The sequence below is a fragment of the Cinclus cinclus genome, chromosome 2 (genome assembly GCF_963662255.1).
Source record: "Cinclus cinclus chromosome 2, bCinCin1.1, whole genome shotgun sequence".
Taxonomy (NCBI): domain Eukaryota; kingdom Metazoa; phylum Chordata; class Aves; order Passeriformes; family Cinclidae; genus Cinclus; species Cinclus cinclus.
In genome coordinates this window covers 117243633-117518752 of record NC_085047.1, presented here as the reverse complement: position 1 = coordinate 117518752, position 275120 = coordinate 117243633, and the positions used below count along the sequence as shown (strand labels likewise).

Sequence of the window (275120 nt, the reverse complement as noted above, 5' to 3'; positions counted from 1 at the left end):
CATGGGGACAGTGTTTCCTGGGGAGATGCTGCTGATCCTGTTCCTGGGGGAGGCTGGAAGAGGCTTTGAGGCTGTTTGAGGGGCAGAGAGGGTGGGACTGCAGACTGGCACAGCTGGGCACGATCATCTTCCTGCAATGGAAACGGTTCCTGGAGCTGGGGGGGGCTCCCAAAGTCAATACTACAGAATCCAAACCCTCAGCTGACTCACAGCAGCTTGTTTTCATTAACCAAACCATAATCAGCAGCAATAAACCAGTGTCAGAGGACAGACTGTGCTGTTGCTTTGGGCCTGAGTTGACCTGTCCCACATATTTTGGGTCAAATTCCATTCTAACTGGTGCTTTTATTCCAGATGAGGACTTTCTGACCAGAAAGGAGCACTGGGAAAGGGCCTGGGGTCCTGGTGGGTACCAGTGAGCCCAGGGTCACCAGAGACTTGCAGGAAGGTGGCTGCTGGGGCTCTCAGGCTGTGCAGGACTGGTTTCCCAGCACTTCCATACTGGGGAGTCCTGCCCAGGCACTGGGGCTGGGTGTCCCAGTCCAACAGGCAGGGATGGGCTGTGGGGGTTTTATTTCCAATCCCCCTGCTGTAACCTCGATGAGATGTGTTCCACCCACACCTTCTCCACCACTGAGGTCCAGGGCCTTGAGCACCTGCAGCTCCCACACTGTGCTGTGTTAATCTCCAGTACTGCAGTGTTCAGCCTGTCCAAGACTCACAAATTCATGAAAAATCCTTCTCCCACTGCTGACATTCTCATGGCCAACCTCTGCTGCTGGTCCCACCACGATGAATCCAGTTGTGTACAGAGTAAAAATCAGGTTGGTCCTGGACCTGCAGGAAGCCAAATGTGACCCCACAGTCATGACCTGAGCTGGGCTGGAGCTGGGGGCCAGTTGTGATGGCAGATGTGGGTGCTGGAGCTTCACAGGGGTGGGAGGGGGTCACACAGCTCAGAAGGATAGAAGAAATTTTGTTTAAAACTGAAGGGCAAACTTGTCACCTGGTGCCAACTGGAATAATTGCACAGACTTGGGCAATAAAATTCCACCTGAGAGCTGTGAATTTTGACGATGATCAGAGCCTCAGGCTGGGCCAGGGCAGGCTCAGCTGGGACAGCAGCAGGAATTTCCCCATGGAAAGGCTGCTCAGGCCTTGGCAAGAGCTGCCCAGGGAGGTTTGCAGTGCCCATCCCTGCAGGTGTCACCTGGACGTGGCACTCAGTGCTCTGGGCTGGGGACAAGGTGGCCGTGGGGCACAGCTGGGACTCCGTGGCCTTGGAGATATTTTCCAGCCTCAATGATTCCATTCTATGATTCTCTGATTCTATGGTCTTTAAGGTCCCCTCCAATCCAAAGCATTCCATGATTCCATGACTTTGCATGCCATTTCTATGGTCAGAGGTGGCTTTGTGCACTGCACACCTAATGTGGTTAATTTGGAGAAATGCCCATACCTTGAGTGGTGTCATCACATAATTATTTGAACCAAACATAATTTCCTCTATTGATTTCCCTCCCACAGAAACGTCTAATGGAGAATGAGGCTGTGCCTGCTTTCTTTGCTAAAAAAAGAATGAATAAATACCTCAATAAAGTCTGAAATTCTGTAGCAGAGCCCTGGATATCCACTGCTGTTGTGCCACGGATATCAGCAATTTCCATCAGTTAATTAGGGAGCAGAGCCTGCACGGATCACAGGGATCAGGCAGGGGTTATCAGTGAGAACAGTTATTCTTGTGGGCACAAAGGAAAGCTAAAGATTAACCAGCCAAGCAAATGCAGCTCTCAGAGACTGGCAGCTTTAAGCACCAGGTCTGTGGGTCTGCAGAGGAGCTGACAAGGGAGGGAGGTCCCAGCTCGAGGTGGATCCCTGCCTGATGGATCATCCCAGACACACTGGAAGCTGTGACACCCACCCCGAGATGGGTTTGCTGTGGGTCTGCCTGGGCTCCCAGGCACCAATGTGAAGCCATTCCAGAGAATCATGGAATCATGAAGTGGTTTGGATGGCAAGTGACCTCCAGGATCATTTCCTTCCACCCTGCTATGGCAGGGACACCTCCCACTGTCCCAGGCTGCTCCCAGCCCCAGTGTCCAACCTGGAACTGAACATTCCAGGGATCCAGGGGCAGCCACAGCTGCTCTGGGAATTCCACCCTGTGCCAGGGCCTGCCCACCCTGCCAGGGAACAATTCCTAATTCCCAGTATCCCATCCAACCCTGCCCTCTGGCGCTGGGAGCCATTCCCTGTGTCCTGTCCCTCCAGACACTTGTAAACAGTTTGTCTCCATCTCAGAGGTTTTTGCAGCTTTAATGATTTTGTGATTCTTGGGGCAGGGACGCTGTGACGTTTCTACCCCCCAGACCACCCCAAGGCAGGTGGATCCTGTCTCTGGCAGAGGTTGCACTGAGGTTCCTCTGCAAAAACATTCAGGTGACATTCCTCTGCAGAAGCCGTGCAGGAGAGAACCCTCTCATGGGGACTGAACTTCTGGGCTGTCTGGGAAAGGAGGAATGTGACAAAAGGAAGAAAAGAAGAAACAACCTTCCCATGAACGACCTGACATGGCACCAAGAGCCTCTGGGTGCCTCTGACATCATCTGTGTGACTCTGGAGATGGTTCCTGTCCTTGGTCACCTGGGGAGTCCCCACTGCTGGCTGAGGCCACAGGGCGATGGAGGCGGCAGGGACTGGAGCACCTGTGTCCACATCTGCATCCCACCTCCTTCATCTTGCATCCAAATCTGCATCCCCATCTGCACCCACATCTCCATCCCACCTCCTTTGTTCTGTATCCACATCTGCATCTGCATTTTCCACATACCACACCTTCCTCTTGCATCTTCATCTGCCTCCTGCCTCTGGATCCTGCATCTTGTCCCATCTCCTGCCTCCACATCTGCCTTCTTCACCCTGCATCTGCATCCTGCGTCCTGCATCCCACATCCCACATCCCCATCCCACATCCCCATCCCCATCCCACATCCCCATTCCACATCCCCATCCCCATCCCCATCCCACATCCCACATCCCCATCTCCATCCCACATCCCATATTCCCCATCCCACATCCCCATCCCACATCCTCATCCCCCATCCCACATCCCCCATCCCATATTCCCCATCCCACATCCCCATCCCACATCCCATATCCCATATTCCCCATCCCACATCCCCATCCCACATCCACATCTCCATCCCACATCCCCATCCCACATCCCCATCCCATATCCCACATCCCCATTCCACATCCCCATCTCCATCCCACATCCCATATTCCCCATCCCACATCCCCATCCCACATCCTCATCCCCCATCCCACATCCCCCATCCCATATTCCCCATCCCACATCCCCATCCCACATCCCACATCCCATATTCCCCATCCCACATCCCCATCCCACATCCCCATCCCACACCCCCCATCCCCATCCCACAACCCCCATCCCCATCCCATATTCCCATCCCACATCCCCATCCCATTTTCCTCATCCCACATCCCCATCCCACATCCCACATTCCCCATCCCACATCCCACACCTGCACCCCGCACTCCGCCTCCCTCGCCCCGCATCCCCATCCCGGCCGGCCCGTCCCGCAGCCCCGGCAGAGGGAACCATCGAGCCGCGCTCCGCCGCTCTCAGCCCGCGGCTCCGGCCGGGGCAGCTCCGGGACCGGCCAGGGGCTCCGGCCGGGTCCCGGCTCGCACCTTCCCCCTCGGGGGCACCACGGCACCCGGCTCTGCCAATGAGGGGGTCCCCGGGCTCCCCAGTAACCTCCCGGGCTCCCCAATTACTCCCGGGGCTCCCCAGTAACCCTGGGAGGGCTCAGCTGGGGCAGAGAGGCTCAGCCGAGTGTCCCGAGAACCAACCCGGGAGATGCAGCTCGAGGAGCTCAGCCTGCCACTGCCCATCCCATCCCATCCCATCCCATCCCATCCCATCCCATCCCATCCCATCCCATCCCATCCCATCCCATCCCATCCCATCCCATCCCATCCCGGCCATGTGCAGGGTTCCATCCCTGGGGCAGGGTTTGGGCACAAGGAGAGCTCACAGCTGCTCCTCCATGCCAGGGACCAGAGGCTCCTCAGCCAGAGGCTCAGCGGGACCCAAGGGCTCTCCTGTGCCTTTGTCTCGCTCCTTTCTGGGCCTCTGGAAGCCTTTGGCAGCCACGGTGTGTTCCAGAGCTCCCTCCCACGGGACAGGGCTGGGGACAGCTCTGAGGGGCAGGGCACCTGGGGACATGGCACTGCCAGGATCTGCTGGGCACAGATTGTCTGAGATGTGGCACCTGGGGACATGGCACTGTCAGTGCAGGACCTTGCTCGGTTCCATTCTCTGTGGGGACTCTGAAGCCCCAGAGCAGAGATCCAGATCCATGTCCGGACCCTGGGCCCCATTCGTCCGCTCTCCAGCTCCAGACCTGGGACCCTCCAGGTCCTGGGCTCCTCCCAGCCATGGGTCAGCCCAGCTGCTCATGGACTGACCCGGGCCTGCACAAAGCTGCTGACTTGAACGTGTGGGAAGTTTCTCCAGTCCTCCAGAACTCTCCAACAACCACCCCCCACATCACACTGAGTGGGAGCAGGGGGAGAAAGTCATCTTCAGGCAGCAGCATCTGCCACGGCCAGTTAAAGCAGCACAGCTCCAGTTCAGTCGGTCCTGAGAGCCAGGAACTGTCCGAGGGCATTTTGGATCGCCCTGAAGCCGTGTGTGCCCCATTTCCTGCCCGGCCGTGCCCGTGCCTGGCACAGGGGGCTGGGGAAGTGCCTTATCTCAGCCACCTTTTGTGTCACAGAGCAGCAGCTGCCAGCTTCCCACCAGTGGCACTGCTGGAACGGGCAGGGCAGACCTGGGGTTACTGGGGCACCCCCAAATCACAGAGTTATGGACTGGGTTCATGCAGAAATGAACCAAACTGGGGTTACTGGGGCACCCCCAAATCACAGAGTTATGGACTGGGTTCATGCAGAAATGAACCAAACTGGGCAGGGAGGAGGTTTCCCGGAGCAGTGGGGCTGGGACAGTGCAGAACAAGGAAATTTGGGGCAGGGATTTTTGGGGATGGGGTGCAGGTGCTCCCCACACCTGGCAAACATGAGTGCAATCCCTGGGGAGCGGTGCCTGCAGCTCCAGCCTCATGCTTGGGACTCTGGAGCCGAGTGGGGTAAATTGAGCCCTGGGGTGGAGAGGCAGCTCCTGCCCCAGCCCTGCTCTGCTCCCTCTGCCTCTCATCACACCAGGAGCCCAGCCTGGGTTTTACCTCTGAGGGTGGATAAATCCCAGATTAGCAGAGCTCAGCACCAAGCCCTGCCTGGCTGGAAAACCCAGAGCCAAGAGTAGGGATGGGCTTGGAGCAGCCAAACCCCAGCAGCTCTGCTGGAAATCCCAGTCACTGATGGGAGCAGCAGCTTCTCACGGCAGGTCCCACGAGGATAAACCAGGTCTGCCCCAGTCACTCTTCCTTTTCTTCCCTTCCCCCTTTAATCCGTGCCTCAGTTTCCCTGCCTGAAAAAAGTGGATTTGCTGCTGTTTGTGTCGACAAAAAATCGGTCGGTCCTTTTGCCTCATCCCGAGGGTCTGCTGGTCCTTTTGCATCCCCCAAAGGTCTGTGGTCCCCTGGGCATGATCCAGCACCGAGGTTGCCACATTCCAAAAGGAAAAGGCACTTCTGGGGCAGTGCTCCAGACCCTCACTCAGGCCTGTTTGGAACGGACTTGTGGAAAACGCAAGCTCCCGGGGTCACAGGGGATCCTGGCTGAGTTTTGTGCCTTTCAATGCCTGGAGCTCAGTCTGGACAGTTTCGTGCTTCCCAGCACAACCCCTCTGTGCCGTGGATCTCCCTGGATCACGCTGCCCGCAGGGTCCCCAGTCCCAGTGGCTCGGGAGCACAGGAGAAGCTTGCCTGGAGCACACCTGGCTCAGCACCCACCTCCCTGCCGGGCTGGCTGGGCATCATTATCCAGCCAGGATAATGGTGTAAATAGGTAAAACCTGGCCAAGGACAGGCTGGACAGGGCTTGGAGCAAGTGGGATTAAATGTGCCAGATGGTATTTTTTGTTGGGATTTAGATGTTTATTAATTTTTATTTATGTTACATTTTTACAAACTGTGAGTTTTATAGTACTTTAAGCTAACAAGTTAAAAATGGAGATGTGTTTTTTTTATAAGGCTTTTTAAGGACTAATTGTTTAATTAAGAAATGACACTTAACTGATTTTTACTTTCAATTTAATAGCTAACTACTTGTGGTCTGCAATGTGGAATTTTTTATTTAATTACAAAAGATTAATTACATTTATGAAGAAGAAGGTGAAAAAGAAAGACAAACTTTTGATTTAAATTTTTTATTTTGTTATATATTATTATATTTTAAAAATTTAAAATTTAAATTTTTCACTACGTGATATTATACACTTTTATTTAAACTCCATGCTTATAATTCTAATTTTATTATTTAACTTTGGAAGCTTTTTCTATAGCTTTAAGTAAAATGCAGTGGGGGTTTTTTTGGAAGCTTTTTCTATAGCTTTAAGTTAAATGCAGTGGGGTTTTTTTTGAAGTTTGTGCTTGTGAGTACAGGAAGTCTAAAAATCTTAGTTTCTAAAATTTCAACACTGGGATAGTTGAAGGGTGTCCTTGCCCATGGCAGGGAGGTGGAAATGGATGAGCTTTAAGGTCCCTTCCACCCAAACCAGTCTGGGATCCCGTGATTCTAAGATTCAAATTATTGAATTCTTAACATTTTAAGGAATTCTATTCATTCTGGGGAAGATTTTGTCTTGCTGTGTGCCTGGGTAGGAGCAGGACATGGGACAGCAAACGTTCCCTTTTCCTGCAGGGGATCTGCCCCGCCATGAGCATTTCACGGCATTTCTGGAGAGCAGCCACTCTGCTCTGTGCCTCAGTTTCCCCACAGGGAGCTCTGTCTGTAGCCAGCACGGGGGAGCAGGGGATCCCCTGGGAGCTTTCTCTGGGAGGAGGAGGATGGGGTGTGAAATTCCCTCTCTCATGGGAGCAGGAGAGGTTCCAGCAGCAGCAGGCACCTTGCACACAGCCTACCCCCAGGACTTGCAGCAGGTCAGAAGGAGGGAGGATGGAGACCAGGGGCTGGTTCTCAGGACGAGTCCCACCATCCCTTTGGGAATGCAGATCTCCTGAGCCTGCCACGGGCTCTGCCCCACGGACACAGGAGGGTCCTGAGCCCCTCAGGGCACAGGAGCGAGCAGCCCGTGCTGGGGAGTCCAGAGCTGCCCTCCTGGCTCTGCCAAGAAAAATAAATAATCCATTTTAAAAGATGGCTGTTTTCCCCTGGCCGCCGCTCTGGCTCAGCAAAAATGTTTTCTGCTGTGTCAGAGTCTGACTCAGCAGAAAGGGGACACTGCCCTGGGGCCAGGGGCTGCCTTATCACTGCCCACAAGGATCTTGTTTGTGCCACCCCAGTTATCACCCCAGCACAGCCCCTGGCCACGGCCAGGCTGGGGCCAGCACTGTGACTCAGCACCCTGAGCCTGTGCAAACTCATCCCACCAGCCTGTGCTGGGAGAGCCCATGAACATCCCATAAACATCCCATAAACTGCAGGGAACGGGCTCGAGTCCTGGGCATGGGAGTGAGACCCCTCACCTTTATCCTGACCCTGGTCCTTGTCCTGACCCTGATCCTGGTCCTGTCTCTGGTCCTGATCCAGAGATTTCACCAGTCCCTGACTCACTCACAGCCCTGGGACCACTGGGGTGCTGGGATGAGCCCCATGGTCTCTGTCTGGGCACTGGGCCAGGCTCTGCCAAAGGCTGTCCCAAGGACCGCATTCAGTGCCTCACCTGGGGCAGGGGGAGCCCCTAAACAACCACTCAGCCTCTGCAGAGGGATCTCCCCATGTTCCATGCCATTTTTGGAGCCACTTTTGCTACTTGAGTAAGACGGGGGTCAGATCTGGAGTCAGATCAGGTCTGCCCTCCCAAAACCAGCCCCAACCCAGGAACAGGTCTGGCTCTATCATTGCCAGCTTTAAAGGCTGTCAAGGCAGAACAAGACCCATAAAACCTGTTCCTGACCCGGCTGGTGCCATGCCATGAGCAGGGGGCGAAAAGTCTTTGCTTGACTTGGTGTCCCTGGAGCCATCCTCACACACAGGAAACCTTTGTTAGTAAAACCCCAGGGGTGTGAGGTCCAGGACAGCTCTGGTGGCTCCCAAACCATGCTGGGACTTTCTGTGCACAGCTGTGACCAAGGGACCCTTCTGCAAAGCAGAGAGAGGCAGAGGCAGCTCAGAGTGACAGGAGCAGTGCTGGGAGCACAGGGAGCTCACCTGGAGCAGGGACAAAGGCTGCGGGACAGCAAGGCCCCTGCTCTGAGCTGCCCGGGGTTTACCTGGCTGAGGGGTCCCTGCTCTGAGCTGCCCGGGGTTTACCTGGCTGAGGGGTCCCTGCTCTGAGCTGCCCGGGGTTTACCTGGCTGAGGGGTCCCTGCTCTGAGCTGCCCGGGGTTTACCTGGCTGAAGGGTCTCTGCTCTGCGCTCTGCTGCAGCACAGGCACCACCAACATCCTGCAGGTGCTTTTCCTGCAGCACAACTTGGCTCGGGCTGTCCACAGAGCCCTGGACTCCCTCAGTGGCCACAGGGACAGGAGCTCTGGGCAGGGGGGAGCAGCCCCATGGCTACAGGGGCAGAGGGAAGGGCTCCTGAGGAGAGGAACCCCCTTCTCCCTGTGCTGGTACACGCTTAGTCCTGGTGTGAGTCCTGTCCTGGTGGGATGGAGGAGACCCTGAACCCCTGCCTGTAGCAGTTTTCACCTGCCCTGAGAGTAAAACATGACAGGAAGACTCAGTGTACCCCAAAGGCAGGAGAGGAGAAGGCTCAGGGAGAGCACAAAGCTTTTCCAGGGCCTGAAGGAACTTGAGGGGAGCTGGAGATGGACTGGGGACAAGGCATGGAGGGACAGGACACAGGGAATGGCTTCAAAGTAGGATTGGATGGGATCTTGGGAATTAGGAATTGTTCCCTGGCAGGGTGGGCAGGCCCTGGCACAGGGTGGAATTCCCAGAGCAGCTGTGGCTGCCCCTGGATCCCTGGCAGTGCCCAGTTCCAGGTTGGACACTGGGGCTGGGAGCAGCCTGGGACAGTGGGAGGTGTCCCTGCCATGGCAGGGGTGGCATTGGGGGAGGTTTAATGTCCCTCCCAACCCAAAGCATTCCTTGATTCCACAGCTCTGCTGTGCCTGGTGTGTGGATGGGGTTCTGTCCATCGGTCCGTGCAGCCCAGCCCAGCCCAGCCCCTGTCCAGACCCTCCCTCCCATTTCCTCAGCCTGTGCCACCTGGGCCGGGTTTATCTGGGGCTGCAGCCCGGGGCTATCGGGGAGGGCTCTGGGGAGCGGCTTTGGGGCTGCCCAGGGCGATAGGGGGGAGCAGGGCAGGGATGGGGGGGAGGAGGGCAGGGATGGGGGGGAGGAGGGCAGGGATGGGGGGAGGAGGGCAGGGATGGGGGGGAGGAGGGCAGGGATGGGGAGAGGAGGGCAGGGGTAGGGGGGGAGCAGGGCAGGGATGGGGGGAGCAGGGCAGGGCTCATAGCCCGGCATGTGCCCGGGAGGGGACCCCAGACCAGCTCTGCTGGGCCATCATCATCCCTGTCTCTTCTAAGGAAAAAACTACATTTCCAGAAATTCTTTTCTACCACGTTCAGGCAACAGCCAGTCCCAGCCAGGGAAAGTTGCACAAATTGTGGTGATTCAGACACACTGGTAGCTGCATTATCCTGGGTTCATCATTGACCACACCCAGAATTAGGATAATGAATCCTAAACCCATTCTAAATACTAAATGGCTTTAGAGCAGCTGCTCTGCTCTTTTCACTGAAGTCTGGGAGCCTCTGGCTTTGCTTTACTTCTCTGGGCACCATGTGCCAGCCTCCCAGGGAACAACTCCTGCACAATATCCCACCCATCCCTGCCCTCTGGCAGTGGGAAGCCATTCCCTGTGTCCTGTCCCTCCATGCCTTGTCCCCATTCCCTCTCCAGTTGTTCCAGGGGTTCCTGATATCCATCCTTGTCCCCATTCCCTCTCCAGTTGTTCCAGGGATTCCTGATATCCATCCCCTGCTGCCCCAAGCCACCCCTGACTGGGTATCTGCCGTGGTGGTGGGAAATCACCTCTGACCTCCAAGGCACCAGTCCCACACTGGCCACAGCCACACAGGCCAGTGGGGGCCTGTGGGACAGGATTGGATAAACGTGGGGCAGGATGGGCTGGAGCTGATGTAGAAATGTGCAGAGTGGCTGCAAGAGGCCATTGCCATGGCAGACTGTCCCCAGGCACAGGCACAAGCCCCTAATCCCATTAACCTGCTGATTCACCTGCTGCTGCTCCTGTGCTGTTGTGCCCATCTGAAGGGATGGAGAGGTTAAAGAGCTGCTGTGGGGATTAAAGCAGCCATTAAAGGGATCAATACAGGACAGCAGCATGGAATGGGCCTGTCTGAATGAAGATTACTTCTGCCCCTCTTCGTCCTGCTTCCCCTGCCTTCCTGCTTCCCCCTCAGCTCTTTATGGCCATCGTTACCCATCCATGAAAATGCTCCCACACCAGTAAAACCAGAGCCTGATGGGTCACAGTGTGGGCCCAGGCCTGCAGGATTCTCACCACAAGCCGTGTCTCTACCTGTTTTCAACAGGCTCCAGAAACCCAGCATTTATTAACCACATTTTCAAAATAATATTAATGCTGCAGTTAACACTCTCCTCCAGCCCCTGTGTTTGATGTTGTCCTCCCTGTCCTGGGCTCACCCTCCTGCTGCCCCTCCCTGAGCTTTTCCCTGCTGCTGCTTCATACGCAGCAGAAAAGCATCATTATCTTTCCCCTTTTAAAGTTCAGCCTTGCAGAGCTGAAAATGGATCTTCTATCAGAGAGGAGGTGAGTGCATTGCTAAGAACAGGAACAGCCCCAGATGTAGCCTGGGTTTTAATTTCAATGCCAGGGAATTCAGGCTGCACAGAAGTAATAAATGCAGAGGCCACCGAGGCCATTTCTTGTTGTGCCCAGCTGGGAGAGCAGCTGCCAGCCAGCACTGCCTGCCTCTTGTGATGGGAATGTCAGCCTGGGCATTCAGGGCTGCTGTTCTCCATCTCCCTCTCTGTAGCTCTGGGCGATGGATTTGGACACCCTCTGGAGTGCCCAGATCTGTGTGGGAGCAGGGGTGTGTCGTGTCCCTGCAGTGCAGGTGAGGGGCTCAGCCAGCGCAGGGCACAGGGTGATACCTTTATCTGCCCCCCACAGCCCCACTGCCCGCTATCAGCACTGCCTGGGGCTGCTGCAAGGGCCTCTCCCACGGCCCAGAAATGGAAAAAAATAATAGTGTCTCATAGAACCCTGTGGTGAGGAGCTAAAATGTGACTACAGATGTAAATCCCCCAACAGGATCAGGGTGATGGGCTCCTGCCACTGTGGCTCCAATGAGATCACAGAATGCCAGACTGGTGCAGCTTGGGAGGGACCTAAAACCACATCCAGAGCCACCCCTGCCATGGCAGGGACAGCTCCCACTGTCCCAGGCTGCTCCCAGCCCCAGTGTCCAACCTGGAACTGGGCACTGCCAGGGATCCAGGGGCAGCCACAGCTGCTCTGGAATTCCACCCTGTGCCAGGGCCTGCCCACCCTGCCAGGGAACAATTCCTAATTCCCAAGATCCCATCCAATCCTGCCCTCTGGCAGTGGGAAGCCATCCCCTTTTGTGCTTTTTCTGCCTCCCCATGTAAAATGTCCCTCTCCAGCCTTCTTAGTTCAATGGATCAGTATCAGTCTGTAATTGGAAGATTTCAAAGGTCTGGATGAGACTTCTTAAACCTCCCACAGGCCCAAAGTCAGAGACTCAAAGAGCCATGGAATGGTTTGGGCTGGATAATCCCCCAGTTCCAGCTCCCTGCTATGGGCAGGGACACATTCTACCAGACCAGGTCGCTCCATGCCCCATCCAGCCTGGCCTGGAGCAATTCCACTGTCTGTGTATTTTTCTGGACTCCTGACACCTCAAGCATCCTGGCTTTGCCTTTCTGAGCATGGAAGCACAGTTTCACTGGAGGCTGGAAGCCAGGAAAACACCAGTGCAGGTGACAGCCAGAGCCAAACAAAAGCCTGGAGCCAGACCTCGACCTGTGGAAATGGCTGCTGCTGCTGGGGCTGTGGCATGGCAGGTCCTGCTGTCCTTGGGCAAGGTTTTAATTCCCAGCAGGGAGAGAGCACTGAAGGCCTGAAGGGCTCACACTGGACACACATGGAGGAGCCTGTTCACAGCCCACCCTGGATTCCCACTCAGGTGTTCTGCAAACCTGGAGCTGAGGAGGGGACCTCTGCTTCACTAACACCTGGTCAGGGCTTGGAGCATCCTGGGGCAGTGGAAGGTGCCCTGTCCATGGCAGGGGTGGAACAAGATGAGCTTTAAAGTCCTTTCCGACCAGACAATTCATGGTTCTAAAGCCCCTCTCTGAGGGATGGCTGGAATGGCCATGCCTGTGGTGAACAGACAGCCAGGGCTGGAGGAGAGGGAGATAAGAGGGTCCTGTGTCCTGAGCTGGCCTGTTAAGGACTCACAGGGCTTTCCTGGAAGACCACACCTCACTGCAGAGTGACCACTGCACGGCCAGCCCGGCCCCCCTGGGACCCCTGCCCACTCCAGCCAATGGCCCTGCTGGAAGGGCTGGGCAGGGCTGGGCCAGGGGATAAAACCCAGCAGGGTCTGGGCTCAGCTTCAGGATCTGTGTCCACTCTGTGTCCTCTCTGTGCCCTCCTGCAGCCCAGCAGAGCCACCATGGTGCACTGGTCAGCCGAGGAGAAGCAGCTCATCGCCAGCGTCTGGGGCAAGGTCAGCGTGGAGGAGTGCGGTGCTGAGGCCCTGGCCAGGTGGGTGAGCTCTGTTCAGGTGGCTGAGCTCTGTTCAGGTGGCTGAGCTTTGGCCAGCTTAGGTCCAGCTCTGTCCAGGTTAGGTCCAGCTCTGTCCAGGTGGGTGCAGCTCTGGAACCTGCCCCGCTGCCCTGCAGAGGGAAACCACTCCAGCCATGGCAGCTTTAATGTGCCCGTGCTTCTGTTGTGTCTCCCCAGGCTGCTGATCGTCTACCCCTGGACCCAGAGGTTCTTTGACAACTTTGGGAACCTGTCCAGCCCCACGGCCATCATTGGCAACCCCAAGGTGCGTGCCCATGGCAAGAAGGTGCTCACGTCCTTTGGGGAGGCCATCAAGAACCTGGACAACCTCAAGGGCACCTACTCCAAGCTGTCTGAGCTGCACTGTGAGAAGCTGCACGTGGACCCCGAGAACTTCAGGGTGAGTTGTCCATGGAGCTTTACCCTCTGTCCCTTCTTCCTCAGAGCATCTCGGTGCCTGGGGGATTTCAAACAGGCATCAATAACTAGTATTTTAGTTACCCAACAGGACATGGCTGGCTAGAGGGGAAATGGGGGACGGGGGAAGTTTGGGAATTCAGTAATGCAGGGTAATACTGGGCTCCGGGCTGCAAGGACAGATTTGGTGACAGACATAGGGACAAGTGTGGGGGCTTGCACAGGCATGGCTGGAGAAAAGGAGCATGATGTTGTCCTCTGCTTCAGCCTCTGTTTGAGCCTCTTGGAGATGTACAGGGTGGACCTCGCACTGCCCCTCGGCTGGAGAAGGTGTGGGGTTTCAGAGCAGAAAAATGTCTAGGGGCTGGAAAGTGTGAGAGGAAGCAGGGATGGAGCAAGTGGACACTCATGGCCACGGCCAGCACAGGGCTCTTGTCCTGCAGCTGACAGACCTTCCCTGGCCTCAGCCCCTGGACCCACTGGGGTGCCCTGGTCCTGGGGTGCTGTGCAGGCCCAAGGGGTGCTCAGCACCCTGCTGACCTCATTTCCCTCTTGTCTTCCCCTCTGCAGCTCCTGGGTGACATCCTGGTCATCGTCCTGGCCGCGCATTTTGGCAAGGACTTCACGCCTGCCTGCCAGGCCACGTGGCAGAAGCTGGTCGGGCTGGTGGCCCATGCCCTGGCCCACAAGTACCACTAAAACCTCGGGAGGCATCTGTGTGTGACAGGCAATAATAAACATATTTTCTGCAATTCTTTGTCTTCTGTGTCTCTGTGGCTGCCTGGGGCCCTGGGCCTCTTCTCCTGGGATATTTTCAAAGATATAAATTTGTAGAGATCCAGTGATCAGGCAGAAATTTACCCCTCCACAGTTTGCTACTTATGTATTTATTTGATCAAAAGGCCTTGTTGGACACTGGAGTTTGGAGCAGCCTGGGACAGTGGAAGGTGTCCCTGCCATGGCAGGGGTGGCACTGGGTGGGATTTGAGGTCCCTCCCAGCCCCAACCTTCTGGGATTTTAAAACAGGAACAAAGACACCCTCAGGTCCTCCTGATTTGAGACACAGGGTCCTGTGTGTTCTGGAGGAGATGGAGGCTGGCTTGGCTCCAGGGCAGAGCCTGGGCACAGATGCCACAGCTGCTGATAAGGGCTCTGTAAAGCTTGGCAGGGACACTGCTGCAATCAGGGACCTGTAAACCCTGCCTGGGGCACAAAGGCCCTCGTGGAGCTGCCTTTGGCTATCCTTGGGATGGTTTGTCTCTGAAAGGGAAGGCTCTTGTCCATGGAAGGGGAAAAGTGTGTGACCAAAGACTTGGCTAGCACAAGGTTCCTCCTGCCTATGGAGGAACGAGATGAAGATCCCTTCCCACCAAAACCATTCCATAGTTCTGTGATACCAGGAGTTCAGAGATCTTCCACCGACACCAAAGGCAGCAGCCAGCTGGAAGGATGCTCGAGGGAAGGATCCTGAGTAAAAATCCACCCCAGGCTGAGAGCAGAGCCTGGTTTCTGTCTGGCAATGAGCTGTAGGGGGTTGCTGGGCTTGCTCTGCAGGGAAGGAGATCTCCCTTGGGCTCTGCAGACTCAAAAAGAGCTGCAGGAATTGCCCTGCTCAGCACATTGAGAGGGCATTTCCCTCCCAGCCTGTGTCCCCTGAGCAGGCAATCCTTGTGCAGGGAGCTCAAGCTCCCAAAACCTCCCAGCCAGTCTCCTCAGCAGAAAGCAGTGGGCTTTATTTTAACACGTAGTTAAAATTAACTCTTTCTTATAGAAGTGAATGAAGCACCAGGGAGAGCCCAAGGCTGGGGCTGGCTGGGCTGTGCTTGCCTTTGCTCTTTGCCAGCTCTCACAGGGTCCAGGATGGCTCAGAGCTGGTGCAGCCCTGCCCAGGCTCACCCTGCCATCCTCCAGGCACTTTGGGGCTGTCTCTGCCTCACTGGGAGCTTGTGTCACTGACTGTGTCCTGGGCCAGTGCAAACAGCCTCTGGGCCAGCCCAGCACAGCAGACTTCCTTCAAATCTCCCCATGGCTCAATAATTTCCAAATTTAGAAGCCCTTGGAGTTCTTTCTCAGGGAGTTTAAACTCATGTTTTCATCTTATGTCAGCTGGTGAGTGCCTTGGGGCACTAATGGAGCTGCTGGAGAGACTCTCTGGATGACCCGGCAGTGTCCCAGGCCAGGCTGGAGCAGCCTGGAACAGTGGAAGGTGTCCCTGCCATGGCAGGGGTGGCACTGGATGGGATTTAAGGTCCCTCCTAACCCAGACTGGTCTGGGATTCCACAATTCCTTGCGCAAAGCCCCTGGAAGGATTCACTGGCAGGAGGGGCTGGTGTCCCCAGCAGACACACTGCCCGTGCCATCCTGGGGTCCCAGGTGGGCCGGAGCCGTGCTGGCAGCCCCACCTGTGCTCGGGGCCGAGGGGATGCTTGTCCTGTCAGAGGCAGAGGAGAAAGGACCTCTCTCCCCCTTGGCCAGCGTCCAAAGCCACTATCTGCCCCTGTGCAGCCCCGCTCCCTCCCCAGCCCCGAGCATTGGCTCCTGACTGAGATTAGGCCAAGCCGTGTATAAAAATCCCGGCGGCAGCCTCGGGAGCCACGTCCTCGGCACTGCTCAGGGAGCCCAGACAAACCTCCAGCCAGCACCATGGTGAACTGGACAGCTGAGGAGAAGCAGCTCATCACCGGCCTCTGGGCCAAGGTCAACGTGGCCGAGTGCGGCGCCGAGGCCCTGGCCAGGTACGTGAGCTCTGGCCAGGTGGGTGAGCTCTGGCCAGGTATGTGAGCTCTGGCCAGGTTAGGCCCAGCTCTGGCCAGTTACGTGGGCTCTGACCAGGTACGTAGGCTCTGGCCAGGTGGGTACATGAGCTCTGGCCAGGTGGGTGCAGTTCTGGCCAGGTGGGTCCAGCCCTGGGAACCTGCGGAGCTGCCCCTGCAGAGGAGAACCACTCCAGCCCCTACAACATCAATATCTCTGTGTCTGTTTGTGTCCCTACATCTCTCCCCAGGCTGCTGATCGTCTACCCCTGGACCCAGAGGTTCTTCGCCTCCTTTGGGAACCTGTCCAGCCCCACGGCCATCCTTGGCAACCCCATGGTCCGTGCCCATGGCAAGAAGGTGCTCACCTCCTTTGGGGAGGCCATCAAGAACCTGGACAGCATCAAGAAATCTTTTGCCCAGCTGAGCAAACTCCACTGTGAGAAGCTGCACGTGGACCCCGAGAACTTCAGGGTGAGCCATGCTTAGGTCCAGCCTTGGCTGGGCAGAGGGTCCAGGCTCGGGAGGTGCTCCAGGGATCTCGGAGGGGTCTGACAGTCAGTGAGACCTTGAGAGAAACCCTGGGGCTGCCTGAGAGCCTGTGGAGGGTAGGGGCACTGGAGGGCAAAGGAAAGTCAATTTGGGGGGAGCAGAGAGGAGTTCTGGGGCTGGGATCTGTGAGAGGAGGCAGCCAGGCAGGCCAGGAAAATGGGCAGAAATGCAGAGACAAATGTGTGCTGGCCAGAAGAAACATCTTGGAGCTGCCAGAAGGGAAGGAACTGAGACGGGAAGAGCTGAGGGAAGAGCTGAGCTTGGATGGGAGGGAGCGGTTACAGCAGAAGGGAAAAAAAGCACAGGCACTTTGGCAGGAGGGTTCTGAGCCCAGGGTGGGGAGGGAAGGGCTAAACCCGGTGGGAGCTGAGGGAGGACAAGCACAGCAGGCACAGGAAGGTGCTGGGGGGAGGATCCAGCACACCCAGGGATCCCGGGGCATGCCAGAGCTGGCACGGGCTGTGCCAGGAGCCCGGTGCCCTGCACGGGGCCGGGATCAATCTGCTCCTTGCTTTGCTGTGACCTCCCCAGAGGGTGGAGTGGGACATGGGGAGGGATGCAGGGCAGCACCAGCTGATGGCTTCTTCCCCTCCATGCCAGCTCCTGGGTGACATCCTCATCGTGGTCCTGGCTGCCAACTACGGCAAGGACTTCTCTCCCGCCTGCCAGGCTGCCTGGCAGAAGATGGTGCGTGTGGTGGCCCACGCACTGGCCCACGAGTACCACTGAGCCCCCTGGCACATGGAGACACCCCCGGGTACTCCTCGGGCTCTGCTGGGCTCTAATCACCCAATAAACACCAGCTGCTCCAGCCACCAGGAGATGTCTGGCTCTTTGTGGGAATGGGGAGGGAGGGACAGGGTGGCTGGGGGAGCAAATGCTCACAAACATGGGATAACATGGGATAACATGGGATAGCATGGGGTTACATGGGATAGTATGGGATTACATGGGATAACATGGGATAGCATGGGGTTAGATGGGATAACATGGGATAGCATGGGATGACATGGGATAACATGGGATAAAATGGGATAGCATGGGATTGCATGGGATTACATGGGATAACATTGGATTACATTGGATTACATTGGATTACATTGTATTACATTGGATTACATGGGATTACACAGGATTACATGGTATTACATGGGATTACATGGGATTACATGGGATTACACAGGATTATATGGGGTTACATTGGATTACATGGGATTACATGGAATAGCATGGACCACAATCTCCTTCATGCAAGTGAAACTTGTCTAAGGTGGAGATCCCAGGGGAATGTTCAGGACAAAACTCAAGTAAACACCACAAAATACTGACAGAGACACGCTGGCACTTTTTGGAGACATCAGGTAACATTGCTTGGTTTAATGCTTTAAGACATTCACAGAGTGAGTGGAGTAGAACTACAAAAATGTGCAGAGGGAGGAGTGATGGAGACTGGGGCCATGGCTTGTCACTTCCTGCATGTGGGCCTTTGCTGGCTTGGGGTTTTTTTGGTCATTGTCATTCTTAGATTAGCGAAGGCAGATCAGAACAGACACAACCACCAAGACTCGGGTGGATGGGACTTGGAACAAAGCTGGGCTAGTGGGAGGTGCTCCTGCCTGTGGCAGGCGATGGGCGTGGATGAGATTTGAGGTCCCTTCCAGCCCAAAGCAGCCTGGGACTCTGTGATTCCACAGAACACCAAGTGTTGATTGCAGAAGGCTGGGGCACAGCGTCACCCCCAGGCTGGCCAGGGTCCTTTGGCCGAGCCCCTCCTGCAGTGAGCAGCAACAAATATAAACATTTTGCTCCTAGGCCATGTAGACCCCACCAGGGCATTCCCGTGCCCCATGAGCTCCATCCCTGTCCCCTGCACCTCTCCTCCTCCCTTCAGGAGCAGGCACGAGCAGCAGAGCAGCCCCAGGAGACCTGGCTGCCTCTCCCACTTCTCAGGAACCACTGATCATCCAGCTGCTGAATCCCTGGCTCAGGCACTGCCTCAGGCTGCATATCTGGGCAGATGTTTTGTCTTCCTGGAAAGGGTGCTCAGGCCTTGGCAAGAGCTGCCCAGGGAGGTTTGCAATGCCCATCCCTGCAGGTGTCACCTGGACGTGGCACTCAGTGCTCTGGGCTGGGGACAAGGTGGCCGTGGGGCACAGCTGGGACTCCGTGGGCTGGGAGGGCTTTGCCAGCCTCAGGGATTTGGGATTCTGTGGAATCCCAGTAATCCCAGCTCTCCTCATGCCCTGTGAGCCAACACCCTGAAGGCAGGAGGTTTTCCCTGGGTTATAACATCTCCTTCCCAGCCCTGCCTGACCTTTGCCAAGGGGTTCTTTGGGACAGGAGCTCCCTCTTGGCTGCAAGGTCTTGCTGTGGTTTCAGCAGTGTCATCCTGGAGTCAGTCAAAGTCCTGGAGAGCTGATGGGAAACAAAGGGAGAGCCCAAAGCCTGGCAGGTCCTGCAAGGAGAGGAGAAGGAGAAACCGGTGCATTCAGAGGGAGAACCCGAGAGCCCCAAGTGTGCACCTTCCCTGGGGAGCTGCTGCAGAACTCGCACGGGGCCGTGCCGGGACCCCGCCTGGAGATAATGTCACCGTGCAGCAGGGCTGGAAACCAGAGATGGGGAGCACGGGGGGCCAGCCAAGCCCTGCGCTGGATCTGGGCACCTTGCCCTGGGGCCCCACCCTGAGGCTGTGCCCCCTCCCGGGTGCCAGGGCCGGGGGCCCCAGCGGGGGCGCAGCCAATGAAGGGGTGCAGAGGGGAGAGGAGGGGCCTGGCACAGGGGATAAAAGCAGGGCTGGGAGAGCGGCTCCCCAGCGTGCGATCCTTCGGGAGCGAGAGCCCAGCGTTCCTCCGTAGCCCACGCAAACCTCCAGCCAACACCATGGTGCAGTGGACAGCCGAGGAGAAGCAGCTCATCACCGGCCTCTGGGGCAAGGTCAACGTGGCCGAGTGCGGCGCCGAGGCCCTGGCCAGGTAGGTGCAGCCCTGGGAACCTGCTGGGAACGTGCTGGGAACCTGCTGGGAACGTGCTGGGAACGTGCTGGGCTGCAATGCAGAGGGGAACCACTCCAGCCACGGCAGCGCTGATCTGACTGTGTCTGCTTGTGTCTCTCCCCAGGCTGCTGATCGTCTACCCCTGGACCCAGAGGTTCTTCGCTTCCTTTGGGAACCTGTCCAGCCCCACTGCCGTCCTTGGCAACCCCAAGGTGCAAGCCCACGGCAAGAAGGTGCTCACCTCCTTCGGGGAGGCCGTCAAGAACCTGGACAGCATCAAGAACACCTTCTCCCAGCTGTCCGAGCTGCACTGCGACAAGCTGCACGTGGACCCCGAGAACTTCAGGGTGAGTTGTGCCCCTGACTCACCCTCCCCATTGCAGTGTCCCCTGACCCTGGTCCCCAGCAGGGGAGGGATCTACTCAGTAAAGGGTAAGGCAGGAAGAGGGGCTGGGGGCTGGCATCAGGGGAGACGCAGAGGGACAGAGAGGGGAGGGACCCAGTGCTGCCAGGTGAGAGGGCACCGTGCAGGCTGAGAGGTGACAGGGGCTGCGGGCAGGGGACAGGTGAGGGCGGGCAGGGGACTGGAACGGATGTGGTTTCAGTGAGGGAATGGAGGGGGAGAACAAAGAGGCAGCAGTTGGTGAGAAGGAAGAGGTTTGAGCTGAGGGGGAAGAGAAGGAGCAAGAGCAAAGTTTGGCACAGAGGAGAACAGAGAGATGAGTGAGGAGCAGGAGGTGGCGGCTGGATGCCAAAAGCAAAAGAGGATCTGCAAAGGACCTCAGAGTATCTCAGTGGAATTAGCCCCAGCATTTGTCCCTGGGTTGGGGCAGCAGAAATCCCCCTGTGTCAGCATGATCTCGCTGTTTGTGCCCGGGTGGGACTTCTGCTTGAGAGAAACTCCAAAACAAAGCCAGAAGAGACAAAGAAAAATGTAGCCCAAAAAGCCCTGGAGAGTTTTTGGTCACTCTTCCCACACGGTAGCAGAACCTGAACCTCTAGTGTAAGAGCAGTGACCAAATTTAAGGTGCATCTTAGAAAAGACTTGGGGGAGGTTTTCAAGAGTACAGGTTTCCTGGAGGCTTCCCTGGGTGCAGTGTGGGTGCTTGTGTGGGGATGGACGGGGCATTGCTAACCTGGGGCTGCTCCTGTCCCCACAGCTCCTGGGTGACATCCTGGTCGTCGTCCTGGCCGCCCACTTTGGCAAGGATTTCACTCCCGACTGCCAGGCTGCCTGGCAGAAGCTGGTGCGTGTGGTTGCCCACGCTCTGGCCCGCAAGTACCACTAAGGAGCCGCAGGAGCGCCCTGGCAGCGCTGCAGAGTCCTGCCATGCTGGAGCCAACAGCTTCTAACAGCCAAATAAAGCTCATCCTGTGAAGTGCCCGTGCCTCTGTGTGTCCCTGAGGGGATGGAGGGCTGGGGGGATGGCTGGCTGGGCTGGCAGCTTGAGCGGGGGCACAGAAAATCACCCTGCCTTTGCCCTGGGTGGTTTGGGTGGGATTAGCCTCTGGAAATCGTGCTTTCAGGATATTGGGTTGATAAAGTCCTGCCACCCCCGGGCTCACACACCGGGGACTTTGCACGGAGGAACCACTCAGAATTTCACTGTAATACCTGCATGTGTCTCCTAGACAAGGAAAATTGAGAGCGTTCATATTTTTCTTGGGGGGACAACAAACAAACTGAAGACTTTAATCTACCCTGGCTCATCCCTGGCATAAAAACTCCCCAAAATCGGCTGAGTCACACGGGCCCAGCAGCCAGCTGGGTGGGGGCAGGTTTTAGATAAACATTTGCTATCAAGGCCTGTCCAGACTTTGTTTATTCACATCCCTCCCACCCTTCATAGCCCACTCTGCAATTTGGGGGGGCCCGATTCTGCCAAGAGCAGCGAATTAATTTCATGGATGTGAGTTTTGGGTGGGTTTAGGTGCCTGCAGAGCAGGACTTTTTTGGGTAGGGTTTGTTCTTGGCATGGGAAGCCTCTGAGCAGAGCATGATGTGGCAAAAGCGATGTTTGGCTGAAGGATGTGCTCAGTTTTCAGGGAAAACACTGGGCACAGCTCATCCCACCTCCCACTGTGTTCTGTCTCTGCCTCCCCCACTTCTGTCTCTGGGCACTCCACTCTCTGCCCCTGACCCATGGGAAGGTGTTGGAAGCCCCCTGTGACCCATAAATGCCCTTTCTCAGTCAGGACACCCCAGGAAAGAGGCATTTTGTTCCTTCTGTCAAGGCACACGCTGAGAAGGAGAAAGGATGATTCACGGCAAGTCCCGAAGGGTTTTTCTCCCTGCAGGAACACTGGGAAGGGGGCACAGAGTCATCAAACCCTCAAACATTTCACAACTTTTCATAGTCTTCATGACAGATGTGAACAGTGTCCTATGAACATGATTGTTCATGGACTTCAGGCAGAAATGAGTGAAATGTTTGGATAAGGAGGTGTATGGAGGTAGGAAGGACAACAGAGCTGGAGAGGGATTGGGGACAAGGGAGGGACAGGACACAGGGAATGGCTTCAAAGTAGGATTGGATGGGATCTTGGGAATTAGGAATTGTTCCCTGGCAGGGTGGGCAGGCCCTGGCACAGGGTGGAATTCCCAGAGCAGCTGTGGCTGCCCCTGGATCCCTGGCAGTGCCCAAGGCCAGGTTGGACACTGGGGCTGGGAGCAGCCTGGGACAGTGGGAGGTGTCCCTGCCATGGCAGGGGTGGGAATGGGTGGGATTTAAGGTCCCTCCATCCCAACCCATTCTATTGTTCCATGATCCTACTAGCCCCAGCAGAACTCCAAGGTTCTGGCATCCCCTGCACCAGCTGAGACACAGGATGGGAACAGCCCTGCCTGCTGCTGCCTTGTGGCTTCACTCCCTTCTCCATCTCCAGCTGGGGTGACACCCAGCACACAAATCCTGTGAGATGTTCTCTCCCCTTGCTGTTTTTCCTGCTCCCATTCCATGATGTCAGAGCATCCCTGTGGGTGCCAGCACCTCTTGGGTGGTGCCCAGGGCAGCACAGGCAGCGCCCAGATCCTGGTGGGGCTGATAAGGGGGTGCAGGAGGGTGGGGGCTGGTGGTGGCCAGGCAGCCTTTTCCCAGCACATCCCTTTTCCATGCACATCCCCTCTCCCTGCCTGTGCCAGGCTGAGCTCCACCTGATTTGTCAGCATGGTCCAGCCCCCAGCTGTGGGGACTGGATTTTCTGCAGAAAGGGCAAATGTAAGGAAATCTAATGAAGATTATTAATTCCTATGCCACAAAAAAAAAAAAAGTCAACAATGAGCATAGGAAAAAGATATTGTCAGACTGGAGACCTCCCTTGCTTTGCTTTCTTTCTTTTAATTGCTTTTCCTGCCATATTTTCGATTCTGAAGGCACTTAGCAGGAGATGGTCCCTGGAGGAGGTGCTGAGCTGTGAAAAGAGCTTGGTGAGCCCTGGGCTCTGCTGCAGCCTGGGCAGCTCCTCACTCATCCCCAGTCTGACAGGACTCAGCAACTCTTCCTTAGCCCAGTCCAAATCCTCTGGAAAACAGCAGGAAAACATGCACTGAACCCTGGCACTTTGGGATCAAACCCCCTGTGATGGTTTCAGTGAGAATGGCGCTTCTTAGGGCTTTATGCAGAAAACAGAAGAGGAAATCTGCCCAAGCATTGGTCCTGGTGAGGGTGTGCTCCAGGGTGTGTCAGGGGAATCCAAACAGCTCCATGAGTACCTGGCCTGGCTCAGTGTGGAACTTGGCAGGTTCAGAGGGGGCTCCCCCACAAGGTGGACTTCCCTGAGCTGAGTTTTGGTTGGTTTTAGAGCCCAGAGCAGAACCTGCAGCAACAAAGCTCATGTTCCAGGCGTGTTTCACTGCTCTGTATGGATGTGGCTGAGAGCAGGAAGGGGCTGGTGTTGGGCTGGTGCTACAGGGCCCCTGCTCCCTGCCCACAGCTGAGAGGACAATGGGGGTGAGCCTCACACAGCATGGATGAGCTTAGGGTCCTTCCAACCCAAACCATCGTGAGATTCTGTCTTGGAATACCTTGAATTGGAAAGGTCCAAACATGATAATTGAAATCCAGCTCAGAATTTGGACTCCGTAGTCCAGCTATGATTCTTCCTGCTCTGAAAGGCACAAATTAATTCGAAGAGGCAAAGTTCTGTTACAGGAGGAGGGCAGTGGGGTTAATGCAGATTTTGGCTGCAGGTCCTGAGCATCCCCTGAGCAGCTCCAGAACAGCTCCTGGGCAGGGCAGGGACCTGCAGGGTTTGCTGATGGCAAACCCTCCTGAGTGGCTCTGCTGTATTTTATAAAAATACAGGCTGTATTTTGGCCTGAACATTCAGCACTTCCCAGATGGCAGGCAGAGCCCAGCGTTCAAAGAGAGCTGGGGCACGAGGCTCAGAGCTCAGAGCTCACTGCCCTGAGCCCCTGGCCATGGCCAGTGGTGGTCAGTGGGAATGGTCAGTGGGAATGGTCAGTGGGGATGGTCAGAGGGAATGGTCAGAGGGAATGGTCAGTGGGGATGGACAGTGGGGATGGACAGTGGGGATGGTCAGAGGGAATGGTCAGTGGGAATGGACAGTGGGAATGGTCAGTGGGGATGGTCAGAGGGAATGGTCAGTGGGAATGGTCAGTGGGGATGGTCAGAGGGAATGGTCAGAGGGAATGGTCAGTGGGAATGGTCAGTGGGGATGGTCAGAGGGAATGGTCAGTGGGAATGGTCAGAGGGAATGGTCAGTGGGGATGGACAATGGGGATGGTCAGAGGGAATGGTCAGTGGGAATGGTCAGAGGGAATGGTCAGTGGGGATGGACAATGGGGATGGTCAGAGGGAATGGTCAGTGGGAATGGTCAGAGGGAATGGTCAGTGGGGATGGTCAGTGGGAATGGTCAGAGGGAATGGTCAGTGGGGATGGACAGTGGGGATGGTCAGAGGGAATGGTCAGTGGGGATGGTCAGTGGTGCCGGGGTCCTGCAGCCCTTCCTCTGCAGGAGCCCATGCTGGAAGGTGAAGGATCTGCCCTTGGGGTAGGATAAAGCTCTGGAACTCAGGATAACCAGAGGCCCCTTCTTGTCTGCCATGCTCTGACCACCCTCCTGCTCCTCCCTGCTCCCACCCAGGACCCCCACCCACAGCAGAGCTGGGCCAGGGGATAAAACCCAGCAGGGTCTGGGCTCAGCTCCAGGATCTGTGTCCACTCTGTGTCCTCTCTGTGCCCTCCTGCAGCCCAGCAGAGCCACCATGGTGCACTGGTCAGCCGAGGAGAAGCAGCTCATCGCCAGCGTCTGGGGCAAGGTCAGCGTGGAGGAGTGCGGTGCTGAGGCCCTGGCCAGGTGGGTGAGCTCTGTTCAGGTGGCTGAGCTCTGGCCATGTGGGTGAGCTTTGGCCAGCTTAGGTCCAGCTCTGGCCAGGTTAGGTCCAGCTCTGTCCAGGTGGGTGCAGCTCTGGAACCTGCCCCGCTGCCCTGCAGAGGGAAACCACTCCAGCCATGGCAGCTTTAATGTGCCCGTGCTTCTGTTGTGTCTCCCCAGGCTGCTGATCGTCTACCCCTGGACCCAGAGGTTCTTTGACAACTTTGGGAACCTGTCCAGCCCCACGGCCATCATTGGCAACCCCAAGGTGCGTGCCCATGGCAAGAAGGTGCTCACGTCCTTTGGGGAGGCCATCAAGAACCTGGACAACCTCAAGGGCACCTACTCCAAGCTGTCTGAGCTGCACTGTGAGAAGCTGCACGTGGACCCCGAGAACTTCAGGGTGAGTTGTGTTTGCAGCCCCAACCCTTCCCTGGGCTGTGAGGGGACAGCCAGACCTTGCCGCTGCTCTGTCCAGGGACATTTTTTTGGGCTGGTGGGGAAGAACCCCTGTGTAGCACCCAAGAGAGGAGATGGTTTTGTACAAAGGTCTTTCCAACATTTTCTGTGACTTTCTCCCTTATAATTCCCATTTTTTTGTGCTGGTACAGAACAAGGGAGGGGCAGGTATGGAGGGATGGTTACCTGGAGGAGATCTGGCTGGGAACAACCCCAGGGGAAGGTGCAGCCTGGGCTGGAGGAGGCAGGGGAGCTCAGCAGGGCATTTCAGGAAATCCAAACTCCCACAGCAAGATTGGCAGAACTAAGGAGCCGGGTCCTGCCTTGCCCAGCACGGGGAGTGGCACACTCCCCTCTTCTCCAACATTTTTAATCTAAAAAGGATAATTCTCTTCATTTATGTCTAGAGACAAAAAGCAAAAGGAGTAGTATTTTCAGTTTGGTTCTCAGACCAAATCCAAGTGGTTTAGCATTCCAGAAAAGGGGGAATAGTTCAATGTTCTTTCCCTTTGGTTTTATTTTATTTTATTTTGAAGAATGAAACAAATATTTTTTCTCGAACCCCAGGGCTGTTTGTGGAAAGGCTGAGGATTCTGTTGTGGCAGGGAGCAGGGACCGAGCCATGGGCTGAGGAGGAGGAGTGAAGGAGAAGTTTTCTCCAGGAGGGACAAGTTGGAGGAGGAAACCTGTGGGCTGCAGGTGTTGTCTGGGGGGGACAGGAAGGAGAGGGACAGGGCAGGGGAAAATCTGCAGCAGAAAGAACAGGGAGACATGAAGGAGAAGCTGTTTGGAGCCAAGGGGCACAGGACGGGGTGGAGGGGTTCCAGTGCCAGCAGAGCCTGGGTGACAGCTCAGCCCCAGCTGGGACACCCCGAGCTCCCAGCACTGACCCTGCCCCTGTCCCTTTCTCCTCCAGCTCCTTGGAGACATCCTGGTCATCGTGCTGGCATCCCACCTGGGCAGGGATTTCAGCCCGGTGTGCCAGGCTGCCTGGCAGAAGCTCGTGGGGGTGGTGGCTCACGCTCTGGCTCACAGGTACCACTGAGCATCCCAAGCACAGCAGGAGCCCCTGAGTCCCAAGTAAACCCCAAATAAACCCCAAATAAACCCCAAATAAACCCCAAATAAATCCCAAATAAACCCGTCCATCAGCCCCTGGGCAGCATGTCTGTGTGTCTGTGCTGGGCAAGGAGAGCTGGGCCACTCGGGTCATCATCCCTTGGGTGATTCCTGAACTGTGCAGGGCTGTGGCAGACCCAGATTCCTGAACCCTGCAGGACTTTTTCCTGTGCAGGATTCCCAAACTCTGTAGGGCTCTCAAGTGCGGGATTCCCGAATCTCCTGTGTGGAATTCTCAGTGCGGGGATTGGCACAGACACTCGGTGACCCCCGGGAGGACCCTGGGAAAAGGGAGGACTGCAAACACAATTGTGGAATCACAGAACCTCCTGAGTGGGATGGGACCCAAAAGAATCATCGAGTCCAACTCCTGGCCGTGCACAGAACCCCAAAATCCCACTACGTCCTTGAAAGCCTTGTCCAAATCTGTTCTCCCAGCTCTGCAGTGATGTGGGGTAAGGTGAAGCCAGCAGCATCAGGAGCACAAAATTCCCTCATGGTGCTGCTGCTACCCTCAGGTAGCTGCTCTGCCCATCCCTGGACCTGCCAGGCACCATCTCCGGTGAGGGCACCTGATCTAGGAGAAAATCTTTGAACTCAGACCCCAGGGAGGTTCAGAAGAGGTTGGAGAGGGACTGAGGACAAGGGAGGGACAGGACACAGGGAATGGCTTCCACTGCCAGAGGGCAGGGCTGGATGGGATCTTGGGAATCAGGAATTGTTCCCTGGCAGGGTGGGCAGGCCCTGGCACAGGGTGGAATTCCCAGAGCAGCTGTGGCTGCCCCTGGATCCCTGGCAGTGCCCAGTTCCAGGTTGGACATTGGGGCTGGGACACCCTGGGACAGTGAGAGGTGGCCCTGCCATGGCTGGGCTGGTATTAAATGGATTTAAGGTCTCTCCCACCCAAAGCAATCTGGGACTTTCATGGTGGGCTTCAGGAGGAGAGCTGCCATCTCCCAGTGCCTGAGGAATCCAAGCACAGGTCACAGCTGTGATTTCTATAATTTAACACAATTTCCCAGTGCCTTTTCCTGCCCCTTTTGCCATAGAGCAATCCTCCTCTCCTGAATTCTGCTTGGTCATTGCTCTCTGCTGTCGTGGTGGATGTTCCCTTCCTTTCTTTCCCAGGCAGCAGTGGGTGCAGCTCCTCCATCAAAGCTTTGTGCTGCTGTGGGAGAACAATCCATCATCCTGCTGGGGTGAGCTCCCCACCAGTCCAGAGCTGCATGGTGCGATTCAGAGGCACTCAGGAGTTTTCCATCTTTTCTTAATCAGAACCAAATCTGAGCTGATTGCAACTCCCAGCATCTTTTAAAGAATTCCTATTCAAATGTTAGTCAGGAGCTGGTGAACCAAGGGACTATCAGGTGTAATTATTTTTATCTGGCCTTTCCCCCACACTTAGCAAAATTTCTGGAGCAGAAAAAGTCCCCAGTTCACTTCTTAGCAAAGGCCAAAAATACTCTTTAAGCAGCTCTGTGCTGCCCCTGCTGGGATTATTTTTCATGTATTTATAGGCACAGTTTTACACCTCTCAAGGGAATTCTGTCGGGAGTGGCAGTGCCATGGAGCATTTCAGGAGCCTGAGTTGGAGGGGCTGGAATGCAATGACAGCATCAGCTGCCCCTGGCTGTGCCTGCTGTGTTTGACACTGCTGGAGCGAGGGGGACTACAGTGCACTTGCTCTGATGTTTAAAAGATGCTTCATTGCTTTTGAGAGATAAATAAAGATGTTGTATTCTCCAGGAACTGCGTGGGAATTCCCGACTTGCCCAAAGAGTCTGTGCTCCTGCAGGGGCCGTTTCAGGCAGGTTTTGATGCCTTGTCATGTCTCAGAGATACTTGGACAGAAAATCTCTTCACCTGTGGCACAAAGGGATCCTTGCAGACTTCCCAGGATGACTTTAACCCACATGGCCAAAGCAAGAGGGGAGACTGCAGGGATGGGACCAGCCCTCCTTGCTCTCTTCCCCAAGCCCCTTGCACCAGGAACAGGATCACGACTTTTCCCTGTCTCACTGCCACCATCTGATGTCATGGCAACTGCAGCAGTGCTGCAAAGCCCCTCAGAAATAGCGTGTGGATGCTAAAAGATTTTTGATCCCTCGGTGACTTTGGAGAAAGGAAGGTTGGAAACCCCAGAGGGGCTTGTCAGAGCTGATTTCTTCATCTTTCCTTTGTTCCACCCCCTTGCCTCCTCCCCTCTGTCAGTGCCCTTCCAGCCCCAGTTCTCTGCAGCAGAGAACCAGCCACGTGCAGGAATCACATTTCTGAGCTGCTGCTGAGTTTCTCTTTCCTACCCCCAAGTCCAACCTGAAGTGCAGGAGTTCTCAGTGCCTGGCACCCCGTGACCTTGGAGACCAGGCTCTTCTTGGGCAGTTCTGATATTTTTACTGTGTCTCCCTCAACCTTTCTTGGCCCAGGTCAGGCGAGGGCTGCTGTGCACAGATCACCCTGCTCCTCCTTCTCCTCAGCCCTTTCCCAGCCCTCTCTCCACAAAGTTTTGCCATGGGAAAACTCGACTCTTGTCAGGCACGTGGAGAAGGGAGTGTGAGGCTTTAGCACAGAATGAGCAGAACCCCAGAGTCAGTGAGGCTGGAAAAGCCCTCCAGGGTCACAGAGCCCAGCCTGTGCTGTGAGCCATGCCTGGGGATGGTTCCAGCTCTCCTGGATGCACTGGGAGCCTGGCAGCTGGTGCTGGGAAGGCCAGCCCAGCCCAGGATGAATTCCCCAGCCTGGTGCTGCCCACAGGCTCCTCCATCAGGGCAGGGCTGAGCATCCCTGGGGGATCCCTCACGGCAGCACCAGGCTGGGGAGTCCATCCTGTGCCCGTGCCTGCTCCCCGCTGCTGTGTCCCACAGGGACACGGCCAAAAGGGGCTCAGAACATTCCTGCCTGTGGCTGCCTGTGCAGCAACCCAGGTGAGCAGACCCACGGATGGGCAGGGTGCCCACCCTGCAGGGCAGCCCCGTGGGCAGACGACGGGACTTGTCCCAATTTTTACCCATTTTTACCAAGCCCAGAACAGTGGGTGATGCACAGAGTGAGTAAATCCATCTACTGTTTTTTGTGGGATGCTGCAGAAGATGTGGATGCTGTGCACGTCTGAGTTTGCACGCTCAGGTTCCAATACTCAAATCTGTATGTTCGTGTTGAAGGACATTAAAAGCACTCTGGAAAGCTGCTGCTGATCTAACTTATCTAGCAAATTATTGAGCTGCTGAAGTGAGGAGTGGAGGCGCAGATGTCTGGAGCTCTGGCTGGATGTGGGGCAGTAGAAAAGGCACCAAATCCATTTCTCATAGCATGCTGATGAGTTTAACCCTCCGTTAAACGATGCCAAGCTCCCTGTTTGCATAGACAGACGAGTGTGAATTCCTTGAATGCTGGGGGGCTGGAAAAGTTTAACTTCTCTCACACCAGCTCCTAAAAAGAGCAGTGGGCAAGTCAGGAACTCATTAGTGTCAGCTTGAGGGGCATTTTATTGCTTGCTTTTAATTTTTTTTTTTAACAACCCCAAAGGCACCATTGTGCATTCAAAGCTTGAGCCCTTTAAGCATCTCTTTTCTGTTATGATTTGTATTCCACAGAGCAGCATTTCCCTGAGGGCTCTGTGGGCTGGGGTTGGAAGCCCTGAGCTGACAGTTCTGTAGGAGATGAGCGCTGGGTTTGTGCACACTGCCTAATTTTCCTCACAGCTGTAGCTGCAATAACAATATTCCTGATAAGAATTAGAGTTGCTGTGTGTTTTCCTAATAACTATCAACTGAAATGCCTGGCACTGGGAGCAGCTGGGGTTATAGCAATGGCAGCAGCAGCTGGAATACTGAATGAACTCGGAAATGAAGGGAAACAAAAAGTTCTGGATTTGCCAATGCCTTAGACCTGTGGGAGTGACCTGTGCCCTCGAGCGTGGGTGACAGAGAAATTCTGGTAATTGCTGCTGTTTCTGTAGCTCCTGGGAGCACAGCCCCAGTGGCAGGGGCTGCACAGACACAAGACAGGAGACAAATGCAGCCTTTCTCCTTTTCCATCTGCTGAAGGGTGTGATGAGAGACAGCAAAGGGTGCAGGTGGGGCACAGGAGCACCAGAAATCATGGGATGGTTTGGGCAGGGAGGGACCTTAAAGCTGCACTTGTTGCACCCCCTGCCACAGGCAGGGACATGTTCTGGGCTCTGTGGGAGAGGAGCTCCAGCTGGAGGGGCCCGCACACCATGGATGACCCAAATCCCACAGCGAAGTGGTTCTGATGAAATCCCTTTGCAGGGGGAAGGGGGAAACTGGGATTGCTGTAGGACTCGATTTGATCTGTGCTGTCACCAGGGAGCGCAAGGAGGGCACAGGGAGCTCCCAGAGCTGGCATAGGACACCAAGGCAGGCTCTGGACTGATCACAGCTGTCCTCTGTTTTCACAGGGGTGTTGAAACCTGGGTTCCACATAGAGAATGTGCTTCCTTCTGCTGCAACAAGCTTTGTACAGCCCTAGCACCCCAGAGCCACGCCAGGTATCACCTGGTGACACCTGACTGTGACAGGGCATCAGTGGGACCACGAGTCCTGCACAACCTCACAGAAGGGAGTTCAAAAAGCACTGTTGCCCTCTCACCACTCTTGGTGGAGCTGGTGGGTGTGTGTGACACATCAGTTTGTGTGTGACACATCTGTGTGTGTGTGACACATCTGTGTGTGTGTGACACATCTGTAATTGTGTGACACATCAGTTTGTGTGTGACACATCAGTTTGTGTGTGACACATCTGTGAGTGTGTGACACATCTGTGGTGTGTGACACATTTGTTTGTGTGTGTGACATCTGTGTGTGTGTGACACAGCTGTTTATTTTGACTTGGCTGAAGCAGCAAGAGGGAATTTTACCTTTGAGATCAGCTCCTGGCCAGGAGAAGGACAGCTCCTGAAAATCACAACACTAGTGGAGCTGGAGGAACCTCTGGAGGTTGGATGATAGAGGATGAATGATGGATGGATGGATGGATGGATGGATGGATGGATGGATGGATGGATGGATGGATGAATGATGGATGGATGGATGGATGGATGGATGGATGATGGATGATGATGGATGGATGGATGGATGGATGGATGGATGAATGGATGGATAGATGGATGGATGGATGGATGGATGGATGGATGGAAGGATGAATGATGGATGGATGGATGGATGGATGGATGGATGGATGATGGATGATGATGGATGGATGGATGGATGGATGATGATGGATGATGGATGGATGGATGGATGATGGATGGATGGATGGATGGATGGATGGATGGATGGATGGATGGGCTGGGGCAGCTCTGCAGGTGAGCTCTCACCTGAGCAGGGTGGAGTGTGTGCAATCCAGTCCAGTGAGAGATGACCTCCCCATGACTGGTCCCTCCCAGTGCTGGCAGCAGTGAAGATTCCTGATGTCTTTGGAAGGCTTTTTGTGTTTACACAGGACATTTGGAATCTTCTCGCACAGGAATGTTTCAGTTCTTGCATTCTTACTAAAACAAGGTTAATGGTTCAAACTAAATTCTACACATTTGCTTCTACAAAGATGGAAGCACCTTCCCATGGATTAATGGAGTCATTTTGGGTGGAAAAGACCTCTAAAGTCATTGAGTCCAACATTGCCATAAAACTGCCAAGGCCACCACAATCCCATACTCCAAGTGCCCGTTCTTATGGAATTTTTAAATGCCACCACAGAGTTCAGGAACACTCTTCATAAGATGAAATCTGCTGCAGGAAGCTCTTTCAGAACCACTCAGCCTTACACCAAAAATAGTCAGGAGAGGACTTTTTTTTTTTTAGCAGGGAGGAATTTAACTCCTGGGAGGGGTGAACTGCATTCTCATTGGTGAAGAAGTCAGATTGAACGTTTTTATGTCAAGTTTCATCACACAATTGATGAAACCTCCTGGACAGTGATAACAGAGGAGAGAATCAAGTGATTTCTGCACAAATGGATCTCTTAAACTCGGGGTAGGGAGGGAGGTTCCTCCCTGAGCAGTCCCAGTGTTATCTCTTGTTACATTTACCCAGCTGCAGTAAATTATGAGCACAGTTTGAGGCACATACAGAATCAAAAAGGTTGGAAAAGACCTTCAGAATGATCAATGTGAACCCGTCAGGGTCCCTTGAGCTGGAAGAGGATGACCACCCTGTCCCAGAGCTGCCTGGCTGTCACCCCACACACAGCAGGGTTCACATGGTGACACAGCAGGTTCAGATTGGGTGGGGGGAGGCCTGCCCTGCCCACCCAGTGCAAGGGTGTGAAAGGCAGGATGAGCCAGGTGTGGGACCTGCAGGTGCTGAGGGCTTTCAGCCAGGCCTCCCTGCACAGCAGAGCAGGATCCTGGCGCAGGACACAGAGACCAGCACCAGGGCAGTCCCTGTCACCAGGAAAGCCACAAGAAGCCATAGATGACATTTATGACCCTGCTGTCCCTGCAGGCCAGCTTCACCACATGTGCTCGCAAATGATGGTGCTGGCAGAAATGTCTCTGCTGGAGCAGGGGGCACCTGGGGCTCACCAGCAGCACCCCCTGCACATGCACCAGGCTCACCAGGGCCACCACCACGGGCACTGAGAGGATGCTGGAGTGCCTCAGTGGGCAGCAAATAGCCAGGAATGATCCAAGGCCATGGCTGTGAGCACGACTCCACCATGGAGGAGTGGATGAAGAACATCTGAGTGAGGCAGGAGGGAAACCCAATCTCCCTGGAGCGCAGCCAGAAGATGCTGAGGATTTGGGCAGTGTGGAGGTCAGCAGGACCAGGCCAGTGAAGGCCAGCACGGGCTCATGTAGGCTGGGCTCTGCCTTGATGATGATGAGGAGGAGGGTGATGTTCCCCAGCCATACCTGATGTAGAAGGGAAACCCAGAAGTGCCTCTCCTCCAGCCCAGCAGTACCAATGAGGAGGAAATAAGGGGATGGGAGAAGGCAGTAGGGTTCCTGTAGGTTCATGTTCAGGGACATGAGCCCTTCTTGGCTGCTGCCCGTGCTGAAGGCTTTCTGTCCTGTGGGGAAAACAAGAGCATCAACCCCTCTGGGGCTGACCTGGCCAGTGGCAGAGACTGGCATGACAGGGGTCTGGAAGCTGAGATTTGCCCCACAGCCTTTGGCAGCTGCTTGCACTGGGCCAGGAGAGCCCCTGATGGTGAAATGTGTCCTGGCAGCTTCCACTGGGGGTGTCCTCGTGGAGCTCTCCTCCTCGTGGGGCTCTCCTGGAGCACTCTGGATTCCTCCTGGATAAATTGAACAGGAAGACTTCCTGAGATGCATACCCGCTACTGTCCAGTGTCTAAAAGGTGACCAGCCCAGGAGACCAGAGGAAAGCTGGTCTGCAGTAAACCTTCCAGAGGCATGGTTATTGGGAAGATGAATCCTTGTCACCAGCCCTGGAGCTCTGAGGACACCTGACAGCACCGTGCTGCTCCTCACTGTAAACTGAGCTGCCAAGTGCTTGTCTTGGTCAAGAAGGAATGGATTCCAGGGAGAAACTGCCAGTGTCAGAGTGTTTGACAGCTGCCCTCCCCTGGCCCACGAGCTCATGCTCCACTGCTGCCTGTTCTGCCCCCAAAGGTCAGGAGCTCACCCAAACCCTGCACATTGCTCAGCTCACTCTTCCCTAAGGCCTGGGAGAAAGGAGCCCTTGAGAGCTCTGCAGTGCAGACCAGGCTGGTGTCCCCAGCCTGGCAGGACCCTCCTGGACCTGCTGGGGACCTGCAGGCAGTGTCCCAGAACAGAACCAGGCTTTTCGTCCCTGAGGATCTGATGTGGCCGAGCTGGGCTCTGGTCCCACTGCAGATGTCACACTGGGACCATCCCAGCCTGTCCCAGCACGGCCACCAGCCACCAGCAGGAGCTGGGCACTCAGGGCTGTGCTGGAAACCTCACAGGTGCTTCAGGCTGGGGTCACCTGCACCCTGGGGACATTCCCATTTTTTTTTCCTTAAAGTCTTAAACATCCTGGGAATGGCAAGTCCTGACAACTTTCTTCTTCACCTCCTTCCAGGCAGCTGCCTCTGTTGGTGATGCTCTACCTAAAACTTTCTTCTGTGGAGAGCACAGGGACAGGGACCACAGCTGGCAAAGGCAAGGGGAGACAGGAGTGGGGCTGCCCGGGGCAGCGATGGCTCCAAAGCCCTTCTTGCAGAGCAGTGAATTTCTGCCCCAGCCCTAAGGGACTCTGCTCTGCAGAGACCACAGATGTTTTTCTTCCTGACACATCAGTCCCATCAGGGAGCTCTGCCTCTCCCCCGATAGTTCAGGTGTAATTAGAGACAGAAGTCAGAGAAGGTGGCATTTTTTAACCCACTCAGTGCTGATGATTTCACAGTCAGGTCTGTGTATTACTGGTTTGTACCTGGTTTCTTCCAGTGTTTTGATTTGGAGGGGATACAAGAGCTATCATAGAATTATAGAAGGGCTTGTGTTGGAAGGAACCTGATGGATCATCAGGTTCCAACCACCTGCCATGGGCTTCCACTAGGCCAGAATCCCAAATCCCTGATGCTGGCAAAGCCCTCCCAGCCCATGGAGTCCCAGCTGTGCCCCACGGCCACCTTGTCCCCAGCCCAGAGCACTGAGTGCCACGTCCAGGTGACACCTGCAGGGATGGGCACTGCAAACCTCTTGCCAAGGCCTGAACACCCTTTCCATGGGTGGAAACAGGAGGAGAGGGAATGGCCTCAGGCTGGGCCAGGGCAGGCTCAGCTGGGACAGCAGCAGGAATTTCCCCATGGAAAGGGTGCTCAGGCCTTGGCAAGAGCTGCCCAGGGAGGTTTGCAGTGCCCATCCCTGGGGTGTTCTAAACCATGGATATGGTGCTTAGGGACATGCTGGAATGGGGAACCTGGCAGGGTTGGGTTAATGGTCAGACTCAATGGTCATAGAGGGCTTTTCCAAACTTAATAACGAGAGGAGAGGAGAGGAGAGGAGAGGAGAGGAGAGGAGAGGAGAGGAGAGGAGAGGAGAGGAGAGGAGAGGAGAGGAGAGGAGAGGAGAGGAGAGGAGAGGAGAGGAGAGGAGAGGAGAGGAGAGAATGCCACCTCCAGGCTCCTGTGACTCCCAATCCTCTTCCCACCTCTCCCATCCTGCTTTTTCCTCCCTCCCACCATCCCTTGCCTTGTCTCAACCCTTCCCTTTTCAGTGACCCCCAACTCTCCCAGCTAAGCTGGACCATCCCTACCTCTGGCTCTGCTCATGGAGGAGATGTGGGCTGGGTGTCCCCATGGTCTGGTTGAGATTTTCCTGCTCAGGAGAGGTGACCTGGGGCCTCAGCACTGGCTATTCCAGAAGGAAAGAGGTTGCCATGTTCATTGTGCCATGTCCCAGCATGTCCTGCTCCCCAGCAAAGCAACATCCCATGACTAAACCTTGGAAAACAAGATGTGAGTGAGGGAGTTTTTATCTGCGCCCAGGAGAAATCCATCATGCCTTCCTGTGCCGAGGTTCTATTAACTCTCTGAGAAATAAATGAGGAAGAAATACAATACAGCATTCCAGGGTGGTTCATTCATTTTTCTTTATTATTTTTTTTCTCAGCACAGGAGGAAAAAAAGGAACATATGGGGAATGAGCAGGAGCCATTTTTCAATGCCATGGCCACCTGAAAAGGGTTTAGACACATAATGCCTCCAAAAAATTAATTCACATTTCCCAAATCACATACAGGCAGGTACAGATTGTACCTGTACAGGCAGGTGCAGATTGTTTTCATTTTTATGATTTATTTTTTTTCCCCTTCTAAGCTCTATTAAACCAGAATATGCCAAAAATGACAGGAGACAGAATTGCCTTGAAGTCCCAGATGAGAGCTGCTTGTAACTCGCCTAAATGAAACTATTTATCTCAAAATAAATTGGGGTTGAATTTAGCAGAGAAGGTTATACCAAGACTGAAGCTGTATACCAGCACAGACTACAGAAATTAGGCCTGTTTTACTCTCAGTGTTCACTGGCACTGGGAACAAACTGCACCAAACTGCACCAAATATTACAGCAGTGGAAGGGCTGGCACAGGACAGAGCCTTTGGCGAGATCCCATCTAAAGTCAGGGACAAGAGCCTGGACAGCTGGACCTGACCCCTGTCCTGGAGCCCCAGGAGGGGCTGAGGGAGCTGGGAATGGGCTGGAGAATTCCTGAGGGAGCTGGGAAAGGGGCTGAGCCTGGAGAAAAGGAGGCTCAGGGGGGACCCTGTGGCTCTGCACAACTCCCTGACAGGAGGGGACAGCCAGGGGGGGTCGGGCTCTGCTCCAGGGAACAGGGACAGGAGCAGAGGGAACGGCCTCAGGCTGGGCCAGGGCAGGCTCAGCTGGGCCAGCAGCAGGAATTTCCCCATGGAAAGGGTGCTCAGGCCTTGGCAAGAGCTGCCCAGGGAGGTTTGCAGTGCCCATCCCTGCAGGTGTCACCTGGACGTGGCACTCAGTGCTCTGGGCTGGGGACAAGGTGGCCGTGGGGCACAGCTGGGACTCCGTGGGCTGGGAGGGCTTTGCCAGCCTCAGGGATTTGGGATTGTGTGATACTAATGGAGACACTGGGGTTTGAGAGCACCTGAGAGTGCAGATCCAGGCAACACTGCCTGAGAAATTCCTGGGCAGGGCCTTGTGCCACCCCTTGTGCAGCAAAACCCAAAAACCCATCGTGCCCAAACTAGAGCTCAGCCCCAGCACCCTCCCGGAGACATCTTGGGTTCTGCTGCAGGGGAAACTGCAAACACATCCCTGCCTTCACCTCGAGTGAAACCACAATCCATGTGAAACCACAATTCATAGTGAAAGCACAACTCATGACAACGAGAACACTGAGAGGGGCTCCCATCCGTCCATCCAGATCTCCCCAAGGTGTGCCAGAGGATGGTGCCAGTCCCTGTTCACTGGTGCCAGCGACAGGAGTTTTTAGGAATTACCAGTGTGGAACACCTTTGGCTTGGAAATGAGACTTCCTTCAGCTTGGCATCACCACTAACATTTATAACTTGCTTATTTTTTTTCTCTTGTGATGTTTTAATTTATTGAATGCAATTATTAATTTAAATTATTTTTACAACTGCTACTAGTAACTCTGAATCTGAAGTTCTTCCACAGCACCTGCTATGGGAGGTTGAAGGGTCTTGACAGAGCACACAACAGGTCAGAACAAGACCACAGAGGTGGATGTCCTTTACCTGAAATGCATTTCTTCATCTGTAATGTCACTTTGGACAGGTGTCCTGTCATTATTTTACTTAGAGAATGATGCTACATGCAAATTTTCTGGCAAAACTTTTGGAATGCGACTGTGAAAACATGTGAAAACACGTGAAAACAATGAATTAACTAAATCATCCCAAACCATCCAGCCTTTGCTCTGCTGTCATCCAGCATTTGCACTGTTAGAGGTGAGACAGGAACCAAGAGGGGCAGTGTTGGGATTTCTGTGTAAGTTTGCTGAGTCACTTTTCCCTTCTTGTGGAACCTGCCACGACGGGCTTGGATTCAGATCATTGCAGCCATTTCGAGTTTGGTGAGGGCAAACACTCTGGGACGGAGTTTACAATCAGCTCTTGCCTGGTGGCAGCACCTCGGAGCACACGGAGAGGACAGCCCAGCACCAAAGACTCTGAGTGTAAAATAAGATGAGCCAGAGTGAGGACACAGGACAGAGGCCGAGCTCAGGTCATCGGGGAGTTCTGTCAGTGACATGAATCAAACTCAGGATCCTCCTCTGGATCTGCTTGGTCCTCACCCCGTAGATGATGGGGTTGAGCACAGCGGGCACCAGGATGTAGATGTTGCCCATGATGATGTGGACCAGCGGAGCCAGGTTCTTCCCGAACCTGTGCACCACGGACAGCCCGATGAGGGGCACGTAGAAGGCCAGCACCACGCAGATGTGGGCGATGCAGGTGCTGAACACCTTGAGCCGCTCCCTCCAGGCCGCCAGGCGCAGCACGGCCTTGAGGATGAGGAGGTAGGAGAGGCAGATGAGGACGGCGTCCAGCCCCATGACCAGCAGGATGGCGGTGAGCCCGTACACCACGCTGGGGGTGGTGTTGGCGCAGGCCAGGTTCATCACGTCCTGGTGCAGGCAGAAGGAGTGGGACAGCAGCCGGGAGCCGCAGAAGGGCAGGGGCAGCAGCAGCAGGGGCAGAGGCAGGAAGAAGAGCACTCCCCTGGCCATGGCCAGCAGCCCCACCTTGGCCGTGGCGCCGCTGGTGAGGATGGCGGCGTGGCGCAGCGGGTGGCAGATGGCCACGTAGCGGTCCACGGCCATGGCCAGCAGCACGGCGGACTCGACGGCCGAGAGCGCGTGGATGAGGAACATCTGGAGCAGGCAGGCGCCGAAGCTGATTTCCCGGCTGCCGAACCAGTAGAAGCAGAGGATGCGCGGCACGGTGGCCGTGGCCAGGGCCAGGTCGATGGCGGCCAGCATGCAGAGGAAGAGGTACATGGGCGCGTGCAGGCTGGGCTCCGCGCGCACCACCAGCAGCACGGCGCAGTTGCCCAGCAGGGCCAGCACGTAGGCCGAGCACAGCGGGATGGCCACCCAGCCCTGCGCCGCCTCCAGCCCCGGGATGCTGGCCAGCAGGAAGGACGGGCTGAGGTCAGAGCTGTTGGAGAAGGGCATGGCCCGCGGTGCCAGGGGCGCTCATGCTATGCCAGGGCGCTTCCTGCTGCAAGGAAACACAAGCTTTGGATCGGCCCTTTCCCATGGCCTGGGATCCCGCGGGGCCATTCCTGGCATTCTCAGAGCTGCCTTGCTGATGCAGAGAGCTTTTTTACCCCGTTATGGCTCTGTGCAATGACATATGCAGTGACAAAATGCTGACATTTAAATTCGAACAGGGATGGCCTGAATTCTCTAAAAGGCAGAACACCGTAAAATCAGCCTTTTGAATAATAAACCCGTCAGCTGAACTTGTTTGCTTTTCTTTTTGAAGGACAAAATTAAAAATGATAACAAAAAACCCAGCAGATTTTTAGTGCTTTCTGTGATACTTTGGTGTTGTTTGATTTTTTCCCGTATGTGCTGTGGTGCCCTGTCAGAAATGTGCTCCGTGAGGCTGAAGCTGGCAGTGCTGCTTCCCACAACCCAGCCCTCCCCAGAACAGCTCACATGCACAAGGAGACATGGATCTTTCAAATTTTTTTGCACATACAAATTAGATTTTCATCCTATGAAAAACACGTATGGAAAAAACAGACTATCTGTAGGTAAAAATAACCAGATTATTCACCTTATTCTGTATCTGTAGATTTTCCAGGAGTGCTGAGATCCAAGGATTATAGCCTGAAGATACATAAAAGGCTTTGCTTTAGGTACCTCTCTATTTCCAGGCACCAAGGCACTGCCTGTGCTGGCATAAACCCACCATCCCTCCTGCCCTGGATGGACAGCACCAGCTCAAGCACTTCCTGAACTTTCTGGTTATTCCTTTCATGCCCAATCTGTGCAAATTAACGATGCAAAGTGGCTTTATGGCAAGCTCTAAAGGTTATTAATGGAGTTATTTTGTAAGTAATGTTGGGTCTGAAACATGGGGGTTTTATTGCACATCTGTGCTGGAGGCCTAAAATAGCATCAGGCTTTATTCTCCTGATGTGGGGCTTTTCCATCTCAGATGTAGAACAAGTAGGACTCACACTGTAGCTTTTTATACCCGATTTACACAGTGTGGGAGGACTGTTGCTGTCACTGTGCCCAAAATCTATTCCAGGGATGACGCTGGCAGCCAAGCACTTGAATTAAGACACAAAGGGAATGAACAAGGAGCCTCAGTAATCACCAACAGGTACTGAGGCACCTCAGCTGCCAGCCCTGACAGAATTACCTGAATCTCACTGGAAAATTTCTGCCCCCCTGATCATTTTCCTGAGGGAATGGGGTTGTGAGACAGGCACTGAAACAACTCCTGATGCTCCAGTTCATCTCTAGTTCTCTGGCACTGATAAACACACGCAGGTTTTCATCAGTGCCTCGGGATTTGGGATTGCTGGTGGGCAGAGCGGGTGCTGTGAGGGCCTGAGTTTCTGCAGAAATGGAAACTGGATCCATGTTTTTGAGACACCAGCAAATGCAGATTTATTCTCCTAGGAGGATCCAAGCAGCAACCCCAGCAGTAAATCACAGAATCACAGAATTACTGAGGCTGCAAATCCAGGATCGTCAAGTCCAGCCTTTGACCAATCCCCACCTTGTCAAAGAACCATGGAATAGTTTGGGTTGGGAGGAACCTTAAAGTTCATCTTGTTCCACCCCTGCCATGGCAGGGACACCTTCCACTGTCCCAGGCTGCTCCAACCCCAGTGTCCAACCTGGCCTTGGGCACTGCCAGGGATCCAGGGGCAGCCACAGCTGCTCTGGGAATTCCACCCTGTGTCAGGGCCTGCCCACCCTGCCAGGGAACAATTCCTGATTCCCAGTATCCCATCCAATCCTGCTTTGAAGCCATTCCCTGTGGCCTGTCCCTCCATGCCTTGTCCCCAGTCCCTGTCCAGCTCTCCTGGAGCCCCTTCAGGCCCTGCCAGGGGCTCTGAGCTCTCCCTGGAGCTCTCCCTTCTCCAGGATGAACGACTCCAGCTCTCCCACCTTTCTTCTCCTTCTTTCTCCTTCTCTGCCTTCTCCCTCTTTGCCTTCCCCTTCCTCTGCCCTCCAACCTTTATCTCTCCTTCTTTCATTCCTCCTCCACCCTGCTGTCCAGCTGTGCTGATAAATCCCCCATACTTTCTCCTCCAACTTCCCCACAAACATTTTCTTACTGTAGCAGAGGTTCCTCGGGGTTTTTGTTCTAGAGCCTTCTGGAGAACAGCTGCAGCCAGGAGATACAGACATCCAGGGCTGAACTCTGGAAGTTTTCAGAACGGGAGCAGAATCAGAATCCCATCAGAATTCTCAACCATTAATTACAGAATCCTGTGTGAGGATGCTGCAAGCCAGGCATCTCTACAGCAAAGCTCTTTTCTCCTGGATGTTGTTCCCTTCTGTCCATTTTCCCTGCAAGCTCCAGTTTAGATCAGAGATATTTGAGCAGAGCTCTCCCCTTCCCCAATGGCAGTGGGAGCTGCTCCCCAGGCTGAGCTCCTGGGAGCTGTTGGGGCTTCACCCTGGGCAAGGGACCCTGGGACACAGCGAGATAATGAGCACAACACAGAGCAGGCAGTGGCCTGGGAATCCTCCCCTCAGGAATCTTCCCTGCCCTCTTTCTGGTTTTTTATGGAGCTGTTTCCGCATCTTTTTTTTTCCTCTCCATTTTTTTCTCCCCAGCTACTGCACATGTGGAGCAGAACAGAACGTCACTGATCTGGGCTGGTGAAGTGCTCAGTGCCAGGCAAAACCAGGAGAGTTCAGGGGTGGGATCCTGCCCCGGTGCTTTTGCTGCTTCATCCTGCCAAGGTAAACACTGACTGCTGCTTCTTATTCTCCACTGTGCTCAACACTGGCCAAAATGTGGCTTGAGATCAACAGAACTACAGCTCTGCCATTTGAAGGAATGAAATATTTACCACTGGACATGGCACTGGTGGGGGATCAGTCACAGCTCTGGGAGGGCTTTTCCAACCCTAGTGGTTCTGTGATTCTGTTCCATGATTTTGGACATTTCATTGTGTCTGTGGGAGGACATGAGCCAGGAGAACCATGAAACCTTTCTGCCATCCTGGCTCAGACCCAGCCTCCAGCCAAGCAAGGAGATGCTGGGACCTGGGATCTCCCACCTGGAGAACTCCTCCATCCCGCTGAGGGGCACAGCCAGCACCAGCACACCTCAGAGGGGAGGCAGCAGCATGTGGGCCTGAGTGACAGGAAGTTTATCCATCCCTACAATGTTTTTGTATTACCCTTGTTTTTTTGGCAAGAGAGCTTCCAGCCCCAAGCCCATCCAGACACACACCTGACGCCTGCAGTCCTGCTCATCTGCAGAACACCCTGAAGATTTTAGGCAACTCCAACCTAATCTTTCCACACCATACAGACAGAAAGAAAGGCTCCCTCAAACCTTATGACCTTCCACAACGAATAGATGGATTTTATTGCAGATGCTGCACATACATGACATTCAATGCAGAACAATGACTGGGACATTAATTAGACTTGGCAAGCCGGTAAGACTCAAAGACATCCAGAAGAGATGCACAAGCAGCTGTTTTCTCCCTAGGGATGGACACGGCACCCTGGACATATGGATGATGGCTGAGTATGTTTTTCAGAAGTGCTGAGAGTACTCTGTGCCCCTCAAAAGGGCCTAATGAGAAATGCTCTGTGCTCAGCTTGGATGTGTCATTAATCCTGGGGTGTCTGCAGGAAGGGAGGAAAGCTCCATGCTAGGACATAACAGGAAAGTTCACAGCTCTGGGTAGGGGGACAGCATCCCAGTGGATCTGCATGCCTTTCCTCTGGCAGCGACCTGCATGGATGGAGCACCAAGAGACCAGTCCAGAGCTCTGACTGGGAAACAAGTCCAGCAGCTCTGACAGACATCCCAGTCCCAGAGCTCTGACAGACATCCCAGTCCAGAGCTCTGACAGTGATCCCAGTCACAGAGCTCTGACAGACATCCCAGTCCAGAGCTCTGACAGAACACCCAGCCCATCATCACTTTCTGGCAGAGCTGCTGGGGGACACTACCAGTCAGAGCCACGCTTCCTGCACAGGGCCCTGAGCAGAGCCTGGCGGATGTGGGTGGATTTGATGCTGTAGATAACCGGGTTGAGAGCAGGGGGGATGATGAGGTAGATATAGGCCACCAAGGTGTTAACGAGGGGAGGAACGTTCTTTCCAAAGCGATGGATCATGGACAGCCCGATCATGGGGATGAAGAACACGAGGACGGCGCAGATGTGGGAGACGCAGGTGTTCAGAGCCTTCAGACACTCCTCCCTGCTGGTGAGGCTGGCCACGGTTCTGAGGATGAGGATGTAGGACAGCACGATGAAGATGAAGTCCATCCCCACCGTGGATAGCAGAATGACCATCCCGTAGAAGACATTGACCTTTATGTCTGCACACGCCAGGTTCATGATGTCCGGGTGGAAGCAGAAGGAGTGGGACAGCTCCGTCCTGCCGCAGTAGCTCAGCCTCTTGAGCAGGAAGGGAATGGGGAGCAGCGAGACCATCCCTCTCAGTACAATGGCCACACCAATCTTCAGGACAGTGGCCTTGGTCAGGATGGCCGCGTGTCTCAGCGGGTGGGAGATGGCAACGAAGCGGTCGAAGGCCATGGCCAGGAGCACGGAGGACTCGATGAAGGACAGGATGTGGATGAAATACATCTGGGTGAGGCAGGCGTCGAAGCCAATCCTGCGCACGTTGAACCAGAAGAGGCCCAGGGTGGTGGGCAGGGTGCAGAGAGCCAAGCCCAGGTCCGTGAGCGCCAGCATGGACAGGAAGCAGTACATGGGCTCGTGAAGACTCGGGGTCCTCCCGATGATGAACAGGATCCCGCAGTTCCCCAGGAGAGCAGTGAGATAGAGGGCACAGAAGGGGATGGAGATCCAGGGGTGAAGGGCTTCCAGGCCTGGGATGCCCATCATGAGCAGAGCTGGAGGCTGGTGGAAGGAGCCATTGAAATCCCAAGGGATGTGTGAGTCCTGCTCCATCCCTGCTCAGCTCTCACATGGCCTAGACCTAAAACAAACCAACAACACAAACTGCACGTGGCTGGATTCTGCTGAGCACAGGAGCTGCACATCCCTGCAGCTCCCCAGCAGCCTCTGCAGGGATCCCTGGGCTCTTTGGGAACACTGCCACACACAGCTACACTCCTGTCTAGCCGTTAAATCCTGAACTGAAGGAAAAGGACGGACAGGTTTTGTTGAAAAAAAAAAAAGAGAGAAGAAATATTTTAGAATGGAAACACTCCACTATTTCACAGTCATCCCCAAATTCCAGAGTATGAGATGCTCCGTGGAGTGAGCAAACACCTCTTCCATGCTCATCCCAACTAAGCCAAGGCTGCTTTTTATGACAACTGGAGATCAAAAGGTGTGAAAATTGTGAAAGTTTAACCCTGACACTTCTTATTTAGGAAATTAACATCGGAAACAAATGCAAAATTTGTTGCACTGGCACAGGATGCCCAGACATGCTGTAGCTACCCCTGGATCCCTGCAAGTGTTTAATGCCGGACTGGAGCAGCCTGGTCCAGTGAAGGTGGATGTTTAATGCCAGCCCGTGGCAGCTCTTGGAACATGATGATCTTTAAGGCCCCTCCCAATCCCAGCCAGTCTGGGATTCCAGGATTTCCAACAGCACAGAGGATCTGCCACTCAGACCCTCCTGCTCTCAGCTCAGAGGATGGCTCCCAGGGCAAGGTGGCTTTCCAGTGGTTCTCACACCCAAGCCCTGCTCATTTCACAGTTTCACTGCTGGGTGGAGGGGAATAAATGAGCAAAACCCCACAGGGACACAGGCTCTGTGTGGTGCCTGGGACACCCGTGCGTAACAGGCAGGCACAAGGCAAAGCACAAGAGGTTCCCGGTTCAGAGCCCTGGGAGGATCCTGGGATGAACTGGATGAATCTGGGGATAACTGGAGGGGAGGGGGCACATGGGATATAGGGGGTGCTCATGCAGGGATGCAGAGCAGGAGGGGAGGAGGCCTTGGCAGAAATCCTGCTCTAGGGAGTTCAGCAGGGTGCCAGAGACTGGTGGGGTGGAGAATGCTCTGGAATAACAGACCCAGGAAAGAGGCTTGTCCAGCCCAGAAGAGAAGGTTTGCAGGGATCCAGCAGAGCCTTGCCCTTCCTCCAAAGAGGCATCAAGAGGCTGGAGCAGGATTTTCACAGCAGAGCGTGGGAGGAGGATGGGAGGCAGCAGGTGGAGGTTGAAACCAGGGAGGTTTAGACTGAAGGAAATAAGAAATGTTTCTCCATCAAGCATCGGAGCAGGTTGCCCAGAGGTTCCACATCTCCATCCACAGAAGTTTTCAAGACCCATGGACAAAGCTATGAGATTTGCCAGCTGGCTCTGCACGAGGCAGATGTTGGATCAGAGATCTTCAGAAGTCTCTCCAGCATGAAGCTCTGAGCCTTGGCACAATCCAGTTTCCTACATTTCCTGTGACAATGCTGGAGAGGCTGGCAGGGTCCCTGAGCCCCTCAGTGACAGAGTGACCCGCTGGGGGCGTGAAGGAAACGACAAATGTGCAAGACGAGCTAATTAAAGCAAAAAATACTTGTGCCTTCAGTCTTCCTGCACCCTGCACAGGATACCAAAGTCACGTCACGGTGTGCCTGGGTTGGGAGCCAGAGGGTTTACTGCAACACAGCTCATTTTGACTAACAGACAATTCTTCCATGACGTATTTGTTAGGTTCCTAATATGATTTTCTTCATTCGATTCTCAGCTTGAGAGTCTAATGCGACAATAAATCCTGAAGGTTAGCAAGGACAAACATCTTCCTGCTCCAGGGCAAAAGCAGCACATAACTGATGGGACCTGGGGAAAGCCCCAAATCATTTGATTTTCTCTAGGCAGGGCAGAGCCACGTGTTGGCATCAGAATCACCCTGTCCTGCAGCCCTGCTGAGCCAGGGACTGAAAGGACAAGCTCAGCCCTTCCTCGGGAGAGCCTGGCAGTGCCTGGGGGGCTTGGGCATGGGTGGGCAGCTGCTGCATCCCCCAAGGCTTCCACAGAGCCTGAAGGTACCAAGAGAAACTGCCCACAGGTACCCCTGGTCCTCACTGCTGGCTCAGAGCTCTCCGAGGGTAAGACCTGCCCCTTTCTGCCAATGCAACAACATCTGGAAGGTGGGCAGAGCCTGGCACAGGGTAGAATTCCCAGAGCAGCTGGGGCTGCCCCTGGATCCCTGGCAGTGCCCAAGGCCAGGTTGGACATTGGGGCTGGGAGCAGCCTGGGACAGTGGGAGGTGTCCCTGCCATGGCTGGGCTGGCGCTGGGTGGGATTTAAAGTCCCTTTTCTACCCAGACCATTCCATGATTGTGCGATCTGAGCAGGGAAGTCAATCTGCTGACCCTGCAGCACAGTCACATCCGGGGCCTGGGTTAAAAACCTAAAAATCCCAGTGTGTGAAGGCCTGTGTTCCTGAGCACAGCTTCTGGCAGACATCCAGAACGCTCAAAGACACTGAGATTCATCAGTTTTCCAGGAATATGGAGGTGGATAAAGAGATTCTTAGAGCACCAAGGAAAGAAGGGACTGGTGAGAACTCCCTGGGTCTGTAGGAGATGCTGCACTTATAAGAAAATCTTCCCTCAAACCTGACTTTGTCCAACACCAGCAACCCCCACCACAGTGCAGAGGTTACTCAGAAATATGATTTATGGATTTATTCACTCTGCTCCACTCTGAGCTGCTCTGGTTTGTTATGTGCCCCATCACGTTACAGATACAGATTCCAGTCCTGGAGGGATTTACCCCTCCGTGTTCATGTGTGTGTCTGTAAGGGATATGCATAAATAACACACGTACAATGTATGAAACATAAACAGCCAGGCATGCTCGTTCATGTTCCTGTGCATGTCTGTATGTGCAGGCAACATACAACTGAACTTCCAGCACACCTGTGTGCTGTGTGCCACAAAATCACAGAATCACAGAATCACAGAACCAGGTCAGAAAAGATCCCATGGCTGACCATCATGGGATGGCAATTGCACCTTTCTTGTACAGCTGAGCTCTGAGGAGGAAGCAAACCTCCCATTCCTGGGGGATACCAAGCTGAAGATTCGTGGTAGCCCTGGTAGGTGGTTGTGAGCCACCTAGCCACAGAGGGGGTGACTCCTGCTCAGTGCCCCAGGTGCTCCTGCTCCCCAGGAGCAGCCCAGCCTGCCTGGGAGAAGAGGCCAGGCACCAGGGTGAACCCCTTGTGGAGGACACGGTGTCGTCCCTTCTCATGCCTTTAAAGCCATCTCCTGGCTTTTGCCTGTCTCTGAGTTTGATGTTCAGCAATAACTCAAAATGTTGGTGTTTTTAGGGTTCTGGTCAGTCAGGGCAGGAGCAGGGCCTTGGGAGCCGGGGCTGGATGAGGCTCAGAAATCTGCTTCTTCCCCAAGAGACCTTGCTGTTTGCACGATGGCATCGCTGCCCACCCCAGGTACCAGTGAGGCTCAGTGATGGGAGCAGGGTCAGCACAGGAACCCTGGGGATGCACTCCCAGAGAGCCCAGCTGGTGACACTGGAGCCAGGACAGGGACGGGCCATGCCCACAGCTGACACAGCCCCCAGGAGTGGGAGAGCAGCTGGTGTCACACCAAGCCACAGCACAGGGACACCACGGCCATGGCTGCGCCGGAGATGTCACCGGGCCTCCCTCTGCACGTCGCACCCATGGCCACCACGGAGCCACCAACAGGGTCACTGGGGCCACATCCCACCCATGGCCACCACGGAGCCACCAACAGGGTCACTGGGGCCACATCCCACCCATGGCCACCATGGAGCCACCACAGAGCCACCAAGGGGTCACTGGGGCCACACTCCCACCCATGTCACTGTCCCCAAAAAGGGTCACTGGGGCCACATCCCATCCATGGCCACCACGGGGCCACCACGGGGCCACCAAGGGGTCACCAAGGGGTCACTGGGGCCACAATCCCACCCGTGTCACTGTCCCCACAAAGGGTCACAGGGAGGAGCTGCCTGCACTTACCAGGGTGCTGGGGGCTCTTGGACCAGCGCAGGTTCAGCCGTGTGGAGGAGCAGGGGTAGATCCTGTGTCTGTCCGTGTCCCTGTCCCCAGGGCAGCTCTTTTAACGCTGACCCTGCCCAGTCAGCCGGAGCCGCCGAGCCCCGGCTCCCGTGTGCAAACAGCAGGAGGAGTGTGTGCAGTAAATGAGCATTGCCATTTATGCTGCCCTCCCAGCAGGCAGGATTTTCTCCTGATAGTTTATTGGTGACATGTTTATGGCTCCCGGTGATTTATGGCTGGCGGTGCTGCAGCCACAGTGCTGGCAATACACTTAATTTTTATTGGGAGGATAAACCCGTAGTGGAAATAATAAATTTTGCAAGAGGAGTGCTTGTAGCATAGCTCCGAGGGAATGACAGAGGGGAAGTTCTGGCTGTCTCCCCTTGACCGGTGAGACACCAAATGTTTAATTAAAATCATAATGTATGCACAATAAAAACAAACTGGATATCAGAGAGGCAAACACAGCCCCAGGTGTCTCCTCGGGTGGCCCAGGAGCCATCTGTGTCAAGATGTCTTGTGGCAGTGAGTTTATCTTTGTCCCCTCAGCTGTGGGGTGGAAACTGAATTTAACCACCATTGCTGTGCCTGAACCAGGCCAGGGAAAGCAAATGGGTTTGACTCACGTGAGGTGTCTGTAGAACATGCAGCTTCTGGCCTTAGAAGACTTCTGCAGCTGTAAACCCATCTGTGCTGGGCACTGCCCTCCATGGACAGCAGGAAATCCACAGAATCCCAGGATCATGGAGATTGGAGAAGCTGTCCTAGACCAAACTGTGCCTGAACCCCACCTTGTCCCCAGCCCAGGGCACCGAGTGCCACATCCAGGTGACACCTCCAGGGATGGGGTCTGGTAAAGGTTCTCATGTGGGAGCACAGGACAAGAGACTGGGCCAGGGCAGGCTCAGCTGGGCCAGCAGCAGGAATTTCCCCATGGAAAGGGTGCTCAGGCCTTGGCAAGAGCTGCCCAGGGAGGTTTGCAGTGCCCATCCCTGCAGGTGTCACCTGGACGTGGCACTCAGTGCTCTGGGCTGGGGACAAGGTGGCCGTGGGGCACAGCTGGGACTCCGTGGGCTGGGAGGGCTTTGCCAGCCTCAGGGATTTGGGATTCCGTGACCTCCCCACCTTTCCCTCCCTCCTCCATCCCTTCCCACACTCCTCTCAGCACTGGGCCCTGAACTCTGCCCTGCAGGCTCAGTTCATGGGACTGGTCCAGCCTCAGATCCTGAGCACTCCCAGCACAGACTGTGGGTGCCAAGGGGCTCCTGGGACAGCTCCTCTCATTTTCTTAAAGATGGGAAAACAGATGAGAGCTGCTCACACCCTCCTCACACACAGCACTACCCATGGGTCTGGGAAAGGAAATTCTGCAGAAAACCAGCAGGAGTGGCTTGGTGGGAGCACAGGAGGGAGACATTCCTGTGGGAGGCTGGTGTGGGCAGCTCTTGAGGCACAGACAGGAGGAATTGTAAGATTTGGAGCATACCTGGTAAGATGAAACAATCTCACACTGTGCAATAGGTGTGAGATTCAAGCAAGTTGTGGCTGCCCCATCCCTGGAAGGGTTCAAAGCCAGGCTGGTACAACCTGCTCTAGTGGAAGGTTCCCTGCCCATGGCAGGGGCTGAAATGGGGTGGCCTTGAAGGTCCCTTTCCAACCAAACCACTCTGGAAATCTGTTCTGTTGAGTAAATTAAAGAATCCTCCATCCTGCCATCCTGCCATCCATGAAGAGTGGCTCTTCATGGCCACTTAGGAAGGTCATTTGCAGTTTATCATTCCCTTTGCATCTGTCCCAGCACACGGCAATCAATTCAGAGGTTTTCTGAGTGGAAGGCAGCACCTCAGCCACTGTTTCATAGAAAACAAAAAATCTCTCACCTGTGAACTTGTCTGATCATTTTACACATCCTTTGGGATCCCACCACATCCAGCAGTGATGAGTTCCATAATTCCACTATAAGCTCATTTTTAAAAGTATTTTTTATTTGATCAAAATCATAGAAATGTTTGTACTGGCGGTGACCTCAAATACCTGTTTATAAATATTCTTTAATATGCTGACATTTCCAGGGTGTGTTCTCCCCTTCCTGGTTCTCATAGCGTGACTGAAGCTGAATAAAAATTCCATATGGAATAATGATAATGAATAATGATTCCATATGGATCATCTCCTTCCCATTTTTTATCTTACAGACCTTTCCTGTATTGCTTTATTGTCTCTACTCAGGGCTGAAAATTCATTTTCTGACAATCTGGATTTCTACAGGAGCTTCCTTAGAGTGGTCAGGCTGATAGGCTGAATTGTTGTAGGTTCCTTCCAGCCAAATCTTCCCCTTCCCCTTCCCCTTCCCCTTCCCCTTCCCCTTCTCTTGCCTTTCTGCTTTCTCACTCTGCACAACTCCCTGACAGGAGGGGACAGCCAGGGGGGGGTCGGGCTCTGCTCCAGGGAACAGGGACAGGAGCAGAGGGAACGGCCTCAGGCTGGGCCAGGGCAGGCTCAGCTGGGACAGCAGCAGGAATTTCCCCATGGAAAGGGTGCTCAGGCCTTGGCAAGAGCTGCCCAGGGAGGTTTGCAGTGCCCATCCCTGCAGGTGTCACCTGGACGTGGCACTCAGTGCTCTGGGCTGGGGACAAGGTGGCCGTGGGGCACAGCTGGGACTCCGTGGGCTGGGAGGGCTGTGCCAGCCTCAGGGATTTGGGCATTCTGGGATTCATTATCTTATGAACAACAGGGTGACCTTAACACTGACCACGGAAGAAATATCAGAGGGAGATGCTCCCACTCCAGCCCAGGCTCCTTTTTCGCAGCTGCAGCTCGTGCAGGGGTGAGGGCACTGGGGCAGCTCCAGGAGAGAAATGATGACTTTAATTGCAATCAGCACAAAGCCCCAGGTAGAGCCAAGCGGAATCAGCCAATTCCAATTTCCTGTGCTGCCAGGAGTGACACATGGAGCCCCGTGCCCCCACACCCATCCTGCCCAGTGGATGAGCTCCTCAGGGGCAAACATTGACACAGTTAATGCCTGGCTTGGCCCATCAGGGAAATAACCCAGCGGGGCTTCAGAAAATGCAGAGGGCTCAGGGAGCGAGGCTGCACAGGCAGCAGACTCCACTTTTAGTGCATGGGATGGAAAATCAAACAGTCCCAGAGACATCTGCAAACACTGGGTTTTGCTTGCCCATATTGAAGGGAGAGGGCAGAGAGGTTCAGAGGCACAGCCTGGCTGAAATTCAGACTCAGAGCAGGAGTGCCAAGCATGGCCCAAACCTCTGCCAGGCAGGAAAGTGCTGGCTACGAGCTGCAAATGAGAGATCTAAAGCTTTTAGACAGAGTCCAGAGGAGGGACACGGGGATGGGGAAGGGTCTGGGGGTCCCCACGAGGTCACTGGGTCAGTGCAGCCTGGAGGAGCCCAAGGTCAGGGACATCACCCAGGAGCAGCTGGAGCCGGGCCAGGAGGGATTTAGGTTGGATTTTAGGAAAGGTTCTTCCCTGTCCCAGAGGGTGCTGGCACTGCCCAGGCTCCCCAGGGAATGGGCACAGCCAGAGCTCCAGGAGCTGCCAGGGATGCCCAGGCTGGGATTGTTGGGGGGGCTGGGCAGGGACAGGGCTGGGACTGGGTCACACATGTGGGTCCCTTCCCACTCAGGATATTCTGGGATTCTAAATAACAACTGGGATGCAATAAATTTCCCCTGAAGGGGAAGGAATGTCAGGCAAAGCTGTGAAACTCCTGCTGCTGGGTGGTGCCAAGGCCAGCAGTGTCCAGTCCCCAAACCCAGCACCACAAACATCATTTGTTGGACAAACCTCCATCCTGAGGGGCTTCCCCATCCTGCTCAGGCTCCCCATCCACAGCACAGCTCCAGCAGGAATGGCTGCAGGGGAGAGAGCACAGCATTACCTGTGGAGAGACCACTGCTCTGCCAAAGCAGCACAGGAGTGTCACTGAAAAGCTCACTGTGATTTCTGCTGCACTCCTGGGTGCCCCAAATGGGCCAGATGGATCCAGGTGCTTGCCAGGGACAGGGGCAGCTACAGCCTGCTCTGCAGGAGGATTTCCTTCCTAGAAAGGAAGGAAAATTAATTTAAGTGTTTCCAGGTTGCCTTGGCACATCTGGATCAAAGAGGCAGGGTTGAGGTGTGCGAGAGGTATAGGAATTTCACATTTGTCTTCACCCTGTTTCACAAAGTTTAAAGATACCAAATTCCAGAATACAGAATCATAGAGTCCCAGACCAGTTTGGGTTGGAAGGGACCTTAAAGCTCACCCTGTTCCATCCCCTGCCATGGGCACTTTCCACCAGACCAGGTTGCTCCAAGGCCTTTCCAACTGTCTGGAACACTTCCAGGGATGATATAATTGTGAAAAGGTTTAAAAGAGTCTGTGTTTTGATCTCCTCATCAGATCTTATGTTCTGCAGCTTGAAGTAGTTTCATTCTCATAAGGCCAAATGTGTCCATTCTCCTTTATCACTCTGCTATAATCAGATTTTTGAAAAATATTGCACCGGGCATCTCACTAACAATGCCAGGAGATGAGGGCAGAGCTGTGAGAAGAGGCAGTAACAACATTATGCTGCAATTCTGCAATGAACTCTTCAAAATAAGTCACTGGGATGTCATCAAACTGGTCAAAATTCAATCTGGCTAAACAATATCAGATGATTCTGCTTCCAGAAGGAATGGGAGAACGATCCAGGGGAATTTATAATCGATATATGAGCAGCTGTGATGCTGAGTGATCTCAGCCCCCGTGCTGCCCATGGATAGGTGTTTCTGTGCTGTTATCACAGACCAGCTGTGTCTCTCGGGGGGCCCTTCTGGCTCTGCGCAATCCCTGACAGGAGGGGACAGCCAGGCTCTGCTCCAAGGAACAGGGACAGGAGGAGAGGGAACAGCCCCAGGCTGGACATTGGGAAAAATTCTGCCTGCAAAATTGTCCAGCCCTGGAGCAGCTGCCCAGGGCAAAATCTGAGGGTTTATTTCTGCAGGACCTAAAAAGCTATAAACGCTTCCCAGGGGAAAGCTGAGACAAGTGTTTAGGATTTGGGATGTGGGTTTGGGGTCAGGATCTGGTTTGAAGTTTCCCTGTTTGAAGTGACAGAACATCTCAGCTCATCTTGGAGCAGATGAGCTCCACAGCTGCAGGGACTTGGTCTTCACAGGTAGCCCCAGATCTGGGGAAACTCAGAAGCTGCATTTTGGGAGGTTTTTCTCATCATTTGAAGAGCCCTGTATCCCTTTGTAGTGTCCCATGCGGTGGACTTGAACCATCCAGTTGATCCTGGGGTGACCTGCTACATTCTCAGGGCTGGGACTCATGCACAGATCCTGTTTGCCCTGAGCCAAGGCTGCTCTGTCTGGTGATGTGGATATGGAGGCATAAACAGAGGATTTTGTGTCCTCGCACCAGGTCAGGACATCAGTCCATGTCCAATTGCCAAGATGCAGCAAACTTTCCCAGCATGACTGCCCTCAGGTTCACACCATTCATGTTAGATCACACCATCCGTGTTGGACCACAGGAAAGTTCTCTGGACTTCCACAGGATGGTGAAATCCCAAGATACGGAGGCAGAGGACTTCAGTGGCTGATCCTAAACAATAAAAAGAACAAATTCCAACAAACAACTAAAAGAACTGAGAATTCCATTCTCAGTGGAATGCACCAGAGTGTCCCAGATCAGACTCTGCTTCAGTCTGATCTCCTTAACTCCTTTAACTCCTTAACTCCTGTATTTTTTGCCATGCAGAGCAGATGAAATTTTGCTGGTAACAAAGTTGTGCTGATGCAGAGACATTTCTCCCTTCCTGGAAAGAAAATCTCTTCCAAATCCATCAACACAAGCCCAGCTGAATCTCTGAAGGGCTGTGTGGGGTCACCTGATCCCAAAGGAATATGGGACTAGAATGTGAGATTGGTACAAAACACAAATGTTGATCAGAATAAGAATCAAGTGAGGCAGTGTCATTTATTGATCATCATAAAAAGCTTTGGGTTGGAAAGGATCTTAAATCCCATTTAATCCCGGCCCAGTTCCATGGCAGGGACACCTCCCACTGTCCCAGGCTGCTCCCAGCCCCAGTGTCCAACCTGGAACTGGGCACTGCCAGGGATCCAGGGGCAGCCACAGCTGCTCTGGGAATTCCATCCCAGCCCCTGCCAGGGAACCATTCCTGATTCCCAGTATCCCATCCAATCCTACTTTGAAGCCATTCCCTGTGTCCTGTCCCTCCATGCCTTGTCCCCAGTCCCTGTCCAGCTCTCCTGGAGCCCCTTCAGGCCCTGCCAGGGGCTCTGAGCTCTCCCTGGATCCTTCTCGTGTCCAGGTGGGCACCCCCAGCTCTCCCAGCCTGGCTCCAGAGGGGCTCCAGCCCTGCAGCAGCTCCGTGCCTCCTCTGGGCTCTCTCCAGCACATCCCTGTCCCTGCTTTGGGGCCCCAGAGCTGGCCACACTCCAGCTGGGGTCTCATGAGAGCAGAGAAGAGGGGCAGGATCCCCTGACTGTGGGGTGACCCAGGACAGGGTCATGCCCTGCCTTCCCTAGGGCTCTCCCTCCCATCCTGACAGCTCCCCCAAACCTGGCTGCTCTCCAGCTGTTCCCAGCTCACAGCCATTCTCTGACTGCATTTAATCATTGACAGCCCCACGAGTGTTCCCAGCATTCTCTGTTTGCTTTGCTCTGTTTGACTTTCCACAGCAGCACCCAAAGCAATCATGGACAGACCAATTTCTCTACAAGTGCTTTCCAGCTGTCGCTGCCTTTCCTCTCCTGCATTTCCTCAGCCCTGGACCTGCACACTGTATTTGCCATCCCAAAATTCCATTTTGCCAGCAAACAGTCTGAGCTGTCAACAGTGCCTTTGCAGCAGCAGCAGCAGCACACATGGGTCAGTTCAGGAGCTCCAGGGTGCTCACAGGGCTGGAGCCCCTCTGGAGCCAGGCTGGGAGAGCTGGGGGTGCCCACCTGGACACGAGAAGGATCCAGGGAGAGCTCAGAGCCCCTGGCAGGGCCTGAAGGGGCTCCAGGAGAGCTGGACAGGGACTGGGGACAAGGCATGGAGGGACAGGACACAGGGAATGGCTTCAAAGTAGGATTGGATGGGATACTGGGAATCAGGAATGGTTCCCTGGCACAGGGTGGAATTCCCAGAGCAGCTGTGGCTGCCCCTGGATCCCTGGCAGTGCCCAAGGCCAGGCTGGACATTGGGGTTGGAGCAGCCTGGGACAGTGGGAGGTGTCCCTGCCATGGCAGGGGTGGCACTGGGGGGGATTTAAGGTTTGGGCTTTAATCCCAACCCAAACCAGTCTGGGATTCTGTGGTTTCCCTTTCTCTTTCTCCTTGTCCACTCAGCCATTGGGATAAGGAGCAGGCTGGGCTGAGCTGTCCCAGAGGAGGAGACCAGCCCCAGGAAAGAGTCAAGGAAAGGTCCTGGCAGGACCCTGCAGGCAGGACAAAGTCAGGAATTTCCTTGCAGGGAGGATTATTTTACACAATTCCAGGAATTATTTTACACAATTCTGGATGTAGTTAATCAGGAGGGATTGCCTTGTGATGGGGTGGAGGCTCCTCAGTGACCACTGGGTGCTCTGAAAGGGCCAGCCCAGGTATGAAACTCATCACTTCTGCATCTCGAGTGTCCCTGAGGGAGGGTGGCCATGCCCAGCCAGCCCCACACGTCTCAGGATGATTTTAGATGGCACTGCACACCCAGGGCACCCTAGAGCTCCATTCAGAGCAGCCTGTCCTCACTGGGATCATAACCTGGGCAGTGGGAGAGATGTTCCTGATGTTCCCAAAAGGTTTATGGGCTGAGCAGATGATATCATGAGGCAGGAAAAACCACACACTCTGCTGCAGACCCTTCAAGGGACCACAGCCACATTTCTGGCTTTGTGTCCCAGGTGACTCGGATTTCTGCCGTTGTGTCCACAGGCCACCAGTTCTCTGTAAGTTCTGGTCTCCATAAGTGCAAAGATGTGACTCACACTGGCTGTACAGGGCAAACTGAGGCATCTCAGAGGGCCACACAGCTCTGGGAACTGACAGTTTCATAACCTGCACTGAACAGGAATATTGCAAATAAAAAACACAAGTCTGGAAACACTGTCTGTATTTCTGCAGAGACCAAATCCCCTCTCAGCAGGGAATTCCAGTGAAAGCCTGCTCCCAGCAGCCTGCAGGGAGCAGCTTTGCCCCAGGGCCACCCCAGCTCTGCCTTCTGGGCACCCTTCAGAGCGTGGATCATCCCAAAATGTGAGAGAGACAGTGTGGACTGTCACAACCCATCCCTCCGTGGAGAGGAGAAGAGCTGTGCCACAGAGAGGTGTCAGGGATGGGAAGGAGCACAAGGAGCTTTTTCCAGGAGAGGATATTGGCCACGAGCAAGGAGTCAGGAGAGGAGCAGAAGGAGGGGATTGGCACGAGGAAATTGTCCCTCTGGGACTGCAGTCTGGAGAGGAATGGAGGGAGGAGTGTGGTTTGGGGCCCTGGGACTGGTCCTGCTGCGGGGTCCCTGTGCAGCAGAGCAGCAGGAGGATGTGCCTGGGGATCTGCTTTGTTTTCCAGCTGTACCCTGGGGGTTCAGCACAGGGGGCACCAGGAGCGTGGGGCCAGGGGGTGCAGGCACTTCCCGAGCCTGTGGATGATGGACAGGCTGAGGAGGGGGATGTGGAAGATGAGCAGGGCACAGGGGTGTGACAGGCAGGTGCTGAAGGCTTTGGCTCGTGCCCTTGGGGGGACGGTGCCCAGGATGGCCCCGAGGATGAGCACACAGGACAGGAGGATGGCCCTGAGGATGAGCACACAGGACTGGAGGATGGCCAGCAGGTCCAGGCCCTGGGTGAGGATCACAGCACCCAGCCTGTACCAGCTGCTGGGCTGGGTGTCCCCACATGCCAGCCCCAGCAGGTCCCGGTGCAGGCAGAAGGAGTGGGACAGCACGTAGGACCTGCAGAGATTCATCCTGGCCACGAGGACAGTGCCAGGCAGAACGAGGCAGAAGCCCCCAGGACTATCAGCAGCCCTGCCCTGGCCACCAGGGAACCGCTCAGGACCAAGCCCTAGCACAGGGGGTGGCAGATGGCCACGAATCAGTCGAAGGCCATGGCCACCAGGAGCCTGGAGTCGATGGCCAGGAAGGGGTGGATGAAGAACAGCTGGGCAAGGAAGGGCAGCAGGGAGGGCAGAGCAGAGAGCACGGCCAGCACGGTGGGCAGGGTGCTCAGGGACAGCCCCAGCTCTGCCAGAGCCACGCTGGCTCTCCCGGGGCGTGGGCAGGAGCTGCTCTGCCCTGATGGCCCAGAGTACTCTGCAGTTGCCCAGTGGCACCAGCAGGCAGAGGCAGCACAGGGGCACTGCCAGCCAGGAGCTGCTCCCTGGCACCCCGGGAATGTCCGTGAGCATCAAGGTCTGGGGGCTGGGCCCAGTCCTGCTGGAAGAGCACATCTCACTGCTCCGATGGTCCCAGGGTGTGGAAATCAGAGTGTTTTGGATTAAAAGCCCTGCTGGGACACCCTGGCTGGCACAGTGTGGGGAGGGCAGGCTCCTGGGCAGCTGCACACGTTGGAGACCATACCATGGATCAGACAGCAGGAAGATACTGGACAACTCCTTCCTAATTCCTAAATAGATATTAGGAAAGGATTCTTCCCTGGCAGGGTGGGCAGGCCCTGGCACAGGGTGGAATTCCCAGAGCAGCTGTGGCTGCCCCTGGATCCCTGGCAGTGCCCAGTTCCAGGTTGGACATTGGGGCTGGGAGCAGCCTGGGACAGTGGGAGGTGACCCTGCCATGGCAGGGGTGGGAATGGGTGGGATTTAAGGTTCCAAACCATTTTGTGATTCTGTGATAAAACCAGGAGCAGAGGGAATGGCCTCAGGCTGGGCCAGGGCAGGCTCAGCTGGGACAGCAGCAGGAATTTCCCCATGGAAAGGGTGCTCAGGCCTTGGCAAGAGCTGCCCAGGGAGGTTTGCAGTGCCCATCCCTGCAGGTGTCACCTGGACGTGGCACTCAGTGCTCTGGGCTGGGGACAAGGTGGCCGTGGGGCACAGCTGGGACTCCGTGGGCTGGGAGGGCTGTGCCAGCCTCAGGGATTTGGGGATTCCAGGATCTGGAATTCTGCACAAGTTTGGGAAGGTCCTGGCTCCACTTGTCCACATCACCATGGGCAATATCCACATCCTGGTGCCCACTGTGCCCTCCCCACCCTTTCTGGGGTGAGGACCCTGCAGGTATCAGAGCAATCCTGACTCCAATTAAAACTTTCCAGGCAGAACTTCCCCTTGGGCCACCCCCAGCCCTGGATCCATGGGAAGGTTTGGGGATGGGAAGGGGCTCCTCAGCTGTCCCTGGGCTGGCTCTCAGCACACACAACTGTGATTTATGGCTGCTCACCCTGCAGCTAACCCGTGCTGGGAACCAGCCCTGGGGCTGCAATGAAGCAGCTGAAGGGTTTATGGGGGCACTGAAAGCCTGTCAGGAGCTACCACTTACCTGGGATGTGTTCCTTCCCCTGCAGCACATCCCAGTGCATCCCTGAGTGACACTCAGCACAAAACATTCATCTACAATTAACCATTGTGCCATCTTTTTCTTGCATTTAATCACTACCTATCATTTAGAAATTTATTTTTGAAAGAAGCAAATCAATAACACTTTGTGGAAGCAGAAAGTTCTAGCACAAACCCAGTTAAGAGCTTAATTTCCTGAATTAGGGACAAATTAACTCATTATCCACACAGCAAAATCATATTTGCAAACAGCAGCTCGGGATGTTTGTGGGGAGGTGCTTTGGGGTGGTTTTTGGCAATGGAGGGGGTGCAGGGTGCCCAGGAGGGAGCTCTGGGCTGGTTCCACATGGATCACTAACAGACCCATCACAAAATCATGGAATCACAGAATCCCAGAATCCCAGAATCCCAGATGGGTTTGGGCTGGGAGGGACCTTAAATCCCACCCAGTGCCACCCCTGCCATGGCAGGGACAGCTCCCACTGTCCCAGGCTGCTCCCAGCCTGGCCTGGGACACTGCCAGGGGTCCAGGGGAATTGTGTATTTATTATAAAGGGCAGAAAATACCAAACGGAGCAGGCACATCCCTGAAGGGTCTGCACCCCTGAAGAGCTCCCACCTGAGCAGGTGCCCCCCCAGAGGAATGAATCCACACTGAATTGGATGTCCAGTTTATCACATCATCTCTCAGCATCTCAAAGCTCTCCTGTGATCCCTCATGCCCAGTACTCTGGGAGTAGGGAGGTCCATAAAAAGCTTCAAAACAACCCAATTCCATCCTTTCCTGTATGTGCAAAGCTCAGTTCCTGCACAGCTAAATTGGGAACCTCCCACAAGTGTGAAAAATGACTATTTATATAATTTATTTATATATATTATATATATATATATATTTAAATATGATATTTGTATTTTTTTTCTGTCTCCTTGGCCATGGGCTCTGTGCTGGAGAAAGAGCTGCTGAGGACACCTTGGGGGAAGCAAACACAGACCCTAAAAAATCCTGTGACCCTCAGGGCAGCAGGGGCTACCTGGGCATGGGGATTTCTTACCTGCTGGGTGAGAATGGCAAGAGCTGGATCAGGGATTCAACAGTAAAATAGATTTGCCAGATTTGCTCGTGTACTTCATGAGGAACCACCTCTTGTATCAGTACAGATTTATAAATATTCCAGTTCTGCAGCTCCTTGTTCTAAGACTTGGGGGAAATAAAGGAAGCAGGTACATTAAATCAGTGGAAATATTATGGATTTCATTATCTTCAGTGTGTCTCAGCGCTGTTGATTTGTATTTGATTTGTGAATCAGCTCTGCAGCAGCCCCACACATCAATAACTAATTCAGGCTACAGAAATTATCTCTAAGTCATAGGAGGACAAACACAACTGAAAAGAGATTGAAAAAAAAAAATCAATGTTCTCATGTTTGTGTTCTTCCCTGTGAGCTGGGAGCTGCTCTCCCTCAGAATCCCCAAATCCCTGAGGCTGGCACAGCCCTCCCAGCCCACAGAGTCCCAGCTGTGCCCCACGGCCACCTTGTCCCCAGCCCAGAGCACTGAGTGCCACGTCCAGGTGACACCTGCAGGGATGGGCACTGCAAACCTCCCTGGGCAGCTCTTGCCAAGGCCTGAGCACCCTTTCCATGGGGAAATTCCTGCTGCTGGCCCAGCTGAGCCTGCCCTGGCCCAGCCTGAGGCCGTTCCCTCTGCTCCTGTCCCTGTTCCTGGAGCAGAGCCCGACCCCCCCTGGCTGTCCCCTCCTGTCAGGGAGTTGTGCAGAGCCACAAGGTCCCCCCTGAGCCTCCTTTTCTCCAGGCTCAGCCCCTTTCCCAGCTCCCTCAGCCCCTCCTGGGGCTCCAGCCCCTTCCCCAGCTCCGTTCCCTGCCCTGGACACGCTCCAGCCCCTCCAGGGCTCTCCTGCAGGAGCCACAACTGGACACAGCCCTCGAGGGTCTCTCAGTGCCAGCACAGAGGGACAATCCCTGCCCTGGCACAGCCCAGGTGCCATCACCCTCCTGCCCACCTGGGCATCCCTGGGTTCACATCCAGCCCCTGTGCCCAGCCTGGAGCTCTGCAGGGAGCTGTGCTGAGCCCAGGGCAGGAGCTGGCACTTGTCCCTCTTGAAGCCCAGTGAGCCCAGGGCTGGAGGAAGGGGACCTGCTGCACAACTGGTGTGGCTGGGGTGGATTTTTGTGTTCCATCATGTGCTGCAAACTTGCATATTCAGATCACAGAATTCTAAAATGGTTTGGGCTGGAAGGGACCTTAAATCCCACCCATTCCCACCCCTGCTATGGCGGGGACAGCTCCCACTGTCCCAGGCTGCTCCCAGCCCCAGTGTCCAACCTGGAACTGGGCACTGCCAGAGATCCAGGGGCAGCCACAGCTGCTCTGGGAATTCCACCCTGTGCCAGGGCCTGCCCACCCTGCCAGGGAACAATTCCTGATTCCCAGGATCCCGTTTATCCAAACTGACTCTCCTCAGTCAGGGAGGGTCGCACACACACCCAGGTGTCCAGTACCAGGTCCCAGCCCTGTGTGATCCCACCTGGAGTAGCTGCTCCCCCAAGCTCAGGGTCATCCTCCTGGCTCTCCACATCTCCCTGGCAGGAGGGTGCAGCCAGGTGGGTTGGGGCTCTCCCAGTGATGTAACTCTGAACTCACCCCAAATCACCCATCCCAACAGGTTTTCCTTGCCACATCTCACCAGAACTCAGGATTTTTCCCAACCATCCATTCTCTTCCCGGTCATGTTTGTCATTCCTGGGTGTGTGCAAGCAGGAGGGATGGACTGGAGCTGGAGCAGGGAATTGCAGGTGAGCCCAGGTGACAGGACCGGCAGATGTCACAACACCTGCGTGCCTGCAGCTTGTTTGAGGTGGGTTTATCCAAGGAAGAGCCAGGTAATCAGTACTGTTGAATTAACCTAAATGAGGCAGCCAGTGGTGGTGGCAGGTCTTGACCACAAAATTCCTTAAATCTGGGATGTGTGGAGGTGATGAAGCAGCTCATTAACTCCACCAGAGCCAAAGCCTACATAGATGTATCAGCACTGCTGCCCAGCAGCTATTCTGGGTGGATTATTTCAGATTCCACTTTGATTTGGCTAAAATTTGAACTTGGCTCAGAGAGTGGCACTGCATTTAAAAATACTGCCCCAACACCAGGTTAAAAGTAAAAAACCACCTACCCAGGATGATGTATGACCTGATCCTGCCTGCACTTACAACACCTGCAGGTGCTGGTTCTCTCCCCCAGGCAACTCCTCAACCTGCAAAAACACCTGCATGGAAATATTGAAGTGTCTTAAGGAAGCTGATCACTGCTGGGACTGAATCATCACAGGGGAAAAGCTGCTGCCTGGGAATAGCCAGGAAGAGAAATGATAAACAAATGCACTGCTCCCAATGTGTGCGTGATGTCTGTCCCAGCACAAAGACGCCAAACAGATCCTGGGCCCATAAAGGAGGAATATTTTAACCTTGGGTGGGCCTGGAAGCACTGCAGCCAGCCCAGAGGAGGCACGGAGCTGCTGCAGGGCTGGAGCCCCTCTGGAGCCAGGCTGGGAGAGCTGGGGGTGCCCACCTGGGCAGGAGAAGGATCCAGGGAGAGCTCAGAGCCCCTGGCAGGGCCTGAAGGGGCTCCAGGAGAGCTGGACAGGGACTGGGGACAAGGCATGGAGGGACAGGACACAGGGAATGACTTCAAAGTAGGATTGGATGGGATACTGGGAATTAGGAATTGTTCCCTGGCAGGGGCTGGGATGGAATTCCCAGAGCAGCTGTGGCTGCCCCTGGATCCCTGGCAGTGCCCGGTTCCAGGTTGGACATTGGGGCCGGGAGCAGCCTGGGACAGTGGGAGGTGTCCCTGCCATGGCAGGGGTGGCACTGGGTGGGATTTAAGGTCCCTCCCAACCCAAACCAGTCTGGGATTCTGCAATAGGGAAATGAGGCTGGAGAACCACTGTGATCCAGAAGGACCCAGTAAAGCTGGACCTGGCTGAGCACCATTATTTAATAACCTGGAGGGCTTTGGTGCCCCGGATGAAGTGCAGAAACTGCTTCCCAGAGGATCGAGCACCTCAGGGAGGGAGGAGCTGTTTTTTCCAAGTTCAGGATTACAGAATCTCAGACATGTTTGCCCTTTCCAAACAAACAATTCCAGCAGAGAGATGTTTGCTGCTGGAGTGGCTCATGCCAGCTGCAGGGCCACAGGTGCCAGGCTGGAAACAAAGTCCTCTGAGCAACAAACCATCATCAGCACCATCGTGTGCCACAATATTGGCTTTGCAGTGCTCGGCCTCATGTGCCCAAGGACAATGGCTGAGCCAGGCTGCAAAACCTCTTGGTTTGTGTCATGGGGAGGACTCAAAGTAACTTGGAGGCCGATTGAACTGTTCTGGGGCCATGGTAGCCAAATGCCTGGAGAGCCAAGGGGTTGAGGTCTGGCCCTTTGGTATTTTGGCTAAAGCAGAGGATACAAGTGCCTGAGAACATTGAACCCTGTTCCCAAGCTGCCAGCAGCCTGGTTTAACCCTTCCATGTCTGTGTTCCCTGTAAAACAGGACGAGTCACAGCATTTCCAGCTCTGTCCCAGGCTGGGGGGGACTCAGCACTGGGGGGACTCAGGACTGACTTTCCTTTCCAACACAGGAATCCCGTGGGTGGGATGCACTTCCAGAGAGGGGCTCCAGTGAGGAGATCTGGGGTTGGGCCCCAGCAGGACCAGCCCCAGAGCTGACAGTGCTGTTTATTCAGGGCTCCAGGCCAGGGAAAGCCTCAGACTGTGTGCAGGAGCTCCAGCTCTCACAGCAAAAATCCTCTGGGCAGCACATTCTGGAGGTGCAAAGGCACTTCCCATTCCCAAGGTGGGGTCAGAAGGACACCCCAGCCCCAACACAGCGTGGTTTCCACCTGCACAGGTGTGAGCAGAGTGCTGCTGAGCTCATCCTCCAAGTGCTCTGGGTCTCCTTCTCCCACCTCAGGTTTTTATACTGATAGAAATGTGCTCAGCCTTGAGTTTGTAACTGCCAGCCTGGGATGGGAGGAGAGAAAACTCCTACATGTTTGGGCTAGGAGCAGGTGTTGTGCCTTGCTCTGTGCTGGAAAGCTCCTGGGGATGATCCTCCAGGCAATTTCTCCAGGTGACCTGGTGTGTCACACTGCCTGGGCTTTGCTGCTTGCTGGGGAGAAGCAGCAGAAGCAGCAGAAAACTTTTCAGCACAAATGAAGGTGTAGATCCTGCCTACCACACTCAGACTCTCCTTGTCCCTCCAGGACACTGTTCTGGTGTTTCTATGATACCTTCAAGCTTCTCCCATCTGAACAAACCCTCAGAAATCAGCATTTTCCTCTCCCTGCCTGCCGTTACAGGCTTCTGTCACGGGTGGATGACAGAAGGAAGACAGAGCAGCAAAAGGGAATTTCATGATCACATTTCATGTCCCAGAGCACTGCTTTTCTCTACAAATTTGGAGGAATTTCCTGGGTTGGGCCCATTGAGGGGAGCCAGTGCTGGAAGCTGACCTTGCTCTTCTTGTTCTCTCCTCTTGCAGCTCATTTCAGGATGTCAGCTGAGCCCTGGCAAGCACCCAGCAAAGGAATAAACCCTTCACAAGCAACACACTAAAAGTCCCTTGGTTATCCCTGGTGGCACAACCTGAAACATCAGTTTCTTCCTCTCATAGAAACTTCCTAGGCAGAACAATCCCATTTATTCTGCATTTCTGATCCATTCCCCCTAGCTGATGATCACAGAATCCCCAAATCCCTGAGGCTGGCAAAGCCCTCCCAGCCCACGGAGTCCCAGCTGTGCCCCACGGCCACCTTGTCCCCAGCCCAGAGCACTGAGTGCCACGTCCAGGTGACACCTGCAGGGATGGGCACTGCAAACCTCCCTGGGCAGCTCTTGCCAAGGCCTGAGCACCCTTTCCAGGAAGAAAGGATGAAATGCTGTTTCACACATTGTAATAATTATGTGGATTCCTGATCCAGGAATCCACAGGGGTGGACAGGGGTGGCACTAGGTGGGCTTTGAGGTCCTTCCCAGCCCAAACCATTCCATCATTCTATGAATCCTGCCCTAAAATCACTGTCTGTGTCCACAGCTATGAAGGTGATCTGAAGGACTGGTTCCAGTCTGTCACCATCCCCCAATACAGGCAGGGGTCGTGATGGTTCCTTTGACCTCGAGGTACAAAAGACACGGCAGAAGACAACAGTATGCTTCAATATACTCAGAGCAGAGCACTTCTATTTTGTGCTAACAACACAGTTATGTGATAGAAGAGAGAGTTTAAGGCAAGAAAGAGATAGAGAAAAGAGAAAAAGAGAGGAAGGGAAATAGCTACCAAAGGATGGGACGGCGTCCTCGTGGTCTTCCTTCCATGGGGAGATCTCCAGAGGCTTCTCCAAAGAGTCACCTTTTGCAGTCTTTTCTCAAAGTGAGTGATGTCTGGCCAAGAGGCAGGGAGATTTATGGACCACTGTGTGCTCAGAGAGGCAGGTGCTGACATGACTGGGCTGTTGTCTGCTCGAGAGCGGTGTACCCTGACAGCACAGCACACCTGCACACAGGTGTTTGGTAAACATCTACCTCAGCCGGGCCAGAACTCCTGTTCAAAGCCAGCCAGGCCAGAAAACTCCTGTGTGCAGCCAGTGGGGTTCACTGGGGTCTCCTTGTGACGGTCGTGAGGAAAATCAGGGAAACTTCAGATTGTCTCTTACACAGTCACAGCCCAAAACAAATCTGTGTCTACAGATCCCACCACAAATCCACCCAAACCCCTTCTTTAAGTCTTCATCTACATTCAAATTAAAGCTCACTGGATTGCTTTCTGTTTCAAAACTGGGTTGAATCTGCCATTCTTCACCTCAAACATAATTTTTCATGTCTATGTGATATTTATCTTTCTGCTGCACCTTCCCTGACATCTCAGAAATCACTTGACGGAATGCTTCTGCTGCCCTGAATTTGCACATTTTTCTGTCCTGAATTTTCATATTTTGGGTTTACACTGCTTGGGGCTTGGGAGAGCCTGGTGGGTACTGAAAGCCAGGACTGAAAGCTTCCAGCCAACAGTGCAGCAGAACTGTGCATGGAACTGCCCCAGCATTCTCCAGGCAAACACAAGAAAGGGCTCTTAGTTCTGCTGGAGGCAACTTGTGCAGCACATTCCTGTCTGGCTTGGCCATCAAGGCCAGGTTGGACACTGGGACTTGGAGCAACCTGGTCTAAGGAAGGTGTCCCTGCCATGGCAGGGGTGGGATGAGACGAGCTTTAAGGTCCTTTCAAACCCAGCCCAGTCAGTCCAGGATTCCATGATCTCCTGGCACGTGCCATTCATTAGAGATTGATATGAGATATGAGATATGAGATATGAGATATGAGATATGAGATATGAGATATGAGATGTGGGATTAAGCCTCTTCCCCTCTGGCCCTGCTGAGGTTGTTACAGAGGAGCCTGGAGGGGACTCAAACCTTTGGGAATCCCCACCCTGGATCTCCCCCCAGCCTTTCCCAAGGTGATTTATGCACAGTCCTGCAGCACAGGAGTTGTTCCTTTCTGCTGTGGCTGTCCCCAAGGTGGAGCTGAGCATGGAGAGAGCCAGGTGGGTGCTGGTGGCAGCCCGGGCTGGAGGGATTTCAGCATCCAGCCTGGAGCCTGCACAATGTGAGAGAACCAGGAAAAAAGGCAGTACCTGGAAATTTCTTCTAAAAGTAGCTTTTCATACTTTCTTATCAAACCAAACTGCTATTCTAAAGCTGTAAAATTTTGATTCCCTAAGTATTTTTTTTTAGGCAAAAATAGGACTAGAGCTTTAACAAGTAAACAAATAAACATCAAAACTTCTAACAAACCCAGAAATTGCTGCAAAGGAGTTGACTTGTTTCTGATTGTAGAATTAATCCACAATTAGCTGAATACACATTTTCTCTAATACAAACCAGATTTTCAACCATGGATAATGTTCTTAATGCCATGACACAAGAGTAGGTACTGGAGTGGAAAGGTTTGGAGCTGGGGCTCACCAGCAGGCAGAGTTTGGTGAAATGGGCTGGGGGCACCAGTGGGCACTGGGGGAGAGCAGGCGGAGGCAGGCAGGGCACTGGCACCCTGAGTAGGTGTTAGGAAGAGCAGGGTGCCCAGAGCAGCCCCTGGATCCCTGGCAGTGCCCAAGGCCAGGTTGGACATTGGGGCTGGGAGCAGCCTGGGACAGTGGGAGGTGTCCCTGCCATGGCAGGGGTGGCACTGGGTGGGATTTGGGGTCCCTCTCAACCCAAACCAGTGTGTTCTGTGATTTTATGATGGTTCTGACAGCTCCACTTTGAGGTCTCTGAATCACCTAGTTCTGATATTTCCCAGGAGTGTTCCTGTGGCAGCTCCTCACCTGGGAACAGGAGCAGGAGCAGGACAGGGGCAGGGACGGGGACGGGGACAGGGGCAGGGACAGGGACAAGGGAGGGGACAGGGACAGGGACGGGGACAGGGACGGGGGCAGTTCTGTCTGTGGCTCACAGCCCGGCTGAGCAAAGCTTTCACTGGCAGAAAATGAAATCAGCTTTGTTTGGCAGTAGCTGTTTCCTGCAGCCCGCGTTGATTGCCGTAATTTAATTTGATTCCAACCCTTTCATTATCTATTGACCAAATCACCTGTTGATTCCTGGGCTTTCTGCTGGGCTCTGACGTCAGGGTGGCAATTGCAGCCCATCCCAGCAGTGTCCCTGCTCCCCAGAGACATCCTGGGAAGTGCCCCCAGGTACCAGGGCTCCTGCAAGAGGGGCAGAGCCCACCAAGGACCTCTGGGGATGCCTCTCCTGTCATGTAAATGATCCACACCAGCTGCTGTGCTCATTTTATATTTTAGCAGAGGGTGTTTAACATCGTTCAAAGCTGCCAGTCAAATAAATTACATTAGAAGTAAAGTTCTCTGACTGTCCTTCTCTCAGGGAGGCTGGGACCTCCCTCCTCCATGCAGAGGACAGATGTCTTTGTCTGCTTTCATCTGACTTCACTTACCAGCTTCCAACTCTTACCAGGTCACAAACTCTTGACAATGTGCAAAAAAGCCTCAGTAAGAGAGATACTGGAACTGGTGAGTGGAAATTAGAAACTGCTCTGGGCCTTTAGTTTGTGTTGATTTTATATCTTTTAGTTTCTCAAGGGCTCTGCCATAAGGGTTCTGTGGCCAGGAGAAGACAGGAGGAGTGCCACAGCCAGGAGGAACAGCCAGAGTTAAAGAGGAGGACAAGCAGGGGGTGATAGCCCTGAGGGGGATCAGCACTTGTGCACATGGACATGTTCCTCTGCACGCCCAAGAGCCTGGACAGCCCAATTTCTACCAGGCAAGCATAATTCAGCAAATCCTGTGAGGTCCAGAGGGCAAAATTTGGTGTAACTGCAGGGGTTTGGCAGGACCTGCTCTGCAGGGTTTGACTTCAGTCCCACACATGGGTGAGCAGAGCAGGGCTAGAACCATTCCAGCTGAGCTCTCCATGACCAGGACTTCCAGCCCGAGCTGTCAGTGGTGCCTGTGTCCCTCAGGGTCAGGCCACAGCAGGGAGCTCCCTTTATTTCCCTGGCTGCAGTTTCTCTCAGCCCAGTTTCACTGCAGACTTGGAGCAGTTTCTGCACATCCCAAAGGATGGACCTGCGTGACCTGGCCATGCCCAGGGCTCTCTGAGCAAGAGGGAGGCAGAACTCTGCCACAGAAATGCTTCTGCAGGTTGGGCGGGGGCCAAAGAGCCTGGGGTCCTTGGTGGCCTCAGCAGGTCTGAGTTAGGGTTGGACCTGGTATTTAAAAGGTCTTTAGTGACCTAAAGAATTCTGTGAGCCTGGGGTTATGCCCCGTTTCTGCCCACTAGGAGTGACAATACTTGCAGGAAGCCACAGCAGGGCAGGACACCTTGGTGCCAGCCTGTAGACAGACATGGGCATGGCCAAGGCTGGAGGAGCCTGAGGGGAGATATCTTCAACATCCACCCGAGGGGCAGCGCAGGGACAGCTCCGATCTCTGCTCTGGCACAGGGACAGCACCCAGGGAGCGCCTGCAGCTGGCCCAGGGCAGGCTCAGCTGCATTTGAGGGAAAGGTTCTGCCCTGTCCCACAGGGTGCTGGCACTGCCCAGGCTCCCCAGGGAATGGTCCCGGCCCCGAGGCTGCCAGAGCTCCAGGAGCTGCCAGGGATGCCCAGGCTGGGATTGTTGGGGGGTCTGGGCAGGGACAGGGCATGGATCAAAGGTCCCTGTGGGTCCCTTCAGCTCAGGACATTCTGTGCTTCTGGGATGTGCTGGTCACAGCACAGCTCAAAGCCTGAGTGCAGGTAAGAGTTCTGTGTTTTCCCCAAACAAACAGAGCAGAATTCCCTGATGCCGGGGGCTCTGTGGTCACACCACAGCCCAAACCCCAGCGTTCCTGTCACTGTTCCAGGCAGCTGGAACAGTGGCTATGCCATGTCAGCCCCCAACCAATCCCACACCAATTCCCCATCTTACCTCCTGATGGGCATCCCTGACCTGGAAGTTTTCCACATGTGGATTTCCATCCCGTTCTGCATCATCTACATCACAGCTGTGCTGGGAAATGTCCTGGTGCTCCTGGCTGTGGTCCTGGACAGGAGCCTGCACCAGCCCATGCTCTCTTTCATTGCCATGCTGGCCACCATCCACCTCATCCTCTCCACTGCCATCCTACCCAAGATGCTGGGCGTGTTCTGGTTGGATTCCAGGGAGATTGGCTTTGAGTCCTGCTTCATCCAGATGTTCTTCACCCACACATTCACCACAGCGGAGTCAGGGCTGCTCCTGGCCATGTCCTTGGATGGGTACGTGGCCATCTGCCACTGCTGAGGTGCAGCACCACCCTGAGCAGCCCAGGGCCATCCGGGCAGGATTGCTGTCCCTGGCCAGGGCAGTTGGCATCGTGGTCCCCCTGATGTACCTTCTCACCAGCCTCCCCTGCTGCAGCAGCAAGGTGATCCCTCACTCCCACTGCGAGCACACGGCCATGGTGGGGCTGGCCTGGGTGTAAGAGACAGTCCAAAGTTTCCCTCGTTTGCCTCATGACCTTCTCAAGAAGACCCCAGTGAACCCCACCCCCTCCAGACAGGAGTTCCTGTCCTGGTTGGCTTTGAACAGGAGCTGAGGTAGATGCTTGCCAGGTGACTGTCACAGGTGCACTGTGCTGTGCTGTGCTGTCATAGTGCCAGCCCAGTCATGTCAGCACCTGCCTCTCTGGGCACACAGTGGTCCATAAATCTCCCTACCTCACAGCCAGATGTCATTCACTTTGAGAAAAGACTATAAAAGGTGACTCTTTGAAGAAGTATTTTGAGATCTCCCCACAGAAGGAAGACACATCCACTGGCAGAACACCACGAGGATGTTGTCCCATCTGTTGGTAGCTATTTCCCTTCCTCTCTTTTCTCTCTCTCTCTTTACTTTGTTTCCTTTATCTCTAGCCTCTATGGCATAACTGTATTGTCAGCACAAAATAAAAGTGCTCTGCTGTGAGTAAACTGAAGTTTACTCCTGCTGTGTGTCTTTTGTACCCCGAGATCAAAGCCCACCTGTATTGGGGGATGGTGACACCTGTGCCAAAGTGGCCACCAGCCACTGCTACAGCCTGACCACGGCCACCCTGCTGGTGGGGACAGATTCTGCCTTCATCACCTTCTCCTACTGCAGCATCCTCAGGCTGTGCTCAGGCTGCCCTCACACAGAGCTCTGCTCAAGGCCCTCAGGATCTGTGGCTCCCACATTTTTGTCATCCTCATCTTTTACATCGGTGGGCTCCTGTCCATGGACCTGCAGATGTTCACTCCCAGCCTGGCCCCTCATGTCCAGCTGCTGGTGGCTGATTTCTACCTGACAGTGCCTCCCATGCTCAAGCCCCTCGTTTATGGCATAAAGGTGAAGCAGATCCAGGAAGGAATCTGCAAATTGCTGGGGCAGCTGGCAGGAGCCAGGAGATCACAAGCTGCTCAAGAGGCTCAGATTCAGAGAGACAGAATAAGATTTCTCCCATCTCAGAATAAATGTGGAACTGAGTGCAATTAATTATCCCCCAGAAAGGTCCAGCTCTCTCTCCAGGAAGGGAACCTGGACCAGATGCCTGATGCTGCCACAGCAACAGCCAAATCACAGGAAACCAATGGGCCAGCAAGGATGGGTTTGGGCAACTGTTCCTTTGGCCAATGCACTCCTCCCTTCCAAGATACCACTTGGAAATCATGGAATTCCAGGATGGGTTGTGTTGGGTGAGGCCTCAAATCCCACCCTCAAACCCCATGCCAGCCCTGCCATGGCAGGGACACTTCCCACTGTCCCAGGCTGCTCCCAGCCCCAATGTCCAACCTGGAACTGGGCACTGCCAGGGATCCAGGGGCAGCCACAGCTGCTCTGGGAATTCCACCCTGTGCCAGGGCCTGCCCACCCTCACAAGGAGAGAACTCTTCCAAATATCCCATCAAAATCTCTCCTCTCTTTATTAAAGCCATTTCCCCTTGTCCTGTCACTATCCATGGAATGCCCACTGTACTGGAGAGCCCAGCACTGGACCCAGTAGCCCAGGCAAGGCCTCTGCAGTGGTGAGCAGAAGGGAAGGTTCATCTCCTGCCCCTGCTGGCACTGCTCCTCCTGCTGCACTCTTGGAGACTCTGCTCCTGGTCAGCCTGGTGTCCCCAGGCCCTTCTCTGTGTGTCCATTGGTGTGGCCCCAGTCTGTGCTGGTACTGGGCTCATTCCCCAGTCCTGGCAGAGCTTGGCACTTGTCCTGGCTGAGCTCAGAGGTTCCTGCTGGCCCATTTCTCCATCCTGTGGAGGTCCCTCTGGATACCAGCACAGCCACCAGGTGAACCTGCTGCTTCTCCATATGGCTAGAAAGGCTGGTCCTGGCTGAGAAATCACACTGGAGGAGGTCAGGATGTGTCCCCAGTCCCTGTGATTTCACTGGGAGAGCTCTCCCTGCCTGGGCCAGGGCAGCACTGAGCTCTGGGAAGTGAAGGCTCTGCTCCCTGCAGACATAACCCCAGTGACAATCCTGGAGCAAATCCTGGCTCTTGGGAGTGCTGGTTCTTGGAAAGTTTGGGGGACAGCGTTTCCCCAGCACCATGGGAAGGTGGACAGGAGCCCCAGTATGTTTGGGACAGCTGTGACAGGGGACAGTGGTGACACAGGGCATGGCTAACAGGGGACAGTGGTGACAGGGGCCAATGGTGACACGGGGCAGCTTCTGGATCTGGGTTCATCCAGACCCAGGTTCCTCCATGAAGGAGCCCCAAGGACAGAGGCCCTTGCCCATGTTTACCTGCAGAGGAGCCTGAGCCCCACAGGAACAGCAGAGTAACAAACCTCACGACAATTCCAGCTCTGAGCCACAGGACAATTCCAGCTGAGCCTCAGGACGATTCCAGCTGAGCCTCAGGATGATTCCAGCTGAGCCACAGGACAATTCCAGCTGAGCCTCAGGACGATTCCAGCTGAGCCTCAGGACGATTCCAGCTGAGCCACAGGATGATTCCAGCTGAGCCTCAGGACAATTCCAGCTGAGCCTCAGGATGATTCCAGCTGAGCCACAGGTTGATTCCAGCTGAGGTTCAGGACAATTCCAGCTGAGGTTCAGGACAATTCCAGCTGAGGCTCAGGATGATTCCAGCTGAGCCACAGGATGATTCCAGCTGAGCCTCAGGATGGTTCCAGCTGAGGCTCAGGATGATTCCAGCTCTCAGCCACAGCTCACTTTCTAGTTTTGAATCTCCTTTGGGTGAAGTGTTCAAAGCAAGCAAAGCTCAGCCCTGCAGTGCTGGGGCAGGCTGGGTGCCTGCTGGCTGCTCAAAGATGGGCAGGGGGGCACAGAGTCCCTGCAAGGGCAGGGTTGGGGCAGCAGTGGGTTTGGGCAGTGGTGTTTTTGGACAGTGGTGGTTTTGGGCAGCAGTGGCTTTGGGCAGCGGTGGCTTTGGGCAGTGGTGGCTTTGGCAGGGACCCCAGTGCTGGCCATGCACTGAAGGGTCTCTGCTCCCTCCACAGCTGGTTCAGAGTTGCAAAGCCTTTGCAATGCCAGCATCCCTGAGCCACCACGGCACCTCAAGATCATGGAATCACAGGTTTGGATTGGGAGGACCTCAAAGCCCATGCAGTGCCACCCCTGCCATGGCAGGGCCAAATCCCGCTGTCCCAGGCTGCTCCAGGCTCCTTGACTGGGGACACTGGTTTGGCTGTAGCTCCCTGGGCAGTGCTGGGACAAACCCCTGCAGCACAGAGCCACCTGTGGAATGGCAGGAAAGAACTGGGTGAGTAGGGACAAATTCCAGGGTTTCAGCAAGTCCAGCAGTGGGCACAGACCCCACAGCTCCCACCCATCCTCCTGCATATCCCCTCCTGCCTGGACCAGTCCAGAACCTGCACCATCCTTCCACCACAGCCCATACCCCAGCCTCAGGTCACTCAGAATTCATGTTTATTTAATTCCAGCTGAATTGTCACAGTCCAGCAGCATTTCCTTGCATGTCTGCAGTGCACAACCTTCTTGGGACCTGCAGCACAGACGGTCCTGTTTGGTACCACCCAACTCCAGCTCTGGTGCTGGAAGCTGGAGCTACCATGGGGACAGATTTTCCCATTTTACCATGGCATTTTTAGCCCCTAAAACTGCCTCAGCCCTGGGCTGGGTTTGGGGAAAGCTCCTGCCCGGCTCCTGCTCGGCAGAGTCCGGGGAGCTGCGGGGATGCGCTGATCTTCAGGGATCCGCTGATCCGGCAGCACCGGGGGCTGGGGGTCCCCACGGGACACCCCGGGACGGCCCAGCCCGGCACGAGGGACAGCGGGGCACAAACAGCATCCCCCTGGAGAGGGGACAGGCGGAGAAGGGAGCGGAGACGCGCCAGTGCCGGAGGATGAATTACCGGAGAGCTTTGTCTGGCTCCTGCAGCCCTGTCCCCTGCGATGAGCGATGGGGACAGTCCCTCCCAGTGTCCCCCCAGCGCCACCAGCCCCGACGCTGATGGAAAGTCCCCGGGGAGCATCACCGGTGACAAAGCCGTTAATTGGCTCCGTTAATTGGCCCCTGGGCAGCGGCGGGGGACCGCGGCCGCAGCGCACAGCCAGCAGCGCTCAATGCTCCCGGGGCCAGAGATGTAATTACCTGCCCGCTCGTTAGCGCTAATTGGACTCTCCCTGGAAGGGAACCTGATGGGAAAAAACATAATAAACAGAGTTCACTTGCTTTTAACTTGGACTTGTTGGAAAGGTCGGGGAGGGGACACTGCTGTCCCTGCCACGCGTCCCAAACCTCCGGGCAGGGCCAGGGGACAGGTCCGGGGCCGTGGCACGGATCCTGGTGGGCCAGGAGGAGAACCCGGGCCAGCTGAGCCCCGTTCGGGCCAGCACGGCGGTGCTGGGGCGCCCGCGGTGCCCCGCGGCAGGGCAGGGTGGCACCGGCTGAGCTCTGAGCTCCAGCCCCAGCCACCCCCGAATTCCAGGGACACCTCTCCAGCAGGACTGCGGAGCTGCCGCTGCCTCTGCAAGGGGGACTCCGGGGATGACACTCCGTGCTGACGAGTGACCACAGCACCCTGGAGGTCACCCTGCCCTGCTGGTGATGATGATGATGATGGTGATGATGACGCTGGAGCCGCCAGGCTGGCTGCGAAGGAGCAAAATAAATGGATGCTCCTCCCAACCTCTCCGCTGTGCCGAGGGGGAGCAGCAGCCGGGCCGGGGGACACGGCGGTGACACTGGGCACGGCACGGAGTGTGGATCGCAGGAGGCCCCTCCTGGCCAGAAGGCAGCAGTGCCACCTCGCTGTCACCTCCCTACCACCCTCTGCCACTTCACTGCCACCTCCTGTCACCTCCCTGTGCTGTCAGCCCCTGCCACCTCCCCGCAGTGCCATCCCCTGTCTGCCTGTGCCGCTGCTGTCACCCCCTGAGCTGTCCCCACTCTCGGGGCATGGGCAGCGCCAGCAGCACCCAACGGGCACCAGCACAAGGGCCTTAGGCTGGGCTTTACATCCAGGACTTGCCTAGGACAGCTCTGACACTGCTCTGGGAACAACCCTGAGTGTGGCATTGACCTTCTCTGACCCAAGAGAGAATCATGAAATCACACAAGGTTTGGGATGGAAGGGACCTCAGAGCCCACCCAGTGCCACCCCTGCCATGGCAGGGACACCTCCCACTGTCCCAGGCTGCTCCCAGCCCCAGTGTCCAACCTGGAACTGGGCACTGCCAGGGATCCAGGGGCAGCCACAGCTGCTCTGGGAATTCCATCCCAGCCCCTGCCAGGGAACAATTCCTAATTCCCAGTATCCCATCCAATCCTACTTTGAAGCCATTCCCTGTGTCCTGTCCCTCCATGCCTTGTCCCCAGTCCCTGTCCAGCTCTCCTGGAGCCCCTTCAGGCCCTGCCAGGGGCTCTGAGCTCTCCCTGGATCCTTCTCCTGTCCAGGTAAGCACCCCCAGTTCTCTCAGGCTCAGCTGACCCTCTGAGCTCTCTTGGCCTTCAGCCAGGTGGGGTCTGGGCTGTGGCTCACCTGTGGCAGGTCCCTGTGCCCATCTGGGACTGGTTTAGGGACACTCATTGATGGGAACAGCCAGAACCAGTGTCCAGGAGCTCTCTGACTCACTTTGCTCCCAGCTGGTCACAGGTGTGGCCAGGATGAGCCCCAGGAGGCCCTGCCTGTGTGACAGCACCTTGGGAGTCTCCCACCCTCTGGGGATGATCACAGAGGACCCCAAGACAAGAGCCAAAGCTGGATAAATGCTCCCTGTTGTGCTTTTCCAGCCTGCCCGGTGTCTGAGGCTCTGAGGGATCCTGTGTGCTCCTCACACAGCACAGGAGGCTGTGGAGAGGCTGAGGAGCAGCCTCAGCTTCCATGGAAACCCCGAGGATCTCGCAGGAATTCAGATTTGAGCTCAGTCAGGAGCCGCTCCCTGACGTGTCATGGGTGGGAGCTGGGAATGCAGAGCTGCCCAGCCTGCTCAGGGGGAGCAAAAGCAGAGACACAGATTGTGGGGGGAAACCACGAGGACTGGGGAGGAAAACCACAGTTTGGTGGAGATGACAGGGTGTAAAAAAGCATTCGAGCCTGGCACCCAAATCAGGAAATGCTGTCACACTCAACATGAATCAGACAAGGGGACAAGAGACCTTTGGGCCAGGGAAAACCTCACCTGAATGAACATCCCCAGTGGTGGCAGAGCTCTCCAGGAGGATCCAGCCAGAGGACACAACCTCTGTTCTCCATTCTGGTGTTTCCTCCCAGGGGCTGAGACTGCAGCACTCGGAGCTGGAGCACAAAGCAAAGGGACAAACTCCCAGAACTGGGGGCTGTGAGTGGGGGTTTGAGGCCCTCCTTGAGCTGCCAGAGGCAGATCCAGCTCACAGGGATCCAGCCCTGTGCTGGACACCTGACCATGTGCCTCTAGACAGGCCGCTGTCCCAAATTCCCTGGCTCTGGGGTTGGTTTGACAGTACACCCTGGCTGTGTGGCCACACTGACTGGCACTTTTGTCCCTCTGGCCCGGACACTGTGGCCATGGTGGCACTGGCTTGCCAGGGAGGGAACCCCAGTTACCCAGGGCTGGTGCAGCACTGGCACATCCCAGTTCCCGGATTTTATGTCAGCTCCATCTCATCCAGTTCCAGTGCAGGAGAAATGGGACAGCTGGTCCCAAGCCAAGGCCCCACTGTCCCCAAAGACTCTGAAGGTGCTTCTGCACGTGCTGGTGATGCTGGGATTTCACCCAGACCCCTCCCTTCCTCTGCAGCAGTTTCACCTCCTCCATCCCCTAATCAGAGTATTTACTGTGGTTTATGTCAATTTTAAATGTTTAATTACTTCCACAATATCTTTGGTTGGGTTATCTTACTTGAGCCCTCCCCCTGCAGTCAGGAATTTTCTCCAGGGACTTTATCTCTTTTGCTCTAATTATATTAATGTCATAATTAACTCTCAGCCTGACTAACCCTAAGCACCCTCTATGTGTAATGTGTGATCCTATAAACCCCCTGCCAAGTCAGGGCTGGATTTGTCCCAAGCCGTGCTCCTTCCTCTGTGACTCACCCAGAAAATCACGGAATCGCAGAAGGTTTGGGCCGGGAGGGGGTGGACAGGTTGGTGTCTCCAGGTTCCAGCCTGCTCTGTTTTCTGCAGGTGCTGGATTCAAACCTGGCAATTCCCCCCGTGCCACAGCTGTGGGTGAGCAGGGACCCAGCGAGGGATTCTCCTCCATCTCCACTTGACTCAAACTTTGGGGGAAACCTTGGCTGCGTTTCTCAGGTGCTGAAGCAATGAGAAAGGTCAGAAATCCAGACCTTTCCTGGCTGTCATTGCTTTACACAGCAGCCAGGTTTGCAGAGGTATCCACAGGAGCAGCCCCCCGGACAGAACCTGCCTCCAGCTACTCCCTGAGCCTCATCCAAACCATCCCAAGCCTTCCAGCACTTCATTCCTGCCAGGCCTCTGAGCCTGGGCTGAAATTAATGAGCAGTTCCACGCCTGCACAGCTCCAAGGTGCTGCTGTGCGTGGGGACGAGGTTAGCAGGGAAGCAGGAGAGAGAGCAGGAGCTGCTACATGAATATTAAACCCAAACTGCTGCTCAGCAATATTTTATGTTTTTACTGAGTTTGATGTTTTTACTGACTACAATGCTTGTGGGGGGGAAAAGAAATCCTGGGCAATGCAAGGACTCCAGGGAATTAGTATCTTCCCACAGCATAAAAGCCTCATTTTTTATGGAACACAAGGAGTTCTGCACAGACAGGGAGGTCTGGGAGCACCTTGCTGTATTTGCCAGCTGATATTTCTAAGTGTCTACAGAAAGCTGGGAGGACCGTGAGGTGATGCATATAAAACTGTAATTTTTAAAATAGGAAAATAGATGTGAAAGGGCCTGGGAGTGGGGGAGAGCTCCTTGTTTTCCTGCTGCATTGCGGCTGCAGAGTTAAGGATCTCTGTTAGGCTGTGCTGCCATAAATTAAGAAGCATCGAACACACAGAGACAAAAAGGCAAGGAAAAACTCTGAGATCTTACAGCTCCGAGTCAGGGCTCCGAGAGAATTCCTGGGCAGAGCCCACGGCTCCAGTGGTGGGGTGAAACCTGGGCCCCAGAGCCAGCCAAGCAAGGGCTGCTCTCACCCTGCAGCAGGAGGAATTCCAGGTGACCTTGGCAATGGGGCAGAGCCCAGAATCCACTGTAGGAAACCCAGCCAAAAGCAGGGGAGGTTCCAAACTTCTTGGGGAAAAGCACAGATTCCAAAGGGAGAAGTCCCAGAGCATCCCTCCCCAGAGGAAATGAGGAGCAGCTCTTGGAATATCACCTGGATCCTGCCTCCAGGCATACATTTCCAAGGCCATGCCGTGCCGGGTGTCCCTGGGACTGCAGGACAGGGTCCCACCTTCCCTGACACCCCACCAGTTTCCCTTCCCCTGTTCCCCACCATCCCCAAGCCCCCAGCCCATCCCCTCTGCCTGCTGAAGAGATTCTCTGTCCCCGACCCCAGGATAGATGGCAGCAGAGGATCCCATGGGAGCTGTGGTGTGGGGTTGAGGAGGGTGGATGCTGTAGGTACAACCAGAGAGCTCCATGTACCAGGCAGCTTTCAGCTCTGGGACAATTCCCCCAGGAATGAGATGAAGCTACCAGACAGGAGAGATCCAGGCTTGGGAGCAGCAGGAATACACAAAGAGACCCCTGCTCCAAGGCAGGGGGGTTTGGGGAGGTCAGGGGAGGTCTGGGCACATTTGGGGGGGGGGTCAGGAAAAATTTGGGGAGGTCAGGGAAGGTTTGGGGATGTTTGGAGAAGTCAGGGAAGGTTTGGGAAGGTCAGGGAAAGTTTGGGGATGTTTGGGGAGGTCAGGGAAGGTTTGGGGACATTTGGGGAGGTCAGGGAATATTTGGGGAGGCCAGGGAAGTTTTGGGGACATTTGGGGATGCCAGGGGAAGTTTGGGGACATTTGGGGATGCCAGGGGAAGTCTGGGGACATTTGGGGCCGTTTGGGACAGCCGGGGGGGGGGCGGGGCGCGCTCCCAACGCTCCCGGTCCCGCTGCGCTGCGGCCGCGCCACCAGCGCCCCCCGGCGGGCCCGAGCGGAACTGCAGGACCGAGACAGGACCAGGACCGGGACCGGGACAGGACCGGGACAGAACCGGGACAGAACCGGGACCGGGACAGGACCGGGACAGGGACAGAACCGGGACAGAATAGGGGTTTGAGAGAGGGGACAGAACCGGGACAGGGACCAGGGTTCGAATGTGGGGACAGAACCGGCACCGGTTCTCCCGTGTCCCCCCGGACCGGGCACCGGGGACGTTCGGGTCTCTCTGCAGCTGTCCCCGGTGCCCGGGGGCTGCGGGAAGGAGCTTTTGGCAAAGCACAACTTCGGGCTCTGCTCTCGCATGTGTTTTGTTCAGATCAAAGGTAAATCCCTGGCACAGCAGTGGGAGCCCCGGTTGATGCCAATTCCTCTCTGTTCTCCACAAATCCTCACCGTGGCCGCAGCGTTTTCTGTTTCTCTGGTTTTCAGAGCCCGGGGTGCCCACCTGTGCAGGTCCCAGCTCCCGCTGCCCTCGCCCTGAGACACCCAGACCAAACCCAGCTGTGGGTGGGCATTTGGCAGCTCCTTGTCCTCCGTCCTTCCCCTGCCACCTGCACAGCCCAGCAGTGACACAGGGCCAGTTCTGCCCGAGGGGACACGGAGAGGCACCTGCAGTGCCTGAGCTGCTCCTGCCCTGCCAGGGCCCTTGGATTGACAACATGAGCTGGCAGTCGGCTTCCCCAAAAGTCAGACTATTGTTGGTTAGAGGATGTGGCTGGTTATCAGCTGTATTTATTTCTGTAGACTTTCTTCAGAGGCTGCTTGAGGGGGTGTTAGAAAATGAATAAAGAGGAAAAGTTAATGGGATGGGAAATTCAGCCTCTGCCTCAATTGTGCACTGGCTCAGCTTCGTGGACCTGCCATGGACAGGTGGCATTTGGAAGGGGCCTGCAAGAGATGGAGACTTTGGATAAGGGATGGAGACATGGGACAAGGGGGAATGGCTTCCCACTGCCAGACGGCAGGGCTGGATGGGATCTTGGGAATTAGGAATTGTTCCCTGGCAGGGTGGGCAGGCCCTGGCACAGGCTGGAATTCCCAGAGCAGCTGTGGTTGCCCCTGGATCCCTGGCAGTGCCCAGTTCCAGGTTGGACATTGGGGCTGGGAGCAGCCTGGGACAGTGGAAGGTGTCCCTGCCATGGCAGGGCTGGCACTGGATGGGATTTAAAAGGTCCTTTCCAAGTCAAACAGTTCTATGATTCTGTGACCAGTATGGCCCCACTCCCTCTCCTGCCCACATCAGCTGCTCCAGCTGCCAGGTGAGAGGTTCTTGTTGTCAAAGAACTCTGAGGAACTGCCCCACTGGGCTGGCATGCACAGAACCCCGGGCTCTCCTGCCTGGCACAGCACAGAACATCACCAGTCTGCTTTTTTTCATCACCCTTCAGCTATTGCATTCAGTGGGAGGTGGGGAGAGCTGGGCTTTGTGGGGAATCTGTCCCTGCTCAGCAGCAGTGGCATCCAGAGAGCCATGGTCAGCAGAGACCCAGGGCAGGTGTCTGGCCCAGCCCTGAGGTCCGGGAGGGTGCTGTGCAGGAAAGCAGCCGCAGGTTTTAGTGCAGCTGTCAGCACAGGACTCTGCACACCGAGGGCTGCAGCCGTAAATGGTGGCACAGTTCCCCTGGGGAGTGTCAGATGTGACCAGCTCCCACCCCAGAAGGAAGTCATGACACACAGATTCCAGCAATGTGGCATTCACTCCATGTAATCATAGAGTGCTTTGGGTTGGGAGGGACCTTGAAATTCATCTCGTCCCAATCCCCCTGCCAGAGGTAGGAACACCTACCCACATCCCTGTAGGGATGGGGGGTGGGGGGGGGGAGGTAGAAATGAAAGGATAAAAGTAAGCAACCGATGGGGTTTGATAATTTGTTAATTAGGAGTGAATTCCAAGGCTCCTGGAGGGGAGTGTCCGCAGCCCTCTAGTCGATGTACCTCACTGTCACCAGGGGGTTGGCGAAGCGCACGTGGCGGCCTCGGCGGCGCTGGATGTGTCGTGTCCACCAGCCCACCACGAGCCCCCTCAGGGAGGAGCAGAGCTCCAGGAGGCCACATCCTGCCCCACTGGCCTCGGGCTCCCTGGCCTCGGGCACCTGCTGCCGGGGCCTGGGCAGTGGTAGGGACCTCCTGCCCCGAGCAGCGGGCACGCTCCTGCCCAGCCCCAGAGCGCGGATGCTGTTCCTGGGGGCCATGGGGCCGAAGGTCTGCACTTCCCCAGGGGGGAGGAACCAGGCCATGGCCGTGCTGCTGCCTTCTTCCAGCTCCAGGGAGCTGCTGCTGCCTGGAGTCCCTGCCCTGGTTTGGGATTTGGGACCCAATCTCTTGGCCTTGGCTTTGTCCTTTTTGGCTGCGCTGCCCGTGCCCGCCGTCGGCCGCTGCTCGCTGGGGCCCCGTGGTTCCTCCTTGCCCCCAAGCAGCCGCAGTTCCACGGGCACCTCAGTCTGGGCTGCCCTGAAGCCCCTCTGCATCCTCGGCCACCTGGGCAGCTGTGCCTGCAGTTCCTTGTGATGCTTCTCAAAGAGCGCCTGGGATGTTCGGGTGAACCTTGGGTGAAGGTCTTGGGGCACCCCATGGTACCATCCCTGGAGCTCCAGGTTACCAGCACAGGCCAGTGAGGAGGTTCCTCAGAGACCTGCAGGGTTCCAGTGAGGGGGATCCAACCCTGGTGGGATGGCAGAGGCTGAGGCTGTTGTCTGCCAAGACACTGCCAGACTGTTGTGCCCAGCACTATGTGGGACTGGGAGGCCCCTTTTATAGCCTGGCAGAATCCCCTGTGTGACATCATGGGGCAGCCAGACCCCTTTTTGTGACAACATGGGGCAGGCAGAAATCCCTTTGTGACACCCAGGAGCACATGGGAGAGCCCTTGCTGCCTTGGGTGCAGCACAGTGAGAAAGAAACTTATGATATAATGGAAACAAATTTCAAAAGAATTGGAAGGCAAAATGCAAACAGAAAAAAGAAGTGAAGCGATGAGGTAAGGCTGTCCTGGGCATAGCGACCACCAAAGGAGGAGTTAGGGATTCCCAGGGGAGCAAGGGGGAGGCAGCAGAAATGGAGAGGGATGGCCTTTGGAAGAAGGGGCAGCAAAGCCCCAGTGACAGGGATGTCCTGAGGTCCTGCAGGGGGAAAACGAGAAGGGCCAAATCCCCAGTAGAATTTAATGCAGCTACTGCTGAGAAAGACAGAAAAACTTCTACAAAATAGGTTTGGTTGGGCTGGGGGGGGGGGGGGGGGGGGCGTTTCTTGTTGTATTTTTTTTTTTTTCACTGCTGACAGCAAACATTGAGCCAAAAAATGAGGCAAAGTCTGAGATCAGGCCTGCATAGCGTGAGTTTGGCAGAGCCGGTTCCTGCCTGACCAGGCCGCTGCCCTTGCAGGACAGGGTGCCCGCTGGGCTGGCGAGGGCTGGGGACGCTGCAGTTACCGCGCCAGCCCCGGCCGCTCCGCTCGGAATCCTTTGGCTCCGCTGGCCCGGCTCAGCGGCGGCGGGAGCAGCACGGGGGGAGGCGGCCGCGGCTGCACCAGGCTGCCAGGCACCCCCCGAGCCGGCCGCGGAGCTTGCCCAGGGCCCGGAGCTTGCCCAGGGCCCGGCCCGGCTCCCGGCCTCGCGCCCGGCCCGCGGGCAGCGGCTGCGGGGCTGGGGGCAGCGCCGGGCCCCACCACGGGTCGGAGCTGGGCATGCTGAACGCCAGCCCCAGGGAGCTGCCGCTGCCGCCGCTGCCCTCCGAGCCCGCGGCCTCGGCGATCACCACGGCCCTGGGGATGAACCAGGCCGCGGCCGCGCCGCTGCTGCCGCCCTCCAGCTCCGGGGAGCCGGCGCTGCCCCGGTCCGCGGCCTCGGCTCCGGCCCCTCCGGCCGCATCGCCCCTGCCCGCCTTCGGCCGCTGCTCGCCGGGGCCCTGTGGCCGCTCCTTGCCCCCCAGCAGCCCCGGCTCCACGGGCGCCTCGGGCTGGGCTGCCCTGCAGCCCCTCTGCATCCTCGGCCACCGGGGCGGCTGTGCCTGCAGCTCCTTGCGGTGCTCCTCAAAGAGCGCCTGGGAGTCCTGGCAGCTGCGGATGAACCTTGGGAAACGCCTCCTGGAGCTCGTGGAACCGCCTGGGGAGCTGCCGTGGGGCAGCTCCATGTCTGCTGATCTCCCTGCCCTGTCCACGTTGCTCTGCCCCTCCAGCCGGCCTCTCGCTGCGCTTGGGTGCTTTGAGTTGTGATGGATCCTCTGCAAGAACCACAGATGGGTGAGACAAGAGCAGCTCCCCAGAATGCTCCACATTGTCACGGCACACGCGCCACACCGGCTCACCCCAAACCCACACGGCCCGGCCCGGCCTGGCCAAGCCCAGCTCAGCCCACACAGTAGATCAGAGGCCACCTACCCACAGACACTTGTCCCGCAGCATGACAGTGACCAGGATGAGCTGCAGCAACACCATTGTGATGGCCACCAGCTCACCCATGGTGAAGATCTTGAGGAGCCCCATGGCACTGTCCCTGTCACGGTGAAGAGGTTCCCTGGTGACCTGCAGGGCCCCAGTGAAGGAGCCCCAACCCTGCTGGGGGGACAGAGGCTCTGGTGATGCCAGTCTGCAGTGTCACCATGCCCCATGGACCCTTTTATAGCCCAGCAGGTGGGCAGAGAGCCCTTTGTGACAATGTGGGGGAGCGAGAGCCCTCTGTGTGACATCACAGGGCAGACAGAGACCCCTGTGTGACACTGGAGTGCTGCTGGACAAAGGGGACATGGCCATGTGCCAGGCTATCCAAGCAGGGTGCACCAGGAGCACAGGGGCGAGTGCCGGGCAGCCGCAGCCCCCCACGGCAGCTCCCCAGGCGGTTCCACGAGCTCCAGGAGGCGTTTCCCAAGGTTCATCCGCAGCTGCCAGGACTCCCAGGCGCTTTTTGAGGAGCACCGCAAGGAGCTGCAGGCACAGCCGCCCCGGTGGCCGAGGATGCAGAGGGGCTGCAGGGCAGCCCAGCCCGAGGCGCCCGTGGAGCCGGGGCTGCTGGGGGGCAAGGAGCGGCCACAGGGCCCCGGCGAGCAGCGGCCGAAGGCGGGCAGGGGCGATGCGGCCGGAGGGGCCGGAGCCGAGGCCGCGGGCCGGGGCAGCGCCGGCTCCCCGGAGCTGGAGGGCGGCAGCAGCGGCGCGGCCGCGGCCTGGTTCATCCCCAGGGCCGTGGTGATCGCCGAGGCCGCGGGCTCAGAGGGCAGCGGCGGCAGCGGCAGCTCCCTGGGGCTGGCGTTCAGCATGCCCAGCTCCGACCCGTGGTGGGGCCCGGCGCTGCCCCCAGCCCCGCAGCCGCTGCCCGCGGGCCGGGCGCGAGGCCGGGAGCCGGGCCGGGCCCTGGGCAAGCTCCGGGCCCTGGGCAAGCTCCGTGGCCGGCTCGGGGGGTGCCTGGCAGCTGAGCCGGGCCAGCGGAGCCAAAGGATTCCGAGCGGAGCGGCCGGGGCTGGCGCGGTAACTGCAGCGTCCCCAGCCCTCGCCAGCCCAGCGGGCACCCTGTCCTGCAAGGGCAGCGGCCTGGTCAGGCAGGAACCGGCTCTGCCAAACTCACGCTATGCAGGCCTGATCCATAAAAAGCAATTAAAAAAAACCAAAAACAAACAAAAAAACCCAACCCCCACAAAAACCACCAATCCCTGAGGTATTATTTGTAAAATTAAGTTTTTCTGTCCTTCACAGCAGTAGCCATGTTAAGTTCTACTGGGGTTTTGGTCCCTCTTGTTTTCCCCCTGCAGGACCTCAGGATGTTCTTGTCACTGCAGGCTTTGCTGCCCCTTCTTCCAAAGGCCATCCCTCTTCATTTCTGCTGCCTCCCTCCTTGATTCCCTAGGAATCCAAAACTCCTCTTCTGGTGGACGCTTTGCCCAGGACAGCCTCTCCCCATTACAACACCCTCCAGTCCTGAAGAATTTATCATTTCCCTTCCCTTCCCTTCCCTTCCCTTCCCTTCCCTTCCCTTCCCTTCCCTTCCCTTCCCTTCCCTTCCCTTCCCTTCCCTTCCCTTCCCTTCCCTTCCCTTCCCTTCCCTTCCCTTCCCTTCCCTTCCCTTCCCTTCCCTTCCCTTCCCTTCCCTTCCCTTCCCTTCCCTTCCCTTCCCTTCCCTTCCCTTCCCTTCCCTTCCCTTCCCTTCCCTTCCCTTCCCTTCCCTTCCCTCCCTCTGTCAGCTAAGGCTCAGGGCCCTGACCCCCCCCCATCCCTCCCAGGGCCACCCTCACTGGACCAGCACCCTTGTCCCAGGCAGCAGGTGCAGGACACACAGTTTATTTCCAGTTCCACAGTTTATTTCCAGTTTGATGGATTTCTCAGGTGCAGGATGCCACAGGGGGATGGGGGTGCCCGCTCTGGTAGTTGGACAGGGGCTGGGGATCCCACTGGAGGTCAGGTAGCTCTTCGCCAGTGATGGTGCAGCTCCCACCTTGCAGCTTTGGGGGAGACCAGGGGCATTTGAGGGGAACCAGAGGCATTTGTGTCACCCTCACGAGCCACCGCAGCTACCGCCGTCCCTGGGGGTCACAGTGCTGGCTCCGCAGAGCCATCAGGCAGCATTGCCCAGAACCAGCACGCTCATGAGGAAGACCATGAGGAAGAAGACCCACATGAAGAAGCGGTCCATCACCTTGGCCACCTTCTTCCACTCGCCGGTGCGGCGCTGGTTGGCGCGGTGGTGCCGGAAGCAGCCGGCGATGTACCCAACGTTCCTCAGCAGGGCGTCGTGGTGACACAGGCAGTGGTCCCAGGGGCAGCCTGGCACCTCCGTGCCCACCCGCCCCTCCCCGGGGCTTTCCGCCGGTCGCCCGGCGTCCCCCACGGCTGCCCGCCCGCCCGGTGCCCGCCGGGGGCTCTTGCAGCTCTCGCCCACCTCGTAGACGCAGCAGAGCCGCGCCAGGTGGTGCAGGATGAGCCGGCGTGCCCAGGGGGGCACCGGCCGGGCCCCCGGCCCGCAATGGTGCACATTCATGATGAAGATGGTGAGCGCGGTGGAGGCCGTGATCATGGTCATGGTGGCGATGTAGTACTTCCCTGTGGGGGCAGCGGGCAGTGGCAGGGGGTAGGGGGGGTCCTGCACCCCACAGGGGCCCCTGTCTCCCCCCGTGCCACAGCCCTGACCCGGCACAGCCCCCCGGTGCTGGGTGCCGCTGGGCTCACCGATGAGCGGGACGCTCTCGGACGGGGGCATGCTCTCGGCCACCAGCAGCTGGAACACGGTGAGGGCCAGCAGCACCGTCACCCCCAGCGACACCTTCTCCCCCGAGTCGGCCGGCAGGTAGAAGCCCAGGGGCGCCAGGAAGGAGACCATGATGCAGGGCAGGAGCAGGTTGAAGATGTAGAAGGAGGCGCGGCGGCGCAGGAGCAGGGTGTAGGTGACATCGGGGTAGGGCTCGGAGCAGCAGCCGTAGGTGATGACGTTCCTCGTGGCCGGCATGCCTAGCACCTCCCACTCCACGTTCTCCACGAAGTCCCTCAGGTCCCCGGTGTCCAGCTGGTTGCGGAGGTCGATCTGGTTGCCATTGTAGGTCCAGGAGCCAAAGGTGAGGCGGCACTGCTGCCCGTCGAAGGGGAAGTAGGACACGTCCACCTTGCAGGAGCTCTTGGTGATGGCGGGCGAGTCCCACATGATGTGCCCGTCGGAGCGCAGCACCACGTTGGTCTCCATGGAGCCGCCGAAGTGCTCATCGGCGCTGGGCACGGAGGGGTGGCCGTGGGGCCACTTGCAGCCCCTGGCTGTCCCCTCGGTGGCGAGGAGTCAGTCCCAGGCACACTCGGCTGCTGCCAGCACCCCCCGCCCCCCATTTCCCTGCGTTTCCCACTCCAGGACCCTCCTGCTCCCACCCCGAGGCTGGCAGCACCCCGTGCAGCCCCCGGCCCCAGCCGGACCCCCCTCTCCGGGAGCAGCCGGGACCCGAGCACAACGCACTTGTTGTAAAGGATGATGTCCGGCCGCCAGACGTAGCTGCTGGGGATGCGGATGCTGTCGATGCCGCCGTACTCGTCCTTGTCCCAGGTGAGGTGCGCGTCCAGCCAGGTCTGGCGTACCCACAGGTAGGAGGTGAGGACCTGGTTCCTCTCGTCCTGCCGAGGGGACAGGGTGGGCGTGGGGCAATGGAGCGCGGTGCCACCCCCCACTCCCCTCGGCCCCCAGCCCTGTGGCCTCTCCGAGTGCCCTGCGGAGCTGGGGTGAGTTCGAGGGGGTCGTGCTGGTTTTGGGGATAACCGAGCTGTCTGCAAAGCGGTCTGAGCTGACTCGAGGGCAGCTGGGCTGGTTTGGGGGTGAGTGCGGGCTGGTTTCAAGAGCACAGCGCGGGGTCGAGCAGGACCCGCTGCGGGAGCAGAGCGCGGTGCCGGGGCCGGGGCCGGGGCCGGTGCCGTGCCAGGCGCTCACCATGTCGATGATCTGGGACAAGGTGACCTGGAAGGTGACGTTGAGAGCCCGGTCCGTGTCCTCCACGGGGCGCAGGGCGCTGGAGTAGTTGGCGAAGAGGTCGTGGAGCAGTTTGTAGGCGAACCTGCCCTGCGCCCCCCGGCAGCCTGGGGAGAGCCGGAGAGGGGGCTTGGAGGGGCCGCGGTGCAGCCGGAGCCCTCCCGAGGGATGCCCGGGACCGGCGGCGGGGACCCTCCGGCAGCTGGGAGGCACAGGGGAGCGCGACGGGCCCCCCGTTCCTCCTCCCCGCCAGCCCGAGCCCCCATCCCCGGGACTCCCTGTGTGCGGGGGGATGCCGCTCCAGGGACCACCCCGCGCCCGGAGGGGGATCCGCGCCCCCCGAGCCCCGCTGCTCACCCGGGGCCGGGAGGACGCCGGCGAGGCAGAGGGCGAGGCACAGGCGAGCTGCGGGCTCCATCCCGCCGCAGGTGCGGGGACACGGGGGGGCGGGTGACGTCAGGGCGGGGACAGGCGGGGGGGCACGGCCCCCAGCACCCAGGGCCAGGGGTCCCGGCCGGGATGGGCTCCGGGTGCAGCCGAGCCCCGTTTGGGATGGGTTTGGGAGGCACCGGTGGCAGCCCGGTCCCTGGCCCGGCCCGGGGACACCGCTGCAGGAGCCGAGGGTGGCTGGTGCAGCCCTGGGGTGGAGTGACCCCCGGGCACAGCAAGGGACATCGCGCTCGCCGGTTTTAGGAAGAGCAGGGGAAGGGAAGAGGCAGATTATTGCCGTTCGGTGAGGAGACAATCCCGGCAGGTTGAGGGGCACGAGCCGGGAGATGAAGCAGCGAGGGGCAGCAGCGCCTGGCACGGGTGAGCCGGAGCATCCCCAGCTCCGGCTCCGGCTCCGGCTCCAGCCCCGGGGAAGCCGCCGACTCCTCTCCCCCGGCGCCTCCTGGCACCTTTCCCACGCCGAGCCCCGGCGGCAGATGCCGAGCGGTTTTGAGGCCGGAGGTTTTGTTTCCAGGCAGTGAATTATTCATCCCAGCCCGTCCCGCCCGGGCCGGGGCCGCTCAGGCCAATTACAGTAATGGAAGGAGGCGAAGCCGCAGTGACCCGGCCCCTGCACACAGCCAGTGTCACCTGGATGCGCCACCGGTCAGGGACACCTCCCACTGTCCCAGGCTGCTCCAGCCCCAGTGTCCAACCTGGCCTTGGGCACTGCCAGGGATCCAGGGGCAGCCACAGCTGCTCTGGGAATTCCAGCCTGTGCCAGGGCCTGCCCACCCTGCCAGGGAACAATTCCTAATTCCCAAGATCCCATCCAGCCCTGCCCTCTGGCAGTGGAAGCCATTCCCTGTGTCCTGTCCCTCCATCCCTTGTCCCCAGTCCTTCTCCAGCTTTTACAGGAACCCCTTTCAGTACCAAAAGGCCACAGTCTGGTTTATCTGGGTTCCCCACACTCTGTCCTGGAGATGAGTGACTGAACGGCTTTTCCTCCCAAGATTCTGAAAGAGCCTACCCTGATCGGCAGCAAAGGCAAGGTGGGATTGTACTGGACACTCCCAGGCTGTCCTTTCCCCCACCCAACCAGCCCAACCACACAGGGGTGACACATCAAAGGACACACACCTACCAGCCCAAACCCTTAAAAAGCAAAGGAACCCATGGGAGTACTATAAACATTTTATTTATTGTTTTCAAAAAGACAGGAAAATAATCTAGAGCATTTATTTATATTTTTTGATAAAAACCTTTCGATACTCCTCATGCATGAAGACCTCCTGTGTGCACGGGTGGTGCCGCTGGGGCAGGAGCCGCAGTGCGAGCGGAGCCATTTCCCAAGGCGTGGTTCTGCTCCTGGGTCAGTGCTGGGTCAGTCCTGGTCAGTCCTGGGTCTGTCCTGGTCAGTCCTGGATCAGTGCTGGGTCAATCCTGGCTCGGTCCTGGCCAGGCCAGGCCCAGCAGGTGGTCAGTGTGCAGCCAGGGCCAGCTCACGCAGGTAGGCCTGGGTGAGGCCGCGCAGCTCCTCCAGCGCGTAGTCCTCGGGCATGGGCAGGCGGCCGATGTGCGGGGCCAGCAGCCGCAGGGGCACGCGCGGCTCGGCCGCCTCGGGGCCCGGCTCGGGGCCCTGCTGCAGGCTCAGCACCACCCGCAGCACGTTGGCCACGCGCTTCGCCATGTCTGCAAAGAGCAGGGACAGAGCTCTGCGTGTGCTCCGCTGAGGGAGCGCCCAGAGCCAGCCCGCCAGTGGGGACTGACAGGGCTGGGGAGCCGTCCGGGAGTCGAGGAACGTGGGCTGCGCTGTCCCCTCCCTGCTCCCTCCCTCAGCGCAGGCAGAGCGGCTACAGGGAGAGGAAACGGCCTCAGGCTGTGCCAGGGGAGCTTTAGGTTGGATACTGGGGAAAATTCCTTCTCCCAAAGGGTTGAGGACGCTCAGCCTGGAGAAAAGGAGGCTCAGGGGGGACCTTGTAGCTCTGCACAACTCCCTGACAGGAGGGGCAGGGAGGGGGGGGTCAGGCTCTGCTCCAGGGAACAGGGACAGGAGGAGAAGGAACGGCCTCAGGCTGGATACTGAGAAAATCCCTTCCCAGATAGGGCTGTGCAGCCCTGGAACAGCTGCCCAGGGCAGGGGTGGAGTCCCCATTCCTGGAGGGAGTTCACAGCCCTGTGGATGTGACACTTGGGGACATGGTCAGTAGTGGCCTTGGCAGTGGAATGGCTGGACTCAATCTGAAAGTATTTTTGAAATTTTTTCCAACCTAAATGATTCAGTGAGTTTGGGATCCAGCTGCAGCCCAGGTGTGAGCCAGGCTGGAGCTGGCTGTCCCAGGGAGCTGCTGGACAGGGGTGTCACCATACCTGACTGAGCCAGGCGGTCCTTGGCGTTGTGGCACTGCAGCTGCTCTATCCTGTTGCACAGGGATGTCACTTTGGTGTGTAACCGCTCCAGCTCGTAGGTGGAAACATCCAGCTGGAAGCACACAGGGGTCAGCTCCAAGGCAGCACAGCCACAGCCAAACCCACCCACCAGGTGACACCAAAACCTGCCCGAACTGACACCACAGCAGGGAAAGGGGAAGCCTGAACAGGAATTTGGAGGAATGGACACAGACTGCTAGGTTCATCCCATCCCTTTCACTTGTCACTGTCACACACCCACAGAGCACATCTGCAGGGCACTGCCCACCCCTTGCTGTGACAGCAAAGCCCAGTTCTAGAGTTGCCCCGTGTTGTGTGTGAAGCGTCTGTCAAAGAGGAGCACCGAGTCCCCCCAGCAGTAAGAGCTGCAATGCAGACTATCTGAGCTCCCCAAGCACAGGGAAGGCAGCTCCCATACCTGCTGAATCCTGTCCAGCATCTCATTCACACGGATGTAGTCGAGGTAGACCAGCCCTGCCAGCTCCCAGTCCTGGATGAGCGCGCTGCGCTCCGGGGGTGCCAGGTCTTCCAGGAATCCCTTCAGGTACTTGTAGTTCTCGTTGATAATTGCATCTGCAGAGAACAGGAGTTAGGAACACAGGCCACGCTGTCTGCCACAGGAAAGACACCCACGGATCAGGGAACAGGAAGGCCACTGCTGCCCTTGTTCCCAGAGGCCCCTGTGCTCCAGGAAGGTGGGGCTGTGCAGCAGAGAAAGCTCCCGTTTGCCCAGGAAAAGCACCACACCGGGTATCCAGAGACAGCTGGTTTGGAACTGCCAGCCCCTCTATGCTAACTCTGCTGCTCCAAACCCAGCTGATCCCTTCACTGGCCACGCCATGGCTTGGAATCATGGAGCCACTTGCTGGTTTGGGTTGGGAGGAACCTTAAATATCATCCAGTCCCACCCCCTGCCACTTGTGCCCAGTCCCTCTCCAGCTCTCCTGGAGCCTCTTTAGGCTCTGGCAGGGACTCTGAGCTCTCCCTGGACACCCCCAGCTCTCCCAGCCTGGCTCCAGAAGGGCTCCAGCCCTGTTTCTGCCATGCCTTGGTGTGCTGCTCAAAGGACAAGATGCAAGGGGAGCAGCAAGACCCACCTGAGGCCAAGTGCCTGACAACCAGCTTGTGGCACTGGTTCCAGTGCCCAGCCTTGAACAGAAAAAGGGCCTCTTTGTGCTTGTCTCCCTCCATCCTGGCCCGCACCGCCTTGGCCTCGTGGATCCAGTGTGGGGGGATGCAGAGGCGCTGTGTCAGGAAGGTCTCCTTGGCCCAGGACTCGGGGGTGTCAGCCAGGGCACAGTGCCGGCCCAGCAGCTCCCGCACGGCCTGCTCCCGGATACTGGGGAGAGAGAGAGAGAGAGAAGCATGGAATCCTGCTCCCGGATACTGGGGAGAGAGAGAGAGAGAGAGAAGCATGGAATCCTGCTCCCGGATACTGGGGAGAGAGAGAGAGAGAGAGAGAAGCATGGAATCCTGCTCCCGGATACTGGGGAGAGAGAGAGAGAGAGAAGCATGGAATCCTGCTCCCGGATACTGGGGAGATAGAGAGAGAGAGAAGCATGGAATCCTGCTCCCGGATACTGGGGAGAGAGAGAGAGAGAGAAGCATGGAATCCTGCTCCCGGATACTGGGGAGAGAGAGAGAGAGAGAGAGAGAGAGAGAAGCATGGAATCCTGCTCCCGGATACTGGGGAGAGAGGGCAGCATGGCACTGAACGAGCACCACTAGGTCACCTCAACACGACCAGCAGGACACTGGAACGAGATGGCCTTCAAGGCCCCTCCCACCCCAAACCAGTCTGGGATTCTGGGATTTTCCTCAGTGGCACAAAGCCCTCCAGGTGCACAGTTCCATGTGGGAGAAGCCACTACAACCACAGGTCTTTAGAACTGACCCCAGGTTATTTTAAGGCCCAGGACAGTCCCACAGGTCACTCACTGTGTGTCCATGCCCAGGACAGTCCCACAGGTCACTCAGTGCCTGTCCATGCCCAGGACAATCCCACAGGTCACTCAGTGCCTGTCCATGCCCAGGACAGTCCCACAGGTCACTCACTGTGTGTCCATGCCCAGGACAATCCCACAGGTCACTCAGTGCCTGTCCATGCCCAGGACAGTCCCACAGGTCACTCACTGTGTGTCCATGCCCAGGACAATCCCACAGGTCACTCAGTGCCTGTCCATGCCCAGGACAGTCCCACGGGTCACTCACTGTGTGTCCATGCCCAGGACAATCCCACAGGTCACTCAGTGCCTGTCCATGCCCAGGACAGTCCCACAGGTCACTCACTGTGTGTCAGGCTCGTGCAGCATCACGAACACAGCCCATTCCCACAGCCCCTCACTCTCCAGCTGGGCAGCATAGCTGGTGTTCAGCACCCCCCAGCTCTGCTGGGACAAGTGGCAGTAGTTCAGGGCCCGCAGCACTTCCCACAGGTGCCAGCTGAGGCGGAAATCCAGTGGATCAGAGGTGACACTCCTGGGATCCAGCAGCTGGTCCAGCTCATAGGACCTGGAGAGGAAAACTCTGGTAACTAAAAGAGCTCCCCTCCAATCCCCTACCTTCATCCACCTCCATGTGTGTGATTTACATCTGTGTGGGGGCTTGGTTTTCTTTTTTAAGAAGAAAATAACAGTATTTACTGCTAAAATTCTTATGAGTCTGCACCCAGACCATCACCCCTTTTCCTCTTTATGTGTTCCCCTGCAGATTTCTCACTGCCTTCAAAAAAGGCAGCTACAGAGAAGTCTCCCTGCACTCTTCAGACACAGAAAGCACCTAAACCCCCACAAATATGCCCCAAAGCTGAAGGCTCCCCATCTCTACCACACCCAGGTGTGACACCACCTTCTGTCAAGGGGTATGTGTGGGGCTGCTCTAAGTGGCTCAGCCTGATTTCATACCCCTGGTTGGTGAGCTCAGGAAGTCACTGACTGATCATGATTTTTTCTAAATATTTACTGAACTCTCTGCCACTTACCTGTCACTGTAGAGCTTTAACAAGTGGAAGCAGACATCTCTCAGAGGCCTTCCTCCATTGTCATCTTCTTCAATGACACACCCAGAATCTTCCAGGTAAGAAGGCAGAGGACAGCAGGCGTATTTTTCACACTCTGAGGTGTTCTAGGGAGAAAGTTTTAACAGTAAGTTTAAAGATAATATTTTGAACAAAACTGAATTCCACAGCTCAGCAGGCTCAGGAGAAACTTTCTGCTCCAAAGAAGGTGCAAACAAATGCACCTGCAGTTGCAACCTCCCCAGAACTATGGACCAACATGAAACACCTGAACCCAAAATGCTTGGGCAGGTTCATGTCTCACACTGAGCTCTTAAAAAACACTGCCTGGAGGGAGAGCCAGCTGTATTCCCAAAGGATTTTATAGCTGGAAAACCACACAGGCCTTGATGGAATGAAGGGGTGCATCCCCATGAGCCTTCTCTCTGTAGCTAAGCAGGGTTTGGCAGCCACAAGCAGCACTGCACACACTTAGTCAGCCACAACAATTAACTGAGAACTTACACTACAGCTGGGTATGCCAAAGTGCTCAACACTGTGCACACTAAATACTGAAGCAAACATCACTGACAAGCTCCCAGACTTGCTGCTGTGCTCAGGCTGCCTTGAGGGAGGGCTGAGCTGGCTTTAGTTAAATGATTAAACATGTTTTTCAGCAGAACCCTTTGTCCTGCTGCACACAGAGCTGAGAGCTCTGCAGCAACACACAGAGATCTGCATAATGCATGGAGCCCCAGGGATGTAGGACAATGTCTGGGGGGGCTGGGGGCACACAGGGGTGTGGGACAGGGGCTGGGGGGTGTAAGGGACAGTCTCAAGTGTCCCTCATTTCCCTCAGGACCATCACAAGAACAGACACTGAGACCCCAAGGAGCCCACTGGTTTCAGACAGGAGTTCTGGCCTGGCAGAGGGGGATGCTTGCCCAGTAACTGTTTGTAGCTGTGCTGAGGTCCTGTCATGGCACACTGCTCTCCAGCTGGGATCAACATGTTCAGTACATCTGTACCTGCCTCTCTGGGCACACAATGGTCCATACAGCTCCCCACCTCTTGGCCAGATGCCACTCCCTTTGGGAAAAGACCATAAAAAGTGACTTTCTGGAGAGACTTTGGAGATCTCCCCACGGAAGGAAGACACATCCACTGGCAGAACACCACGAGGACCTTGTCCCATCTGTTGGTAGCTATTCCCCATCCCCTTTTTCTCTCTCTCTCTTTACTTTGTTTCCTTTATCTCTCCCCTCTATGGCATAACTGTGTTGTTAGCACAAAATAAAAGTGCTCTGCTGTGAGTAAACTGAAGTTTACTCCTGCTGTGCCTTTTGCACTCTGAGATCAAAATGAACCATCAAAACCCCCATCTGTACTGGGGGATGGTGACATTAAATTAGTGTCAGGGGCAGGATTCTGGCAGACATAAGGGGTGCAAGGTGTAGTCTGTAATAAAGGAAGGACATCTTGCTCCAGCCACACTTTGCTGGCCACCTCCAAAGGGGTGAGCTTGTCATGAAAGCAAGGGGGGCAAGTTCAGATTTCCCACAAACTGCACAGGCCTAGGTGGAAAGCACCCCCACACTCGTTTGAGGGCTCTGTCTGCAGAATTTCACTAAAGATCTCTTGGTGTGAAAGACAGGACTGTTTTGTTGGTTTTTATTGTGGTTTTTTTGACTGCTTGGTGAAGGGAAGAGACAAGCAGAGATTTGTACTGAAGGTAGTACCTCCCAAGCAGCTTCAGTCTCTTCACCCACACAGGGAAGTGAAGGGGAACACAGAGAAAAGCTCTGTGTGTGTGTGTATGTGTAACTTAAATAATATACCTCCCTGTAGTGGTTTTTACTTATCCCTGCAGAAAATGACTGAAAATTCCAGTGCAACAGACAAAGCTGCATTTTATGCTCTATTAGCTGAATATGATGCCAGACCCTCCCAAGGAGGGGCAGAGTGGGCACACAGTAATTGGTTTAATTTAGAAAATGTGATTGATAGAATATGTTTTTTGCAACATGAAACAAAATTCAAACCGGGCAAAAATAAAACTATACTCTGTTCAGTTTTGGGAGCTTGTCTTACAGCAGCTATAGAAACTCTCTTTAAGTGAGGAAGTGAGGAAAGCACAATTATGGACTCTCTACAAAACCTAGTTGAAATTTTGCAAAAACAATTAAATGAAGAAAGGAATGAAAACCATTTGTTAAGGAATGAAAACCGTTTGTTATGAGATGAGAACCATTTGTTATGAGAGGAACGTACCAAAGATTCAAAGCATGCTGACATACCAAAAGAAACAGAGAAGGAAACTTCATATTAATCAAATATACCCTCAAAAGGAACTATCTCTGATGAAAAATTGCAGTGAACGCTGCTGCCCTAGCTTGAGACTGGTGGTTAAAACAGAATACAATTATATCAATGATGAGGATTTAGATCCACACATAACCACTAAAGAAATCCCATATACTGCTACTGAATTGGCCAAGTTGAAAAAGGAATACAGACACCTTCCCCATGAATCTGAGACTGAATACATATGTCTGAGTGTCACTCACTGGGGGAGATCAGATTTAATAATCAGAACAAGAAGCTGATGCCTGCTGGGGACATGGGGTTTTCTTTACAACAGGAGACAGACGTAACCCATGGTCCCTAACCCAGGGTGCAGCCTACTGGGCAGGGGGGCTTAACCCCTTGGAAAGGGGAGACCCTGTAGCTTTAATTGGGACTCCCAACCAACTTTTAGAAAACATTCACAAAGCTGCCTGCTTGCAAATGATACGTGAAAGAAAATTAACTATTGGCTATGAATCACCTATGCCATTACCTGTAATGCCTGAAATTATGACCCCTTTAATTTGTGGTCTCCCAGAGTCACCTTAAACCTACAGCAATTTTCCTTCAAAAAGCCACTGCAGCTATAACCCCTGTAGACAGACAGAGTTCTTGGGGACCCGAGTGACCAACATGGTTCCACTGACTCTGGGCCCATTCCCCTTCCTCCCTACACAACCCCTTCTCAGCAGACACCAGGTTCACAGTCACCTTCTCCTGCCAGTAGCAGTAAAATTTGGACATGAAGCGAAGTTGCAGAAGAGCTATTGAATTACAGTAGAACATATGGACCTATAAAAATCCCAGAGGAAAATCAGAGAAAACAAAGGGTGTTAGACACATTGCTTCTCCTAAAGATAAACCAGAAAAAGGTAAACAAGTCTCTAACTGCCAATACTGGTGGTTGTTAGGGATAAGGAAAAAGGTCCCCAGAGATGTAATGGATGGTTTACCACTTGAAAAGCTAACAAAAGTAGTTTCAAACTGGCACTGTCCCAGGTGTACGGTACCAAACTCCCCCACTGCACACCTAGCACACCCCTCCCTCCACAGGTTCTGGGAGCTGAGCTAAAACCACTTCAGAAGCAGGGAAACTAAAGACTCTGTCCCTCATGGGTGAGCATGGGGGGCAGTTGGTTATTTCTATGGATGCTCACCAGAAATCATGAAACTGGAGATCTACTGATAACAGCAATAGTTGGCCCTAAATGGGCATTCATTACTTTGGTGGTTGATACTGGAGCCCAAATTTCTGCATTAACAATTTTAGCTGCCCAAAAGTGTGGAGTTGTTTCAACAAAGAAACGATGTTGTGTTCTTAATGCCTTAGGAACCACAGAAGCTATGGATATAGCTCTTGTAAAAATTACACTGCCTGGAGAGGAGAGTCAATTAGTTATCAAAATGGTAATTGGAGACATCCCAAAGGATTTATTAGCAATGGATGTCCTTGCTGGGAGGTAGTGGGAATATAAAGAGGGCTGTCTTTGGTCTTTTGACATGTCATGTCTTAATATCAGACTGCTCCAAGCTGCACCTTCCCTACCCCTCAGTAAAATCACTCATGTCAAACAATACCCTCTTCCCTCTGGGGCCAAGGAATGAATCAAACCAGTTATACAGGACCTGAGAGACCAAGGAGTGATAATTAATACTCATTCTCCTTTTAACTCTCCAGTATGGCCAGTCCAGAAATGAAATGGGAAGTGGAGGCTGACAGTAGATTTTCGCAGGCTAAATGCCAACACAGACCCTCTTACAGCAGCAGTCCCAAATACAGCTAAGTAATAACATCAATTCAAGAAAAGGCTCATTCAATCATGGCAACTATAGATGTTAAAGACATGCTTTTCATGATTCCTATACAGCCAGAAGCTATGGATTGTTTTGCCTTCATGTGGGAAGGACAATACACTTTTACCAGGCTCCCACAAGGGTATAAAAACTCTCCCACTTTGGCCCACCACGCTTTAGCCCAAGAATTAGAAAAGATACCCAAACCTGACACTATAATTGTTTATCAATATAGTGATGATATCCTTGTGGGAGGAGATGAAATAGAAGTAGTGGGAGATACTCAGCGAAAAATAATCTCTCATTTGGAAAGCCTTAATTTACAAATTCCTTCAGAGAAAATTCAAAAACCTTCTCAGGAAGTGAAGTTTTCAGGAATGTGATGGAAAGGAGGTATGGCATGCATTCCACCTGATACCCTAACCTCTTTAGATCAGATTAAAATGCCTGAATCCAGAAAAGATCTCCATCAAGCTTTAGGATTATTGGTGTTCTGGAGAAAACACATTCCAGATTTTCCAATAACTGCCAGGCCTCTTTATGACTTGCTGAGGGAAGAGGTGAAATGGGATTGGACTCCTTCTCAGGAGGAAGCACTGCAAGTGCTGATTTTTAAAGCAACAGCTCATCAAGCCCTGGGCCCTGTTCACCCCACAGACCCTTTCCAGGTAGAGTGGGGATTCCCCATCTCGGGGTTGTCAGTTCACATATGGCAACAAGGCCCTGATGGTCCTACAAGGCCTGTTATTTGTTTGTATTTCCGTGGCTTTCAAGATGCTGAATAAAGATACGCTATCTGGGAAAAAGGGCTGTTTGTGGTTAGCTTAGCTCTCATAGAAGTGGAGAAAATTGTAGGGCAACAACCAATTACATTAAGAGGTCTTTCAAAGTGATCAAAATGGTCACTATTGGGGCTCCCCCTCCCCGATGGGGTGGCCCAGAGATCCTCAGCTAGGAAGTGGTATGCCCAGATTGAACATTATTGTAACATCTTCTCACTAACAGAAGGAGCTGTAAAACATTTGGTTATACAAGAAACTGAGAGCCTGGGGAGCAGCCAAGACAAAGCTGCCTGGGTAATTGAAGTAGCCCCTCCTTTCTCCTCTGAACAAACAGCAAATTCTTGGTTCACTGATGCTTCTGCCAAACCAGAGGGAAAGGTGTGGAAACACAGAGCAGTAGCCCTCCACACTTCCTCTGGTGAACAAATTATTACTGAGGGGGAAGGCAGTGCTCAGGTTGGGGAACTGATGGCTGCCTGGAGTGTTTTCCAGTGTGAGGTCCAGAATACCTCTCTTGTTTACATTTACACTGACTCCTATGCTGTGTTTAAGGGATGTACAGAGTGGCTTCCTTTTTGGCAGCAAAATGATTGGGAAGTTAACAGAATTCCAGTATGGCAAAAGGAGAAATGGCAAGAAATTCTAAATATCGCAAGTCGGGGGAATTTTGCCATGGGGTGGGTGGCTTCTCACCAGACAGATGGAAACCCAGCTAGTGAGTGGAATAATACAGCTGAGGAGTTAGCAAGAATAAGTCCCCTGAAAAAGGAACAAATTACAGAGAACTGGGAGCACTTATTAGAATGGCTGCATGTAAAAAAGGCAGCACACAGGTGCAAAAGATTTGCACAAAGAAGCCCTCGCCCGTGGCTGGCCTGTCACCAGGGAAATGTGTAAAACATGCATCTCAGCCTGCCAGCAAGGTGACAGACAACTAGGAAGACATCCTTTGGAAGATGACCTTCTGCACTTAAGAAAAGGTAAAGTCTTATGGGACGCATGGCAGGTGGATTATATCAGTCCCTTTAGGAAGTCAGGGGACAAACACTTTGTGCTGGTGGGAGTGGAGATTATATCTGGGTTAGTCCAAGATGAAGCTTTTGGAAGAGTTAGAGGAGATAACACTGTTAAAGCATTGCAAGAGTGGTTTGGAACTTTCCCAAAACCACAGGAAATTCAATCTGATAACGGGTCTCGCTTTACTGATAAAGTTGTACAAGACTGGGCAAAAGACTAAGGAATAAAATGGACTTTTCACATGCCTTACTACCTCCAAGCCAATGGAATTGTAGAAAGGACCAATGGTCTCCTAAAACGACTCCTGAAACCATAGGAGGTAAGCAATAAAAGGTGTAAATGATAGATGGGGGGTGAATGGTGTCCCAAAATAACTGCCTTTTGTCCAAAAGCCCCAAGCATAATTCCTGCACTACAGGGCCCTGATGATCCTGAGAATCCAGCACACTACCCTGGACAACCTGTACTAGTGAACCTCCCTACTGCAGGGGAAGTACCACTAGTGCTAAAACCCCCTCTGAATCAATATGCATGGGTAGCTACCAATGCTCTGGGGAAAGAGCATTGGATAAGCACATGCTGGATAGTTCCATCAGTCTAAACTCCTGCCTCTTTGTGGCAGCCTCTGTTGTGTTTACTTTTCACAGAAGAACACCCAGGGACATGAAGACCAGATAAACCATGATAACACTGCTGATACTCCTCTGCATCCTACCACAACACCATGGCCAGAACTTGGCCGAGTGGCCATGGTCTGAAGCCATCATCAGGTACACCAGTGCTCTGGGACCCTGCCCCAGAGATTGTCACCCAAACCTAGTACCTTGGTACTGCATGATTCTGAGGTGTACTGTTCAAGTATAATTTACTTTAACCAAACCAATCTATGTCACATGTAATTGGCAAAGTGATCCAGCAGAGCAGCCAGGTCTGAAAGGTCTAACCTATAGATTCAAAATAAATGCTGTGGCAAGACCCATACTGACTGCAGTAATGACATACCATGGGGTAAGCACCTCCCTAGTGTTGGATGACAAAAACAATGTTTCTCCTCCCTTTATGGTAACATGAGGTGATGATGTTACAATAACATGTAAATTAATTGCTGAATCCCTCATTGAACCTGTACACAGTTATGGCACAGAACCTCAGGGCTGTGTTCTATCTTGTGAAATTCAAAATCAGAACTGCTGGCTAAACTTGACTGCTCTACAATTTTCCCATAAAATTATGTGTGGTAAAAACAATACAAAATACTGGGGGGAATTTGATGCTGATGTTGTAACACCTACCACCCTACCACCAGTTATGCTGAGCCCGAGAATTTTTGAAATTGGACCACATGTAATTTGGAAAACTGGCCAACAACAAATATTGTTTAATCCAGCATGGTCTCTTAAACAAATCAAATTGTTAATGCAAAACAATATTTCAGAAGTTCAGCCAGCTTGTTTGCCTTCTCTGCAAACCTCATTTGAAGGGTGGACAACGTGGTTGTGAAAGCAGAATCCTTCTAAAAAACAAATGACAAGAGACATAACCGGTGTTGTGGGAACAGGATTGGGAATTTTGAATAGCATTGATTCAGAAGTACTGATGAATAAATTGGCCACCACAATTGGGGATTTAACCAAATTACAGCAACCACTGCAGACATCTTTGACAGCTTTGGGAACCCAGCAGTGGTTGCTATCAAACATATTAGCAAATTGGGAAAAGGTAAATGTAAATGATCACAAATTGAGAATTGACAAACTCGGTGCTGCACAAAATAACATCTCTTTAGGTCTCAGCTGTATCCAGGCTCAATTGTGGATGCAGTCAGTTGTTGCCTCAATTATTAGAGATGGCAAGGAAGGCACTTTTCCTACTGAAATTCAGCAAATAATTTGGGATAGTGCCACTGACTTTGAAGGAGAATTCCAATCCTGGTGGAATTTGGTAAATTTTACCTATGACCCCAGCACAAACACAGCCAGAGCCTTTGTGCTGATGATACATAATGCTTCAGTGCATTCCATATTCCCCATCATTGCATTCGGGCTGAATCGTGATGGAGCTATTCTCTATCCTTTTAAGCATAGAGAATGGGCCCGTCAAATTGGTGAGAAGTGGGAAACTGTGAATTTGGAAACTTGTATTGTCCGGGAACAACAAGGGTTTATCTGTGAAAGTAACGCAATTAGAGCTCAAGATATTTGTTTGGACACAGAGCCAAATGTTTGCAACTTTGAAATACGTCCAAACAAGATTTCTGAAACAGTGCTGATTTATATAGGCAATGGTTGTGCATGCTTAAGAACTGCTTGCAATCGTGTTGTCATAGAAAATTTTGTAGTGGATACTAAAAATCATTCTAATCTTTGCATTTGTAACTTTACTAAAATTGTAGGATGTGATTTTTCTTATGTAGCCTCAGTTACTTATCACCTTTTGGAGTCCCGTTACAAGCTGATCCACCATTTATTGCCCACACCCATTGGAATGAACCTCACTCTGGTAAAGCAATTGCTGCTTCACCAAGATTTAACAAAATTTTGGAAAGGATTAAGAAAAATGGACAAAGAACCCTGATAACTGTTCATCACAATGTAAAGGAACTACATCATGATTTGGAAAGAGCAGAAAAGGATGCTAAGCACAAGTGGTGGGATACACCCTTTGGGTGGTCACCTACTGCCACAGGTGTCCTGAACAAATTGTGTCATCCCATCATTGTCCTTTTGATTTTGGTCTTGATTGGTTCTGTTTTATCAGCAATCCTAAACATCATGAACTGGAGAATGATGAAGCAGTTAACACAATTGACATCCATAATGAATACACACAAATTGGTCACTGCTGACGTCCCTAAGGTTATTGATGCAAAATGAACTACAGAAGTATTTAAGGTAAGACGTGATATTGATTACTTGTGGTTTTAAACTGAAATTGTTTATACTGGCGTTTTAAATTGAAATTACTGATCAATTATTTTACTTGTGTTTTAAACTGAAAATACTTAAATTGAAATTACTTCAAAAGATTAACTTGTCCTGTTTTGTTTCCTTTCCCTTTGTCCTTTCCTATTTTTCTGCTTTATCCTACTTTCTGTCCCTATTTTTTTTGGAATATGCTACCAACTTGGACAAGTCCTGAAGACTTCACAACTGAAGGCACCCCAACAACACTACAGAGGAGCTCTCTCGACAACGATCGTGAGTCACAGGGGGTGTAAGAGACAATCTGAAGTTTCCCTGATTTTCCTCACGACCGTCACAAGGAGACCCCAGTGAACCCCACTGGCTGCACACAGGAGTTTTCTGGCCTGGCTGGCTTTGAACAGGAGTTCTGGCCCGGCTGAGGTAGATGTTTACCAAACACCTGTGTGCAGGTGTGCTGTGCTGTCAGGGTACACCGCTCTCGAGCAGACAACAGCCCAGTCATGTCAGCACCTGCCTCTCTGAGCACACAGTGGTCCATAAATCTCCCTGCCTCTTGGCCAGACATCACTCACTTTGAGAAAAGACTGCAAAAGGTGACTCTTTGGAGAAGCCTCTGGAGATCTCCCCATGGAAGGAAGACCACGAGGACGCCGTCCCATCCTTTGGTAGCTATTTCCCTTCCTCTTTTTTTCTCTTTTCTCTATCTCTTTCTTGCCTTAAACTCTCTCTTCTATCACATAACTGTGTTGTTAGCACAAAAGAGAAGTGCTCTGCTCTGAGTATATTGAAGCATACTGTTGTCTTCTGCCGTGTCTTTTGTACCTCGAGGTCAAAGGAACCATCATGACCCCTGCCTGTATTGGAGGATCATGACAGAGACAAAATAGAAGTAGTGGGAGATACTCAACAAAAAAATAATCTCCCATTTGGAAAGCCTTAATTTACAATTTCCCTCAGAGAAAATTCAAAAACCTCCTCAGGAAGTGAAGTGTTTGGGAACTTGGTGGAAAGGAGGTATGACATGCATTCTACCTGATACCCTAACCTCTTTAGATCAGATTAAAATGCCTGAATCCAGAAAAGATCTCCATCAAGCTTTAGGATTATTGGTGTTCTGGAGAAAACACATTCCAGATTTTTCAATAACTGTCAGGTCTCTTTATGAGTTGCTGAGGAAAGGGTTGAAATGGGATTGGACTCTTTCTCAGGAGGAAGCACTGCAATTACTGATTTTTGCTGCAGTTAGCCATGGAATCATGGAAGGGTTTGGGTTGGGAGGGACCTCAGAGCCCACCCAGTGCCACCCCTGCCATGGCAGGGACACCTCCCACTGTCCCAGGCTGCTCCCAGCCCCAGTGTCCAACCTGGCCTTGGGCACCGCCAGGGATCCAGGGGCAGCCACAGCTGCTCTGGGAATTCCACCCTGTGCCAGGGCCTGCCCACCCTGCCAGGGAACAATTCCTAATTCCCAAGATCCCATCCAACCCTGCCCTCTGGCAGTGGGAAGCCATTCCCTGTGTCCTGTGCTCAATCCCACATTCAGCAATTCCTGGCTGCTCACAGGAGGCTCCGTGCAGCACCAGGCAGGCAGGAGCACCCTGCAGGGCTCCTCCTGGGCAGGAGGGAGTGACCCACCTGGAATGCAGCCTCGTACATGGCCAGAGCCCTGGAGATGGAGGCCGTGGGGGGCAGCAGGTACCAGAGGTGCACGGCCACGCAGCGCTTCCAGTCCAGCAGTGAGCACACGTTGACGCTGATCCTCTCGGAGAGCTGCCACACCTGGTGCCACACACAGACCCTGCTCAGCCACACGGGCTGGGTGCCACTGGCAGAGCAGCCCCCTCCCCTCCCTGCCCTACCCCTGGGATGGCTCTGCCAGCAGTGAGGGATTTGTCTTTACAAATGAGCTGGGGACCTGCTGATAGATAAGACTAACACTGACAGATAAAAGAAACTATGGGATGGATTCCACCGATTGATGAATGAAAAATTGTATTTGCCTTTACAGACAAACTGTAGGTTTGCTGATAAATGAAACTGGATATTGAAAGATGAAAGCAGCAATGGGGTAAATCCATGAATTCCACAGGAATTAAAAATTAAAAGGGAGGGTTGTACATTAGAGGGGAATCTCAGGTATCAGGTGTTCTGGGAAGGCTGTGCCTCTCAAGTACTTCAGCCCATGGGAAAAGAGAGAGGGAAACATGGATGGGAAACTGGGATCAAAAGGAGGTCGAGTCCTCCAAAAATTGGAGAGACCGCAGGGGAATACCCCTTGGCCTCTCCCTTCATTCCGATAAAGCTACAGGACTCCTCAGTCTCCGTTCTGGACACAAAGCCCTGCTGTTCGCGGCTGAATTCTGCCGAGAGCTCTGAGGGGCGGGCCCTTCCTTACCGGCTTCCCGGCCAGCAGGGCGAAGAGGCGCAGCCGCTCCTCCTGCATGAAGCGGTCGCTGTGCAGGCGGTGCCAGTCCACGAGCTGCAGGGTCAGCAGGTCCCGCACGGGCTGGCTCCCGGCCAGCTGCGACAGCAGCAGCGCCAGCCGGTGGTCACCTGCGAGGGGACACGCCTGAGCTGCCACAGGGCTGCACACCTTGGGCTGGGAGGGATCCTAAAACCCAGCCCGCTGCAGCCCCTGCCACGGGCAGGGACACCTCGCACTAAATCAGTTGCTCCAAGTCCCATCCATTCCAGGAATAGCGAGGCCACAACTCCAATATTTCTTATGGAATAAGCCACTCCATAAACACCCGGTGTAACGGACAGGGGTAAAACCTGCCATAAGGCTCTGAAAATACATCTTTTTAACCCAAATATAAAGTGTCTGAACAGAAGCTCAATTTAAAAGATCATTCAATAACAATTCAAAGGAGTGACTGCGAAAACTTCCAGTTCCAAATGCACTCCAGCAGCACTTCCTAACTGGAGGAAGCTGACAGAGCCAAGGGAAGGGGACCAGGGAGTCCAGCAGAACCCCTACCCAACCTTCAAGGCCAGGTTGGATGGGGCTTGGAGCAACCTGTGATAGTGGAAGGAGTCCCTGCCCATGGCAGGGGGTGGGGCTGGATGGGCTTTAAAGTCCCTTCCAACACAGCCCATTCCATGATTTTGTGGTCACCAACAAAGGAACATTCTACACAGAGAGCAGCCAGTGACGATGAGCTCTTTATGTTTAAATTCTCTTTGTGCATGTCCTTTCTCCTCTCCACAAAAGCTGTGATTTAGGAACCATACAGAATCCTACGTAGGAAGGGACCCACAGGAATCACCCAGTCCTACCCCTGTCCCTGCCCAGACCCCCCCCAGCAATCCCAGCCTGGGCATCCCTGGCAGCTCCTGGAGCTCTGGCAGCCTCGGGGCCGTGCCCATTCCCTGGGGAGCCTGGGCAGTGTCCAGCCCAGCCCAGCCCAGCCCCCTGGCGTGCTCACCTGCCTGCTGTGCCAGCCTGCAGGCCTCGCCGATCCTCTTCCCCGTGAGGCAGCTGAACACGGCCTCCACGTGGCTGCCATGTCGGGACAGGGCCACCTCGTCCTCGATGCGCGCGGCCGCCGTCTCCGACAGCCAGCGCGAGAACGCCCTGCGGCGCTCCAGAGCCAGCACGTACTCGCTGGGCTCCTCCAGGCTGGCCTCCAGCTCCTTCAGCTTACCCCAGACGGCCTCACACAGTGTCCAGGCCAAGCACCAGTGCTTCACGACGGCTGTGGGGACACACACCCAGCATCAGAGTGGAAGCACAGAGCTCAGAGGGGCTCGTGGGAGGGCAGCTCTGGAGGGTTCCCTATCCCCATCCTGGAGGGTTCCCTATCCCCACTGTGTTTGGCAGAGGCTGCCCAGGGAGGTTTGCAGTGCCCATCCCTGCAGGTGTCACCTGGACGTGGCACTCAGTGCTCTGGGCTGGGGACAAGGTGGCCGTGGGGCACAGCTGGGACTCCGTGGGCTGGGAGGGCTTTTCCAACCTAAACCATTCTGTGAAAAGGATCATTCCACACTCACTCTCTGCCATAGTGGGATCCTCAGATGCTTTCCTGGCCCAGTCAGCATAGTCATGGATAGCAGAGACTCCAGGGTTGGGGGCCAGGAGAGGACAGGGCTCATCCATATGGACAGTGCTGTGCTTCAGCTTTATCTCCAGAGGGGTGAGATACAGCTCCTTGTCTCTGTCCATCTTCCATTGTTCCAAGCTCAACTTTTCCACATGAACTTTGAAAGGGGACTCTGTGAGTCTGGAGCAAAAGAGGAGATAGACCAGGTAGCAAACATTCTGCATGCTCTCCATGCAAGTGGAGCAGCTCATCCTGCAGCTTGTCCTAATTAACATGACAGTAAAACATGACCCAAGGCATGAAGATCCTGGTTTGGGATGTGGAGCCAGGCTTTGGGACCCTGAACACCCTGGGGTAATGGAAGGGTGTCCCTGGCCACAGCAGTGGGTTGGAACAAGATGGTCTTTAAGTCTCCAAACCCAAACCCTCTGTGGTTTGGCAAGTACTCTAACTCACTGAGCTCTCCAGAGCAGCAAGCACACCTTCTGCCCAGCTCATTCCTCAGCACTTTACATGTGCTGGAGAACATCCAGACAAGCTTTCTGGAGCACCTGAATGGTGGGACTGGGATATATTCCAGTCTAGTTCAGGTGTGCAGACCCTAAAGGCCCATGTGCTGCTGCATGCAGAGGCAGTATGAAGGTGTCTGGGAACTGAGATGCTGAACGAGAACTTCCTCAGCTAGGGTAGATGTCCTCAGAGAGAAATAAGAGATTGGAAGCTTTCTGGACAACTTTGAACTTTCTCTTTTAACTTTGTGCTGGGTGACAGTGCTACTTGTTTGGTGAAAAAAGCCACACAAAAATCCACTTCCCGTGCTGTTCCAGGGTTTGACAGAGATATTTTCGTGGAGAAGGTCCATGAAGGAGACCTCCATGGCTAACACAAACTTGCACCACACCTGCAGGTCAGAAGGAACAGTGACTTGCAGCCAGGATTCTGCCAGCCAGGAACAGTGGGAGTGTCACACCCATCCTGAGGGAAAGCACTACTCACGATTTGGGAGCGGCGGGAGTCGGCAGGAATCCGTATTCCACGGGCTCCAGCTGAGCATCCTCCCTTTCACTCGAGCCGCTCAGCTGATCTCCACAGTTGACCAGCGTCCAGTTGGGTCCCCAGCCAACGCGGAACGAGCGGCCCATGAACAGCCCCATGTCCATCAGGAGCTTCCCTTTTCCATAGGTGATGGACCTCTCCAGGGGGACGAGCCCGCGCTGCCGGCGGGCCCCGACCGTCCTCACCTGCACCTCGGGCACCGCCGCGGGCACCGAGAACGCCGAGGCCAGAGGGGACCACAGGGCAGCACAGGGGGGACTGCCCAAAGTCCTCGGGGCCTTGGTGTCTGCCACAGCTGCACTCGGTGCTTGGGAAAGGATGCTGGCAAACTTGGATTGCAGCAGCCCAGCAGCTGATGGGGAGAAGCACGAAGAACGTTTCAGCGGAAGGGCACCTGCATTTTAGGGGACATTTCTGGCCTTAGCAAGGGATTTCAGGAATTCCCAGAACAGCCAGCGGTAAATATTTGGACGATGTGATGGGAACACTGAGCTAAGTGTGACTGTGAGCAGTGCTGGGTCCCACTGCCCCTCCAGCACTGCCAAATAACACGTGGGCTGCTCCCGTGGGGAAAGGCACAACTCACCCCAAAGTGGCCATTCCCAAAGAAGTCCCAGATTTAATGCTGGAATCAGGACATCAGAACAGAACTGTGGTGCCACACAGATCAGCAGGGCTCACACTGCCCCACACACACCTCAGGGCTGTCCCTGGCAACCACATGGGCTTTGATTAACATATCTCAATCAGGGAAATTCCTGCTTGCTCCCAGGGGTATTCCTCAACATTCCTATGGAAAGCACCACTTAGTGGGTGCCCTGGGTATAAGGGGCAAGGTTTGGGCAGTGGTGGAATCTGGAAGGGGCTGCTCTGAGCAGGGCACAGCTGGTGCCCACAGCAGACCCACCACAGACCACCTCCAAACCAAGCTGCAAAGTTGGTACCTCCAAGATCTTAAAAGGGGGGAAAAAAACACACAAGCATGAAAAGAAGAAAAAAAGTGGAAAGAGCAGTGCAAACACCAGAGGAGGAGGAGGTGAGCAGGTGCTCCAAGCACTGGAGCACTCACAGCCCTCAGGGCAGGGCTCGTGCTGGATGGAGCAGGGAATGAACAGAGAAGGAAGGAACTGCTGCAGGGCCCAGGATTTTGCCTGTTTGTGTTAAAATTCACCTTTCTTCACACAATCTGTGGTTTCTCACCATACCTGAGTGTCTTTTCTGTCCTTGTGATTTCGAAATGGGAAGCCTTGGGGAACAGATCTCTTGGGAAGTGTCCATCTTGACAGGATGCTTCCCTGGATAATCCAGGATCAAATCCAGGTCATCATCATCATCAGCAAGCAAGGAAGCTTTCATGATCTGAGGAGGTGGGAAACCAAGCCAGAACATCAGCAATCCCTCCCACAGCAGCAGCTCACTAAGCTCATTAAAACAGTTCTTCCCACCCAAAAAAAACTCCTACATGCATCACATGACCAAACAACACAGCAATGCTGCAAACACCACAAGGAGCAGTGGAGGCATAGCTCAGGCTCCTCCCCTGATGGATGAGATTTAGAACTACTTGTTCAATCAGTGCACAGGACGTGTTTAGGATGGGGGTGACATCCCACAATAATTCTGATTTCTTAGATCTTAGCTCTGTCTGCTGCTCTTCAGCTTAAGGAATAACTTCTGGCCTATTTGTTATTACAGGTAAAAACCCAAAAGTGGTCAAGATTCTGTCCTTCCACAAAAATTACAACAGGCTGGAGGGACAGGACACAGGGAATGGCTTCCACTGCCAGAGGGCAGGGCTGGATGGGATCTTGGGAATCAGGAATTGTTCCCTGGCAGGGTGGGCAGGCCCTGGCACAGGGTGGAATTCCCAGAGCAGCTGTGGCTGCCCCTGGATCCCTGGCAGTGCCCAAGGCCAGGTTGGACATTGGGGCTGGAGCAGCCTGGGACAGTGGGAGGTGTCCCTGCTATGGCTGGGCTGGCACTGGGTGGGATTTATGGCTTTTCCCAACACAAATCTTCTGTGGTACTGTGAAATATAAGCATCAACACCAAGTCCCAAATGAAGACCAGCCACCACAAAACGTTTTTCTCTGCCAAGGCAGCAGGGGACCAAGGCAGCTGCTCTGGTACCAGATCAGATGATCCCAGTGCCACAGCTCTAAAGACTGAGCTCTGGCTTTAAGGTGTTTCATGTCAGCACTGAGCTTTGCACATGTGAGGCTTTCCCCAGAACAGAGATGTTGAGTGTGAGCTCAATCCCACTCCATGGGATGCACTGATCATGAGAAGCTGGTGTGTAAACACCCGTGTGGAGGCAAGTGCATCCTTGAGAAGTGCTCCATTCCTCTCCCCAGCCCCCTCCCAGGAGGAGCAGGGCAGGACACTGACCTGCAGCACGTAGGGGTTGATGCCCCGGCTGGACGCGATGTGCGTGGACGCTGGCACCGCCTCCTGCTCCTCAGCCAGGGTGTCCTCTGCCAGGGGCTCCTGGGCTGGCTCCTGGGTGATGTCTGCCATGTCACTGTCCAGCTCCACCAACCTGCCCAGCTGCTCCAGCTCCAGGGGCTGCAGATAGAGAGGCCAGGTCACACCCACAGAGCACAGCCTGGCCAGGACAGCCACAGCTCCAAACAGCACCTGTGGGTGCTGCTGAGCACTCCTGGCTCTGCCAAGGTTCCACACTTAAGGGCAGGGATGGACACACAGAACCTTCAGGCTGTGCCGTGCCAGGGAAGGAGCAGTCCCAGAGAAGCAGTGCCCTCCTGGAGTTTTCCCAGCTCTGCCATTCAGTTTAGGAAACTGTTCTTCAGTTTTTCAGTTCTCATGTGCTCAGTGAAGGGAGAGCTCTGTGTGTCCTGCCTCCCTCCCCTGCTCCCAAATCCATCCCATGGGGTACAAACTCCAATCACAGAGCCTACATTCCACAAAGATCTGCTTTTCACATGGGTACTGGCAGGGTGGGCAGGCCCTGGCACAGGGTGGAATTCCCAGAGCAGCTGTGGCTGCCCCTGGATCCCTGGCAGTGCCCAGTTCCAGGTTGGACACTGGGGCTGGGAGCAACCTGGGACAGTGGGAGGTGTCCCTGCCATGGCAGTGGTGGGATTAAATGGGTGGGCTCTGAGGTCCCTCCCAACACAAACCCTTCCATGATTCCATGGCTATCTGCTGACATGGGCTGTACTTTTGCCTGTGCTCCTGTGTACTGGTTTGGTTCCACTTTCCCCATCCCAGGACTCAGCTTTGTGTCCTGTGAAAGCCTCATGCTTCTAGCTTCCCAGAAAAACTCAGCACAGCCCATTGCAGTGATGCAAAAACAGGAGGGAGCAAGTCTAGGCAGGGAGTGTCCTGGGTATCCTGCTCAGGAATTAAGGAGCACATTCCCAAGGCTGTGCTTAGCTCTGTAGAACCGGCCAGGAGGGGCTGAAAGTTTTCAGCCGAGATAAAAATCACCTGGGGGGTCTGTAAGGCTGGAACTGAGTGGCAGATCAAGAATCTGAGCCTGGCCCCACATGTGGAACAGATTTACAAGTCAAAATAAGGTTACACACAAGTTTCACTGCTCCCTTCATTGGGCTTTAATGCAGCAGGCTCCCTTGCAACATTAATAAATTCATTAATATTTAATTTAGTGAGGGAAGACAAAACAAAAACCAAGTCTAAATACCAAATGCTTCTTAGAGCCCAAATAGTATTGCCAGATGTGTTCTACACCAAGAGGCTGGAAAGTTTTAAGTGATGCCATGGTGTTTCTTAGTGTTTTGGGAATGTGATGTTTTTCTAATTTCAGAAATTAAAACCTAAGTTAATGTTATGCAAGTCAGTGAGGTTAACGAACCTGGAGGGGTTTTTGCTAAGTACACGGGATTGTGTAAGAATGTTTGAAAATATCAGCAATATCCCAGTATGCCTGAGTGTTTAAAACCCCAGCATGAACATGAAGCAGGGGAGGGGAGCTGAAGTGATGCTGTTGGACAGCCACGTGTGCAGCTCAAAATGCAAATAATTAAGGATCTTCTCCAGCACAGGGATGAATGAGTGGGTGTTAATTACCCAGGAGAGCTGGAGCAGCAGCTACCTGCTGCTCTGGGTTTCTCCATGCAGAATCCAGCAGAGCTGGCAGCCCCCAGCCTGCCCCAGCAGCAGGATGTTTTGCCCAGGGAGCAGATGGTGCTTCTGGAATTGCTGTACAGGGATCAAGGCCCTCTCACCTGCCTGCAGAGCTCTGCTCTCCTGCCACACAAATGGGCAGCAGAGATTCACACTGGATACCAGGGAGAAGATCTGTATTAGAAACACAGAACTACTGAGGCTGGAGAAGCCTCTGAGCCTACCAAGTCCAACCATTCCCCAGAACTGACTTACATCCCAAGTGCCACATTACAGCCCTGTGGCTATGGAATCCCTGCAGGGAGGTGACTTCAACTCTGCCCTGGGCAACCTGTGCAGCCCTTTTCAGGAGAAATTTTCCCAGTATCCAACCTAAACCTCCCCTGGAATACCTTGAGGCCATTTCCTGCTCCACTTTCCTGTCAGGGAGTTGTGCAGAGCCACAAGGTCCCCCCTGAGCCTCCTTTTCTCCAGGCTCAGCCCCTTTCCCAGCTCCCTCAGCCCCTCCTGGGGCTCCAGCCCCTTCCCCAGCTCTATTCCCTGCCCTGGACATGCTCCAGACCCTCAGGGTGTCTCTTGCCCAGAACATCCCTCAAAGGTGTCACACAGTGCTCAGCACAGGGGACAATCCCTGCCCTGGGTCTGTGGCCACACCATGGCTGTGACAGCCCAGGGACCATTGGCCTCTTGCCCACCTGGGCTCCTGCTACTCCCAATGAATTGGATCAAACACTGCCTGTGGATCAAGTATTCCTGTGTAAAATGGGCCCTGCCCTGAGGATGTTTTGCAAAGGTTTAAAGCAGTCACATCCAACACAATATGTTTACAAAGCCAGCATATAGCCAGCCTTACCAAAAGTAGTATTTTAATAAAAATAGAGCACATTCTTAAAATAAAAAGCAGACAGTCTTGCACACTAATGGTGGTAAAGGCAACTGAGTGCACAGCATCACTGTCCAGGCAGGCAGCATACGGCGTTGGCATTACGGGCGTGCATTTAATAGTCACAAAAACAAGGGTTCTTCCAGAAGAGGTGCACATCTGCCAAACTCAGACTAGAATTCAAACAAGAAACAAGGGTTGAAAGCCTCCCCACCCCATCCTTAGTCTGAAATGTCACATGTCTCAAAGGAAAACAACACGCAGCCACTCAGGCAGAGTTCAGAAGAGTTTCTGTAAGGCTTCACTCTCCAGATTGCACATTACTCCAACCACCCTCTTCCCAGGCACCAGCTACTGTCCAAATTCCATGTCATCAACCCCCTTTAGTCACTGTTCTCCTTCTACCTGAGCTGGGGGCGCTGGTTTGCCATTCAGAGCCATCTGCTGGGGGGGCAGGTGCCCTGGGGGTGGCACAGGCATGGTCTTTAACTTCTTGGTGTCCACTTTTGAAGGATGATCTTCCTCTTCCTCATCTGAATCTTGCAAGCCATACTTGGAAAAGTGTGCTACCTGTGTTAAGAAGAAAGACAAACCTATCACAGCTTGGAAGTGAAATTTCTGGAAGGCCTGAACACTGGGCAGGTGTAACTGTGCCCCATCCAGGTATCCTAACACACAACTCTTGGGACACCCGCAACAAATTCAGCCTCTCTACAGACTAAAACCGCCTGCTCTAGGCAGGTCTGGGGCCACAGGTTTCACCAGAGAACTGCAGACTGGCTTGGACTGGGAGGGACCCTAAAGCTCATTCATTCCATGGGAAGGGGCACCTTCCATGACTCCAGGCTGCTCCAAGCCCCATCCAACCCAACCTCAAATACTCCCAGGAACGAGGAGCTGTTTTGGTGAGGACAGTTCTCACCAGAGCCAGCTGTCCAAAGCTGGCAAATCACAGAATCACAGGTTCGAAGAGACCTCCAAGATCATCAAGTCCAACCCAGCCTGAACATCTCAACTAAACCATGGCACTGAGTGCCACATGCAGTCTTTTTTAAACACATCCAGGGATGGTGGCTCCACCACCTCGCCAGGCAAAGCATTCCAACGCCTTTATTATTCTTTCTGTAAAAAAAACCTTTTCCTAATATCCAACCTATTTCTGCCTTGGCACAGCTTAAGGCTGTGTCCTCTGGTTCTGTCAGTGCTGCCTGGAGAAAGAGACCAACCCCACCTGACCACAACCACCTTTCAGGGAGTTGAAAGGTAGAGACAGAGTCTCCTCTTCTCCAGAGCTGAACAACCCCAGCTCCCTCAGCCATTCCTCACAGGGTTTGCGCTCCAAGCCCCTCACCAGCCCTGTTGCCTCCTCTGGACATGTTCAAGCACCTCAACGTCCTTCCTAAACTGAGGGGCCCAGAACTGGACACAGCACTCGAGGTGTAGCCTCGCTAGTGCCAAGTACAGGGGAAGAATGACCTCCCTGCTCCTGCTGGCACCTGATACAGACCAACAGCCACTGGCCTTCTTGGCCAGCTGGGCACACTGCTGGCTCTTGTTCAGTCAACCAGTACCCCCAGGTCCCTTTGTGCTCGGGTACTAGAAATGACCTGACCGACAAACCCTGAGGAGCCTGCAGCCCCAGGGCAGTGCTCCAGCCTCACCTTGAAGACCCAGGAGCCGGTCTCAGGTCGGTACTCCTTGAAGCGCGCGCCCTGCCTGCGGGACACGGCCTCCAGCCGGCCCTCATAGTTCATCTCTGCCAGCCGCTCGGGGCTCTTGATCAGGCACCGAGATGTCTTGTCCGTGGGCCACACCCCGTCCAGGGTCACCTCGGCCCGCCTGCAAAGGGACAAGGGGCTCAGAGACCCGGGCAGGACAGGGCAGGGCAGGGCAGGGCAGGGCAGCACAGCCCCGGGGCAGGAGAGCACAGCACAGCACAGCCCCGGGGCAGGAGAGCACAGCACAGCACAGCCCCGGGGCAGGAGAGCACAGCACAGCACAGCACAGCCCCGGGGCAGGAGAGCACAGCACAGCACAGCCCCGGGGCAGGAGAGCACAGCACAGCACAGCACAGCCCCGGGGCAGGAGAGCACAGCACAGCACAGCCCCGGGGCAGGAGAGCACAGCACAGCACAGCCCCGGGGCAGGAGAGCACAGCACAGCACAGCCCCGGGGCAGGAGAGCACAGCACAGCACAGCCCCGGGGCAGGAGAGCACAGCACAGCACAGCCCCAGGAAATTCAGAGTGGCTTTTAAACCAGACCTGTGGTTCAGAATGTTGCAAGTAATTGATTAACACTATAAAGTGAATTCACCATTAGGATTTGTCTCTGCTGCACACACAGCAGCCTGACAGGATTTTAAGCATCACCTTTATCTAACACTTACCTGTTTAACCCTTCCCCAATGGGAGGTTTTCTTTCGTCATCAGGGTAAACAATGACTTCTTTTCTCCGGATATGTACGATCTCATCCAGGTTTAGGTTTGTTAGATTGACTTCTCCTTCAAAGTAAATCGATCCATAACCTGCAAAACAACCCAAAAGGTCACAATTAAGCTGTCTGTGAAAAGTCATGTGCCAGAGAGCCCACGTTGCTGCTGTGCTCCTCCTGTCCCCACCCAGTCCTGTCTCCCAAGCAAAGTGACACCTCCTTCCCTCTGAGAAAACTCCAGAGGAGCATTACCAACTTTTGACACGGGTATGGAAAGGCTGGGAGAGCTGGGGGTGCTCACCTGGATATGAGAAGCTCCAAGGAGAACTCAGAGCCCCTGACAGGGCCTAAAGGAGCTCCAGGAGAGCTGGAGAGGGACTGGGGACAAGGCATGGAGGGACAGGACACAGAGAATGGCTTCCACTGCCAGAGGGCAGGGATGGATGGGATATTGGGATGGAATTCTTCCCTGTGATTGTGGGGAGGCCCCAGAGCAGCTGTGGCTGCCCCTGGATCCCTGGAAATGTCCAACGCCAGGTTGGACATTGGGGTTTGGAGCACCTTGGGATGGTGGAAGGTGTCCCTGCCCACGGAAGGAGATGAGCCTTAATGCCCCTCCCAAACCAAGCCTTCTATGATACTGGGATTTATTTTATCCTAAAATCCTACAAAACTTTGATGCAAACTGCTCCCAAAGCAAGGCGCTGGTGACAGTCAGATGAGGTTTGGAACTCAGGTGCTGTAGCTCTAAGAGCCCTGGGCCAGGGTGCAGCCCCAGGAGGGCCAGGGGGGCTCACCCCTGCGGCCGATGGTGAAGTCTGTCACAATACATTCTTTCCTGTCGTTGGTCAGCCGGGCCAGCTCCTCCAGGGATGGGATGGTGTAGTAGCCAGCTCGTGTCAGAACAATCCCTGCAACACAACATTTCCTGAGAACAGGGCTGGCAATGAAGTACCAACATTCCCAGACTGGCATCCCTTTCTTCGCCAGCCTGAACACCTGGAAGCCTCAGAGGAACTGAGAATCAGGGCAGCAAAAGCCAACAGACACCAGCACACCTTCATTCAGCCTCCACAGCACATTTAGACCAACTGCTCTGGCAGGCTGTGCCAGCCCAGGCCCCTGCCAGAGAGCATCAGGTGGGCAAACAGGAAGGGAGGAAGGTGTGCAGGGAGAAGAAAAACTGAAAATGCATCAACACTTGAAGGAAACACTGTCCCAACTTTAGTAGCCTGGGGCCTCAGGCACTGCCGACCAAGGTGCAGCTTCCTCTACATTTAACAGCTTCCAATTCTTCTTCAGCTATTAATTTGTCTAAATTATTCTATTTCCCAAAAGCACTTTGCGCATCTACAAAACGTCTAGAGACATTTCTTCTGCACACATCACCAGCCAGTTTCATTACATGCCACATAAGCATTACCTGGAAGGATCAACAAATCTTTTCCCTGTACCTTCTCAAGTTTAAAAAACTCCAATGCACGTGATATAAAATTGGGGGATAAAACTTAAATGCTCGTTGACTCAGCAGACAAAATTTCTGCACTAGGTATGCAGAGCAAGATTTGTACTCTGGTGGAAGGAGAAGGGCAGAGGGCGTCGAAGTGCAGAAAAGTCTGCATGCAACGCAACGCTGCCCCCGCCAGGCTCACCTGCAGGATGCAGCTGCTGCCCGGGCTCGGCCTCCTTGTCCCACTCCTCCTGCAGGGAATCCTCCTGGAAGGAGGCGTCCTCGCTGCTGCCCTCCAGCCCGTTGCGCAGCGCCGCTCGCATGTTGAGCGCCACGATGGTGTCGTCCACGGCCGAGTGCTGCTTGTGCCCGCTGCCCTCCAGGCTCTGCGGGATGGGCTTGGCGATGGGATTGGTGTAAAACCTGGTCACCTCGTGGGCCTCCTCCTCCTCCTCCCGCTCCCCGTCCTGCCTGTGGTTCTCCTCGGGAGGCACCGACAGGAAGAACCTGGGCAGAGCAAGGAGAATGTGAATTATTCAGTCCTGAGGGACTGACGCCAACGCTCCTGTGCAGAGCCAGGAGCTGGGCTTTGATGGCCCCTGTGGGTCCCTCCCTGCTAAGGAAACTCTTGTGATTTTGAGTTTAAAATTCTGCTCTTTCCACACAAAGAGCAAACAGGACCACATGACGTGCAGTGTGAGTGGTAATTCCTCTTCCCTCTGCCACCGAGGCTCCCACTACAGCAAGGACAGTGGTGAGACTGGGACAGTCCCCACCATGATGGGGACTAAAGCACGTGCCCTGTGCAGGGCTGAGAGGAACAGGGAGCTCAGGCTGGAGACAAGCCTCAAAAGGGGGTGTAACAGCAACCCCACAGCTCCAAACCCTCTGCCCACAGGGCCAGGGTGACCTCACTCCCAAGCAGCTCTCACTTCAGTAGCTTTCAATAAAGTCCAAGTGGTGAACTGGGCAGGAGGTTTTTTCCAGACTCTGATTAAAAGAAAACCAAGGCAAAAATCAGAGTTCAACTGAAATATGGCCAGACTTTTTTTTTCAGAGGTTGGAATTCTGGATTTTGGGGGAAAGATGTAGCCTTAGAGGTTCCTCATTGTACAAAATACATATATAGAAAATAGAAATATGAGACATGAGGATCAGTGGAGCTCCCCTGCAATTCCCACATCACCGAGGACTGACCAGGAGAGGTTCTTCTCCCCTCAGGGACAGGTTTAGCACTTCCCCCCAGGAATATCCTGGTTTCCTGCTACAGGGAAGGAAGAGAGACTCATCCAGAACATAAGTGCCTGCTCGCTGACCTGGATTTTGGGTGGGGTGAGCTGGCAGTGCCCACAAATAAGAACATATGGTTAGTACAGGAGGAAATGCATCTTCCAGCAGGTCAACTGCTTTCAATGAACAGTGAAGTGACATCCCTGAGAAGAAGTGGCTGCTGTAGAGCAGTAATTTAGGGGCAGGAAGAACCAGTCTGCATTTCTGAGGACAAAGCCCCGCAGGTGACTCACTCACCTGTCCCCATTCTCTGGGTACTCCGAAGGTGACGCCAGGTCCTCGTTCTCTCGGCTCACTGGGGAGAACAGGTTGCTGCTGCTGAGGTTCTTCAGAACCAGCTTCTTGATGCTCTTCCTAAAAACACAACACACCAAGCAAGGGAAATTCAAATCTACCCACTGCATAAATGTGTATTCTGTACTTAGTTCAGATGCTCCAGGAACCAGCTCCCACACCCAGGACATAGCAAGTCTCCCACAAGAGAGACTTAAAATATTTTGGGGAATTCCATTCAAGGCTCTGGTTTGTGTAGAGGTGTAAAAAGCACAAGCCAGTGAAAGGCTCAAATCCTAAGTTCAGCAAACCACAGCTGTTCAGCTGTTTCCCAAACAGCTTTTCTAGAAGCACAGGTCTGGCCCACAGGTGCAAGTTCATTTTACAGCAGGGTCACTTTTGTCTTTTGCTCTTTGTCTTACTCAACTCCAAATCTTTCCAAATCCCTTTCCTATATCACAGTCACTGAAGCACCTGAAAACTGAACCCAAAGCTTCACTCAGGCAGACCCATGATTTATTTCTCACAGAAATGTCTGTGGATCTGAAACAGAATCAGGGCTGGGATAAAACCACCAGAAATCTGCCTCTATACTAAGGGCATGAGCAAACCTGATGACACTCCCAGTTCAGCAGCAAGAAGTGTTACCCTGTGCAAGCTTTCCTTCTAAGAATTCCTAAGTGACTTCATAGGAGCTTTGCTCCCATTATGGGCTGACCTCATTTTTCAGCTTATTTGACCTTAAGAGTTTAAGCTGAACCTTTTTACCTCCTCTATAGAAAACAGTTCCAGTGAAGTCTTACAGACAACTTGTTATTGTTCTTCCAATCCAAACCAGGGCATAAAATCATGGGATTTAGGGTAATATACAGGAATATTACAGAAGATTCTCACACAGAGACAAAAAAGAAGCTCACTTTGGCATGAAGGCTCCATTGGACAGGGAGGGTTCATCATCATCCAGCCCATCAAAGAGCTGGGACTTGGCCGAGCCCGCTGACTGCAGTGCCTTGGGTCGCACTCTGGTCGCAGGGCGTGGGGTCAGCTTGTAGTGGGTGGGGGTTGTCAAGGCTTTCTGGGCTGCTGGGTTGGTTGGCTTCAGCCTCTGGAACAGAAAGATGGACAGTTGGACATCTAAGGCATGGGGACAGAGCTCTGGGGTGCTCTAGCCCAGGGCCCTGAAAGGCAAAGGGGGTGACAAGTAAAGAGGAAGCAATAATTGCACCCCGTTAGAGGGCTCCATGCACAGCCCCAGAGGGCTCCATGCACAGCCCCAGCCTTCAGCACAGATCCATGTGCCCCCCGGGGCTCCAGCTGCCAGGCAGGACTCGCCTCCAGCCCCCAGAATCTGCCCAGGGGCAGCAGCTACTTAGAGCCTCCCCTAACACCTCAAAAGTCTGCAGTGTTTGTTTTACCATCTTATGAACAAAACAACAGGGAAATGTTTATCAGAGACTCTCAGAGATGTCCTAAACAAAGCACTGCAATTATTCCAAGCATTAACAATGATTCATTTTTATTCCAAATCAGCAGCAGTGAGCACAGGAACTCCACAGCCAAGACTGTGATGCAGGCAAAAGCAGGAAATCACGGAATGGTTTGGGTTGCAAAGTACCTTAAAGATCAAGCACCTCCAACCCCCCTGCCATGGGCAGGGAACTTTCCACTGGAATAAAATCAAGCGCTTTGTGTCCTGGAGGGTAAAAAGCCACTGCACCACTGGGAGAGCACAGAGGGAAACCTACCTGGCTGCTCAGTGTGCACTGAAGTGAAGATTGCACACAGACCAAAGTCACTTCAACTGTCACCCAAAAAATGAGTTCAGTGCTCAAGTGCACTTACCTCCTCCTTCTTCTTTGGGTCTGACATGGGGTTTCTGAAGAGCGGGGAGTCCCCAAAGGGTGAGTAGGTCAGGCTGTTGAGGTGCTGCTGGAGGACAGCTTGCTGGGCTGCAGAGGCATTGGGGTCTGTCAGAGCTACAAAGGGAGCAGCATTTCAGTTTTAGAGCTCTGGGAACAGAACCAGGGCAGGCAGAAACACAGCAGCTCTCAGAGCATCTCCTTCCTCCATCAGAGTGTGCAATCATATTCATGAGTTCTCATGGGTGAAAAGCTGAGGGGACAGAGAGCTACAGAGCAGTGGGAAGAGTCTGGCCTGACAGAATATTCAACTAACCCAGCTGGCTTCTGAAAGGGTGTGAAAGCAGAATTTTGACATTCCTGCCACCACAACCATAGAGGTCTAAAGTCCCTTCTAAAATGGATTTCAAATCTTGTCGCTCTGTCCTATTTAATTTCAATTCTTATTAAAATGCCCCGAGACTTCACCCCATGAAACATTCAAGCCACCAAAAGCAGCTTAATTCTAATTCCAACAAAAGCAGGGTGCATGCGGGCATTCCCAACGAAAAACCAAACCACTCTCAGAACAGCAGCTTACTGTCAGGGTCTGCAGGAAGTCAGGAGAGCTGGAGACAACTGGGGCTTGTTTTTGTCCCAATGGCACAGCATTCCTGTTCATAAAGGCCCTCTAGGCCTCTCCTACCTGGAAGTACTGAAAAAGCTGCACTTCCCTTATTATTTTTGTGCACATCTATTCTTGCTGTCCCAAATGCAATGACGGGAAATGTTACTAATCTTCAAGACAATACTCTAAAATAGGTGCACTTATTTGGAATGTAAAGCAACTTGGAATTCCTTTAAAAATATACATACAACTAGCAAAAGTGTCATTAACATGGTCTGCACTGTGACTGAGACCAGAAGTGGCCCCAAGGAAGTGTTCTGTTGCTCCAAAGCCCTTGGCATGGGCATTCTCCTGTGTTCAGGCACATGGGGACAGGTCCATGGACACTCACCTACAGCAGGCTGAGGGGCCCCAAAGCCCAGGGTGGCTGTGGAGGTGTTGAATCCTGGCGCTCCAAACGCTCCTGTCCCCAGCGTTCCCCCCAGCTTTGGCTGCGTGTTCCCAAACAAGGAGGTCTGTCCTGCCCCCAGAGCTGTGACAGGAGAGGGGACTGTCATTGACTGCAGCACTGTGACAAGCTGACAGGCACAACAGAGAATCTATTCCTTACTGCACTGCAGGAAACACTCCGTGCTCATGGATGCTGCAGGCACTTGAGCCTCTGAGCACAGAGCACCTCACCAGTCCCACCAGTGGAACCAGTGCTGCCCAATTTCTAACAGGCCACTTGGCACTGTGATAAAAAGCTCCCCTTGGAGCTGCCCTGAGCCATCCTGGCTTGAAGCTAAAACATGCCCAGACTTTCCTAACTCAGTTACAGGCAACACCCAGCGCACCAGCACCAGCACTGCAGCCTGAGGGCTGAAGCTGCCCAGAAAAGAGCTGGGAAACTGCTTACCTGTTCCAAACCCTGTTCCAAGTCCAGTGCCCAGAGTCCCAGCTGCAGGCTTATTTCCAAACAAGCTATTTCCAGCAGTGTTGGCACCAAAACCTTCAACAACAGAATGAGCAGCTCATTAGGGATGAAATTAAAATCATGCATTTAAATAAATAAGCATCACAGGGTCAAAGAGCCCTTCCAAAGTCAAAGTCAAATTTCTCACTGTTTCCAGCAGCACAGGTTAAACTGACAATCAGCAAGAAGGGACTTCACTGGTAATAAACTTATTTTGGTTGTAAGTACAACATTAAAGCAGCACAGAAAAACACTGGTCTGCCTTCTTAAGCTTTTCACTTGGTTACAAACTTCAAAGCTTCCCTGAAAGGCAGAGCTGACATGATGCTGCTCTATCTGGCAACAGAGTAAAATGTGCTGGGGTTTTTTGAGTGCCTGGGGGGAACAAACTTCATTTCATCCTGTTTATACCACACACTCATTTCTCTGACCCTCACCACAGAACAGGTGGGAACTCAGATCTGCACAGTTCAAGGGCACAGCTGTAGCTGCAACAAGGCCACCCCACATCTACCATGGGCTCAGTTCTACTGCAGATGCTGACCCCATGCCATACCTGGTTAGTACACAAAGCCAGGGTTAAACTGAAAAACTGTGCACCAACCCCTTGGAATCTAGCTCCATTCCTCCTAGAAACTGCTGCACAGACAAAACCAAAACCACACACTGCAGAGGTTGGTCTCCACCAAACAATGCCAACACACTAGTGTAGCCATGTCCTTACCAGCAGAACAACTCAGAAGCACCCCTCACACCCCTGGGAGGTTTGCTAAGGACTGCTCACCACGGTTAAATCCTGCTTGCCAAGGTGCTACCCTGGTTCAGAGCACTGAGAACTGCACAGAACTTGATTTGGGAAGGACCTAAAAGATCACCCAGCTCCCTCAAGTTCTTCCCTGTCTATATTGGCAGGCTAGCACAGCAGGCTAAAGGCATGGCAAACCCCACTGCCTTGAAATAACCAACACAAAACAGCACTGCAGGAAAGGGATGGCAAGGTCCAACCCCTTCCTGCTCACTCTCACAGACACGATTGTGTTGCTCTGAAATCCAGGTCTAAAAAGACAGAAGAAATCTCAGAGTCCCATGAAAGAAGCTGCCACTCCCTTCAGCCACCCCTACACATTTATACAGTCACACCCTCACCCAACATCAGTTCTCCCATCACAGGCCACTAGGATCTTTGGTCCTTCACACCACTAAGGACAACAACCACCAGCTGAACAGGATCTGACTCATCTTACTCTCACTGCAGTGTTCCCAATGCTCCCCTGGATCCCAGGGGCTCTCCTCACCTCCCAGGCCGAAAATTCTCTTAAGAACTCACCAAAACAGAGGCACTTAATCCACTTCCCGAGTCAGGGAGCCCCACCAAGAGCACAGGCACAACCAGCAGCCAGCACACTGCCCCACGGCAGGGCTGTTGCTCACCTGACAATTCCAACAGTGCAATACTCAGCACGTGGTCTCTGCAGTGTGTGGTACACACAGCACAGATTTCAAGGATTGAAACCACAGGTTTTTTCCTGTCCCCAAACTGGAAGGGATTGTAGGCTTGGAAGGGTTTGCTGCTAAGCTCAGAGCAGGTTTGTTACCGAAGAGGCCCCCGCCCGTGGTGGTCCCGAACGAGGGAGCGCTGGTTGTGGTGGCTCCAAATCCAGCAGGCTTGTTCCCAAACAGGGTCTGAAAGGAAAACAAGAGCCATTTGGAAACCTGGATGCTGACAGCACAGGAATTGTATCGTGCTGGGCTGCAGGCAGGGAAGCAGAACTGAAGCCAACCACGGTGAGCCCTGCACAGCCCACACTCCCACGAGTGGGTTTAGCCCAAGCCACCTGCAAGACCCCAAAAGCAGCTGTTAGGGCCAGACTCAAGGGTCTTAAGGGACTTTTCCTATCTCAGTGATCCTGTGATTTTTGCTCCACCTGAACCAAAATGACTGAATATCAAAAACCAAGGTTGGTTTTGGTCCATCTCAACTTACAAGCTGTATTTCCAACCCTATGCTGAGGCATCCCCAGGCACTGAGAGCCTCAGTGTCTCCTGCTGCTTTCATCACTCCACACATCACTTGTTAAAAAATAACTCTGCTACACCTGTTTATGCTCCAGTTTACAGCAAACCACCTGACTTTTGCATCTCAGACACCTTAATTCTTAAGCTAACACAGCTTCTGTGAAGGTCAGCACCCCAGAACAGGGCTCTGCTTGGATTTCTCTTTATTGCAAAGGCACACACGTACCGAACCACCAACACCAAATCCAGTGTTGGCTTGTCCAAAAAGGCCAGTTCCTGTTCCAAATCCAGTCCCAGCATTTGTATTTGCAGCTGTCCCAAAAAGGCCTCCAGGCTGCGAGGGCTGGGTGACCCCAAAGAGACCCTACAAAAAGGAACCAGGTTAAGGCAGTGCTCCCTAGCTTTTCCAAGTCCAGCACTGAATACAACAACAGGTCCAACACACAAAATAAGAAACAAAACAATGCTACATTTGCCCTCGTGCTGGACGAAGAGGAGGGGTGAAGAGCATTCCAGAAGCTTTAGTCCTCCTCCAAGAAATTAGTTACAAAAAGGAAATTTAAAAAAAAAAGAAAAAGAAGGGGGAAAAAAAAAAAGAAAAGAAGAAAAATTTATGCTCCAAGATTTAAAGGATACTGGAATTTCCTCATCGCTTTGAGCAAGGGAGATGGAAAATAAACATTTCACAGGGTTTTCTGGGAGAAGTCACAACAAATTCACAAAGAACACAGGATATCTGGAGCCATGGCCTCTAGTTATGCAACAAGTTACAACCACGTAGAATCTTTCTGTCACAAAAGCCCACAAATGTTGCTCATTTGACACCAGAAAGCCCAGGATTTGAGTTCCCATAGAAGATTAATCGTGGAATGATATTATCAGTGTGAAAATTATAGGAAGCACTGGAGTTGCTAGAGAGCAGCTGCTTGAGGAGGTGAGTGGGTACATGATTTGTGAACAGCTGACTGCTCTCCAATTGTAAGGAACAAAGCTGACTGCCAGGAGGTTCCTCACTCCACCACAGCCTCCAGAGCTCGGCACCCTGCTCCTACCCCAGTGTAGTGGAATGTGAGAACATCCCAGTCCTGCAGTCCCCCCATGTCCAAGAGAGCAGCTGCAGCCCGTGCCCAGCCCCTCTTACCATGGTGTTGGTGTTGGGCTGGCCCAGGGTGCTGGTGCCCCCGAAGGAGAAGCCGGTGTTCTGCGTGGTGGTGGCCTGGCCAAAGGGTTTGTTGAACAGGCTCGTGGTCTGGGACTGCTGCCCAAAGAGACCCCCGGTGGTGCCGGTGCCAAAGCCGGTGGTACCTGGGACAGCAGTGGGGTTAGAGACCAGACCCTGCAGATCCCATCCTCTGCATTCACACAGGAGAACAGGGCACAGAATGTCCTGAACTGAAGGGACCCCCAGGGATCAGCCAGTCCCAGCCCTGTCCCTGCCCAGCCCCCCCAACAATCCCAGCCTGGGCATCCCTGGCAGCTCCTGGAGCTCTGGCTGTGCCCATTCCCTGGGGAGCCTGGGCAGTGCCAGCACCCTCTGGGACAGGGCAGAACCTTTCTCTCAAATCCAAGATGAGCCTGCCCTGGGCCAGCTGCAGGCACTCCCTGGGTCCTATCTCTGCTCATCCAACAACCATTTCCATTTCCTACAGCCTGCAGGATTTGGATCTGTTTACAGTCAAATGCCACAAACACAAATACTATTAGGAAAAAATCCTTCCCTGGCAGGGTGGGCAGGCCCTGGCACAGGGTGGAATTCCCAGAGCAGATGTGGCTGCCCCTGGATCCCTGGCAGTGCCCAAGGCCAGGTTGGACACTGGGGCTGGGAGCAGCCTGGGACAGTGGGAGGTGTTCCTGCCACAGTGAGGTGAAATAGGGTGAGCTTCAAGGCCCCTTCTAACCTAAACCATTCTGGGATTCTATGATCAATTTACATTTCAGTTTGCACCAAAACCTAATCAAAATCCAGGTGCTGTTTGAATTTTTCCAAGGAAAAGTAAGAAAACAGATTCTTATGGCAAGCAGCTCTACCAGTGAATGCTGACAATACAACTAGCACAACTCTGAGCTCACAGCAGAGTTTCAGCATTTTGCATCACAGAATTTTAAGAGGTTTAACAGAATATTTGCACATGCACTCACAGGAACACCAGGGCCAGGCAGTACTTACTGGTTCCAAAAGCAGTTTTATTCTGTCCATAGGAAAAGCCTGTATTGGTAGTAGAAGAGCCAAAAAGTCCTGTGGCTGTGCTGGACGTGGCAGTGGAAGAGCCAAACAAGCCAGCAGTTGCTCCTGCTCCTACAGGATTCGTGGGCCCTTTCCTGTTTGCCTGGTAGTCTTCCAGACGGAGTTCCTAGTGGAAAATCCAGCCCTTTTTACAAAGGACAGTTCAGGCAAGTGTCCTTACAATCACAAAGCACCCAATCCTCACCAAGGTAAAGGGTCAAGAAAAGCTGCAACACCCATATTTTTGAAAATAAGGACACCACAAATGGGACCTGAACTTAGAACCATGTTTGGACTTCAATGTGATTTCCCAGAGCTTTTTCACATTCTTTTATAAATGATCTGTTTTGAAGGGTCAAACAAAGCAGCCCAAATGGGAAGGCCTCAGGTTGAATCCTTGGGAACAGTGGTTTATAATAAACAACTGAGCTTGGCTGGGTTCCTGCTGTTAGCACAGCAGGGCTGCTCCCTACAGGATTTCATGTATTTCTGACAAGATGGAATTTCAGCTCTTCCTGACCTGAATTAAGCATTTAAACCCAATTGCAATTAATGTGGCGTTGCATTAATTCTTTTATTTGACAGCACCTCGGGTGCACGATGCAGATACTGAAGGTTCATTTTTTTCCACTAATGAGCACAGACAGTAATTGTGGCCCAGAGAGACCCAAGGAAGGCTGGGTCCCCCTGCACTGACCTCGAGGGACTTGCTCTCGTACTCCTTCATGGCAGTGATGCACTGGTGCTTGGTGTTGATGTTGGTGCTCACTCCCGATTTCACCATGGTGTCCGTGCCAGTTGGGGGCTGTGGGAAGGGAGGAAGGGCCAGGTTAAAATCCAGACAAGACTTGGAGGAACACAGCCAGAATTCCCTGCAGTCCCTGGAAAATCCTACAGCTAGCACACACCAGAGGCTCTGTGTGACTGCTCTGCTCAGGTGAGACCCCACCTGCAGAGCCTCCAGCCTGGGGACACCAAGAGCAGGGAAAGGAGCTGGAGCTGCTGGAGAGAGCCCAGAGGAGGCACGGAGCTGCTGCAGGGCTGGAGCCCCTCTGGAGCCAGGCTGGGAGAGCTGGGGGTGATCACCTGGACAGGAGAAGGATCCAGGGAGAGCTCAGAGCCCCTGGCAGGGCCTGAAGGGGCTCCAGGAGAGCTGGACAGGGACTGGGACAAGGCATGGAGGGACAGGACACAGGGATGGGATCTTGGGAATTAGGAACTGTTCCCTGGCAGGGGCTGGGATGGAATTCCCAGAGCAGCTGTGGCTGCCCCTGGATCCCTGGCAGTGCCCAAGGCCAGGTTGGACATTGGGGTTGGGAGCAGCCTAGGACAGTGGAAGGTGTCCCTGCCATAGCAGGGGTGGCACTGAGTGGGATTTAAGATCCCTCCCAACCCAAACACTGTGTGATTGCATGGTTTTATGATTCCATCATCATTTGTACAGCTGAGGCCCCATCCAGGTGTGTTCAATGATGATCAGCAGTGGAATTTGCCCCAGGAACACTCAAAACAACTCCCAGCAATTCTGCTTTCAGTTTCACTTTAAAAGAAGTTTACCTCAGCTTCTGACACAAATCCTGGAGCTCTGCACGAATTTCACTATCCCCCCTTTTTTCTAACAGTGCTATGAAAGTACAAATCAGCAGCACTGCAAGAGCCCAGGCAGCACGACAGCGGTACCCCCAAAGCCTCAGTCTTACATCAGCTCCGTCCAGAAATGAAGAGGGATGAGATCTGCATGAACAAGTTTTTGGGCAGAAGAATTCCTCTTCCAGCAGGCCCCAGTTAGCCCAGTTCCTCAAGGCTGCTCTGCTGGGCCACCCTCCAGGTCCAACTGCCACAGAACTTTGTAGCAGTTACTGAATCCTGTCTTAAAGGGGACTCGTCCAGAGGAGGCAGGACACCACCAGGTCCCATTCCCAGAGCCAGGCTGCCTCAGGAGAGCTGTGCTGATTCTGACCCATCCACAGATGTCCCTAACCCTTACTGCTGCATTTGCCAGGGATCACCATGAATTCCACAGCACTTCCTGGGAAGGCTCAGCTTTAGAAGCTCCTTTTATCCTTCAGCATTAGCACAGCTCTAAACCCAGCAAGCCCGAAATTCTACAGTGTTTGAGAAGGGATGCTTTCAAATCAAGTCAGAACACATACACATGAACTCATTTTTGCACCTCAGTGACCAAGACATCACACAAACAACTGCAAAACTGAATACTTCCCACAGTGAACAGGCTGGATTAAGAAAAAAAAGCAGAACTTACATTAAATTTAATAGTCGTGCCAGTTGGAGCAGCAGTAAAGCTGGTTGGGCCAAAGAGAGAGCCAGATGTGCTCCCAAAGGGGTTGGAAGCGGTGTTGGTGGTCCCAAAGAGCCCTCCACTGCTAGTGCTCGTACCAAAGTCTGAATAAAGCGTAAAAAAGTAACAACATCATGATTAAAACAAACCCAAAGTTTAAAACTTAAGCCTTAATACTTTATTCAAATTAGAAACTAGTCTGAAAATGGAAAAAACAGCTGGGAAAAGTAATTTGACAGCAAAGCTGGAAGCTGATGGTGCTAATGCAGTTCTCTGCTGCAGCAGCTTCCCTAACTCAGCACCCCAGAAACACCAGACAAACCACAGCAGCCAGTTGCCTTCTACTCCCAAGTAGCAGGAAAAAAATAATACAGTAATTTTATAATAAAGAGAATCAGCAAGGATCCTTTTTCAGAAGAGACTGCAAGCAGTTTCTTTTGCCTCATGAAATTACAGAAGAGTTTAACAGCATTCCCTATCTTCTCCTGCCACAGACAAACCTAACTGTAACTGTTCTGCCACAGGATAAAAATCTAAAATCAAACAGCACCAAAACAGATTTCAGGATAAAAAATTGCAGCCAACCACCTTTGGCAATTTATTTAGAATTTAGGGCTGGCATCACAGCTACACTGAGACTGAGGAGCATGTGAGCTCCTCCACTGTATCCTCCTGGAGAAACCCTCCCAGCCCCACCCTGCCCCCTGTCCCAGCGCCCAGGTACACCCAGCTCCCACTGCTCTCCCACCCAACAGCAAAGAGGTGCCAGTTCCACTCACTTCCAAACCCGGCTGGTTTGTTCTGTGCAAAGGCATTACTCTGGGATGAGAAGAGGCTTCCACCAGTGCTGGTGGTTCCAAAGAGGCTGTTTGATGTCCCAGTGGATGTTCCAAACCCAAAGCCAGTGCTGGTGGAGGAGGTGGCTGGTTGGTTGAACGTGGTTGACCCAAACAACCCTCCTGCAGACAGAAACAGGCTGTTAATCCTGCACAACCTCCTCTGCTTGGGGGCTTGGACAGCTTCTTCTGGGCTTGGGAGGGCGTTTGGATGTTTTTCGTTGAGGATTCCTTGGTTTGGGGGTTTTCCCTTTGGCCCCCTCCCTCCCTCCCTCTTTTCCCAGCAGTCCCCGGGCAGCACCTGGCTTTGTCTGCGTGCTCCCGAACAGGCTGCCGGTGTTGTTGGTGGAGCCGAAGGCCGATGTCCCGAAGGCGCCTCCGCTGGTCGTACCAAAGCCGGCATCTGCAAGCACAGCCCGGTGAGCCCCTCACCAGCCCCGCTGGGAACAGCCTGAGCTCCACAAACACCCACAACACACAGCTCTTCCTTCCAAGCCCTCCCAACAAACCCAGCACACCCCCCAGCCACACCGCCTTTGCCTTTTCACTCTTCCTGCAGGAGGAAGTTTGCACAGCAGACACAGAATCCTGCTCGTCCGCCCAAATGAAAAGCTTGGTTTGGGGTCAAGCCTCTGGCTCCTGAACCTCATCCAAGCCAGCTGGAACACCCAGCAGCTCCCTAATTCCATCCCACGAGGGATCACCACCTCCATGGGGTTCTCTGAGCTGCACTCCAGGAAAAGATAGCTCCTCAAAAAACATTCCAGATATTTTACTTACTTTGCCCAAAAGTTGAAGTTGTCCCAAAGCCGGTGCTGCCTCCAAACGGAGTTCCAAAGGATTTGTTAAACATTTTCAGGATGTATCAGGTTTTCTTCCTAGACCTGGAAAGCAGAATTCAGGTTTTATTGAAAGCTCTTCCTGCAAACTCATTTTCCATCTCCCTCATTGCCGAGGGCACCAACCCCACAGCGCTGTGTGACTCCAAACACTGCCAGAACCCCAGGGGGTCAAGGGCACCAACATTCCAGCGACAGCACAGCTCAGGAGGTGTCACTAAATACCACTGTCCCTAAAATTAAGGTGTCACCCCTCATTATGGCTGGAGTTCCCACCTATCTCAGCCTGTGTCCTGGACTGTGGTGATCCCACTGCAATCCCAGGGGTTTCCAGGACTGATTGTCCTGTTCCACCCTCTCTGCCAACTGCTTCAACCACGACAGGGGGAATGCACCGCACAGGGGTTACAGGAATCCCCCCTCCCTCTGCTCCCACTCCTGCACTCCCAGCAGTTGCTGCTCCAGGGGAGTTCTGGCCAGGCCCAATTCCCTTTCCAATCCCCATAGATTATTTACAGCACATTCCCTGCTGCCTCTCCTCAGCCTCCTCCCCCAGCACAGACAGGTACAAACTCTGCTCCAACTCTCTGAGTTTGTCAACAAATCCAACACAATCTTCTCAGCTCTTCGGGCACTCTGTCAGGGAACTGGGGGGTGTTTTCCTGCAGCTCCACCACTGGAAGTTTCAGATTAACCAAAAACTGCCACATTAACAAAAAAGCCAGTATTACCCCCAAAAATGTAATTTTAACCAAAAGTAATGGGTGTAATGATCCAAGAAAAGCCTATTAGCCAGAAAAAAAATGACAATACTGACCAGAAAAAATACACATTACTAAAATAATGCTAGTATTACCCCACCCCCTGGATATTCAGCAAGAAATGCAGGAATTCCCCCATATTCCCAGGTACTCCCTGGCAGCAGCAGCCACACACAGCAGTGCAGAACTAAGAACATCAGCCATTCTAGAATGGCTCACACAAAGAAAATTCCCAACGCAAATAGTTCCAGTGCAAGCCAAAGCTGCCCTTTCCCTGTGCCCTGGTTTGGCAGCTCCCCCACCCCAGGCACAGAGGGACTGGGCACTGTCCAGCACAGCTCCTGTAGGAAATCTCACATCCAGCTGCCCATCCTTCACACTGAAGGGAACACTTCAGTGTTCCCTTCAGCACTTTCTGGGAATGGCCAAATCTGGACTGGGAGCAGCCACAGCCTTCCACCATCCCTGAACAGCTGGAGACCAAATACAGCCCAGAACAAACAGCCCAATGCCACACTTACTGACAGAAGAATTAAAAAGATGAATTGTGTCACCTCCAACTACTACAACAGACACACACCACGATTTTGGAGTGTTAAGGGTCACCTTAAAAGGCAACTGACACAGGCAAATCCTTACAGGCTTCATTCATCCCAATAAGAGAAATTTCAGAGAAATGATCCTGGCAAAAGCCAGGAAAAGCTGCTCTGACAAACTCTCAGAGTTTAAGAGAAGCTCCTGAGAGAGCTCCTGTGGCACAGGGTAACACTGCACCCTGGGCCCTCCTCACCTTCTCCCATGGGATCCCTGAGGCTGGCAAAGCCCTCCTAGCCCACAGAGTCCCAGCTGTGCCCCACGGCCACCTGTCCCCAGCCCAGAGCACTGAGTGCCACGTCCAGGTGACACCTGCAGGGATGGGCACTGCAAACCTCCCTGGGAAGCTCTTGCCAAGGCCTGAGCACCCTTTCCATGGGGAAATTCCTGCTGCTGTCCAACCTGAGCCTCCTGTCAGGGAGTTATGATTGTGAAAAGGTCCACCCTGTGCAACCATTTTCTCCAGGCTGACCCCACCCCAGCTCCCTCTCCACCAGGATCTACTTACAAACACACCACTCCCTTCTATGGAATATTTTCAGCCATCTCACCTTGCCCCAATGTAGGTCTCCCTTTCAGGCCAGATAAAAACCACCTGAACTTTTCCAGCAGTCTGATGTTGTGACTCTCAGTCTTACGTGCAAATTCACAAGTCCCTCATTTTCCATGGTTCCTCTTTTCTAAGTCACTGCTCTCACATTGTTCTGAGAACAGTAGATGCCAATCTCTTCCTAAGAAGAAACCTAAAATATCACTTTCTAATAAAAAACGAGTTATGGAAAGATTTCCCCCTGCCACAGCATGCATTTTGCTCTACTTCACACACACCCCTCCTTCCCTACACCTCGAGGGCTGTGTCCAGTTGTGGCTCCTGCAGGAGAGCCCTGGAGGGGCTGGAGCATGTCCAGGGCAGGGAACGGAGCTGGAGCCCCAGGAGGGGCTGAGGGAGCTGGGAAAGGGGCTGAGCCTGGAGAAAAGGAGGCTCAGGGGGGACCTTGTGGCTCTGCACAACTCCCTGACAGGAGGGGACAGCCAGGGGGGGTCGGGCTCTGCTCCAGGAACAGGGACAGGAGCAGAGGGAACGGCCTCAGGCTGGGCCAGGGCAGGCTCAGCTGGGCCAGCAGCAGGAATTTCCCCATGGAAAGGGTGCTCAGGCCTTGGCAAGAGCTGCCCAGGGAGGTTTGCAGTGCCCATCCCTGCAGGTGTCACCTGGACGTGGCACTCAGTGCTCTGGGCTGGGGACAAGGTGGCCGTGGGGCACAGCTGGGACTCTGTGGGCTAGGAGGGCTTTGCCAGCCTTACTGATTCTAAGCTTCTGTAAACTCAAAAGCTGGACCAGAACTAGTAAAACTCGAGGGTTTTACACAACATCCCTCTCCCACTCGATGCACCCCCCAGCTGAGTTGGGATCCGTCGCATCGAAGTTTAAGAGCAACAGCACAAAATGCACCCAAAACCACCCAAAGAAACCCATGCCAGCAACGTAACTTCAAGTCACATGTAACCACCCAAACTTTAAAGTACACATAATTAACACGACAGTAAATAACTCGCAGCCCCTGGGACAGCCGGGCCGTTACTCCCATCCAGAGCCGCGTATCCCCCGTGGAAAACACCCTGAATCTCCAACCGGATGCGCACCGGGACAACCAAAAAGGTCTAAAAATCCCCAAAAGCGGGCAGCTACTCCGGAGATAGCTGTGGCACAGCTGCCGAGAAATCCCAGTCGCTCACGGCCTTCCCGCTTCCCTCCGGCCCTTCCTCCGTCCCGGGGCCTCCCCGCGCCCCCCCCCACTCCAGGACCACCCGGTCTCCCGGCACAAAAGGCCTGGCGGCGGCGGCGCCACAGCCATGCCGGGCAGGGCGGCCAGCCGCGATGCTCACCGCAGGTTGCGGGAAAGGCTGCCCGAGCGGGGCCCGGTGCTCACGGCGGGTGCCAGGAAGCGCCGCTCGGAGCGGCCGGGCCGGGTCGGGCCCGCGGTGCCGCCGCCGCCTCACGGGGCCGCAGCTGCGTCACAGCCCGCGCGCGCACTCCCGGCCTCCTCCGCGCGCCGCCTCGGCCCCGCCCCGCCCTCCGCTCTTCCGCCTCCCATTGGCCGCGCCCCCCCTGCTCTCGCCTTGATCTCAACGCTGACTGGGTAAAGCGGCACCGCTCACCGAGCGCCCATTGGCCGGGCGGGCCGGAGAGGCGGCGGGGCTCGGCGCTGCGGAAGGGTCCAGAACGGTCCGTGTCGTGGCACCGCCCCACATCCGGGGCGTTTAAGGGGGCGGGGCTTATGCCTCGAAGACCAATCGTGTGTCTCGGCGCGCGGGAGCTGGGCCCAGCCCCTTAAAGGGGCCGCAGCGGGGTTGTAGGTGGGGGAAGAAGAGGAAGAGCCGGAAGAAAGGGAGGAAGGGGAGGAGGCGGAAAAGGCGGAGGAGGCGTGGTGGGGCCGCCGGGCCGGGACATGGAGCAGCGTGAGGGGGGCTGAGCGGTGAGGGTGTGCCGGGGGTCCGGCACTGTGGGGCACGCAGGGTTTGGGGAGATGGTCCCCGGGAGGATTTCTGGGGGATGCCCGAAGGGGTCGCTCACTGTTAGAGCCCGGGGTCCTGGGGAGGGGGGCATCTGCGGGGAGCTCGGGGGAATGGGGGTGCCCGGGGAGGGGTCTCAGGGGTCTCTAGAGCCGTGTGGGGTACCCGGGGCAGGTCTTGGGGTGGTGCAGCCCCTCTCCTGCAGGACAGGTCGGGGCCATTCAGCACGGGATACAAGATCTTTAGCTTTTATTTGCCCTCTGGGGGCAAGACCCTCGGGGGGAGGGAGGGCAGAGGCTGCGGGGCTCCTGCTGTGGGGTCCCCGGTGTGTCCCCACGGCCGAGACCCCCGAGGGAAGGGCAGGGTTTGGGAGCTCCATTCCCCGGCCCGGGCGGTGGGAGCTCTTGGGGGTCCCGGGGAGGGGAGCCTGGGCCGGCCGAGGATCCCCCTCCGCACCCGGTCCCGGATCATGGGAGTTTCCCTTTCTCTTTGCTTTTTTTTCTCAAATCATTCCGTCACTCTGTGCCCAGCAGCCCGGGTGGGGCTGAGCTCCGCGTCCTGTGGCCCCTCGGTGCCTGGGGTGGGTCCATCCCTCGTTGTGGGGGCCTGTGGTGCAGGCAGAGAGGGGCCGTGCTGCCCTGGGGCACTGCCCAGACGGCTCCGGGATTGTCCGTAAATCGGATTTGTCCCGCAGCCAGGTGGTGGTGAGGTGGGATCCATCCCAGCCTGATCCTTTGGGGCAGGGGGGAGCCCTGGGCTCGGGGGATCCCTGTTCTGGGTGTCTGCCAGGCTCCAGAGGTGCCCGTCCCAGCGTTCCCAAGCCCCAGCTTCGTTGTTGTGTGGGGTTTGAGCTGCCCTGATTCTGCAGCCGGGGGTGCATGGAGTGTCCTGAGCTGGCTGGGACCAACAGGGATCTTTGATCCCCCAGCAATCCGAGCCTGGGCGTCCCTAGCAGCTCCTGGAGCTCTGGCAGCCTCGGGGCCGTGCCCATTCCCTGGGGAGCCTGGGCAGTGCCAGCACCCTGTGGGACAGGGAAGAACCAGTGCTGCCCGTGCAGGGCCGGTGCAACGGAGCGAGCATGAGTTGTGGGAGCCGGGGCCGTGGGGATCTGTGGGAGCCGGGGCTGTGGGGTCTGTGGGGCCGAGCTGTGCCGGAGGAGCCGTGGCTCCCAGCGGGACCGACAGGCAGCCTGGCTGTGTCAGCGCTGCCCCGGGTGCAGGGAATGCTCTGGATGAATCCCATGGGACAGGGTTCACGTGCCCTTCCTGCCAGATCCCTCTGGAGAGCTGCAGGGAACAGCTCTGCTCTGTCCCTGCTCCCTGTGAGTCTCGAGGTTCCTGTGTACCCCTAATGGGTACATGTATGGGTTCCTGTGTGCCCATAATGGGGTTGTCTTTGCCTGTCTGTGCTGCCCATCCTGTGTTTGAGGGGGTCCCACAGGTGTGAGGGGCTGGGCTGTGTGTTTGAGGGGGTCCCACAGGTGTGAGGGGCTGGGCTGTGTGTCTGTGGGGTCCCACAGGTGTGAGGGGCTGGGCTGTGTGTCCATCCCTGCCCAGGGCTGTGTGGGGCTGGACAGAATCCCAGAATCACTGAGTTTCAAAAAGCCCCCAGGGCTATGGAGCCCAGCCTGTGACTGATCCCCACCCCGCCTTGCCCAGACCAGGACAGAGCCTCCAGTCAGACATTTGCTTGTTTTTCTGCAGGTTTCCAAGATGCTGCAGGTCCCACTGCCGCTGGATCGGGACGGGATCCTGTTCCGGCTGCGTTTCACCACGCTGGCCCTTGGGACTGTGTTCTGCCCCCTCTTTGGGTTCCTCTTCTGTGTAATTTGGTCTCTGCTCTTCAACTTCCACGAGACGACTGCGACCCACTGTGGGGTGAGAGACTCCTGTGAGAAAAGCCCGTATTCCTGGGGGGTGACAGCTCCAAAGTCCTTGTGGGCTCCTCTCCCTCTTCCTGGGCTCTCTTCTCTCCTTTTCTGGCCTCCTCTCCCTCCTTCTGGGCTCCCTTCTCCTCTTGGGCTCTTATCCACTTTCTGGATTCCTCTTTCCTCTTCTGCCTCCTTCTGGGCTCCTCTCTTGGGCTTTCCTACCAGAGGTGTCAGAATCCAGAACAAGCTGCATTGTTTCCTTGTTCTTGTAGCACCTCAGGGCTGGCAGTTTGGTTTTGTGCTGGTACTGAGGGCAGTGCAGACTGATCAGGCTGGTGTCTGGACTGGGCACGCTGGGGGTTTGCAATTGCAGTGAGGAATAAAGGTGGGGAAGCTGCAGGGAAATTCATTGTCCTGAGGAGGGGCTCAGAGGTCTCAGGTCCAGAGCTGCTGCCTCCAGGTCTGCTGGAGTTCAGAGGAGCCACAGGTGTCTGGGGAGGGAGGGCTGCAGCTCCATGCAGGATGAGACTGGGCTCCTTCCCAGAGCTCTCAGGCTGCTGGATGAACAGCCAGATATGAGCTGGGAATGGAGAGCAGGAGTCACCCCACACCAGTAGGAGAACTTCAGCAGGGCCAGGAAAGGGGGAATGGCTTCCCACTACCAGAGGGCAGGGCTGGATGGGATTTTGGGTAGGAATTGTTCCCTGGCAGGGTGGGCAGGCCCTGGCACAGGGTGGAATTCCCAGAGCAGCTGTGGCTGCCCCTGGATCCCTGGCAGTGCCCAAGGCCAGGTTGGACATTGGGTCTTGGAGTAACCTGGGACAGTGGAAGGTGTCCCTGGGCCTTAAGGTCCTTCCAACCTAAACCACTGTGGGACTCTATGGACCATCAGGAGTGTAATGACAAGAAACCTGAGGAGGTACCTGGCAGGGTCCCCCAGCATGCCCCGCCTGGGCTGGGCTGTGGGATCCATGTCCCCATGGGATGGACCAGGGGCACTGCCGCCATACATTCCCTGAGTCTGGGAGTAGGAATAAACTCATTTAGAATTCAGGGACAGTTTGAAAGTCTGGAAGAGGATGGCTATGAGGCTGTGCCCTGTGCCTGTCCCCACAAGCCCGTGTCCCGGCAGGTGCCCAACTACCTGCCGTCCATCAGCGCGGCCATCGGGGGCGAGACGCCGCAGCGCTACGTGTGGCGCCTGTGCATCGGCCTGCACTCGGCCCCGCGTGTCCTCGTGGCCGTGGCCTACTGGAACCACTACCAGAGCTGCCACTGCCCCCACCCCCGCTACCTGCGCCTGTGCCACGTCACCCTGCTGCTCAACCTGCTCGAGAACTTCGCCCTCCTCATCCTCACCTACGTGTCCTCCACCGAAAACTATGGTAGGTGGCACTCCCCGCCCGCCCGGGCTTGCCCTGCTGAGCCCTCTCTTGGGCTGCTGCTGTGCAATGAGGCAGTTTGGAGAGGAAAAGTAGTTAAAAACCCCCAGAGCTCGTATTAAAGTTACTAGTTACAGAGGAATGATGTGTGCATAGCATGCAGATAGCCATGCTCTTCCCACAGTTCTTGGTTGCTGATACTTGGTTGAAGCCAAGGGTTCAGGTTAGGGATGGAGCCTGGGTCAGGCCTTGGCACTTGGCTCCGCCCGTGTGCCAAGTCCCTGCTCCAGGGGTGAGGGCAGGTGAGCAAGGTGGGTCAGAGCTCATCCTGCTTCCCCTCCATCCCCACAGCTAGGCTGGACTCTGAGCTGGCTCTGCACCATACCTTCACATACCCTCCCCAGGAACCTCTGGGGGAAATTTCATAGAATCAAAGAGTGCCAGACTAGTCTGGGTCAGGAAGGGACCTCACAGCCCATCCAGTGCCATGGGCAGGGACACCTCCCACTGTCCCAGGCTGCTCCCAGCCCCAATGTCCAACCTGGAACTGGGCACTGCCAGGGATCCAGGGGCAACCACAGCTGCTCTGGGAATTCCACCCTGTGCCAGGGCCTGCCCACCCTGCCAGGGAACAATTCCTAATTCCCAAGATCCCATCCAGCCCTGCCCTCTGGCAGTGGAAGCCATTCCCTGTGTCCTGTCCCTCCATGCCTTGTCCCCAGTCCCTCTCCAGCTCTCCTGGAGCCCCTTTAGGCCCTGCCAGGGGCTCAGAGCTCTCCCTGGAGCTTCTCCTGTCCAGGTGATCACCCCCAGCTCTCTCAGCCTGGCTCCAGAGCAGAGAGGTTCCAGCCTTCTAATAAGAACAGGAATTCCTTCTAGAAACAGAATCAAGAGTTTTTCAGGTGAAATCCATGTGTCCGAAACCTTGTCATGACAAGCTGGGAAATTGTCTTCCCCCACATGGTCTCACCTCAGAAGGACATAAGTGCTACTGCTGATATCCAGCTGCTGTTTCAGCCTAAGATCTGGAGGAGGCACCAGGGATTAACTGGAGAGCACTGAAATGCAGGAGCCAGTAAGGTGGTGCTGTTGCAGTGTGAACAAACCCCATGCTGGGATCTGTCAGCAGGACAGTAATGTGTTGTCCTTCCCTGCACAGCAGGATGGTGATGATGGATATTGTGTCCATCTGTGGGCTGGAGGGGGACTTTGAACCAAGAATGGAGTGCCAGGCCAAGAGGGAATGGCTTCCCACTGCCAGAGGGCAGGGCTGGATGGGATCTTGGGAATTAGGAATTGTTCCCTGGCAGGGTGGGCAGGCCCTGGCACAGGGTGGAATTCCCAGAGCAGCTGTGGCTGCCCCTGGATCCCTGGCAGTGCCCAGTTCCAGGTTGGACATTGGGGCTGGAGCAGCCTGGGACAGTGGGAGGTGTCCCTGCCATGGCAGGGGTTGGGATGAAAAGGTTTCTGAGGTCCCTCCCAACCCATACTGTTCTGGGATTCAGGGCTGTAGAGTTGTGAATGGAGTCCCAGAATCTCCTGCAGCCTTTGGGGTGAGGATGGTTTGTGGTGGAGCCCAGTGACAGGGACGGCAGGACAGGAACCTCCTGCTGATGGAGCTCGTTGGTCTGGGACCTGTCCCTGCTCTGGTCACCCTCCTTGTCTCCTGCCTGCATTCCCTGGCCCCATGGCAAGGTGTTCCTGCTCCCCTCCTGGCAATGTCCCCTCATGGCAGGGTCTGCAGCCTGACCTGCCCCAGGGGCTTCTCCAGCTTGTCCAGGCCTGGCCCCTGCCCTTGGAAATCCAGGTGCTGCTTTGCACTTCGGCTACCTGGGCCAGCCTGGCCCCATGCAGAGCCCTGGAGGGGAGCCCAAGGTGTGAGCAGGCAGAGCTGGCCTGAGAGCTGAGGCTGACCCACTTCCTGGGATCCTCACCCCAGACTAATCCCTGGCTGGGGGGAAAGTCTCAGCACTGAGCTGCCGTGCTCAAGTTAATCCTCCCTGCCTGTGGGGCACCCCAGCCTGACCTCTCCCACCTGTGGTGCCTCACTCCTGGTGTGCTTCCCTTCCTCTGGCAGGGAGTACTGGTACTCAGATGGCTGGGAATTCAGCCTGAGGTTCAGCTTCTGGACAAGGGGCTGCAAAATTCTTTTCAGAGCAGCACTTATGAAAATCTCTGACCTGAAGGTGCCGGTGTTGTTTGGGGTTTGGGGCCTTGGGAGCAGCTCTGGCTTAGCCTTGCTCCAGCTGCTTTCCCAGCCTGATCATGTACCTGGGCTAGGCCAGGCATGCACGAGGCAGCCTCAGTGCTGCACGTGAGGCTGCTGTTGAGCAGGTAGGTGATAAAAGCGGCCAGAAGGTGGACTTTCCTGAATTTTGGACTGGCTTACTCTGCACCCACACTTCCTGTGTCTCAGTTTCCCCATCTGTAGAGCAACAGTTACAATGCTGAACTGTTCCCCAGGGTCCCTGAGTTTACAGCCATGTGAAGTGATGGTCCCAGAGCACAGAAACGCCCTCCTGGCACTTTGGGATAAATATTGCAGGCACTTTTATCCTCTTCCAGGGAGCCCAGAGGCAGCATGAGCAGGTTATGGAGCTGTGCTAGGGCTCCCAGCAGAGCTCAAAGCCCTCCCAAATCCTGCCCCATGTTCCCCTTGTGCTCCTGGCTTGGATTGAGCAGGAAACCTGTTGTTTGTTGATCCAGCAATCCACGAAAATGCCTTCATCGTGTTCATCACATCGGCCCTGGGCCACATGCTGCTCACCTGCATCCTCTGGAGAATGACTAAGAAACACACAGTAAGTCCCGAGGTACAGACACTTTCCTTTTTTCTCTCTATGCTGGGAACTGGGAGGGGGCTCTGGGGCTGTGCCAGGACTGGGACAGGGCTCTGGGACCGTGCTGGGAGTTGGCAGGGAGCTCTGGGCTGCCACTGAAGGGCTTTGGGTGTCCTTGCTTGTGAAATAACCCTGAGCAGGTGCTAGAGGAGCCAACAGCAGCAGGTGAAATGGAAAAAGTCACCAAAATTCATTATTTATCAAAGCAAAGTGGAAAGGAAGGTTTTAATTTCCTATTTTCTGGTTTTGTCATTGAATCACAGAATTATTTTGGTTGGAAGGGACCTTAAAGCCCAGCCAGTGCCAGCCCTGCCATGGCAGGGACACCTTCCAGGCTGCTCCCAGCCCCAGTGTCCAACCTGGCCTTGGGCACTGCCAGGGATCCAAGGGCAGCCACAGCTGCTCTGAGAATTCCACCCTGTGCCAGGGCCTGCCCACCCTGCCAGGGAAGGATTTCCTCCCAGTATCTGATTAAATTTTCATTGAGAGATCATATTGGAAACCACTATTGGCATCCCTGTGGGTTGGGATTACTCATCCCTTTTCCATGCCTGTTTCTAAGCTGAAGTTGGCTTCCCTGTGCTGGGTGAGAACTGCTGGTCCTGCTGGCTGTGAGCAGCCAGCAGCAGGAGTTGTTCTCCTTTTGTTCCAGATTGACTCTGTGGAGCAGGCTGGCTCTGGCTCTTTTTTCTGAGGAGGAGTCAGGGGGTGCAGGGAGTAGCTATGGGGGCAGTGGGTCCAGTGGTGGATCCAGTCAGGGGCTCCTGGCCCCATTGTCTGGATGCAGCTTCTGTGCTGTGCTGGTTTGTGGCATGAGTCCTGGACCACAGGCAGGACATACAGGTTGGTCCTGGATTACTGGAGAGGTGGGCAGGACATACAGGTTTGTCCTGGGCTGTGGACACTCACAGCCATGGACAGGAGAGGAAATCCAGGTTTGTCCTGGGCTGTGGGCCCTCACAGCCATGGACAGGGCAGGACATCCAGGTTTGAGGCTGTGTGGGATCTGCTGCTGTGCCCACGTGGCTCCTTCACGCTTGGCTTCACCTATGGGTCTGGGCTCCCTGGATCTCTGTCCTTTCCTCTCAGAATACTTCTCCCCAGCGGATCTCAGGGCAGCCCTGGTGGTCCCATGTTGAATGGGGAGGGGTCCCCTCCCCAGGGAAGGTGACACTTTGCAGAGCAGAGCCCTTGGGAGGGGTGTGCCTGTGTCCAGGGCTGGAGGGCTGGACAAGCTCTCCCAGGGGACTGTGAGCAGGGCTGCAGGGTGGGTGCTGTGCATGGGCCCCACGTCCCAGCAGGACATGTTGGGGGCCCAGCTCTGGAGCCCCAGAGCAGCTCCTGCTACATCACCACTGTTTATCCTCCCCTTCCGCCAATTCACCAAGCCTGTCCCTGCTGCCTTACTCCAGAGACCTGCAAAAGAAACTTCCAGCAGCTATTTGGCTGTAAGACTCTTTAGGAGAGGGACTTGTGGAGATGCTGAGACTCTCCTCACTTACTGGGAAGTGATCTGTTCCCTCTGGTGATATGGGAATAGCAGGAGCTCGCAGTCATTCCTTGGCAGCTGTCCCACAGCTTCCTTTATTTCTGTCATATTATTTTGGCTTGTCTTTTTTCTGGGTGAGACCTCCAAGGCCCTGGATCTCCTCCCCTGCCACATCACCCACTGGTGCTGGTTCATCTCCCCTGCAGTAGGCAGGGATGAGGCATCCAAATCCTGGGCTCAGTTTTGGGCTCCTCAGGGCAAGAGAGCCTTTGGGGAGCTGGAGCATGTCCAAGGAGGGGAATGGAGCTAGGGAAGGGGTGGAAGGGGCTCAGCCTGGAGAAGAGGAGGCTCAGAGAGAACCCTGTGGCTCTGCACAACTCCCTGACAGAAGGGGCAGTGAAGGGGTCACACTCTGCTCCAGGGGACAGGAGGAATCAGCCTCAAGCTGTACCAGGGGAGGTTCACATTGGATAGTGGAGAAATCCCTTCCCAGATAGGGCTGTGCAGCCCTGGCACAGCTGCCCAGCAAGCGTGGAGTCCCATTCCTGAAGGGATTTCACAGCCGTGTGGATGTGACACTTGGGGACATGGTCAGTGCTGGCCTTGGCAGTGCTGGGGAACAGTTGGACTCAGTGCTCTCAGAGGGAGCTTCCAGCTTCATTCATTTTTGTGATTCTACCCGACTGCACATCTCTGAGAGGAAGGGCAGGGAACATGGTGACACCTTGGCTGAACATGCCACCACCTGGCACAGTGCCACCACCTGCTTCCTCCTTCCATCTGCAACAGCCCTGCTGGTGAAGGTGAGCTGCCCTCGGGGTGCGTGGTCACCCCAAAGATGGGTGTTTCCCCAAGGAGACAGGAGCCCCCCAGGGCCAGCCCTGACCTGAGGCCACTGGGGCGCAGTGTCCCTGTGCCCGCTCGGGTGTCCCTGTGCCAGCTCTGGTGTCCCCACAGGATGGAGCTGTCACCCAGGGCACGAGGGTGAAGGGTGAGGGAGGAGGAGGAGGTTGAAGGCGCTGCGGCTGAAGACGCAGCTCCCAGACTGGCCGTGCCGGGGAGAAGAGGGCACAGTGCTTGTCACACCACCAGGCGTCACCTTTGGCTAAGGCACTTCTGTCAGTGCAGCTGCTGCGTCCCGTGTCCCGCGATGCAGGTTGAGTTCCTGCTGTGACTCGTTCCCTGGATCCTCCAGGCTGAGTGGGGTCTCCACTATCTGCCTGGATTCCTCAGGCTCCAAGCCCTCCGCTCGTGGCTGATGGCCCCTGGTGGGCTTGGCACAGTTCCTGTGACACCCGTGGCTCACTTGGCTCGGCAGTGTGGGACAGTGGGACACGGGAGGTGCCACTGCCACGTCCTTGCTGCGTCCGAGGCCTTGGGCAGTGCCAGTGAGCTGCCCAGCCACGCTCGTGGGGCTGTTTCAGGCCAGGGCACGGCTGATCCCTCCGTGTGCATCACGGCACCTTGGGGACAGACTGGCTCGATTTGTGTCCCTCGTGGGGGTCTTTATTCACATTTGCTGCCCCCAGCCGTGGAGCTGGCAATGGCAGGAGGGGACAGGGAGGAATGGCTCTGGTCCCACGGTGTTTGTCCTTCCTTCCTCCTCAGCAGATGGTCCCCACAGGCTTCAGGTTCTCTAGGGCTAAAGCTGGGACCATCTGCAGGACAAACTCGGTGTGGGGAGAAGGAAAGGTGGATCTGTCTGGAGGAGGGAACAGGGGGGCTGTGCCTTCCCAGCCCCAGGCTGACACCCCTTTTAGCACTGCTGGAGGTCTGGCAGCATAGGAGGGACAGGAATTGGTCTTGCAAAAGCTTCTTGTCCGGTGGGACTCCTGTTGCAACTGCTGTTCTCAGAGGGCAGGAAGGTGCAGAGGAACTGGTTTGTAATGGGGAAGTACTGGTGGTTTCCAGTTACGAGGTGGCAAATGGTGAAAGGAAAACAAAGCTCTGCAGGAGGGGAGAAAAGAGAAAGCAGGAGAGGGAAGAGGGGAAGGAGCAAAGCAGAGGAAGAGATTCTGTGGAAAAGGGAAGTGGAGCCTGGAAACCTTCATCTGTGGCTGGTCACTGCACCCCGTGCTTGGTGCTTGGCTATGGTGTGGGAGTGCCCACCTGGGCTGGCAGCTCTGCTGTTCTTGGCTGGCTGCTCGTCCTTTAAACCCTCCTTCCCCCTAGCCCTGAGGCGCAGAGCTGGGCAGTGGGGCAGAGCAGTTTCACTTCTTGTTTGCAAACACATTTGTCCTCCCCCGATCAGGGCTGGCAGCCCCAGCAGACACTGGTGTGTGCATGTGGTGGTCACTGGGCTGGCTGGCTCAGGCCCATCAGATGAGACCATGGAGATGTTCCAAGGGTTGGAGCTCTGGAACCAGCCTGGGAGAGCTGGGGGTGCTCACCTGGACAGGAGAAGCTCCAGGGTGAGCTGGAGAGGGACTGGGGACAAGGCAGGGAGGGACAGGACACAGGGAATGGCTTCCACTGCCAGAGGGTAGGGCTGGATGGGATCTTGGGAATTGGGAATTGTTCCCTGGTAGGGTGGGCAGGCCCTGGCACAGGGTGGAATTCCCAGAGCAGCTGTGGCTGCCCCTGGATCCCTGGCAGTGCCCAAGGCCAGATTGGACACTGGGGCTGGGAGCAGCCTGGGACAGTGGGAGGTATCCCTGCCATGGCAGGGGTGGCACTGGGTGGGATTTAAGGTCACTTACGGTCCATGCTGTGGCCAATGGAGCTGGGTCCTGCTCTTCCACTGGTCCCTAGGCTGTATCCCACAGTGTCCTGCTCCCCGGGCATCTGCAGGGCACGTGGGCTGAGCCCAGCCCAGGCTGCAGCCAGTGCAGAGGCACAGGAGGCTCTGGGGCACAGCCCCCTCTGTCCCCTGGGCCCAGCCGAGCCCTGGAAGCTGGAGCAGGGTGTCTGAGCTGTGTCCCTGCCACAGCAGAGCCGTGTGAGCAGCAGGGACCACAAGCACCTTGGTGACCACGCGTGGTTTCACCCCAGCTCCTCGCAGCACCCCTGGGAGCGCTGGCGGTGCCTCAGACAAGCCCTCTATAAATAGCTGAGATCTCAGTGGGGCCCTTTGGCTCTGGGCTCTCTGCACAGACCCGGAAACCCTCGGGAGGAGCTGGGTCCGGTGTGTGACACAGAGCCCTGCAGGTCCCACTTGTCCCCCAGGAAGGGGTGAAGACTCCAGGGCAGAACCAGTGCTTGGGAGGTCCCTGCAGAGTGAGTTGTTGCCGTTTAAGATCACTGTCATCCCTGTCCCCATCAGGAACTGCGGGGTAGGCACAGTCCTTCCTCTCTGGCAGCAGTGGAAGAAGCAGGAGCCTCCTGTGCCTTCTTGCTGGTGCCTCACAGCAGCCACCACTCAGCCCTCAGAGCTGCATTTGCAGGGCTCGCCCAGGCTGGGGGAATGAGACCCCAGTGCCTTCCCAGTGGGCTGGGAAGAAGATCCCAGAGTGTGCCCCCGGGCTGGCTCCTGCAGCTGCTCTCTCCTCCCCTCATAGTCCAGCCTCCTGCTCCTGACTCACCTTCAACATGCCTCAGCTCCTGCCTGCCAGCTGGAGTACATGGAATACAACTGCCCTGTGGTTTTCTGAGCCAGACCCACACGCAGCCACAGAGGGCTGGGGTGGCTGTGTGACACTAGGGAGACTTGCTGGAGCCACGGGTGGCCCGGTCTGACTTGCCAGGAGGAAGTTGGTAGCCACAGCTGTGCCAGCCCAGCAGCCCCAGCCAGGCCACAGGGGAGCCTGGCAGCCACTCAGCTTGGAGCACCCCATCCTTGGGATTTTCTTATCCCCCTTTTTCTCACTGGCAGCCAGAGTTTGGTGGCTTCTTGCCAGGCTGCTTGGAGCTGTCAGATCCTCTCCAGGGCTCAGACCTGGGGGGGTTCCTGGTCCTGTCCAGGCTGAGCCATCCCTGTTCTCCCAGTGTTTCTTCACAGCAGAGGTGCTCCATTTTTCTAATCTCGGTGCTCTACTCTGGCTACCATCTGACTCCCTGGACTGTCCTCAGGTGGGGCATCCCCACAAAGTTGGGCCATGGGAAGCAGGGAGAGTGCCTGGCACTGCCTGAGCCCTGAGCAGGGCAGTGGGTCCAGCCCACACCAGTGAGGGGAAGGGCAGCTCCTCTCCATCCAGCAGCTCCTGGAGCTGCCACCATGCTGCCCAAAGTGTGGGCTGGCCCTGTCCCTTTCTCCTGCAGCAGGGCAGGGTGGCACACCAGCTCCCACATCCCTCTGAGGTCTCCATGCACCCCAGGCCCCTGCTGTCCCTGGGTACCCTGCCCGAGCTCTTGCAGGCATCTTCCACGAGGTGCCACCTTCCAAGCCAGCCCTGCTCAGCATGGTGGCATGGTACTGTGTGTCACCTCCTGGGGAGCCTGCCCTGTAATCATCCGGCATTAGGGATTAACACCTAATTATCTGTGTGATAATCCTGTGCCCAGACTGGTAGCGGGGGAGCTCAGAGGGCACCGGGGTGAGCTGAGGGTAGCTCCTACGGGACCATCTCAGAGTCCTGCAGCAGGACCTGGGCCTTGGAATGGGATGACTCGAGCTGTTCCCTGCCTCGGTGCTCCTGGGAGCTCCCTGGTGGCCCCAGCAGGTCCCTGGTGGCCCCGGCAGGTCCCTGGAGGCCCCGGCAGGGCTGTGTGGGCGCGGCGGGGCCATGCTGGGGCTCAGTGCAGCCGTTTGCCGTGGGAGCGCAGTGACACCGTGCTGTCACCACGGCTGTTCCCAGCCACCCTTCCGCTGTGAAACTCGGCACCCGGCTGGGGCTCTGCCACTCCCAGTGGCACTGCTGCTCCTCACGCCCTAGCAAGGCTGAGCTGCTGCTGGCCAGTCAGTCCCAGCATGAAGGGTCAGCCCAGGCCCCGTGGGCTAGAGCTGGTGTCACCCGTGTGTCCCCACATGGTGAAGTACCCGTGAATCCATCCTTCCCCTCTGGATTTTCCTCCCTGGCCTAGTGCCTGGCACGGGTTTGGGGGGGTAATGGAAAGTGTGATGGGGCAATTTAAATTTTCCTTGTTATCAGTGCTCCCTCAGAATGGAATCTTTGTCTCACGTGAAGCGTTAGGCGTGGGGGAAATTCCCCTCCCACCTGTAACAGCCTAGGCTATCTGTGGCATCCCCAGCCCCTTCTGTGGAGCTGAACTCCCCTTCTGCAGAGAAACCCCCCCCTGCTTCAGGGTTCCCCTGCATCCTCCTTGGGCTTCAGACGTGGTTTGGGGTTCCTCTGCCCCCTGGGCTGTAGGATCCTTGTCCACGACCCTCAGTGTGATGGAAGAAATAGAGGAACTGGGGCTAGTACGTGCTGTGGCTATGGGGGTCACTGCACCCACAGCCCCCAGCTTTGGGGTGCTGGGCAGTGGGTTGGGGGAGCCTATCACTGGGGACAGGCCTGGCCCCTGGGTTGTGCCCCTGAGCTCTGGGGCACAGAAGCAGGGAGCTGGGGTTGAGCTGGCAGTATCCCCATGCTGTGTTCCTGCCCCATCAGGTGCTGGGGGGCAGGATGGGGCCCCCCCTTGTGCCAGGGCATGCTGGGTGAGCTCTCCAGCACAGCACCTGCCCCGCCGGCACCCCTTCATGTGGTTTCCTCCTCCGTGCTGCTGTTGTAAGCGAGGGGTGCAGCACCCGGTGAATTCCCCATGCCCTGGGGCCACCTGCAGCTACCTGGGCCAGGGCAGAGCCTTGGCCCATCCTCGAAGCACCCCAGTGTCAGGGACCCCATATTTGCTGGGACCCCCATGGCTGCCTCACTCCCTGTATCTCCATGTGGGCGTGAGCCCCGTGTGCCCCCAGGCACAGCCCTGCTGAGGGCACCCCAGGCCTGGCCTGGGGGGCTCTGCACAAGGAGTCGGGGTGCGGAGACCCCCAGGGCTGTGTGGGGCCAGGGCAAAGCTTCCTTGGGATGGAATGGGATGGGGATTGAATGGGATGGGATGGGGATGGCATCACCCAGCCCTTGGCCTCTTCCAGGAGCGCAAGTCATACAAGTGGAAGCAGCTTCTCTTCTTCTTCACCTTCGTCACGTTTGCGTTCGCCGTGTGCGTTTACTTCCACCACAACTGGTACTGCGGCCCTGGAGGTGAGGGGGCTGCTTGGGGGGACGTGTGGGGAAGGACTGGGTACTCACTGAATCACAGCATCCTTAAGGTTGGAAGAGATCCCTGGGATCAGCAAGTCCCAGCTGTGCCTGTTGCTCACCTTGTCCCCCAGCCCAGAGCACTGAGTGCCATGTCCAGGCTTCCTTGGACACCTCCTTTGGATGAGCACTCCAATCCTCCCTGGGCAGTTCTTTTCAATGCCTGACCACCCCTTCTATGAAAAAATCCCTTCTCATGCCCAAAAACTCTTCCTGATGCCTGACATCCTCCTAATATGATGCCTTGCCTTCCAAATCCCGTCCCAGGGAAGCTCCAGGTGCCCAGCCACCCTTTCCTCTGGTGGGGGTCAAGCCCTCCAGCCCTTGCTCTGCTGCCCCAAAAAAGTGGCCCGGAGACGCCCCTAGGGCAGATGTAGCTGTGGGTCCCCCTCACCTGCTGTGTTTCATCCCCCAGTGTACACTGTCTTCGCCTTCCTGGAGTACCTGGTTGTCCTGTCCAACATGGCCTTCCACATGACTGCCTTCTGGGACTTTGGCAACAAGGAGCTGGTGGTGAGCTCGCTGCTGGAGGACAAGCACTTCTAGCCAGCCCCGCCCTGGGGGCTCCTCTTCCCTGTCCCGCCGGGGTGTTTGCTGTGCAGCTGCTGTGAGGATCATCCCGAGATCCCAGGAGTGTCTGTCCCTAGCTGCACCTGCAGCTCTTGTCCAGGGGAGCCGTGGGCTCTTCCCAGGGACCCCCTGTCCTGACTCCCTGCCCGCTCCAGGGGGGCAGGACAGAGGAGGAACAGAGATCTGGGGTCTGTTGCTTTGGAGGATGCTCCAGGGTGCTGCTTCCACTATCGAGGCACGAGGGTCCAGCCCTGCCCTGTCCTTTCTTGGCCTGGGGGGGGTCTCATGGTTCCTCCTCCAGGCTGGGGGTCTTGGGGCTAGTCCTCAAAAAGGGCTGGTAGCCTTTTGGGCTGTCTTCAGGCATTGGGGCAGGGCCCATGTGTGCCTGAGTTCCCTCCAGGGGAGCAGGAAGGTGCTGGGCTGTGCAGGGACTGCCTGGAGCAGGATGGGAGCACACAGGGCACAGCAGGTGCTGGGTGCATCCACGTTTCACTCCTGCCTTTCCCAGAAGCCCTCCCAGCAGCACAGGCTGCTCCGGGGGTGCTGTGCCTGTTCCAACCCCGTTTGAGGAGGACGGGTGAGTGTGCTGGTGCTGGAAGTCTTTGCCCCAGTGTCCCTATGTCCCCCCTGTGCTGTGGGGCTGGAGCTGGGAACTGCTGGGGTTCAGCAGTGCCCCCAGTGTGCAGCTCTGGCTGCCAGGGCACAGGGGACATGGCTGGATGGCAGATGGGGGATGACAGTGTCCCCAGGCTCCTGCAATGCTCCTGGAAGGGGTACCTGGAGCTATCTTGATTTTGGGGAGGTCTGCACTTGCCGAGGCTTATCCCACCCCACGCTTGGCCAGGAAGGACCAGCCCTCCCTGCTCTTCATCTGAGCACAGCCACCACCGAGAGTCCCCTGGGATGTCCCAGTGCTCATCCCAGGGCTGGGCAGAGCCTCCTGCAGTGGAAGCTGTAGGGCCCTGGCAGAGCCGGGGCCGTGCTGGCTTCGAGCAGGTCCATCATCAGTGTCCCCATCCATGGGATCCATCCGTGTCCCTGCATGCGTGTGACTTGCTGCCCTGCAGCGCCTTGGCTTTGAGGTGGAAATAAAGCACTAAGTATTTTTGTGAACTCTCGGCAAACACCACAGCATTTCCTCCTGGCCCAGCCTGGCATGGCCCTGGCACAGCCAGCAGGTCCAGACCTGTACCATGGGCAGGATGGGGCTGGAATGGGGTGCAGGACATGGACCCCAGACACTGGGGCTGGAGTGTGGAATGTGGATCCTGGGTATTGGAGCTGGGCTACAAGATGTGACTCCTGGGTTCTGGGGTGTGGATCCCTGGAGCTGGGGCTCAGGATGCAGATCCATGCAGGATGTGCATCGCTGGGGTGTGGAATGGGAATCCTGGGTGCTGGGTGCAGGATGTGCATCGCTGGGGTGTGGGCTCTGAATGCTGGCTGTTGGGGTTGTGATGTGGGACATGGCCCCGGGGTGCCGGATGAAGCCGGGAAGGGTTCAGCGAGGCTGGGAGCCAGCCAGGAGCTGGGCTGTAGGCGTGGGGCTGAGCCCACCCCGCAGCTGGCAGCCTCGGTCCCCGCCCAGCGCCTGGGGCCGCTGACTTGGTTGCGGATCCTGCAGATCTTACAGATGCTGCGGGGCCAGGTGTCAGCACAGCCCCGGGGACGGAGCCTGGAGCCAGGAGGGCTGGCACTGCCGGGACTGGGCAGGGGCAGGGGATCTGCTGGGGGCTTGGTTCCCCCTCCCCTGGGCCATGGTGGGGCCCTGCCCTCACTGCAGCCGTCCCAGAAGCAGCTGGGAGGGGAAGAGCCATGAGCTCATCCCACTGTGCTGGGCCAAGGCAGGGCTGTGTCCTACTCATGGCCTCCTCATCCCAGCATCCACTTCTACACCAAACCCCACCGGGGTGGCACCTCGCCAGCCCCACTGCAGGACCAGGACATGGCCGTGGGGATCCCCACAGTGGGACCAGGATGTGGCTGTAGGGATCCACCACAGCAGGACCAGCACAGGGCCATGGAGATCCCCACTGCAGGACCAGGACATGGCCGTGGGGATCCCCACAGTGGGACCAGGACATGGCCATGGAGATCCCCACTGCAGGACCAGGACATGGCCGTGGGGATCCCCACAGTGGGACCAGGACATGGCCATGGAGATCCCCACTGCAGGACCAGGACATGGCCGTGGGGATCCCCACAGTGGGACCAGGATGTGGCTGTGGGGATCCTCCACAGCCCATGGTGGGAGCAGGATTTGGTGCAGGTGGGACCCACGAGCCTGTGCAGTGCCCCTGGGGCCGTGTCCCCTCATCCGTGGGTTCCCAGGGTGGGGCCAGGCTTTGCAGCAGCCCCGGGAGGCTCCACGAGGCAGGGCTGGGAAGGGCCGGGGCCGGGGCTGGGCCGTGGCCGGAGCCCCCCAGCCCCGCTGCCCACGCCTGCCCCCGCTCTGGCTGGAAATGGGAGCAGGGAACAAAGGCGGCTTGTGGCGGGTGCCGGGTCTCTGCCCTTCCTGCAGGAAGGCCCCGGGGCCGGACAAGGGGCCCGTGTCCGGATCTGGCCGCTCACCAGCACGTGCCGGGGGGGCGGTGAGGGGGTGGCGAGAGCAGCTGCGGGTGCCACCGGTCCCTCACTGCTGCCATCGCCAGCCACGGGACACGGGCACCCCCAGGACACCCCTGGGCATGGGAACACAGGGCTCTGTCCTCCACCTGCGGCTCCAGAGGCAGTACTGGGGCTGGGGTGGTGGGAACTGCCCAGGTGGGGACTGACTCGTGCCAATTCCTGCAATATCCCCATCGCCAGTGTCCCCATTCCCACATAGTGCAAGGGCCCCATGGCCACCTCCTGCACTGTCTCCATTCCTGTCCCTTACAATGTCCCCAAGCCCCTGGGTGGGAGCTCAGCTGGGCACAGACTGGCTGTGGCAGGGAAATTCCAAGCTTCCCCTGGCAGTTCCCCCAGAAGAGAGCCTGGCAGGTACCATGAGCACCCTCAGCTTGGCCCTGGCCCAGTGAGGCCAGGCTCAGGCCAGTGACACCAGTGGCCTTCCAGAGAATGTCCCCATGCCCAGGAAAGGTCGGAGAGCACAGGACACGGGGGGCCTGGGCAGATTTTTATTTAAGGAGAAGCAGCTCTGGGGGCAGCTGGTTATGAGCTCCAGCACCAACCAGGGCAAGAACTCTCTACACTGGCCACACTGGCTCTGCTCTCAGCAGGGCTGGAGGTCCCTGGTGTGGGGCTCACCTCAAAGACCCCCCAGGAGCCCCTGGTGCTGCCACCGGGATCCTGGGGCAGTGCCAACGAGATGCTCCGGGCTGGGCGAGTGCCAGGGATGACACAGAGGGTCTGGGGACCCCCTGTGCCCCAGCCAGTGTAGAGGGTGGAGGTGGCAGGTCCCTATGGAGATCTGGGGGTGGCAGGGTCCTGTGGGATGCGCAGGGCTGGAGTGGGGTTGGCCCACCCCGGGCATCCCCTTCTCAGGAAGTGTTGCTGTGCCAGGACCAGAGAGGCGTCACCAAAAGCGAACGCTGACAGCCAGGGCAGGCCCCGGGGCAGTGGCCAGTTAGTGCAAACAAGGTCTGTATTATTAAAGCTGGAGGCTTGGGGCTGCGGCCCGGCCCCACCGAGGCTCGGGGAGGCACTGGGGTGGGTGGGGGCAGGAGGTGTGGGGGCGCCGGGGCAGGGGCAAGATCGTCTCTCAGCAGCCCTGTCACAAGAGCACACAGGGCTTCTTGGGCTTGGCCGGGACGGGGTTGAGCACGGCCCTGACCGCCTCGGTGAACACATCCTTGATGCCCTCCTGGTTGAGCGCCGAGCACTCCAGGTACTTGACGGCACGGATCTGCTTCGATAGGCTGATGCCCTGCTGGGTGGTGATGGGTGCCTGGTTCTGCTCCTTGAGCCGCTTCATGGTCTCAGGGTTGTTTCTCAGATCCTTCTTGGTGCCGACGAGGAGGATGGGCACGCTGGGGCAGTGGTGGCACACCTCAGGGTACCACTTGTGCTTGACATTCTCGTAGGAGGGTGGGCTGGCGATGGAGAAGCAGATGATGAAGACGTTGGTCTGGGGGTAGGAAAGCGTCCGCAGGCGGTCGTACTCCTCCTGGCCGGCCGTGTCCCACAGGTTTAAGTTAATAGTCCTGCCATCCACCGTGTTCTGGGCGCTGTAGTTGTCGAACACGGTGGGGATGTACTCCTTGGGGAACGCGTTGGTGGTGTAGCAGATCAGCAGGCAGGTCTTGCCCACCGCTCCGTCACCCACCACCACGCACTTGATGCTCTGCATCCCGGCCGTCCTGGCGTCCCCTTCAGCAGCCTGAGGGAACAGAAGAAGCTCAGGGAGGGGATGCTCCAGGGCTGGGTCACCATGGTCCCCCTGCTCTGACACCCTGAGGCCAGAGGCTGCATAGGTGCCACACACTCTTGGTTCACCCCCCCCCCCCAGTACCCGGATGAGCTTCCCAGGCAGGCACATCCCCCAGCAGAGAGCCCCCAATGGGGATCTGCCCACGGTGACCCAGGCACACACCTCTGCCACCATGGCCAGTGTGCACGGAGACCTCTTGGTCCCCAGGGTGCTGCATCCATGGCAGCCAGGCTGTGGCAGCACCCCGTGCCATCCTGTGCCATGCTGTGCTGTGCCATGCTGTGCTGTGCCTCCAGCCCGTAGTGGGACGGAGGGCAGCATGGCAGGGAGCAGGGACATATCTGGGCTGTGGCAGCCCGTGGGCCATCCCTGTTACTCCCATCCCTGATCCTGCCTGCACCGAGCAGGGCCAGTGCTGTGGTCCTGGCAGGCAGAGGCCGGGCTGGCGCCGTGGCTGGAGTTTGGCCCCCGGAGCCAACGTCCGCTCCAGCTGTGTTTATCCCCAACCCCGGCGTGCGTTTTCCTTCCTCAGGTTCCCTCTGCAATTGCCATTAAGGGCTGCATCCTGCTCCCCTTCCTGCTGCTGGCCTGAGCCGGGCGCTGCCAAGCCCTGCTCAGCCGAGGTGGGGGTACCCCACGGTGTTGGGGTGGTGAGGTGCCCATCCTGGGCAGCCCCTCTCCCACCGGGATCCGGCCATGGGCGGCTGCTGGCCACCCATGGGATCACACCGGGAGGATGGGAGCCCTCCTCACGTGCCAGTGACAGGCAGGGAGCAGAGGTGCCAGGACAGAGAAGCCGCAGTGTCCCGGAATGCTGGGCTGGGGGTTCCCGTTCCGCAGAGCCCCCTGAGTCTGCAGGGCTGGGGAAGAGGGAAGGGGGAAGGGACCGAGCCCCCCACTCCGAGCCCAAGGCAGTCCCTGCCTCCTCGGATGGGGAAGTGGCTCTTCCCCTTCCCGCCCTGACACTCGGCTTCCTGCGGCCGGGGCTGTGCCCTGACCCCCGAGACAGGCTCAGGGGGCTGCCAGGAGCGCCCCGCAGCACTGTGCCTCAGCCTCCCCACTGCAAACTGCTTCCACAGGCATCCCCGGATCCCGGCGGGTGAGCGGGGAGCAGCGGGGCCAGCAAGGCGGGCCCCCATCCCCACCCCCGCAGGAAGCCGCTTGCAGGGTCCCAGGGGGCCACAAACACAGTCCCGGCCTTTGGCCTCCAGTTCGGCAGCAAACACAGCCCGGAGCTTTCCTCACACCAGTTTGCACCAGTTGCTCAGCCTGGGGCAAGCGCAGGCAGTGGGAATCCCTGGGCTGCAGCACTCAGAGGCGTGGGGTGGGGTGGTGGGAGAAGGGACAGAGAGGACAGCAGGAGCAGCAGGATAGTGATGGGGCAGGACCAGAATCAAGACAGTGGGATCAGGATCAAGGAAACCAGGACAGTGGGAGAAGGAACTGGATCAGGAGGAGCTGGAGCAGGACGGTGGGGGAAGGAAGTGGATCAGAGCTATGGCAGCAGGAGCAGAGGGAGAAGGAGCAGGGCAGTGGGAAGAACAGCATCAGGGTCATGAGACCAGGACTATGGGAGACCAAGGTCCCTCCACGGCTGCACAGGGCCACTCTCAGGGACATGCACCTTCCCAGGGACTGTAACTGCCACCCACGTGCCCTGTGCCCCTTCTGTCCTTTGCCTAGGGCTGGGGTTACCCCAGGGCAGCCCCTGGAGTGGGACACAGCTGCCCCCATCACCCCAAGGCCCCAGTTGGCCCATCTGACTCAGTCTGGACCCAAAGCAGCCCTGAGCACCAGCCTGCCCCTGTGCCCATCTCACAGTGGGATATGGCACACACTGCTCATGCCAAGACCAAACCCTGCACTCCCAAACTGACTGTGGGCACCTCGGGGTGAGCTGCACCTGGCAGGAACCATCACCCTCCCCATCCTCATCCCCATCCCCCTCCCCATCCCGGTCCAAAGGAAACACTCGTGCCCATGACAGCATCACCACTGAAAGAAGGAGGAAGAGGAGGAGGGGCTGGAGGCCAGGGGTCACCCAGCACCCCAGGGGTGTGGAGCCCCAGAGTGCCCCCAGCTTTGTCACCAGCACACAGCAAACGTGGACACACACGGCAGGACCTGAGGGCTCACAGGAGCATTTTGGCTCCTGCCAGCCCCAGGTACGAGGTGCCCGTGGCACAAGGAGGGGACCCGCAGGCACAGCCCACATTCACAGGGCAAATGTCTCTTCGAGGAGGGGGCTTTGTTAGGGCAGAGGCCCTGCAGCAGCTCCAAGTCTGTCTGGGTGCCAAGGAGGGGATGTGGGTGCCAGGGGCCCCTGGCTCTGTCACAACCAAGGTTTGCAGCCACAGCCACCACATCACGGTCCTGACTGGTCCCCAGAGCCCCCGACTCACACTCATCTTCCCAGGGAGGGTGAGGAGAGACCTGTACCCTGCCTCCTGACCCCCTGCATCCCTGTGTCCCCCAGCACGGGACCGGAGCCCTACCAAAGGAACCCCATTCCAGACAGGGCCAGGGGCTGCCCGGTGGCATCCTGGCAGTGCCAGTCAGGGGCTGGAGATCATCCGTATCCCTCCAGCCACGCTGGGGCTCCCGAGGGTCCCGCTGCTCTGGGGGCCGGGACAGGCCCGTCCGGGGACACTGGGTGGGTGACTTGGCCCTGGTGTGCCCCCACCGCTGCTGCCAGCTCCGCTGCTGCCCGCACAAGGACAGTTCTGTTCTCCCAGGAAATCCACGGCCGGCAGCGCATTTAACCCCTTCTGGCCCCCGGCATGCCGGGGTCAAAGTGGCCTCGTGGGGCAGAGGGGACAGCCCGCGGGGGACACAGCCCATGGGGGCACCTGCCCCTTCCCAGCCCCACAGAAGGAAGGGTGGGAGCTCGGGGGGCTGCACCGTGCCCAGCTGCCCCGGCCACGCTCTTCACTGGGGGGGCACTGGGATGGCATTTGGGGTGCTGGGGAAGCAAAGGGGGCTGTGGGTGACACACAGAGCTCCCTCCCTCCCTCCCATGGCCACCCCCCGGCACGGGAAAAGCGATTCATCTCTTCAGCAGAAAAGGGAAGCAAAACCCTCTGCCAGCACTCCCGACCGGGGCAGCCCCCGGGGATTTTCCACCGGGGAAGTGGAGGAGTAGCCGCCCCCGTGAGCTCTTTGTCCCACGGCCCCCAAACCTGACCCGACCTGCCCGAACCGACTCTGCAGCCCCCAGGCACCCCCTCCCCGCACCACAGCCGCCGCACACCCCACTTCGGGCATCTCACACCCCACCGTGCCCCGCCCTGCGCACCCGGCCCTGCCCGGGGGACCCCTCCCCAGCCGCCGGGTCCATCCCGGCCCAAGGGACGTGTCCAGGACCACCCAAGGCCGGGGGTCGTCGGCTCCAGTCACTGGGGGGTCACCCCTGCCCTGTGGGGGCTGCCACAGTGTTGGCCCCCCCTGCCCCGCCACCACTCAGCAGCAGAAAGAGGAAATTAATAAAACTACTAAAATCTCTAAATCCCAAGCAGAAACCCCCCCGGGGGTCCATGGCCACGGTGGGAACCCAGAGACCCCCCAGGAGCCCCCCAGCTCTGCCCCAGGCTCTGCCGTGTCAGCTAAAATAACCTCCATGCTGAGTCGGAGGATTTTGATTTCCCTCATTTTCCAGCTGTTGTGACTAATTTCCTCATTTTATTTCCCACCCAGGCCAGGTCCTACTCTGCCCCTCACCATGGCCACAGCCACTCCCAGCCCCTGGCCTCTGCTCTAGGCACTACCAAAGCTCTGCAGCTCCAGGGCTGGAGCCTGGAGCCAGATCCAGGCCCTTCAAGGAGTCAGATCCAGGCCCCTCAAGGTGATGTGGTGACCCCCTCCTTAACCTGGCCACTGTTCCCAGCAGCCACAGTGCCAGCAGCAGGGGGATTCTGGGGTGGAGGGAGAGAGGGATGGATGGATGATGGATGGATGATGCATGGATGAGGGAGGGATGGATGGATGGATGGATGGATGGATGGATGGATGGATGATGCATGGATGAGGGATGGATGGATGGATGGATGGATGGATGGATGGATGGATGGATGGATGGATGGATGATTAGGATAGATGGATGATAGATAGATGGATGGATGGATGGATGGATGATGCATGGATGAAGGATGGATGGATGGATGGATGGATGGATGGATGGATGGATGGATGGATGGATGGTGATGGTTGATAGAGCCAGGCAGATCAGGCCAGGCTCCATGGCCTCCAGCAGAGCCACCAGCAGGTCCCAGTGCTGGGCAGCAGCACCACACTGCTCCAGCACCTCTCTGGGCCAAACCAAACCAAACCAAACCAAACCAAACCAAACCCACTGACACACACGAGGGCACAGCCCACACCTGCACCCTCAGCCAGCACTGCCTGGCACCTCCACAACTGCCCACAGATGCTCCCGACACCCCTGGCCCCAGTGCCAGGCCCCTCCCACCACAGTTTGTCCCTACAGGCCATAAACGGGACCTCAGTGGCTTCTCCTTCCCCCGAGCCAAGTGGAAGAAGCTCAGCGGCCCCCAGCCCCGGCACCCATCCACACCTCCTCAGGCTCTAGGGGCCCCGTGCATGTCCCCACCCTGGCTGAGTGAGCCAGTGACCTCGGGGGAGACCCCGGGGGAACCCCATGACCAGCACCACAGGCACCCCCACCACAGGGACAGCCCCAGCACATCCTGGATGCTGCACGCTGTGACAGCACCTGCAAGGGATGTGTGGGGTCAGTCCATAGGGGGTTAGGGGCTCAGAGCAGGGGGTCAGTGCAGGGGGCAGTGCATTGGTTAGTGGGGCAATGCATTGATCAGTGGGGCAGTGCAGGGGGCAGTGGGGCAGTGCAGGGGGCGGTGGGGCAGTGCATTGATCAGTGGGGCAGTGCAGGGTCAGTGGGTCAGTCCGGGGCCGGGGTCCCGCGGGCCGTGCAGCGCCCCCCGGTGTCAGCGCAGCCCCCGCAGCGCCGGGCCCGGGAGCGGGGCGGGGTGCGGCTGCGGATTCGGCGGGTGCGGGCCGGAGCCCGGGTCCCGCAGAGGGGTCGGACCGGGCCAGCTTCTGTCCCCGCTCTGTCCCGGCCGCTGCCGCCGAAAACTCCGCTCTCTGGCACCCCGGTTTCCCGTTATCCCCGTTCCCCGTTATCCCTGGTCCCCCGTTATCCCCGCTGTCCCGTTATCTCCGGAGCTCCGTTATCCCGGCCCCGTTCTCCCCGGCAGCTCCGTCCCCCCAGGCAGTCCCGTTATCCCCCGTTGTCCCGCTCCGGGCGGGTCCCGTTGCCGCCGCCCCCGCCCTGGCCCCGGCAGGCGGCTCCTCCCGCCCCCCGGCTCGGAGCCCGGCCCGGCGGGGACCCCCCCCGGCCGCGGGACCCCCGGCCCTTCCCGGTGCCCCCGGGCCGCACTCACCCCGGGACATGGCGCGGGGCCGGCGCGGCGGCAGGAGGACGAAGAGCAGGACGAGGAGGAGGAGGAAGAGGAGGAAGTCTGCGGCCGCCTCCTCCGCCGCCCCGGGCGGTCCCGCGGAGAAACTTCCCCCGCCGCGCCCGGCCCCCCGCGCCCGCCGCTTCCTTCCTCGGGCCCGGCGCCCTCCGCCATCGGCCCGGGCTGCGGGCACCGCCGCGGGTGCGGGGCAGGACCCCGGGGCACGGCCCCCGTCCCCCCGGCACCGCCCCGAGCAGGGCCCTGCAGCCCCGGGGCCGGGCGAGGAGCCGGGACCGTCCTCCTTCGCCAGCTGCCCGCGACCCCCGAGCGCCCACCCCTGAGCCCCCAGCCCCGACCCCACCTCTGACCCCCCCCCACACCCCGAGCCCCCAGCCCCGGTGGGGATGGGATGGGGTGACAGCGTGCTGGGGACCAGCTGTCCCTGGGGGACCTGGGGCTACCCTGGGCACCCCAAGGGGGAGCAGGGGGTCCCGGGGCTACTGCGGGAGTGCCCCCCCTTCTCCCAGCTGTGCTGGGTCAGGGCCAGGGGTGCCCGGGTGCTATGAGGGTCCCCCCAAGGGGCGAGTCCCCCAAGCTGGGAGTCCCCAAAACGGCCGAGTTCCCCCCCCACAACCCCTGAGGGTCCCTGGGGCAGGAAGGGCTCCTCCATCACCCGGGGATGGAGGTGAGGCGCTTTCAGGAGCGAGCGGCCTGTCCCCATCCTCATCTCGGGGTCTGCAGGTGTGAGACCTCCTGCCCACACCCGGCATCTTCCCCGGTGCCAGCACGGGGACCAGAACTGGCACCCAAAGGAGACTGGACATCAGCCGGACATAAAGCAACCCCGTGTCCCAGCCCTGACACTCGCCGTGGGGGCACCAGGGGCCAGCCTGGGACCCCCCTCCCTCAGCAGGGACACCTGGCTGGGAGGAGCCTGCTCCGGGACAAGGGTGTCACTTCTTGGAGCACCCCGGCTGGGGTGGGACACACAAATTGTGAGGAGTGGGACACACGGGATGTGAGGAGTGGGACACAGAATGTGAGGAGTGGGACACAGAATGTGAGGAGTGGGACACAGGGGATGTGAGGAGTGGGACACACAAATTGTGAGGAGTGGGACACACGGGATGTGAGGAGTGGGACACACGGGATGTGAGGAGTGGGACACACAAATTGTGAGGAGTGGGACACACGGGATGTGGGGAGTGGGACACAGAATGTGAGGAGTGGGACACAGGGGATGTGAGGAGTGGGACACACAAATTGTGAGGAGTGAGACACACGGGATGTGAGGAGTGGGACACACGGGATGTGGGGAGTGGGACACACAAATTGTGAGGAGTGGGACACACAAATTGTGAGGAGTGGGACACACAAATTGTGAGGAGTGGGACACATAAATTGTGAGGAGTGGGACACAGAATGTGAGGAGTGGGACACACGGGATGTGAGGAGTGGGACACCGAATGTGAGGAGTGGGACACAGAATGTGAGGAGTGGGACACACGGGATGTGAGGAGTGGGACACCGAATGTGAGGAGTGGGACACAGAATGTGAGGAGTGGGACACACGGGATGTGGGGAGTGGGACACACAAATTGTGAGGAGTGGGACACACAAATTGTGAGGAGTGGGACACATAGGATGTGAGGAGTGGGACACACGGGATGTGAAGAGTGGGACACACGGGATGTGAGGAGTGGGACACAGAATGTGAGGAGTGGGACACACGGGATGTGAGGAGTGGGACACACAAATTGTGAGGAGTGGGACACACGGGATGTGGGGAGTGGGACACAGAATGTGAGGAGTGGGACACACAAATTGTGAGGAGTGGGACACACGGGATGTGGGGAGTGGGACACACAAATTGTGAGGAGTGGGACACACGGGATGTGGGGAGTGGGACACAGAATGTGAGGAGTGGGACACACAAATTGTGAGGAGTGGGACACAGAATGTGAGGAGTGGGACACACAAATTGTGAGGAGTGGGACACACGGGATGTGGGGAGTGGGACACACAAATTGTGAGGAGTGGGACACACGGGATGTGGGGAGTGGGACACAGAATGTGAGGAGTGGGACACACAAATTGTGAGGAGTGGGACACAGAATGTGAGGAGTGGGACACACAAATTGTGAGGAGTGGGACACAGAATGTGAGGAGTGAGACACACAGGATGTGAGGAGTGGGACACACAGAATGTGATGAGTGGGACACACGGGATGTGGGGAGTGGGACACACAAATTGTGAGGAGTGGGACACACAAATTGTGAGGAGTGGGACACACGGGATGTGGGGAGTGGGACACACAAATTGTGAGGAGTGGGACACACGGGATGTGAGGAGTGGGACACACGGGATGTGGGGAGTGGGACACACAAATTGTGAGGAGTGGGACACACGGGATGTGAGCTTCCCGTTCCCCCCCTTTCCCCCCCCCCGTTCCCTGGTGGCCTCCGGGCATTGGTGGCACCATGCAGCGGTGCCACCGGCAGCACGTGGCCCAGTGGCCCGGGAGGTGTGACAGCTCTAGAAGATGTTGAGGTTTCCTCAACCCCACTGCCAACAAGGAACCACGTGCTGGGACCTCAAAATGTCTCTGCCCAGAGAGCGGGGCTGCTGTGACATGTCGCGGTGTGTGACACTTCGGGGTGCCGTGACGTGCCGGTGTCTCTGACACCTCGGGGTGCTCTGGGGTGCCGGAGTGTGTGCCAGCCCCCCGGGCCCGAGGCGGGTCCCCTGGCCGTGTCCCGGCCCGGCCATTCCCCTCTGTGCCCACCAGAGGTCGCTGCGCGCCAGCGCCGCGCGCTCAGCTGGACCGGGGGCGTGGTCACGTGTCCGTCCTGCCGGTTCCGCCCCCGGTGGGCGGGGTCTGGTTGTGCTCGGTCACGCCCCCAGTCAGCGCGCGCGCGGCGGCTCCAGGGCCCGGTGCGTAGTGCGGCGCGCGGGGGGGGCGGCGGGCGAGACCACCGCGGCGGCGGGGGGAGGGGGGCGCGGGGCTGTCCCGGCACAGACAGAGCGGGGTTTTCCGGGGGCACCGCCGCGAGAAGGCGGCGGAGGGACGGAGCGGGCCGGGGGGGGCGCTAGCGGAGGTGGCGGGAAGGAAGAAGGGCTATCCCGGCGGAGCGGCGAGCGGGGTTACCCCGGGGAGGGACCACTGCGAGCGGGGGGACCGGGGCTGTCCCGGGAGAGACCATTGCGGCGGGGGGGAGGCTGTCCTGGGAGAGACCACTGCGGGGCGGGGGGGGGCAGAGGGTTCCGGTAGCCGGTGCGCGACCGCAGCTCGCGGCGGTGCCGGGACAGCCGCGATAACCGGGAGAACCGGGAAAACCGGGATAACCGGGACACCCGCGGCCCCTCAGCCGGTGCCGATGCCGAGGAGCAGCTGACGGCGGCGGGGACGCGGAAATGGAGCCGCGGCCGGGCCGGGCCGTGCGGGCGCTGTGCGGCCTCTTCCTCCTGGCTCTCCTCCTGCTCCTGCAGCATCCCGGCCGCGCCGAGCGGGCCCCCGGCTCCCACCTGGACGACTCGGCCATCGCAGGTGAGCCCCCCCGGCCCGCTGGGGCCATTCCTCCGGGTTTCGGGCAAGAGCTGCCCGAGCTGGTCCCCGGTTCGGGACCTGGCAAAGACCGAATTAACCCGGCTTTGTTACTGCGGCGGGTTCCGGCTGTTTGGGACCGGAGTTTTCAATTTCAGCTCATTTAGAATATTGCGCTCTTCGTTAAATCGTATTGACTGGGACCGGTTGGCGGGATTTGATGTTTTGCTTGTTATTTAGCTTGTTTACCCTCTGGTAATGAGAGCCTGGAAGGCAGCTCGGGATGGTGCCGAAAATCCTGGTGTTTATTGTTTTTTGGGGGCCATTCCTAGCTCTGGGACACCCAGACCGGTTTCCCCTGTGCTCCAGACAGGAGCGATCCCACTCGAGGGGCACGGGCAGCACAGCCCTGACCCCCAGCACTCTGCTTCCCATCCCCTCCACCCCAAAAACCAACCCCCGGGCACTCTGCTTCCCATCCCCTCCACCCCAAAAACCAACCCCCGGGCACTCTGCTTCCCATCCCCTCCACCCCAAAAACCAACCCCCGGGCACTCTGCTTCCCAGCCTCTCCACCCCAAAAACCAACCCTGGTATTCTGCTTCTCTCCTTCCCATCCTTTCCATCCCAAAAACCAACCCCTCGCCAAAGAGAAGCCAAACCCTGGGACCCGGTGCGTTTCCCCCGTGCTTTTCCCGGCTGGGACCTGGTGGCACCTCCGTGGGTTCCGTGTCCTTGTGGCAGTGCCCGAGGTCAGCTGGCTCTGGCCATAAACCCGGCTGTGAGCTCGGGACGGGCCGGGACAGCGCCGGAGGGGCCCGGGGGAGCCGGGGGCAGCTCGGGGCACCGCGAGTGCCGGGCACCGGGAATGCCGAGCCCTGCTCACTGCTCCACTCCCAGCACCGCCGGGCCAGGGGACACAGGAGAGGTTTCTTTGGGCTGGGGGAGCAGGGCTGGGCTGCAGCCCAGGGCAGACCTGGCTGCTGGGGAAGGGGTTTGGGTGATGTTGGTGTTGGGGTGGAAGGTGGCACAGGGAAAGGTTTGGCTGTTTGTGCGTTGCTGGGAGTGGGGCAAGGAGCTGGCCCTGGGGCTGTGGCACGGGACCGGGGTGTGAGCCCCGGGTACCGGCAGAGCACGGGGTGTGAGCCCCGGGCACGGGCAGAGCACGGGGTGTGAGCCCCGGGTACCGGCAGAGCACGGGGTGTGAGCCCCGGGTACCGGCAGAGCACGGGGTGTGAGCCCCGGGCACGGGCAGAGCACGGGGTGTGAGCCCCGGGTACCGGCAGAGCACGGGGTGTGAGCCCTGGGTACCGGCAGAGCACGGGGTGTGAGCCCCGGGCAGGCAGGTTGCTCTTTCCTAGCCAGGGATGGGCTCTGTCACTCACTCCTGCCTGTCTCCACAACAAGGGGCTCCTCATCCCCTCTGCCTGTGCTCCTGAACCCGTGGGCCAGTTCACATCCAGTCTGTTCCACTAAGGAAACTGGATCTCTGCAGTCCTTCTGAAGAGAGGTTTGTGCCTCCAAGGAATTTCCAGCGCAGTTATTTTTGGAGGCCCTGCAGAAGTGTGGCAGCCTGGGTGATTCAGCTGCTGGCTCTGCTCTTGGTGAGCGGAGGCAGCCCCGGGCTCCCAGAAATGCCCTGGAGTGGCTGTTCCTGCTGGACACTGCTTTGGCTCACTCTGGGCCACGTTTTGGTCCCTGCTGCCTTCCCAAACCTGCACGGGGTTAATGGCTGGCTACGGGTTGGAGCCGCAGCCCTGCAGGAATGGGGTCAGGGAGGGATTGGTGTGCCCTGCTCAGTGTCCCTTCCCGGACAGCTTGGGAGGGCTCCTTGCCCTCCCCTGCCCCAGCTCCGTGCGTCCCCTGCTGTCTCTTGGCCATGTGCACTTGGGCTCCAGGAGCTGCTGCTCCCAGTTCACAGCAGGGAGTGTCCCCAGGCGGCACTGGAGACACTTTTCCTGGTGTTTTCCCTGGAAGCAGAAGGTGTTGGCTGCTCAGTGTGAGGCAGAGGTGAGTGTTGGATGCCGTTCTGAAAGTGGAAGCGCTCGGTTTCAACATGTTTTTCCAACGTGCAAAGGTGCTTGTTTTAAAAATTGTTTGATTTTAGTGATGAGATGTCAGCGCCGGGGGAGTTCTTCAGGCCATGCAGGGAGCAGAAGCCTGAGCTGCAGCACTTGTTGGACTGCTGAGATTCCTCTGCACACTCAGGGGATGCATCAGCAGGTTTTGGAGAGGATTAGTGAATGATCCCGATTCCTGGGATGGGTTTTTAAGCAAGAGCTTGAAACGGGTGGATTCATCCATGCAGGAAAATCAGAGTTGGTGACTGAACGCCGGTGAAAACCAGATTTTCTCCTGGCTTTGACTCACTCTGAGGCAAATTGAGGCCTTAATCTTTGATCTGTAATCTTTTTTCCTGCCGGGATCAGGTTGAAGTTTGGTTCCACTGGGCAGCACAGGAGCCATTTCACAAGGTGTGGGGGTTTGGAGCCCGGGGGCCTCTGGCACCCCCTGGCCTTGCCCAGCCCGGCTTTGGGCTCTTGCTGCTGTCACAGGATGTGTGACTGGCCCCACGGTATTGTTTGCACCCGCCCTGGTTATTTTTAGCCCGAATTTGTCAGGCTGTAGCCTGGCCCGGGACCTTTTCACACCCCCTAAAAGGGGGCAGGAAAGGCTCCTCAGGGACAAACTGGACTTTGAGGGATTTTTTTTCTCCCTCTTTCTGCTCATTTGCTGTAATCTGGCTGTTGCCCAAATCAGCCAGGTTTTGGTTCTTTTTCTGGTCCTTATCAGAACATCCTGCAGGGTTGTAGCCAATGTTTTACACAAGTTTTATGTGGGCCATCAAAAATATGACCCATTGTTTGGGTAAAAAGTCTTCAATTTCATCTGTTTTAAAACACTAATCTTGTTCAGTTTGCTCTTCCTTCTTAAATCACATCACCTGGAACCAGTCTGTGGGATTTAGGGTTATTTTTATAGTACTCTTGCAGGTGTGTTTGTAGGAGAGCCAAGGAAAAGTGACTGTGGAGAGGTGGGGATTTGGATGGCTGGGCTTCATCCCTAGCTCCCTTCATGGTGACATTTTTCCCTGCAGATCCAGATCTGCTCATGTCCCTGCAGTGCTATGGAAATGCTGCAAGTCTGCATTGCCCTGAGCCTTATTTCAGTGTCTATGGAATTCCTTCCTGTGCTCTGGATCCACAGGGATGCCTGGTGCCTCGTGTAGGTCCCAATGCTGGCAGCCCTCAGGGATCGTGGTGTGGATTTTCCTTTCCCTGCAGCAGTTCAGAGATGGACTCTGAGCTGTGTGTTGGCACTGGGGCATTTTTGGGTGATGAGGGCTGGACTCTGGTACAGGGCTGGCACAGGTTTGGTGGCTTTTCCTCTTTCCACAGCAGCTCCTCTTCCTCTTCCTTTCTCTTTCTCCTACCTCCCTGTCTTATTCCTCAATCACATTTCTTGAGTCATCTTTGCTCTTACCTAAGTGGTTTAAAAATCAAGTTAAAACCACATGCTGGTAGTGTCAGTGTCCAAAGCTGGAGGGCTGTGCCCATGGCTGGTTCTATGTGTCTGGAGCTGCCCTTGAGCCCAGGGACCATCCTGGAGGACAAAGGCAGTGTGAGGAGGGGGCTGCAGCCACAGGTTCTGGTGCTGTCACTGGTTCCAGGGGGATAGAAGGTGAATTTCTGGGAGAGGAGGATGAGCCCGAGCCCTGTCTTTCCTTGCCATCATCCCAAGGCCCAGGGGCTCATTGGAGGTGAATCCTTCACTGCAAAGCCTCTGCCTTGGGAAGTGATGGGTTTGGGCTTGAAACCTGCAGTGAAAGCTTTTGGCACCTGGGCAGGACGTGGCTCAGGGGAGCCTTTGGAAGCTCAGTGTGGCTCATCCTGAACAGGCTGGGGCTCTGTCCTTCCAGGGACCTGGCAGGGTTCTTGGGACACAGCGACCTCTGTCCCTCCTTGCTGCCACAAAATGTCATTTAAAGGAGATTTTGCTGTTAATTCAGTTCCTCCAAGGGGTGCACGTTCACTGAGTAGAAGTTGTACCTGTGAGTAGCAGCTCTGGGTTGGGCAAAGGAAACAAAGCAGTTGTGGGAATGCTTGGAGAACTTTGCCAGGAAATGGTCCCTGTTCTTCCCCAGATCAGCTGGAAGCCCCAGTGGATTGCACAGCCTTGGCTTCCTTCAGGAATGGAACTCATCTCGAGGAATTGCCATTCTGAGAGATGCAAAATTTGTCTTTTGGCAGCAAGCTGGCCTCACGTGGAGGAGGAGGAGGAGCTGGGCTGACTGGGCAGCTGGGGCTGCTCCGGGGAGCTCCTGGCTCCCTCCAGCTCATTCCCTTCCCTGCTTGGCCCAGAAAGCTGGAGTAATGCTCAACTGGATCAGACAGAGCATCCATTTAATTTCTTCTTCAGTCCCTTGGACAGCAGCTGTGTCCATGTCTGCCGTGCACCTCAGGTGGTCCCTTCCCATGGGAGCTGCAGGGACACGGCAGGGACACGGCTGGGGCACTGCTGGGGCACGGCAGGGACACTGCTGTGGCTCAGGGACACTTCATCTTCTTCTCCAAACCAGGCTTTTGGGGTTGGCCTTTCCCACAGTGGGGCAGAGATAGACACATCCACATGGGAAGTCCAGGGCAGTACTCCTGTCATTTCCATGCTTTGCTCTCAGGAGGGGATGGAGCAGTAAATGTGGCAGGTAGGAGCCTCCTGACATCCGTTGAGGTGCAGCAGCAGGGTCTGGGATGCTTTGGGGTCCTGGAGCAGAGCCTTGTCCCAGGAGGAGTGAGAAGGAAAAGCACTTTGTGTTTCTCTGCCCTGCTTAGTTGGTGTTTGGCTCCTGGGCTGTTGGTACATCCCAATTCCCTGTGAGAGCTCTCTGCTTTGGGCAGGGCTGGAGGGATGGGTGAGTGTCTTGGGACAGCCCAGGGAGCTGAGGCACCCTCCGGTGAAGTACTCACCTCCAGTGAGGTGTGGTTCATAATCTGCCTGGCATGTGAGGAGGGAAGGGAGCTAAAAGGCCATCCTGCTATTAGGGGCTGCCCAGGGAGGTTTGCAGTGCCCATCCCTGCAGGTGTCACCTGGACGTGGCACTCAGTGCTCTGGGCTGGGGACAAGGTGGCCGTGGGGCACAGTTGGGACTCCGTGGGCTGGGAGGGCTTTGCCAGCCTCAGGGATTTGGGGATTCTGGGTTTTGGTAGTGAAAAACCCCTTTCTGTGAGCTAGTGGCTGAAAAGCAGCATTTTTCCTTGAGGTTATCTCTGTCTTGCTGCTTGTCCCACTTGGAGGCTGTGCTGGTGGAAGAGGTGCTGGCAGTAGCTCGTGTCCCTGGTGGTTCCAAGCCCAGGGTCAGTGCCAGGCCTGGGCTGTGCCCAGCCTGGCATTCTGCTCCCCAGAGCCCTAATTGCACGAACTTATTAGTGTTAAGAAGGCTGCTTCCTTCATTAATTAGCTTTGCTTTATATCCAGAGAGGCGGAAATGAACTCCTGAGCACGCAGCAGAGTTGTGGCTCTCACTGGGCAGCTCTGGGATTCCTGCTGGAAAGGAATTCCCAAAAGATTCCTTTGGGACCAGGGTGCTCCTGGCTGTGTGGAGCCCTGCTGGGGATCACTGGTGGGGCAGGAGATGGAACCTTTGCTGCTCCTGGGTGGAGGTGTGGGCATCCCCCCTGCCCCCAGCTGGAGATTCCATCACCCCTCCCTGTGTCAGTCAGGTGCTGCTGGGCAGGAATTGTTCCCTGGCAGGGTGGGCAGGCCCTGGCACAGGGTGGAATTCCCAGAGCAGCTGTGGCTGCCCCTGGATCCCTGGCAGTGCCCAAGGCCAGGTTGGACACTGGGGCTGGGAGCAGCCTGGGACAGTGGGAGATGTCCCTGCCATGGCAGGGGTGGGAATGGGTGGGATTTAAGGTCCTGTCCAACCCCAAGCAGCGTGGGATGCTGTGGATAATGGGGGTTTGGCTTCTTTTCTGCCTTCTCCCTCTTATCAGGAGCAGCCTTGGGACCTGCTGCTTCCCCTTCCCACGCTCCAGACTCTCTGCTGCTGGAATTTTGTGATGTGTCCTGTGGAGGCAGCTCTGTCCTGCTGAGTCCTCTGCTCTGCTGCCATGGCTGATCCAAGCTGGGCTCTCTGGAACACTTTAATTTTCCCTCACCTTCATTTCCCCAGCCCCTGCAGCCGTGCCTGATTAATTTTCTGGCACCCCAGGAGCTCAGGTTTGGTGTCAGGAGCTGGCAGGGGTGAAGGGCTCTTTAATTAAAGCCATTGCTCTGTCACTGCTGCAGCACATGGGAGCCTTGAGGAGCTCCTGCCTCGCTGTGCCTGTGCCAGGGCCGGCCCACCCTGCCAGGGAACAATTCCTAATTCCCAAGATCCCATCCAGTCCTACTTTGAAGCCATTCCCTGTGTCCTGTCCCTCCATCCCTGTCCCCAGTCCCTCTCCAGCTCTCCTTGAGCCCCTTCAGGCCCTGCCAGGGGCTCTGAGGTCTCTGCAATAATCCTAATAATGCAATTAATGATAAGGAGTGATTGCAGGACTGTGCCCAGGAATTTTTCCTGGCAGTCCTGGTTGATGTCCCTGGTTCTGCAGTTGATGGAAAACCTTGAGAGGAGCAGAGGAAGTCATTAGGGAGCTGTGTGTGGTTCTGTCCCTGCCTGCTTGTTTTCCCTCCATGAAATAGTACCGGGATGCTTGTTTGTTTGGATTATGGACCTATTTTTAAGTAACCCATTTTTTCCACTTTGGAAAATGCATTAACTCACTGTGTGTCACAGACATCTGTGGAGTTTGACTTTGGGAACCACGAAGTGCTCCTTGGAAGTCTCCCACCAGCCTGAGTGCTTGCCTCTGGCACATATATCTAGTTTTTTGTATATATATATATATATATTTATCTACATCTTGCTGACGTTTGCTGTAAGAGGCATTTGCAGGATCCACAGAGGCACTTCCTTGGAAATGTCCCTTATCCCACCAAGGAGCTGTGCCCATTCTCAATTCCACCATCCCTTCACCTCCTCTGGGATTTGGAATTGCTGATCCCAGTAGCTCTCAGAAAGTGGAAGCAGCAGCAACGCCGGGAATGGGGATGTCTGGTAACACACACACACGTTTTGTAGGAAAAGACACTATTTCTGTAGCCCAGTGTTTGGTTTTCCCTGAAGGATGGAGTTCTAAGGTCAGTTTGATTCTTCTGTGCAGGTTTGGAGCTCCAGTGCCGTAAATTCGGTGTTCTGGGAGCATAAAAACGCAATAAACAGGAGAACTTGAGGAATGTTCCTCTCCCAGTTACAAAGGAACAGCTTGCTGATTGGAACAGCCTGCCCCTTCCTAGGCAAGGGAGGCTTTGGATTGCAGGAAAGGGAGGAATAATTCAGGATTAAAGCTGCTAAGCAATGCATGTGTTTAGATCTGTAAGAGTGCCAGGACATAATTAATGGGTGAGTAAGCCAAAGGGAAAATACCTTATTTTTTAACTGGATAGAGATGGATGGGGCATAGAAACTAGTTTTTGGGAGGACAGAAATAATTCTGGAAGTATTCTGCTCCAAACAGCTGCTGTTGAGGGTGCCTGGGTGAGTTTGTTCTGGTGGCTTGGCAGCTGAAAGGCAAAAATCCAGGTTTGGCAGCTCGTGCTTGTCACAGAGCAGTTCCAGGAGTGCAGGTGAGCTGAGGAGAGCTCCAGGCCGGCTGTGAAGGGTTTTTCCCTCTCCATCCCCTGTGTGATGGCTGTTCCCACCTGCAGGGGCTGAGCTCAGGGGGTGCTGCTGAGGGAAGTGGTCCTGTCTCAGATCCCCCTGCAGCTTCCCAGCTTCCTGCTCTGGGTGGCATTTCTGGAGCTGGATGTGAGCCCAGGGATGAAGCGTGGATGGGGAAATGGCTGATGGAAGGGCTGAGCACCTCGGAGTGTTCTGGGAAGGTGACAGCAGTTCAGTGTTCCTGGGATTTCACTGTGGGTCTGGCCTGTCAGCTGCAAAATTGAGGGGATCTTGTTTTCTTTTCAAATCTGTGGAAAGGCTCAGGAAGGAAGTTCTTGTCCATGCCATGCTTTTGTCTGTGGGGTGTGTGGATCCAGGTGGCTCTGCCTGGGGGCTCAGGTGGGTTTGTCCCCAGCCAGGATTGGGGCACAGGCACAGCACAGCTGCTGATGCTCCCAGGGCATTTGGGGGTGGGATTGTGCCAGGCTCTGACAGAGCAGCTCTGTCTGTGCTTTGTCCTGATACCCAGGACATCAGAGTTTGGCTTCCCAGCTCCCTCCCAGAGCCCAGGCTGGCTCTGGCTGTGCTGAGAGGTGTGAGTGAGTGCTGGTGAGATGGAGAGGCTCCTCAAGGGGTGGCACTCCTGCAGCCTGGCCTGCTCAGTTAATTAAGCTGTGTCCTGGAGGGTCTCTGCATGAAAGAGGACATGCTCCAAAAGTGTGAAACTGGGAGGTGTGGAAGCTAAGTTGGAGAAGGTTTTGTGGGAATGGCGATGGCAGCACACCTGGCAGAGGGGACTCTTGGTGGGTCAGTGATGGGGCTGTCCTCACCCCATCCCATCCCATGCCATCCCATGCCATGCCATGCCATGCCATGCCATGGCTGTCCCCACCCCAAGCTCTGCCCTCCTGGCCTCTGGTCCTGCTGCTCTCAGAGGTTGCTCCTGGACCACACTGTTTCCTGGAGATTTGCACTCTGGGTTTTGGAGATAAACAGGTTTTCCTGTTCATTTCATTTGCTGTATCGTTAACAAAAAAAGAGGGTGGAAAGGGATGTTTGGGGGTATTCAGTACTGTTCTCCCACACTGCAGGATGATTCCTAGAGAAGTTTTCCTGACAGCAATTGGTGTGAGGAGTGGGGTTGCTGGTTACTTTTTCTCCCATCTTTTATTTTTCCTCTTGGGAAAGGAGAAAAAATGTTTAATACTTCAAAGGGTGAGGCTCAAGGCTGGGAGTTTGTCACGTCAGAGCAGGAGCCTTAATGGGAATGCCTGGCAGTGCAGTGCCAGGTATCCATTCCAGATGGATATCTTCACAGGTTTGCCCATGGGGCAGGGCTGCCCTGGGGGATGGATGTTCCTTTGGCACTGACCCCTCTGGAGCTCCCTGTGCCCCGAGCCCCAGGCAGGGGACAGGACAGGGCTCTGGGCAGGACCGAGCTCGGGTACTGGACAAAGTTCTGGCAGGACAGAGCCCAGAACAGGGCACAGGACAGAGCCCAGGACAGAGCTCCACTCGCTGCTGGCTGGAGCCTCCTGCTTTGGAGAGAGAACTTGTCCAGCTGGTTTGTTTTTCATCCTGGGGCTATTTTCAGCTGCTCAGCCTAACAAGGTGAAATGACTGAGATGCTTTCCTGCTCCCTGGGACTCTGCTGGGAGGAGGTGTCCTGCTGTCCCTCTGTCCCACTGTCCCAGCTCATCCCAGCTCAATCTCCTCAGTACCTTTGGCTCTTCACTGCATTGGCACCTCTCAGGGTTTTGGAAGAGCCATTTGGGCTCAGCACAGGGATTCCCAAAATCCCAGCATTGTGCTGGCCCTGGTGCCCTCCCAAGAGGCTGGGATTGGGAAGATGGGGAGGATCCAGGACAAAGCTGAGCTCTGTGTGGGAGAAGCAGCAGGAAACCAGGGACCAGCACACCCTGCTGTGCCCACAGGGGTGTGGGATGTGCTGCTCTTGGGTCCTGCCAGGAGCACTGGAATTGGGGTGGAGGTGGCCTGAGATGTAGGAAAAGGGGGATGTGTCACCCCACCTCATCCTTATTCCCACTGACAATGTGTAATGGGTTCATTCTCGGGATTCCTCTGGAGGAGCTCCAGCTGCTGTTCACTCAGGGAGTAGGGATTGTTAAACCAAACCCAAGTCTTGCTCTGTTGTTCAAACTCAGGTGGCTTCTTCAGTGTCTGCCAAACACCCTGTGCTGGGAATGCCAGTTGAACTCCTTGGAGCTCCTCGTGGGCTCTGCCTGTTTAACCCCGTGGTGCTGTGGGGTGGGGAAGCACCAGGATTCCCGTTCCCAAGGCAGGGTTGGAGTGCAGAGATCTCATTGCTGTGCAGGGAGAGCCTCGCAAGGGGCAGCGTGGTGGCACAGCCTGGAGCACACCCAGCATTCCCAGGAAGGGTTCATGGGCACCTGCCCTGGCTCTGGGAATAAATCAAGCACCTTCTGTCCTAGAGAAAGGAGGGAATTTGTGTTGGAAAGAAGGAGGGAAAAGGCTTTATTGCTGAGTGGAGTCTTGGTGTGAGCATTGGTAGAATTACTTGTGAAGGCTTTGGTGCACAAGGTGAGCAAGGGCTGGGTTTACTGGAGAGGACCATGGAATGATTTAGGTTGGGAAAGTCCTTGCAGAGTTCAACTAAGCCATCTCCTGAAGTGCCACATCCACAGGGCTGTTAAATCCCTCCAGGGACGTGATTCCATCCCTGCCCTGGCAGCCTGGCCCACTTGTCTTTGGTTTGGGCAGGAATTTCCAGGGAAGCTGCAGGGAAGTTCCCTGATTGCAGCAGAGGAGGGAGGAAAGCTCGTGGCTCCTTTTCCCCTTTATGCTACTGCTGGAAAGAATATTTTCTGCCTGGAGGGTGTAGAGTGCTTTTTACTGATTAATGAGGTATTAAAAAAGATCCAGAGGAGTCTGGGCTCGTCTTCCTGAGTCACCTGTATGTTTGTGTTAGGATTTGGCAGGGAGCTTCCCTGGTAGCCAGAGTTATCCCTTTGGTAAACACAGTCCTTGAGCGTGCCTGTGCCTGGTGCTAAACACTGAATCAGCCCAGCCCAGCAGAAGTAACCCAGAATTTCACTCTCTGACAGCATTTTTCAACTAAAAGTACCCAAGTGTTGCTTTTCAGACCTTGGGGGCTACTGCTCCTCTGGTCCTGGAAGAGCTGCAAGGAATTAGCCCTGAATTATGAGTTTGAAGAGTCAGACTGGGGTGAATGCAGAGCTCTTTGTGGATGGTTTGATTTGCTGCTGCCTCCTTGGCTCTGGGAGCAGAGAGGGGTTAGGAGGGATTTATCTGTGGCCTAACCATGGCTAAACTTAGTCCTGTGTGTTCTGCCTGGGGGGGAAGTGCTGCAGAGGTGACACTTCTGCTCTTGGGAAAGAAATACCAGCAGCAGAGCCAGTGGCTGTGTGCTGTGCTGGGACTGGTCAGGAGAGCTGGTAGAGAGAAACTTGGCTTCCTTTTTTGGGTTTTGGGGTTTTTTTTTTCATTTGAGCTGATATAGCCTGAAAATGCAAGACTGAGAAAGTAAAATTCATTTTTCCTTACAAATGCATCTTTTTCCCCTGCAAGTGAAGTTGCCAAAACACTGGGCAAATAAAGCTAATAAAGCTTCCAGCCAGGTGAGGCTGAGAGAGCTGGGGGTGCTCACCTGGGCAGGAGAAGGATCCAGGGAGAGCTCCGAGCCCCTGGCAGGGCCTGAAGGGGCTGCAGGAGAGCTGGACAGGGACTGGGGACAAGGCATGGAGGGACAGGACACAGGGAATGGCTTCAAAGTAGGATTGGATGGGATACTGGGAATTAGGAATTGTTCCCTGGCAGGGGCTGGGATGGAATTCCCAGAGCAGCTGTGGCTGCCCCTGGATCCCTGGCAGTGCCCAGTTCCAGGTTGGACACTGGGGCTGGGAGCAGCCTGGGACAGTGGGAGGTGTCCCTGCCATGGCAGGGGTGGCACTGGGTGGGATTTCAGTGTCTCTTTCAAGAAGAGACCAGGGGCAGGCTTTTTTAGAATTTAACTTTTAAGCTGTTCATTACAATAGTAATGTTCTGTTAAGTCTATTTATTTTTTTTCAGTAATGGAAGTATTTTATTTTTTGCACATAGAAAGCTGCTGTTTTCTCAAGTTTGGTGGTTGATGTCATGCAGAAAGTCTTGGTCCCTCCCACATGTGTTTGGGAGTAAGAATCTTTTTAAATAAGTTAAGGGCACTTTCTCTGGTTTGAAGCACATCTCTGAGCTGGCTGGAAGCTGTGCTGGTCTGTAATTAACTCTGGTAAACGAAGTGTTCTGTGTTCATTCTGTGTTCCATGGCAGCCAGGACACTGCACTGGATTCCTGGGGTGGTCCCAAACTCTTCCAAGCCTCAGTTTGATCCACTTGAGCTTTGTGTTGTGTGCTCTGTGTGTTCCACACTCAGTGCTGTGCTGAGGCATTGCAGTTCCCAGGCAGCTCCTGGAATTCCCGCAGGGAATATTCCCAGTACAGCATGCCCGGGTCCAGGATGTGAGCGATTAGTGGGATCCAGAGCCCCTGTCCATGGCACTGAGCCCCCTGAGCACACCCAGCTCTGGGGTTTGTGATCTGGGATCCCAGAGCCCCCCTGAGCACACCCAGCTCTGGGGTTTGTGATCTCTGGGATCCCAGAGCCCCCCTGAGCACACCCAACTCTGGGGTTTGTGATCTCTGGGATCCCAGAGCCCCCTGAGCACACCCAGCTCTGGGGTTTGTGATCTCTGGGATCCCAGAGCCCCCCTGAGCACACCCAGCTCTGGGGTTTGTGATCTCTGGGATCCCAGAGCCCCCCTGAGCACGCCCAGCTCTGGGGTTTGTGATCTCTGGGATCCCAGAGCCCCCTGAGCACACCCAGCTCTGGGGTTTGTGATCTCTGGGATCCCAGAGCCCCCTGAGCACACCCAACTCTGGGGTTTGTGATCTCTGGGATCCCAGAGCCCCCCTGAGCACACCCAGCTCTGGGGTTTGTGATCTCTGGGATCCCAGAGCCCCCCTGAGCACGCCCAGCTCTGGGGTTTGTGATCTCTGGGATCCCAGAGCCCCCTGAGCACACCCAGCTCTGGGGTTTGTGATCCCAGGCTGTGCCAGGGCTGGAGGGAAGGAGCAGGTTGTTAATCCCAAAGCAGCACTGCAGCTCTGCTGGGAATGACTCCGTGAGCTGCTGGGGCTCAGTCCTGCACACAGCTCCCACCTTCTGTGTCTGCAGGATTTATGGGGCGCTGAGGAATTTATTTCCTTGCCCTGGGAGTGCTGCTCCCAGCACTGCCTGTGCCATGGATTCCTGCTGGGGCCCTCAGCAGCCCCTGCCATTCCCATCCCCAGTGATTTATCCCTCCCACTGAAGCTCCATGAGGTGTTTTCTGCCCGAGTTACTGGGTGGGGAGGGATCTGTTTGTTCAGCTCCAGTGGTGCAGGGGCCAGAGCCAACCCTGCTCACCTGGCTCCGTGCCCAGGTGTGCTAAGTGGCACCTGGGGATTGGGGGGTTCAGTGGGGAGAGCAGCGGGAGGGTGGGACCCGGGGCAGGTGGAAGGAGCACCTGGAACCCCCATCCCACAGCCCTGGGGCCTCATTTGGGGCAGTGAAAGGTGCATGCACAGGTACGAGGGACAAGGGACAGAGGGCAGGGATAGATTAGGAGTTCTTGGGAATTAGGAATTGTTCCCTGGCAGGGTGGGCAGGCCCTGACACAGGGTGGAATTCCCAGAGCAGCTGTGGCTGCCCCTGGATCCCTGGCAGTGCCCAAGGCCAGGTTGGACACTGGGGCTGGGAGCAGCCTGGGACAGTGGGAGGTGTCCCTGCCATGGCAGGGGTGGCACTGGGTGGGATTTGGTGTCCCTCCCAACCCAAACCAGTCTGGGATTCCTTGGCTGGGCTGGCATAGTCTGACTCCCAGTCACTGGGGTTTGGAGAGTTGCCCCTTTACTGCCTCAGCTTCCCCTAAAACCAGCTCTGAACAGGGCTCAGAACAGGGGCAGATTCCAAACTCTGCCTGCCTCCCCAGCTGCCTGGGAAAAGCCACAGGTAAATCATGGTTTAGGAATGATGGGGAAAAGGTGAGCTGCCCTTCTGGGGGGACCCCAGATCTGCTCAAATATGAGGATTTTCCAGACATTCTACATTCAATGTTCCCAATGACTCTGGGCAATCTCAGGGAGGGTTGAGCTGGGTTTAGCACAGGCAGTGGAGCAGCAGATGTGGGGTGGCACTGGGGCTGGGCTCAGGAAAGGTTTGGGGCTTTCCTTCCTTGGGTTTTTGCTTACACAATATCAGTTTAGAGTGCTGAACTGCAACAGGGGTTACATCACACCAGAGCTCTTCCCTGTGTGCTGAGGATGAAGAGTGTGTTTTCCAAGGGGTTCCCAGATTGTCTTTTGAAGCCTTTTTATTACTGCAAAGGGCCTGGAGGATTTTGGGAAGTCTCTGTTCAGGGAAAGAGCATTTGAGGTTTGGGATCACTCTGAAATCCCTGCTGCTCCTAAAGCACAAGTGACCATGTGTGTCTCCTGATCCTCAGGGAAACCAGCTGTGGGAGCTGGTTTGAATAATCCCCTCTCCATGGGGATTATTCAGGCCAAGGGTGAGGTTTCAGGAGCTGCTGAACTGATGGAATCACCACTTGTCACCTCTGGAAAGCCTTCCCTCTATCCCTCCATCTCCCCTTCCCCCTTGACAGCACAAGGAAGAACGGCCTCAGGCTGGGCCAGGGCAGGCTCAGCTGGGACAGCAGCAGGAATTTCCCCATGGAAAGGGTGCTCAGGCCTTGGCAAGAGCTGCCCAGGGAGGTTTGCAGTGCCCATCCCTGCAGGTGTCACCTGGACGTGGCACTCAGTGCTCTGGGCTGGGGACAAGGTGGCCGTGGGGCACAGCTGGGACTCCGTGGGCTGGGAGGGCTGTGCCAGCCTCAGGGATTTGGGGATTCCCTTCTGGCTTGGGCAGCTCCTGTTCTTACCCCCAGGTTTCATGGCCTGGAGGTGACACCTCATGTTTTGTGTCACCTTCTGCTGCCCCAGCACTGCCAGGACCCTGCTGGGATGAGGAGCCTCAGGGTTCCAGTGGTGTTCTTGGTCAGTATCTGTTCTAGAAAGTTCCTCTTTCCCTGATCCCTCAGAAAGCAGTCATTTTAGGAGAGCTGTTTTTTATCCCAGGGGTGAATCTCCCCACTATCTCCTCCAAAAACAACATTTCCATCTTCCAGTGTAGCAAAGCATAAAATTCCCAATTTAATCCCTATTCCACAATGACTCATTTCAAGACTTTCTTTTGAGATTGTTTTTTTAGTAACAACCTTTTCAGTGAGGCAGCTCCAGGCAGGCAGGGCTCATTCACTGCTGGCACGGTGCCACTCAGAGCTGGGGGGGCTTCTCCTTTTCCCACTGGATTGAAGAACAGCAGCTCTCACTCTGGGGAAGAAAGTTTAGAATTCGGGAGCACCTGCCTTGTACCAGCGTGTTTGGGATCATTGCTGTTTGCCCATCCTATCCACGGGTGATTTTTTTTTTTACCTGACAGAGTGGTTGGGCTGGCTCGGGTTGGATTTTAGGAAAGGTTCTCCCCTGTCCCACAGGGTGCTGGCACTGCCCAGGCTCCCCAGGGAATGGGCACGGCCAGAGCTCCAGGAGCTGCCAGGGATGCCCAGGCTGGGATTGTTGGGGGGCTGGGCAGGGACAGGGGCTGGATTAATCATCCCTGTGGGTCCCTTCAGCTCAGGATATTCTGGGATTCTCTCATTCTCCTGGCCCTGATGTAACCCAAAGTGCTCGTGTGTGGCTGGCAAGGAAGGGAAAGTATTTTAAACCTGATGTTTCCCTGATGTGAATGATCTCTGCCTGCTAGAACAGGGATTTCTTTTCACTTGTGTCCCTGAATTGCTGCTTTTCACACTCTGCCACCCCATGTGCTGCCTGGTGTCCCCTGGCAGTGCCTGGGAATGAGAAAAGGAAGTGCCTGGGGCTTGAGGTGAGCTTTTCCACACTCAGTGAACAGAGCTGGGCTTTCCTGGGAAGAGTCTCTTTCCTCCCATGTGTGAGTGGAGATTTGGCTTCTCCCTCAGGGGTGTGACCACTGTGCTGCAGCCTGTCCTGCAGAGATGTCACTTTGTTCCACATTGACCCGAGCCCCTCGTCCTGCCATGGCACTGAACTGTCCCCTGTGGGGTCTGGTGGCATTCCATTGCTGGGCCAGTGCCTGGCACATCCAGGCTCTTGTCCTTCTGGGATTCCCGTTTTGTGCCTGGAACTGAACAGGTCTGTGAGCACCAAGAATAACAAAACTTGGCGCTTTTTTTGTTTACTTATGTTATTCACAAGTTCCTTCTTGCTCCTTTCCTCCCCATTCTTCCCAAGCCTTTGGCTTTCTCCTCCTCCCTGTGCTGGGACCCACATCTGCCTTGGGTGCCCCTTTGCTGCTGTCCTGATCCTTGTGGGAAGGGAACTATACAGTGGTTTGGGGAAGCAGAGGATAGCGGGATCACTGGAAGGGTTTTTGTTCCCAAAGAAATCAAGGTGATGGTTGTTGAGGTTGGATAATTGAGGTTAGGGTTTTCCTGTGGGTTCAGCTGTAGGAATCTGGGGAAAGGCAGGGCCTTGCCCTCTTGGAGTCCTGTTCTGCAGTGGAAGGGAAAGGATTTGCTTTGCCACGAGCTGGCTGCAGCAGGACCACGTCCCACAGCGTGGGTGGGTTGGGAGCAGCTCATTCCTGCTGCCTGTGGAAAAGCACATTGTGCAGCGTGTGCCATGGCCAAGGCAGAGGCTGTTGTCTCCCTGTTTCCTGCTCACCAGGGTTCCTGTGAACATGGAAATCATCAGTTCTTGGTGAGACACATGGATAAATAAGGCTAAAACTGGGAGAAGCTGTCCTTGTACGGCAGCGTGGGAATGGTACTGCTTCCCTTGGATTAATTACACAGCAGCGTGTCTGGGAAGGGACCAGGGGAGTCCTCGAAGCCTGGGCTGCAGGGGAGGAGGAGGAAGAGGCCAAGAAATGCAGGGAAGAGCCTTTCTGAAGGTCCACATTGTTCCTGGGGCCCTGGGGTCCCTCAGCCATCCTGTGAGGCTGTGCAGGTGAGACAGAACCGGGCTGTGAGCCTGGATTTTGGGTCAGCTCTGAGCTCCTCATCCCTGGCCTCCAGCTTGGAATGGACACGGGGCTTCAGGAACGAGTCCAGAGGAGTTCATGGAGATGCTCCAAGAGCATCTGGAGCCAGGCTGGGAGAGCTGGGGGTGCTCACCTGGACAGGAGAAAGATCCAGGGAGAGTTCAGAGCCCCTGGCAGGGCCTGAAGGGGCTCCAGGAGAGCTGGACAGGGACTGGGGACAAGGCATGGAGGGACAGGACACAGGGAATGGCTTCAAAGTAGGATTGGATGGGATACTGGGAATCAGGAATTGTTCCCTGGCAGGGGCTGGGATGGAATTCCCAGAGCAGCTGTGGCTGCCCCTGGATCCCTGGCAGTGCCCAGTTCCAGGTTGGACATTGGGGCTGGGAGCAGCCTGGGACAGTGGGAGGTGTCCCTGCCATGGCGGGGGCGGCACTGGGTGGGATTTGAGGATCCCTCCCAACATGAGCTTTTCTGCCATTATGTGATTTCTCAATAAATTCTGACAGCAAGAGAATAATTCTGTACTTCTGTTACCTTGTCAGAGCTACCAAAATTTTTGGTTCTGCATCTGAAGCTCTCTGTGCTGCAGGTGTCCTTTGCCATGGGTGTGACACAGCTGTGCCCACAGCTGGCACTGGCAGTGCCTGGCTCTGTGCAGGCAGCGCTGCAGGGATGGATCTCCTGGCTCAGGGCTGGCACAGCAGGAATGCTGTGGGTTTTTCTTTGACTTCTTCCAAGCTTTCTTTGGCATCTTCAATTCTTCAGGCAGGGATGACTCACTCATCCATTGTGTGGTTTCCTGACTTTGAGCAATTCCTCTTTCTCTCCATGATGATGAGTTTGGATCCCGGTGTGGGCTGGGGCTGCCTGGAGCGGTGACTCACGGCTGGCACAGGGACTCAGGGGGACCTGGACTCCTTCCCACCCCTCACTGGTAGTCTTTTGGAGTGCACAGAACAGAAACTGTGGCTGCCCCTGGATCCCTGGCAGTGTCCCAGGCCAGCTTGGAGCAGCCTGGGGCAGTGGAAGGTGTCCTTGCCATGGCAGGGGTGGGACTTGATGATCTTTGAGGTTCTTCCCAGCCCAAACCATTTTGGGATTCTGTGCAAATCAGTGGAAGATGGTGTGGGCCATGGGATAATCCTGTCTCTTTGCAGAGTGGCAGTGTTGTTCCTGGGTCCCTGGGAGCTGCAGGTGCCACAGGATTGTCCAGCCCCCTGGGTTCCTCTGGGCACAGCTCTGTCATTGTCCCCACCTTCCCCCAGCACTGCCAGGTCTCTGCAGAGCATTCCCAACACATGGAATCACAGAATCCTGCAGTGGTTTGAGCTTGGAGGAACCACAGAGCTCATCTGGTGCCACGCCCTGCCATGGGCAGGACACCTTCCACTCTCCCAGGTTGCTCCAAATCCCATCCTTGGACAATTCCAGGGATCCAGGGGCAGCCACAGCTTCTCTGGGCCAAGGTTTCACCACCCTCACAGGGAAGAACCTCCCCCCTGTCTCCAGCTGAGCTCTCCTCTCTTGGTTTAAAGCCATTTCCCCATACCCTGTTACTGCCTGCCAGTGTAAAAACCCCTCTCCCATCAGCTTGGGTTGTCCTGGCTGTGCCTGCAGTTTTTAATGGCTCTGTTCTGTTCCCCTCATTGGGGCAGGAATGTGTCAGCAGTCAAATCACTTGGTTTCTGGTTATGAAGTAACCCAATCTCCAGTTATTTCAGCTCCTTAGAACTTCCCTGCCTACGGGATTTTTTGGCTTCTGCTCCTCCAGAGAGGCCCTGACGTGGTATTTTGGAGCTGCCCGTGGGCAGAGCTGCTGTGCCTGGCAGGGTGGGACCAAAACAACCTCTGTTATCTTATTTGTTCAGCCCAGGAGAAATGTTCCCACGGGCCTTGGGCCTGAGGAAAACACAGATCCCTTGGGAAGGAAATGGGTGAAGTTGGCACCTGGAGGCCAGAGCACCCAGCCAGGGTGCCCAGGTCTGCTCTGGGGAGGTTTGGGAGCCACAGGGAGGGTGAAGTCATTCCCAAAAAGTCTGCTGGACATGGGTTGGTTGTTCACAGATAGAGTGGATCATGTCTTGGGACAGGGGTAGGCACTGCCTGGGATGGGATGCGATGGGATGGGATGGGATGGGATGCGATGGGATGGGATGGGATGGGATGGGATGGGATGCGATGGGATGGGATGGGATGGGATGCGATGGGATGGGATGGGATGGGATGGGATGGGATGGGATGGGATGGGATGGGATGGGATGGGATGGGATGGGATGGGATGGGATGGGATGGGATGCGATGGGATGGGATGGGATGCGATGGGATGGGATGGGATGGGATGCGATGGGATGGGATGGGATGCGATGGGATGCGATGGGATGCGATGGGATGCGATGGGATGGGATGGGATGCGATGGGATGGGATGGGATGGGATGCGATGGGATGGGATGGGATGCGATGGGATGGGATGCGATGCGATGGGATGGGATGGGATGCAATGCGATGGGATGGGATGGGGAGGATGCTTGGAAGCAATGGGCTGACATTAAATCAGTAAATTGGTGCATGGAGAGGATGAAAATGGCTGATTATACTCGGTGATGAGAGAATTGATGGTAGTAAATAAATGCTGAGCATGTGCCAAAGAGAGGAGCCCATTTGGGGAAGGAGTTTTAAGATTTCTAATTGAGTGTAAGTTCATGACTGTAGAATAACCTCCTTTTAATTCCTCTTGTGGCTGTGTTCAGCTGTGGTGGTGCTTCCTCCTGCTTCTGTGTGAGCCTGTGCCTTTGCCATGCTGATCCCGAGACACCAGGGACCTCCAGGATGGAGGAAGCAGATTTGGCCCCGGGAGCTGGCTACAGCCTGTTTCCCTGAGCGCTGTTATTAAAAGCTTTGTGAACACTGAGGGTTGGACCTTGCAGCAGAGACACCCGAGGGCGTTGGTACTTCTTTAAGTCTTTCCGAGATCAAACAGTCCAAGCTCTGCTTGGATTTACATTTTTTCTAGACTGTTTAATCAGAGTTGGGTACAAGGTTTTGGTTTTTTGCATCGTGCAAGGTTCTCCCTTAGAGGAAAAATGTCTTTCTGAACTCCTGCTAAAACTTCCGTAGTCCTTGAAGGTTGGAGCAGCCTGGGACTGGCTGGGGGTGGCACTGGATGGGCTTTAAGGTCCCTCCCAACCCAAAGCAGTGTGGGAATCCATGGAGGGGAAAACTGAGTGCAGGGAATCCCTGAGCTGCTCCAGACCCTGCTGGGATGGGAGATGGTGGGAACACAGGCGCAAGAGCACAGGAATAATTCCCTCTTGATCAGATACTTGAGTGCTCTGAGCAAACTCCCTTCAGCTGCCAGGTTCTGCATCCCAAAACTGCTGGGACAGTCACTGTTGGAGTTTCCACACGGTAAGGGAGGTGGGAACATGGATGGGGTCTGTCTTGGTCCTGGAATCCCAGCCTGGTTTAGATTGGGAGGGACCTCAAATCCCACCCAGTGCCACCCCTGCTGTGGAGGGACACCTCCCACTGTCCCAGGCTGCTCCAATTCCCAGTGTCCAACCTGGAATTGGGCACTGCCAGGGATCCAGGGGCAGCCATAGCTGCTCTGGGAATTCCACCCTGTGCCAGGGCCTGCCCACCCTGCCAGGGAGCAATTCCTAATTCCCAAGATCCCATCCAGCCCTGCCCTCTGGGTTGCTGCCTGCCTGGACCAAGACTTGGTGCCCTGGCTCTGCACCTCCCAGGGAAGGAGTTTGCCAGGGAAAGTAGGTCAAAAGGAATAGGAAGATGAGCATGTGCTAAAATCCCAATTCTCTTTGATAAATCCATACATTAAAGAAAAAAAATTATGTGATTTTCACATGTGGTTGTGGCTGAATGTGGTGGGTTAGTCCTGGAGAGGGACAGCTCTGTCTGTAGTGATCAAGCTGAACAGTGGCAGCTCAAAGTATGGAAAACCTCTGCGTGTTCTCCTGGCAGTGAATGGCTGGGTAGCTCATAGTTCCATCAGGCTCTCGTGTTTGGGACTCAGAGCTGGAAACCCAGGATGATTCCTCTGCCCTTTGCCCCTTGCTCTCTGCAGCCTTGCAAGATGTCAGGTCTCCCCTTGCTACTCCTCACCCCTCCAGAGGGAATGGAAATCTTTGAAATCTTTGAAAATAGAAACTGGATGCATCCCTCACAGTTTAATGCCTTCGTTAAAATTCCTGACGTTTTCCTTGGCAATTTTTTAATTGAAACCCAGAGTTGCAGGGGAGGAACCCAGAGCACGGAAGTTCACCCGAGCTCTTGTTTACATGGGTGAAATATGTAAACAGTTCTTTTTCCCCAAATATTGGACTTTTTTCCTTGGCTGCCCTCCCAGTGTTTATAAAGACCAGTTATGTAAATTACAATTGTAATAATTAAGCTGCTGTTTAGTGCTGCTGCAGAGCTGGGAGCTGCAGGGGCTTGGGGCATTATTGAAGATAATGGGGCCTCGAAGAAGGAAATTAAGGGAAATTAAACAAGCAACATCCTTGTTAGAGAGAATCTGCCGTGAGAAAGGGAAGGTCTGGAATGAAGTGGGGGTACAGGGGAGCTCTGGGGATTGTCCTCTCCAGCCCTGCTGAGGCAGAGCTGCTGGTCCAGGCCATGTCCTGTTGAGTTTTGGCTTCTCCATTGCTGGAGCCTCCACAGCTCCTCTGCACAGCTTGTGCCAGCCAGGACCACCATGGGACACATTTTTGTCATCTGTTATAAAAACCACCCCAAAGAGCCTTCCCTGGGAAGTGAACATGGCTGCAAATTGCACCATGGAGGTTCAGGTTGGGTATTGGCAAGAATTCCATAATGGAAAATGTTGTCCTGCCCTGGCACAGGTGAAGTCACATCCCTGGGTGGATTTCACAGCCCCGTAGTTGTGGCACTTGGGGACATGGTCAATGGTGGCTTTATCAGTGCTGGGAACACTTGGGCTTGATGGTGTCCAAGGGATTTTCCAACCTCGGTGGCTCAGTGAAATTCCAGCTGTGCTTTAGTACTCAGGGTCAGTGTCCTGTGCTCATCTGGAGGTGCCCTGTGCTCATCTGGATGGTGGCACTGTTGGGGTGGCAGCAGGACCCCGAGCAGAGGCTGCTCAGTGCCCTTGGTGGGGACAGCGAGCCCCCAGGGCAGGAGGGGATGGGAGGCTGGAAGGAGGGATGGGCAGGAGGGGATGGGAGGCTGGAAGGAGGGATGGGCAGGAGGGGATGGGAGGCTGGAAGGAGGGATGGGCAGGAGGGGATGGGAGGCTGGAAGGAGGGATGGGCAGGAAGGGTGTGAGCCCAGCCCGTGTTGATGTGCCCAGGTTAATGGCCCATCAAAGACACCCCTGGGGAGGGACAAGGCACTCTTTGTTCTGCACCCTGGGCAGATGCAGCCATTGAGCTGATAGTGGGGAGATAAAGATAAAAACAAAGAGCAGACCCGGAGCCACAGAACAGCGGGGTGGAGCCAGGAGGTTCCCGGTGGGAGTGGAGGTGAAGTTGATGTTGTTCCTCAGGACTCCAGGAGTCACTGCCCTGCTGAGGACCAGGCAGCAGCAAGTGTCTCTTGGGCAAGCTGCTGGAGCAAAATCAGGGCTGGGCGTTTTGGACAGGGAGATTTACTTAAACAAAGCCAATTTCAAACTCTTTTTGAGGCTTTTGTTGGCTGGAGATGGGCTGGAATAGCCTGACTGTAGATCCCTGTTTGGACAGGGCATGGAGCAGCCTGCAACAGTGGAAGGTGTGGAGGAGCTTTAAAGTCCCTTCCTACCCAAAGGATGATTCTGTGCTATGATTTGTAGGCTTAATCTTCCACCAGTTTTATGCAAAGTGCCTGGTGCTGGTCTTTGTTCCTTCATTTGGGTATTCCTGCAGCTGCAGCCCACGGAGATAACAGGGAGGGGAAGGAAGATAACAGAGAGGGGAATAAATAGCCTCTGGCTAACCCATCCTTGCTGCTGAAATGTTGGGACCGTTCTGGTATCAGTTCAGGGTTGTTTGCTGATCAAATCACTTGTGCCCCATATCCAGGCTCTTTCTGGTTTTGATGAAAGCACTGCATTCCTGCCTGGGTTTGGTTTGATCGCTGTTGATGGTGTCCTTGGTTGAAACCCTTGTTTTATTGCTCTTGCTGCTCTCAGTCAATCTCCATTCCTGGCATTAGTGCTGCAGATACCCAGGGCTTGTCCTTGGGGTGGCAGAGCTCTGGGCAGGATTCCCTCAATCCTTGGCTCCCCCACTCCTTCATCCCTTCCATACTTCATCCCTTCAGGTCTCTTGCCTTGGTTGAACCCCTTGGACGGATGTGAGCCAGGAGCTCCGTGGTCAGGAGGGGGTTAATCTGAATAAACCCACTATTACAATAACACGACCTTCCCTTCCTATAATCCAAACTTTGCTACAGCGTTGCCACGTTCTCCCCTGCAACAACAGGCACAGGCTCGGAACAAGATAACCATGTAATATTTTGGGAAATATCTTTTAGCCTGGCTTCATTTTTCCTTGTGGAGTCGGGTCCAAGGGCAGCATAAACACAGAGAGCATCTCGTGTCCCTGCTCGTGTCCCTGCTCTCTGCTCCTCGGAGGAGCTGGGAGAAAGGCCCAGCCCAGAGTTCTGAGCCAAGAAAACTCCTGCAGGGTTGGGGAGGAGCCCCAAACCTCTCCACATCAACCTCGGGGCATCCAGTGTTCATCCGTGTGGTTCCAGGTGTCCATTATCTTCAGGAGTGGCTGGGGGAGAGGAGAGCCCTGGAGAAGGTTCCCAGTTCACTCACTGGTTTGGTCACCAGTTCCCAGCGCTGCTGGACTCCCTTGGCCACATGGACAGACATGTGGAATGTGTCATGACATGGAATAAACTTCCCGGGCTTTGGGAAGCAGCAGGACACCATCCCTGCCTTCATCCCTGTCCAGGTTACCTTGCCAGTGGAAGCCATTCCCTCTGTCCTGTCCTGTCCTGTCCTGTCCTGGCCCTCCATCCCTTGTCCCCAGTCCCTCTCCAGCTCTCATTTAGGCCCTGGCAGGGGCTCTCAGGTGTTTCTTGTCCAGGTGAGCACCCCCAGCTCTCCCAGCCACTGCAGTTCCTTGCACTGGCCCTGCTGAGCTGCTGGCACAATCCCAGCTCTCCAGCCTGCCCAGGTCCCTCAGGATTGCCCATCCCTGGCTCTGGTGTCACCACCTGGCAGTGCCACCAAGGCTGCATCAGCCCCCTTTGGTGCTTGCGTGGATTCGGGCATGCAGCAAAACGTGACCTGTTGGTGTTGGAAAGTGGAAAATGAGGTGAAAAGCAGCCAGAAGAGCCCGTTCCATAGTCAGGAAGGAGGGAAGGGTGTTCTGTAAACGTGTTTTATAAACACTGCTCTTCCTCCCCTAACGCCCCAGCTGCACACGGTGCCAACACCAACAGGCTCCAGGGGAGACTGGAGCTGGGGCCAGAACCTGCTGGGGGAACTGGGCCAGGAACCAGAACCTGCTGGGGGAACTGGGGACATGAGCAGGAACCAGAACCTGCTGGGGGAACTGGGGACATGGGCAGGAACCAGAACCTGCTGGGGAGCTGGGGACATGAGCAGGAACCAGAACCTGCTGGGGGAACTGGGGACATGGGCAGGAACCAGAACCTGCTGGGGGAGCTGCCCTGGTGGGGATGGGGGTGAGAGGAGCAGCCCTGACCTGCCCTGGGCTGTGCTGGTGGCCCAGCCCACTGCAGCTCCCAGGGATACCCTGAGAGGGTCTGTGCTCCTGTCTGGGGGTCTGTGCTCCTGTTTGGGGGTCTGTGCTGCTCCCTGAGGGTCTGTGCTCCTGTCTGGGGGTCTGTGCTCCTGTTTGGGGGTCTGTGCTGCTCCCTGAGGGTCTGTGCTCCTGTCTGGGGGTCTGTGCTCCTGTTTGGGGGTCTGTGCTGCTCCCTGAGGGTCTGTGCTCCTGTCTGGGGGTCTGTGCTATTCCCTGACGTGCTGCTGCTCACCCAGCAGAGTTCTGCCGCATCGACAAGGCGCTGTGCCACGACGAGGACGAGCAGCTGAGCTTCGAGGCCGTGCGCAACATCCACAAGCAGATGGACGACGATGCCAACGGCAACGTGGACGTGGAGGAGAGCGACGAGGTCAGTCTGGGCCTGGGGCTGCTCTCACAGCCAGGCTGCTGTAGCCAGGGCCTGGAATCGAGCTTGGTGCCTCCTCCTCTTTACAGAGGAAGGCACGTGTCACCCTGAGATGATCCAAGTGGTGTCTCAGGTGTCAGCAGTGCTGGTCGGGCTTCTCCTCGCTGCTGGGGGCTTGTAGCCACTTCATTGTTGTCCAGAGCAGCTGTGGCTGCCCCTGGATCCCTGGCGGTGTCCAAGGTTGGGTTGGATGAGGCTTGGAGCAAACTGGGATAGTGGAAGGTGTCCCTGCTGTGGCAGGGGTGGGATTAAATGAGCTTTAATGTCCCTCCCAACCCAAACCGTTCCATGATTTTATGTTTACTGCATTGTCCCAGCAGCCAACTTAAAAGGTTTCAGTCCGTGTGTGCTCACTGCAAAAAAAGTAGCAGCTTTTTGTTGTGTCAGCCTTGGACTTTTCAGCTGAGAAAGGATTGAAGGGAAAGGAAGTTGTTGTTCTTTGTTTACACAAGCTCGGATGGAAATAAGGGTAATGGTCTGGAAAAGGGAAAGCTCTTTATTTGTGGTGGTGCCTCAGTTGTGGTGGGTGCTTCTTGGAGGTGAGGAATCCTGTCTTCTAGAGAGAACTGGCAGCTTAAACAGGGAAGTCAGAGTGCTGGAAGCTGAGGGGAAGCAGTGGGTGCGGAGATCTGCTGCCACTCACAGGTAGCTCTGCAGTCCCAGAATCCCAGACTGGTTTGGGCTGGAAGAGACCCTAAATCCCACCCAGTGTCACCCCTGCCATGGCAGGGACACCTCCCAGTGTCCCAGACTGCTCCAACCCCAATGTCCAACCTGGCCTTGGGCACTGCCAGGGATCCAGGGGCAGCCACAGCTGCTCTTGCAGATCCAGCCACCACAGTGTCCCTCTGGAGAGGTGACAGTTCCTAGAGACATGGCACAGACCCCTGTGCCAGGAGCTGCTGGTTTTGGGTGGCTGTTCCCAGCTTGCAGGGATGTTCCCTCTGCCTCAATCCCACTTGACTGAGTAATGAAAACTGTTGAAAAGCTTCCAGTTGCAGTTCCTCCAGCACATGAGGTGGTTCCCTGGAGGCCCTTCCCTGCAGAGTGCCTGGAGCTGCAGCTCAGCCTCTCCCAGGACTGGGGCAGCCCAGATCAGCCCATGTGTGCTGCTCCTTGGCATTCCATTAGGAATGAGCCTCGTGTCCTTAGGGTTGGGCAGAACTGGCACTTTTATGTCTCTGAGCAAATCTTGCCCCCTGGTCCAAAAGCACTGCTGGGAATGTGTGCTCAGAGCCTTGGCCCAGAGACGCTGCCAGGCTGGGAGGAGTTCACTGGCTTTTCCTAAGAGGTTCCAGAATCACTGCCCTGCTCCTTTCACAGCCACTTCTCAAAGCCCTCTAAGCTGGATCCCAGCACTGCTGAGCCTTGGCAGGGCTCCTGCTGCTCCCAGCACCTCTGCTCCGCTTCTGGGAGGGCAGCAGGGCTGGAAAAGGGGCTGGAGCCCCAGGAGGGGCTGAGGGAGCTGGGAAAGGGGCTGAGCCTGGAGAAAAGGAGGCTCAGGGGGGACCTTGTGGCTCTGCACAACTCCCTGACTGGAGGGGCAGGGAGGGGGGGGGGGGGTTTGGGATCTGCTCCCAAGGAACAAGAGGAGAGGGAGCTGCCCTAATTGAGCCAGGAGAGGTTCAGGTTGAATACTGGGAGAATTCCTCCTGGAAAAGGCTGTCCTGAGTGGGGCAGAGGGGCAGAATCCCAATCCCTCTCCTGCTGCCCACACTGTGGGACCAGCCCAGGGCACAGGGATTACAGGTCCCAGCACTCATGGCCAGGGCCCGTGAAGCTTCCCCCAGCTCCTTGTCCCCAGGGCTGCTCCCAGCCCATTCTCCCCAGACTCTTTGTGCTGGGCTTGCCCTGGCCCAGGGGCACCTGCACTCGGGTTGTTGCATTTCCAGCTGGATTCAATGATTTTGGAAGTCTTTTGCAGCCTCAGTGATGCCCTGTCCCTGGGATTCCACACGTGCAGTTGCTGCTTTACCTCTGCTAAGCTTTTACTGAAGTTGCATTAAGCTCACCTGTCAATGAGCTCTGGAGCCTCTGAATGAGCTATTGCAGGAATTTCCCTCTCTGAGCCAGCTCCTGCTGGGTTCTTTCTCCCTGTCAAGGTTATCACTGTCCCCCACATGGACCCTGCAGTCAGGTTTAACTGGGTTGTGGTGGGACAGCTGCTGGGGGATTATTGGGAAGAATGCAGGAGGCTCAAATTGAAACCTTTTACAGGGTTCATGGATTTCCAGGATGGTCTGGGTTGGGAGGGACTTTAAACCTCATCCAGTTCTACCACCTGCCATGGGCAGAGACACCTTCCATTATCCCACGTTGCTCTAAGCCTGGTCCAACCTGGACTGGAACACTTCCAGGGATGGCCATTTTCCTGCTTGGTTGAGAACTTCATATTTTCATTTATTATTTTGGCCCCTACCCTTCAAGGGTAAGTGATGGGAGTATTTTGTTTGGACTGAAACCCCTGCCTGGGCAGAAGGGGACACACAGACAATGATATTTTTAAAATAAATTATGGGTGGAGTTTTGTCCCACAGCTTCACACTGTCCATAAATCACCCTTGCAGTTTTCCTGCTGGGAAGTGAATTGTCAATGAAGTTTGAGATGACATCAGTGGCCTCAATTAAAGTGAAAGAACTGTCCCTCTGGGGAAATCTTCTAATTAGGGATCTATTCCTGTCCCCATGCTCACAGCCAAGGCAGCTGTGGCTGTTTGGGATGTGGGTTCCTGGTGCCAGGGCTCTGGGATGCTGCCAGCCTGGTTTCCTCAGGAAACAAGGGTTGTGCTGCTGCTCAGTGTTCCTCTGGCTCCTGCCAGCCCTGATCCCCTGCCTGGGATCACTCGGGGGGGACAGGCCTTGCAGACAGGAGATTTCTGTAGGTTTGGTGGAATTGGAAGCTCACAAAAGCAGTTGGAGTTGGGGAGCACGGTGAGCTCCCAGCACGTGGCCGGGTCTGGCCCCTGGCTCTGGCACAGCAGGAGCTGGTGCTTGGCAGGGAGGGTGGCACAGAGCCAGGGATGTGGGAGGCAATGGGAAGGTTTGAAAAATCACTTCAGTAGCTGGAGTTTGTGCAGATTAAAAAAAAAAACACAAAGCAAAGTTCAAGGGGAGTTTGGACAAGGCTCTCAGGCACAGAGTGGGGTTGTTGGGGCTGTGCAGAGCCAGGGCTTGGACTTGATGATCCTTTTGGGTCCCTTCCAACTCAGGAGATTCTGTGATTCTGTGGAAAAAAACCCTCCAGAAAATCCCATTTTGTGGATCTGCTAGTTTCTGAGTGTGCCTTCAGCCAGCAAGTTTGTCCCCAGTCCCTGTCCAGCTCTCCTGCAGCCCCTTCAGGCCCTGCCAGGGGCTCTGAGCTCTCCCTGGATCCTTCTCCTGCCCAGGTGAGCACCCCCAGCTCTCCCAGCCTGGCTCCAGAGGGGCTCCAGCCCTGCAGCAGCTCCGTGCCTCCTCTGGGCTCTCTCCAGCAGCTCCAGCTCCTTTCCCTGCTCTTGGTGTCCCAGAGCACCAAGCTCAGCAATCCCAGGCTGAGTGTTCCACTGTGATCCCAGCTCATCCTGGGGTTTGGGGCAGTTGGTCTGGTCCCGGTGCTTTTGGCTGGTTTGACCATGGCTTGTCTTTGGGATTGCCTCAGTTTCCTTCAGTTCTTGTGGATTCATAGTCTGGCTCAGGCTGGGCTGAGATCTGGATGGGAACTTGGAGATGGTTCCTGTGGGACCTTGGCAATGGACTGGTGCACCCTCTGTGCAGGGCTCGGAGCTCTGAGTGTCTCCAGCCTGGGATCAGTGGGATCTTTAACCTTTGAAGTGCTGCTTTTCACTGGTCTGCAAGCAGGTCAATACTCTGCACAGTGGTTCTTGTGCCTGGGCTTTGGAATATCTGGGGCAGTGGAAGGTGCCCCTGTCCATGGCAGGGGTGGCACTGGGTGGGCTTTAAGGTCCTTCCCAGCCCGAACCAGTCTGGCATTCCATGATTTTTTCTTTTCCCCAGAAGGTACTGGTGAAAAGTGTGCTTCAGGGTCTCTCTGGGCTTTGGTGGGTTCAGCCCAGCTCCTCCAGCCCCATCCTGTCCCCACTCATTTATGGGGACATCCCCCAGCTCAGCTCTGTCCCTCCCCTCTGCTGAGTCCTTGGCGTTTGTTGTGGCCATGGTGAGCCCAAGGGAAGCTGAGGATCACTTTTCCTTTCTGTGCTATCCCGAGCTAAATATACAGAGCAGCAGCTGAGCCTGGGAGCTGGAGCAGGGCCGGTGACATCGGTGACATTGCCACGTCCCGCTCGGTCACCGCGGGCCAGGGGTTGGCACAGCCCCTGCAGGAACCACACATTTTAACAGTTCTCCCATTTTCCATGGGTTCTGCCTGCTGGAACCACACATTTAAACAGTTCTCCCATTTTTCCCATGGGTTCTGCCTGCAGGAACCACACATTTTAACCAATTCTCCCTTTTTTCCATGGGTTCTGCCTGCAGGAACCACACATTTTAACCGATTCTCCCTTTTTTCCATGGGTTCTGCCTGCAGGAACCACACATTTTAACCAATTCTCCCTTTTTTCCATGGGTTCTGCCTGCAGGAACCACACATTTTAACAGTTCTCCCATTTTCCATGGGTTCTGCCTGCAGGAAGAGCCTTGGCAGTTTTTGGGGTTGTGGGGAGCCCCAGGGACCCTCAGCAGCCCCTGCAGTGCATTTGCAGGGAATTTAAAGGAGTTTAAAGCTGCCTAGATCTTTTCTATAGAGTGCCTGATGTTAGAACAGCAGCTCCAGATCTAAGGCTGTTTGTTGGGTGTGGAAATCATCCTGTTGCTCATGGAAGAGCCCAGAGATGAACTCCCTGTGTGGGGATCGTGTCTTGAGGAGCAGAAATGAGGAATTACCCTTTTGTTCCATCATTATATCCTTTAATTCCATCATTATATCCTTGGTTCCATCTCTGGGCACTGGAATGTGAGTGGTTCTCTGTCTGCTGCTGGATTTCACATACTGGTTTGGGTTGGGAGGGACCTTAAATCCCATTTAATCCCAGCCCTGCCATGACAGGGACACCTCCCACTGTCCCAGGCTGCTCCAGCCCCAATGCCCAACCTGGAACTGAACGTTCCAGGGATGCAGGGGCAGCCACAGCTGCTCTGGGCACCCACTGAGCCAGGATGCAAATATTTATCTTTCAGTGGAACAGCCTCCTCTCCTGCCTGTGGCATTTGTTCCAGCTTGCATTTGAAGGTGCAGGTCGAATCCAGTAATAATTTTTGTGTTCTTACTCTATTGACATCAAGCTGGTTCACTGTGCCACTTAGGTGAATTTTTGGTGATATTATAATTCAGAGAAAAGTCTAGAATTCCAAGACCCAAGGCTCTAATTCATTATCCCTTCTCTGTATTAAAATGTATCATATTTGCTTACTGAATTTAACATATTTACTTACTGAATATTTCCTGGCTGGTCTTCCCAGGAACAGAAATATCCAGGGTACTGCAGGGAATATACTTATATCTGTATGAAACATAGATGTGTGTATCTTCTGTATATAATATAGCTACTGTATCTATATTTTTAAATTCAGATTTATTACAACTTTCCCATCAAAATTTTTACTATTCAGAGTTTTTTTTGTACGTTCCTCATCTCCCTAAAAGATGAACCAAAGCCTAATGCTGCTGTTAATTCCTCTCCTAGTTCTTGAGGGAAGACTTGAATTACCATGACCCAGCAGTCAAGCACAGCACTTTCCATGGAGAAGACAAGCTCATCAGTGTGGAGGATCTCTGGAAGGCCTGGAAAACATCTGAAGGTAAAAAAAAAAAGGGTAAAAAGCCTAGAAATCCTTGCTCAAGAGTGCCCAAGAGTTTGGGTTTCAGCTGCCCTGGGCAGAGTGTGCAGCTCTCAGAGGAATGTGCTGCTTTTCCTCCCTTGTTCTCTTCCAGCTCCTTTTTGGAGGTGAGCATTCCCAGGATTTCCTCAGGGTTGGTCCTTCCAGATGTTAATGCCCAACACCTGAGCATGGCCAGCCAAGCATCAGTTATGGCTTTGTTCCTCTGCCCTAGAAATGTGTGTTAAATAGAACTGCCCAATCCCAGGTTCTCCTTCCAACACCCAGCTTCAGATGGAATTTAATGGGGTGAGAGCATCCTAAATATTCAACAGAGCTGCCTGGGAGCTTTCCTGCAGGTTGTGTTTTCCTTAGGAAAAACCTTTTGAACCTGGAAAGCTTCTTCACAGTACAGCCCATGCAAAAATAACTTTTAGCTGTTCCGAAGTGCTGTTATTCATCCCAGCAGTCAGGGAGGTGGTGGGAGTTCAGCCTCTGGTGAGAAACTTTGTGATTCCTGGGAATCTTGGAACAAACTTTGAAGATTGGCAAGTGCTTCCCCAGTGCTTTCACAAAGAATTCCATGGAAATTACTAATCTGTTTTTTGTCAGCGCTCCTCATCTCTAAAAGAGGAGTTCTATCTATATCCATTCCTTGAAAAAGACTGGTTATTAATTTAATAATCAGTAAATCAGTCATAGAAATTGCATTTTCTCATTTCTGTCCTGTTTGTATTTGACTTTTCTGTATTAGCCCTTGAATTCCTGTGGGTGGGATGGGCTCTGTGTTTCCAGAGCTGTGGGTCCAGCTGCAGGCAGTGCAGCAGTCCCTCCCATTCCCAGGAGCACTGAATGGCCACTGAGGTGCAGCATGGATTGAAAACACAGAGGGGCTGTGAAGGAGAGGAGGAGCTCCAGGGAGAGCTCCGAGCCCCTGGCAGGGCCTGAAGGGGCTCCAGGAGAGCTGGAGAGGGACTGGGGACAAGGCATGGAGGGACAGGACACAGGGAATGGCTTCCACTGCCAGAGGGCAGGGCTGGATGGGATACTGGGAATTAGGAATTGTTCCCTGGGAGGGGCTGGGCTGGGATGGAATTCCCAGAGCAGCTGTGGCTGCCCCTGGATCCCTGGCAGTGCCCAAGGCCAGGTTGGACACTGGGGCTGGGAGCAGCCTGGGACAGTGGGAGGTGTCCCTGCCATGGCAGGGGTGGGAATGGGTGGGATTTGAGGTTTCTCCCAGCCCAAACCAGTCTGGGATATCCGTGTGATGATTCCAGAGCTGTGTATCCCAGACCAGATTCTCTCCCATGGAGCTGGACAGGGATGTGTTGAAAATTTTTGTGCACATCACTTAAGAGTGGCACAGTGTCTCAGGCCACATCCTGTGTTTGTGGCACCTGGGGACATGGGCAGTGGTGGCCCTGGCAGTGCTGGGGATGGTTGGACTCCGTGGGCTCAGAGGGATTTTCCAGCCTCGAGGACCCTGTGATTCCATGGCTCTGGGTCCCTGTGCCTGCTGTGCCCAAGGAGTGCCTCGTGTACGAAGCATGTAAGCCATTGCAGGCTGTGCACAGATGGCTCTGCCTGCAGCGTGTTCTGCTGTCAGCTGGGAAAGCCTAGAAGTCATTAAGGGCTGGACAACATCCCGTGATGCTCGCCAGGCCCCTCAGTTACTGAGCTGCCTTGGCTCTGTCCCTGCCCCTGGCACATGGGGCCTGCCAGGTCCCTGGCAGAGCTGCTGTGGCACTGTGGGTGTCCCAGGGTTGGATTGAGCTCCTGCTCCTGTTTTCCCTTTCGTCATCTTGGCTGATAGAATCAGTGACCGGTTTCCAAAGTCTGATGGAATCACAGCAGGGTTTGGGTTGGGAGGAACCTTAAATGCCACTCAGTGCCACCCCTGCCATGGCAGGGACAGCTCCCACTGTCCCAGGCTGCTCCCAGCCCCAATGTCCAACCTGGAATTGGGCACTGCTAGGGAAATTTGAAGCCTAATTTTGGAGTTTGAACTGAAGTCATGGAACTGGGATCAGGCTTGTAGGAAAGGTCTGCTCCTTGCTGTGGGTGTGAAAGCAGCAGTGAAGGGCACTGCCATCCCACAGGGCCTCTTGCATGTTCTCAAGCCCTTGCTTTCCCTTCCTTCCATTGCTGCTGTTCCTGGTCACATGTGGAAGGTAAATAGACATTTCTGCTCCCTAATTATCACAGGAGATGAAGGTTGTGATGCCCTTCCAAGGTGCTGGCTCTGCTGGATGATGTCCTGGGTGAGCCTTGCTCTGCCAAAGCCATGGAGGGGGTGCCAGACCAGCCCTGAGGATGAGGAGGCAGGGCAGGCTCCCGCTCATCCTGGTGCTTTTGCACGCCCCAGCTTGGCTCCCAGGGACTTCTCCTGAAATGAACACCTCTGGGTGTGGCAGCAAGAGCAGCCAGGGCTCTGGAGGAGCCCTGGGCTGGCAGTGCTGATGCCTGGGCATGTGGCCTCATGCCCTGTGGCACGGCACTGGTGATGCCACCATGCAGGAACTCTCCTTCCATCATTAATATCCTGCTTGTGCCACAGCCACAGGTGTCCCCGGTGTGGGGACAATGCCCAGGAGCTGTGGGAGCACCCTGCTGCCAGGGCAGGTTGGTGGTCTCAGCTGTGCCACCCTGCAGCTGTGTCACCATGCCAGCATCTGTGGGCATGACACCTTGCTGTCCTCGCTCAGCTCTGGGCTCTGCCTCTGCTCCCTCAGCTTCATCAGCTCCCTCAGCTTCATCAGCTCAGTTAGCTCTCTGAGCTCCGTCTCTGAGCTCACTGATCTCTACCAGATCCTTCATCTCCCTCATCTCTCCCTCATCTCTCTCATCTCATTTCTCTGAGCTCCAGCTCCCTCAGCTCTCTCAGCTCTGTGAACTCCCTCAGCTTCCTCATCTCCCTCATCTTTCTCACTTCATCAGCTTGATCAGCTCTGAGCTCACTCATCTCCCCAATGTCTCTGAGCTCCCCCAGCTCCCCATCTCTCCCAGATCTCTCACCCCTCCTGGCCCTCATCCCTCAGCTCCCCGTGGGAGGTGTTGGGCTCCCTGGAGCTTGGGAAGATGTTCATGGTGCTCGTGGGCCCTGTCAGTGTTGGCATTGCATCACAGCAGGGACAGAGATGATAAATTAAAGTGTAACAGAGCCCCCTCTGTCCAAAAAAACCATCTGCAGTTCCTAAGGCCAGGTTGGACACTGGGGCTGGAGCAGCCTGGGGCAGTGGAAGGTGTCCCTGGCATGGCAGGGGTGGGAATGGGTGGGCTCTGAGGTCCCAGCCACTGTGACATTCTGGGATTGTCTTTGCCTTCAGAGCACTGCTCTAAGTACAGCACAACAAAGTGGCAAAGGCAGGAGCTTGGTTTGCTAAGGTTTCCTAATTTACAGCTCTGGAGCTGCATGACAGCTCCAAAAATAATCCACAGATTTCCAGGGGAGGAGGTGAAGAGTCAAAGTTCACCTGGTTCACCTGGGCTGCAGCACCTGCTCCACTTCTTCCCACAGATCCTTTCTCAAGCTGCATCCGATTGATTTTTTCTGGCATCACTCATTATGTGCTTTTCCTCATCAAAGCTCAGTGGGAATCCCAGAATCCCAGACTGCTTTAGACTGGGAGGGACCTCAGAGCCCACCCAGTGCCACCCCTGCCATGGCAGGGACAGCTCCCACTGTCCCAGGCTGCTCCCAGCCCCAATGTCCAACCTGGAACTGGGCACTGCCAGGGATCCAGGGGCTGCTCTGGGCACCCTGTCCATGGATCTGGAGCAGGGGCTGAGGCTTTTGGAGCTGATCTCAGAATTCCAGGGCTCTGGGCATGTGGTGAGGATGAACATTCCCTGTTGGGAGTGTGGAGGCAGCAGGATCACCTGGCTGATGGAAATCAAGGTGATGCCAGCTGTCACATGCCAGGGCTTTGGGTGTTGGCACTGCCAGGGCCCTGCTCCTCCTCTATCTGATGGCCTCGTTGCATGTTTTAATTTTGGGTGCTGGGAGCATGGGGGAAAAGCATCCCTGGGAAAGGTATGCTGGCATGGGGAAAGCTCCAGGCAGCTCTTCCCACACCATGTGGGGTCTGTGGGGGCTCAGGTGCAGCAGAACCTCAAGGGTTCTGGAGTCTGAGCAAAAACAGTCCCAGGAGGGGGAGGATGAGATCCTGCAGGACTGCCTGGAGTGTCCCACTGTCAGGGTTGGATGGGATACTGGGAATTAGGAATTGTTCCCTGGCAGGGTGGGCAGGCCCTGGCACAGGATGGAATTCCCAGAGCAGCTGTGGCTGCCCCTGGATCCCTGGCAGTGCCCAGTTCCAGGTTGGACACTGGGGCTGGGAGCAGCCTGGGACAGTGGGAGGTGTCCCTGCCATGGCAGGGGTGGCACTGGGTGGGCTCTGAGGTCCCTCCCAGCCTAAATCTGTGACTCCCTGATACCCCATGTGCCCAGAATGAGCTGTGTGCCTTTTCTCCTCTCCTCAGTGTACAACTGGACAGTGGATGAGGTGGTGCAGTGGCTCATCTCCTACGTGGAGCTGCCCCAGTACGAGGAGACCTTCCGGAAACTGCAGCTGAGCGGCCACGCCATGCCCAGGTCAGTGCCCAGTGCCACGTGTGGGTCAGTGCCATGCCCAGCTCAGTGCCCACATTGTCCCCATGGGATGTGTGCAGGGTAAGAGCCAGGGCCTCCTCTCATCATCTGAAGTTCCTTGGCACCTGCACTGCCCAGCCTGGTTCCTGTTCTGCTCCAGCTAGGAGTGAAAAGGGGAAATTTGGGTTAGATATTAGGCAGGAATTGTTCCCAGGCAGAGTGGGCAGGCCCTGGCACAGGGTGGAATTCCCAGAGCAGCTGTGGCTGCCCCTGGATCCCTGGCAGTGCCCAAGGCCAGGTTGGACACTGGGGCTGGGAGCAGCCTGGGACAGTGGGAGGTGTCCCTGCCATGGCAGGGGTGGCACTGGGTGGGCTCTGAGGTCCCTCCCAAACCAGTCTGGGGTTCCATGTAGGAAAAACACTGTCTGGGAGTCAGCCTAAACTTGTAACAGGTTTGAAAATCCTCAGTGCAGCTTTTTGGATAAAGGATCCTGTTGCTGAAAGAGGGGCTTTTCACCTGACTGGGAAGGAGGGATGAACTGGGGGTAAAATGAGAATGTTTTTGGGGCAGCACAGTGTGTGTCCACATTCCGTCCAAGGGAGACCTGTGCTTTCTGGTCTGTGACACAGGATGTAAAGGCAATGGAGAGTTGGTTAAAAAAATAGTTATTGGTGATTGGTAGGACACCAAAAGATGAGTTTTGATGGAAAATCACTCCCTCATGCTGCCAGGTTAATGAATTAGGCCTGTTTTTTCCTGCTCTTCCCGGTCCTAAAAGAGCTGCTGCAGTGTCCTAGAGCTGCCCTGGTTCAGACACAACAACAGTGAAGGATTTGTCCTGCTCCCGTATTCCCCTAACCCCTGGTGTGTTCCTGGTCCTGGTGGATGTGCCCACAGCTGGTGGTTGTGTCCCTGTTGTGCAGGCTGGCAGTGAACAATGTCACCATGATGGGCACGGTGCTCAAGATGACCGACCGCAGCCACCGGCAGAAGCTGCAGCTCAAGGCTCTGGACACGGTGCTCTTCGGGCCTCCTCTCTGTGAGTACCCCCATCCCAGCTGCCAGCCCTGACAAACACCCCCAGGGCCACCAAGGTCTGGCCCCTGAGGGTCTGTGAATGCTCAGCTTGGGCACCAGAGCCAGCTCTGGGTGACTCAAACCGCCCAGCACAGAGTCAGCCAGGGGAGCCAGCACAGCTCCCCTGGAGCAGGGACAGGTTCTTCCTGCATTTATGGGAGCAGCTCTGGTTCCTGGAGCATCCTGGGCTGCCATTCCCATCCCCTGGGCTGCCCTTCCCATCCCCTGAGCTGCTCCCACAGGTGCAGCTGGGATGTCACTGTCCTGCTGGGATCTCCTGTGTGCACAGGGTAAAACCTGCTGCACTTCTGTGCTGCTCATGGTGGGCTGAGGTGCTGGAGGGCAGCGATCCTGCTCATCCCAGGGAAGTTGCTGCCAGTCCTGGAGCTCTGTCCTCATGTCCTGGAGCTCTGCCACTGTGTCCTAGAGCTCTGTCACTGTGTCCTAGACCTCTGTCATTGTGTCCTGGTGTCCTGGAGGTCTGTCATTGTGTCCTGGGCTTTTCTGGGGCTCCCCTGTCATGTCCTGAGGCTGTGCCGGTGACTCAGACTGGGAATTACCCACCTCTGGAGGAGGGAAGGAGCAGCAAGCTGCATGGGGAGCAGTTTAGGATGCTGTGAGGTCCCGGGCTCCTTTGATGCTTTATCAGGATCTCAGGCTCTCTGATGTGTATCTCCAGCTCCAGGTGCTCCCTTTGCATCCCTTCCCTCTGGCTCCTGTCTGCTCCCTGTTAAAGGTGCTTTTATCTCCTCTGGCATGGCTTTCTGCTGGGCTTTGGGTGCAGAGGGGTGCAATCCTCCCTTTTCTGCTGCATCCCCCATGCTGGGGGATTCCCCATGGGAATTTGGGGTCCCAGTGCTTGTGGCTGGGGCATGGCTGGCCTCTCCTACTCCAGCGCCCCAAGTCCTTCTCCCCAGGGCTGCTCCCCAGCCATTCCCACCCAATCCTGGGGAAACTGCCTGCACAGTGAGAACCACAGTGTGAGGCTTGGCAGAGCCATGGGAAGAAAATCCCAAGCCTGGTTGTACAGTCAGCCAGTTTTGCTCACAGTTATTGAAAAGCCTCTTTTTGTACAGGCATAGTTTTATTTATGGCCTATGTTAAATCTGGAGGCTTTTGGTGACTTGGTGGCCTGGCCAGGGCTGGGTGAGCTCCTCCAAGAGTGGCTCCAGCCCAGTGACTCCTGTGCTGGGGGTGGAATTATTCTAAGGTTGTTGTGTGCTGTAAATGGTGCTGTAAATGGCAAAGTGAATGGCTTGTCCTGGCTGGGAATGAATGATGAATGTGTGTTCCCCACGCTGGAGCTGTTCTGTTCTGCCCTGCAGCCTGACCCTCCCTGGCTCACACAGATCAAAGTGTGCAGGGAGCCGTGGCAGTCAGGCTGCTCCCACACCTCTCATTTCCATGCCTGGAAGCTTTTCAGGCTGGGCTGGACAGGGCTTGGAGCAGCCTGGGACAGTGGAAGGTGCCCCTGCTCACAGCAGGACATGGAATGAGACAAGCTTTAGGGTCCCCCCCAGCCTAAACCATTCCATGGTTCTATGACTGTATATAAAGGATGTGTGAGAAGAGGAAATACACTTTAAACCTGCAGCTGAAGGAGAGATTTATCCCTTTCCAGAAGGTAAAATTTGCTGGTTTCTGGTCATCTGAGTGGCTTTGTCTCCAGTCATGGGGAGACATAATTTATCTAAACCAATTCCTTCAGGAAGGGATTGCAAAACACCTTTCAGGAGGCACCAGCCATTGGCAGCTTTGGGAAGTACTCAGTGACCTTTTAAGCTACAGAGGCTTCTCTATACCTTTCCCATGGCCAGGGGAGGTGGCTCTGGAGGGGAGCTGGGCTCTGGGGTCTCTGAGCTGCTGGCAGTGGGATGTGGTGCACAGCAACAGAGTTTGAAGGATTTGTCTCCTCTCTTGAAGCTCTGTTGGCCACAGGTGTAAAAATGTCGAATAAAAGCAGGCTGGATTGGAGCCCCAGTCCTCCTGCAGGCTCCTAAATGCAGAGAAACTCTGCTGGCTCTGGGGGTCACAGCAGGTGGACACGGGGCTGTTCCTGCTGCTGGGTGAAGCTTTTCCCAGCCCAGGGCTCCAGGGCTGGATGTCTGGCTCGTGCCAGACTTTCCAACCAGTTTCCATGGCCGTTTTCCAAGAGGATCTGCAGGTCCCCCCAGGTCTGGTTCCTGCTGCTACACTCCTGCCCTGCCTTTTCCTACAGCAAACAGGTCTGACCACTTGAGCTCTGTAATTAATCTAAGCTCGAGGGAGCGTGGTACAATTATAATCTGTGCTAGGTGAGGTGATTGCTTGTGTGTCTGTCCCTTTGGGGTCCTGTTCCTGTGGTTCAGGAATTTTGTCTGGCACAAAATAGCACAGCTTCAGGTGAAACATGGAATTCCAGACTGGTTTGGGGTGAGAGGGACCTCAGAGCCCACCCAGTGCCACCCCTGCCATGGCAGGGACACCTCCCACTGTCCCAGGCTGCTCCCAGCCCCAGTGTCCAACCTGGCCTTGGGCACTGCCAGGGATCCAGGGGCAGCCACAGCTGCTCTGGGCACCCTGTGTCACCCTGCCAGGGAACAATTCCTAATTCCCAGTACCCATCCAGTCCTACTTTGAAGCCATTCCCTGTGTCCTGTCCCTCCATGCCTTGTCCCCAGTCCCTCTCCAGCTCTCCTGGAGCCCCTTCAGGCCCTGCCAGGGGTTCTGAGCTCTCCCTGGATCCTTCTCCTGTCCAGGTGAGCACCCCCAGCTCTCCCAGCCTGGCTCCAGAGGGGCTCCAGCCCTGCAGCAGCTCCGTGCCTCCTCTGGGCTCTCTCCAGCAGCTCCAGCTCCTTTCCCTGCTCTTGGTATCCCAGGGCTGGAGGCTCTGCAGGTGCAGCTTTGCTGCTTTTGAACTGGAAGAGAATTTTCTGTACTTTCAGCTCTTTCCCTGCTGCTCCTCTGCCCTGTGCCACTGCTGCAGTTTGGAGCCTCAGGTTGTTCCTGGGCAGTTTATTGTGATTTAAACTCAGATTGTTCCTGGGCAGCTTACTGTGATTTAAATTCAGATTGTTCCTGGGCAGCTTATTGTGATTTAAATCCCTCTGGGTTTGTCCCTGGCCTGCAGAGGGGCTGGCACAGCCTGTTCTGCTCCCCTGTGGCCATGGGTGCTCCCAGCACCAGGCAGACCTGAGCACATTCTGCACCTGCAAAGGCTGCAGGAAGAGCCATGTACACACAGAAAGCAGACTTCTCTACCTTCCTCATTTCGTTTTTTTTTGGGAAAGAAGGGAGAACAGGCACAGTTTTATCAAGACTGATTGTTCTGCTCCACTGCAGGAGTTGATGTCCTGCTGGGTTTGCAGCTCTGCCTGGGCTGTGTGTTTTAAGGAAGGTGAAATGTTTGAACAAGGGGGGAAGGTCTGGAACTGCAGGGGGTTTGGTTGGGATTAGATACCAGAAAAAAGCAGCTACAATGAAGGTGAGAAAATAAAGATGCTCCCAGGGCTGGAGCCCCCTGTCCTGGTGCCAGGACACAGGGAATGGCTTCCACTGCCAGACGGCAGGGCTGGATGGGATCTTGGGAATTAGGAATTGTTCCCTGGCAAGGTGGGCAGGGCTGGGATGGAATTCCCAGAGCAGCTGTGGCTGCCCCTGGATCCCTGGCAGTGCCCAAGACCAGGTTGGACATTGGGACTGGGAGCAGCCTTGGGACAGTGGGAGGTGTCCCTGCCATGGCAGGGGTGGGATGGATGGGATTTGAGGTCCCAATCCAAACCATCCTGACATTCCATCCTTCTACATTTACATCCAAGCTGAGTTTTCCTCATTTTCGTCATCCACGTGTCTCTGGCAGTGCTGAGGAAGAGGAAGGATGTGTGAAGTGCTGCTGTGCTGGAGCTGAGCTCTAGGGGCAGGAGGGGGATCAGGCTGGGCTGGGGCTGCCAGGGATTTCTCCGGGCAGGGAATGGGGCAGCAGGGCAGGAGAACAGAGCACTGCTGGCTGTGGGACATGGAACACAAAGCACCTGAACACATCAGCTGCTCCCCGGATGGGAGCTGAAAGGATTCAGGCTGAGGGATGTGCAGGATGTGCTCCCTGGGAAGGGGATGTTGTGCTGATCCATCCGGAGTGGGAGCGCAGCCAGCGCTCACCTTGTTTAATTCTGAGTGCTGGATTTACACTGGGTGTTCTCGGGGACTGATGGATCACTGGGGGAGGTGGTGCTTGGCTGTCTCCTGGGCCTCTGGGGAGGGGTCCTGTCCCTGTCCCTTGGTAGGGAAAGCCTCTGCATGGTGAGCAGGGCAGCAGCAGCACTGCCCCCTCCCACGTGTCCATCTGGAGTGGGGCTGCTGGGCAGCCCTGGAGCCAGCTCAGTCCTGTGCTCTGCCTTTCCAGGTCGGGTTTGCACCTCCCAGGGCCCCTCCTGTGTCCCCCCAGCTCTGCCAGTGTGACAGGCATGCTTTAGCTGTGGTCAGAGAGCAGCTTGGCTTGGGAGAGGCTTCAACTCCAGTCTAACCCAGCCCTGCCATGGCAGGGACACCTTCCACTGTCCCAGGCTGTTCCCAGCCCCAATGGCACTGTCAGGGATCCAGAGGTAGGCACAGCTGCTCTGGGCACCCTGTGCCAGGGCCTGCCCCCCTCAGTACAGTTACTTTTTCCCTGTATCTGGTGGGAATTCCTGTTGTTTGGGTCAGAACCAGTGGATACTGATCATTAAGTCCCAGCTCACTGGACTGAGCTGTTCTTTCATTGTGGCTTTTCCAGCACACACTTGGTTGAGTTACAGGAAAAAAATTCTGCTTGACTCATCGTTGTGGGCTTTGTTGAGCCCCCACTTAATTACTTTCATCCTCTCACATTCATCAACACCTTTTTTTGAAATGGCTGTTGAAAAAGGGAGTTTCCACACTGAGTTGTGATTCTGATGGGAAGTTTGGCACCTTGACAGTTGGGCACTTGAGCTACCCAAGCTCTGTGATCTCAGCAGTGTTTTTTCAGGTCATTATTTTGTTCTGAGTTACCTTTGCTTGCTGCCCTGTGAGCCATTCTGGAGGGGACTGTGCAGTTTCCCCTGTACCACTTACTGCCCAGCAAATGGGAGCTGGAAGATTTGGAATTTCATCTTTTGTTGCTGTTGTTGTTGTGTGTCCAAATTGCATAAATGTTGTCAAGCTTCTGTTTTCCCCCTTAAGTGTCGACATAGCTGAACTTTTCGCTTGGTGACTCCCATACCACAATTCCTTGTAAGACTCCCCTGAGTCCTGCTGTCCCCCTCTGGTGCAAGGAGAGCCCTTTGGAGTTTACCAGCGTGATCTTTGACTCCCTGGTGTCTTGCAGTGACACGTCACAACCACCTCAAGGACTTCATGCTGGTGGTGTCCATCGTCATCGGCGTGGGCGGCTGCTGGTTCGCCTACATCCAGAACCGCTACTCCAAGGAGCACATGAAGAAGATGATGAAGGACCTGGAGGGTCTTCACAGGGCTGAGCAGTCTCTCCATGACCTGCAGGAGAGGTAGGTTCCCACTGTCCATGCAGCTGGAGCGCTCAGTTCTTCCTGCAGTGTACTTGTTCCTTTAGATTTTAGGAAATGTTGGTTTTCAGGTCTGCTGGTGCCCCACACCAGAGTCAGCCTCTGGCTCCTCCTGCAGGGGATCATGACCAGGCTGTGTGCAAAGATCTGGGTGTTCTTTCACACTCACAGAACCAGGGAATGCTTTGGCTTCAAAAGCACCTTAGAGCAGGTCCCAACTGCTGCCCTGCAGTCCAGCTCACGTGGAATTTGTCATCCCAGGTTGTTTCACCTTGGCCTTTGATGGGGAAAAAGCACATTGAAGCAATGGGAGCAGTCAGAGGATTTGCACATCCCCTCTTGAATTCTTGGAGCTCTGTGGAGAAGCAATACACGAGTCAAAGGGTGCTGCTTGGAAAGTGAAAAGAAATACATCATCTTGAAGTGTTAAATAGGAATATCTGGGCTTTTGGCATATGGATCCAGTCCTGCAGCCTCAGGAATGGGGTCTCTACTCCCAGGAATCCCTGCAGTGGTTCCAGTAAAGCTCGTGATGGGAGAACATGCTCCAAGACACTCTCTGGACACAGGGATCTTGTGGACAGGGAAGGTCCCTCAGCCCTGGTGATGACAAAGCCATGGGGTGCTCTGGCAGTGGAATATTTCAAGGGCAGATTTAGCAAATGACAGAGCAGGATAGTCTGGGGCTGGAACGATTTTCTGTGAGGTTTCAGTGGAGTTTGGGAGGACAAACCTTAACTAGGCTGCCCTGTGAGCTGATGGCTGCATTTCTGTGCACACAGAATTGGATCCCAGGTCCTCATCCTGGCCACTCAGGGCTGTGCTGAGTGCCCTGTGCAGGCACCGTGATCCCAAGGGTGTCAGGCTGCCCTGGAGACAGGTTTTGGGAGCCTGTGCAGCGTGCCCCCAGCTCTGCAGCCCCATCCCTTGCCTACAGGGCCATTCCAGCTGCAGGGGTTCCTGCTGCCCCTGAGTGCTGCTGGAAGGGCTCCTGTTCCCCCGTCTGTGAGCTCCCAGGGGATGGAGCCACCCTGGGCACCTTCCCCTGGCACAAAGTCCACTCCCCTCTGTGGCTCCAATCCACAGCTCCACGTGGAGTTTCCTGTTACTGCTTGGAAATACTCCCAAAGAACTTCTGATGGATTTTTTCTGCGTCTGGAAGGAGAGAGGAATCCCTTCCCCGTGTCCATCCCCTACAGCAGCAGTGTCCAGGGCAGCAGGGCTCAGCTGGGTGTCACCTCCCAGCTCCAAACTGGGAGTGTGCCTGTGGGGAGTGACCTTGGGCCCTGCTGTGAGGGCAGAGCCACTCTGTAAACAAGTGGATGTTCCTGGGAAGTTCAGCTAATGCTCTAAAGCCCCTCAGGAAGAAACACAAAACCACAGGGACTCGTCCTCCACAGAGGGCACTTAGCAGGAGCTCAGGGACTGGGAGGTGACCTGGGGACCTTGGGAGGCCTTTGAGGGGGAATGTTCCTTCAGTTCCTCATCCTTGCCCAGTTGGGTTCAGCTGGGGTCTTCAGCTGCCACAGCAACAGCGAAAGCTCCAGACAGCCCCAGTGCTCCTGGACTTGTGGAGAAGTTGTGCTGGAGTTCTGCTCAGAGATTCCTTTTGCAGAGATTGAGGAGCCCTGCTGTGCTGGCTGGGGGAAGCTCAGTGCTGAGCAGACCTCTGGGAGGCACGGGATGCCTCTCCAGTGCCACTGCTGCTGGAATTGGCTGGCAGCTCAGGCACTCCTGAGGAGCTGGGTGCATTCACAGCAAACCCCAGTGTTTATTCATCTTCAGAGCACCTTGGAGAACATCCTGCAGCTCTGACACTTCCCAGTCCGTTCAGAGACTCATCAAGGTGTGGCACATCCTGCTGAAGCCTGAAGGGAGTGGCCAGGTCTGTTTTGGAGATGTGTGGATTGATTTGCAGCTCCTGGACCGGGAGCTGCCCCCAGCAGCTGTGCCCTGGATCCCTGGCAGTGCCCAAGGCCAGGTTGGACACTGGGGCTGGGAGCAGCCTGGGACAGTGGGAGGTGTCCCTGCCATGGCAGGGGTGGTGTCACCTGCTGGCTCCTGGTGCTGGGGGTGGTTTCCTCTGACCTGCAAGAGTTGCTGCAGTGGTCAGGCATTGCCCCAAACCAGGTGCAGCAGCCACCCCTGGCCTCGTGGAAGAGCATGAGACTCTCGTGGTGCCCCTTGTGCAGCTCAGCTAGAAACATCCATAAAGAGCTCTCATCTGTGCTCCCAAATTCCATGTTCATCCCTGTGGCCAGACAGGAGGGGGACACGTCATTAGTGTTGTCACTTGTGTGAGGGGACAACAGGACCCAGGGCTGTTCCAGCAGGGCATGTGAGGTGTCCTGGGGACTGCAGGGCTGTGCCAGCCTGTCCCAGCTGGTCTCACACACGTTTTCAGTTCTGCAGGAGCTCTTTGTCACTGTCATCTTCACTTTGGGACAGCTCCTTGTCTCTTGAATTCCCCTTGGTAATGGTCTTGGCCAGTGGTGTCTTCCCCTTGGACAGCTCTTGGTCCCTGTTGAATTCCCTTGGACAGCTCTTGGTCTCTGTCCTTGTCCCCTCGTGGCAGCTCCAGGTGGGTGCAGTGTCCCCTGGGACAGGTGGCAGATCCTCTCTGGGTCACTGGCACAGCTGATTCCCTGCTGCCCTCACAGCGTTGCTGGGAGCCTCAGTGCAGGTCAGCTCCTCATGGAAAATCCCACTGATCCATGGAGATCCAGGGTTTCACTGCTACCACAATTCCCAGTTGTTGCTGTATATTCCTACTGATGGAATTCTGTCATGAGGAAGAATCAGAACATCCAGGCAAGATGAAGACATGTCTGAATTTGCAGGATTTTGCAGGAGGAATGCAGAGCCATCTTGTCTGGGTGGTCTGATGTGCTCTGCCAGATCTTCCTCTGCTTTGTTTTATCAAAGTCTTCTCTTTGGTGACAATACCAAAAATTCAGCTTAATTTGAGACTCATTAGAGGAAATCCAGGTACGCTTTGGAAAATGAAGAAAATGCATCCTGAGTATTTGATAAACAAATAGAGCTGTGACTGAGCAGTTCACAATGTCCTTTCTTCCCAGCCATGGGGAACTTTCTCCCTGCCATCCCCAAGGGCAGAGTAGGGCATGGTTGGAGGGGCTGGGAAGAGCAGGCCAGGGCTGGAGCTGCTGGGCAATGCTAGAACTGCTGGGCAGAGCAGAGCTGGAACTGTTGGGCAGTGCCGGAACTGCTGGACAGTGCTGGAACTGCTGGACAGTGCTGGAACTGGAGCTGTTGGGCAGTGCTGGAACTGCTGGGCAGAGCAGAGCTGGAGCTGTTGGGCAATGCTGGAGCTGCTGGGCAATGCTGGAACTGCTGGGCAGAGCAGAGCAGAGCTGGAGCTGCTGGGCAGCGCTGGTCCCTGGCCCCCTGTGCTGTCCCAGAGCCAGCCCAGCACTGGCCCTGGCCCTCTCCGTGTGTTGCAGGCTGCAGAAGGCTCAGGAGGAGCACCGCTCCGTGGAGGTGGAGAAGGTGCACCTGGAGAAGAAGCTGCAGGACGAGATCAGCATTGCCAAGCAGGAGGCACACCGGCTGCGGGAGCTGCGCGAGGGCACCGAGAATGAGCTCAGCCGGCAGAAATACGCTGAGCAGGAGCTGGAGCAGGTAAGGGCTCACCTGGGGGCATTCCCCCACAGAGACGTGGCACTGAGGGCACTGCTGCTTCATCCCTCTGGGGAATCATGGAAACACAATGTCTGCGTTGGGAGGGACCTCAGAGCCCATCCAGTGCCACCCCAGCCATGGCAGGGACAGCTCCCACTGTCCCAGGCTGCTCCAGCCCCAATGTCCAACCTGGAACTGAACATTCCAGGGATCCAGGGGCAGCCACAGCTGCTCTGCTCTCACCTGAGCAAAGCAGAAGGGCAGAATCCCAATCCCTCTTCTGCTGCCCACACTGTGGGACCAGCCCAGGGCACAGGGATTTCAGGTCCCAGCACTCATGGCCAGGGCCCGTGAAGCTTCCCCCAGCACTGCCCAGCTCCTTGTCCCCAAGGCTGCTCCTTGTCCCCAGGGCTGCTCCCAGCCCATTCTCCCCAGGCTCTTTGTGCTGGGCTTGCCCTGGCCCAGGTGCAGGACGTTGTCCTTGGTCCTGCTGAGCTGCAGAGCTTGGCACGGTCCCAGCTCTCCAGGCTGTGCAGGTGCCTCTGCATGCCCCATCCCTCCCTGCAGGGTGTGACACAGCCCCCAACTCTGTGTCATGGCAGTGTGGGGCTGTCCTGGCTCCCAGTGTCCCTGTCACCAACCCAGTGCCAGTCCTGGCTCCTGAGGGACACCAGTCCTCACTGCTCTCCACCAGCCCTGAATCCAGTGGTGCTGCTGCTCCTCTGCCTTTGCTTTCCCACTCCCATTTATGGAGGAAAGTCCCCAAGTCTCTTTTCCATAGTGTCCATTCCATGTCTGGTGCTGGACAGGGCAGGTGCTGTGGCATCCCAGGACAGGCACCTTGGGACATCTTGGCAGGAGCAGAGAGTTGGACTTGCCTTGCAGCTGCACCCTCTGGGATTTCTGCTTCTCTCCCCAGTCCACAGAGTCTCTCTTTATTTGTGTTCATTGTTTTGGCACAGATTTAGAATGAGTTCAGTTATGGTTTCCATGTTTTCTCATGGGTCAGTGGGGTGTGTAAGGGCTGCCCTCTGAGACCATCAAGTGCAGCCATTCCCCAGCACTGCCAGGGCCACCACTGACCATGTTCTCAATTGCCACATGCTGTTAAATCCCTCCATGGATGTGACTCCAGCCTGTGCCAGGGCTGGACAACCCTTGCCAGAAGGAAATCTTCCCAGTATCCAGCCTTAACCTCCCCAAACCCACAAGAAAGTCCAAACCCACAATCCCAGTAGCTGCTTCCTATCTCACCTGAGGGACAATTCTCAGCTGGCTCTAAGTTATAGATCAGTTAAAACTGAAGCTGGGAGCCAGACCTGCATGAGCCAGGCAGGTTCCTGGGACATTCCAAGGATGTGTGTGTCTCCTCCCTGCTGTGTCCAGTCTTTTCTGCCACCATGGAGGACGGGGAAGAAAACAAGACTGGAATCCAGGGCTTGCCCTGGCAAGGCAGGCCCAAGTGTCCTGGGAGCCCCAGGGCAGTGCAGGGATGCAAAGAGCAAATTCCCTGGGAATTGTCCCTTCCTGCCTGGGACAGCAGAGCTCACGGTGTCTGATCCAGGAGTGCTCTTACCCAGCCTCCCTCCTGTGGCCACCCAGGCCCTCCAGGGGCCACTGAGCTTCCTTTCCCATCTGTGATGTCCATCCTGACACAGACAGGCACTGGGGCAGTGTGCTCTGGGCACCAGGCAGGGCTGGGTGGCCCCAGGTGCCCCAGCTCTCACCCCTTGCACTTCCCCCTGCGTTCCCACCCGTAAGGAGCCCGGGGAGCCGGCGCTGGCCTGACCTCAGTGTTCCTCAGTGGTTCCTCAGTGGTTCCTCAGTGGTTCCTCAGTGGTTCCTCAGTCCCTCAGGAGGTGAGTACTGGAGTGTCCCACCTGACCACTGTGTGACTGTAACCCCAGCACCGTCCCAGCAGCTCCAGGACACTCGTGACATTAACCAGTCACCCACTGTGACCCCACAACCCCGCCCCCCCCCAGCTCAGCATCCTCCCTTCTCCAAGGGACTATTAACCAGCACCTCCTCCTGCACCAGTTGATTCCTGTCACCAAAGGCACACTGGAGGGTTTGGGTGGTCCTGCTGGAGCTGGGTGTATGGACTGGAGAAGTGTCCTGTTCCAGGATCTTCATCCATCCCTTTCTCCTCAGTGGGTCACCCTTCACAGACCCCAGTGGGGCCCTGGAACCAGAGAGCGCTGACAGAATTGTGGAGTAGAATCCCAGACTGGTTTGGGTTGGAGAGACCTTAAATCCCATTTAATCCCAGCCCTGCCACGGCAGCTCCCACTGTCCCAGGCTGCTCCAATTCCCAGTGTCCAACCTGGCCTTGGGCACTGCCAGGGATCCAGGGGCAGCCACAGCTGCTCTGGGAATTCCATCCCAGCCCCTGCCCACCCTGCCAGGGAACCATTCCTGATTCCCAGTATCCCATCCAGTCCTACTTTGAAGCCATTCCCTGTGTCCTGTCCCTCCATGCCTTGTCCCCAGTCCCTGTCCAGCTCTCCTGGAGCCCCTTCAGGCCCTGCCAGGGGCTCTGAGCTCTCCCTGGATCCTTCTCCTGCCCAGGTGAGCACCCCCAGCTCTCCCAGCCTGGCTCCAGAGGGGCTCCAGGAGCAGCTCCGTGCCTCCTCTGGGCTCTTTCTTAGAGCTCCACATCCTCCAGGGCTGGAGGCAGCACACTGGGGGATCTCAGCAGGGCAGAGTACAACTTTTTTATCGATTTCCTTATAAATGTTTTGCTCTTAGTGATCTAAACGGGATCTTAAAGATCTTCCCAGGAGAATGGAGACACACAAAATAACTCCTGTTTGCATGGGTTCCCTGCAGAACCACAAGGGTTTGGGTTGTGGACACTCATTTTAGCCACTGGTCCTTGCCTGTTCACACCACTTCCCTTTCCCACCATTCCCTAAAAACATTGTTCCTGTGAGTTTTATGAGCACTTCTCTACCCCATCCACCCAGTGACAGATTTCCCAGCCGTGTTTTCTCTGCGTTCCCAAATCCCAGATGCCTGTGGGTGATGCTCAGAGTTCTGCTGAGGTGGGAGCAGCTCCTGCTGGTCTCCGAGGGAAAGACAGGAAAAGCCCGGGGTCTGGGACTGAGTTTGGCAGTCTGGGACTGGGTTAGGCAATTTATACTGAACAACCCTAAAGCACACACAAGTGGTAGAAGTGTTTGACCTCTTGTGTGTGGTGCCTCTGGGCTGCTCCTGGATAAAATACGGAATTTCAGAGTATCTGCCTGTACCCTGGGGCTCTTCCTGGGCTGGGCTCAGTCAAAGAACACATGCAGGGAACAGCTCCAAGTGTGAGCAGTCCTCCACAGAAACTCTTCTGTGCATCCACCCACCCAGGAGGGAAGGGCTGGGATGTGCAGGAGCAGGGGAAGCTCTGGGATGTGCAGGGGATGCTCTGGGATGAGCAGGGGAAGCTCTGGGATGTGCAGGGGATGCTCTGGGATGTGCAGGGGATGCTCTGGGATGAGCAGGGGATGCTCTGGGATGAGCAGGGGATGCTCTGGGATGTGCAGGGGAAGCTCTGGGATGAGCAGGGGAAGCTCTGGGATGTGCAGGGGATGCTCTGGGATGAGCAGGGGAAGCTCTGGGATGTGCAGGGGATGCTCTGGGATGTGCAGGGGATGCTCTGGGATGAGCAGGGGATGCTCTGGGATGAGCAGGGGATGCTCTGGGATGTGCAGGGGAAGCTCTGGGATGAGCAGGGGAAGCTCTGGGATGTGCAGGGGAAGCTCTGGGATGAGCAGGGGAAGCTCTGGGATGTGCTGTGGGTGGGAGGCAGAGCTGTGCAGTGTGAAACCACACACACTCCCCTGAGCTTTGGGGTGCTGTGGTGGCACAGCGCCCCATCCCTGCAGTCTGTCCAGGGATGTGTGTCCCATCCTTCACTGCTCCAGGCTGGGACACCTGCCCTTGGCAGGCTCTCTAACAGTAGGGTTGTTTTGCACCACTTAGTGATTTGTCTGGAGTCTCTTCTGCCTTCACTCAGAGCCAGGATTAAAAAATACACTACAGAGATGGATTTTCTAATGTCTGGGCTTGGTTGTTTATTAAATCTTATCAAAAGGTACAGAGAGTTCAGCAGCACTTCTAGCCACCAGCTGAAAGTGAGCAAAATGGAGATCAATCAAGCTAATCAATCAAGCTGTTAAAGCTAAACAGTCCAACAGAGAATTAACACCTCTGTTATTGATCCTTTTACCCCAATAACCAAATTCCCATGACCCTCAGTGTGACACTGACTGACCAAGCAGAAACCACTCCCTGAAACCATGAAGGAAGATGAACACCAAAAGAGACACCACCCCAAATCCTCCATCTTGTCCCACACCTATCACTGCATTATAAAAACCCCAAATTCCAAACCCTTCACCGTGTGAAATCACACACTTCTATTTAACTACACACCAGTGATTTTAACTCCATCACTCAAATTTGGGAATCCTTCTCCAAGGGCTCAGGTCAGAAGCAGTGTTCTCCAGGGGGTCAGTGCCAGAAAGCACAGAAAGCTCAAAAATTCCCAGGTTTCTGGATTCCAACAAGGCCCCAGGGCTGGGAGAGCCTCTCACAGGGTGGGCACTGCAGAGATGAGTTCATTCCTGGTGCTCTCCAGCACTGAAGGCTTTTCTGTGGGGCTGCAGTGTCCTGAGCTGGCTCCTCACCCACTCCGTGCCAATCCTGGATCCCTGTGGGATGTCAGGCTGTTCCTTTTCCTGACCAGCAGCGCGTGTTTGGTGTCTCAATATTTTTCTCACTTTCTGCAGTGTGGAAGTTGTCTCCTGGGGAGCTCCCTGGGCTTGGCTTGGAGCTCTGGTGAGGCAGGGATGGCCTGCAGGGTCCTGTCAGGGATTCCCTGGGGTTCACAGACAGGCTGGAAATGAAACCCAGCTGCCTGGTTTTTTTGGTTTTTTGTTTGGTTGGTTTTTTAGGGTCGGGATTAAAAGCTCAAGGGACAGTATTTTTTGTTTGCACTCAGATGTTTATTAATTTTTATTTATACTACAGTGAGTTCTACAGTACTTTCAGCTAACAAGCTAAAAATGGAGTCATATCTTTTTCTCTACAAGGCCTTGTGTAGGCAACTTGTCTAATTAAGAACGGACACCTAAATTGTTTTTAATTTTATAATTAATCACCTGTGGCCTGTAATGTGGCCTTTTTATTTACTTACACAGTACTACCTAAACTCACAAAGAAGAAGGTGAAAATGAAGGAAACTTCTGTTCTAAGACTTCTATTTTGCTATATATGTATTATTATATTTTAAGACTTTAAATATTATTTTTTTCACTGTGTGATATTACACACTTCTATTCAAACTACACACTTATAATTGTAGTTTTATTACTTAACTTTGGAAGCTTTATCCATGTCCTCAGGTCAAATGCAGTGTTTTCTTGGGGGTCAGTGCCTGTCAGCACAGAAAGTTCAGAACTCTCAGTGACCAGGGTCCCAACACCTGGGGAGTTTGTTGCTGTTTCCCTGCGGCGTGGGGCTGGCAGGGAGGAGATGGGCTGTGGGAGGGTTCTGTGTCCCCATGGCCGTGTCCCCATGGCTCTGTCCCCACGGTGTCCCCATGGTGTCCCCATGGCTCTGTCTGTCCCCATGGCTCTGTCCCCACGGTGTCCCCATGGTGTCCCCATGGTGTCCCCATGGTGTCCCCATGGCTCTGTCCCCACGGCCATGTCCCCACGGTGTCCCTGTCCCTCTCCCCAGGTGCGGATGGCTCTGAAGAACGCTGAGAAGGAGCTGGAGTCCCACAGCAGCTGGGCTGCCCCCGAGGCCCTGCAGAAGTGGCTGCAGCTGACACACGAGGTGGAGGTGCAGTACTACAACATCAAGAAGCAGAACGCAGAGAAGCAGCTGCTGGTGGCCAAGGAAGGGGTGAGAGCTGGGGCAGCCACAGCTGCTCTGGGAATACCATCCTGTGCCAGGGCCTGCCCACCCTGCCAGGGAACAATTCCTAATTCCCAAGATCCCATCCAGCCCTGCCCTCTTTCAGCTCAAGGGCAGTTTCTCTCTTCACACCCTAAATTTGGATCTTGTAAAGGTCCTGCACAAATGAGGTGTGAGCTGGGGATGAGGATGGGGATGGGGATGAACAGGGATGAGGATGAACAGGGACGAGGATGAGCAGGGATGAGCATGAGGATGACCAGAGGATGAGGATGATGGTAATCAGGATGAGGATGAACAGGGATGAAGATGACCAGGGAGGAGGATGATGGTGATCAGGGGATGAGCATGAGGATGAGCAGAGGATGAGGATGAGGATGACCAGGGAATGAGGATGAACAGGGATGAGGATGATGGTGATCAGGGGATGAGCATGAGGATGAGCAGAGGATGAGGATGAGGATGATGCTCCTGAGCCATGGGCAGGTGCCAGCCTGGGCACTGTTGGAGCCTGCAGCCCTGGGAGCCTGGGGCAGGGATTGCTGCCCTGGGTACTCACGGGCAGGAGGATTTGGAGCTCTCAGCACAATCCCTGCTGCAGGTGAGGAGCACGCACAGGCAGCGAGTGAATCATCCCTGCATTCCCATCTGGGATTTGTGTGCCAGCCCTGAGGGACGAGCCCAGGGAGCTGCTGTGACTTGTCCTGGTCCCCATGGCCATGTGGAGCCAGCAGAGCTGGCAGGAGGGAAAATTCTGACTTAATCTGATTTGATTTGGAACATTTTAATATTCCAACAGTTTTCCTTTAGCTGTATCAGTTCTTTCATCCCCATCCTTGGCTTTCCTAAGTCCTAGGTCCATGCCAGTGGAGCTGGGAATGGGACAGCTGTGGGAGGAGATTTTAATTTTTGATACAATGACACAAACTCAACCTCAAACCAAAAATCTTCTTCAACCCATGCCCTGGGGTGTGTTTGGGGGTTATTCAGGAGGAGAGGAGCCAATGTGTGAGAGCCCTTCACTGAGTGAGGTACCTGCTTCATGGAATCATGGAGTGGTTTGGGTTGGAGAGACCTTCAAGTCCCCCTATTCCCTGAGCAGTGCCTGGGCCACCACTGCCCCATGTCCCCAGGTGCCACATGCACAGGGCTGTGACATCCCTCCAGGGGTGGGGATTCCAACTCTGCCCTGAAAGTTCTGCCTTTTCAGTTCAGTTCCCTCTGATTTTTGGGGAACTGGGAGAAGGGAGCATGAAATCCCCAACCTGCTCCTTGCTGCAGGTGAATCCCTCAGCCCAATGTCAGGGAGAACAGCACTCCTCAGGATCACCATTCCCACTGTCCCACATGTGTAGGCAGCTGCAGGGACTGTTCCTGTCTCAGCCCATCCAGGATGTCCATGGCCTGGAGGAGACTTCAGCTTGTCTTCTTCCTGTGACCTTTCTCTTTTGATATTCCAGGCTGAAAAGATCAAAAAGAAGCGAAACACCCTTTTTGGGACGTTCCATGTTGCTCACAGTTCCTCTCTGGATGATGTTGATCATAAAATCTTAACTGCAAAGTGAGTGTCTGCTCAACACCTCCCTCACCTCACCTCACCCCTGCCTCCCTCTTCATCCCTCCCCTGCCCCAGGCACTGTCCTCACCTCTGCAGGGCCTTTGGGACTCATTTGGCTGAAGTTCTGTTAATGACCTGGGCTTGGACTTGCTCCTCTTCATCAGTTACCTTCTGATTTTACCTGTGACAAACAAGGGATGACAGTTACATGGAGCAATTAAAAGTCCTGCCAAAATGAGGTTCCAGGAGGCTGCAGGATGCTTTAGGGATTGTCATAGGATGTTTGGGTTGGGGGGGACCTCAAATCCCACCTGTTCCCACCCCTGCCATGGCAGGGACACCTCCCACTGTCCCAGGCTGCTCCCAGCCCCAGTGTCCAGCCTGGAACTGGGCACTGCCAGGGATCCAGGGGCAGCCACAGCTGCTCTGGGAATTCCACCCTGTGCCAGGGCCTGCCCACCCTGCCAGGGAACAATTCCTAATTCCCAAGATCCCATCCAGCCCTGCCCTCTGGCCCTGGGAGCCATTCCCCCTTGTTATTTCCCCCGGATACTTCAGGTGGCGCTGCATTTTTAAATCGCATTATTTAAATTTAATTTTGAATTATTCTTGGAACGGGAATGAGAAGCGTCTCCAGTGTCAGGATCCACAGCTGGACTCCGTTCCAGGTGGTGGTCCAGGGGTGTTTTCCTTTCGCTGTCCCCATTGTCCCTGTGTGTCCCTGTCCCCAGACAAGCCCTGAGCGAGGTGACGGCGGCGCTGCGGGAGCGGCTGCACCGCTGGCAGCAGATCGAGCTGCTCTGCGGCTTCCAGATCGTCAACAACCCCGGCATCCCCTCGCTGGCCTCGGCCCTCAACATCGACCCGGGCTGGATGGGCACGCCCCGGCCCAACCCCTCCCACTTCATCATCACCGACGACGTGGATGACCTGGACGAGGAGCTGGTGTCACCCATGTCCATCCAGTGTACGCCAGGAGGGGAATGGGAATGGGGGAATGGAGAGCTCCTTGGGAATGGGGCTCTGGGAGCTCCCTGGGGCTTGGGGTCCCCTGGGAATGGGGGTTCCATGGAAATGGGGGTTCCATAGAAGTGGGGCTCTGAGAGCTCCCTGGAAATGGGGGTTCCATGGAACTGGGGCTCTGAGAGCTCCCTGGGGATTGGGGCCCCTGGGAATGGGGGTTCCATGGGAGTGGGACTCTAGGGGCTCCCAGGAATGGGGGCTGTGTCTGCTGGGCTTGGGGCTGTGACACAGAGCAGACCTGGATCTGTAGTTCACCTGCATCAGGAGGGATTAATTGATCCAAGTTGGGTTTTCCATGCCCAAAGAGCACAGCTGGTCCATCAGAGTCAGGAGCATTCCTAACAGGCCAGGCCCCACTGCTGGGGGAGTTTGGTTTGGAGCCTGTTAATTCCAGCAGAACCGGTCATTTAGGAATTGCTAATCATAGTTTCATTCTATGTGTGCTGCTCTGGTCAACTCAGTGATTTAAGCATTTACCAAAAAACCCCAACCAAAGGCATGGGTAGGCATGGCAGTGAGACAAGAAAAGGGATTATCCCCATGTCCCATTGGCCTGGGCACTTTTTTGGGTTTTCAAGGACTCAAAGCCACCCTCTCCTGAGGCACAGCAGGACCTGCACCCTGCACCATTGCAGCGGGAGCAGCAGTCTGCCAGCCTCAGTTCCCCAGCTCTGTGCAGGGCTTGGGGTCACCCTGGGCACTTCCTGTCCCTCTTTGTTGGGGACAAAGAGCAGCAGCTCCCAGAGTGGCTGTCCCTGCTCCACCAAGCCCAGATCCCACAGAGGGAGGGCTGATCATGGATCACCCTGTGGCTGTGACCCCCCCAGCTGCTGAGCTCCTGGCCTGGCGGACACTGTCACTGTCACCTTGTCTGCAGCAGCCTGGAGTCAGCCCTGGCTGCTGCTCCTGCCTTCAGCTGGCCCAGACCCTGCCTTGCTTCTCCCAAAAGGGCATTTTCCAAGAGAGACTGAGAGGGCTGAAGGGCAGTGACAGGGGCCTGGGGACACAGGAGCAGCACCTGGCCAGGGCACAGCCCCCTGATCTGGGCACTGCCACGGAATCATGGAATCACTGAGTGGCTTGTGTTGGAAGGACCTCAGAGCCCACCCAGTGCCACCTCTGCCAAGGCAGGGACAGCTCCCACTGTCCCAGGCTGTTCCCAGCCCCAGTGTCCAACCTGGAACTGGGCACTGCCAGGGATCCAGGGGCAGCCACAGCTGCTCTGGGAATTCCACTCTGGATGATTTAGTCCAAGCCAGGGCGGTTTGGGGGAGCAGGAGGGAGGAGCAGAAGGGTCTCAGGGCTGGCACCATGTGCTGCAGGAGGTGCCCTGTGTGCCAGGGCCACGTCCCCTGGGCCTGGGGCTTGGCTTTGGTGCTGGGGAGGTCCAGGGGCAGGTGCTGAGGGGGGCTCAGGACAGGGGCCAGGGGCAGGCAGAGCTTGGAGGCTTTGGGCAGTGCAGGAGGAGTGGGGGTGCCTGTTCCCTGCAGGAACTCTGCAGGTTTGGGGGCTGAGCCACATTTTGTGGGGTCAGGTGTTCTTGGGGACATCAAAACTTCAGGGAGTGGAGACCTCCTGCTCTTTGTCAGTACCAGTCACCATAAAATGGAGCTGGACATCCCTGATAAAGCCCTGGCACAGCCCCAGCTGGGCACTGCTGCTTGGGACAGTCCCAGGTGACCTGAGCACCTCAGCCAGGCCAGGTGTGAGCCTTCAGCCCTGATTTCAGCCTCAGCTTCTTCACACTGGAGTGACACATTCCCAGGGAGCACTTGCAGTTCCATCACCCCAGGGCTGGGCAGAGCCTGCCCACCCTCCTTACCACCTGCTGCCCTCCTGCCCCCATCCCTGCAGGTGACACACCCTGTACACTGGGCACCCCAATTCCCAAAGCAAGGGAGCCCCTCCCTGCAGGATTCTTTTCCTTTGTGTACAAGCCCTCAGGAGAGCAGTGCCAAGTTTCTGCTGCCCAGATGTGTTTCTGAGGACCTGTGGTGCTTCTCCCAGTAAATCCCATCTCTCTCTTTCCTGTTCCCACCTGGCTGCCCCCCCAGATGCAGCCTGGCTTTTTGGGCGCAGGTTCAGCGACCGCTCCTCGCTGTCCTCGGAGGATCAGTCCCTCTGGAAGTACCCTGGTTTGGTTCTCTTCAATTATATTTTCTTTTTTTTTTTTTTAATTCTGCCCTCTGGCCTTCTTCTGGACTAAAATACATCCACCAATTTTCTATCTTTCTGGCACGGAAACTAATGAATGTATCTGTCCTCACTGAGCCACCGCCACCTGTACTAACCCCAGGAAGAGTCTGGTGGGATGAAGAATCTCAGCTGCAGCTCCTGGGTGCAGTTAGGGAATCTGGAGGGTTGGACTCACTCCACTGTACCCCTGAGGTGGAGATGAAGGACCCAGTGAGGCCAGGAGGAGGTGACAGTATTCCCTGTCCTGTCCCACCTCCTTCCCTCCCCACAGGTGCTGTCGGTGCTGTGTTCCCTCAGAAGCCCTAAATAAACTGAGCAGTGCCACCTCTTAGGGAAACCTGTCCCCACTGGAAAGCAGTGCCACGGGGGTGGCACTCAGCCTCCTGGCCTTGGCTTCCTTTGGCAGCCTTCCCTTGGGGAGCACCGGCTGGGTGTGCCAGCCTCAAGCAGGGAGGGCTTTTCCTTGGGATGCTGGGCAGGGAATTTGGGGAATGCTGGTAAAATGTGTCTGGAGGGAAGTGGTGGGTCTGGGGAGCCAGGTCCCAGCCTGTGCTCCAGACCTTATTGCGGGGTAAGTTTTGGAGAAGGAGACCACAGAGGTGGGAAGTTCTGAGTTGGGAAATGAGGGGTGGAACACCAGGAAAAGAACAGGGAATCCACAGGGAAAAAAGAAACCCGCAGCAGAAACCCATCACCCCAGTGAATTACTCTGCAGTCAGATCCCTGTGAACCCTCCACAGTGAGATTCCCAAATTGGAATTGCAGCTCTGGAGCTGAAAAACAAAATCTTGCAATAGAAGGTGGATGGTATAAAATTCCAGGTTCATGGATGGGCACTGTAGGGAACAAGGAGCAGCAAACCTGAGCCGTGGGAAAGGCTGGGATTCACCTTGGGGGTGTGGAAACAGCCAAGTTGCCAGAATTACTCCTTCTTCCACTGGAAATGTGTCCCTGTGGCTCCTTCAGTCCTGAGTCATTCTGCCAGAGGAGCCTTGTGTGTCCAGCTGGGAGTTTCCAGAGCAGGGATTGCTGGTTCTTCCATTCCCAAAGGAGCTCTCCTCCTCCTCCATTTCTGAGCTTTCCTGTCTCTGCATCTTTTTAACCCATTTGTACATTAATTTCTTATGCACATAAGAAATCCTGAGCAATCCTGAACACCTTATCTCCTGCCAAGGGAGGAACATCTTGTATGGAATGGCAGCAAGGGGATGGAATGAAGCCAGCCTGGGCTTGGGATGGGGCTGCAGCCCTGGGATCCCGTTTTCCTTGGTGGAGGGGTACATTCCCAAGGCTCCAGGCAGGTGAAGGGGCCTGCCCTGGCTCTGGGGGTGACCCTGGGGCAGGTGTGGGGCACAGGCAGCTGCTCAGGGATTGCTGGGCTCCACTTCCAGCCAGGTGTGACCACAGGGCTGCAGAGATCCTGAGGAGCTGTGAAGGCAGTTCAGGAGCTGGTGCTGTGGCTCCAAAGGACATTTCCCATGTGGTTCCCCAAACCAGGGGGAATTGGCAACCAGAGGAGAATATATCTCAGGTTGATCAGTCACAGTGGTCATGGAACAGGCTGGGAGCAGGTGAGGCCACTCTAGGGCCAGAGTCACCAGTTCAGGCATGGAATAATCAGGCATGAAGGAATCAGGCATGAATCCTAGAAAGTCTGGGTTGGGAGGGACCTCAGAGCCCACCCAGTGCTCCCCCTGCCATGGCAGGGACACCTCCCACTGTCCCAGGCTGCTCCCAGCCCCAGTGTCCAACCTGGAACTGGGCACTTCCAGGGATCCAGGGGCAGCCACAGCTGCTCTGGGAATTCCACCCTGTGCCAGGGCCTGCCCACCCTGCCAGGGAACAATTCCTGCCCAGGATCTTCAACCCAAGTATTTTCGACCAACTTGGGAACTGCCCCATCCCTCTAAGAGCCCAAGGCCAGGTTGGACATTGGGGCTGGGAGCAGCCTGGGACAGTGGGAGGTGTCCTTGCCATGGCAGTGGTGGAATGGGATGGGATTTAAGGTCCCTCCCAACCCCACCCCTATATGATTCCGTGCTGCTTCTGGTGCTGCCCCTGCACAGCGATGCTGCAGACCAGCAGAGCTGAGCTCTGGGACTGGAGCTTCAGGTGCCAACACTGACCTGCTCACATGGGGCTCCTGCTTTGGACTCTGAAGGTGCCACCCAGGCAGCAGGGCTGGAGCTGTGAGATGTCTGTAAGGGTGGAATGACCCTGGAAGTGCCTGGTTTTGGCTCTCCAGGAGCAGGGTGTGGCTCCAGGGGGGATGAATCACTGCACCCATTCTGGGTCAGGCAAGATGCTCAGATAAGGTGTTCAGAGGCACCTACATCAGCAATGCTGGACTTTTCCATGGGCTGGGCATTAATCCAGCATGTTCAGCACCAGCTTCAAGCTGCTTCTGCATTAAACAGGCCTTAACTGCTGGCACGAGGTGGGACAGTGCTGGTGGCACAGGGGCAGTGGGGTGGTGCTGCAGGGATGGTGCCAGTGGGATGGTGCTGGTGGGACTGGAATGGTGCCAGTGTGGTGGTGCTGCTGTGATGGTGCTGGTGGGACGGGGATGGCGGGACAATGCCAATGGGACAGTGCCAGTGGGATGGTGCCAATGGGACAGGGATGGTGGGACAGTGCCAGTGGGATGGCACCAGTGGGACAGGGATGGTAGGACAGTGCCGGTGTGACAGTACCAGTGTGATGGCACCGGTGGGACGGTGCCGGTGGGATGGCACTGATGGGATGGCACCAGTAGGACAGGGATGGTGGGACAGTGACAGTGGCATGGCACCGGTGGGAGGGGTGGCGCTGGCAGAGCTCCGCGGCCCAGGCCGTGCCCTCACCCCGTCCCGTGTCTCGTTGCAGCTCCGGCCTTGCCCAGCACAGTCCGGCAGCGCCTGGTGGAGCCGCAGCACGGCCACGGATCGCAGAGGTTGGTAGAGGGTCCCGTGCCGGGGCAGCCCGAGCCCGGCGCCGCGGCCCCGGCGCGGCCGGGCCGAGTGTCCCTGCGCCGAATGCACAGCCTGAGCTCCGGACAGTCCTTCAGCTGCGACCCGCCCGGCTCCAGCCCATCGCCTGCCTCCACCTCCTGCACCTCCTGCTCCTCATCCACCACCACCGCTGCTCCTGCTTGCCATGTCCACCCTATCTATTACCATCACACCACCTCTTATTTCCTCCAGATGGATTCCATCCCCGACCTGCCCCCTCCTGATGTCACCTCTGGAGTTCGCTGTCGCACTGGGAGCTTTGGGTATATTGCTGTTTCTTTTCTAGCTGCCTCCTGCCTGCTGTGCCTCACAGCTGACGCTTGCTGGGGTGCTCTTTCTCTCGCATTCCTCCTGCCCTTTTCTTTCGGGCCTTTATTCCGTGATTTACCCGCTTTTGTTCCTTCCACTGCTCTCCCGAGCTCCTCTAAGGAGGATTCCCTGGGCCGTTCCCACACCCACGAGTTCAGTGGGGGCATTCCCAAGGCGCTCTGCTGTTGTTTTACTGGAGCTGACAAATGAGAATTCCCAGGTGCTCGGCATTCCCTAAACAAGGGGATGTGAGGAGGTGACAGAACTGACCACCAAACCTGACCTGATTTGAAGCCTGGACCTCCTTGGGTCCCCACAAGTGAATTGCAAACAGAATATGATGGGTGGGGACCTGGAGGTAGCAGTTTGAGAAATTTGGGATGGTTTTCAGAGGTGCTAGGGTGGCAGTTCAGGAATGTGTTGTGGAATGACCCAGCCTCTGGTCTGGTAGGGATGAGGAATGGGGGGCTTTGGATGTCAAAGAGGGAATTGGAGCTGCTTTTGTTGGCTGTAGCTTGGTCCCTTTCAGTTGGCTCTTTGGAGAGCTGGCACATCCTAGGGACTGGTTATCCTCCATCCCTAAATCCCAGTTATCTTCCATCCTAATCCCAGAACTGTCCCAGTTCACTGTGCTGGTGACAGGGAGGAGCAGGAATCCTGCCTGGTGCTCCAGGGGGCCCTGACAGGAGTCAAGTGTGTGTGGTGTGTCCCAAACACAGGATCAGGTTCCTCAGGTGGCTCTCACCTGAGTGAGACCCCACACGGCCCCCTCCCATGGGGTCAGGGGTGCAGCCAGTGCCCAGGTGTTGTGTCCCTGCAGGTGTGGGATCCCCTGGATCAGTGGGATGTGTGCTCTGGCCTCAGGTGTCCCAGGCACTCCCTGCAGGCAGTGGGAAGGCTGTGATGAACCAGGGAGTCCTGTCCCTGCCAGGTGCTGCCTGTGGCCCTGGACAGCTCATTCATTCCATTTCTGTTCCATGCTTTCTCCATGGCAAAATTAAAAACAGTCTGCTAATCCTCAGTATTGGGGAGCAGACTGCTGGGAGAAGACTGAAGTCTCTGCGTGAGGCAGAGGATGGGGAAATGTCCTTCCACCATTGTTTCTCCAGGCAGGGAATCATTCCCAGTCACATCTTCACCCATCCCAGCATGCTGTCCCATTATCCCCTTACCTGTGGGTGCCTCTGCGCTCTGGTGCTGGGATCTCTCCTGGCCTTGTTCAGAGTCTCTGGTTTGGGTGTTCCACCCCATCCCTGCCCCTGTGTCTCAGAGCTGAGCAGCCCCAGGCACATTCTGGAGTCTGGAGTACCGAGGAGGAAATTCCTGCACCTGCTCCACAAGGGAGAATTAAAGAGCAGCATCTCAGTTAATTCAGTAATGCTTGGTTGGGGATGATGAGAAGCAGAGTAATTAATTAACTCCTACCAGTGGGAACTCAATTGCCGCTGTCCCAGTTGGACTGGTAAAAGCTGGGAATGCTACTGGTCCCTGCTTCCATTGCCTCCCTGACTCTGCAGGAGGGAGGGCTCATCCCTGGGCTCATGTTCTGTGTCCTAAAGAGCTGTTTAAATGTGATTTATTTCCACCTGAGGCCTATTACACACAGAATTCCTGCCCAGGACAAAGCCCGAGTCCCTGCAGACCCCCTGAGAGTGGCAGAGGGAAATGGGATCCAGTGTGGGGAGGGAAGAGGATGGTACCAGAGGTTGTTAGGAGGAAATAAGTGGGGTCAGAGCCCAGCTGGTCACCGCTGGGTGCCAGCAGGACTGTCCCCTCCCTGCTGCCCTGGCAAAGCCCAGCCAGTGATGCAGAAGGAGTCAGAACCTCCCACCTGGGATTTGCTCCAGCTGCAGCACAGCAGGCAGCTCCCCCCATCTCATCCACCCCTGCTCAACCCAGCAGCAGAAATGCAGAGTTGGGTGCCCAGAGATGAGGTTTTGTCGTTGTTAATTGTTTTATCCAACTGCATCATTAGCAGATGCTGCTTTGGTGCACCCCCAAAAGCGCCGCTGCGGGGCCAATGGATTGCTGCTCCTCCCTGACACCCCCACTCCTGGAGCCTTTCCATGCATCCCTGGAGCTCCACAGCCACAGGGGAGGCTCAGAAACTTCCAGGGAGTCACTCCAAGCAGCAGAGCAGAGCCCCAAAGATCCCTGGCTCCCCTGGTAGGAGGAATGTGCCACCCCGATGGCTGCTGGAGCTCTTTTAGCCTCTGCTGCATCCAGCAGAGCCGAGGCTGGGCAGAGCTCACAGGGGAAGCCTCTCCAAGGAACTGCCCCCTGAGCAAGGCTGGGGGTCACTGTCTCCAGAGTCCTGCTGGGCTTACCCTGACAGGGAGCCCTCCCTCACCTCCTCACTCTTTGCTTCTCTTTTGCAATTGGCTTCAGAGGATCCGGCACCAATAAGGTCAGAGCGGCTCCGGAGGCGGCTGCGGGCTCGGGGGGTCCCCGGGGGAAGAGGGGCTGGGGGGCTGTGTGTGCACAGAGGTTTGTGCTGCCATTGCCTGCCTCAGGGGGATCAGACTGATGGAGGTGGGAGTGCAGCACCAAATCCCCACTGCCAGGCCCTTCTCCCAGCGGGAAGGGAGGCGGCAGCCAAAGCTCAGGGAAGGGACAGAGTCAGGAATGCAGGGGAGTGAGGAACTCACAGCTCCTGCAGGGTGTTGGGTTTATGTTGAGGCTGTGCCAAGCTCGGCCCCACAGCAAATTTGGGTGTTTGTCTAAAGAAAAGCCTTGGTCCCTGGTGCCACATGCACAGAGCCTAGCAGCCAAGGGTGCTCCGAGAGCCTGGCACAGAGGGGTGATGCAGGAGGGCTCTGTGGCTGCTGGGGCATAGCCAGGGCAGCTCCTGGGCTGTGCTGGGCTGGGGAAAAAAAGGAGTTTGTTCTCCATTCTCCTGCTCCTCCTCCACTCCTATGCTTCCTGTACCCCAGGCTTTCCTTATTCCATGCTTTGCTCTCTGCTTCTTTTGTTTGCCATCCCCATCTCCTCTCCCTCCCTCCCTCCCGGCTCGGGTGGATCCTGGTGGGGTGGGGTGGGAGGAGGCACAGGAGGAAGCAGATCCGTGGTGCCTTAGGCAGGTGAGCGCTGCCAGGAGCTCTGTGGGGGTGGTGGGAGTGCCTGGATCCATGGAAAAGAGCGGGGAGCACTGCTGGATGGAGGAAGGCTCTGGCTCCCAGGTGTTTCCCTGTCTGGTTGCTGCTCTGTGGTTGGTAGGAGGGATGAGCTGTCAGGGCTCCTGCTGCTCTGCAGAAACACTTCCTCTGATCCCTTCCTGGGATCCCATCAAGGCCAGCCCTGCCCTGGGATAGCTTTGCCTCTTGAAAATGTGCTGTAATGGTTCAGGAGCATAATTCTCATGGAAACGCGTGGGATACAGGCCAGGCCTTGGCTGAGCCTCATCCAGGGTGATGGCAGTATCCTGGGAATGCTCTTTCCTCCCTCTTGTCCTGCCATGGACTCTGGAGTGGCCACTCCTCTGGCTTCTCTGTCCCAGCCAGTGTGATCCCAGGAATCCTGTCCCTGCTGTTGTGCTCCTCCTTGTGGGAACTACCAGGAAAAAGCTCATTTGAGGCTGAAGAAACTCCCAGAAGTTCCTGGCCATTGGTGTTCGGCTCCCAAAATCAGCCCGTGGGTGCCACAGTAGGAATGCAGGAGGTGCCTGTGCCAGGTGTCCTGGTCTGTGGGGTGTCCCTGGGGCTGTCCCTGCCGTGGTGGGTGTTGTGTCCTGTGTGCAGGAATGTCCCCAGAGCCTGGCACAGCAGGGTGGGCACTGCTGCTGCTCTGGTGGGTGCTGCTGTCCCCTGCTCTTCCCTGTGTCCTTTAGGAATGTTACAGCTGGACAGATTGTGTATGAGCAGAGTTGGAATATTTGGGAGTTGTGTTCTCTTGTTCATCAGCTCCTGCAGTCCCCTCAGGTGAACCCAGAGGGGCAAACTGGGGCTCCAGTGAGGTGGAACTCATGTGGTGCATCCAGTCCAGAGCCCAGGATCTCAGAGAACAGCCACACCAGGAGTAGGGACAGGGACCCCCAGCCCCTGTGCTGCAGGGAGGGCAGTCCCAGGAGGTGACACAGTGGCTGTGGTGGCACCGAGGCCCTGCCCTGTCCTGTCCCACCTCCCAGCAGGACCAGCTGTCCTGGGATCAGGTTCCCAGGCTCTCCATCTGCTGCTGTCATGTACTCCTCAGGCTGCCAGGATTGCTTTGGTCCCTGCTGCATTGGCACCTGCAGGGCCTGCAGCAGAGGGAGCAGCTCTCCAGGACCCAGCCAGGAACACTTGCCCTCCTCACACATCCTGGAAGTCTCATCAGTGGAAAGAAATCCATTTTTTGCTCTCTTTGCTGCTCTCTGGCTGTTCTAAAGGATTTCTATCACCGACCCTCACCCGGATGGTTCCTGTGGGGCTGTGGCAGCCAGAAGGGTTGGGTTGGATTTCCTGGAAGAGAAGATTCTCTGGTGGAGCTGGGACCCTGACGGTGAAGGGAGCGGGTGTTGCTGTGCCCCCATCCCCAGCCAGGGCACGCTGGGCCCCTCGGGGCTCTCCCAACTCCTCCATGAGCCGGGTCTGGAGTAAGCACTGCATTCCTGCCAGGATCTCATCCTGCCAGGATCTCATCCTGCCTGTCTCTGATCCTAGCTCTGACCAGCACCATTCCCATGCCAAGGCTCTGCCCCACAGCCTCGTCCTTCTCCCAGCTCTGCTGGGCCCCAGTGCTGGCACTGGGCTGGTGCCACCCCCTGCAGCCAAAGTCTGCTTTGTTTTCCTGGAAAGGGGGCACTTCCCAGGGACTTGTGGAGGAGATAAACCTCTGGAAGTGGGTGTTCTACCCACTCAGCATCTCAGCATGTGAGGTGGGGGCTTCTGCCTCCTTCCCTGGGAGAGGAGTGTCCAGGCAGGAATTCCCAGCAGAAACCCCCCTTGGCAGGTGTGGTGAGCCATGAGCAGGAGATTCCTGAATTCCTTGAGGGAGCTGGAGGTTGTGGTGGCAGTGACATTCCATCTGCAGGTACTGGCAGCACCCTGAGGTGGCCCAGGCCAGGTGTGGGGGTGTGTCCTTGTTTTGGGAGTGGGCTGCAACACCCCACTGTGTTCCATGGCTGCTGCTGTTCCCAGTTATCCCAATTAGTTATCCCAGTGCCAGCCATGGGCCACCAGCCGTGACGGTGACCTTGTGCAGGATCCGCTGGTGGCCCTGGGAGTTTGGTATCCCCACACGTGTGATCCATGGCACTTGTGTCCCTTGGAGGGGCTCCAGCTGCTGGCTCAGAATAGCCAGGATTTCACACCCCAGGATTGTTCCGTTCTCCCGGATGCTCACCCGGGATGCAGCTCCAAGTGCAAGGACAAGGACAATGCCAGCAGTGCTGGGGGAGAGGAGAGCTGACAGGTGTTCTCCAGAGCTGGAGCTGAGGTGTTCTTCAGAGCTGGACTCCCCCAGCAGATGAACAACTGGACCCCAGGCACCCACGGGGTCTGTGGTTCCCTTGTCCTCTGTGTTCCTGTGGAGCTGCTGAACGAGGGCCCAACTGTTCCATGGGTTCTGTTAAAGGAATGCACTTGTTCCAGTACAAGGAGAATGTTCTGGGCCTATCTGACCTCCCTGTGCCAGGACTGCAGCCTGTGCAGAGCAGTGAGCAATGCCTTCCTGAAGGGCCAGGGCTGGGACCAGCACTGGGAAACCTCAGTGACAGGGACACTGGGAGCCAGGACAGCCCCACACTGCCATGACACAGAGTTGGGGGCTGTGTCACACCCTGCAGGGAGGGATGGGGCATGCAGAGGCACCTGCACAGCCTGGAGAGCTGGGACCGTGCCAAGCTCTGCAGCTCAGCAGGACCAAGGACAACGTCCTGCACCTGGGCCAGGGCAAGCCCAGCACAAAGAGCCTGGGGAGAATGGGCTGGGAGCAGCCCTGGGGACAAGGAGCAGCCTTGGGGACAAGGAGCTGGGCAGTGCTGGGGGAAGCTTCACGGGCCCTGTGCCCTGGGCTGGTCCCACAGTGTGGGCAGCAGGAGAGGGATTGGGATTCTGCCCCTCTGCTTTGCTCAGGTGAGACCGCACCTGCAGATCTGGCCTTACGTAGGGAAAGGAGCTGGAGCTGCTGGAGAGAGCCCAGAGGAGGCACGGAGCTGCTGCAGGGCTGGAGCCCCTCTGGAGCCAGGCTGGGAGAGCTGGGGGTGCTCGCCTGGACAGGAGAAGGATCCAGGGAGAGCTCAGAGCCCCTGGCAGGGCCTGAAGGGGCTCCAGGAGAGCTGGACAGGGACTGGGGACAAGGCATGGAGGGACAGGACACAGGGAATGGCTTCAAAGTAGGACTGGATGGGATACTGGGAATCAGGAATTGTTCCCTGGCAGGGGCTGGGATGGAATTCCCAGAGCAGCTGTGGCTGCCCCTGGATCCCTGGCAGTGCCCAAGGCCAGCTTGGACACTGGGGCCGGGAGCAGCCTGGGACAGTGGGAGGTGTCCCTGCCATGGCAGGGGTGGGATGGATGATCCTCATGGTACCTTCTCACCCAAACCAGTCTGGGATTCCTGAACGTCTCCTGCCTGGACACCTCCACAGGTGCCAGCTGTGTTGAAGGGGGTTTCCCATGTGTTGGTGCCTCCAGGCTGATGTTGATGGTGGTGCCCTAGGAGATGATCTGGGGGCTCCTCGTGCAGTGCCAGGTTTGGTGACCCGTGTGCAGGGGTCAGTGCCAGGAGCAGAGATCGGGGGGCTCCAGGGCGAGGGACAGGTCAGCACCTCCCATCTCCTCTCCCTCGCTCTCGCTTCTCTTCCCCTTGCTCCTTTCCTTTCCATTCGCCTCCCATTCCGCTCCCCCTTCCCGTGCTTGGGACAGAGCTGGGACCCCTGACCCCCCCCCCCCACTGTCCGGGCATCCTGGCACCTGCCAGGTGCCGTGGGGCCAGCAGCCATCCGGGCTGTGACTTTGTCACGTCCCGGTGCTCCTGCCTCCCACTCTCTGGAGCGCGGCTCCGGGAGCCGCTGTGGCCCCTTCGGCCGTCACCGGCAGGCACAGGCTGGGCACAAACCACTGCGGCGGGGCTGGCCATGGCTTCGTGTGGGGATGCCCAACCTCCAATTCCTGCCGCCGGGATTCGAGGTTGGCACCGGCTGAGCCGGGCAGGGGGCGCGGGGCACGCACGGATGCGGCGAGGGCTGGGGGAGCCTCCAGGGAACCTGAGGGGACACCGAGCTTGGGGTGAGCTGGGAGCACTCTGGGGTCCCGCTGGGACCCACGGGGAGGGGCGGGCCTCCAGCCCGGTCCCGGATATGTACTATATATTTTATATCTATTATATATTACGTGTGTATTTGTGTGCTCGCTCCCCCCAGCTGCTCGGGGTGCTGGCGGTGGGTGAGCCCCGTGCTGACCATCGCTGACGCTGAGGGGCAGAGCCAGGGGCGGGGTGGGCAGGGGCTCAGTGCCGGCCTCTCTGCGGGGTCCCTGGGGGTCCCCTCGCCCCCTCAGCCGCCGCTCCCATCCGTGTGTGCGGGGCCGGGCCGGCACTGACGCCCTTCTCTCTGTCCCTCCACCGCAGAGATTTAACTCGCTGCGACTCCGACTCCTCCATCCCGCACCTGAGCGACCACCAGCGCATCCCCAGCTCGGCGCCCAAGCTGCTGGCTGCCCGGCCCACGCTGCTGACCAGGTCCATGGAGGAGGCCGTGCCCGTGGCCCCGGGCCCCGCCGTGCCCACCCCCAACGGCGGCAGCCGGCACGGGGAGCCCCCCGCCCTGGCGGCTTTGCAGGAGCGGCTGCCCGAGAGCCCCATGGTGATGAAGAAGATGATGATGGTGAACCACGGCATGGAGAAGTCCTCCAGCCTGGGGGAGATCAGCCACCCGACGGCCGGCAAGCCCAGCCACTCGGATTCGTCGCGGTCTCACAGCCCCAGCTCCACCGAGCCCGACACCCCCTCCCCCATCTCTGACTGCCGGCCCAGCGGCGCCAGGAACACCCGCATCCCGCAGCTGGCCGCCAAGAAGAGCCCGGGGGACGAGGACAGCAGCCTCACGGGCGACGAGGTTGACCCCGGCCAGAGCAAGAAAAAGTTCCCCCTAAAGATCTTCAAGAAGCCCAAGAAGTAGGGGAGGCGGGGGGGGAGGACACCCCCGGACGCGTCCCCGCCGGGCCCGGGGCCGGCTGTGCCCCGGCACCCCCGCACCCCGAGTCACCCCCAGCGCCGGCACGGCAGGAGCTATTTAAACTTATTTATTTCCTCATCTCCGAGACGAAAAAGCTGCGAGGCCGCCGGCTCCCCCGGGAGAAGAGCCGCCCCTGCCCTTCCCTCCCATCCCCTCCCTCCGCCCGCTGCGGTCCCGGCTTTGCTGTGCATGGCTTCCAGTTACTCCTGCTCCGCTCAGCCACGCGGCCTTTGGGTTTGGTTTCAATGTGGTTTTATTTTATTTTTTATTTTAATTTTATTTTTTATTGTTGTTATTGATTTGTTTTCCTGCCTCCTCCAACTTTTGCACAGGCCGATGGAGGGTCGGGGCTGCTCTGCTCCCCCCGGGGTGACTCCGGTCGCAGCGGTTCTCCCTCATTTCTCCGAGTCACTTTTCCTCCCCGGCCCCCTCGGCCGCGCCCCTGGGAAGGGGATCCCGTCCTGAGCAGCTCTGGCTACGCAGGAGCAGGGGAGGGCTCTACCCTTGCCGGTACTTGTGTGCTCCCGGTCCCCTCGGGGGGCTCGGGGGACGGGGCTGTCCCCACACTGCTCTGCCCGGTGGCCAGGGAAGGTGGGGACACGGGGAGGGGGGAGCCCGTCCCTGTCCCCAGATTTATTTCCAGTCCCCTGCACTCCGCCGGACCTGCCGTGCCCCCGGCTGGGGACCCTGGTGACGAGGAACAGTGAGAGAAGGGCCATCCCTGGGGGTGTTGGTGCCGGGTCCAACCACCACAAACACACCAAGAGCAGGGGGCTCCCGGGAGCAGGGCCCTTCCCCTGTCCCCTCTGTCCCCGTGTCCCTGTCCTGGCTGGGCAGGGCCGGAGGGAGGGACCAGGACACGGGGGGTTCCGCAGGGCAGGGGACAGGCTGTGCCCGGGTGGCAGGACCGTGACAGAGTCCTCCCCTGGAGCAGGCCGTGTGCTGGGGGCTCTGTGCCCTCCCGAGGGATGCAGGAGACTCCCACAGGCAGGGTCCCCCTTGCCCTGAGGCCTGACGCTGGGGTGTCCCCTGTTGTGTCCCCGGCTGTGCCAGCCCGTGCCCGCTGCCAGCGCAGCCTGACCCAGCTCTCGGCCCGTCCTCAGCCGCTCCCAGGGGCTCTGCCGTCCTCCCTCAGCACACTGTGGGTCACATCCTGCTGCTCACAGCCCCTGCCTCACCGCGGGGTGTCCCCCATCACAGCCCTGGCTACTGAGCAGCGGCTGTGGCCGAGTCCCACTCCCTCCTGGGGCTGAGCCTGGCCTGAGGGACGAGCCCTGCTCCATCCCTGTGTCCTGCCCTATCCCAGGGCTGAGCCCTGCTCCACCCCCTTGCCCCCCTCTCCCAGCTCCTCCAGGAGCATCCCCCAGTCCTGGGGCTGCCAGGGGAGCCCCTTGCCCCCCTCCCACCCCACTCGAGGCAGTTCCCTGGCACCACAAGACCCCTGAGCCCAGGGTCCCTGTCCCCACCACCCTCTCTGTCCCCATCCCACACATCCTGGGGGTGGGGAGGGGGCTGCTCCTGCCGAAGCAGAGGAGGATGCACGATGGGGGGAGGAAGAGGAGGCCGGGCAGAGGCCCCGGGGCCTTGCTTTATGTCAGAGTAATATATTTGTGTCTTGACAATTCAGGAAGGGCTACAAAGGTGTTTTTTGTACCGTAGGTGGGAGTTAAACAATTTCACTGTTGCTTTGGGATAAGTGAAAAATTCCTGTCAATGACTTCAAGTGCCTGCATTTCCCTGGGGACGGGGGGGACACGCTTGGTCCCACAGCCAGGGCTGCTGCCTGGGCACCCCAATTCCTGGGCACCCTGATTTGTGGGCACCCCAATTATGTGGGCACCCTGACTTGTGGGCACCCCAATTCGTGAGCACACTGATTTGTGGGCACCCCAATTCTGGGGGCACCCCACTGTCAGGGGGCTTGGCAGGGTTGGGGCCAGAGCTGCTTGTGGTGGCAGAGACCTGTGGATGCTTCTGGAGAAGGGGTTGGGGATCCACCAACTGTTGACGCATCTGCCAACTCTTGATTTAAGGTGGTTTTTTGTTTTTGTTTTTTTTTTTTTTTGTCATTTCATAAAACTTTTCAATCCAATAAAGCATGTAGTCTATTTTACGAGCTGCTGGCTGCTGCTGTCTTCTTCCAGCCCTTCCCAGGCTTCCAGCACAGAGGGATCGGGGCATTGGGTGCCTGCTGGGGATGTGGTCCTGGCCAGGTCACTGGGGACAGAGGGACAGCTCAGCTCCCCCCTGCACCAGGGCCCTGCAATCGTCCTCACCCATGGGAATTGGATCACAGCTCCACAGGCACAGTGGGCACGGGGCTGGATCCAGCCTGGGGTCATCCTGCCATTGCCACTGCCATGGGGACACTGCTGCGACAGGGACGGGGACAGGCAGCCACCTCCAAACCACTTCAAGAGATGTGACAGCTCCGTGGGCAGCGGGTCCTGCTCACAGAGTCACCCAGAAACACCTCTGAGGTGCAGGACGCTTCCAAAAACAATGGAATACACTGGGGTCAGTGCCTGGCATCTGCCGGGGTGTGGGATGGTGATGGCACCAGAGGAGCAGCAGCCATGCCATGGGATGTGCCCCCAGTGTTCCCTCTCCAGGGCGCTGACATCTCCATCTCCACACACCCTGTCTCACCAACACCCTTCTGAAGGACATCTGCTCCCTGCAGCCTCAGCCTGCCCACATTTACCCTGGAAAAGCATGGTTTTCAGGGCACAAATCAGCCTTTCCTGAGCCTTCCCAAGCCCAGCCTCTCCAGGTGGCAAAGTTTCTGCACAGCCTTGGCTCCACTCAAACCCCACAGCCAGTTTTCCTCTGCACTCCCATTCAGAAATGAACCAACTGCTCCAGCTGCTCCTGCGTTCACAACAGGGTGAGCAAAGCTCGGAGGAGAAGAACCTAAGGGCAAACATCTGTGAGTGCAGCTCAGGCTCCAACCAGACCACAATGCCATTTGGGGATTGTTTTCCTTCTGTAGGCTCTTTCCAATGAACCAGAGGCACCAGCCCAGCTTTATTCCCATTTCCTGATCAGTTCCAGGCATTCCCTGTGTCCCATCTTTTGGGGAGGGCTCTCTGGGCTCTCAGAGCAGGACCGGGCTCACCTGGTGCTTTGGGGCCAAGAAACCCCCAAAGGCATCTGGAGGGCTTGGAACCAACACCCTCACCTCAGAAGGAGCAGTGGCCCATCCACAAACAATAAAATACTGAATTTCCAGCCCCTTGGAGCCCTGGGATGTCTCTCAGGATCAGCCTCAGCCCAAGGGTAACTTGCCTGGTGAAGATTCATTGTTCTGACATGGAGCAAACCCCAACACTCCTGGGGTGGTGACACATTTGGCTGTGCTTGCTGTACCCCCAAAGTAGGAGCAGCTCAGCCTGACCCTGAGGGCAGGGGGGATGCAGGGGAACCTCACAGGGTCACTGCAAACCACAGACAGGAGATATTCTCCTGCCAGCCTGGGCTCCCAAGAGCCACAGCTCCCAGTTCCTGAGACACTCAGAGCAGGACTGGAGAGGAGCTGATGGTGTTTGGGGCTGGATTCTGCTCAGGAGCCTCAGCAGTGCCTTGGTGCTGCTGCCCCCAAACCTTCATGGGACTTTGCAGATCTACGGAATGTTTGGGTTGGAGGGACCTTAAATCCCATTTAATCCCAGCCCAGTTCCATGGCAGGGACACCTCCCACTGTCCCAGGCTGCTCTCAGCCCCAGTGTCCAAGCTGGCCTTGGGCACTGCCAGGGATCCAGGGGCAGCCACAGCTGCTCTGGGAATTCCATCCCAGCCCCTGCCCACCCTGCCAGGGAACCATTCCTAATTCCCAGTATCCCATCCAGTCCTACTTTGAAGCCATTCCCTGTGTCCTGTCCCTCCATGCCTTGTCCCCAGTCCCTGTCCAGCTCTCCTGGAGCCCCTTCAGGCCCTGCCAGGGGCTCTGAGCTCTCCCTGGATCCTTCTCCTGTCCGGGTGAGCACCCCCAGCTCTCCCAGCCTGGCTCCAGAGGGGCTCCAGCCCTGCAGCAGCTCCGTGCCTCCTCTGGGCTCTCTCCAGCAGCTCCAGCTCCTTTCCCTGCTCTTGGTATCCCAGGGCTGGAGGCTCTGCAGGTGCAACTTTGCTGCTTTTGAACTGGGAGAGAATTTTCTGTACTTTCAGCTCTTTCCCTGCTGCTCCTCCGCCCTGGGCCATGGCGGAGCCTCTGGTTGTTCCTGGGCAATTGTTCCTTGGACACCTTCAGGGATGGGGACTCCGCCACCTCCCTGGGTGGGAGGTGGGATATAAAGTTTAATCAAATATTTCACGCTTGGGCCTTGATTTAGGATAATTACAATTACCATAATTATTGTTTTGGCGTTTTAGGACGAGGGTGTTTTGTCCCTTCGCGGCCTCTGTCTTTGGCGCCCTCAGCCCCCATCCTGTCCCTCCATCTCCTTCCCGGGGGGGGTGGAGCACTGACTCCGCCATCTTTGAAGCGGGCGGGATTCGCGGTGTTCCCCGGGTGGGTGGCGATTCCAGGGGGGAAAGCGGGGAGAGTATCGGGATGGAGGATGGCATTAGTGTCCGCTAGCGGCCACGGACGGCGCCGGGAGCGGGACGGTGCGGGAAGGGGCAAGGCGGGGGGAGGGCTGTGCCCGGAGACAAGATGGCGGCGGGCGCTTCAGGGGGGCGGGGCGCGCGCGGCGGGCGCGGGAAGCGGCGGGCGCGGAGCTGCAGGGAGACCGCGAGAGGGACTGAGGGGGGACCGGGACCGAGCGGGAACCGGCACCGAGCGGGGACCGACAGGGACCGAGCGGGACTGAAAGGCACTGACCCGGACCCACCGCCGCCATGCACGTCGTGAAGCGAGGTGAGGAGCGCTCCCCCCGGCCCGGGGGCTGCTCCGGGGGTTCACGCACGGTACCGAGTGTCGGGGATGGGGGCACTGACCTGCCCAGGGCACCCGGGTGTGGGCACGGCACCCCTCGGCTTTAGGGGTCCCTTGTGGTACCTGCAGAGGAGTCCCTCCCCCCACTGTGGGGTTCCCTCTGTTTTGGGGGGTCTCTTACATGGCACCCAAGGTAAGCAGATGGGAATCGCCCCATTTCGGAAGGGTCGCTCATGGTATGTGAGGGATGGGTCCTCCTCAGCTTTGGGGGTACTTTATGGAACATGGCGCGAGGGGATGAGACCCCTTTGTCTTTGGGGGTCCCACTCATGGCACCCTTGGAGAGCAGAGGATGTGTCCCCCTCTCTCTCAGGAGGGTTCTGATGGGTGGATGGGATCCCCTCAGTTCTGGTGAGAGGAGATGAGGAGCTGAGCTCCCCTCAGCTTTGGAGGGAGCCCCGAGTGAGAGAGCTCCCCCCAGACACCAAGAGCAGGGTATGAGACCTCTCAGGTTTTTTTGGATCCCATGGCAGGAGCTTTGGGCTGGCTCCCCACCCCTCTGGGCCAGCAGAGGTGAGGAGTGACCCTCAGCTGGGTCCCCACCCTAGGAATTGGGTTTGTGCAGTTTTATGTGGGAATTCTTGGGGTGGAGAGGAAGCCTCCTCTTTCCTTGTACCCCACCCAAGCTGTCCCTGGTGATTGCCACACACAGTTGCCCCACGGGAGGGGCTGGGCACGGGCCTGCTGTACTGAACTGGTTCTTACTGGGGCAGCACTGGTGGGACTGGGTGGGCGCATTCTGTGCTGAACTGGTTCTTACTGGGGCAGCACTGGTGGGACTGGGTGGGCGCATTCTGTGCTGAACTGGTTCTTACTGGGGCAGCACTGGTGGGACTGGGTGGGCGCATTCTGTGCTGAACTGGTTCTTACTGGTGGCACTGGTGTGACGTGTCCCCAGATGGGCGCCAGGAGCGGGTCATGTTTGACAAGATCACGTCCCGCATCCAGAAGCTCTGCTACGGCCTCAACGCTGACTTCGTGGATCCCGTGAGTCCTGCCCTGACCCCACTGCTCCTGGGCAAACCCAAGCAGGAGTTCCCAGGGTGTCCCGTGCTGGATTTGAGGATCCCTGTGGGTCCCTTCCTGCTCAGGATGTTCTGTGGTTCCATGAGCTCTTGGCAAACGCACCCAGAATGTGTTTGTTGGAGCTGTTTGTGTTCTGAGGGGTTTTGCTTCCCAGGTCTTCCCAGGTTTTGCTCCCCACAGAGACTGTGGAGGGGAAAATCCCTTTTCCCTGCTGTAGATCCCTTTCCCCTCAAACCTTGGGGAAGCTACTGAGTCCCTGGTACTTAAAAAAAAAAAAAAAAAAGTTTTGTTGCTCCAATTCCCATATTTTGAATTTGGTAGGTTGCTCCCAGTATCAGCCTGCAAAGCTGGAGCAATGCCACATGGAAGTAGCTCTGGATCCCCTTGTGGTCAAACACCAGGACAGAATTCACTGCCACATCTGCTTGGTTTTCTGAGCTGATTTGGGGTGGGCATTGATCCCACTCATGGAAGCTTCTCCTTCCAAAGCCTGTGCCCAGGGTGACTCCCCATTGGACCCACTGATGTGATTTTTATGCAGGTCTCAGACCCAGTCTGGCCATTTGGAGTCACCAATTAAGGCTCTCCCCATCTCCAAGTTCTCATAATCCATTCTCCAGTCTGAAATTCCCCCTGTCAAACAGTTGCCATTGGTCCTGCACCCAAAAGTCTTTGCGATGGACAGCAGGAGGAGGACACTGGTGACTTGGTGACCACAGCATGAAGTGTCCTGACTTGCCCCCACTGACTGGGAGTTGATGCTGGGGACAGAAGTGAAATTCTGAGTCCTTCTGTGCCCCTGAATTTTTCCTCATTCTGCAGTCGTGTGTCAGGGTCTGGCCTGTTCTGACCCCGGGGTGGTGTTGGCGAGGTGGCCGAATAAGTAACAATGGGATGGGAATGACCAAAGGACTGGAAATGAAAGCTTTAATATAAGGAGAAATAAAAAGGGGTGCACAAAGGTGTGACATAAAACAAACCAAAACATCTGCTCACAGCTACCTCTTGAGAAACAAAGTAAAAATACCTCTGGCTCCCTAAAAGTCTCATGTTCACAGGTCTGTGTAGCTCCTTTAGAAGACCCCAAAATGGGGTTGAGCACACACTTATAGAGACTATGGACGGAATGTTCTAGAAAGCTTCCAGCCAAGCACAGAGTGTTGTGTAATGTATTTGCATGGTCACTCACAGTCATTCCCATAATCCTTTTCTCCTTGCCATAGCTTGACCAGACGTTGTCCATCTTGGCTTCTCAGTGTCCAGGCTCCAGTTTTGTTCCTGCTGTGTGGCCAGTCCACAGCCTGTTCCTTATAGGATAGGATGGACTGCCACAGTTTTGTGTGATCCCTGTTCCTGAAGCTCAGCTTCTCCTTTTGGACTTGGATGTGCTTGTCCCAGAATCTTCCCAGGCCAGCAGTACCCCTCCCAAACCCTGTGCTATGTTCCCAGGGAGGCTGGAAATCTCTTGAGTTGTGCGAAAGTAGCAGCAGTTCGCAAAGGTTCAGTAGAGAATGGTCAGTCCCATTGCCTGGAAACCATCCCTGCACAGAATCCCAGAAGGGTTTGGGTTGGAATGAGCTAAAATCCCACCCAGTACCACCCCTGCCATGGCAGGGACACCTCCCACTGTCCCAGGCTGCTCCCAGCCCCAGTGTCCAAGCTGGCCTTGGGCACTGCCAGGGATCCAGGGGCAGCCACAGCTGCTCTGGGAATTCCATCCTGTGCCAGGGCCTGCCCACTCTGCCAGGGAACAATTCCTAATTCCCAGTATCCCATCCAGCCCTGCCCTGTGGCAGTGGAAGCCATTCCCTGTGTCCTGTCCCTCCATGCCTTGTCCCCAGTCCCTCTCAGGGAGCATTCCCAGTTGTCCCAGTCTGCTTCCAGTTTGCTTTCGTGCGCAGTGAGCGGTGCTGCCGAGATCCACCAGACCCGGGAGCTGTGGGGCTCCCTGACTCGGGCATTCCCCTTTGCAGGCACAGATCACCATGAAGGTGATCCAGGGGCTGTACAGCGGGGTCACCACGGTGGAGCTGGACACTCTGGCCGCAGAGACCGCGGCCACGCTGACCACCAAGCACCCCGACTACGCCATCCTGGCCGCCCGCATCGCCGTCTCCAACCTGCACAAGGAGACCAAGAAAGTCTTCAGTGGTGGGTGAATCTCTCCAGCTGCTGGGGGGAGATGCAGGCTGAGAGCTTTGTTGCACAGAAATACGGAAATCTCTCAAGTGGGAGTTCCTGAGGGCCCAGGCTGGCTGGAAATGCCGTGGAGATGAAACCCACGAGTTCTCCAAGGCAAATGAAATTGCCTGATTTATGAAGAGCAGCTGTAGAGGTGGAATAGTGAAAAAAGTGATGGATGGAGATCAGGTTGTACCCACTTTCCTCCCCATTTGTTACTTTTTACAGCGGGGTTTTGGCAGGATTTGTAAGAGAAGTGGATTGTTCAGGCTGGCAGTGCTGGGCAGTAGAAGAGCAGTTGTGTGTTTGAGGGGGTTATTTCCCAGGACAGGCATTCTTGCCTTGTCCATCCCTGAATCCAGAGCCAGGTGCTGCTGGGACAGGCCTGGACATGTCTTGTTCACTTCCCTTTTCCCTGGCAGATGTGATGGAGGATCTCTACACCTATATCAATCCTCACAACGGGAAGCACTCCCCAATGATCTCCAAAGAGACTCTGGACATAGTTCTGGCCAACAAAGATGTGAGTAGTGGGGTTTGTTTCACTTCTGAGCTATGGCACTTGAGTTTTGAAAACGTAAATAATTTGCTTTTCATATTTCTTAAGCAAGCCATGTTTCTTTTAGGGTAAAAAACCAACACAGAAACAACTGCAGGACATGAGTGGGGAGTTTAAGAGGGGATGTAGGAGTTTTCTTCCCCTGGAAGTTTTTGTAGTAAAATTTGGTTTTTTTGGATGTTCCCATTGCCATGATCAGCGCAAGTAATTAATTTGAGGAAAACTACCTTGTACTAGAGCAAAGTGAGGCAGCACAGGAGGGAGAGGAGAGATTTGGGTTCAGTTTCCAGGTCATTCCAGGTCTGTGTTCCGACCAGAAAGTTCCTTTTGTCCTTTACTTCTGTGTTTTGTTTCTTGTCCAATTAGATTTCAGTAAATTCAGCCAAACACTGAGTGAAAAAAGGTTGTTGAAGCTGTGCTGTTGTTGTTTTGAGGGAAGTGCTTTTCCTGCTTCATTGCTGTGTCCTGGTGCCCCTCACACCCCAGAGCTTTGGGGCCAGGAATGCCAGCAGGTGTGACACTGTTCCACCTTGTAAAGGTCAATTGTGTTCTTTCTGCCAGCGCCTGAACTCTGCCATCATCTATGACAGAGATTTCTCCTACAACTACTTTGGCTTTAAGGTAAAGAGCACCTTGCTGCTGGGTCAGTTGGGAAGGGTGGGAATGCTTGTGGGATTGTCTGCACTGGGGCAGGGGGGACACAGGAGGAGCTGGCACATCAGTGGGGCTGTGAAGGTGAAGGGGACCTGCACAGAGCAGCTGCCCAGTGGGATAAATCATGGAGTTCTCTTGCTGCTGGAGTATTTGAACTGTTGGGCTGGGTTTCACAGCAGATCACACTGAGTGTTGCTGGATGCCATTCCTAAAGGAAATACCCATATCCTTAATAAACCAAAGAAGGGGGTTTTGCTTTTGCCATTGTCTAATGGAGCAGTTCTGTCAGTGTGTCACTGCACACGTTTATCCTCTCCCATGCTGCAGTGTCTCCCCACACCACCCCAGGGGCTGCAGCTCACACACAGCTCAGCTGTGCTGCTTTGGTTTGGGTCTGACTCGGGCTCTGGGGACTCCAGAGAGGTCCTGTTGGTTCTGGACACTGTGGAACCTCCTGCCCATGCTCTGTAATCCAAAACACTGTTGGAATCTTCCAGTGCACTTGTGTATTTTCAGTCATTAATCACCTAATTAGGCTAATGGATAGAGAAGGAGCAGAGTGCAGGGGTGGTGGAGCCTGGGATGAGGGATGTGGAGATGACTGAGTTTGGATTGAAGGTGTTTAAAAAAAAAATTCAAATCTGCCTGTCTGCTAAAATCCATCCTCTCTTTTAAAGACTCTGGAACGCTCCTACTTGCTGAAAATCAACTCCAAAGGTAAGGGTTGTTCCTAGTGCTGAGCATTTTGTTAAAAATTTGAGTTAATTTATATTAAATTAAGGCTTAGTTTAGGTACTGTGCTGTCAGTGAATGCAGGTCCTTGACTTGGATATCCTGGGACACCAGAAGGGTCAGAGATTAATTACAATATCATAAAGCTGAAACATAATTGGATTCTGTATATTTGACTGGATTTAACTGTTAATATAGGTGGGGTTTTTTCCCTCCTCCATGAGAGCAGCTGAGCATTGGAGCAGCTTGATCCTTGAGTTTTTCAAAGCCTGATGGGATGAAGTCCTGAGTAAACAGGCCTGGTGCTCTTTGAGCAGGAGTTGGGCTGGAGAACTCAAGTTCCTTCCGACCCCAGTCACTCTGTGATTCCATGACAGCTCTGGCTCTCTGGTGTCCCACTGCAGCATTTGCAGCTTCTTGTTGTGACCTCTGTGACTGTCACATGGAGTTTTTTTTCTCCCTGGCTTTCTGAGTTTGCTTGGTGGGTGAGAGGCTGGACACGCCCCAGACAGGTGCCTTGGCATCCCAAAATCCCTGTGCCCTGGGCTGATCCCCAGGGTGGGCAGCAGGAAAGGGATTGGGATTGTGCCCCTGAGCCTCCTCACTCAGGTGAGAGCTCACCTGGATCCTGCCCCAGGCCTGGATCTCAGCACAGGGAGGAGCTGGAGCTGCTGGAGAGAGCCCAGAGGAGGCAGCAGGATGAGCAGAGGGCTGGAGCAGCTGTGCTGGGAGGAAAGGCTGGCAGAGCTGGCATTGTTCACCTGCACAGGAGAAGCTTTGGGCTGAGCTCAGGGTGGCCTTGCAGGGCCTGGAGGAGCTGCAGGAAACATGGAGAGAGACAATTGCCAAGGGATGCAGGGACAGGACACAGGGAATGGAGTGACAGGACACAGGGAATGGCTTTAAGCTGATGGAAGGCAGGGTTAAATGGATATTGGGAATTAGGAATTGTTCCCTGGGAGGGTGGGGAGGGGCTGGGATAGAATTCCCAGAGCAGCTGTGGCTGCCCCTGGATCCCTGGCAGTGCCCAGTTCCAGGCTGGACACTGGGGCTGGGAGCAGCCTGGGACAGTGGGAGGTGTCCCTGCCATGGCGGGGGTGGGATGGATGGGATTTGAGGCCCTTCCCAAGCCATCCCATGGCATTCCCTGTGGTGTGTCCCTGCAGTTGCTGAACGTCCCCAGCACATGCTGATGAGGGTGTCTGTGGGCATCCACAAGGCCGACATCGACGCTGCCATCGAGACCTACAACCTGCTGTCGGAGCGCTGGTTCACCCACGCCTCGCCCACGCTCTTCAACGCGGGCACCAACCGCCCCCAGCTCTCCAGGTGCTCTCCCTGTCTCTCCTCAGGGCATCCTGGGCACGGGGAGGGGCTCGGGGATCACGTCTGCTCAAGTGAGATGCTTGCACAGCCTCTGAAATGAGCAGCTGAGTTTCTTCATGATATTTTGAGCAGCTGCTGTCAAGTTTTAGCTGGTTTTGGGTGAAAATGGCCGGGTTTCTGTAAACTCTAGAGATAATGGAAAAGCTTTGCATGGCTGTGTTATATTGGAAAGTTCCTGATGTGCATAGTCTGCTGCAGATGACCAAATGAATCCTGGTAATTGTTTTCTAAAAGCAGCAAGCATAACTGATAGGTTTTTGATGTTGTATATATCCAGAAAAGGATTATATTTTATAAAGGTTTGTATCAATGTATTGGGAAAAGGTTCTTCCCTGTCCCAGAGGGTGCTGGCACTGCCCAGGCTCCCCAGGGAATGGGCACGGCCCTGAGGCTGCCAGAGCTCCAGGAGCTGCCAGGGATGCCCAGGCTGGGATTGTGCAGGACCAGAAATTGGACTCTGATCCTTGCGGGTCCCTTCCAGCTCAGGATATTCTGGGATTGTCTGGTTAAAAACGTTTGATAGCAGAGGTATCAGCAGTACAGGTATTGCTCGTGATGGTTTCTGTTTTGTCCTTTATTCCACCACACCTGTGGAGCACACTAAACATCCCGTGTTTGCCCTGGTTTTTACAGCCTGGTGAAAAACTTAATGTTTTTGCTTCCCTTCTTTGTCCTCTGAAACCATTTGTTTCCTTCAGCTGCTTCCTGCTATGCATGAAGGACGACAGCATCGAGGGCATCTACGACACCCTGAAGCAGTGTGCTCTGATCTCCAAGTCTGCTGGGGGCATTGGCCTTGCCGTGAGCTGCATCCGTGCCACGGGCAGCTACATTGCTGGGGTGAGTGCCCAGCACAGGGACACTGCTGCTGCTCCAGGACATGCCCAACCAGTGCTGCCTCACTCACTTCACACAGCACTGAGCCTCCCCCAGTAGTCCTTTGGCCCAAGGCAGGAACGTTGGTTTTCCTTGCTGCTTTGGCTTCCTAGTAGAAACCTGTTGGAACCCTGGTCACTGAGAGTTCTGAACTTTCTGTGCTGACAGGCACTGACCCCCAGGAGAACTCTGCATTTGACCTGAGGCTGTGGAGAAGGCTTCCAAAATGGAATGATAGAGCTGGGATCATGGGGGTGTAGTTTGAATAGAAGTGTGTGATATCACACAGGGGAAAACTTAGAGTTTAAGGTCTTAAAATATAGTAATATATGTCGCGCAAGATGGAAGTTTTAGGGTGGAGGTTTTGTCTTCTTCACCTTCTTCATGAGTCTGGGTGGTACTTTTGCAATTGGATAGGAAAATTGTCATTGTGGGTCACGAGTGTTTGGTTATTGGGTTAAAAGTAAAAATAATTGAGGTGTCCATTCTTAATTGGACAGACTGGCTCGTAAGAGGCCTTGTAGAAAAAGAGATACATCACCATTTTTAGCTTGTTAGATTGAAGTGCTGTAGAACTCACTGTAACATAGATAAGAATTAATAAACATCTGAATCCAAACAAGCAACTCCATCTCTTAAGCAATTAATCCCAACTCTAGCAGAAGAAAAAAGAAGTTAAAATGCAAAAGAAACCCTTCCAAAAAGAGGATCTCATTCCACTGTTTGGTCAGACAGTTTCCAAGTTTATCTATTAGCAGCCTAGGAATATGCCCACAGACTTGTGCACTAGCCCTTTGCCTTCCTGTGTCTCTAACTGCCCCAGACCATCTATGGATATGTGTTTGGGGTTTCTTGTCACAGTGTGACAAACCCTGCAAGCCTGTAGGTGACATAATGTAGGAGAAAGAAGTTGGGAGGGACATTTTATTAACTCTGGGACGCATAGCTGATACATACATTTTTGCCAGAAAAAGTGTGGGGAAGGGACTGGAAATAATTGGTGGTGATAGTGTAAGAGCTCTGCAGACTGAGGAAGGACCCACAGGGAATGCAGGCCAGCCCCTGCAGGGAGTTATTTATTGCTTTTTTTGTGTCTCTGCAGACAAATGGGAATTCCAACGGGCTCGTTCCCATGCTGAGGGTGTACAACAACACCGCCCGCTACGTGGATCAGGGTGGAAACAAGGTACCTTGCATGAGGCTCCAGAAGGGAGTCTTGGGCAATGGGAGAGCTTCCATACTGGGAAGGGTTGTCCCATGAGCAGCAGGGAGCTGGTGGAGTGATTGTGGGTGGCACATAGTTGTAAAAGGGCCTTTTTTCCCCTTGTGTTGGTATCTGGTGTTGCCCTCCAGTTCCCAGCTAGTCTGGGGTGCTGTGGGCACTCAGGAGCAGGGCAGGAGGTTTCTTTCCAAGGACAGCAAGCTCTGATCCAGATTGTATTCCGTGTCCAGAGACCTGGGGCTTTTGCCATTTACCTGGAGCCGTGGCACTTGGACATCTTTGAGTTCCTGGACTTGAAGAAGAACACAGGGAAAGAAGAGCAGCGAGCCAGGGACCTGTTCTTCGCTCTCTGGATACCTGATCTCTTCATGAAGCGAGTGGAAACCAACCAGGTGAGAGCTTGGCTGGTACAGAAAAGGTCTGATAGTGGAGGAGCAGGTGAGCAGCCCTGGAGGGAGCTCAGGAAGGGCTGTGGAGCTGCTTTGCTCCTTGTTCCTTCCAGGACCTTCCTGGAAGAGCTGCTGCACCTTGTTTGGAAACTTGGCTGTGCAGGTGGAGAATGGAGCTGGACAGCTCCAGCTCGGTGTTTTATTTCAGGGCTTAATCTTACAGCCCATGACTTGTTCTTGGACTGTTGGGCTGTTTTGACTCTGGGATTTCCTCAAAGCATCAACATTTTCTAAGTAAATTGTTCTTCTTATGCTTGCTTGTATTTCACAGAATCCTTGACTGGTTTGGCTTGGGGGGGGGGGAACCTTAAAATTCATCCAGCGCCCCCCCCTGCCATGGCAGGGACACCTTCCACTGTCCCAGGGTGCTCCAACCCCAGTGTCCAACCTGGAACTGGGCATTGCCAGGGATCCAGGGGCAGCCACAGCTTTTGTCAAGAGTGCCTGAAGATTCCCTCTGAATATTTTTCCCCCTTGCAGGACTGGTCCTTAATGTGTCCAAATGAGTGTCCTGGCCTGGATGATGTCTGGGGAGAGGAATTTGAGAAGCTCTATGAGAGGTAAGAAGAGTGAGCAGACCTGTAAGTGGTGCCATGCTCTCCCGGAGCTGCCTGTGTCCTGTGGGATCCAGGGCATTTTTCTCAAGTCTGTGAGCCCTGCCATGCTTAGAGATTACCTCTCCACACTAAGTATTTAAAATGTAATTAGTCCAAATCCTTTAAAATAATTTTATTGGGCACATGGAGTCCCTCTAGGACAGATCTCAGAACTGAGGCACCTGGGTGACACCTGGTTCTCCAAGCAGCTCATGTGCATCTGAGCAACAAGGGCAAGCTCCCCCTTGGGAGGGGGGCTCAGAGGTGGCCACTGGGCTCGTTGTCAGATTGATGAAAATGTGAGGATGGGGATGTGTCCTTCACACTGTGACCTGTCAGGGTGGAGCTGTGTGAGAGTGACCATTGTAGCCTGTTAGAGGGACAGTGTCCCTATCAGAGGGACGTCCTGCAGCAACCCCCATCCAGAGCACTCCATGGCTTTGTGTGGTGGAAGATCCATTTCCCTTAAACAAGGACGGTGCTGCTGCGCTGCTGTGAGGGCTCAGCAGTGGGCAGGGCCCTCGCTGCCCCAGACCCAGGAATTAAAAGGACTTTTCCTGGTGCCTGGGGCTCTGGGACTGACCCAGCTCCGTGTGCGTTGCAGCTACGAGCGGCAGGGCCGCGTGCGCAGGGTGGTGAAGGCCCAGCAGCTCTGGTACGCCATCATCGAGTCCCAGACCGAGACTGGCACCCCCTACATGCTCTACAAGGACTCTTGCAACAGGAAGAGCAACCAGCAGAACCTGGGCACCATCAAGTGCAGCAACCTGTGCACCGAGATCGTGGAATACACCAGCAAGGAGGAGGTGGGTGCAGGAGGGAGCTGGGAGTGCTCCCAGCAGCTCTCTGTGTCTGACTTGCTTGGGGAGGGGAACAGGCAGCTGAGAAACTTCTGACCTGAGTACTCACAGCTCTTCCACTGACTGTGGGTTCCCTTCCCACTCGTGTGGAAGATTTGGGATGGCACAAGACACCCTTCAAAGGGGAAGTGACAAGGAACAAACTGGGCTTGAAAATTCCTTCCATTCCAGACCCTGTGTGAGGATGGTTTCCAGGCAGTAGGACTGACCAGGGCAGGATTTCTCTGGTCATACGAATTTCTGCTGAACTTTCCAGAACAGTCGTTACCTTCTGCTGTGGGGAAGGACCAAGGAGTGTACTTTGCCAGCCTGGCAGGTTGTTTCTGTGCAGTTTGGGGCAGAGCTGTGTGTTGTTGGCCCATTCTCAGTGATTCCCTGTCCCTGCCTGCAGGTGGCTGTGTGTAACCTGGCCTCCATTGCCCTGAACATGTATGTGACCCCTGAGCACACCTATGACTTCAAGAAGCTGGCTGAGGTCACCAAGGTCATCGTCCGAAACCTCAACAAAATCATTGATATCAACTACTACCCTGTGCCAGAGGTGAGTGCTGGGCTGGGGCAGGGCTGAGTCCTGCCCACAGCAATCCCAGAGCAGTCTGGGACACAAGCAATCCCAGGGGAGCTCCACAGACCTGTTGGGAACTCTATGAATCACCTGTTCCTTGGTGGGACCTGTCAGTCCCTGCCTGAGCTTCAGCCCAGAGCAGTTCTGTAGTGAAGCAGTTGTAGGAAAGCTTCCCACTCTGGTTCTGCCATTGGAATTTTTTTATTTGTGAAGGTTTCCATGAAGCACAGACCAGCAGTAGGAGCAGAGTGGGAAGTGGAGCAGGGAGAAGGATCCTGAGAAAGTCTAACTCATTTTGGTTGGTTTTACAACTCCCTGATAGGAGGGGACAGCCGGGTGGGAGCCAGACTCTGCTCCCAGAGAGCAAGGCAAAGGACGCGAGGAAATGGCCTTGACCTGTGCCAGGGGAGGTTTAAGTTCAACATAAGGAGAAATTTCTTAATGGAAAGGGCTGTGCAGCCCTGGCACTGACTGCCCTGGGCAGTGGTGAAGTCCTCATCCTTGGAGGGGATTGAATATCTGTGGATGTGGCACTTGGGGACATGGTCAGTGGTGGCCTTGGCACTGCTGGGGAACGGTTGGACTTGGTGGGCTCGGAGGGATTTTCCAGCCTCAGTGATTCTATTAAATGTCTTCACTTATCAGGACGTGCTGAGCGTTCGCGTCGAAATCCCGACTCCCTTTGCTGGGTTAAAAAAGCACAGTCTGTGCTGAGGTCTGACAGACTCGCTGTGGGCCTCAGCAAGCAGTGGCAGGGTGGAAGGTGTGGGGATGCAGAGCTCACGGCACGTTGCAGCAGGAGGTTTTCTCCCAGAGCCCATTCCCAGGCCGGTTCCCCGGGCTGTGCTGGAGGTGACTCCTGTGTGTTCTGCCTGCAGGCCGAGCGCTCCAACCGGCGGCACCGGCCCATCGGCATCGGCGTGCAGGGCCTGGCCGACGCCTTCATCCTCATGAGGTTCCCCTTCGAGAGCGCCCAGGCCCAGCGCCTCAACCAGCACATCTTTGAGACCATCTACTACGGGGCCCTGGAGGCCAGCTGTGAGCTGGCCAGGGAGCAGGGCCCCTACGACACCTACGAGGGCTCTCCGGTCAGCAAGGGGGTGAGTGCCAGGGGCTGCCACGGGGGAGGGCTCTGCAGAGCTGATCCCGTGCCTGCGCTGCTGCAGGGACCTGCTTCATGGCCAGTGGGATCTGAGTCAGCTGTGCTCTGGAGCCAGGAGGGACATCCCTGTCCTGGGGACACCAGGGAGGGATTGTCCCACCCGGCCTCACCTGCAGTGCTGGGGACAGCTCTGGGGGTCAAGAGAGTCCAGAGGAGGGACACGGGGATGGGGAAGGGTCTGGAGGGGCCCCACGAGGTCACTGGGTCAGTGCAGCCTGGAGGAGCCCGAGGTCAGAGCTCCCCGGGGCTGCAGCTCCTCCCGAGGGGCAGCGCAGGGACAGCTCCGATCTCTGCTCTGGCACAGGGACAGCACCCAGGGAGCGCCTGCAGCTGGCCCAGGGCAGGCTCAGCTGCATTTGAGGGAAAGGTTCTGCCCTGTCCCACAGGGTGCTGGCACTGCCCAGGCTCCCCAGGGAATGGTCCCGGCCCCGAGGCTGCCAGAGCTCCAGGAGCTGCCAGGGATGCCCAGGCTGGGATTGTTGGGGGGTCTGGGCAGGGACAGGGGTGGGACTGGATCATCCATGTGGGTCCCTTCCCACTCAGGATATTCTGGGATTCTCTCATTGGAAGGGACAAGACTCAGCCTGTGCTGGCTGTGCCCTGGAGCAGTCACAAGGTGGAGTGTTAGGTCATACCAGAGCTTCACTGAGATCTAATTGGAGAAAAGAATTAAGAGGAATAACAGGTCCATTTCCAATGGGATTTATAAAACATGGAGAAAAGAGTGCCCTCTCTAATTTGGACCAAACTGTATTCCTCAGATCCTTCAGTATGATATGTGGAATGTCACCCCCTCGGACCTTTGGGACTGGAAGGCTTTGAAGGAAAAGATTGCCAAGTGAGTAACCCTGCAGGGTTTGTCGTAGATGTCAGATAAAACCCAGACTGGGCCATGTGGGAAGGACCTCAAAGCCCACCCAGTGCCACCCCTGCCATGGCAGGGACACCTCCCACTGTCCCAGGCTGCTCCAGGCCCCATCCAGCCTGGCTCTGGATATGAATTTGATATGTTCTGTCTACTGAGAACTAAAGGCAGGGTCCAAGTGGAAAACAGTCCTGTGTGTTCCCCTCACCCCAGCAGATCTTTCCTCTGAGCTGTTTCTTGGGTGGCTTGCTTTCATTTTTGTCCTTCCAAGGCTGAGGAGCCCGCCCTCACTGCTTTGCTGTAGCTGAGCTCTAATTCCATTTTGGATGCATCCAGCAGGAGAATTTGTGCTCCCATTAAACAAACGTAGTGAGGAATGAGCCATGAGCTGGCCTTGGGGGCTCTTCCCTGCTGCCAGGGAAAAGTGAGCCTTGAACATCCTAAAGACAGGAATCGCTGAAGTGTCTGTCATGGACTAATTCTGTCTGTTTGGCTCTGATTTTTAAATGTGGCAAACCTGTGCCCTGTCCTGTGTGTGGAGAGGTTTCAGCCTCCTCATGTGCTGCTGGTTCAGCTCTGTCTCAGGGCTGTGGATGTGCAGTGCCTGGCAGATTGTCTTCTCTGCACCCCATCTCATGACTGAATTGTTTGGGAAAGCCTCTGATGAAAGATGAGAATAGCAGAGCTGCTAATTGCACTCCCACCTGACCCACTGTGCCAGTTCAGGGGTGCTTCCCTTTGCCCTGTGAGGCTTTGCAGGTGACCCTGGATTTCCCGGTCTGTGCTGTTCCTGGCTCTTTCCTGTCCTGTCTCCCTTGACTGCAGCTCCCTAACTCTGCCTGTTGCCCCCAGGTACGGTGTCAGGAACAGCCTCCTCATTTCCCCCATGCCAACAGCCTCCACTGCCCAGATCCTGGGCAACAACGAGTCCATTGAGCCCTACACCAGCAACATCTACACACGCAGGGTCCTCTCGGGGGAGTTCCAGGTGAGCTCTGGGGGAGGAGCTTGGCTCTTTCCTGATGTTTTATGCCTAAGGAAGACAAGGGGAGGCCTCACACCTGGGGCCTCAGTTCAGCTGGAATTTTGTGTGCCAGCACCCAGGGGACCTGGAGCACTGGGTGCTGCAGGAGTCCAGCTCTCTGTGTTCTGCAGGCACCATGGAATTGGTGAAATTATAAACAAGTGCTGCTTTTGTCTGGGAAAAACCTTTGTGGGGCCTCAAGGTGGGCTGCAGGAATAACTGCTGAGGGGGGTTGTGATATGATGGGAGGGACGTGGGAAGAGTAGCTGAGACCACGGTCCTGAGAACGAGCTGTGAAGCACTCGAGGGTCTGAAGGAGCCATGGGAGAGCTCCACAGCATCAGAGGGGTCTGTCTGTTGGGAAAGGGTGTGAAACAAGTGAGTTCTGGAGGCTGGAGTTAGCAAAGACCCCTCTGGAGACAAGGGGAGACTGTCCCTGTTTGGGAGGTGTGTCCATCCCCTCTGGGGTGTCTCTGCTCTGCATTCCTCCTGGCTGCAGGATCACCCCAGACAGGAGTGGGGAGGTGGAACAGGAAGATCACTGCCCTGCCTCCCTGTGTAGGGCAGGGGAGGGCTGGGGGCAGGGACCCCAGTCCAGCAGGAAAAGGTGGCTGTGTTTTCTTCCCAGTACTCAGCCTGCCCCTGTTCTGGTCTTTCCCCTCCTGACATCAGTCTTGATTGTTTACACCCTTCTTTAGGAACTCAGGTTGTGGCCAGTGGCCCTGTAACAGCAAGATCTCTCCTTTTCCATCTTTTGGAGTTCCACATGCAGGGCAGTTCCATACAGCCCCCTTTCTAATTCGCTGTGTCCAGAAGAGTCCCAGAATGGTTTGGAGGGACCTTAAAGGTGATTCAGCCCCTGCCATGGGCAGGGACACCTCCCACTATGCTAGGCTGCTGCAAGCCCTGTCCAGCCTGGCCTGGAACTCTTCTAGGGGTGAGAGTCTGTCAGGAATGTGCAGGATCTTGTTCAACCATTTAAAAACCTTTGGCTTCTGCCCCTGCCAGGTTGTGAATCCCCACTTGCTGAAGGATCTCACTGAGAGGGGCCTGTGGAACGAGGAGATGAAGAACCAGATCATCGCCCACAATGGCTCCATCCAGGTATGGGGGGAGCAAGGCAGGGGTTCTGCCAGGCAGGTCCTGCTCTTTCTAGATTCCCACTTACCAGGAGGATGTTAAAGGGGTGATTTCATAGCAGGGAATATAATGGAATGTCCTGAGCTGGAAGGGACCCACAGGGATCATTGATCCAGCTCCTGCCCTGCCCAGACCCCCCAACAATCCCAGCCTGGGCATCCTTGGCAGCTCCTGGAGCTCTGGCAGCCTCGGGGCTGGGACCATTCCCTGGGGAGCCTGGGCAGTGCCAGCACCCTGTGGGACAGGGCAGAACCTTTCCCTCAAATGCAGCCCATCCACATGTAACTGCTGAGGGGGACCTGACACAGCATGTCCAGAGGAGGCCACCAAGTTATCAGAGGGATGGAGCACCTCTCCTGCAAGGAAAGGCTGAGAGAATTGGGATTATTCAGCCTGGAGAAGAGAGGGCTCCAGGGTGACCTCATGGTGGACTTCCAGGATATAAAGGAACTAACAGGAAACATTGAGAGAGACTATTTACAAGGGCTGGAAGGACAGGACACGGGGAATGGCTTTCACTGCCAGAGGGCAGGGCTGGATGGGACACTGGGAATTAGAAATTGTTCCCTGGCAGGGTGGGCAGGCCCTGGCACAGGGTGGAATTCCCAGAGCAGCTGTGGCTGCCCCTGGATCCCTGGCAGTGCCCAATTCCAGGTTGGACATTGGGGCTGGGAGCAGCCTGGGACAGTGGGAGCTGTCCCTGCCATGGCAGGGGTGGCACTGGGTGAACTTTAGGGTCCCTCCTGACCCCAACCTTTCTGGGATTCTGTGTTTGGATTGAGGGATAGGGCTCAGCTGTACAGGCCTCAGTTCCAGTCAGGATTGCTGACTGGAGCCCCAGCAATCACTGAAGAATTCCATGTTATAAAGAGAGATGTCTGGGCAGTCAGTGCTTTCCACACTGGAAAACTCCTGTTCCTTCCAGAACATCCCTGAGATTCCCGATGATCTGAAGCAGCTCTACAAGACCGTGTGGGAGATCTCCCAAAAAACCATCCTGAAGATGGCTGCAGACAGAGGGGCCTTCATTGACCAGAGCCAGTCCCTGAACATCCACATTGCTGAGCCCAACTATGGGAAGCTCACCAGCATGCACTTCTATGGCTGGAAGCAGGTATGGGCTGGGGGTTCATCCATAAACACGGGCATTATCTGGGATTGGGGTTCATCCATAGACATGGACATTATCTGGGATTGGGGTTCATCCATACACACGGGGCATTATTTGAAACTGGGGGATCTTCCCCACAAATGGGACATCCCTGGCATCGGGGCTCCTTCCATACACGTGAGGCATTATCTGGGACTGGGGGCTTGTTTCCAAAAAACAAGAGCCTTACCTGGGATTGGGCGTTTGTTCCCAACAAACGGGGCCTGGTAGTTTTGGCAGCCAGGGATGAGTGCCGGCGCAGCGGGTTGTTCTCACGGATTCTGGGAGGCACAGAGGGCTGCTTCCTGCCAGGCATGCTGTTTTCCCCTGGGCTGTCTGCAGAGCCGGGGTGCTGCAGTGCTGCTGCCAGCCCTGAGGCTCCCCTGTCTCCAGGGCCTGAAGACTGGCATGTACTACCTGCGGACAAAGCCTGCTGCCAACCCCATCCAGTTCACCCTCAACAAGGAGAAGCTGCGCGAGCGGGAGAAGGCGTCCAGGGAGGAGGAGGAGAAGGAGAGGAACAAGGCAGCCATGGTGTGCTCCCTGGAGAACAGGGAGGAGTGCCTCATGTGTGGCTCCTAAGGGCCAGCCCTCCAGCAGAGCCATTCCACCTGGAGCTGCGGGGATAGGAGCAATCTGCAGTATGGATGTGAGGATGGCTGGGGCTGGGAGAGGGGTAGTGTAGCTTCCCCATCCGCAGGGATGGGGCACGTGGATGGGGTGAGCATTGCTTTAGGGGCTGGGCTTCCAGGGAATTCAGTGCTCTGGCGTGGCTTTCCGTGGAACCCTGCAGGCAGGAGAGGGACCAGGGAGGTGCTGGTGCCACTCACAGGTCTGTCCTGGGCACTCCAGACTGTGCATTGCAGTCACCAAAGACAGCTCCTTGTGTCCAGGGGAGGTGCACACCTGGCTGGTCCCTTTTCCTTGGCCGGGAACCCCCCAGGTTCGGTGTGTTCAGTGTCCAGCTGACACCTGCGGTGTCCCCACCCTGCCAGAGCCTCCTCCCACTGCTGCCCCCTCTCCTCATCCCCTCTGGCCTTTCCAGACAGCCTTTGGAAGGAGCAGATGCATGGAAAGGGTGTTGCTTCCTGGGCTTTTCTCTCTCAGCTGCCAGGGCAGAGCCTGGCACCGGCTGAATGTCCTCCAGTGGGGCCAGGGAAGGCAGAGCTGCTGCCCTGTATTTTATTCTGCATTACACTCACTAACTTAGTCTAATTGCTCAGGCAGTTTGCTGGTAGGAGGGCCACAGGTCAGGTGCCACCTTGTGAGGGCTACGTGCCATTGGTGAAGGTCACCTGCCCTCTCTTTTCAGGGAGCTCCATTTCTCCACCCCTGGTAGTTCTTAGATGTTTTAAACCTCTTATTGATTTACTGCTCCTGCACTCAATCCCTGCTGGAACTCAGTGGGCTTCAGGCAGTTCTGAAGTATTTATTGAACTTGAATCCAAACTCAATAAAACGTGGAATGTCGAAGGGCTGGGCGGTGTTATCTCGGGAACACTTCTCTTGGGATGAAAAACAAGCATCCCTGGTACCAGGCTGGTGCTTCTGCTCCTGTGCTGTTTCCCACAGGGACATGGAGACACTGTCCCTCTGCACAGCCCCTGGCAGGAGGGACGGCGGGGAGGATCGGGCTGTGCTCCAGGAGTAGGGACAGCAGGAGAGGGAACGGCCTTGGGCTGGGCCCTGTTCTGTCCTGAGCACTGAAACCCCGGTCCTGGTTCTGTCCTGAGCCCTCAAACCCCGGTCCCGGTCCTGTCCCGGTCCTGCAGTTCCGCTCGGGCCCGCCGGGGGGCGCCGGTGGCGCGGCCGCAGCGCAGCGGGACCGGGAGCGTTGGGAGCGCGCCCCGCCCCCCCCCCCCCCGGCTGTCCCAAACGGCCCCAAATGTCCCCAGACTTCCCCTGGCATCCCCAAATGTCCCCAAACCTCCCCGGACCCCCCTGCCCGGAGCAGGGCTCGCTGTGGGTCCATCCCCGGTCTCTGCTCGCCTCTGCAGTTCTGCTCCCGGGACACAGCCGGGGAGCGCGGGCACGGCTCGAGGGCTCCTGGAGCTGGGAATTTCTCTTCAGCCAGGCTGTCACCGGGGCAACTGCTGAGCTACCAAGGCAGGTCCTCATCGGAGCTGCTTGCCATGGAACAGCGGGATGTGGGTATGGGGGAACGGGATGGGGCACTGGGGGGACATGGCAGGACAGGGGAATGGGACAGGGGCACTGGGGAAATAGGATGGGAGGACAGGATTAAACAGGACAGGGACTGGGGGACAGGATGGGCACTCTGGGGACAGGACAGGGCCACTGGGGGACAGGAGCTTTGTGCCCAGGCTCTGGAGTCGCCAGGGCTGTCTCAGCTCAGGCAGGGGTTCATGGAACGGGATTTGCTGTGCCTGGATGGGTATAAACGCTGAGAAGTTCCTGAGTTAGGGGCTTTTTGCAGGGTCCCCCAGGAACTCCCCAGGTGCCCCTCAGGGACCCCTCTCCAGGTTGCCAGTGGCCATTCCAGCAGCCGGGTGGCTCCGGGTCCCCAGCTCCCCCAGACGTGCCCTTAGGCTGCACTGCTGCTCACCAATCCACTCCTCCCCCCCCCCGCTCAGGTTTTGTCCAGGTAAGGACTTTGGTAGAATGGGAAGAGCTTACATCCAGGGCAAAGGGAATTTCTAGTCTGGGGGCATGAAGAAATGGAATCCTGTTGCCTGTTTCCCTGGCTGAGCATTTGGAGTTACTGGCTCGGGGAAGATGCTGGCTTGGGTTTGTGAGCTTGGAAGTAACAGGGAATGAAAATAAAATTAAAATAAAAGCAGAATTTAATGAAGACATATCTTCAGTGTCTTCAGGAGAAATGCTGAGGGAGCTGGGAAAGGGGCTGAGCCTGGAGAAAAGGAGGCTCAGGGGGGACCTTGTGGCTCTGCACAACTCCCTGACAGGAGGGGACAGCCAGGGGGGGTCGGGCTCTGCTCCAGGGAACAGGGACAGGAGCAGAGGGAACGGCCTCAGGCTGGGCCAGGGCAGGCTCAGCTGGGACAGCAGCAGGAATTTCCCCATGGAAAGGGTGCTCAGGCCTTGGCAAGAGCTGCCCAGGGAGGTTTGCAGTGCCCATCCCTGCAGGTGTCACCTGGACGTGGCACTCAGTGCTCTGGGCTGGGGACAAGGTGGCCGTGGGGCACAGCTGGGACTCCGTGGGCTGGGAGGGCTTTGCCAGCCTCAGGGATCTGGGGATTTGGTGATCTTTGCATCTTTTTCCAGCAGCAAACACTGGAGGGAAAGGCTTGTAATTCTTAGTTTAAGTATATTTATTTTTTTGGATGTGACCATTTTTAGGCACTTAGAGGAACAGACTCAGATTTATTACAGTTTATTAATCCCAAATGTGCTTCCAGCAGCGATTCCCAACCAAAGAACAAACCCACCCACCAGGCTTCCGGTACAAATCCACCTAGCACAAAACATGAGGAGCTGAAATGCAGATTGAGAATGGGAAAATCTCCATGTTTCAGGGACAGGTGCATCTTCAGAGAGCAGAAATGTTCCCACCTGGAAGGGCCTCACCTCTGTGTGTCATTCCTGGAAATCAGAGGGAACAGTTCTGGAGAAAACTCCTTCTGCAGAATGAATAAACCACAGTAAATGAATACAAACATTGCACAAACATGAGGGGTTATTCACAGAGTGTGAGGAGTAAAGTCACACAAATCCCTGGAAAAAATTTCAGGGCTGGACATGAACCTGACTTTGCTGCAACTCCTGCAGTGGTGTGGAGGCACACAAAACCTCAGCCAGCCTTTACCAGCTCAGCTCCTTGTTTGGACACAACCTCTCCATTTCATTCCTTCAGATTAATTTGATTGTGTTTTTTTGGAGGACTTTTTTCCTTTCTAAAATGTAATCTCATCTTGTCAGGGGTAGATCCCAAACCAGCAGTAGGGATTGTCTCAAAACCAGTGAATTGTGAGGATTTGGGAAGAAATGCGTGAGATTTGAGTCAGGATGGTTTTCACATTTGTTATTCTTTCAAATTATTCCCTGGGGACTATACCCAGCCCACGGAGTCCCAGCTGTGCCCCACGGCCACCTTGTCCCCAGCCCAGAGCACTGAGTGCCACGTCCAGGTGACACCTGCAGGGATGGGCACTGCAAACCTCCCTGGGCAGCTCTTGCCAAGGCCTGAGCACCCTTTCCATGGGGAAATTCCTGCTGCTGGCCCAGCTGAGCCTGCCCTGGCCCAGCCTGAGGCCGTTCCCTCTGCTCCTGTCCCTGTTCCCTGGGAAGGTTCTCCTGGAGCCTCCTTCTCTCCTCCATCCCCTTCCCAGCTCTCTTCCCTTCCCTGGACACTCTCAGCACACAAGAACTGTCCTGGTGCTTCCAGCCACTCCCATAATTGATAGTTACCATGTGATAGCCCCACAATTATCCCAAATGCTGCTCTGAAAAATGAACATTTGGAGAGGAGCCAGGCTCTGAACTCCCATGTTTATGATCACACCATGCAGGCGATGCTTCCTTTCACCAAGGGGGGGACAATGAGAAGCAAATGACAAAAGCATTTGATTTTATGTGTGTGGTCCTCATCAAATTAGCAAAAAAAAAAAAAAAAAAAAAAGCTGGGTGAGCACGGGGGAGTTTGCAGGAGCATTAAAGAAATGGATTTTTAAAGGACCTTGAAAGAGGCTCTGTGAATGGGGGAGGTTTGCAGCCAGAGCAGGGCAGTGAGGAGCAGCTGGTCCAGTTTTGGTAGCCAGCCCTGAACCTCTGGGAATCCCTGGAAGTCCTGGGAATCCTGGCTGTGCCAACAGGATCTGTTTGGGAGTCCCAGAAGGGGCAGTGTCCCCACACGTGGGAACCTGTGACAGCACCCAGCCCGTGCCCGCAGGGGGGTTTGGGGTTTTTTTTCCTTTCTTTTACCTGAGCAGTAGCTGGGCTCAGCACATGCAATAATTCCAACTTCTCCTCTTCCCCTGAGGTGGGATTGATGTGGCACTGAGGCTGCTCAGTGCTGGTTTTCATGGTGCCCTCCGAAGTTTTTGCACAAGTGAAGAAGGTAGATACTGATGGATAATTTAAAAAAAAAAGATGCTACAAGTGCTCTCTGTACAAGGTTCTGCACAGCATTTCACTCTTAATCAACTCCACACATGCTAGGGCTTCTCTTTGTCAAAATTAAACCCAATTAGTTCCCTTATTCCACATGCAGAAAATGTCTAATGAACGTGGGAGTGGCTCAGGTGCTGCAAATACAAATGAAAGGTCAGGGTAGAACAGCTTCTGGTTGTGAAATCCTTGTTTAAAAGGAGTGATGTTCCCACTGATCTTTTCCTTGTCCTTCTGGAGGTCAAATTCCCAAACCAGCAGCAGCCACTCAGACCTTCCAATGGTGAAGCTGAAGTGTCAACCCCACCACTCATTAAATAAAAATGGAACTAAACCAAATGATTTCTTCCACGGGCTCCAGCCAAAAGCTCTTGAGCAGCTCTCCAGAATGAAGATGATGAGATGAATGAGAATGAAGAGATGGCAGAGGAGACGAGGATTTTTCCAGTTTCAAAGTACATGGAATATTTCACTGTTATCCCTTTTGTCGTCTCATTAGGAGAACCAAAGGCTTCCCCCTTTTCCACTCTTCCATTTGCATTTATAATAACGTGTTGCCATGGCAAAATCTGATAATCCCGGACTTCTTGGGTGGAATCACATCCTTACAGGAGTACAAGGAGGGGGAAAAGCCCCACCCAACACAGGGGCAGTGGGGTTTTCCAGAGGGCTGGCCCAGGTCCCTGCATGCCCCAGGACATGCCAGGAGCTCTGGTGAGGGGCTGGAGCATCCCCCGGTGGGACACAGCATGTGTCCCACAGAACCGAGGCTCAGAGAGCTGCAGGAGCTGCCTTTTGTCCCCAGCTCGTGCTATGAAATGTGGGATTAAGGAGGGAACAGCCCCCCCTGCCCATTGGGCCCATTCAGGAGCAGCTTGTTCCCAAATTTTGTGACAAGGTGGCTTCTGGTGAGGGCCCCGCTGACAGCGCTGGCCACGCGAGGGGCTCCAGGGGTTAATTAAAGCAGGTAATGGGAAGGATCCAGCAGTGATGCTTCCCCAGATGGCACCGTGGCAGGAAGAGCAGTGTCCCCACTGTCCCAGCTCCCTCAGCCCGGGGTGGCATCGGGGGATTTGTCAGCTGGAACTGGACACCAGCACTGGGATCCCTTCCCTCTGCTGTAAAAGGTGAGCAGGGTCCCTTCCCCGCCAGCCCGGCAGGGATCAGCCCCAGGAGATCCCAGGGGTCCCCCCAGATCTCTCTGCTCCTCCTCATTCATCCCCAGGGTGTCAAATACAGCATTCAGGGATTGTCCCCTCCTCACTCCAGGACAGAAGGAAAGATTATCCCTGAAAGATTATCCCTGGATCCCTGGCAGTGCCCAAGGCCAGGTTGGACATTTGGACTGGGAGCAGCCTGGGACAGTGGGAACTGTCCCTGCCATGGATGGGGTGGCACTGGGTGGGCTCCGAGGTCCCTCCCAACCCAAACCCTGCTGTGATTCCATGATTTCACTGGAAATAACAAACTGTCCCCCAGAGAAGGCAGTGGTAATATGGATAATCTGAAAACCCCCTCTGCCCCAATAGGCTGGTGAGAAAGCCAGGGAGGAGCCTCATCTCTCATATTTGTCATTCCCTCTTGGAATTCTCCTCTGTGCTGGGGTTCAGGGCCCTGGAGAAGGGATCTGGGATCTCCCCCTTGACTGGAGCTGCCTGTGAGGGGTGGCCCCAAAGCACAAACATTCCTTTGGGGAAGCTCTGGGCTCTGCTGGGCCACTCAATTCTCTCTCCTGACACTCAGCTGGGACAGCAGCAGGAATTTCCCCATGGAAAGGGTGCTCAGGCCTTGGCAAGAGCTGCCCAGGGAGGTTTGCAGTGCCCATCCCTGCAGGTGTCACCTGGACGTGGCACTCAGTGCTCTGGGCTGGGGACAAGGTGGCCGTGGGGCACAGCTGGGACTCCGTGGGCTGGGAGGGCTTTGCCAGCCTCAGGGATTTGGGATCTGTGGATCTGCAGGACCCTGGGACTGTCCCAACCCCTCCCCCAAGAAGCTTTTCCATCCACTCTCCTCCCGTGGGCACGAGCCCACTGCAGGTGGCCACCCCCCACATCCCCTCCTGCCCCCTCCCACATCCAAAATCCCATCAGCAAAGCCCAAATCCCACCTTGTCCTTGGACGTGTGTGCAAAGTCTGGCTCCTGCTTGGATGGGGAAATTGGGAATTGCACCCTGGAGGGAAGGGAAGGGAATGCCAAGGCCTTTCCTTCAGTCCAGGAGAAAAATCATCTCCCCCTGGTCTTTTATCCCAGTGCCTTGGGATGAGGAAAAGGGTTTTTTTAAGGGTCTTTTGGAAGCTCTTTTTCATCGGAGAGTGAGTCGGCAATTAAAGCTGACTCTGCTTATTCATTAGATCACATTAAAAACCGCAGCAAAAGTGGAGGGGGAACTCTTTAAACAAATTTGGGCTTCTCTCCCCTCATTCATCGCCAGGCAGTGCACTCCATTTGTGCCCTAACTGCTTCTGAAGCACAACCATATGGTTGTGTTAAAACATCTTTTCCGTGCTTAATTTGAGGCACTGATGGCCCCTAATCAGCCGTGTGCGGATGAGCCCCCTAATTGATGACTAATGAGTCACGTGCATCCCCGAATTAATCGCGTTAATCACTCACAGTTCGAGCTGGGTTTTGAGTCCTGCAGGTGGAGGGAGGGAGGGAGCAGGGACAGGAAACCTTTGGAGAGGGATTCGTGTTCCCCCAGTGTCAGCTCCTCACTGCATCACTGTCCATGCTTATCATGGGATGTTTGGTCTGGGAGGGACCTTAAATCCCATTATCCCATCCCATTATGCCATCCCATCCATCCCACCCCTGCCATGGCAGGGACAGCTCCCACTGTCCCAGGCTGCTCCCAGCCCCAATGTCCAGCCTGGCCTTGGGCACTGCCAGGGATCCAGGGGCAGCCACAGCTGCTCTGGGAATTCCATCCCAGCCCCTCCCAGGGAACAATTCCTAATTCCCAGTATCCCATCCAGTCCCTCTTTGAAGCCATTCCCTGTGTCCTGTCCCTCCATGCCTTGTCCCCAGTCCCTGTCCAGCTCTCCTGGAGCCCCTTCAGGCCCTGCCAGGGGCTCGGAGCTCTCCCTGGATCCTCCTCCTGCCCAGGTGAGCACCTCCAGATGAAATGCTGGCATGAGGATTTCCTGACTCCACAGGAAATACAAAGCAGGGAGGAGATGACTCTGCCAACATTCAGCACCTCAGGGCTCCACGTTTCTCTCCCTGGATCTGTGGGTGCTGATCCCTGCTCTGGGTTTGTTCTCCCTCTGGTGCCACTCCCAGTGCCAAGGGTTGAAGGAATTTTGATGCAGCCAAGTCTGGTTGTTGCCAAACACGAGGAGAGCTCGGATGTTGCCCTTGCCCTCCCCAACAAACCAGGATTTTTCCTGGGGATTTTCCTGGCGGTTCCCTGAGCAGAACTAAAACTGCCACGAGGAGATTTTGCTGCATTCCCAAATTAATTCCCTCGCTTAGATCAGGACAGAAACTGAACTTAAGGCAAAATGCTAAAGTTCCATTTAATCAAAGCAGATACTTGTATTCTGGCACTTAAAATAAGTAAAAACCAGTCAATAATGACTTGTCTGGTGCTCATTAGGGCACAGAAACATTGGCACTGTGTTATTTTTCCATTGCTACCTCTGAACCTTTCATATGGAGGCTGGATTGATTATCCCTATCTGTCAGAAGCATCCAGCTCTGGCATTATTGACCTTATACCGTTAATTGCACAATTATCTTTCAACTCTGCAATGAAGTGCTGTTCATTCTTATGTTTTGAATTTTAAAAATCTTACTGTTGAACTCCTGTGCATAGACCTTTAGCTGCAGTGAATAAAAATCCCTATTTCCCTTCTTCCTCACACTAATAAACATCCCTGGGCTGTGTTGTCTTTCTATTTTTAATGCGAACAGAGTTCCAGACTAGCTTAGCAGCACAGAAACATTCCAGGTACAGGGGCTGCTTCCTGGGGGTCTTGGAGAGCTCCAAACAACAAGGTGGATTTGCACCAAGAGGGTTTGAATGCTTTCAATTAAAAGGTGGAAAGCTCAACAGCATTGATATGGAAAATTGTTCCAAAATGTTGTGGTGACCAAGGCTGGGATTGTCCCCGTGCTGGGACCCCTCGAGGGCTGTGTCCAGTTGTGGCTCCTGCAGGAGAGCCCTGGAGGGGCTGGAGCGTGTCCAGGGCAGGGAACGGAGCTGGGGAAGGGGCTGGAGCCCCAGGAGGGGCTGAGGGAGCTGGGAAAGGGGCTGAGCCTGGAGAAAAGGAGGCTCAGGGGGGACCTTGTGGCTCTGCACAACTCCCTGACAGGAGGGGCAGGGAGGGGGGCTCAAGAATTAGTTTCAAGTGAAAGTTTATCTCATTATGAGCTCTGACCTGTGTGCAGCTCGCTCTCCCCAGCCAAGGCTGAGCTCCTCTAATGGTTCTGCTCGGGTGCAGTGGGGAAGGTGAGGCCACCCCGAGACACAAACGGGCTCTGGGCACAGGAACTGCTGCCCTGGCCCTGCTGGCAGCTCAGAGCAGCTCCCACATCCCACAGCCAGGGCAGGAACTCCCCGTGCTCCTGGCCAAGGGGCTTTGGTGCAGCCAGAGTGCATCCCTGCCTGTCCTGCACCTAAACAGGAATCCCCAAATCCCTGAGGTTGGCAAAGCCCTCCCAGCCCACGGAGTCCCAGCTGTGCCCCACGGCCACCTTGTCCCCAGCCCAGAGCACTGAGTGCCACGTCCAGGTGACACCTGCAGGGATGGGCACTGCAAACCTCCCTGGGCAGCTCTTGCCAAGGCCTGAGCACCCTTTCCATGGGGAAATTCCTGCTGCTGTCCCAGCTGAGCCTGCCCTGGCCCAGCCTGAGGCCGCTCCCTCTGCTCCTGTCCCTGTTCCCTGGAGCAGAGCCCGACCCCCCCTGGCTGTCCCCTCCTGTCAGGGAGTTGTGCAGAGCCACAAGGTCCCCCCTGAGCCTCCTTTTCTCCAGGCTCAGCCCCTTTCCCAGCTCCCTCAGTCCCTCCTGGGGCTCCAGCCCCTTCCCCAGCTCCCGTGGGCTCTGATGGGACAAGGCTCTGCTCTCCTCACATTTCCAGTTCTCCCAGCTTTGGGGGATGAGGAGTCAGGGTGGGAATTATTTCCATGGGATGAGGAGCCAGGGTAGAGCAGCTGAGCACAAGGCCCAGCCTTGTCCCTGCCCTTGTGTGGGGAAGGGGCTTTTCCAGCCCTGTCCTTGTGAGTCCCACCCGGCTCAGGTGGGGCCCGAGCTCACAAGTTATTTCAACCACGTCCCGGGATTATCCTTGTTTGTTGCTTCCAAACCATATTCAGCTGCTATTTTGGGGCTTTGTGCAATGATGGTCATTATGTGATATTGCAGCCAGCTATTATTCCTGCTCTGGCTTTAATAAATGCCTGGCAGATTTCATAAACTGATCCAGATTTAAAGTGTCCCTCCGGTGATAAATCACCTGGTAAAGATTTCCCAGCCCGCTCTTGCTCTGGGATTTCTGCTCAGTTCAATTCATTAAGTGAAATAAGTCACTCTGCCCTGTGAAAATCAAGCTGTTTCCATCGAGTTTGTGCTTAGCTGCTGAACAAAGGAGTTCCTAAATCTAAATAATTACAGCTAACGATTAATGCAATTAAAAATGTGACAAAATATTGCAAACAGTTTTAATCAGCAGGTTTTAAAAGTCACTGAAATGGATGCTGCAAATCCCCAAGAACTGAGAATTCACTCAGTCGGGGAATTTTAGTGCTTTGGGAAGAGAGAAGGGAGAAGCAGCTCAGGGGTTCTGGCCAAGCCTTTGCCACTGGAGGTGCTCCCCCCGCACCTTTTATTTAGGAAGCAACTCCCAAAACAAACTCGTTTGGGGTGGTTTCCCCCAGAAGGATTTGTCCTTACAGCCTCGGGCCATGAGGGAGCCCCTGAACCCCGCGGCACACAGCAGTAACCCTTTGTGTGCCAGCCTGTCCCCAAGGCTGCCCCTTTGTCCCTGTCCCCCGGCCGGCCCGGCCGCTGTATAATGACCAGACTGTTTCATTAGGAGCACAATTCCCTCGCCAAACCCAGCCCAAACAACTCCTGGGAGCGTTTGTGAGCAGAATGCCACCGGGGGGGGCGGCAGGAGGTGAGTGGCACACAATGGGCACCGCCACAAGTGCCCCCAGCCCGGGCGGGCGCGCATGCAGAGCGGGGATTAGGGGGTCCCACCCCGGGTCAAGTGTCTCGAGGGGAGCTGATAAACACCCCAAACCTGACAACAGCTTTTCCTTTCTCCCTGCCCCACTTGTTAAGTGCCAGAGCAAATCTCTTGAATGGCGCCGCGGTTTTACTCGGGGGCCTTTTTCCCGCACGAGACACTCTCTCCATTTTCTGAAGGCCCTTCCAGGCGCTCTCCGGAATAAATTTGCTCCGCACCCCGCTCAAAAATCACCCTCCTGGCCTCCCCCTCCGCCTCCTTCCTGCAGCCTTTGTCTCAAGGTGTGTGAACAAGGGGGAAAAATCTGGGCTGAGAAAAGCAAGATCGAGTCCCCCCGCGGATTAAGTCGAGCACTTTGAAGGTTGGCTGAATGACTGACTTTTCATCTCCAAGAAAAAGGTGGTTTTGAGAAAAAAAAAAGTAGGGGCTTTTTCCCTTCGGTTCTACTTTCAAATAAATATAATCAATAAATACATTCTTTTCCGGTATTTCCACCAGCACTGCCAATTGGGAATGTGGTGGAGGATTCTCTGAGGGAGGGATTCACTGGCAGAAAGTACCTTGGGTACCTTAGGTCCTCAGCTCTCACTGAGGACAAATGGAAGGGCATGAAATGCATCCAAAATATCAAAAATCAAAGCCAACGTGTGCTATAGGGAGGTGTCTGCAGCCCAGGGCTTTGGGGGTGCTGGGACAGCAGGAAATCTGAAACCTGCTCTGCTGGGCACTGCACAGTCTGGAGTATTGCTGGAAGGAGATGATCTTCAAGCCCCTTCCAACGCAGGCCATTCAAATGTGCCATGGTGATTCACCTGGGTGTCAGAGGGCTGGGGACAGCAGGGGACAGCAGCAGGGGACAGCAGGGGACGGACAGCATCTTCCATCCTGCACTGCTGCCCCTTCAACCTCCTTGCCCTGCCAGAGGAATCAGCAGTGAGTTTTGGCTTACTCCCAGTTTTGGGTTATTCCTGGTTTTAGGTGACAGTCCCAAGGTGGGACAGGTGGAAAAGGCAGAGAGAAGTTGATTATGGAGAAAACCCCCAATGCAAAGCACAGGTCCCAGGGCATCCCCATGGATCAACACTCCCTGCTCCGCTTCCAGGGGCTCTGGCCTGGACTCCTGAGCTGGTTTTTGTCTTCATCCCCCTTGTTCCTCTGGAGGCAGCTTCTCCATAGCATTCTCCTCCTTGGCTGGGTCCTTCCTGCAGGTGCAGATGGCTGCAGAGAGCCCGGGGGTGGGAATGGAGCCGGGATCCTGTGGGAAGATCCCACCTGGGAGCTCCGGGAAAACCCAAACCTCCCGACACTGCCGAGTTAGAACAGCCCTGGAGAATGACCTGACTGGATTTTCTCTGTTTGCAGATGAGAAAAGAGACATAGACACCTCCCAAATAGGGGCAGGGACTGGCAAGGCAAACTGTCCCTGTGTGAGGGGACGTGGCACTCGGGGCTCTGGGCTGGGGACAAGGTGGGCACTGGGCTGGGAGGGCTTTTCCAGCCTCAGAGATCCTGGGATTCTGTGAACGTGCTCTGGTGGTGTTACCCACACCCACTGCAGATCCTTCTGTGTCAGAGCTGTGGGTGCTGTCTCAGAGCTGTGGGTGCTGTCTCAGAGCTGTGGATGTTGTGTCAGAGCTGTGGGTGCCGTCTCAGAGCTGTAGATGCTGTCTCAGAGCTGTGGATGTTGTGTCAGAGCTGTGGGTGCTGTCTCAGAACTGTGCATGTTGTGTCAGAGCTGTAGGTGCTGTCTCAGAGCTGTGGGTGCTGTCTCAGAACTGTGGGTGCTGTCTCAGAGCTGTAGGTGCTGTCTCAGAGCTGTGGGTGCTGTCTCAGAGCTGTGGATGTTGTGTCAGAGCTGTGGGTGCCGTCTCAGAGCTGTGGATGCTGTCTCAGAGCTGTGGGTGCTGTCTCAGAGCTGTGGGTGCTGTCTCAGAGCTGTAGATGCTGTCTCAGAGCTGTAGGTGCTGTCTCAGAGCTGTAGGTGCTGTCTCAGAGCTGTGGGTGCTGTCTCAGAGCTGTGGGTGCTGTCTCAGAGCTGTGGATGTTGTGTCAGAGCTGTGGGTGCCGTCTCAGAGCTGTAGATGCTGTCTCAGAGCTGTAGGTGCTGTCTCAGAGCTGTGGGTGCTGTCTCAGAGCTGTAGGTGCTGTCTCAGAGCTGTGGGTGCTGTCTCAGAGCTGTGGGTGCCGTCTCAGAGCTGTGGATGTTGTGTCAGAGCTGTGGGTGCCGTCTCAGAGCTGTAGATGCTGTCTCAGAGCTGTAGGTGCTGTCTCAGAGCTGTAGGTGCTGTCTCAGAGCTGTGGATGTTGTCTCAGAGCTGTGGGTGCTGTCTCAGAGCTGTAGATGCTGTCTCAGAGCTGTGGGTGCTGTCTCAGAGCTGTAGGTGCTGTCTCAGAACTGTGGGTGCTGTCTCAGAGCTGTGGGTGCTGTCTCAGAACTGTGGATGTTGTGTCAGAGCTGTGGGTGCTGTCTCAGAACTGTGGGTGCTGTCTCAGAGCTGTAGGTGCTGTCTCAGAGCTGTAGGTGCTGTCTCAGAGCTGTGGGTGCTGTCTCAGAGCTGTGGATGTTGTGTCAGAGTTGTGGGTGCTGTCTCAGAGCTGTGGGTGCTGTGGATGTGGCCCTGGAGCTGTCCTAGCACTTCCCGTGCCTCCTGCACCTCCTTGAAGAATTCCTCTGCCTCAGGATTCTGGTCTTGGTCCCTGGAATGTTTCCAGATCCAACTCTCTGTGTGTGCTTCTCCAGCAAATTCCTTTCACAATTATGTGATTCCAGAAGGGTTTGGGATGGGAGAGGTCTCACAGCCCACCCAGTGCCAGCCCTGCCATGGCAGGGACAGCTCCCACTGTCCCAGGCTGCTCCAGTCCCAGTGTCCAACCTGGAACTGGGCACTGCCAGGGTGCCTGGGTGGCTTTGGGGCTGCAGCATCAGCAGTGGCAGATGGCACCAGGGTGCCAGGACAAGTCCAGCACTGCTGCTATGAGGATCCATTCACAATCAGAATTGAGGATAAGGCTGGCACTTGCTCTTTTCAGTGTATCCAGGGATAAAGCCAAGTGGGACCCCCAGTGTGCAATGGCTGCACAGGGCCTGGTGCATAACCCACAGCTTTATCAAAAGTTTCCAGAGGGAGATGCAGCTTTCGCTCCTCGTTATTGAATTAATTGTTTTCCCAAGGAGGGGATTAGGAGCAGGTTGGTCCCACCCTGACTCCTCAATTCGTAAATCCTGTGAGAAGCAGCTGAGGGAGCTGGGAAAGGGGCTGAGCCTGGAGAAAAGGAGGCTCAGGGGGGACCTTGTGGCTCTGCACAACTCCCTGACAGGAGGGGACAGCCAGGGGGGGTCGGGCTCTGCTCCAGGGAACAGGGACAGGAGCAGAGGGAACGGCCTCAGGCTGAGCCAGGGCAGGCTCAGCTGGGACAGCAGCAGGAATTTCCCCATGGAAAGGGTGCTCAGGCCTTGGCAAGAGCTGCCCAGGGAGGTTTGCAGTGCCCATCCCTGCAGGTGTCACCTGGACGTGGCACTCAGTGCTCTGGGCTGGGGACAAGGTGGCCGTGGGGCACAGCTGGGACTCCGTGGGCTGGGAGGGCTTTGCCAGCCTCAGGGATTTGGGGATTCCTGTTTAGGTGCAGGACAGGCAGGGATGCACTCGGGCTGCACCAAAGCCCCTTGGCCAGGAGCACGGGGGGTTCCTGCCCTGGCTGTGGGATGTGGGAGCTGCTCTGAGCTGCCAGCAGGGCCAGGGCAGCAGTTCCTGTGCCCAGAGCCCGTTTGTGTCTCGGGGTGGCCTCACCTTCCCCACTGCACCCGAGCAGAACCATTAGAGGAGCTCAGCCTTGGCTGGGGAGAGCGAGCTGCACACAGGTCAGAGCTCATAATGAGATAAACTTTCACTTGAAACTAATTCTTGAGCTTATTATGCTGTAATAGCTTTGGGAAAATCACTTTGCACGGACATATTGCAGTCTCTGAGGTACAGCTAAGCCAAAGAGGTGATTTTCCTCTTTATTTTTGAATGCAGCAGCTTTAAAGGACGCTTTCATGGATTAGGAAAACATGTTTTGGGTAAATCGTGCTACCCACGTCGAGGCTGCAGGCAATTAAATCCTGCCATTGAGATTACCAATTATTAGATTATATATGGATTTTTAAAAGCAGCAAGCTTGGTTCTGGTCGTGTGACGAGGAAAACAACAGAATGTGCAAAGAATTGTTAAATAACTGATAAATAGGCTTAAGTTCTTTAAACTGGCAGCACGAGTAGCTTAAGCAGTATGGTTTGGATCATCTAAATTTCCAAATACCTGGAGTATATTTGTAAACATGGCAATCTAACATTTTGCTGAGCAGCACATTCACATCCCAATTAGCATAAATGAGGATTTAACAGCTGATTGCACAGTGTGAATGATAGGGACTAATTGTCGGAGCGGGAGGCTCGGGAGATGCTGGTCCCGGAGCGGCGCTTTGGGCTGGGCTGGGCAGGTTTGGGATTCCTGCCGGAGCAGGTTTGGGATTCCTGCATCCCCCGGCGCTCCTGCAGGATTGTTCCAGGTGTGCTGAGCCCTAAGCCGGGCTCAGTGGGGGCTCTGCTCGCTGGGCTCCGGCCGCAGCTGGCCACGGGCAACCCCAGCGCAGAGCCGGGCTGGGGGTGCCCGGGGAGCCCAGATTTCCTCCAGGCCGCCTTTGCAGCCCCAGGACAGCCTCACCTGCGGGTTTTGTGCTCACCTGGTGCCACCCCCACCTGGCGGGCAGCCTGGAAAGGGATTTTTAAGCGGAGCAGGGAGCGGCTCGGCAGGAATGACTCGGGGGTGCCAGAGTTGCCTCTCGGACGGGCAGTGCTGCAGGAGAGGCTGGTCCTGCTGGGAATGGGCTCGTGGCCACCGGCACCCGCAGCCCCCCCCCGTCCCCGGGGCTGCTCTGGGCACCCCCGATCCCGCCGGGATTGCGGAGGGAGGAGCAGCAGGGCGGAACCACCTTGGTGTGCCCTGGACACCTGGCAGAGCACCTGGGTCACCTGCAGAGTGTCCCTCAGAGGGGACAGCCCTGAGTCGTTCCCTGGAGGATCCCCCCTCATGGAGATGAGTTCAGAGCACAGAATGCCCAAATCCCTGATGCTGGCAAAGCCCTCCCAGCCCACCGAGTCCCAGCTGTGCCCCACGGCCACCTTGTCCCCAGCCCAGAGCACTGAGTGCCACGTCCAGGTGACACCTGCAGGGATGGGCACTGCAAACCTCCCTGGGCAGCCCCTCCAGTGTTGAAGCCTCACATCCTGGTGGATTTAATGTCCCTTTTAACGGGGTCATCCCCTCCAGCCTGAACTGTTCGAGGATCCAGCTCTGAGTCAGCAATGGCCCCATCCCCACCTGCCTCCCAGGAGCGAGGGCATCCCTGAGGAAAATCCCCTCCTGTGCTGATTTTCAGTGTCTCTGCCCGTCCAGCACAAGATTAGGGTTAGGGTTGACACTGACTCCTGTGGAGCTGACCCTGCCTGGAGCAGCTGCTCCCTGGGACAGGAGCTTTGTCCTCCTTGGAACTGCCAGGGCCAGCCCCATCCTCAGGGATGAGGGAGGAGCACTGAGCTACCACCAGTGGTAGTTTTGGGACCCTTCCTCTGTGGTGGATCTGAACAGTCCCGTGGAAAGGTCAGAGCAAATCTAGAAACGTTTCCTGTCCCCAAGTGCGTGTGGGAGGGCAGAGGTAAAGGAGAAGGAAGAAAAGGGCCTGAGATAAACCCTTACACAGAGTCCTCCATGGAATCCCCGAATCCCAGACTGGTTTGGGTTGGGAAGGACCTCAGAGCCCACCCAGTGCCACCCCTGCCATGGCAGGGACAGCTCCCACTGTCCCAGGCTGCTCCAGCCCCAGTGTCCAACCTGGAACTGGGCACTGCCAGGGATCCAGGGGCAGCCACAGCTGCTCTGGGAATTCCATCCTGTGCCAGGGCCTGCCCACCCTGCCAGGGAACAATTCCTAATTCCCAGTATCCCATCCAATCCTACTTTGAAGCCATTCCCTGTGTCCTGTCCCTCCATGCCTTGTCCCCAGTCCCTGTCCAGCTCTCCTGGAGCCCCTTCAGGTCCTGCCAGGGGCATTGACCAAAGGGTGGCTGCAGGGAGAGGACAAGAGCTCCCAGACCCGACCTGTGGGGACAGTGAATCTCCCAGCTGTGACACTGAACAGCAGCCATGGAGGAACTGGGATTCATTCCCTCTCCCCTGGGTTCATGGTGGGATTTCAGCCTCTGGAGACCTCTTTGTGGTCCCTCCCTCTGGAGCAGCTCTGGAGAACTTGGGATCATGGAAGGGATCTCTGGCTCCAGGCAGAAGAGCTGGATGTGCCTCTGCTCCCCTCAGCATCCCTGGGCTTGGGGGTTTCATCCTCTGCTGGAGCCCAGAATTGCAGCACAGCCCCTTCCCAGGCTGGCTCAGCAAGGGAGGGAATTCTGGACACTCTGGAGGTTTTCCTTTTTAACCAAAACCTCCAGAACTGGCCTGTGATAATCAGAATTATCCAGCCTGGCCAGTGCCACGGCGACTTTTATTGGGAGTGACCACTTTGGGAGATCTAGCGACCAAAACAAAATAACTGCTGGGTCCAAAAATCTGGAGGAGATCGCCTGTTCCTAATAGACATTTTACTGCATCAAGTATTCAACCAAATGGGAACATCCTTTCCACAAAATGAAATGTTTCATTCAAAGAAACAGCAAAATTAGGTCAAAAATGACAAGAAAAGGAATTTTGAAGCAGGCCTGACTTTTTGTGTCACAAAGAACCAGCAGTGCAAGCCTGGTGTTTTCATCTGGAGGAAAAAAAAAAAAAAAAGGCACTTCTGGCTTCTTTTGGGCCCTGAATCATTAAATTCCGAATGTGTACCTGGAGTGTGGCCACGGGCACATCCAGGGTGAGCAGCAGTGTGCAGGTCTGGTGGAGAGGGGCTCTAAAACCACAGCTCAGCTCTGCCACCAGATTTAGACTTTTCCTGGCAGTGCCCCAGCACAGCACGACAGCATTTAATTGTTCTTGAGGTTTTAGAACAAAATCCCCTTCCAAGAGGTGGATCTTCAGGAATTATCAATGTGTTATTGTGGGGGGAGAGTTCTGATCCCAAACCTGACAAAAGAGCTCAGGAATCATCCTGTGAGCTCCAGCTGGGATAGAAGGGGAGCAGCCAGGAGCCAGGGCTGTCCTGGATGGAGCTGCCCCTGGTGGGGAGAGGGGCTGGGGGCTCATGGGGACACAGCCTGGCCTCAAACCCACCATGGATGGGGCTTGCATGGGATGGGATGGGATGGGATGGGATGGGATGGGATGGGAATGAGCCTCAAGGTCCCTTCCAGCACAAACCATTGCAGGATTTTATAGGGCACATCACCCCCATGGTCCTGGGAGTGCTGGGCACAGGGGCTGGATGTGAACCCAGGGATGCCCAGGTGGGCAGGAGGGTGATGGCACCTGGGCTGTGCCAGGGCAGGGATTGTCCCTCTGTGCTGGCACTGAGAGACCCTCGAGGGCTGTGTCCAGTTGTGGCTCCTGCAGGAGAGCCCTGGAGGGGCTGGAGCGTGTCCAGGGCAGGGAACGGAGCTGGGGAAGGGGCTGGAGCCCCAGGAGGGGCTGAGGGAGCTGGGAAAGGGGCTGAGCCTGGAGAAGAGGAGGCTCAGGGGGGACCTTGTGGCTCTGCACAACTCCCTGACAGGAGGGGACAGCCGGGGGGGGGTCGGGCTCTGCTCCAGGGAACAGGGACAGGAGCAGAGGGAGCGGCCTCAGGCTGGGCCAGGGCAGGCTCAGCTGGGACAGCAGCAGGAATTTCCCCATGGAAAGGGTGCTCAGGCCTTGGCAAGAGCTGCCCAGGGAGGTTTGCAGTGCCCATCCCTGCAGGTGTCACCTGGACGTGGCACTCAGTGCTCTGGGCTGGGGACAAGGTGGCCGTGGGGCACTTCCCAGATTGCTGCCATTTCCTTTCTTCCAAACTGGAGCCAAACTGCGGAGCCTGTCTGTCCCTTCTCCCTGGCTACAGGAACTGGAAATCCAATACCTGATAATTTCCTGAGAGGTCTCCCGAGCCAGAGCCCTCGTGGTGCGGACTCAGGGCTCGGGGCCATCTGCCCTGGCTGCTCCTGACATCTGCTGTCCCCACTGGCCACCCCGGACCGGGACAGGCACTGGTAATTACTGGTAATTAGTGAGGAGCATTTCCAGCTCTGCCTCCTTGGCAGGGGTCAGTGTGGGGCCCTTTCACAGCCAAAGCCAAATGCGTGACCCAGGCAGAGTTCAGGGCAGAGACCAGACCTGGCCTGACCCCGGGAACGGCCCAGCCTGTCCTGCAGGACGGGAAGGAATAGAATTCCCTTTTGGAGTAAGGTTTCCATCCTCAGGAGGAACTGGGAAAAGGGGGATGTGGGATTTCAGGAATATGGGATATGGGATTTGGGATTTGGAGAATATGGGACATAGGATTTGGAGGATATGGGCTATGGGAGATACTGGGGATTTGGGATTTGGGGGCTATGGGATTTGGGGGCTATGGGATTTGGGGGCTATGGGATTTGGGATTTGGGGGCTATGGGATTTGGGGGCTATGGGATTTGGGGGTTATGGGATCTGGGATTTGGGGGATATGGAAGGCGATCCAGGAAGGATCCTGGGATTCAGGAAGGAGCGGGGGCTCCCGTGGGAGAGCAGATTCCCGGGAGGATTGTTGGGAATCGGAGATGGTTCCACCCCAGCCAGCAGCGGGACAAGGGCCTGGCTGGGACAGCCCTGCTGCCACAGCCAGGGAGGAACAGCGGGGTCGGGAAGGGATTGCTGGGGATGGAGCCACCCCTGAGGGGGACAGGACCCTAAAACGTGTCCCAGCTCAGGGGAGCGGGGCTGAGGGACGGGATGGACACACAGGGACCCCCCTGCCCGGCCCTGCTGAGCAAACACGGGGCTGCCCGGGTGGGAGTGACACCTCCAGCTGCTCTCTGGGCTTGTCAGAAATCCGGGGAGGAGAGGGCTGGAATTGTCCCTTTAGGATGGCAGCACCTGGGGACGCGTCCTGTCGTCCTCCCCAGGGGTGTCTGAGCGGGTGGTGGCCTGGAAGATCCCTCCCAGGTCAGGATATTCTGTGATTCCGTGAGCGCCCAGGGAAAGGGGCGTGGGAATCACATCCCTTGTGGAAGGAGAGAGCCAGGTTCCCTGTGGGAATGACCGGGCACAGCTGTGGCCTCTTTGCTCCCGCCTGATCACGTTCGGTGGGGATCCTTTCTTGCTCACAGATGGGACTTCTTCTTGCTCAGGAAGTGTGGATTATTTTTCTTATCTTCTACAGAAAGTGAGAGTTCTTGTTACAGGTGTTGAGAGCATATGGAGTTAGGGTTACAAGAGTTATGATTACAAGATCTTTTAAGGATTTATTAACCAATAAAGCATTGCCAACGAGGATATTTATGTTTCTAGTCCAATACTAAGAAATTTCATCTAATTACAGTGTGACTTTTCTCGGCCAATCCCATTCGGACACACAAACCTATTCTGAGACTTTTGTCACCTTTATACCTACTTTATTCTTTCTGTATCTTAAACTTTATAACTAAGATTTTCTCTACTTAACAGGTCTCTGCTTTAAGCTTTCATTCTGCACTCTTACTTCTAGCACCTAAGCCTGGAAGCTTTTCCCAAAGCCTCGGGTGAAATCCTGTGTTCTTTTCCAGCTTTGATTTACAGCCCAATGTTCTGAGAATTTCTTGCGTTCTGAATTCCAACAAGAACATCGGATCAGAGGCAAAAGGAACGATGAACGAGCAGGGACTGGCTGTGTGTCCAACCTTGGGGACAAAAGGAACAGCAGAGCCCCCAGACCCACTGTCCCCCTGAGGAAGGGAAGGGATTATTCTGAAACCAAGCAGGAAAACCCTGCCACTCATGGGAAGTTACAGTGTGGTTTGGGAGAAGGATTTTCCCTTCAGCTCTGGACTGCAGCAAGAAACAAACCCTGTCTGGAAGCACCATTTCCTTTATCCCCCAAATCCCATATCCCCCAAATCCCATATCCCCCAAATCCCATATTCTATATCCCATATTGCCCAAATCCCATATCCTATATCCCCCATAAACCAAATCCCATATCCCCCATATCCTGTATCCCCCAAATCCCATATCCCCCAAATCCCATACCCCCAAATCCACTTTCCCCCACATCCCATATCCCAAATCCCATGTGCCCTATCCCAGAGGAACAGCTGCTCCCAGGGGAATGGAGGCCCCAATTCCAGCCAGAATTTCCCAGGGATTTCCTCGTTCCTGTTCTTCCTCAGCCCCATCCCAAGCCTGGGTTCTGCTTTATCAAAGTTTCATTATTTGGAAATAACAACCAAGTGTCATCTTTACCATGCTCAGCACCTCTGCAGTTGTAGGTTTTATCGGATTTCGGGTGCTGGAGGTGCTGGGGGATGTGGGACTGGATGGTCCCAGAGTGCTGGAATCCTAAACCTGGGAGTTCTGAGCTTTCTGTGCTTCCTGGCACTGACCCCCAGGAGAACACTGCTCCTGAGGACTTGGGAAAGGCTGCCCAAATTGAATGATGGAGTTGGAATCGCTGGTGTGTGATTTTCACCTTTCACATGACGAAGGGTTTGGGATTTGGGGTTTAGGAATGCAGTAACAGGTATGGGACAAGATGGAGGTTTTGGGCATTGGCTTCCTTCTTTTTCCTTCTTCTTTGTTTTAGGTTGTACTTTTTGGTTGGATAGAAAATCCCACACTGCAGGTCACGGGTGTTTGGTCATTGGGTCAAAAGTACAAATAATACAGATATTAGTTTTAAATTAAACAATTAGGCTTTAAAGTACTTTGTAACGAGCAAGATGCAGCTCCATTTTCCCCTTTCAGTTTGTTAGCTAGAGGTGCTGTAGCACTCACTGTAATTTAGATAAAAATTAATAAACAACTGAGTCCAAACACAAAATTCCATCTCTCGTGCTTCAATCCTGGGTGAAAGCAGAAGGAAAAAGGAGTGAGACACTGATACTGGAATTCTCTTCCAGCCCTGCTGACTCTGGGATTAAAGCTCTGCACGATGCCTCCCACAAACAGCAAATCCCAGTCCTGATTCAGAAGGGAAAATTCCAGCAGTGTTGGGTGTTTTGGTCTCTTTGAAACGGAACATCCTCGGGTTTTATTGGGTTCTCAGCAAGGTTCTGTGTGGAATTCCTTGGATTTTGTGCTATAGTCAACATTGTAACACAAATGTGGGCAAAGAAAAATGGAACAGGATGGAGCAGCTTGATTGGAATTCTCATTTTTATTTTATTTCCTCTATTAATTATTTTGTTATTTGTTTATGTTAAGCGGCCTCAAAACCAAGGCTTCTTTGGATTCCTGCCTTTTAATGGAATTGCCACTGTCTGTAGAAAAACTCTGGGATGGAATGGAATTGGAATTGGAATTGGGAATGGAATGGAATGGAATGGAATGGAATGGAATGGAATGGAATGGAATGGAATGGAATGGAATCTCTGTTTCTCCTGCCCCCAGCGCTGTGATCTGCCTGACTTATTCAGTTATATTCAATTTACCACCTGCAGCCAACCCGTGACCTTCTCCTTGTTCCCCTCTCCCCAGGTAAGAAAGAGGAGCCACATCCCCATTTCCCACAAACCCTTCAAGACTGGATTTTTAAAAGCAACAACAATTATTCTTTTGCTGACAGCGAGTCTGATTGATTAATTAATTCCAGTTGAATTCCAGTTCAGGCTGCTCCCTCCCAGCCCAGGCTCTGGGGATGTGCAGGACCCCATCACACTTTTTTGGGTGTGAGTGCCAGGGAGGAGGAGGAGGCAGATCCTGGTGGGGAACAAGGTGTGGGATAAGACAGCTTTGAGCTCAGGTTCCCAGGCTGCTGAAGGAGCTCTCCTGCTGCTCCTGGCAGGAATGCTTTGGCTCAGGAGGGAGGTTTTGACAGAATCCTCATCCCTGTCTCCAGCAGCTCCACCCCTGCCCAGCTGCTGGAACCTGGCAGCCTGGGAGTGGAGCTGCCGTTTTTGGGATAAACCAGGCCTGGAAGTCATTTATTCCCGAAATTCATTCATTCCTTTCACTCCTCTTCCACTGTCCTTGATCCCATTTCCATCCCTGCTCCCTCAGGGAGTGCAGATCTGCTCACCTGTGCCCAGGTGTGTCCTTGAGCTGCTCTGGGGCTCTCCAAACAACCCCTGGGGGACAAAGGCTTTGGGCTCCTTCTGACTCCAGTCAGAGATTGAGGAGCTGGTGGGGAATTCATTGAATCAATTCCAGTTCAGCTGAAGAAAGGGAAATTTAGGGGAGATTTTGGGAATTAGGAATTATTGCCTGACAGGGTGGAATTCCCAAATTTGCTGTGGCTGCCCCTGGATCCCTGGAATGTTCAGTTCCAGGTTGGACATTGGGGCTGGGAGCAGCCTGGGACAGTGGGAGGTGTCCCTGCCATGGCAGGGGTGGCACTGGGTGGGATTTAAGGTCCCTTCAACCCAAATCGGGGATTCCCTGACTCTGGCTTGGAGAGTCCATCACAAAACAAAGCTTTTATCAATACCAAACCCTCCATCCAAGCCATGGCAGAGCAGAGCCTTTGCCTGCACATCCCTGAGCCCTCAATCCATGGCAGATCCTCTCTCCAGAGCCCCAGCCCAGCCATGCAGAATTCCCAGTGGCGCTGGGGGAGCAGGGCAGGACCTTCCTGTGCCACTGGAGAAGCCATGGCACACTGGGCAAGGGTGGGAAGCCCTTTGGTAAGAGAAAGTGCCATGAAAGAATGGGATCTCTCTTTAACTTATTCCCAGGCTTTTCTTGTTCTCAGCTGCATCCAGGCCCATCTGGGTATATCTCAAAGGAAGTCCAGGCTTGTGCCCGACCACCATTGGCATGGGAGGGAGTTCTGGGGTGTTTGTGCTCTGTGGGTGTCTCCTGGCTCTCTCTGACACTGGGGGTGCAGAGCCTCAGCAGCAGCACAACCCTTGGGGTTTTTTAGTGCAGAAGAGTTTGTGGAGTCAGATCCACCATTCCCCAAAAGAAAGCACCCAGTGAAAAAGAGAAATGAGCTCCAGCTCAGGGATTGAGGGGAGGGTGACTCCTCAGATTGCCTCAATTTGGGACCCAAAGGAAACAGAAATTTCTTTTCCATGAGGAATTCTGGGAATTGTGAAATCATTTGAGTGTTTCATCCTAAAAACTCCCCATCACTGTGGCACCAGCAGGCCCTGGGTGCTGCTTTCCTGAGGCTCAGAAAAAGCTCCTTTAGGATCCTTTGGGTTCAGGCTCCTTGTTCTGGGACAGGGAGTCCTTTAGGATCCCCCAGGTTTGGGGTTTCTTTTTCCTGGCCCAGGGAATCCTTTAGTATTCTCCAGCTTTGAGCTCCTTGTTCCTGGCACAGGGAATCTCTTGGTGTCCCCAGGTTGTCCTTAAAGGACAATTCCACCCAGCAGCTCCCATTCCTTGGTTCTGCTGGGACACCCCCAGGAGGTTCCCCAGGAGAGAATCCCCAAGCTCTGAGGATCCAAACTGCCCCCTGTGTTTCCCCTGGAGTCCCCTGGCTTGGCTGGGTGTGCCTGGGGGCAGGAAAGGCTCTGGGGTTTGCTCCAGCCTTGTTTCCTGCAGTGATTTTGATGCAGACTCAGATCCAGGTGAGGCAAAGAGCAGCTCCCACACCCCAGGAAAAACACCGGTGGAAAAATCCCTGCTCTGCTCGCTGCTGCTGTTTGAAGCACCCTGGGGCTCCGAGCAAACTCCACAAAGCAAACTTGGGCAAAAGTGACCAAACTGCTCCCCACAGGGCTGGAGCAGCAATTCCCAGAGCAGGGCAGTGCCATGAGGCTGAGCCCCCACAGCTCCCCGTGTCCCCTCAGCTGGTGACAAACCCTGCTGGCACCAGGAGCCACCAGCAGAGACCTGGCTCAGCTCTGGGTGGGTGGGGGTTCCCAGGGGATGTGTGGGATCACAGGGCCTTGATCCCAAACCCTGAGAGCTGCAAACCAGCCACGTGCTGCCCCTTGGGGAGACACCTGGGTGGCTGCTCCTGAGCCAGAGACACCAAAGTTACCCCATCACCCCCGAGGACATTTCCTGAGCCTTCTCCCACC

General features: G+C 55.6%; 15 protein-coding genes, 1 long non-coding RNA gene and 1 pseudogene across 37 annotated transcripts in view; 8 read left to right on the top strand and 9 right to left on the bottom strand.

Moving 5' to 3' along the window:
* The window catches only part of LOC134041444 (folate receptor gamma-like), a 14722-nt gene extending 6800 nt beyond the window's left edge, over positions 1 to 7922 (bottom strand). Inside the window, exon 1 of the mRNA XM_062488254.1 lies at positions 7071 to 7922. The gene's annotated coding sequence lies outside the window, so the exon portion shown is untranslated. The remainder of the gene's footprint in view (positions 1 to 7070) is intronic.
* Positions 4005 to 14088, top strand: LOC134041445 (hemoglobin subunit rho). 4 transcript variants are annotated; one of them, XM_062488256.1, is made up of 5 exons: positions 4005 to 5451; positions 10872 to 10915; positions 12792 to 12898; positions 13097 to 13319; positions 13907 to 14088. In XM_062488256.1, exons 1-5 carry the CDS (start codon positions 5406 to 5408, stop codon positions 14033 to 14035), a joined length of 549 nt encoding a protein of 182 aa, XP_062344240.1. In that variant the 5' UTR covers positions 4005 to 5405; the 3' UTR covers positions 14036 to 14088. The 4 variants fall into 4 exon arrangements, with proteins under 4 accessions (XP_062344240.1, XP_062344243.1, XP_062344242.1 ...); XM_062488259.1 differs by lacking the exon at positions 10872 to 10915 and having other exon boundaries at positions 5419 to 5451; XM_062488258.1 differs by lacking the exons at positions 4005 to 5451; positions 10872 to 10915 and adding an exon at positions 5459 to 6058.
* A 1826-nt stretch (positions 14089 to 15914) lies between these two features.
* On the top strand, positions 15915 to 17458 carry LOC134041443 (hemoglobin subunit beta-like). Its single transcript, XM_062488253.1, has 3 exons — positions 15915 to 16073; positions 16343 to 16565; positions 17244 to 17458. The coding sequence occupies exons 1-3, from the start codon at positions 15982 to 15984 to the stop codon at positions 17370 to 17372; spliced, it is 444 nt and encodes a 147-aa protein (XP_062344237.1). The 5' UTR covers positions 15915 to 15981; the 3' UTR covers positions 17373 to 17458.
* Positions 17459 to 18000: 542 nt separating this feature from the next.
* LOC134041442 (uncharacterized) lies at positions 18001 to 19373 on the bottom strand. The gene is made up of 2 exons (XR_009932999.1): positions 18958 to 19373; positions 18001 to 18415 (listed from the first exon to the last, which is right to left on the bottom strand). It is a non-coding gene; the product is annotated as an uncharacterized LOC134041442 (long non-coding RNA).
* A 77-nt stretch (positions 19374 to 19450) lies between these two features.
* LOC134041441 (hemoglobin subunit beta) lies at positions 19451 to 21018 on the top strand. Its single transcript, XM_062488252.1, has 3 exons — positions 19451 to 19615; positions 19761 to 19983; positions 20797 to 21018. Exons 1-3 carry the CDS (start codon positions 19524 to 19526, stop codon positions 20923 to 20925), a joined length of 444 nt encoding a protein of 147 aa, XP_062344236.1. The 5' UTR covers positions 19451 to 19523; the 3' UTR covers positions 20926 to 21018.
* Positions 21019 to 21493: 475 nt separating this feature from the next.
* On the top strand, positions 21494 to 41929 carry LOC134041440 (hemoglobin subunit rho-like). 8 transcript variants are annotated; one of them, XM_062488244.1, is made up of 6 exons: positions 22880 to 23295; positions 24850 to 24956; positions 25155 to 25377; positions 26350 to 26468; positions 26728 to 27007; positions 41812 to 41839. In XM_062488244.1, the coding sequence occupies exons 1-5, from the start codon at positions 23218 to 23220 to the stop codon at positions 26999 to 27001; spliced, it is 801 nt and encodes a 266-aa protein (XP_062344228.1). In that variant the 5' UTR covers positions 22880 to 23217; the 3' UTR covers positions 27002 to 27007; positions 41812 to 41839. The 8 variants fall into 8 exon arrangements, with proteins under 8 accessions (XP_062344230.1, XP_062344231.1, XP_062344229.1 ...); XM_062488246.1 differs by lacking the exons at positions 22880 to 23295; positions 41812 to 41839 and adding an exon at positions 21494 to 21546 and having other exon boundaries at positions 26728 to 31534; XM_062488247.1 differs by lacking the exons at positions 22880 to 23295; positions 41812 to 41839 and adding an exon at positions 22144 to 22161 and having other exon boundaries at positions 26728 to 31534.
* On the bottom strand, positions 31882 to 35062 carry LOC134058155 (olfactory receptor 51E1-like). Its single transcript, XM_062515255.1, is given in 5 exon segments — positions 31882 to 32908; positions 32911 to 32976; positions 32979 to 33217; positions 33219 to 33309; positions 33312 to 35062. Coding segments are annotated over 5 exon segments (1422 nt in total). The 5' UTR covers positions 34117 to 35062; the 3' UTR covers positions 31882 to 32687.
* LOC134041438 (olfactory receptor 51E2-like) lies at positions 37017 to 39509 on the bottom strand. Its single transcript, XM_062488240.1, has one exon. The coding sequence runs from the start codon at positions 39172 to 39174 to the stop codon at positions 38224 to 38226; it is 951 nt and encodes a 316-aa protein (XP_062344224.1). The 5' UTR covers positions 39175 to 39509; the 3' UTR covers positions 37017 to 38223.
* Positions 41930 to 41969: 40 nt separating the features above from the next.
* LOC134041439 (olfactory receptor 51G2-like) lies at positions 41970 to 45061 on the bottom strand. Its single transcript, XM_062488241.1, has one exon. The coding sequence runs from the start codon at positions 44139 to 44141 to the stop codon at positions 43167 to 43169; it is 975 nt and encodes a 324-aa protein (XP_062344225.1). The 5' UTR covers positions 44142 to 45061; the 3' UTR covers positions 41970 to 43166.
* An 11000-nt stretch (positions 45062 to 56061) lies between these two features.
* Positions 56062 to 62968, bottom strand: LOC134057946 (olfactory receptor 51L1-like; annotated as a pseudogene).
* Positions 62969 to 69155: 6187 nt separating this feature from the next.
* LOC134057945 (olfactory receptor 52K2-like) lies at positions 69156 to 70760 on the top strand. Its single transcript, XM_062514985.1, is given in 5 exon segments — positions 69156 to 69543; positions 69546 to 69572; positions 69575 to 69721; positions 70292 to 70396; positions 70399 to 70760. Coding segments are annotated over 5 exon segments (1029 nt in total).
* A 14574-nt stretch (positions 70761 to 85334) lies between these two features.
* CHRNA10 (cholinergic receptor nicotinic alpha 10 subunit) lies at positions 85335 to 87636 on the bottom strand. Its single transcript, XM_062515254.1, has 5 exons — positions 87576 to 87636; positions 87180 to 87325; positions 86715 to 86869; positions 85946 to 86478; positions 85335 to 85819 (listed from the first exon to the last, which is right to left on the bottom strand). Exons 1-5 carry the CDS (start codon positions 87634 to 87636, stop codon positions 85335 to 85337), a joined length of 1380 nt encoding a protein of 459 aa, XP_062371238.1.
* Positions 87637 to 88829: 1193 nt separating this feature from the next.
* On the bottom strand, positions 88830 to 132483 carry NUP98 (nucleoporin 98 and 96 precursor). Of its 7 annotated transcripts, none has more exons than XM_062488232.1 (33): positions 132345 to 132483; positions 129047 to 129150; positions 128568 to 128669; positions 128210 to 128389; positions 127395 to 127534; positions 125829 to 125936; positions 125075 to 125258; positions 124049 to 124212; positions 123134 to 123271; positions 122487 to 122574; positions 120835 to 120927; positions 120328 to 120468; positions 119313 to 119446; positions 118388 to 118575; positions 117435 to 117551; positions 116110 to 116414; positions 115255 to 115368; positions 114413 to 114551; positions 113686 to 113863; positions 112430 to 112594; positions 109423 to 109599; positions 108240 to 108393; positions 106975 to 107428; positions 105929 to 106158; positions 105364 to 105633; positions 104331 to 104488; positions 103571 to 103714; positions 93058 to 93200; positions 92367 to 92588; positions 91175 to 91416; positions 90496 to 90650; positions 90018 to 90129; positions 88830 to 89339 (listed from the first exon to the last, which is right to left on the bottom strand). In XM_062488232.1, the coding sequence occupies exons 2-33, from the start codon at positions 129117 to 129119 to the stop codon at positions 89128 to 89130; spliced, it is 5424 nt and encodes a 1807-aa protein (XP_062344216.1). In that variant the 5' UTR covers positions 129120 to 129150; positions 132345 to 132483; the 3' UTR covers positions 88830 to 89127. The 7 variants fall into 7 exon arrangements, with proteins under 7 accessions (XP_062344216.1, XP_062344218.1, XP_062344217.1 ...); XM_062488234.1 differs by having other exon boundaries at positions 106975 to 107386; XM_062488233.1 differs by lacking the exon at positions 132345 to 132483 and adding an exon at positions 132102 to 132179.
* Positions 132484 to 132888: 405 nt separating this feature from the next.
* PGAP2 (post-GPI attachment to proteins 2) lies at positions 132889 to 148335 on the top strand. 2 transcript variants are annotated; one of them, XM_062515253.1, is made up of 6 exons: positions 132889 to 132934; positions 134675 to 134848; positions 135974 to 136226; positions 138930 to 139024; positions 146524 to 146632; positions 147105 to 148335. In XM_062515253.1, the coding sequence occupies exons 2-6, from the start codon at positions 134684 to 134686 to the stop codon at positions 147233 to 147235; spliced, it is 753 nt and encodes a 250-aa protein (XP_062371237.1). In that variant the 5' UTR covers positions 132889 to 132934; positions 134675 to 134683; the 3' UTR covers positions 147236 to 148335. The 2 variants fall into 2 exon arrangements, with proteins under 2 accessions (XP_062371237.1, XP_062371236.1); XM_062515252.1 differs by having other exon boundaries at positions 138930 to 139036.
* Positions 148336 to 150430: 2095 nt separating this feature from the next.
* RHOG (ras homolog family member G) lies at positions 150431 to 157076 on the bottom strand. Its single transcript, XM_062488231.1, has 2 exons — positions 157049 to 157076; positions 150431 to 151580 (listed from the first exon to the last, which is right to left on the bottom strand). The coding sequence occupies exon 2, from the start codon at positions 151548 to 151550 to the stop codon at positions 150975 to 150977; it is 576 nt and encodes a 191-aa protein (XP_062344215.1). The 5' UTR covers positions 151551 to 151580; positions 157049 to 157076; the 3' UTR covers positions 150431 to 150974.
* Positions 157077 to 159966: 2890 nt separating this feature from the next.
* STIM1 (stromal interaction molecule 1) lies at positions 159967 to 230484 on the top strand. 5 transcript variants are annotated; one of them, XM_062488227.1, is made up of 15 exons: positions 159967 to 159998; positions 160433 to 160611; positions 185393 to 185523; positions 191262 to 191376; positions 195877 to 195988; positions 196910 to 197025; positions 202387 to 202564; positions 206047 to 206224; positions 211961 to 212128; positions 212718 to 212741; positions 213601 to 213701; positions 214430 to 214665; positions 216776 to 216856; positions 219783 to 220170; positions 227762 to 230484. In XM_062488227.1, exons 2-15 carry the CDS (start codon positions 160479 to 160481, stop codon positions 228309 to 228311), a joined length of 2511 nt encoding a protein of 836 aa, XP_062344211.1. In that variant the 5' UTR covers positions 159967 to 159998; positions 160433 to 160478; the 3' UTR covers positions 228312 to 230484. The 5 variants fall into 5 exon arrangements, with proteins under 5 accessions (XP_062344211.1, XP_062344213.1, XP_062344210.1 ...); XM_062488229.1 differs by lacking the exon at positions 212718 to 212741 and having other exon boundaries at positions 219783 to 219849; XM_062488226.1 differs by lacking the exon at positions 212718 to 212741.
* A 2602-nt stretch (positions 230485 to 233086) lies between these two features.
* RRM1 (ribonucleotide reductase catalytic subunit M1) lies at positions 233087 to 251139 on the top strand. Its single transcript, XM_062515251.1, has 19 exons — positions 233087 to 233223; positions 234200 to 234288; positions 236301 to 236478; positions 236931 to 237031; positions 237629 to 237688; positions 238399 to 238438; positions 239620 to 239782; positions 240538 to 240679; positions 241818 to 241901; positions 242168 to 242329; positions 242867 to 242946; positions 243587 to 243788; positions 244234 to 244383; positions 245286 to 245507; positions 246331 to 246407; positions 247287 to 247422; positions 248467 to 248562; positions 249524 to 249712; positions 250142 to 251139. Exons 1-19 carry the CDS (start codon positions 233205 to 233207, stop codon positions 250328 to 250330), a joined length of 2379 nt encoding a protein of 792 aa, XP_062371235.1. The 5' UTR covers positions 233087 to 233204; the 3' UTR covers positions 250331 to 251139.
* The last annotated feature ends 23981 nt before the right edge of the window (positions 251140 to 275120 follow it).

Coding starts and splice junctions, on each gene's coding strand:
- STIM1 (XM_062488227.1), top strand. CDS start 160,479: ATGGAGCCGCGGCCGGGCCGGGCCGTGCGGGCGCTGTGCGGCCTCTTC. Junction 191,377..195,876: donor GGCCTGGAAAACATCTGAAG/GTAAAAAAAAAA, acceptor TCCTCTCCTCAG/TGTACAACTGGACAGTGGAT. Junction 212,742..213,600: donor CAGCACAATCCCTGCTGCAG/GTGAGGAGCACG, acceptor TTGATATTCCAG/GCTGAAAAGATCAAAAAGAA.
- NUP98 (XM_062488232.1), bottom strand. CDS start 129,119: ATGTTTAACAAATCCTTTGGAACTCCGTTTGGAGGCAGCACCGGCTTT. Junction 106,159..106,974: donor ACTCCCGCCGCTCCCAAATC/GTGAGTAGTGCT, acceptor CTTTTGCTCCAG/ACTCACAGAGTCCCCTTTCA. Junction 104,489..105,363: donor CAGGCTGGCACAGCAGGCAG/GTGAGCACGCCA, acceptor GTCCCCTCGCAG/GTGACCACCGGCTGGCGCTG.
- LOC134041440 (XM_062488244.1), top strand. CDS start 23,218: ATGGTTTCAGTGAGAATGGCGCTTCTTAGGGCTTTATGCAGAAAACAG. Junction 24,957..25,154: donor GGTGCTGAGGCCCTGGCCAG/GTGGGTGAGCTC, acceptor GTGTCTCCCCAG/GCTGCTGATCGTCTACCCCT. Junction 26,469..26,727: donor GCTCACGCTCTGGCTCACAG/GTACCACTGAGC, acceptor TTTCCTGTGCAG/GATTCCCAAACTCTGTAGGG.
- LOC134041439 (XM_062488241.1), bottom strand. CDS start 44,141: ATGGAGCAGGACTCACACATCCCTTGGGATTTCAATGGCTCCTTCCAC.
- PGAP2 (XM_062515252.1), top strand. CDS start 134,684: ATGCTGCAGGTCCCACTGCCGCTGGATCGGGACGGGATCCTGTTCCGG. Junction 136,227..138,929: donor GTCCTCCACCGAAAACTATG/GTAGGTGGCACT, acceptor TTGTTGATCCAG/CAATCCACGAAAATGCCTTC. Junction 146,633..147,104: donor CTGGTACTGCGGCCCTGGAG/GTGAGGGGGCTG, acceptor TTCATCCCCCAG/TGTACACTGTCTTCGCCTTC.
- RHOG (XM_062488231.1), bottom strand. CDS start 151,550: ATGCAGAGCATCAAGTGCGTGGTGGTGGGTGACGGAGCGGTGGGCAAG.
- LOC134041445 (XM_062488255.1), top strand. CDS start 12,678: ATGGCCCTGCTGGAAGGGCTGGGCAGGGCTGGGCCAGGGGATAAAACC. Junction 12,899..13,096: donor GGTGCTGAGGCCCTGGCCAG/GTGGGTGAGCTC, acceptor GTGTCTCCCCAG/GCTGCTGATCGTCTACCCCT. Junction 13,320..13,906: donor TGGACCCCGAGAACTTCAGG/GTGAGTTGTCCA, acceptor TCCCCTCTGCAG/CTCCTGGGTGACATCCTGGT.
- LOC134041443 (XM_062488253.1), top strand. CDS start 15,982: ATGGTGAACTGGACAGCTGAGGAGAAGCAGCTCATCACCGGCCTCTGG. Junction 16,074..16,342: donor GGCGCCGAGGCCCTGGCCAG/GTACGTGAGCTC, acceptor ATCTCTCCCCAG/GCTGCTGATCGTCTACCCCT. Junction 16,566..17,243: donor TGGACCCCGAGAACTTCAGG/GTGAGCCATGCT, acceptor CCTCCATGCCAG/CTCCTGGGTGACATCCTCAT.
- LOC134041438 (XM_062488240.1), bottom strand. CDS start 39,174: ATGCCCTTCTCCAACAGCTCTGACCTCAGCCCGTCCTTCCTGCTGGCC.
- CHRNA10 (XM_062515254.1), bottom strand. CDS start 87,636: ATGGAGCCCGCAGCTCGCCTGTGCCTCGCCCTCTGCCTCGCCGGCGTC. Junction 86,479..86,714: donor GACATCATCCTTTACAACAA/GTGCGTTGTGCT, acceptor CTCCGTGCCCAG/CGCCGATGAGCACTTCGGCG. Junction 85,820..85,945: donor CGAGAGCGTCCCGCTCATCG/GTGAGCCCAGCG, acceptor CTGCCCCCACAG/GGAAGTACTACATCGCCACC.
- RRM1 (XM_062515251.1), top strand. Junction 237,689..238,398: donor ACAACTACTTTGGCTTTAAG/GTAAAGAGCACC, acceptor TCTCTTTTAAAG/ACTCTGGAACGCTCCTACTT. Junction 248,563..249,523: donor CCCACAATGGCTCCATCCAG/GTATGGGGGGAG, acceptor TGTTCCTTCCAG/AACATCCCTGAGATTCCCGA.
- LOC134041441 (XM_062488252.1), top strand. CDS start 19,524: ATGGTGCAGTGGACAGCCGAGGAGAAGCAGCTCATCACCGGCCTCTGG. Junction 19,616..19,760: donor GGCGCCGAGGCCCTGGCCAG/GTAGGTGCAGCC, acceptor GTCTCTCCCCAG/GCTGCTGATCGTCTACCCCT. Junction 19,984..20,796: donor TGGACCCCGAGAACTTCAGG/GTGAGTTGTGCC, acceptor CTGTCCCCACAG/CTCCTGGGTGACATCCTGGT.